The 288,358-nt window shown below is 40.4% G+C and overlaps 5 protein-coding genes across 15 annotated transcripts; 2 read left to right on the forward strand and 3 right to left on the reverse strand.

The window, feature by feature from the left end:
* The first annotated feature begins 6,188 nt into the window (after window positions 1-6,188).
* Window positions 6,189-76,077, forward strand: IFT88 (intraflagellar transport 88). 2 transcript variants are annotated; one of them, XM_013962174.2, is made up of 26 exons: window positions 6,189-6,260; window positions 7,303-7,398; window positions 10,585-10,647; window positions 11,367-11,423; window positions 13,620-13,673; window positions 14,754-14,817; window positions 14,894-14,963; window positions 15,997-16,087; window positions 21,616-21,720; window positions 22,935-23,037; window positions 23,709-23,823; window positions 23,924-24,155; window positions 30,809-30,879; window positions 31,382-31,468; window positions 34,468-34,567; window positions 40,840-40,926; window positions 41,590-41,776; window positions 42,629-42,737; window positions 44,091-44,241; window positions 46,400-46,515; window positions 50,476-50,528; window positions 52,051-52,116; window positions 53,939-54,045; window positions 64,875-64,935; window positions 74,917-75,012; window positions 75,773-76,077. In XM_013962174.2, the coding sequence occupies exons 2-26, from the start codon at window positions 7,309-7,311 to the stop codon at window positions 75,892-75,894; spliced, it is 2,457 nt and encodes an 818-aa protein (XP_013817628.1). In that variant the 5' UTR covers window positions 6,189-6,260; window positions 7,303-7,308; the 3' UTR covers window positions 75,895-76,077. The 2 variants fall into 2 exon arrangements, with proteins under 2 accessions (XP_013817628.1, XP_067146249.1); XM_067290148.1 differs by lacking the exons at window positions 6,189-6,260; window positions 7,303-7,398; window positions 10,585-10,647; ... (3 more) ...; window positions 14,894-14,963; window positions 15,997-16,087 and adding an exon at window positions 16,114-16,128.
* Window positions 76,078-81,229: 5,152 nt separating this feature from the next.
* On the forward strand, window positions 81,230-94,193 carry IL17D (interleukin 17D). Its single transcript, XM_067290178.1, has 3 exons — window positions 81,230-81,428; window positions 81,516-81,814; window positions 91,936-94,193. The coding sequence occupies exons 1-3, from the start codon at window positions 81,273-81,275 to the stop codon at window positions 92,249-92,251; spliced, it is 771 nt and encodes a 256-aa protein (XP_067146279.1). The 5' UTR covers window positions 81,230-81,272; the 3' UTR covers window positions 92,252-94,193.
* EEF1AKMT1 (EEF1A lysine methyltransferase 1) lies at window positions 92,072-112,773 on the reverse strand. 10 transcript variants are annotated; one of them, XM_067290221.1, is made up of 9 exons: window positions 106,033-106,212; window positions 104,552-104,705; window positions 103,507-103,589; window positions 101,761-102,041; window positions 99,351-100,239; window positions 98,661-98,724; window positions 97,433-97,529; window positions 94,207-94,286; window positions 92,074-92,156 (listed from the first exon to the last, which is right to left on the reverse strand). In XM_067290221.1, exons 1-5 carry the CDS (start codon window positions 106,080-106,082, stop codon window positions 100,112-100,114), a joined length of 696 nt encoding a protein of 231 aa, XP_067146322.1. In that variant the 5' UTR covers window positions 106,083-106,212; the 3' UTR covers window positions 92,074-92,156; window positions 94,207-94,286; window positions 97,433-97,529; window positions 98,661-98,724; window positions 99,351-100,111. The 10 variants fall into 10 exon arrangements, with proteins under 10 accessions (XP_067146304.1, XP_067146322.1, XP_067146326.1 ...); XM_067290225.1 differs by lacking the exon at window positions 98,661-98,724; XM_067290212.1 differs by having other exon boundaries at window positions 97,433-98,724.
* An 11,418-nt stretch (window positions 112,774-124,191) lies between these two features.
* Window positions 124,192-209,095, reverse strand: XPO4 (exportin 4). The gene is made up of 23 exons (XM_067289650.1): window positions 209,018-209,095; window positions 181,737-181,842; window positions 177,135-177,276; window positions 176,731-176,869; window positions 164,751-164,867; window positions 163,802-163,955; window positions 152,469-152,581; window positions 149,856-150,013; window positions 149,407-149,581; window positions 144,279-144,455; window positions 141,904-142,046; window positions 141,645-141,790; window positions 140,140-140,317; window positions 138,255-138,414; window positions 136,437-136,606; window positions 135,310-135,484; window positions 133,837-134,130; window positions 132,796-132,976; window positions 131,178-131,296; window positions 130,002-130,132; window positions 129,114-129,231; window positions 127,760-127,852; window positions 124,192-124,403 (listed from the first exon to the last, which is right to left on the reverse strand). Exons 1-23 carry the CDS (start codon window positions 209,093-209,095, stop codon window positions 124,206-124,208), a joined length of 3,465 nt encoding a protein of 1,154 aa, XP_067145751.1. The 3' UTR covers window positions 124,192-124,205.
* A 25,089-nt stretch (window positions 209,096-234,184) lies between these two features.
* Window positions 234,185-284,534, reverse strand: LATS2 (large tumor suppressor kinase 2). Its single transcript, XM_067290263.1, has 9 exons — window positions 284,426-284,534; window positions 281,734-281,846; window positions 279,750-280,328; window positions 248,351-248,483; window positions 243,046-244,583; window positions 239,753-240,335; window positions 238,947-239,129; window positions 237,576-237,682; window positions 234,185-236,838 (listed from the first exon to the last, which is right to left on the reverse strand). The coding sequence occupies exons 3-9, from the start codon at window positions 280,086-280,088 to the stop codon at window positions 236,344-236,346; spliced, it is 3,378 nt and encodes a 1,125-aa protein (XP_067146364.1). The 5' UTR covers window positions 280,089-280,328; window positions 281,734-281,846; window positions 284,426-284,534; the 3' UTR covers window positions 234,185-236,343.
* Window positions 284,535-288,358: the final 3,824 nt, after the last annotated feature.

Raw genomic sequence — 288,358 nt, forward strand, 5'->3', positions numbered from 1 at the left:
AAATGTGTAGGAAACCAGGATTTGCTAGCTCTGCTGCTGCTATCTTGCTTAGGCTAGTATAGAAAGCATTGTTTTATGATGTATCAAATACCATTTTTGTTCCTCTAAAGAATAATTCAAAACAGCATGACTTGGCATGTATTATGAACACACAGACAATTTAGCCAAAGCATAACTGAAGCAATGTATACCTATTTTATGTATAAATTTTTACTTTAAAGAAAAAAATTAAGTCTCCAGAATATAAAACTAATGTCTTCTGAGCTTGGGAAACATGGTTTTAAGAACAAGGTCACCATCACCGACATTTTTAAGTTCTTATCAGTAATTTCAATATTCTCTGACCTTCTGAGATGTTTGTTTATAACTGAAGTTGTCTTAAGAACTACTAGACTTTCAGAGACAAAACCAATTTTATCCAGACAAATTGATTCAGCAGAAATAAGAACTCAGCTAAGCAGTTCAAGAGGCGTTGCTACAAGGGTTTGAGAACTAATCACAGTTGTGATAACAGCAATTACAAGGCCTTTAAGTTCTATTGCTGAACAAAACAAGGGGTCTATGGTAGTGAAATTTGAACTATTTTATTATCATCAATGTAGCAGTAGTAACAATGCTACATAACTGCATTAGTTATTTTATTAAAGAGTATGATGGTAGACATATTCCCTACTGTTTCAGATGACCAGACACACTAGAGTCCAAACTGCTAATGAACGAATAGATCAAAAGAAGTGGAAAAAAAGAGAGGTTTGCAGGAAGAAGGATTACAGAGAATTAACTTCTCAAAAGTGTAGGTCAAGGGAAGGAAACATGCTTGAAAAAAGGAGAATGAGGGACAGAGACTCACTCTTCCCTCTAGTGCAAGTCCTGTGGGAAGGGCAGAAACCTTAAGTCAGGAGAACTCAAAAACTTTGTAAGATTCTGGGCTTCATTAGGGAAAGAAAAGTAGGGTTTGTATTGTCAACAGAAGAGGCCCAAGTGAAGCAAATATGCACTCACCAGCCTATATAGTCTTTCTTCTAAGTCCAACAGCAGTCGGAGTAGACTTGACTCGTTTTGTTGGGAGCTGCCAAGTTGACTCCTCCATGGTTTTGGTCTCAATTTCTATTGAGCATGCTCCACTACCACACCACGTGAGGAGGTGACAACTGCTACTGGCTGGGGAGAGGAGGTGGGTTTACTGGAGGGGTGGAGCAGAGCCGTATAAAAGAGTCTTGGAATAAACAAAGGGAAATTGCCAGCATTTACTGGGAGCAGCAGGAAGGTGGAATTTGAAGGAGCTGCGAATGTGAGGCCCCTTGCAGAAAATATAGGAATTGCATGTTTCTAAAATACAAAGTGTTCTTACCCAAGCTTTTGGCATGGGATGAAAACAGAGGCATAGTTCATCTTTGTTAAGCATTACATTGTTTTAATACATTACTTGCTCACCAGAGCAATCCAAAAGTACATTTCAGTTGTGACAGACTATGGTATGTTGCTGCTATTATATTAATGGTTCAGAAAACACAGTGGGTTCAAATGTGCTAGCATTTAATTTAGTTTAATAACTTTTGTTTCTATTTTGTAGAGTTATAGCTAGTGGTTTGCATATTATAATTATAGCTAGCAATTATATTACAATTATGCTGCAATTACAACTATAATTTTAATTATAACTAGAAGTTTGTGCAGTTTATTTAGCTAGTCATTCACAGTGCAAATGATCTGATGAAAATACTACCAATATTGCTAAAAATGGTGATTCTCAAAGAAGCTCTCTGCAGGAATTAACAACTACATGCTAATAAAATAGATATTACAAGAACTATGCAAAAATATGATTTAGCAAAAATAGATGGAATTATATATTTTAATAGTTAAAATACCTGTTATAAATGCCTTTTAAACCCACACTACAACATATGTGTCATTCATAATGCAGTTCTTCCATTTATTTTGTTTGTTTACAAATCATACATAATTGATTTATTTATCTGCTTTAATAGAGACTATATTGTGAATTGATGTTTAGAGCAGAATTATACTGAGTATTTTCCCCTTTTAGAGTTGTTTTGAAATAGCTGTTTTTAAAAACTTTCAATATAACCCTGTAAAATACTTTTATCTAATTTAATTCCTCATTAAGAGCCTGACCCTGAAAATATTCTGATCCTTGTACTTACCTTTGTATCAGGAGGAGCTCTATAAACCTTATTTTCTAACTTCTAAGATTCTAATACCCATACTGGTCATACTTTTGATAACAGAGGAAAGTAACATGCAATAGTTACCTGTTAGTGTTGATGAAATAAATGAGCCCACAGTATCAAGACTGTCACATAAATCAGTCACCAAAAAACTAACCAGTTGAAGTCTGGATTTACAAGTATAGGAAGAGCTTAATTTGAAACTTTTTTTTAATTTAATTGCCATTAAAATAAATTTAATTAGCATTAACTTGAATTACCATTAAACTCTCTTAAATTTTCAGCTAAAAAAGAAAGAAACTATTTGAAAGGCTAAGTATTAGAAAGGCTTTAATTTTAATAATATTCTTTATTTTTCTTCCCTTGAGCAATCTTTTAAAGGTATATTGACATGATCTATTCATTTCAAGAGGAATACTGGTAAATGCAACTTTACTGCTCCTGGTAGGTAAGCTAGCTGAAGTGTCTTTGCATGACACTGCAAAACTTCTGAACGTTTCATCAGTCCAGAATTCAATACTAGAAAATTACTTACTCTTTAAAGTTTTCAATGGGAGCATTACTTTTTTAATCCAGACCATTTTCTAAAAACATATTAGGGGCTGATAAAACAAACAGTTAAATGGAAAGAGCAAGGGTAAGGTACACGCTAACAGTGATTAGGACAAGCAGACTGTGGCCAGTAACCCCTGAACCCAAATTAGTAGCTGCTGGAAAAGTTTGAGTCCTTACTTGTATTGTTACTGCTACAAAAAGATACCAGTCACCATGCTTTGAAGGCAAGGAAAGTTCTACTGTTTAAAGAGTATAGTTTCAGGGTCTCCTTAAACTGCCGTAAGTTTTCACTATATAAACTGGATCATGGACTTGACAGCTTGAAAGATAACTGGACAAAAGTCTGATCAAATCTTCAGTTTGTTTCAGTTGCACAAACAGCTAACTTGATGCAAAGCAGAGGACAGATCCAGGGCAGGAATGAAAATCAGAAAGGTGAGAAAAGAATGGGACAACTTCATTTAGTGAGTGCTGACTTACTGTAACTTGAAGTGATTAGGAATTTACAGCATATAACTTTGCTTAGGCTATTTACTACTTTGTGGCAGTTTTGCATTCCAGGTTGTACTCAGGATTTAGCCAAAGCCAGTAAAGACAATTACATCATTTGGGTTTTTCCCTGTAGCGTGATCTGGTTAGAGCATCTCTTAAATCAGGTCTAGTGAGAAAGGTCCAGTGTTGTCACAGAAGATCCTAGTATTTCTGGGTTTTGTGTTAAATCTTTATGCATTAATGTCTATTTATTCTATACTTCATAGCACATAAAACCATTGTAGATTGATACAGCTTTTAGAAGCATCAAAAAGGCCTGTTGAGACTCTAAGTTGTTGTGAGGACCTCAGAAGCAGTACATGGACTGAGGGGCCTAACGAGGTGGGCCAGGGAGTGTTTCCAAGCTCCTGGCCCCAGGTGCACACTGGAGCAATGTGGGCTACATGTGGCTGTGCCAGGGCCTGGACCCAGGCACTGGAATCAACCGTCTATGCTATTAAAAAAATCCCATCACAGCATTAAATAATTATCATTCTCCCAAACAATTTCCAGTATGGTTTGGGAGTTAACAGCAGCTAGGGACCATTCCCTATAGTTGCTTTCAATGTGTTCACCCTATTTTGGAGGGTTAGAGAGTTTGATAATATGAACATGGTCAGATTCCATTTGTGTCCTGCCACTGTTTCATTTACAAGGATAGATACAGATGCACTGACTCCTTAACATGGTCCCCTTCCCTCCAGTGCCCCAAATAAATGGACTGAAACATCACAGCGTGCTGGGCACCAGTATACCCAAGTCCCTGGTAAGGGCAAGCTGGGTACCAGAGCTAGGGCTTTTTCCCCATTATGCATCTGCTGCTCAGTTTGAATGTGTCTGAGGACAACCAGATAATCTAAAAGCCATAGGCTGAAATTTATACGAGGAGTCACAGGCAGAAAAGGAGGACTATGTATATATATTTTTTATGCTGAAATTCATCATTTATGACAGATAATTCACCTTGAAAATTTTCCCAGCTAGAGTCTGTTACTCTGCAAAATATTTGTATTCCAGAAACTCCAGGTATAAAATTTTTATGTCCAAAAGTGTCAGGTCTAAAGTTTCAGTGTGAAAGTGGTTCATGCATTGAACCTGAACAAGTTAATGCAAGAAGTGATAATGTGTTAATACAATTTTGTTATCTTTGTTTCTCTTGTTGGGAGCCGGAGTAGAAAGACATTTCACTCATATCCGCTGTGCCTTATCTCTTATGAAAGGACTTTGAAGCTGCAAGAAGGTGAGCAGCAGAAAGCCCTGACATTGCATAATGCTCACAAAACCCAATCATACAAAGGGTATTCTGACTGACTATATATTGTGTAGTGGCTTTATAGCTTTCTTATGCCATTAGCATAAGGCAGTGGGAGCAGGTTGCAGTTTGGCTCAGAAAGCTTTCTATCTCTCAAAAATAATACAGAGTTCAGAGATCTCTGCTCTGTTCTCTCTGTTTTCCATTTAGCTATGGATGACTACTTTCCCCAGAGTGTAATGGTTTGCTAATCAGCTGGAGAAGTTATCAGGTTCTCCATAACACCCAGCCAAGAGAAAGCAGTAAAAATGGTAGAATGACTGAATCACCTTTTTTTCTTTGAAGACTTTAGGAGCTTTAATTTTTTTATTCAGTTTCAGAGATTATGGCAGATGGAAATCTTTATTCACTTTTTTATTGGGACTTTAAGTTTTGAGAGCAGATTTCTCAGTTTATCTGAACACTAGTCTCTGAGATTCCAGATGATGTTGTTGAGCACCCAGTGAGTCATATGGTGACTGTGGTGGAAGTCTGCAGCCACAGGTGTAGGCTGCTGCCTGAAAAAAACATATGTTCCCTTGGGGCCCCGTTGTACTCCAAAGGACACGTGCTAGCAGTAGTCTGGGGCTAGAGAGAAGCACTTGCTGAGACTTCCTGAGGTCCATTGAAACATGAATTATTCTAGGATCCTATAATCCTAAATTATGGAGGACTCTAGGGTTGTTGAGTTTCTTGGCCTGTTCTGCTGATTTTCAAATGCTTTCTGCTTAATATTTCAAAAACATTGTCATTAACCCTAATAAACTTCCTTTTAAAGTAGATAAGTATTATCCACATCTTACAGACATTTTTTTACAGACACAGAATAGCAATGTCTAGCAGACAAGTAAATTTGTTTCCATTTATGTTTTCTTTGTCCCATGGACTAAAGGTAGGCAGTCCGACAAGACTGCCATCTTTTGCAGTAGTTTTGCATTACTCTTCTGAAAGATGAGGGAAGCACAGGGAGAAGCAACTTTTGGTCATACTTCCATCATATGACATATGTTTTAATGCTTAGCACTCAGGCTCCCACCTTGGGAACACGCGTAACCTAACACAGGAAATAGATCTAGTCACAAAATGAAGTGTATGCATAAATGTTTGTGGGATCAGGTCAGAGTAAGTCCTAGAATGATCAAAAAGAAGTCAAATTTAGTTCACGTTCAGCTCTGGCTCAGTGATCTGCACTGCTTCATTCGAAAATCTGTCCGAAAAAGTTGAGAGTAGTGTTTCCTGTCTGCAAGGGGTCGTGGAGATTGTTGGATTTGTGCCAGTTGCTCCCTTTCGTCGGGCTTTTGGGAGGGCAGAATGTTGTGGCTGCTTAATTTTAGAAACTGGGTGAGGGCTGGCTTTTTTCGGCCCCAGGAGCAGCACGCCCGGCCGGAGGGGCTCGGGCGCGAGGAGCGCCTGGCACGCAGCATGGGGCGCTGAGCCAGCCTGCGGCGCGGACGCAACCCCCGCGCCCCCCATTTGCCGCCGAGCTCTCCCTGACGGCGGCGACGCCCACGCGAGGGCAAAGGCTTCGGGGGAAGCTCTGCGCATGCGCCAGGGCGGCGTGCATGCTCGGCAGAAGCCAAGCTCCCGTATCTTAGCAACCAGGCGCGGTGCATTAGGGGATCGCGTCGTCTGGTGTCCCCCTTGGCAACGCAGGCCGGGCCCGGGGCCGGGGCCGCGGCGCGGAAGAGGAGGTGGGCGACCGGCGGGCAGGCTGCGGCGCGGGGGGGAGGGCTCGGGTCCTAGTGTCGGCCCCCGGAGTCTCTTGCCGGGGCGCGGCGCGGCGGCCCTGGGGGCAGCTCCGCCGTCCGCTGCCTCGGACCCTGACCGAGGAAACCCGCAAAAAGGAGCGAGGCTGCCCTGCGCCGCGGGGCACCGCGGATGGCCCGGAGGGAGGCCCGAGGGGTGCCTCCTCCTGCTCGAGAGCGGCTAGCCCTTAGCGGGCTGTGTGTGGCCTAGCTCAGCATCACCGCCAAAGTGCGCGTATTTCGTACTGTAGATGGAATCGGATTGTTATGTTCTTAATTTTTCAGGAAGGTAGGTAGCCAGGAAAACAGACCTTACTAGTGTCTTCAGTGAGGAAAAGGCCGCAAGGTGAATGCAACCCTTATTAGACACCCCAAGTACCTCTGAAGAAAGATGTCGAAACCCAGGCTTCTTTAATTCCTTTTTTTTTTTAACTGCTTAAACTGAAATGACAGAATTATGTGAAGAATTCTGCATAAAGAGAATACTTGCATCCTTGTTGGTGTAGGGACACAGGTGAAGGAAGATTTGGTGCTAGAAGTGATATCTTTCATTAGACTACTATGGTTTGGTCTAATTAAAAAATAATAGCAAACTTCAGAATATGCAAGAATTTTCCCAAATCTGAATTATCTGAGAATGTAAAAGTACTATTCTGAATACTATAATTACTTGTAATGATCATTTGGTTTTAATGATAAGATGACTATGTCTGTTTAAAACTACTGTTAAAATTTTGTCGTGACAAAGGTGTAAGTCCGGACAGCCTGGTTCTATGGAATGGTGCCATTTAATATCATTGTGCTTTCAATAGAACCCTAATTTTTTGGGCTATTCATGTTTTCTTAATATCAAGGACAGCAGATATAAACTAAAATTAAATTTGAGCTCTTTTGAATTTGTAAACCTTATTATTATCTATATTTTACATTTTTAAGGCATACATAATAATACTGAGATAATATTGGGGATGTTTTAATGTTTTCACAGATAAAAATGATGCAGAATGTGCATCTGGCTACAGAGGCTGATGAGGATGATCTTTATTCTGGATACAATGATTATAATCCCACTTTTGACACAGAGGTAAAAAATATTTGCTGTTTCCCCCCTTCCTTGTGAATAGGATTAGTTTTTAAGTACAAGATAAGAATATGTAGGTACACTTATATACAAGTATACTGCTGCTTTGAAGTCAGTTTTTCTTCATTTAGCAAGAAATATATAAAGTTTCACAAGGATTTTTTTGAATATTTATTACTTCTCTGATACTTTTCTATCCCAACAAAGTATGTTTGTGCATCTCATGCCAGGTCTGATATGCTGTAAGGATTAGAATTTATGAAATATTACATCCTAGGTATTTGAAGGCAAAAGTTTGCTATGGTGTTTCCCAGATCATGTGCAAGTCTTCTGGTGCGAGAACCTATTTATTGGTCAATAGAACATTTACCTCTTATTGTGCTGCAGCTGAAGGAGACCAGAGAGTAGAGTGGAGTCCCTTTCCCCTCAGGTGTCTGTACAATCAATAAAGCATCTAGGATGACTTGCAGTAGCGCAGCAGACCACTTTCTGTTAACTGCTGGCGTTGTAGAATTATAGAATAAGACGGAGGTCATTTGGTCCAAACCCACAACCCCTTACTCTGCTATACACAAGGCCAGTGTTTCAAGACTTTATTTTTCTTGGCACCTTGTGTGAAATCCCAATGCCAGCAAAGTCCATAGGAGTTTCAGTGTGACCTCAGTAACATAAAATATCGTATTGTATTGGCATGACATAGATATTAATGTCAGTTAAAATTTAGAAGTAGTGCTAGTAATAAGCTTTTGGACAGAAATAAAAATTTTGCACATGCTAAATTTTATCTCTTAAGCTCTTCTTCGTCATAGTATTTTATTATTTTTCAGGGGATAATAAGTTTTTACATTTCCTCCTACTTGGAGGAATCCCATGGGTTAGGGCCCTGGAAGGAAGGAGGGTCCAGCAGAGCTGGTTAATATTCAAGGATCACTTCCTCCAAGCTCAAGATAGGTGCATTCATACGAGAAATAGGCAGGAGACCTTCATGGATGAGCAAGGAGCTCCTAGCAAAACTCAACCAGAAGAAGGAAGTCTACAGAAAGTGGAAGAAGGGACAGGCCACTTGGGAGGAATATAGGAACGTTGTCAGAGTATGTGGGGATGCAATGAGGAAGGCCAAGGCCCATTTGGAATTAAATCTGGCAAGGGATGTCAAGGACAACAAGAAGGGCTTCTGCAAATACAACAGTAGCAAAAGGAAGACTAGGGAAAATGTGGGGCCTTTGCTGAATGGGGTGGGTGCCCTGGTGAAGAAGGATGCAGAGAAGGCAGAGTTACTGAATGCCGCCTTTGCTTCAGTCTTTACTGCTCAGGCCAGCCCTCAGGAATCCCAGGCCCTGGAGACAAGAGAGAAAGTCTGGAGAAAGGGAGACTTTCCCTTGGTCAAGGAGGGTCAGGTTAGAGATCATTTAGGCAAACTTGACACCCACAAATCCATGGGCCCCCATGGGATGCACCCACGAGTGCCGAGCGAGCTGGCGGACGTTATTGCTAGGCCACTCTCCATCATCTTGGAAAGGTCATGGAGAACAGGAGAGGTGCCTGAGGACTGGAAGAAAACCAATGTCACCCCAGTCTTCAAAAAGGGCAAGAAGGAAGACCAAGGAAACTACAGGCCAGTCAGCCACACCTCCATCTCTGGAAAGGTGATGGAGCAGCTCATCCTGGAGGCCATCTCCAAGCATGTGGAGGACAAGAAAGTGATCAGGAGTAGTCAGCACAGCTTCACCAAGGGGAAATCATGCTTAACCAATCTGATAGCCTTCTCTGATGGAATGACTGGCTGGGTAGATGAGGGGAGAGCAGTGGATGTTGTCTACCTTGACTTCAGCAAGGCTTTCGACACTGTCTCCCATAACACCCTCATAGGCGAGCTCAGGAAGCGTGGGCTAGATGAGTGGACAGCGAGGCGGATTGAGAACTGCCTGAATGGCAGAGCTCCGAGGGTTGTGATCAGCAGTGCAGAGGCCTGTAGCTAGCGGTGTCCCCCAGAGGTCTGTACTGGCTCCAGCCCTGTTCAACTTCTTCATCAATGACCTGCATGAAGGGGCAGAGTGCACCCTCAGCAAGTTTGCTGACGATACCAAACTGGGAGGAGTGGCTGATACACGAGAGGGCTGTGCTGCCATTCAGAGAGACCTGGACAGGCTGGAGAGCTGAGTGGAGAGGAACCTCAAGAAGTTCAACAAAGACAAGTGCAGGGTCCTGCACCCAGGGAGGAATAACCCCATGCACCAGTACAGGTTGGGGGCTGACCTGCTGGAAAGCAGCTCTGCAGAGAAGGACCTGGGAGTGCTGGTGGACACCAAGTTAAGCATGAGGCAGCAATGTGCCCTTGTGGCCAAGAAGGCCAATGGTATCCTGGGGTGCATCAGGAAGAGTGTTGCCAGCAGGTCGAGGGAGGTGATCCTCCCCCTCTACTCAGCCCTGGTGAGGCCACATCTGGAGTACTGTGTCCAGTGCTGGGCTCCCCAGTACAGGAGAGACATGGCACTACTGCAGAGAGTCTGGTGGAGGGCTACAAAGATGATTAGGGGACTGGAGCATCTCTCTTATGAGGAAAGGCTGAGAGAGCTGGGCCTGTTTAGCCTGGAGAAGAGAAGGCTGAGAGGAGATCTTATCAATGTGTATAGGTATCTCAAGGGAGGGTGTCAAGAAGATGGGGCCAGACTCTTCTCAGTGGTGCCCAGCGAAAGGACAAGAGGCAACAGGCACAAACTGAAACACAGGCAGTTCCATCTGAACGTGAGGAAAAACTTCTTCACTGTGAGGGTGACAGAGCACTGGCACAGGTTGCCCAGGGAGGTTGTGGAGTCTCCTTCTCCGGAGATATTCAAAACCCGCCTGGACGTGATCCTGTGCAATGTGCTCTAGGTGACCCTGCTTGAGCAGGGGGGTTGGACTAGATGATCTCCAGAGGTCCCTTCCAACCTCAACCATTCTGTGATTCTGTGAAACTTAAAATATCAAAAGAGATAAGTAATGAATATATTATTAGGCCTATTTGCACTACAACCTATCATTCAGTAATCTTCAAGTCAAATATTTTTGAAGAATACTTATCTTTTACCTGTCTGTTTTCAATAATCCTAATATTTTGGAATTGTGACTTTGGAATTGTGGCTTTGGGTGCTGTTTTTTATGGGGGTACGGGGTTGTTGGTTTTATTTCTTCTTCTTTTTTTTTCAGAATTTAGAAAATGATGCAGCTTTTCAACAGGCAGTGAGAACAAGTCATGGCAGAAGACCCCCTGTAAGTACATTTTAAAATAAATTCAAATAGTGTAGAAGTTCTCTGGAGCTCTAGCTCTATTTTTGGTTCTGATACAAACTTCCCTTGAGCATTGCTCATCATCTTTTTTTTTTTGTCTACTGCTAACATGAAGATGCAAGCTTTATTTGTATGAAAAATAAGTAAAGTATTAGCAGAGCATCACTTCCATTAAGCTCTGGAGTTAGACTAGCAAGGAATTTTGTTACGAAAGTTATATTCTTGTTTGAGGGAATGAGTTAAAGGACGATTAAAGAGCAAAACGAGGTTCTGGAAGGACTTTCTGTTTAGTATTCTTTTCATAGCGGTGCTAGTCTTGACAGATAATCTTAATGATAAGGAGCTAGAAAGTCTGATTTACAAAAACATTTGTTGTTGTTCTGATTGTTTTTCCTCCATTTTCACATAAATTAATTTGCTTACATTCATTTTGCTGCAACTTAAATCTTACATAATTTTTCATAAGAAATATAAAGTTGGCGTGTGCACTTTACTTTGAATATATATTTTGTGTCCAAAGAACAGATGAAACTGTTCTGGTTAACGTTACTTATTCACAGAACAATGTGGTTACTCAATGATATTCCTTTCTATAACAATTTTTAAGCACTATTATTTCTATGAATTCACTTTATAATTATTAGTCTCTCTATGTAGTTTAATAACACATGTGAGTGCTCATTGTTTTTTATTTCACCCAGATGACAGCCAAAATTCCTGGTACATCAGCTTCAAGACATGTAGCTACTGCATTTGGGGTAAGCTTTTGTTCACTGTTATATTCTTAATGACAGTGAGGTGTTTGCCTTAAAAATGAGAACCGTTAAGCCTTTGCACAAAATGATCTCCTTTTATCTTAGCATTTTCCTCCAATAAATTACATTTATTGTTCACTTTTGTAAGTGTGCGACTCTGCTCTTGGTCAAGGCATGGTTACTGATGCTTTTTCTCCCAAATCATACTGTGAATCAACTTCTGTACTGCATAAGGCAATAGATTTCAAAATATTAAAACCTGATTTTCTTGCATGGGGAATTGGATGGATTCTTCATTAGTTCTTGAGAAAGTCTTCCGAATGTTAAGGTGAAATTAAGTCTTAAAAAAATATATGAGTTTTCAAATCACCTCTAATTTAATCAGAAAAAGTTTGTTATATTCTGTGGTATACTTAGCCAATATTGTAAGTCTTAAATAGCTAATATCTTGGCCTGGTTACATAACAAAGGTTATGTACTACTGCTGTATTCACTTTGTTATCCCTTATCCCAATAATTTTTGAACCTGTTAGCCTGCATCAATCAAATCTGATAGAAAGACAGTGCTCTCAAAGATGTGTATCTCCTACAGATTTTGATAGAGAGAGGAGAGAGATTTTTATCGACATGCTAGATGCTCACATGGTGTGAGCTTAACGTATCTTAGACATGCAAGAAGGCACACTGGACTTCTTGGTTCTACTGCTTGCAGCACCACGTCTTTATGTATTCTTCTTACTCTGTCTAGATGATATTAGTGTCACTGCAGTTTATTCTTAAATCTTGCATCCCACACCTTTGAAATAAGTCAAGTAATGATATTACCCGTATGAAATTATTTCACAGTACAATAAAATGTTCTGTAAGGAATTTTTTCCTACTGGTTACTTCTAATCTATTTAGTTGCTGGTTTTGTTGTATTACTTCTTTCCAGGATTTATTGCTTTAAGTATCTCTTATGCAAGTTAGTTGTGTAACAGTTTCAAAAAGAGGTAAATTCTGTCATAAGTCATTAAAGTGCATCCTTTATCCTGAACCTTCACTTGCCTGCTCTGAATATATTCCTTCTGAGACTGTTTTTTTTCTTAGCAGTTGTATCTGCAGATACTTAGTGCAGTACCAAGCCTTTGGGGGAGAAGAAAATTTATTGAAGGAGCAGTGCACTGGAAGGCAATCTGCCAATTGTCTCCACTTGGTATATACTTCAGTTCACAACATAGGCAATTGGCAGATTTGCTGGAAGAGCACACTCCTGATTTAACTAACCGGTAATGTGTGTGTCCAGACCTCAACAGTGCCTGTTCGCTCTGCAGATTTGCTTCTTCTGCTCTATGATACTTGCTAATGTAGATACAGCTTTAGTAGGATAAAGCTAAAACCATTCATGATATGTGGTGGATAGTACATAAAACATAGACCTCGGGGTGGGAATTAGAGGGTACATTTTTCATGGCCCAGAAGTGCTTTGCCAGTCTGCGTTGCATGTTTGTAGTAACCATTAGCATTTACAACTGAAGATCTGGCACATTTATTCCTTTGTGTTTTTAACACTGATATTGAAGAACAGTGTGTTTAGTGTGTCTGCTCATGGAGGAGATACCTGTAGGCAGCTACAGAGCATTTCCTTATTTATTGTAAAATAAAATCTGCAGGAAGGCATGACTTACAGCACTGAATCTGCCCCTGTAATTCATAGTTAGGTGCAAACTCCTTCATTTCATTTATAATGAGAATAATAGAGACTATCCAAAGTCTAATTAAAAATAGATGAATCTTAGTTTTTAATCTTGTGTCAGCTGTACTCAGACTCTTACTGCAGTATTTTTTGTGTGTAATTTACTTGTTATGGATTTTTTTTAAATAATAATTCAATCATTTAAACTATTAAAATTTAATACTTTCTATAATTTAATAGTGAAGAGTACTGCTGCCTCAGATGTTATAAAAAGCTTGCAAACAAAAATTGCATAAGTATATCTGCATAAAAATAGTATTTGTGAATTTGTGTTAACTGAAGTGCCTGAGAAATCTAAAAAAAATACAGAAAACACCTATACTGAGCATCTATAATGATGGGAATTTTACTATGAACTTCTGCAATCATAAGATTGGGCCTTAAAACTCAATGGTGAAAAGGCTTATAAACTTCTAATGCTTTGTGAATGCTAGTTTTAATTGAGTTACTTTTTGTTTTGGTAGTCAAAGGCAACATTAACTTCATCTATGGGAAGACCAATGACAGGAGCTATACAGGTGAAGGTTTTTAATATTTACATTTTATCTGGACTCAGAATGATGAAATTTTCTGACACTTATTGAGGTTTTTAATACAAATATTTAAAAATAATTGAAATGAAAATACAAATGATTTCTCTATTTTAATTTGTACTTTTTTTTTCAAAAATACTACTGTCAGAAAATGGGAGGGTTTTTTTCTGTGAATATTTTATTTGAGCACATGATTGGAGGTAGCACCACTGAAGTGCTCCTTAACATCTATTGACATGCAATGAATAACTTTTCTTTGAAATAGGAAGAGAGATTGATTCTGTTTTCCCTGGTTTTCTAATATACTTTAGTAAGAAACTGCAGCAATGTAGCAAAGATTTTTTTTTTTTCCTCTTAAACATGTTGGCTTAATGCCAAGTATGTCTATACCCACTATTTATTCCTCTGTATCAGCCCAGATGGGAGTCAGGATTTTTTAATAAGTTGTCATGTTGTGGTGTCAGATCCTCATGTGTTAGGAGGAATCATCTGGTAATAAGAACAAATTTCCAGCTTATTTGTGCCACTTTTGGCTTAGATCAGGTAAAACATTCTGATCCATAATTTCATGGGATTCTCAAACTTTACTGTCAGTAAAAAGAAAAAAACAACAACAAAATCTGATTTCCGAAACAATGTGACAGACAGTAAGCTGGAGCGCACTGCAGATTTCAAGACCAACCATTCCTAAGAAGAATGTGTAAAAATGAGAGAGAAATACAAAATACATGTTACCATTATTAGAAACAAAGCACAGTAACAATTACGTTTGCCTGTGGGGGAAAAAAAAGTTTGGAATTAAGTATTCTGAATGTATATAAGATTTACACAAAATAATAACTGTTCCTTTATATCAGTTATAGCTTCTGTATAATGTGAGCTCTGCTATTTTGTAGACAGTTATGATATGTACAATATTTGAGAAATATACTGGTCAATTTATCGAGGTGGTAACAACCTTTTCTTTGTATTTAAAGGTTTTGTAATATGCAACTGATGCCCTTACTGTTCACAATACATCCTTTTAGGAACTTTCTTTTAATATTTCTTTCTTTTTTCTTTAAGGATGGGGTTGCGCGACCAATGACTGCAGTTCATGCTGCAGGTTACACTAAAGCATCTATGAGAGGTACGGTTTGTAGAAATCGCCAGCTGCCACAGGAAGATGCTGTTTTACAATTTTCAGGACTCTGTTAATTTTGCAGGTTCTTTATTTGATCCTCTTGGACAAGCCAAGGGTCCTGCTCCTCCTCTGGAAATGAAAAATCAAGACAGGTATATAGATATATTTTTGTTTTGTTCAGTTGTGTTACATGATTTTAAAGTTTTAACAGCAAGAAAAAGCAATTTACAATAGAGTTTAATAACATACAGGCAGTTGTGAAGCCTTGCGGGGCCAAACTGTATTTTTGTGGGATAAGGCTACAGATATTTATGCACATAGTTAGCTGACTCCCCAGCGTAGTTGCATTGATTTTGAGGAGAATCTGATTTCCCTGACTTCTAGTTCTGACTGTAGCCCAGCAATCTGAATGCAGTTGTTGCCGCACAAATGTGGTGTTATAGAACAGGATTATGGAAGAGTGCTTGACAGGCGAGAAACACCATGATTCATGCAGTCCTATGGAAGGGACTTTAGGTAATTTGCCTGCTGTTTCTCCTTGTTCACTGTCTGACCTTAACACCTTCATAAAAAGTAGAACTGAGATTGTGAAAGTTTTACAGGCTGGTATAAACGTTGGGGAGTTGGCTGAGAAGAGATCCTCAGACTTCTCAAAAAAGTTATATTCCTCAAATTCAAGAGGAATAGGGAATACTACTGAAATGAATGGTTATTTAACTGAGGAAAAAAACCTAGGTGAATAACAACTTTTGATTAAAATCTACATATGCAAGCTATATTTTGAAGCTATACATGCAAGTTAAGTTTCTGTTAATTACTTTTAAAAAAATATTTCATTTCACTGGGTGCTTGACTTGAAAGTTTCACCATCCCATCTATTCATTCTGTCATTGCTTCTCTTCAGCAAACTGAGTCTGTGAAATGTGCATGTCTGTCTTTTTCTTATAAGAGGATTTATGTTCTCTTAAGTCTCTGTGCTTAAACTGAAAGTGTGAATATATCTTTGCAGGATCTTCTCTGTGTGTAGTTCTGCATTGTATTTTCTTTGACAGGAAAGCTGATTAGTTGCCATATGTTGTGATATATTACACTACTGTGTTATTTTATTAATACCAGCCTGCATAAAAATGTGTTGTTTGCAGTTACTAGTGTAAATCAATCTTTCTATTGTTACTTTTATTTTAGTCCAGAAGAAAAGATTAGGCAGCTAGAAAAAAAAGTGAACGAACTTGTTGAAGAAAGCTGCATTGCCAACAGCTCTGGAGACTTGAAATTGGTAATTTTTCTGGATTTCATTTTTCTTTTGGTATTGTTATGGTAAGTACAATTTGCATAGATAGATACTTAAACTGACTTTTCATTGAAATATTTCAAATGATTAAAGTCACCTTAATTTTAACTTTGTTATGACTCATCTTCTAATCCAGTCATGGCTTGTATTGCCAACAAAAGATAGGAATTGTTATTTCTTGTGTATATATTTGTCAGGATTTCAGTGTTACAAAGAATCCTCCCCCTTATTTCCCTTTGTCTCTTCGGATGGGTCTAATCCATTAGTCATACTGGCACAGATTGAAATGAAGCTAGTCTAACCTATGGAGTGGGGTACTCTTCTTCAATATCAGGCTTATAACTCACATCTTTGCTGCATTTGATCATCAAGCATGTAAGGATCTTGCCTGAGTTCCATCCTTTTCTCTTGGTATTGTTCATGGCTTTTCAATAATGTCATTTTCAGCCAGCGCTGGTACTCGGCACCAGATTCAATCTCCCTCAAGCCTCCTCCACAGTAGCCTTCCTTGTCATGGGCTGTTTGGTGTTGTAGCAGGTGGAAGTCACTTATATTGTTTCTCATGCACCATAAGGGTTTGGCGTCAAGATGGACTATTTCATCTTCCTTTAGTTCTTCAGAGAAGGGCACCTTCTGAGCTAAGCAAGCGTTAAAGGGGAAACACTGGTATCCTTCATAGGACAGTGGCAATAAAGCACATCAGCTTTGGATTGCTGTGCATCAAAATAGCCTCTAATTCTTCCTCCTTCTTAGGACCAGGCTTATGTTTTACTCCATGTGTTCTGGGCTGGCCAGCCTCAGCTCCTAAACTGCTGGAAGCAGAGAAGGGGCAATTGTTAGGACTAATGAGATATATTGGGATCCTGGGAATGCAGACTTCCTTTGTGCCCATCTCTTGCCCTTTCAAGGTGTGCCATCTCATTCAATAGGGAGGGGAAAAAAAGTAAACTAAAGCTGTTAGAGATGTCATTTCTGGCTCAGATGCTTAAGCTGCAAAATTTTTGAGATAGGAGAGCATTCCGAGGAGGTATCATTACAGTGCGAGAATGGGGAAAGCATCACTCCTGAGCATCTGCTGCTTGTTACTGTCAGGACACTGCGCGATGTTCTTTTGGTCTGATTAGGTTCTCATGTTATCTGAGGAGGCCAAACTTCAAGAGCTATTTCATGGCAAGGATTGCAAATGGTCTGGAAAGAGCCCTCCTACAAATCAGGCAAATGTTTGTCCATTGTACATAGTGTCTATATTTGTGAATCAAACCTGAGCCCAGGTTTGCAAATTGTTAACGTGGTTACTGACACAGTTCTGGCCCATGTGAAGTAGCACTTTGCAAAGTAGTTCCTAGGTATGGTTGAGGGTTGGTATGGGTAAGGAACTATTCCCAGTAGGCAGTTTTGATGTAGATGCCCTGTTGTGAAGGGTGAGAGAGCCATGTTGTGCTGGTGGGTAGTGGCTAAATAATAGGCTGTAATCTGTTTTGCTTATGTCTAGTATAGATATAATTAGTGAGTTCAAGCATGGTGATTTAGAACTCATTCAATTTTGAATTCATTGGAGCAGCCCTGCACTCAGGGACAGTGAGGCAGGTTTCTCTGGCCTCTCTTACCTTGAGGCAGGTTTCATGGAATTAGCTAGTGCCCTCCACACACAGTGAAGGCCTACTTAGTTCTTTTATGCTAGCTGTTTTCATGCACCTATGTGATGTCTCTTATCAGACTACATGTATAATGCTTACAGTCTTATCTATATTTGGTGCACTCCTTAAGAAGTAACCTTCTATTTACATGTTTGAGGCCTACTGGAGGTGAGATATTCTATGTTATGGTGGCAGGATCTATTCTTCCTTTGCAGGGAAATATCCAGAATTTTGTTAAGAAACATGCTGGTGCAGTTTTCTCCTCTCTCTAAGATTTGAAATTAGTGCATCAAGAATCAAGTTTTCATGTCAATGATTAATCCCTTGGGTAGTGTCAACATTCTCACATATGGAATAAGACATTTACCCTGTTAGCCTATGCCTGAAGGATCCCGGATGTCTTGAGGGGACTCTCTTTCAGGACTGGTAACATCCCGTATCCTTTTGCTTACTACTTAAAAGAATCACAGAATGGTTGAGGTTGGAAGGGACCTCTGGAGATCATCTAGTCCAACCCCCCTGCTCAAGCAGGGTCACCTAGAGCACATTGCACAGGATCACGTCCAGGCGGGTTTTGAATATCTCCGGAGAAGGAGACTCCACAACCTCTCTGGGCAACCTGTTCCAGTGCTCTGTCACCCTCACAGTGAAGAAGTTTTTCCTCACGTTCAGATGGAACTGCCTGTGTTTCAGTTTGTGCCTGTTGCCTCTTGTCCTTTCGCTGGGCACCACTGAGAAGAGTCTGGCCCCATCTTCTTGACACCCTCCCTTGAGATACCTATACACATTGATAGATCTCCTCTCAGCCTTCTCTTCTCCAGGCTAAACAGGCCCAGCTCTCTCAGCCTTTCCTCATAAGAGAGATGCTCCAGTCCCCTAATCATCTTTGTAGCCCTCCACCAGACTCTCTGCAGTAGTGCCATGTCTCTCCTGTACTGGGGAGCCCAGCACTGGACACAGTACTCCAGATGTGGCCTCACCAGGGCTGAGTAGAGGGGGAGGATCACCTCCCTCGACCTGCTGGCAACACTCTTCCTGATGCACCCCAGGATACCATTGGCCTTCTTGGCCACAAGGGCACATTGCTGCCTCATGCTTAACTTGGTGTCCACCAGCACTCCCAGGTCCTTCTCTGCAGAGCTGCTTTCCAGCAGGTCAGCCCCCAACCTGTACTGGTGCATGGGGTTATTCCTCCCTGGGTGCAGGACCCTGCACTTGTCTTTGTTGAACTTCTTGAGGTTCCTCTCCACCCAGCTCTCCAGCCTGTCCAGGTCTCTCTGAATGGCAGCACAGCCCTCTCGTGTATCAGCCACTCCTCCCAGTTTGGTATCGTCAGCAAACTTGCTGAGGGTGCACTCTGCCCCTTCATGCAGGTCATTGATGAAGAAGTTGAACAGGGCTGGAGCCAGTACAGACCTCTGGGGGACACCGCTAGCTACAGGCCTCTGCACTGCTGATCACAACCCTCGGAGCTCTGCCATTCAGGCAGTTCTCAATCCGCCTCGCTGTCCACTCATCTAGCCCACGCTTCCTGAGCTCGCCTATGAGGGTGTTATGGGAGACAGTGTCGAAAGCCTTGCTGAAGTCAAGGTAGACAACATCCACTGCTCTCCCCTCATCTACCCAGCCAGTCATTCCATCAGAGAAGGCTATCAGATTGGTTAAGCATGATTTCCCCTTGGTGAAGCTGTGCTGACTACTCCTGATCACTTTCTTGTCCTCCACATGCTTGGAGATGGCCTCCAGGATGAGCTGCTCCATCACCTTTCCAGAGATGGAGGTGTGGCTGACTGGCCTGTAGTTTCCTTGGTCTTCCTTCTTGCCCTTTTTGAAGACTGGGGTGACATTGGTTTTCTTCCAGTCCTCAGGCACCTCTCCTGTTCTCCATGACCTTTCCAAGATGATGGAGAGTGGCCTAGCAATAACGTCCGCCAGCTCGCTCGGCACTCGTGGGTGCATCCCATGGGGGCCCATGGATTTGTGGGTGTCAAGTTTGCCTAAATGATCTCTAACCTGACCCTCCTTGACCAAGGGAAAGTCTCCCTTTCTCCAGACTTTCTCTCTTGTCTCCAGGGCCTGGGATTCCTGAGGGCTGGCCTGAGCAGTAAAGACTGAAGCAAAGGCGGCATTCAGTAACTCTGCCTTCTCTGCATCCTTCTTCACCAGGGCACCCACCCCATTCAGCAAAGGCCCCACATTTTCCCTAGTCTTCCTTTTGCTACTGTTGTATTTGCAGAAGCCCTTCTTGTTGTCCTTGACATCCCTTGCCAGATTTAATTCCAAATGGGCCTTAGCCTTCCTCATCACATCCCCGCATACTCTGACAATGTTCCTATAGTCCTCCCCAGAAGAACTGCTGTATCTACTACTTTTGAGATGGGAGGTGTCCCGGATTTTGGTATGCATTCTCGTTTCTCTGGTCAAAAAGCCTGGTATATGCCTTTCTTCAGTTTGTGTAATCTCAGTGATCTTGGGCAAGTTAAGACACGATGGAACATTGATCATCTTGATTTCAGTAGTCTAGCCCAGACAGTCCTGGAATCAGGATGATTTTCTCCTGTCTGTGGACTCTATCTTTATTCTTGGGCCTACTAGGACAGCAATCTGGACTTCTGGTCTATCCCAATCATACTCCATTCCAATGATTGTTGGATTATCTGCTGAGCTAATAGCTGGATATCTCCTTTAGAGAGATGGATTTCACTTGATATGTCTTAGCCTAGCAGTCCACAGCATAGGGAGTTTGCTTCTTGGGAAGTTAACGAGAAGGTGCCTAGCAATGAAAATCTCAGTCCCAAAGTTGAACTTTACATCTGGTGCTTAAATTGAATGGGTCCACCCTTCAAGCTCCTAATGATCCTCTCATGTTGCACTTTTTATAATAAAATGTTGGGTGTTTTTTTTTTTCTGGTGCTGATAGATTTTTAGCCATTTATTATGTTATTTTAGGATAAGGTATCCCTACTGACCTGTTCTAACCTATTTCTCATGTAATGTCTGAGTTTCACCTTCACCAACTGATGAGCCAACTTGTTTTATTCATTTTTCTGAGCCTCATATATGCGTAGCTGAGGACATATTTTGTTTCTCACTGTCAAAGGTTTGTTTGTTTGTTTGTTTGTTTGTTTTTAATGTAGATTGGGCCAGACCCTTCTGAGTGTTCTCTAGGCTGTTGGTGTTAATCTGACAAATCCAAGAGAATATCTGTTTTCCTGCAGAGGATATTGAAGTTGTTAACGCATTGTTTTTTTTTAAAAAAAAAAAAAAAAAAAAAAAAAAGCCAGGTTGGAGTTGCCTTCTGTCATAAGGACTATCTTATCTTGAGAAATACTTCCATTCCTGTTAGCTTCTGAATGGCCACCTTGAGTGCTAGCCATTTCTTCTTCGACTATTTTGCCCTTGCAGGTCATCCAGGGCTGATGTGGCACTTACAGACCTGTAGCATTACTTGCAGGAAGGGTCTTGATACCAACCAGCAGAAGATTATGGTGAATCATAATCTTGGAGTCGCTCATACTGTGCGTGCCACCTCCCCTTATTTATTTATTTATTTTTAACTTATGTGCATTGTAAGATTAATAGGATAATCCTCCTAGGGTCTTAATTGATTATGACATTATATTTATATATATTTGTACAGTGTGAGTGTACAAATAACATTGTACAGCTAAGTACACTAGACAGCTGTATGACTGCTTATTGCTAATTAATATCTTTCTGTGGGTTATAGTACTACTTTCTAAGCCTTGTATACAGTCTGTGCATCTAAAGAAAATGGACATGAATATATTATTTTCATACTTGTTTTGAATGTGTTATTTTGGTCTTGGGTTAATGAGGTCCAAGGCATTGCTAAATTATAGTGTTTTATTTAAGGCTCTGGAAAAAGCAAAAGAGGCTGGAAGAAAGGAAAGAGTACTGGTGAGACAACGTGAACAAATTGCTACTCCAGAAAGCATCAACTTAGATCTCACTTACACAGTAAGTGCTTAGAAATATCAGTGAGTGAAGTGTGCTGGTAGCAAGCCTCCTAAAGACATTTCAGCGTGTTTGCTGAGTGTGCATGTAATACTCTTAAGTGTTCCAAGTCAGATATACCCTACTAAAAAAAAGAAAAAGTAAAAAATAATAATGGGAATGACTTCTTGAAGTTAAAAATTTAGGATTGGAAAGATCCATTTATATCATGTCTCTTCCTTTGCAATCACAGGAACCACTTAGTCAACAATAAGTGATGAAGGATGCCCATGAATATCCAGTACAGCTACCTCGTCATGTCAAAGTAGTATCAAAATATACTACTGGGAGTATCTAAATATAACAAGTATAACAAATGTAAAGCCCATACTTCAAAGATAAGAGTTTAGAAAATAGAATGTGCCAAGAGAAGAAAACAGGAAAGATCAGACATTGCCTTTATCTTGAACCATAAAGTGACAGAGAATACATTATGTGGAAAAGGGATGTATTACTATTCCTAAATCCTGAATTTTAAAGCATGTATATAGATTTACATTCTGGTCTTCAAATTAATATTAGGCTCTGAAAAAAAGATGCAGCATAAAACAAAATATTTAGGGAAATTTTAAAGTTGTACTCCAGGTAGTGCTGTAGAGAAAATATGTAACAATGAATACATCAAGTTAGGCTGACCTAGTAACTTATTTGAAGGTGAAGTTCAGAGTAAAGGTGGGGAAAACTTTAGAGATACCTTACCTGATCCCAACAGAACTTCTGTTTTGAAACAGCAGTTTGGAAAAATTCTCTCTTTGTAAACTGATCAACCACAGATAATAGGACTGTCTTCCACATGTTAGGAATCATAAATTACACATGTTTTCTGAGTACTATATGAATGCTTTTAATAACTCTGCATTGTAACGTTGTCTTTATGTAGGTCTAAGATGCAATAACCATCCTGAATTTTCTTTGTCAATCTCTAGGTTCACTAAGCCTGACTTTTAATGGTATTTATTTAAGTACAAAAGTAAAAGAATTAGCTAGAATAAGTAGATTTGGAACTTGTTTTCTCTTTCAATATACAAAAACAAAGGACCATTAAAAGTATTGCTTTTATCAGTTTTAAGCTTCCCATCTTTAAATAAAATTAATTTGAAATTATCAACTAGAAATTCAGTTTTATTGCTCTTAAGATAACATTATTTTCTTGTACCTGTAACTTATTTTTTCTGCAGGTTCTTTTCAATCTGGCCAGTCAGTATGCTGCTAATGAAATGTATGCTGAAGCACTGAATACGTATCAAGTTATAGTGAAAAATAAGATGTTCAGCAATGGAGGTAGGTTACACTCCAAAATGGATTAAAATTGATAGTCAGGCATTCATAATCAGGATTTCATCTGCGTGGGACTGACTCACAGAGATCTCGGCTTCCATGTCTGTTAGTCAGAGTGGGTGGCAGATACTTACAATGTCTGACTTTGTATGATTTAACGTGGTTTGGCTCACCAAGTAACTTAAGAAGTCTTTTCTTTCCCTAAGCTAAGCATAAAGCCAAATACATCATTTTCTCATGCAGCCTGCACTATGTTATCTGCTCTAATATTAATTTTTCTTTTCTGACTCATCTTTCCCCTTCTGAAAGTTTCTTTTAATATTTTCCACATCTTTGAGACTCATACAGAGCCCTCTTCTCACAGCTGCTTCTTTGCAGCTGCCTTCCTGCAGAGCACCATAAAAAATCTCTACCTCATCCCTAAATTCCTAACCAAAACCCATTATATGCCTTATATTGATAGTTCTTTTCTAAGGTTCTTTACTGCTTTCTCCCTCTGGATGAAAGTTGGCAAGAGTCTGGTCTGTGCAGCACTTCTTTAAAAGACTAGTATTACCCTGTAATAGAGACAAGCATATTAAAAAGTTGCTCTACTCTGTCACTTCAAAACAAAATTTAAAAAAATTCTCTAACTATACTTTGAAAGACCATAACTCATTGACTTTTTGTGATAGGTAGACTGAAGGTGAACATGGGAAATATATATTTAAAGCAAAGGAACTATTCCAAAGCTATCAAATTCTACCGTATGGCTCTAGACCAGATTCCTAGTGTCCACAAAGAGATGAGGTGAGCTTATACTTGTAGGTGTGGTTCTGAAATACAAGTTTTGGATACAGTATGTTTTTGATAGTTAAAAATATAACCTAATGCTGATTTCTTTACTTAGGATTAAAATAATGCAAAATATTGGAGTTGCATTTATTAAAACTGGTCAATACATTGATGCCATTTCTTCATTTGAACATACAATGAGCATGTCCCCAAACCTGAAGGCAGGCTTCAACTTGGTCCTGTGTTGTTTTGCTGTTGGAGACAGTGAACAAATGAAAAAAGCCTTCCAGAAACTGATTGCAGTTCCCTTGGAAGTGGATTATGATGACAAATACATTTCACCAAATGTAAGTTTGATCAAAACAAATTGTATTTATATGGTAAATGGGGAGAAAGGTAGAGAGACTTTGAATGCCTGGACTATACAGTATATGTAAGTCGATGTACCTAATATAATTTTTTTGTCAGCACAAACTTAATGTGACAAAGTGAGGAGTGAATTACAGAATCACAGAATCACTGAGGTTGGAAGGGACCTCTGGAGATCATCTAGTCCAACCCCCCTGCTCAAGCAGGGTCACCTAGAGCACATTGCACAGGATTGCATCCAGGCGCGTTTTGAATATCTCTAGAGAAGGAGACTCCACAACCTCTCTGGGCCACCTGTTCCAGTGCTCTGTCACCTTCACAGTGAAAAAATATTTCCTCATGTTTTTTTTTAAGACTTAATTTCACCTTAACATTCGGAAGACTTTCTCAAGAACTAATGAAGAATCCATCCAATTCCCCATGCAAGAAAATCAGGTTTTAATATTTTGAAATCTATTGCCTTATGCAGTACAGAAGTTGATTCACAGTATGATTTGGGAGAAAAAGCATCAGTAACCATGCCTTGACCAAGAGCAGAGTCGCACACTTACAAAAGTGAACAATAAATGTAATTTATTGGAGGAAAATGCTAAGATAAAAGGAGATCATTTTGTGCAAAGGCTTAACGGTTCTCATTTTTAAGGCAAACACCTCACTGTCATTAAGAATATAACAGTGAACAAAAGCTTACCCCAAATGCAGTAGCTACATGTCTTGAAGCTGATGTACCAGGAATTTTGGCTGTCATCTGGGTGAAATAAAAAACAATGAGCACTCACATGTGTTATTAAACTACATAGAGAGACTAATAATTATAAAGTGAATTCATAGAAATAATAGTGCTTAAAAATTGTTATAGAAAGGAATATCATTGAGTAACCACATTGTTCTGTGAATAAGTAACGTTAACCAGAACAGTTTCATCTGTTCTTTGGACACAAAATATATATTCAAAGTAAAGTGCACACGCCAACTTTATATTTCTTATGAAAAATTATGTAAGATTTAAGTTGCAGCAAAATGAATGTAAGCAAATTAATTTATGTGAAAATGGAGGAAAAACAATCAGAACAACAACAAATGTTTTTGTAAATCAGACTTTCTAGCTCCTTATCATTAAGATTATCTGTCAAGACTAGCACCGCTATGAAAAGAATACTAAACAGAAAGTCCTTCCAGAACCTCGTTTTGCTCTTTCATCGTCCTTTAACTCATTCCCTCAAACAAGAATATAACTTTCGTAACAAAATTCCTTGCTAGTCTAACTCCAGAGCTTAATGGAAGTGATGCTCTGCTAATACTTTACTTATTTTTCATACAAATAAAGCTTGCATCTTCATGTTAGCAGTAGACAAAAAAAAAAAGATGATGAGCAATGCTCAAGGGAAGTTTGTATCAGAACCAAAAATAGAGCTAGAGCTCCAGAGAACTTCTACACTATTTGAATTTATTTTAAAATGTACTTACAGGGGGTCTTCTGCCATGACTTGTTCTCACTGCCTGTTGAAAAGCTGCATCATTTTCTAAATTCTGAAAAAAAAAGAAGAAGAAATAAAACCAACAACCCCGTACCCCCATAAAAAACAGCACCCAAAGCCACAATTCCAAAGTCACAATTCCAAAATATTAGGATTATTGAAAACAGACAGGTAAAAGATAAGTATTCTTCAAAAATATTTGACTTGAAGATTACTGAATGATAGGTTGTAGTGCAAATAGGCCTAATAATATATTCATTACTTATCTCTTTTGATATTTTAAGTTTCACAGAATCACAGAATGGTTGAGGTTGGAAGGGACCTCTGGAGATCATCTAGTCCAACCCCCCTGCTCAAGCAGGGTCACCTAGAGCACATTGCACAGGATCACGTCCAGGCGGGTTTTGAATATCTCCGGAGAAGGAGACTCCACAACCTCCCTGGGCAACCTGTGCCAGTGCTCTGTCACCCTCACAGTGAAGAAGTTTTTCCTCACGTTCAGATGGAACTGCCTGTGTTTCAGTTTGTGCCTGTTGCCTCTTGTCCTTTCGCTGGGCACCACTGAGAAGAGTCTGGCCCCATCTTCTTGACACCCTCCCTTGAGATACCTATACACATTGATAAGATCTCCTCTCAGCCTTCTCTTCTCCAGGCTAAACAGGCCCAGCTCTCTCAGCCTTTCCTCATAAGAGAGATGCTCCAGTCCCCTAATCATCTTTGTAGCCCTCCACCAGACTCTCTGCAGTAGTGCCATGTCTCTCCTGTACTGGGGAGCCCAGCACTGGACACAGTACTCCAGATGTGGCCTCACCAGGGCTGAGTAGAGGGGGAGGATCACCTCCCTCGACCTGCTGGCAACACTCTTCCTGATGCACCCCAGGATACCATTGGCCTTCTTGGCCACAAGGGCACATTGCTGCCTCATGCTTAACTTGGTGTCCACCAGCACTCCCAGGTCCTTCTCTGCAGAGCTGCTTTCCAGCAGGTCAGCCCCCAACCTGTACTGGTGCATGGGGTTATTCCTCCCTGGGTGCAGGACCCTGCACTTGTCTTTGTTGAACTTCTTGAGGTTCCTCTCCACTCAGCTCTCCAGCCTGTCCAGGTCTCTCTGAATGGCAGCACAGCCCTCTCGTGTATCAGCCACTCCTCCCAGTTTGGTATCGTCAGCAAACTTGCTGAGGGTGCACTCTGCCCCTTCATGCAGGTCATTGATGAAGAAGTTGAACAGGGCTGGAGCCAGTACAGACCTCTGGGGGACACCGCTAGCTACAGGCCTCTGCACTGCTGATCACAACCCTCGGAGCTCTGCCATTCAGGCAGTTCTCAATCCGCCTCGCTGTCCACTCATCTAGCCCACGCTTCCTGAGCTCGCCTATGAGGGTGTTATGGGAGACAGTGTCGAAAGCCTTGCTGAAGTCAAGGTAGACAACATCCACTGCTCTCCCCTCATCTACCCAGCCAGTCATTCCATCAGAGAAGGCTATCAGATTGGTTAAGCATGATTTCCCCTTGGTGAAGCTGTGCTGACTACTCCTGATCACTTTCTTGTCCTCCACATGCTTGGAGATGGCCTCCAGGATGAGCTGCTCCATCACCTTTCCAGGGATGCAGGTGTGGCTGACTGGCCTGTAGTTTCCTTGGTCTTCCTTCTTGCCCTTTTTGAAGACTGGGGTGACATTGGTTTTCTTCCAGTCCTCAGGCACCTCTCCTGTTCTCCATGACCTTTCCAAGATGATGGAGAGTGGCCTAGCAATAACGTCCGCCAGCTCGCTCGGCACTCGTGGGTGCATCCCATGGGGGCCCATGGATTTGTGGGTGTCAAGTTTGCCTAAATGATCTCTAACCTGACCCTCCTTGACCAAGGGAAAGTCTCCCTTTCTCCAGACTTTCTCTCTTGTCTCCAGGGCCTGGGATTCCTGAGGGCTGGCCTGAGCAGTAAAGACTGAAGCAAAGGCGGCATTCAGTAACTCTGCCTTCTCTGCATCCTTCTTCACCAGGGCACCCACCCCATTCAGCAAAGGCCCCACATTTTCCCTAGTCTTCCTTTTGCTACTGTTGTATTTGCAGAAGCCCTTCTTGTTGTCCTTGACATCCCTTGCCAGATTTAATTCCAAATGGGCCTTGGCCTTCCTCATTGCATCCCCACATACTCTGACAACGTTCCTATATTCCTCCCAAGTGGCCTGTCCCTTCTTCCACTTTCTGTAGACTTCCTTCTTCTGGTTGAGTTTTGCTAGGAGCTCCTTGCTCATCCATGAAGGTCTCCTGCCTATTTCTCGTATGAATGCACCTATCTTGAGCTTGGAGGAAGTGATCCTTGAATATTAACCAGCTCTGCTGGACCCTCCTTCCTTCCAGGGCCCTAACCCATGGGATTCCTCCAAGTACGTCCCTGAAGAGGCCAAAGTTTGCTCTCCTGAAGTCCAGGGTTGCGATTCTACTTAGTGCCCTGCTTCCTCCTCACAGGATCCTGAACTCTACCATCTCATGGTCACTGCAGCCAAGGCTGCCCCCGACCTTCACATCTTCCACCAGTCCTTCTTTGTTTGTTAGTACGAGGTCCAGCAGCACACCTCTCCTTGTTGGCTCCTCCACCACCTGGGTCAAGAAGTTGTCACCAATGCTCTGCAGGAACCTCCGGGACTGTTTGTGCCTAGCTGTGTTGTCTTTCCAGCAGATATCGGGGTGGTTGAAGTCCCCCATGAGAACCAGGGCCTGGGATCGTGAGGCTACTTCCAGCTGTCTGTAGAAGGCCTCATCGACTTCCTCTTCCTGATCAGGTGGCCTGTAGTAAACACCCCCAACAGTGTCACCCATGCTAGCCTGCCCTTTGATCCTTACCCGTAAGCTCTCGACTCGCTCTTCATCCACCCCTAGGCACAGCTCAATACATTCCAGTTGCTCTCTCACATAAAGAGCAACTCCACCACCTCACTTTCCTGGCCTCTTTCCTAAAAAGCACGTAGCCATCCATGACAGCACTCCAGTCATGCGAGCTATCCCACCATGTCTCTGTAATGACAATGAGATCATGGCCCTGCAACCGCACACAGATCTCTAGTTCTTCCTGTTTGTTCCCCATGCTGCATGCATTGGTGTACAGGCAAGTACGCAAGTTATCTCAGATGAGTGCTAAAACCCCACTTTAATACTGCAGCATATTTTACAAAAAAAAAGTAGTGAAGTTTGTAGAAGTTTAATTTATTGGAATTTGTTGGAAGCTGAACTTCCTTTGTACGATGAACCAGCAGCTCATGATGTTAAAGACAGGAAAAAGTAAAGCATAGATTTAGAATGCCTCTTAGAAAGGCCTTCTATAGAAAACCAAAGCACATCCTTTATTTTCTCTTAGCAGTCTTTTTTTCCAGTGATGCAAAGCTTCCATTTTCAGTCTTAAAGATCAATGATATAGTTAGTCTTTGAACAATTATTTACGGCTTAAGGGTAGCTGTTGCATCCTAGCATAAGTCAATAAAGGTTAATATATGTAACATTTTTGTATATATATTTGTGTTAGATATATATTTATATATATATATGTATATATATATAAATGTATAAAAACAGAAGAAGGGAGAGAATACATGTGAGATCATATATAAATATACATGAGAAGTTAAATATATGAGAAATATGAGAATTTTTATAACTTCTCTTTATTTACCTTAGTTATTTCATATAAGAAATTAGAAATTTATTTCTATACAGCAATGGTTGAAGAAACCCTTTTTGAAGCAAATAGATTTGGGGCAGAAATCCTTTTTTTTAACTGAAAGGGTTTGATATTAATCCTGAAGCTTGATTGAGGAGTAGAAGACATGAAATGGTTAAGAGTGGGTATCAAAGTCATTTCTCTCACAGAGAGAGCTGGATTGTTAATATAAGCTGGCCACAGAGAATTAATACACATTTTAATATTGCCAAGAATAATACCATACATTTAGAAATAAAAATGCAAATTATCGGCACAGATATGTGACCTTCTATTTTGAAAAATGACTCTGAAAACCATGCAGGAATTTATAGTGGATATTCAATTGAACAAGAACGTCAACTGTGATGCTAAGGCCAAAAAAGTTGATGTGATAGTTGAATGAATAAAGGCAAGAAAATCAGTTAGGGATGAAGAGGTTTTAGATCTGGTACTTCTGTTAATACTGCTGGATTACTCTGTCCAGTTCTGATGCCCGCACTTGAAGAGAAAGAAAGGGAATGCAGGCAGCAGTCAGAATGATCTAAAAGTTTGGAAATGTATCAGACTGAGAAAGATAATGGAGATCAATCTATTCAGCAATAAAAGAGAAAGGAAATTTGAATCACCCTAGGACTCAGCGTGCAGCAGATGTGGAGGAATAAAAGGCTCTTCCAAGAAGCTAGATACAGTTAACCAGTCATTGTAGTGTAATTTATGTAACAGTAAGGATCATTAAACACTTGACGACTTTGTCAAAGGCTACGTAAGATTATTCATTGGGAAAAAAGCTTTAGAGTGTGGTGGGTGTTCTTTCCAAGGATATGCATGCTATAGTTTTAACAGAAATTCCAAGTTCTCTGTTACAAAAAGGTCAAACTAAAAGTTGTTAAACTTCTTTCTGGTCTTTATTTTATGCGAATTTTTGATCTATCCCCAGCAAATGAAGAATGGGCGGGTACACAGCATACCTGTATTAGTTCTTTTAGATACAGTATGTAGGATAAACCACAACAAGATGATTGTATGAGTTATTGTAATTACAAGGTAGCAAAAGTCCTCATCTGCTGAATACAGCTGCAGTTCAGCAAGTGTGTAAGCATACTCTTATTTTTAAGCACGAGTGCTCTCACAGGTGATTCATAAGTTTCTCAATCTTAGTTGGCAATCTGATATACGGGTCATTAACTACACATAAACTACCAGTTAACAACCATAATGTCAGATTTTTCCACATGCATGAACAGAAAAACTGGATGAAAGTAGTTGTAATATGAAATTTTAGATTTTGTAGTTAGAATTAGCACTACTTTAAATCGAAGCTTTTTGAAATGTGGAAGTAAATAACTGCTGTTATAGACTATGTAATTTGCATCAATTTGTGTTTACAGTCATACTATCTATAGAAATAATTAAAACACATGTATACTGGCATAACTGCAATTGTTTTGTTCCCCTCCAGGATGATCCACATGCAAATCTACTGATTGAAGCCATAAAAAATGACAGTTTAAGACAAATGGAACGTGAGAGGTAATGCTGGAATCTGTACTTTTTTTGACTGTGGTGCCATGTATTTTAGTCCCTGAAAGCATTACCAATCTTCTCTGGTGTTCACAGGTCTTGTTATGAAAGTGTTCTCATAATTCTTAGAAAAGAACGCACTTGGAAGAACCAGTTGAATCACTGGGTTTAGTATCCTGCAGTTGCAAGCAACCATAAAATAGGTTTTAATCCAGAAGGATAAATAGAACATCTGCTCTATGCACTATGGGTTATACGGCTTAAAACTTAGAGCTTTGGATTCTTTTTTTTTTTTTTTTAAATGCAACTACACTGTGCAGTGAAAAGAAAACAAGAGAAATGGAGCCTCATTGAGAGCATTATCAAGATACAGGGGCAGTAGCAGGGCGCTGATTAAACCAAATTCTCAGATTGTTCCCTGAGTGCAGGAGGATGCAAGAAAAAGATTTGGTTAATTTTTCACATATATGTTTTTGAAATGGTGACATGGGTTTTTTTGTTCTGTTTTAAGGAAATCCATGGCAGAGGAATACATCATGACAGCTGCTAAACTCATTGCACCGGTAATTGAAACATCTTTTGCTGTGGGCTATGACTGGTAAGAGTCAGATGGGGCTTCTTTTTGTCTAAACTGTATGTCAATCTCTGGTGCTGGTTATGAGACCAGATTCACAAACATAAGCAGCCTGGAAAACACAATTTGTTTGAACTACACAAGCAGAGCGTCAAAGCTGTTTTAAGTTTGCCTCCATAGAATGCCCTGTGGAAAATCAAAACAAATAGTAGAATATATTGTGTGTTTAAAATGAGTTTCATTGCATTGCTGAAACTCAACTGTTAGTCATACATTTCTGAATGGCTCTGTACTGACACAAGGAGAGCTTCTTAAAGTATTTATTCAAGAACTTTTCAAAGTCTCAATGGACAGACACTGTACATAACGCAAAGCTCTCCACTCTTCATTGTAAGTTAGAAGATGGTGTAATGAAGACTTAGGGGTCCTAAGAAACTCCCATTACTCCAAAGAATCATTATATAAAGCAACTGGTAGGCAAATATTATTAGAAAAGTTTGAGTTTCATTTTTAAACTTAATGTATCTACTGTTTCTTAAACATTTATACAAGTTCATACAGTGATGGGCTGATGATGCAGTTTACTGTTTTGATTTTTCTTTTTATTTTAGTTTTCAATTTACAGTTTAGCTTTTGTTTTCTGCTGTGTTTTTTTTCAGCAGAATACTTTTTTTTTTTTAAAAAAAAAGGACACTTTATATAAGGACAGCATGAAGATGATTATAACTCTTCCAAGATGTATCCTTAGCTATTTGTTTTTTACTTTTCTATTATAAGGACTTCTTCTGATGTTTTTAGTATTTTTAATAACATTATTGGAAAGTAATATGTACACGAATGATATATATCTGCAGCCACAACATTACTAACAGAATATGTTCAGTGTTCAATTTTCTTAATATATGAAAAAAAATGTAGCATGGAAGTGAAGGAAATCTAATGGAGAAAGAGAGCTTTCCTTTACTTTTTTTTTTTTGGCTGAATAGGAATGTTTTCAAGTTTTGCAGGTCCTATAATTACACTTTATTAATAAAGATATTTATACTAAAATGAAATAATCTATCACACTGAAGACATGTTTAGTCTGCCAGAGCCCACAACGTGGTGTCTGATGATTTAATAATAGTTATAACCCTATCATTTCCCTACTTTTGCCATAAGTACTTGTCAGAACCTAAGCAGTATCTCCTGTGAAAATTAGCTTGCTGCTTTATAACTTGCCCGCCTGAGCAAGTCAAATTTATTTGCTCTGCGTCTTGGTTTTTGTTCAAGAAAAACAAAAAAGGTTCATTTATTTCATATATCTGTCATATCTACTTCCTTGGTGCTATTCACAAAATACTTGCCATGAAGTAAAACCCACTCTTTCATAGCTTTTCTGGATAATTAAACAGCTTCTGGCAAGAAGTGTGAAATTGTTTTGTGTATATCAGCCCGATTTACTCTCAGCTCTTCCGGGCTGAGGTATTCAAGCCCTGCAAAGAAGTTGTAAATCTAGTTTAACTAGCCTGTTGAGTTTGGCTTTCCAAATACTATGCTTTGTTATGAGTCCTCTGAATATTAAATGTGCTTTTAATCAATTTAATTTTCTTTACAGAAACAAAATAGGGACAGATATTCTTTGGATTTCTTAACTTGTTACTGAGAGTTCTCGAAATGTGATTTCATATTGGGACTATTCTGTCATATTCTGTAAGGAATAGAGGGATAATTCAGATCTCTTTGCATTTTCTGGTTAAAATATGTTAGCAGTAACAGTTGAAAACTGCTTCTGGACCTTCCTGTTATTATGGATATCTTTGTAGCAATTACAATTTTTTTTCAATGTAACTTTTCCTCCAACATCAAGATGCATCTGTATGCTTTATAGAGAGTTAATGCACATGCCAAGCCAATTATAATAGCAGTCAGGTTTTTAAACTGCTGTTAGCAAATTAGACAACTATTAGAAGAAAAGAAAAAGGGGTTCCACCACTTAAAGAAGATGGGGGGGATTTAAGAAACATCCCAGAAAGTTGTTCTTTCAGTGTGTTTAATTCCAGATAGAACAGTATATGCATACAATAAATAAAGGCCTTTCTCAAGTGATGAGGCAGTTCTAAAATACACATCAAACCCTGAAAGATGATGTCTGTAAATGAACATCTGAACTATCTGCCCTGTTCTGTACTGCCTTCATTTTGCAGAAGACCATATGCCAAAAATAACTGGAGAAACCTGCAGGACTAGCAGAAAGAACTTTATTATTATGACTTTATTATGTAGCTCAGGGGCTGGGCCCATGCAATCTCTTGCTCTGTTCCATAAGACAGCTTATGGGCTTCATAGTATCATACACAGCAGGAGATCGGGCTTGAAGAATCAACTAAATAAAACTTGTCCAAAGCAAAAGGCTTGAAAAGTGATCTTAATGGGTTTCCCCAAAAAACCTTGCAGTAGTAGAAGCTAAGGTTTTATATAAAGCCTGAGTATTCCTTTATTATTGCAAAATAAAAATTTCTGCATTTTTATTTTGTAGTGTATACTACAAAACACCTTTGTATATGATATCTCTAATTCATATATCGTATCTGTAAGTATTTTCAAAATACATGTTAATATCCAGAGGTCAAGCAGTGTGTCCTGAGCTCTGTGCCATTTTGCTGTATTAAATCTTACAGAGAATTAAAAAAAAAAAAACCTATAAAAACAGAATGGAACAAAGAATTTAAGGCCAAACACTGAATTATTCATCCAGCATCTATTCAGGTCTATATCTGACATCAGTATTACAAAGGTTGCTCAGTGAAGGAAAATAACATGAGATATAAGCAGCTGACTGACAAACAAGAGTTGAGACAGTATTATTCGGGTAGGTTATTTAAAAAATACTTTTAGTTAGTGAAAGTGTTATATACTTTTGAAAAGAAGGAATAGCTAAGAACAATTCATTTTAGATGACTAATTGACAGCAAAAATATATAACAATATGGCATTTGCACAGATACATTTTGTTTATCTTTGTGGATTTCTTTCTATTGCAGGTGTGTTGAAGTAGTAAAAGCTTCTCAGTATGTAGAGTTAGCCAATGACCTGGAAATAAATAAAGCTACTACATATTTGAAGCAAAAGGATTTTAACCAGGTATAGTAACATTTCACATTTCTGTTTTTGTTAATATTTTATTGACAAACACATCTTACATAGTAGCAGCATATTTTTCAGCAAGGATAAGAATGATTTATGCAAGCATAATAATTGTATTGATGCTGGTCATTGAAATAACCTTCTAAAAGCACTGAAACGAGGTAAATTTTACCTAAGTGAAATTTTTGCCACAGAAATTATAGTGAGTGCAGTTCAGTTTCAGATTAACACATCTAAATTTAGTTATCTGCACTGATTGTCCAAGCTTACTTTACAGTTAATGGAGATCTAGTCAATACAGTCAGTGGAGCCTAGAAGGCAGGACAGCTAATCAGCCAGGAGGTGTTTATTTTCTCTCAGATATGTTACTAAAATATATGCAGATGTATTTCATATATATCATTGTTGTTCATGTTATGGTACTCCTGGTGTTCCCTGTGTGCTGCAGCATACCTTAAAGTGTTACAATCTGACTTTGAACTTTAGTCAGCCTTCCCGTCTTTCCACTGAAATATAAACTGGAATTAAATTAGGCAAATTTGCAGTGTCTTGGAAAGCTCAGCATCTTTCCCTCCTCCCCCCCGTTTAAAAAACAACAACAACAACAACAAAAACTTGCCCCGGGAGAGGGGGACATAGAGAGGTGGGAGGAATCACCATTACTGAAAAGATATTATAGCAGTTTGAACCTGAGTGTATATTAGCAAATGAGGAAGGGCATTGAAAAGATACAGTATCAGTGCTTCCAAATAAAAGTATAGCTTGGTGCTCAAACTTCATTAATTGGCGGAAGTTCAGAAGATAGATCTACTCAATCTCCTTTGTTTGAAGTGTTAAGCAACTGATAAAAGGCAAAAGTATTTTAAATGCTTTACCTTAACAAGACATAATAAGTTAGGATTTTAAATGTTAATAGAGTAAAATTATTAGTAAGCAGAAAGAGTTTAAAAGTGCAAATGCCTCAAAATCTCAGATTTCACCATCAGTTCAGTAAGTAGAAGATGGAAGAAAATGTGAGGTAGTGACATAGTGACGCATCCTTTTCCTTCCTGTTCTGTTGATGGCCAATATCGTCTTACCCCTTGGTGTGGCAAGGGAGGAAGATGGAATAAGCTGTGGAAAAGTTATGAGTTTAGTTACACATTATAAGCAATTTAATCCACATAACATCAGTTAAAAGCTTAGTGTAGTGTTTTCATCCTACTTACGCTTCCTGTTTACACATCTATTGTCTTGCTGGTAAGCTGAACTGCAGAGAACACGAAAATCATTGCTTTTGTTTTCCTTTTAACATCTCTTCTTTTGTTCCATCTCTTGCATTTTGCTTGATAGAGTAGATATGAAGAGGTAGGTATAGCATTAAAAAATCTGGTCAGTTATTTAGCTGAAGTCTTCTCGAATGTTATGAGCATGGCAGAGTCTTCTTGATCAATAAGTAATAAGCAAAACAGGACTTTTGTTAGAAATCTGAATATTTTACTGTTTCGTTTACATTGAGAGGGTAAAGGAGCTATGTATAATACAAAGTAATTTGGTTAATGTAAAAGAACTTCTTAAATAAAGTGGTATTTTTATCACTGTTCAAATCCTCTGCCATTTTCTAGTATTCATGTAGTCATCTTTTTTAGCACATATGCTTCTATATTGCTTCCTGTAAAAGTGACTTGTTAATTTGCAGTATTTCTGTTGCAGAGAACAAACACCTTCTTTCCTCTTAACAAGTTCAATATTTTTAAAAACCCAGGTCTCTTGATAACTGGGCATCAGTACAATTGTAAATAACCACAATAACTACTTTTCAGGAAAAGCATGAATAAAGGAATACACTTCACTGTATATTTATTGAACAAAATTTGATAGGCATCTGTAGCAAATCTTAGGTTAGTGTCCTGAACTTGAGAACACTTTTTCACCAGTTCATGGAAATTCAATATTTAGAGTCAAACAGTCTTTGCTTTCAAAGTAACTGAAACTGCCATGAGATCCTGGAAGAATGTACTGTATAAGGAGTGAAGTCTAGAAGACATCCAGTTTAATCCTTCTTGAAGACCATTAATTTCCTCTGTACAGACCTCTCACGTGTTTTATTTTCTACGTATTGTTAAAAATGATGTTCTACCAACTACCATCCTTCTGACTCATTCTATTTCCTAATCTTTAACATATTTTTCTTTTAAGAAAATTCAAGTTTCTAGTTCCCTCATACTTAATTATGCATTCAGTAGTGCACATTTATTATTTCTATAGTGAAGTATTTGCAAATCAAGATAATATTTTTTGTGATTAAAGGTACAGGCTAATGATTTTAATTTCTGATACAAAAGTCTATCTGAACTTCAATGTTTACTAGTTTATTTTGAAGTAGACTTCAGATAAATATGAATGATACAGAACTTACACTTGAGAGAAATGAAAATTCTGATACTGCAAGAGGGATATAACGATAAATTTGAATGCTGACATTCACTGTTCAGCTATAGAAGTTGCACTGCTTAATCTGAAAACGTAAACACTCAAGACTGGGAGAGAAGCTTATTCTAAAGGATCTAGCTTAATGGGTTGTGGTTTTTTGGTTTTTTTTTTCCTGCTGTGCTGTTAATTTAGAACCAGAAAGTGTTGAAAGAACGGTATAAAACACAGAAGAATGAATCTAAATGAAAAATAAGCAAGAGTAGAAGACTACTTAATCGTGACTTTTTCAATTTATTTTGCAGTGCCATCTGTCTGCCCATTAATGAAATTCCCTGCTTTTCATATCTGATTCTTGTCAGTTTGCACTCTGCAGTTATAGTAGTTTTTTTTTCATTTTTTGTTATATTTTTAAATGCGCATGTGAATTAACTTTTGGTTATGTAAGTAGAGACTACGTGTGCACATTTATGTAGGTAAGGTACCTTCCTGCAACTGGCTATCCAGTAGCCAGTATAAACTAACTTCTGCCTATGAATTTCATGATGAACTCCCCTCGTGATCTTTTCTTTGGCTGTGAAAAAAGGCTTGGTTTGAAATGTGTGAAGTTGGAAAATTGCTTCATCTGAACGAAAAGCAACTCAAATATTTGACAGGATTTGCTCAGTTTCCTTCTGACATGCACTTTCCAACACATTCAATGATAGGGATGGTGAATAAAGGAGAAGGAATGTAACAGCTTCTGGGTTTGCATGAGTGGCAAGAAATATGAGAGATCATATACAGCAAAATTACAGCTGAAGCTGAACTCCTCTGTCAACTTCTAAGGTCCTTCACCTTCCCATAGCTTGGAGGGATGCACACAGGACCATCTGCTTGATTTAAGCTTACCTTCTCTTTTCATATTTATGTCTTCTGGTTTCCTGAACAGCTCTTGCTCTTCCTGTCCACCCTACGCTCTTCTCCTTCACTATAGCTACAGCAAGAAAGCTGTCCTTTGTTGTGCTGCAAGTCTGACTGATAGCCTCCTGAGATCAGGAAGCAGTTTAAGAGTTCGGAAAATTTTGCCAAGTCTAGTAGCTTTTTTTTGGTCATTTTTGGAGGGTGAGAGAGGTACAGGTATGTAAACAGTAGTAGGATCTCAAGAATTTACTATTTTGATGGTAAAATTCTTAATTTTTTGCAATTTCCGGTTAGTATCCAGTGTGGGTTAAAACATATATATGTATATGTGTGTATATATATGTGTGTGTATATATATGTGTGTGTGTGTGTGTGTATACATATATATATTTATATATATATATATCAATTCTCAGAGATAAATGAGATACAGAGTTTGCTAATGATGTTCCTTTGGAGTACTCCAATGCGGGGAGAGGGAAAGGAGTTGAAGGTTAGGAATAAGTGGAGAAGAAGCTCATTTTGTTTTGATTATGTGATATGAGACCTTCAGCCTGCACTGGAACTACTTAAATACTGGGATAGTAGAGTGGGACTGCAGAATAATGATTGCACAGAATCTTTTTTGTTCTAATAAAACTGCAGCTGCCATTTAAATTCATCCTGTCTGTTGTCCATATGCTTGCTAACTCACCGCCTGTTGAACACACCTTTGGCTGAAGAACAAGAATGGAAGATTTCTGAAATATTCAATTTCAAGGCTGAAAGTTTTAGTATGTTTGAAAAAAGAAAGACTAGAATAGATTTTTGCTGTAACTGTAATAGGTTTAACTTTGTGCTCATCATAATGCACGTTATTTTAAAACAGTCCCAACAAATTAAAATAAAATCAGGGTTGAAACTCCCTTAGTATTTCTAGATTGTATTTTATTATTTCTTACAAATTCTTTTTGTATTAGATAGTTTGAATGTATTCTTAGTCTGGAAGAAAAACTTTGAAAATTACCTTTAAAACAAAATCATATGAGTTAGCCATGCAACTCCTTAATGTCTCTGGCAGACCCTGCTTAGGTCAGGCATTCTGCTTTTGAAGCTTAACTTCTGTAAGCAACACAAAATCATACCATAAAGAATAATTTGGACAATCTGTGTTTAGATTGTTCAATCCAAGTAATCATTATTTTCAGGATTAAAAAATGAGAAATTATTTAGAAATATATAAAATGATGATACAGAAACAACATTTCCACTTTGCAAGAGCAAAAGGAGCATTGCTGTGGATTTTCATCCTAAGACCCATTATAGCTGAAATGGTTCAAGAGATCTGCAGCATATTTAGCAGTAAGTGAACAGAGCTCAAGGTCATATGAACTTTTTTAATAACTGAAGAAGAAATTACTTCCAATCTAACCTTTATAGTCAAAGGTGCCATTCAGCAGGAAAGCAAAGGTAAGTAAATCAGCTACAATAGAAAATGGCTTTTTGGAAAGTGACTTTGAACTATATAGCTATGTTCACTGAAAGAGAATTTCATTGTAACAAATGCACAGCTTTTACCCAAAGAAGCAACTTATGATAACAGTAGAGTACCTCAGATTTAATAGTGTATCTGCAAATGTTTGGGACCATTCCCTTTTCCCTGAAAGTCATAAATATGTATCAAAGATTAAAATTGCTATAGCTAAAGCCTCACATTGCAGAGACCACAAACTCTAGATTCAAACTTTTGAAATGCTTTTCATGATTGAAATTGCCATATTTCTTTAGTGAACTTTCTATTATTAGGAAAATATTCTGAGCTTTAGTAGTTTATATTTCTACAGTAGAATGTGCTTTAATGAATCAGTGAGCTACATCTAGCTGTATGTACTTCATTTGTCATCTTACACATCGTTAGGACAATCATGTATTTTGCGTAAAGTAGCTATAAAAACAGTATGTATGACAGTCAATTAAAACTTGCTTTCTTTTTGTCTGTTTTGGCATTCCATATACAGTATCATGCTTTTACTTTGATTATAAACAGCTGACTGCAGCTTTCATGTAAAGGAAGAAGGAGACTTGAATTGCTGATGATGATGGCTAAATTGAGGTTGCTACATCTGTGTTGTAACAGAGAAAAGAATTGGGCCCACTGTTATATTCTAACACTTTATGTAACTAATATAATTATTTAGTATAAAGAAGTCATATTTTCTTAATGAATTTAGTCTGCACTTACAAATGTTATCACATAGTCAAGGGGAAAAAAACCTGCCCTTTGTTTTTGAAGTTTCTTTGGTAGTTTATTAACTATAATTTTGTTTACTTTTTGCCCATCAACTTCTTTGTTTTGAAGTTTATGAAATTTAGTTTTAATGTAGAAGATATATCTTCTGTCCTCAGTCTTTACATGTTTGAGTACTTCATAAGCTTAGACTGTTTTCTTCTTCACATTACACAAAAACAACTGCAGATTGAAATCCAGTCCTACACTGTCTTAGATATTTTTATATAGCATGTAATTTTTTAGCTTTTTAATGAAAGTTTTTTAATCCTTTTGCATGTGCTTAGTAAGAAAACTGGAAAATATAAGTGTGAGGATTTTAATTAGTTGACAAGATTAAAAGCAAATAATATAAACTTGTGTTTTCTATTAATAGAATTGTCAGATATGTAGTTATATCTAATCCAAATATTAAATTGCAAATTCTATTGAAATGTTGTGACCAAGTTAAATATATAAATAATTTTTTATGTGTGTAAGTATGTGTATATATTTGTGTGTATGTGTGCGCACATGCACACACAGAAGTTGGACAAGCCCTAGTAATGATCATGTACATGATTATATGAGGGAATCTAGTAATAATTTTAGCTGTTTTTTTCTGTGCAGTTTATCAATGTGCATGTTTTCTGAAAGAATTTTGGTACGAGTTTGATACAGTGGAAGTAAGTTGCCTGTGAATTGCTTCTAGGCTGTGGAGACTTTAAAAACATTTGAAAAAAAGGATAGCAGAGTAAAGAGTGCAGCTGCCACAAACCTTTCATTCCTTTATTATTTGGTAAGTGCTTGCTGTAATGAAATGAGTTAAGAACCAAAGCTTATGTAGCAGTCTTTGTGTCTATGTAGCAATTTTTGTGTTTGTCAGATAATCTATGTAAACAAAAAGAAAGGCACATGTTAGAGAAGCAGTTCTGGGACAGCCTTTCCTGGCTGTAGTTGAAGTTTTGGGCATGTCTCTTGCTTACTGCTGCCGGGAAGAAGAGTGACGTTGAGGCCCAGGCCAGAGCAGGATGCCCACAGTGTGATTTATGCAGAAGCTCAGCACCAACATTTAAAATTCAGATCCCGAAGACCTTGGCTGAGCCGCAGGAACATATGAAGGTTGCAGGTTGGAAAGAGGTGGGGGGTGGGGGGTGTAAGTGTGTAGGTTATTTGAATTTGTTCGTGTTTTTAAAGAAAGTTTTCTTTGTTGCAACAAAGGAAACCTCAAGACTGAATGAGACAGAGTAGCAAAACAGGTGTCAAGTGTTAAGTTCTCTGTAACTTGAAAGAGATGATAAGCTTTATGCAAACACATAAGCAATATTTGAGGGCTGAAAAATATATATTTTTTTATCTTTAATTTTTTGAAATTCCACTGTAGTAACAATAAGAAGCCACAGTTAGCATCAATAAAATAGACTGACAAATTACTAATACAATGTTTGTTTTGTTCACATAGGAGAATGAATTGGCACAAGCAACTGACTATGCAGATTTAGCTGTAAATTCTGATAGATACAATCCAGCAGCTCTGACTAATAAAGGAAATACTATTTTTGCAAGTGGAGACTATGAAAAAGCAGCTGAGTTTTATAAAGAAGCTCTCAGGAATGATTCCTCATGCACTGAAGCACTTTACAACCTTGGTAAGCCAAAGGTGATTTTGAGATTTAGCTTTTGTGCAAAGGTAATACTAGTGTTTCTGAGAATCTGATTTTCAAAGTGTTCTTGTGTAGAAATGTGTACTAATGATTATTAGCTTATTCAGTAGTTTATGTTACAGCAAAGTCCTAATATGTGCTTCCTATCTCTTCCATAAAAATACTATACCACTGTTAATCATCTGCCATTATTAGTTGATGTTGGTGAATTACTTTGAAGATAAAAATTGCTGCAAGTGTTACTATCTAGTAAAAATGCACATTTTTTTTTAGTATTAAACAGAGTCTTTCCACTCCTGACAGGCATCCCATTCCCTCATTCTTCTTGTTCAAAAAGTGGGATGATGTATGACCTTGGTCTTTGATTAGGTTCATGTTTGTTGCCTGTATCGGTTTGATATGTTGTACTAACTGCAAAGGATTGTAAGGAAAGGACTGTAAGGATGGCTCTCAAATATAGATTCCATCAATGTCAAGGCAGTTATACTGGAACTCAATCTCACAGCAAATTTTTGTGAATTTAGTCATGACTTACTGTATTTGAAATGTGTGTGTGTATATTTGTTTTTCTGAAAAAATCCATATAAGCAAAAGAATGTCACTGATTTTCTAAAAACTGCTACCACAAAGAGATTAAACAAACTAAAACAAAAAATATATATATTTTTTCCAGGAATTGCTTCTTATATGTAATGTAAATATTCAGACAAAAGTACAGTTTGATAACATCCTTCTGAATACTGTGTTCCTACTTCATTTTTCTCGGTTGTGCTGTCAGTGAATGTGCTGAAGTCATCTTTTTGTTGTTGTATTAATGTTGTAACCTTTACTTTTTAGGTTTATCCTACAAGAAGTTAAACAGAATAGATGAAGCTTTGGATTGTTTTCTGAAACTTCATGCAATTCTGCGAAACAATGCCCAAGTTCTTCACCAAATAGCAAACATGTATCTTTTACTGAGTTGTGATGAGAGATGGCGACTTTAGTAAACTCATCTCCTTTAATCTTACATGTGTTTTAATCATGACACAAAGATTAAGAAATTTACATGTGTCCATTGTATATGATTCTCTGATGTTTAAAAAAGATACGAACAGAACTTACAGCCTTCTTCGACATTTCCACTGAAGCCAGCAGAGAAATATGTTAAGACTGAACAGTCTTAAAATATGTTAAGTAATACATTAAGACTCTTCTCTATTGCATTAATCAATGTGTCAGGGAACAGTTAAACAGTTACACCCAGAATCAAAGTGTTACCTGGAATATTTAAAATGCTGCTGATTTTATTATGCAAATAATGTGACAGATGTAAACGCAATTGAGTAAAACCTTTAAGAAAAAATAATATCATTGATGAAAGTGAAGTTCTGTTCTGAAAGCTCTTGTCTGGTTAGTTTGTGTAAGAAAATAATTGTCTTTCAGAACAGATTGGAAAGCCAAGGGTGTGTGGGGGCCACTGGCTTTGCACAGCACCAGCAATAAAGTTTCTGCAGTATGAATTTCCTTGGCAATGCTTCTGGGGATGTGCAAACCAGAATAAAATCTTCCACAAGGAAGAGTAGGTTCTGATTCCTATGCTATACTTTAAGTGTATTGAAGATAATTAAAATATATTGTAGTCAGTAAAATAAGCAAACTTCAAAAATTCAGAATGGCTGTGGTCTCAGTTCCCTGCATAGCCCCAGTACAACAGCTTATATGGCCCTACAGTTCCCAGTTCCATCTGGGGGAGAGCTGCTCTGCCCCACTGCTATGTAAAACTGCTTGCCACGAATGCTCACAAGCTTTTCCACAAAGGGTGGGGTGCAGCAGAAACTGGGAGAGCAGCTTGGGAAGCAGCTCCAGCTCATGCTCTTGCCATGCTGACCTGCAGCACAGAATCTACCTGCAGGCAGAAGTGTGTTCCTGAGGACAACAGTCCTACCTAATCACTTTGTACCAAAGTGATACATTCAGAAAAACTTACCCACTTGTGAAGGCTAGAAATAAATGCCTAATTCTCACACTTCATTGTTACAAGTGAAGAAGTCGGAGTAAAATTAGCAAGAGAGAGCTAAACCCACAGTGTTTTTAAGGTGAAAGAGCCGCCGAAGACTCTGAATTGTTTCTCTTTCTTCAGTTCAACCAAAGCTCTTTCTGCTAGGAAGCCAATGTGTAAAAATTCCAAACAAATGTCCACGCTGGAGTGACTGGCATGTCTGTCCAGCGTATGGATTACATTATGTAAAGTGGTGGGAATTCTCAGTAAACCAAATATCATCAGCACTGGAATTGTCCTTAACTGAAGAAACCTCAGATATGAAGTAATGGAAGATCCCAATCAAGCCATAGAGTGGCTCATGCAGTTGATCAGTGTAGTGCCAACTGACCCATGTGTACTTTCAAAACTAGGGAAATTATATGATAATGAAGGTGATAAATCCCAAGCTTTTCATTATTACTATGAGGTACTTATTTGTTATTACTTTTCCGTTGTGCTTTCTAAGTCGTCGTAGGTTCATACATCAAATTAATGATTGATTCATTTGAATTATTTAAAATGTCATCAGAAAGAAAGAAGAATGAGATTTAGGGATTTTTTTATTTACCTTGACCCCTAAAATTTTAATTTAGAATTTACTCTGAAATGTGAAGTCAAAAATGGATGTGATAAATGTGATTTTAAAGGTGTGTAACTTGACTGCATTATTTGGAAGGTACATCTGTGTTTAATGGCTATATATGTATATATGTGTATATATTAATGGTACAGTTATACACTGTGGATCTTTCAGAGTTGGTTTAAAAATTTCTCACCTAGTCTTCTCTGTTTCCATGTATCTCCATTGGAGGCTCTGTCTGTTAAATGACTCAGCCATTTGCTTGGCTGTGTTGTGGATCATTTCTGTGCAATGATCTGGCTTGGGGCTTGGGGGATTTTTTTGGACAGAGGGAGAAGGAGGGAATCTGGGTTCTTTCCTCTTCATGTGGCAGTTGGGAGATCATAGGGATCTCTCGAGCTGGTAAAGCATAGATTTCTGCCTTCTTTGACACGTGCGCTATTAATTTGCTGTCCTCCTACCCAAAACCTGAATACTTTCAAGTATGTTGGATATTTAAATCTCCTTCTTTTGTGTTAAAGACTCAAAGAATTTGTCATTGGAATAGACAAAATACGTGAGTTTGGGAGTTTTTTTTCCTGGTATAGTTTGGGTGAAGTTGGTAAACATGCTATGTTCTTCCCTGCTTTTGGCTTTATTTTAGTAGTAGCTAAAGTGTATACCACACAGATAAATGTTAAGAATTATTTACTTGATTCAGAAAAAGAAGCATTAGATCATGTCCAATTGAAATCAATGTAATTTACGCATATGCTTAGATTTAGGCCCATTTTCAGGTATTCTCCTGAATCAGAATCAAACTAGTGGGGATTTTGGTTTTTTTTTTTTTTTTGGTTGATTGCTTGTTTGTTTATTTTGTTTTGGTTTTTTGGAAGTGGCCTATATTTAGGCAGCTAGTGCTATTTTCATCACCCGAGGATATCATACCTAGCTTCCAGCTGCTGTTCCAGAAGGGCAAAGGCCTTCTGTAGCTTTTGTGTCTTATCTGTGTCTCATGCAGATCTCTTGGATACTCCAGCAGTTTATAAATTGCTTTGTGTATTCTGTATGCTTGTAGTGTTAGGGATTGAATGATTAAAAGCAGGGGTATTAGAAAGAATTATGAAAAATCATGCACCTTCTATTTGTTTTGAACACTCCTGCAAAGAGCAAATTTGATTTTTGGTGGAAAGGACTGTATGATTAAATAAAAATTCACAATTATAGAGTGCATTTTTGTAAATGGAAACCAAAAGCTTCAGGTGGATTCATGCAGGTACACCAAGAAGCCTAAAGAATGTATTACTTATTTTGTCTTACAGCTGCAGAAGAATATTACAGTTTGGACAAACTCAATTGCGTAAACATAGGCATTCACTGTCCTTTCAGACTATCTGTGATACTGATTGTGGTTTGTAGAGATACCCCTATTTTAGAAACAGGAATAAGACAGGAAGTTGCTTTGCAATCTGAGAGGTCTTTTTTGTCCATGTAAAGTCGGAGCATTACCAAATCTGTGCCACAATTCTGGATAATAGCAGAGTTGTGCTTGATGGCGCTTGGTGATTTTGGTGCCTACTTCAATGAGAATTTCTGTGAAGGCAAAAATGTTATGTACATATGTATTTCATAGAAAAGAATGCTTTCAGGTGAGTTGTCCCTATTTGAAATATGAAATTTCTCATATTAAAACATTGTTTAACATTTTAGGCAACTTATTTACATATAGACATGATCTAAGTAAGTTTTGCTGCTGTAAATGATACTTAATATTTCAAATAAGGGTGGATGGAAAATGTGACAGATTCATCTCAGGTAACTCTTCTAAAAAGCGTTCTGTAATTAGAAAAATTGGCATGCTGTTTTTTGGGGATTAGTTAGTATAGTACACTGCTTTCATTCATATATTACATATTTTTGGCATCTGGAGAATTAAAGACTTAAGTGAGTAAGATATTCCAGAAGTCACATACAGATGTTGTTTATCACTAAAATTGTGTTTCTTTCACCTTTCCTATTTTGTCAGTCATATCGGCATTTCCCTTCGAACATTGAGGTCATTGAATGGCTTGGAGCCTACTACATTGATACCCAGTTTTGTGAAAAAGCCATTGAGTATTTTGAAAGAGCAGCACTTATCCTGTAAGTAATTATTATTTTATGCACAGTCAAATATTTTGTGATTAGACATCTATAATTATAGCTAGAGATAAATCAGTTAGAGAACATTAACACTATAAGCAAATGTCAGAGTTAAGTGTATTTTGGGATATTATTTAATTTTCTCAACTTTCTGTTTGTTTAGAGGGTGTTTTTGTTCTTAGTGGGCTATTTCAATGTTAAGTAAGATCCTCCATTGGGCTCGTGACAGTATTAGATATTAGAACCTCTTTTCTTTATCCTCTTCCATTAAACACAGCTGTGATGTGGGAAACAGCTTTCCTAAGTCAGCAAGACCACCTTCTCTCTGGTTTTGTGTAAAATATTTCCTTTCTGTTATTTAATCTATTACTATTATTTGGTGATGATTGATGGTTTAGATAAAAGCATCTTTTAGCAGTTCATGCTGCATTTTCTCCTTTCGCATAATTTCTACTCCTGTAAAAAAAAGAATGATGATACAGATTATATATAGAGTTGAGCCAAAAATGTGCAGTACGTAATTACCAATGGACAGTGAAAACATATTGACAAATCAAACTGACCCCCACATGAATATTTGGAATATAGCAAGATAAACTTAATTCCTGGAATTGTCCTTCAGTAAAATATTATGTACTTAATAAAGTGAGTGTATAGAGTATATATTTTATTTTAGATCAGAAAGAGATCTTACCAGGTTAACAAACAAAAATCTGGTCAAATGGAATTCTAAAATGATATGCAGGGAGTCTTTTATGTGGAAACAAAGATTTCTCCATGTGTTTGTGAGGTGTTAATAGACCAGCTAAGATTCATGCAACTAATATTCACACCAAGTGTGAATTTCTCTTATCTTGTGCTTTGGGAAACCAATCAAAAATCAGGCTGTGCAAAATTCAATTACTGCCTGTCTTATGATGATCTGAGCTTTGACCTTTTTCTTCTGTTGGTGTGAATCTGAATGACATACATGAACATGAGACAGGGTTTGGACAAAATTTTGACAATGTGTTCAAGACTATACTGCAAATAGGTTGTTAGAAGCTCAGTAAGAAATAAGAACTCTGTTTTTTTATGCGGCTTGAGTTAGAATAGATGTTGAATATTATAGAAGAGAAAATCCTAGTTTTACATAAGGATTAAAAGTTAAAAAGAAAAACAGAGATTCCACTCACAGTGGTGTAATTGTAAAGAAAGAGAGATGTAGATTAAAGGCAAAAATACAGGAGGAAAGTTCACAGATTTAAGAATTAGGAAAGTGTAAACATAAGTTACCAGACTTTTAACATAGAGTTAACTGAGCTCGTGCCTGTTATTACCTGGGTCACTGCACTTGCATCTTGAACTCTTTATGGTACACTAGAAATTCAGAGCCTGGCTGGAATTGGTGGTTACTGCCTGCAATATGCTATCTTATTTTTTTGAGTGACAACAATAATAATAGCACAAACTCCCAGAAACCTATTAAAAAAAAAAAAAAGTACACAAAAGCCATAACATGACACCAGCCTTCTAGTGTACCAGTAACAAAAATGCGTTACCCTTAAATAAGATATTAGATTAACTCCTTAAATAAACAAGTGAGATGAAGATCCTATTCCTGATACCAGCATTCAATCTGTGAGTCACAGACAAGTGGGGAAAGCTGCACCGTGCCTGAGTACGGCCTTGCACCACAGCTGTGTTACAACAGCTGACCGTATGCAGGTCCTAAGGTGGAAAGGCGGGTTGCTTTCTGCTGGGTACTTAGGCTTCTTCTTTCCTCATGAAAAGGCCTTCAAAATCATCTGTGCAGGGTGTGATTAATATGACCATATTGCAAAGTTAGTTTTTCATTTACAGTAATAAAATTTGCGATTAACTTTGTTACAATTAGGGATGGATGTAAAAAATTGAAATTATAGATATAGTACCTATAAAAATACTTCATTATCCATTGGTCTTCAATTCTGCAACCCATTGGTCCTACACATAAAGTCTGTACAATGCAAAGGAAAGACTGGTAGCATAAACAATAACAGATGTTTCAATATTTTATAGTTTCAAACACAACAAACCCTAGAAAAGAAGAAAAAAGATTAATCAAAATGTGATACCTTGTTGTTGAGAGTTTGTTGGCAACAAAGCTTGATTGTAGGCCTTCAGCTGTTTCTCACCAAGTAGTCATTTACTGTCAAGAAGTGCCTAGCAATTTTTTCATATATTCTTCTCCCTCTCCCTTCTTCCCTTCCTCCCTCCCTCTCTCTCTCTCTTCTTTTTTTTTTAATTTTCTTTTTGGTACTACCCTTACTTAAAGGTTGGATAGTATTCTTTTCTTCTCAGCACGGTAGTACCCACCTTAATCTCTATTGTAGTCAAGCTATTGGATCACACATGCTGGCACTCACAGCCTTTTTAGAAACTTTGGGAAGAAAACAGCTGAAACTAAAAAGAATTATTTCATAATCTTGTTTTGGCAAAGGCCTAAATATTTTAGGCTTCATGTTGCAGCCAGTCCCTACATGAAACATGAAATATGTGGATTGCAAAGTATTTATTAATTACTGGCATATGAAATTCTTCATTGTTATCATCTATAATTATAGTCTGTCTATAATACAGAAAAATTACTCTCTGTGCAATGATATTATTAATAGTAGATTATAGAATGTAGATATTTGGGGGGTTATTTGATATTAAAAATTGAGTCTAGATTTGCAAATTGCTAAATATGAATATAAACTTCTGAATTAATATCATTACTGATTGTAAATAAAGTTACATTTTAAAAGATTGACTTTATTTTAGTCTTGACCACCATTTTGGTCAGTTTAATATTGTTTACTATATTCAGTGTTTTAATTACAATAATCATATTTTAGTTTGCATTTTAAGATAATATATTAGACAATGAATTGAGGAAGTTTTTCATTATTCTACATTTTAGCAGCATACGTGAATCAAACATTAATAATAGGAGCCGTGAATCTAATACTGACTGCTGACATTTTATTCTCTCTAGGATTTTCAAAATGAACTACCTAATAAACTTTAATGAAGAGTGGTGTTAATGTTTGCTTGGCTACCTTTAACAGGGGACATATTCAGCTGAAACTGAAAAATGTGAAGCAGCTGTCTTCCATAAGTTTGTTTGGCAGCTGCTACTGTGCAAACAAACATTATTTAGAGATAAAAATGGCCTGTGCAGTGACTAGAGGGAAAATTAAAGAGAATAAATAAAAGAAACTGTTTTGCAAGTGTTAGTGTACAGTGCCTTTTGGGCATACTACTACTGTCAAACTATAAACCACATATGAAAAGTGCTTTGGCTTATAGAGCATCGTTATGCAGTTGACATGAAAATTTCCCAATTCTCACGTTATCTTGATAAGAATGAGGAAAGAATCCAACAGTTTTGTTGTACATGCGCAAACCTCTCCAATATTTTCTCTGACCATACCTGTTGCCATTACATGCTAGGGAGAGAAGGCAAGGAAGCAGCCAAGGCATCTAGGCGATGCCGCAAAGCAGGAGGCAGAGTTCGGAGCTGTAGGTGGGAGTGCGCCTTCCGGCAGGCATCCCTTGGGCGTGCTTGAGACCCTGCCGGCGGGGTTTCCTCAGAATGCGACTTAGCGTTTTATTCTTTTCCCCTGCCTTCATGATTCGGTACCTTGGCTAAAGATCAGTGGATCACGTGTCAGGTCAACTAATTGTGTCAGGTGCATAGGTCATGAGTAGGAGAAGGATTGTAACACCGGACTACAAACAGATGAGATAGAGGCCTGAACACAGGTGTGCAAGGCAGGAGTCAAGTGTGCGTGAACTGACCAGGCTAAGTCCTTCCTAGGAGGCGAATGTATTAGGTGAAAATTTTTAAGACTAGTTTAATAGTAGGTTTTTACAAATGCTATGCAGAATATTTTGCTTATTCATTGTTTGGCAGCATGCATAATTTTTTTATTATTATTTATTTATATACAGACCAACACAAGTGAAGTGGCAGCTGATGATTGCCAGTTGCTATAGAAGAAGTGGTAAGTTCTGTAGCAGTTTTTTTTTTTTTAATTAGTTAGAGGTTTGTTTTGTTTTCAAATGTTACATGTTTTGATTTCTTTTTTTCTTTTGATCTTTTCTGCATGTGTTATATTGATCCTAAAATGTGTTGGAAAGTTGAGTTACATGTTATTTTGATATAAATTTTCTATGTATTTATATGTAATAAAGTGTGACTTTTCTTTAAGTCTAAGAAGTATGCATGTACTGATTTATGCACAGAACACTCCTTGGGAATTAAAACAAGTTGTTATAGCATAAATGATTTGCCAGAAGTTTTTAAATGTATATTATAGTACCATCTGATCTAACATAAATCATTAGAATTTGCAGTTGCTTAGTTCCCATTATTCATTTGCAACAGTGGATACAATCTTTAGATAATAAAATAATATTTGCATTACACAAAATACCTCTGAGGCAGTCTTAATGAGCTGAATTTTCATACTGTGAATGTAATACATCAATATTCTTGTGTTTATAAGCAAAATGGAAAAAAACATAATTTTTCTCTTTTTTTCATCACCTACACCACATCCAAGACACTTGATGCTGTAAATTATACTCTTCTTTCTTGCTGTCCCATTGTTGTCACTCTCCTTTTTTCCTCCTTTAGAATTTTGCAGAAGAGATTTCAATAATGTATGAGTGCATTTTCTCACTCTGCTCAGTTTAATTCAACAGTAAAAAAAGGAACAGGAGCTGGGAAATTCACTGAGAGCAGTGAATTAAGAGCAGGCAACATTACCTGAAAACAGGCAGATTAACTGCTTTCCCAGCAAAGAAACACAATGGTTTTGCCTGCTGTTTAAATCGCTTATGATTCATTGGCAAAATTCCCAGCTTATCATGTTAACACATACCAGGTCAGTTCGGTCTCTGCCTAGCATTAAGAAAATAAAAATGGTGGTATCTCAACTAACATTTTTGTCTGATATTCTATGGAAATGAGTTTTTATATTCACAATGTCTGTCAGTCCTTTCCATAGCAAGTCTCAAAGAGAATTGCTTTGCTACCAGTTCTGTGAAAACTGGAGTTTGGGCAAAGGAGAGAGACACAAACTCGTGCTCTGATTGAAGGAAGGGCAGGCAGAGCTCAGCTGTTAGACAGTTCTATTTGACTAATCCATATATTTGCAGCCTCAGATAAGCCACAATATTTGTGATAAATATTGTCTGTTAGATGTGTCACAGCATGGTAAGGTGCAGTTGGGGTTATTGAGGCATGAGGTCCTAGAGGTAGGTGGACAAAGGACAAAAATCAGTAGGAAACTAGTCTCCATTAATTCTGGTTTTCGCAGAATAATTCGGATTGTTTTCACATGCTCTTAAGTTTTACCATCAGGTACTAATTAAAGAATGTTAAATTTCATTTCATCAAATTTGATCTTAGAATATTAAATCAGGTTCTTGAAAATCTGTAGCAATGTCAAGATGTATCAATTCCTCATCTGATATTTTCTTATTTTTGGATATGTGAATAGATGTTTGTTTTGTTTGCAGGTAACTACCAGAAAGCTCTAGACAAATACAAAGTCATTCACAGAAAATTTCCAGAGAATGTTGAATGTAAGTTGTTTCATGGAATGTAAGTTGTTTCACTGAGTGGTACACCTCTCAAAGGGAACTTTGTTATATTGAATATATGTGTTAGTAATCCATATGAGGTAAGTATTTTTCAAATAAAAATATTTTCATGAACTAACTTTATTCACACTAATGCCACATGTTTTTTGTGACAACATTGAAGCATGATTTAAGTAATATTAGGGTAGTGCTGAAGAAGAAAGATGAAAATAAATATTAATTGTGGCTGATTGGTTGATCTCCTTCTCTTGCATATTTTCTAAATTTTATAACTATGTTATTTAATCTTTCTCAGGATAAGATATATATATATATATATTTTTTTTTTTTTTTACTTCTAGTCCCTACTAGTTGAAACTCCTGCTATGTTTCCAGATGTTAGAAAATCTTATTAAGTTTTATCAAAGCCAAGCCTTCCTAAAGAGTGTAGAGGGTGAGTTTTTGTTGTTGGGTTTTTAAATTTAGTAAGTCAACCAGTCTCCAGAATAGCCTTAGAGAATTTCAGACTAAACTTCAGGAAACATCACTTTGAAGAGTAAAAGACATTTGGCAAAAGCAGCCACTCCTTTAGTCTAAATGAAAGAGCCATGTAGAAAATAAGGTTTGTCATTGGTTGTCAGAACATCCTCTTACATCCCACACTGCCTAATACAGTACCTTGCTACTTCCAAAATACAAAGTTGTCACCACCAGGGTTACACTTTTAAGCATTATGTGGGAAAAACATTTACTGTATTTTAAAATAAAATAGTATCATTCTGTTTTAACAAACTTACTCTTTTTTAAAGAGGAATCATACAGTTCTGTTGTCCTAGAGAGATTAAGTACTATGACTCCTTAGACTTAGGAGCAAAATGTCATGTTCATATTGGCCATTTATATCTCAGAGGGGTAGAGTATTTAGCAAACCTTTTAGAAATGGCAGTATTTTTCTGAACATTGTTTCTACAAATTACAATACTGAAGCAGCAGTTAGACAAGAAAATTAAACAGATCTAAAAGTTTGCTGCTAAAAGAACGGTGCCTCACTCTTCCCTCCTTGACCATGTCCCCTTCCTTATGCTGGTCCTGGTGTTTATTTGGTCCCTCAGTGGACCAGTTCAGCTCACTAAACCAGCAGAAAATTAACTTAGCAAAAAAGAAAAGTGAATATATTTGTGGAAGCAGTCAGGAGGGAAATAAATCATGTCATGCTTGTGTCTGCTTCAGAGGCAGTTCTTTTCATGACAAACACGTAGGAATAGCAACAATGTTTTTCCCGGTTTGGTATAATGTCTCACAGGATGTTTTTTAGGGGTTCTTTTGGTGTCATCATAGAGCTGTCTTTGACCTTCATGTCTGTATTTTTTAATTCTATTAAGTTGATACTAATCTTGAAAAATCACCTACAGCAAAAGAAAAAAGCAGAACACGTTCTGATTCACTTGGCATTTGTAAATTTTTTTTTGAACAAAATGCTATTGATAGTGGCTCCTCTGTAATAACTCAGTGCTGTTATTATGCTTTCCAATTTCCAAAATGTTTTGCAAACATCAAGAGTTCTGAGCCAGATGAATTACTGTTTCTCATGTCTTCCACGTATATAGATGTACTGTTTGCGAATGTAGAAGCTGCATCACAAAAAATGTTGAATTCTTTGCATATATCACAACTTGAATAGTAATATTGGACTAGAGTCATCCTATATTCACAGTTATTTGTAATGTTCTGTACAGCCATTCTGTATGTCCAGTTCTGTTAGGGTGCACTGATAGTTTGACTAACTTGTAAGCCTTTTTCTAATAAAGTTTTGTGTTCCAATTAGGTCTGCGATTTTTAGTTCGTCTCTGCACAGATATGGGACTGAAAGAAGTCCAAGAATATATGACAAAGCTCAAGAGAGTGGAAAAATTAAAAGAAATAAGAGAGCAGGTATGTGTGTTTTTTCTATGATTATGTAGTATAACTGCATAACACAGATGAAGCTAAAAGTCCTTATGATGCTTTAAGATATATTTTATCTTCCTGGTTTAGAGAGACTTGTGTTTCTTTTGCCCTTTTGAGGTTTTAGTTTTAAATTGCTGATCAACCTTAACCATCTGAATTTTTTTGAGTGCTGGATTTCTGTAGGTTTAAGTACTAGTGAAAGATTGGGTGGTCAGCATGTGAAGGGAATGCTAGAGCCACCTGTAAGAAGCGTAATGCAGCTTCTCCGGAATGTCAGCTTTCCTACTTATTTTCCAAACTGTTTAAAGTGTATTTACTCTTTCCCCTCCATCCCCAAGTAACAAGGCAGCTTTAGGGAGAGGAGAGGAGCCTAAGAATTTGTCCATTTAGTAGAGCTCTTTTTATACAAAACTACACCATTGGCAGATTACATAGGTATGAAATAAATCCCTCATGTTAGTGGGAAATTTTAAACTGGAAAGAAATTACATGGAAAAGCTATAGACTGTGAAAGATGTAAAATTACAGCTTGCGTTCTATTAAGGTGAATGTGCATGTTTTCATGATTTTGTTGCTATTCCTATGATAAGATTTCAACATTAAAATGAGCTTTTTATTTGGAAGGCATTGTCTGTGCTGTTGAGCTACAAAATATTAAAGCTTGTGCTTCCAGTCCAATGAACTGCCTGAAAGCCACATAGTCATGTCAGGGGACACTAAGTCTTACCTAATTTATTGTGCCCCTAGTAGGACTTGCTGGCTCCCATTCAATGTCAGATACTGTGTAAATACCTCCTTGGCAACTTCGCTGCTACCTCAATTCCCAGCCTCGATGGCACCGTACTGATGTCCCAGAGGGTCTGAGTATGCACGTGTACCCTGGAGCGTTTTACTAACACGAGGAAGCTCACGAGGAGGAATGCTTTGATCAGAGGATTCCATATTTATGCCACAACCTTTCTTTGCGGGCTAGTTGAAGTATATTGGTTTTGATTTCCTGTAAATATAAAAATTTAAAGCACTTGAAAAAATGGACAGAAGATGGCAATCGGCAAATATAGTTGGACTAATATTCCTCCCAGTCCTCTGGTAACGATGTCAGTAAACAAAACAGATAACCAGATACAATGTTACTATCCAGGAAATGTCTAAGGAGATGTCTCTGAAGTACGTTAAAGAGGCTTTGCTTAGTCTCTAGGGAGTATAAGTTTGCATCATATAGATAGGTCTTTGCAATAACATCTAATACCTCTATGTTTTACTCAGGAAAAGCTCAGAGTCAAAACCAGTTAAAAATTGGATTATTTTAGAACCGATGAGAGATGGAGAAGAGATGGAGAGGTTATCTAGTTGCATGTGTATAATTCTAGCATTTTTTCATGCTGAAAATATTAATTATGCAGCACAGGTCTGCAAAAGTTGAGGATTCTAAGAAAAAAACTTATTTTCCTTTAAGAAAATTGATATTTGAATATGTAAAATGAGATTTTTGTCAAATTTCTTCATGTTTATTTCATGCTGGAAGCCTGAGTTTCCCTGAACGTATTTCTACACTTAATACTTTGGTGGGGAAAAAGCTACCAGTAAAACTTTTAGAAGATTATATTATCTAAAATATTTAGAGATTTTAACAACATGTGAATCAAGTTTAAAATATGGAAAAAAACTTTTTTCATTTTGACTGCATTATATTAAGGAAGGGACCTGGATGATAGAGATCTCAATTGAATCCAGTATAGATGCATGGTGGAAAAAGTTATCATGTGATTGTTTTAGACTGTCAATCGTAATTCAACCATAACTTGGAAAGCTCACTTTGTGTGTTACGCTTAACTACTCACATTTAAGAGTCTGATTATATCTGGTCACAACACTGATGTTGCAAAGCGAAATAAAGGTATCTGTGGATGCCACTTCAGGTTAGCCAGAGCTTTAAGGTAGATCTGCCTAAACATTTTTCTATATTAAGTTCCCGCAAAAAGCTAACAGGCTTTTAAATTCAAATAAGCCTGGTTCTATTATAATTTAAGCTAAAATAGTTCTCTTCTAAATAGAGAAAACTCAAACACACTAGGTAAAAGAAAAAAAACCCCTAATAAGTAGTAAAAATAAATAAATACAACAGGTTTATAATCAGCTCTGCTGCTGTCAGCTTCATCCTTGTGGGCAGATCCTTGGTTCCAGCCTGTGTTTCAGTAAGCTCAGAGGGTTTTTGATTGGCAGCAAATTCTACCCAGCCTCTGCAGGTTCCTAGCGCGTTCTTTTCCTAATGCCTGGAGCGTCATCAGCTGCTTTTTGCTCCTTCTTGCAGCCACTCTGTGTGAGGCACAGACTCCCATCTCCCTGTTCGGGCTCCCTTGTCTGCCATACCCTGAAATCTCCTGAAGTTCAGTGCCTCCTCAAAGAAGGGAGCAATTTTCCTCTCCTTCTGAGGAATCCACTAACACAGTTTTCTTAAAAGAACATAACGCTGTTTTAGATGTAAAGGAACAAAGACATTAAGAAAATAAACAAATGTTTTTAATCACAGAATGTACTGTGATTTAGTATGCTGCTGCCTGTTATCAGAAGGTATCTCTCTGTGGCAGAATCTCTGCCCCAGTGCCATCTTGCCAGTTCCCTTTTGCAATTGGTATTGGATCTGGGTTCCCATCCCCTGATTTTGGGTTTGCTTGGGTTTTTTGTCTTTTTAACCTCATGTCTACCACTTGGCTTTAGAAGTTACTAGGTATTTCTGTCCTAAGAAATTCCTTTTGTCATCTGTGAGCATGGAGTCATAAACCGTATTTTCAAGCTCTAAAATTACCAAATTTTAATATTTCACCGCATATGTTTCCAGTAGGAACACTGGTTTCCGTCAACAAAACCAGATACAACTCATTTCTTGCTCCCAGTTTAAGACTAAATCATGATTTTTTGATTGTGCCCAGTAAAGAGAAAATAGATAAATGCCAATGTATTATACCTACATTTCAAAGTCTGCACACAGACTTTTTCTCTATGTAGAAATTTATCAATATTTGCTATTCTGGCATTGTTTTGCCAGAATAAGTACATCCATATGGAGTTTATACCAAAACAAATATTCTGGAGTACTTATTTCACTCAGTTCTCAAGAACGGACAAGTTGTTCCTTCCACAGAATCACAGAATCGCTGAGGTGGGAAGGGACCTCTGGAGATCATCTAGTCCAACCCCCCTGCTCAAGCAGGGTCACCTAGAGCACATTGCACAGGATCACGTCCAGGCGGGTTTTGAATATCTCCGGAGAAGGAGACTCCACAACCTCTCTGGGCAACCTGTGCCAGTGCTCTGTCACCCTCACAGTGAAGAAGTTTTTCCTCACGTTCAGATGGAACTGCCTGTGTTTCAGTTTGTGCCTGTTGCCTCTTGTCCTTTCGCTGGGCACCACTGAGAAGAGTCTGGCCCCATCTTCTTGACACCCTCCCTTGAGATACCTATACACATTGATAGATCTCCTCTCAGCCTTCTCTTCTCCAGGCTAAACAGGCCCAGCTCTCTCAGCCTTTCCTCATAAGAGAGATGCTCCAGTCCCCTAATCATCTTTGTAGCCCTCCACCAGACTCTCTGCAGTAGTGCCATGTCTCTCCTGTACTGGGGAGCCCAGCACTGGACACAGTACTCCAGATGTGGCCTCACCAGGGCTGAGTAGAGGGGGAGGATCACCTCCCTCGACCTGCTGGCAACACTCTTCCTGATGCACCCCAGGATACCATTGGCCTTCTTGGCCACAAGGGCACATTGCTGCCTCATGCTTAACTTGGTGTCCACCAGCACTCCCAGGTCCTTCTCTGCAGAGCTGCTTTCCAGCAGGTCAGCCCCCAACCTGTACTGGTGCATGGGGTTATTCCTCCCTGGGTGCAGGACCCTGCACTTGTCTTTGTTGAACTTCTTGAGGTTCCTCTCCACCCAGCTCTCCAGCCTGTCCAGGTCTCTCTGAATGGCAGCACAGCCCTCTCGTGTATCAGCCACTCCTCCCAGTTTGGTATCGTCAGCAAACTTGCTGAGGGTGCACTCTGCCCCTTCATGCAGGTCATTGATGAAGAAGTTGAACAGGGCTGGACCCAGTGCTGACCCCTGGGGGACACTGCTAGCTACAGGCCTCCAACTAGACTCTGTGCCACTGAGCACAACCCTCGGAGCTCTGCCATTCAGCCACTTCTCAAGCCACCTCACTGTCCACTCATCTAGCCCACACTTCCTGAGCTTACCTATGAGGATGTTCTGGGAGACAGTGTCGAAAGCCTTGCTGAAGTCTAGGTAGACAACATCCACTGCTCTCCCCTCATCTGCCCAGCCAGTCATTCCATCAGAGAAGGCTATCAGATTGGTTAAGCATGATTTCCCCTTGGTGAAGCTGTGCTGACTACTCCTGATCACTTTCTTGTCCTCCACATGCTTGGAGATGGCCTCCAGGATGAGCTGCTCCATCACCTTTCCAGGGATGCAGGTGAGGCTGACTGGCCTGTTGTTCCCTGGGTCCTCCTTCTTGCCCTTTTTGAAGACTGGGGTGACATTGGTTTTCTTCCAGTCTTCAGACACCTCTCCTGTTCTCCATGACCTTTCCAAGATGATGGAGAGTGGCTTAGCAATGACATCCGCCAGCTCGCTCAGCACTCGTGGGTGCATCCCATGGGGGCCCATGGATTTGTGGGTGTCAAGTTTGCTTAAATGATCTCTAACCCAACCCTCCTTGACCAAGGGAAAGTCTCCCTTTCTCCAGATTTTCTCTCTTGCCTCCAGGGTCTGGGGTTCCTGAGGGCTGGCCTGAGCAGTAAAGACTGAAGCAAAGGCGGCATTCAGTAACTCTGCCTTCTCTGCATCCTTCTTCACCAGGGCACCCACCCCATTCAGCAAAGGCCCCACATTTTCCCTAGTCTTCCTCTTGCTACTGATGTATTTGAAGAAGCCCTTCTTGTTGTCCTTGACATCTCTCGCCAGATTTAATTCCAAACAGGCCTTAGCCTTCCTCGTCGCATCCCTGCATACTCTGACAACATTCCTATATTCATCCCAAGTGGCCTGTCCCCCTTTCCACTTTCTGTAGACTTCCTTCTTCTGGTTGAGTTTTGCCAGGAGCTCCTTGCTCATCCATGAAGGTCTCCTACCTCCTTTGTTTGACTTCCTACTCATAGGGATGCACCGCTCTTGAGCCTGGAGGAAGTGATGTTTGAATATTAACCAGCTCTCTTGAACGCCCCTTCCTTCCAGGGCCCTAACCCATGGGATTCCTCCAAGTATGTCCCTGAAGAGGCCAAAGTTTGCTCTCCTGAAGTCCAGGGTTGCAATTCTACTTGGTGCCCTGCTGCCTCCTCGCAGGATCCTGAACTCCACCATCTCATGGTCACTGCAGCCAAGGCTGCCCCCGACCTTCACATCTTCAACCAGTCCTTCTTTGTTTGTTAGTACGAGGTCCAGCAGCACACCTCTCCTTGTTGGCTCCTCCACCACCTGTGTCAAGAAGTTGTCACCAATGCTCTGCAGGAACCTCCAGGACTGTTTGTGCCTAGCTGTGTTGTCTTTCCAGCAGATATCGGGGTGGTTGAAGTCCCCCATGAGAACCAGGGCCTGGGATCGTGAGGCTACTTCCAGCTGTCTGTAGAAGGCCTCATCGACTTCCTCTTCCTGATCAGGTGGCCTGTAGTAAACACTCACAACAGTGTCACTCATGCTAGCCTGCCCTTTGATCCTTACCCGTAAGCTCTCGACTCGCTCTTCATCCACCCCTAGGCACAGCTCAATACATTCCAGTTGCTCTCTCACATAAAGAGCAACTCCACCACCTCGCTTTCCTGGCCTGTCTTTCCTAAAAAGCACGTAGCCATCCATGACAGCACTCCAGTCATGCGAGCTATCCCACCATGTCTCTGTAATGGCAATGAGATCATGGCCCTGCGACCGCACACAGATCTCTAGTTCTTCCTGTTTGTTCCCCATGCTGCGTGCATTGGTGTACAGGCATTTCAGGGAGGTGATCAAGCATGCAGGTTTCCCAGGAGGGACACAAGAGGATCCTCCATAGCCACATCCCATGCGCACTTCCCTGGCTGCATTCGCCTGCTGGAGGCGTCCTGACTTGAGCAGTCTTTTGCCAACTACCCTGTCACTATAACTCTCCCCTTCCCCCATCTTTCCTAGTTTAAAGCCCTCCTTACCAGGTTGGCCAACCTGTTGGCAAAGACCTGCATGCCCCGCCTCGTGAGGTGGATCCCATCTCTCCCCAGCAGTTGTCGATCTTCAAACAGGGTCCCATGGTCATAGAAACCAAAACCCTGTTGCCAACACCAGCGGCACAGCCAGTCGTTAACCTGGAAAGTCCATCTCCTCCTCCTCTCATCCATCCCCCTCACTGGCAGGATTGAGGAGAAGATGACCTGGGCTCCCAGACCCTTGACCACCATCCCCAGAGCTCTGAAATCCTGCTTGATGGTCTCCAGTTTGCCCTTGGTGTCATTGGCGCCCACATGGAAGAGCAGCAGTGGGTAATAGTCCAAAGAATGGACGAGCCTAGGCAGTCTTTGCCTGACATCTCTCACACGAGCCCCCGGCAGGCCACAAACCTCTCTAGACATGAGGTCAGGTCGACAGATAGATGCCTCCGTCCCCCACAGCAGGGAGTCCCCCACAACAATCACCCGCCGCTTCTTCCAGGCGTTCCGGCAGGGCACAGGGTCTGTTGTCCCAGGTACTTCCCTTGCAGCCATGCCCATCTCCTCCTCATCCTGGAGGGCACTAAACCTGTTCTTCAGCTGCAAGTCTTTGGGAGGAGTAGGAGCCTTTCTCCTCCCACGAGCAGTGACCAGTTTCCAGCCTCCTTCTGTGATGTTATGATGTACTGTTTCACACAGCACAGAGCCCTCTGGCAACTCCACTGCTGTGGGTGGTTGGGACTCCCGAAGCTGCACAGTCTCTGAGAATACCCTGTCTATCTCTTGCTCATCTTCTCGGATGCTGCGCAGCCTACTGACCTCCTCCTGTAACTCCCTTACCTGATGACACAACTCATCAACAGCAGCACACCTCCTGCAGGAGAGCTGACTGCCAGCCCAGGCCTCCTGGAGAGGCCCCAAGCACTCCCTGCAGCTTGGGACCTGTAGAGCTGCATCTGCTGTCAGAGGGTCTGTCTGGGTCCAAGCCTCTGACACAGCCAACGCAGCAACTCCAACGGCTACTGGGGAATGTGCTCTGCAGAGTGTCATGACCACACTTGAGGAAGCGTACACCCCAGGGAGAAGAAAGGAAGGTGCCTCCTTGCACCCTTCTGCACAAACTGCTGCAGCTGTTCACTGCCTCTGTTAGCTGCACTCTGGGCCTGGCTCTTATATAGGCCTCTCCCTAGCACTGACTCAAGGCTGCTTGACCCGCCCTAATCAAGGGCCACCTGGATCAAAGGCCCCAACTCCCTCTGGTCAGGGGCAACCAAGAGAGCTCATTAGCAGCAGCCACTCCTAGCTAGAGCTTTTCCCAGGAGAAGTCAAGGCCTCCTGCAGTTGTCCTTGCCTAGCTTCCCCTTTCCTGTTCACAGCAATCACCTTCTGGTTCCTCGGGGGTCCTCAGAAAGCCCACAACTTCCAACAAGATCCTCAAGTTCTAGTCAGAGCCCAAACACTGCTGCGCAAACTGCTGCGTCTGTTCGCTGCCTCTGTTAGCTGCGCTATGCAGATCCAGCCAATGATCTAGAAACATCTGTGGGATTCATTCCTCTGTAGAAATTTTTATCCCTGCCTCTCACAGCATTGGATTTTGTAACCTTCATAAAAAAAAAATTTAATGCATTGTTGTTGTTGGGTTTTTTTTTTTCATGTTTCAGTTTAAAAAAGACAGGTATCAGTGTGAAAGTTCACGTAACCTTCTTGGCATTGATGTATACACACATTAATATTTATTTCCTTTAAGTAAGCTTAATGACTGAAAATGAGGGACTGATTGGGTGTGGTGTGAAGCAGTGATGATAGGTTCAAACACTGTGGGGGACTTACTGCACTTACCTTCAGGCATCTGCATCTGGACTAATCATCTTAAATTTCTTTTGCAGTCATTGGAGAGAAATAGGCATTTTTAAGGTGGAAATCATTGGACCTATTTTAAATGTCTGCTTTTAATATGGGATGACTTATAAACTACTAGCTTGGAACATCACAGGAAATAGTCACGTGCTTTAATATTTCTGTAATGTTTTGGGGATAGCATCCTAGGATGTAAAGGCCATGAAGGACCTCATCAACTTTCTGATCTTTTCTCTACTGGTTAACTGTATGCCTGTAAGTAGTTTTCCATACAACAGTGTTTCAAATCAGGTGACTGCAGTCTGAGCTCAATTCCTTCCCACTTTTTTTTTTACTGCTTAGCTTGGGGTGATCAGATGTTCTGCATGAACAGCACCATTAGGAAATAAAGGAACAGTCTAACATTCAAATGAAACTTTCAGGGACACTGTTTTGTCCTGAAGTTTCACCTGGGATATGAGATGTTTCCTCTCTCTCCTTCTTAGACTGGGACTCTGAAATGTTGTCCAGTACCAACCTGCAACTAGAAAGTGTACTGCCATATGTCAAAATATATTACCTCATGCTTGGGGTATGTTTTCTGTCACATAATCTGACATAAAGAGACATGCCCCCCCACATGTAGTGTTTTATTTGGAGGTAAAGTTTCGCCATCATAGTATGGTCATAAAGCAGCTAGCTTTAGTTTTGCTGTTTCAAAATTTTCATCATGGTTCAGGTATTTTTATCTTGGATTGTCTTCAGGGTTTTTTTTTCTCTCAATCCAGACACATTTTGTAACATACATAATAGTAGAATCTAAGTCATCATTTCTCTTCCATCACTGCAGCTATTTTACAATCTGACTTTACAATGTAAATACTAAGAAATCTCATTTCAGCCACAGTTGTTTGGTCCTTCAGGTTTGCTACAGCATTCTTCAGCTTGATCACAAAAAAAATCCTTATTAGGACAGATTTAAAGTCCTGTATAACCATTTCACTCAGCTGGGCTCTCATTCCACAACTGTGTCTTAGGCATATGACAGCAGGCACCAGTGTGACACCTTGTGCTAGAGAGGTCTACTGTTTAAGTATGCCTACAGACAGGGCTTACAGGTTTGACTCCCTAGGCAAACACCCTCTATTATAAGCACATCCTGGATGATATCTAGAAGTCCAAGTGGTGGCAAGACCCAGCTAGTGGTCTGCAGGGTAAAATTCTTTAAGACTTTTCTTCTCCCGGTGATAACAGATGCGTCACTTCTAGCATGGTCCACACTCATAATGATAACACATTATGACAGGCATTGATCGTCTGGAGGTACATAATTTTCAAGCCAACATGTTAGAGGTCAGAGGAGTGCTTAGAAGAAAGCTTAACATTAACATGGCATTCCACTCATTTCTGGAGTATACAGAAGTAGCAAGGTCATATAGGGACTGCTTCCCTCTGAAAGACAGAAGCAGAACTCTCAGTCATTCAGCATTTGGATAGTCTGAACATTTTTCTTGAAGGTTTGACACATGCTACTTCACTGGATTGTGAATGGGAGATTTAGAACAGAATCATAGAGGAAATACTTTAGACTTGAGGATTTCCCAAAATAGCTAAAACGTATGAGAAATTCTGGGCCCAGGCTGGTTGGTTCCAAGACAGTTCCCGGTTTCGTGCTAGGCAGACTGCTTTCCTGTCTGACTGCTATGAGTTCTGATTTAAGAGTCGTCTGTTTTCTTTTGGTGAGAAGCCTGAAAGTTTTTTCACTTCTTCTGTGTCATCCCAACTTTGCCAGATGCCATGATATTTTCTGGAAAAGAATGAATGACCAGCCAAATACAACTTTTTGCTTTGGGACAGAATCTCTAACTTTGAGAAAAAGCTACCTGAATACCTGGTTAGGTAGTATGCACATACTTTTTAAGTGGATCCTGAATTCATATGTTGAAATAAGATCCAGAGTTTACTTTATTAATAGCTGAGAGCTTTAAACACCAAATGTTTTTACATAGCCATCAAAAAGTCCCTTACTAAGAAGTACGTTTTGTAGCTGACAAGACATATGCTTGAGAAATTTGGTGTTTCACCATGAGAAACCAAGTCTGCCGGGCAATACAGAGATATTGCTTTGATAAACAGTTAAAGTTTTCAAATAATCCTAAAAATAACACAGCTGGAAGATGTCTTGATACTTTCCTCAGTTCAAGAGAGCTGACTTATTTTTTAAAATAGTTTTTAAAGTATTTACCTTTGCCTTTATCTTACATTTAACACCCAGCAACAAATTAAATTTTGCTCTAACATACAATGCTGTGCCAAGTATTCAAAGTTTAAGGTCTATGGAGTGAATAGTTCCTTTTATAGATTTCCCTATTTTCCCCTCTTGAATCTTTACAATAATAAAATGCCTGTAGGATTTACAAGATGTTAATAGGCAGAGGCTACTTTGAACTCAGACAAGGGGGGCTATATTGCCTGTTTTTTTTCAGATGTACTTTACAAAGGTTCACCTGGACTATTTTTATGCACATTTCTTGTATAAATTTTATCTGAAGAAAACTGATTTATTGAGATACTCTGAATTTCATAGAACTCTAGTTTTATGTAAATATTGGATTTAACACTGATTTTAACTACAGTTTTGTGCATTGAAAAAATAAGTTTTATTAGTTACAGTAAAGTAAGTCTAGTTTAATGTTCTTTTACTGTTTTAGTAATAAACTAAGTTGAGTTTTCAATAATTATCTGTAATGTATATTAGTAAATGGGGTTTTTGTTCTGTTCTTTCAAACCTGTTTCCCTCTTCTCCAGCGCATTAAATCTGGCAGAGATGGCAGTGCACGTAGCCGCAGAGAAGGAAGTGCTGGTGGTGGTAAGTACTTGTTTAATACCTCTGCTTACGTGGCAGACTTGTCAGAATTCTAAAGAAAATACTTTTTCTTAAAGTGTTTGTAAAACCCTCTTTAATCGTACATTTCTAAAATGCATGCAAATAGGCATTGAGTAATATGCAGCTACTTTACAAATTTTGTTTCATATTTTTCAATTCTCTCATTGCTGTATGAAAACTCAGCCAGTAGAGTATTTGGTCTAAGAACTTGTGCTTTATAGATAGATCTCAGTGTATTCCTGAAGCTAAATTCCAATTTTTGATATTGTAGACTAAATACATCACATTAACTTTGGATGAATAACATTAACTATAAGGAATCACTTATTACAAGAAAACAGAATGTGTAAGCCATGAACAGTATAAATTCATTGTGTCATATGTAACATGGAGTAAAGGGAATTTTGTGCCTGCCATCAAGTCTTTTACATTAGGTGTTTCTTGCAAGTTCAGGAGGTCATTCTGTGAAACCAACCCAGTAATAAGGAGAAGGCCCCCATGCTATCTTTTACCTCCTCCTTCCCCTTCTTTCAATATGGCATACTCTCAGTATAGAAATACTAGAGGCTTCCATAGGGGAAAACTCACTCTGTGAAGACTAGGTCTCCATGGTCCTATAGATTCAAAATGCTGAGTTTCACAAAGGTGAAACTCTAGCAATGGATCTCTGGAAACTGGCCTGCTCAGCCTTTTCTGAATTAGGCACTCTGCAAATTGCAGAGCTAACAGTTTTTCTTCCCCGTTATTAAATCCATGAAATGTTAGTACTGTTAAACCTAACTGTTCTCCCCTGCCGTTCTAAGGAAACTACCAGACTTCAGGCTACTTTGGCCAGCTGGAAAAAAAAATTCCATTTTGACCCAAATAGGAAATGGTTTCTCTGCATTCTGCTTTTGTTTTATCTTTTATCAGTGGGTCTCATAAAAGATATCCCCTAGAAATTCTTGCCTCTCTTCCCTTCCTTTTGCACAGAAATTGTTTATGGATTTTTTTTTTCTTAATTGGTATTCTTCTTATTTCTCCACCTACATAGCAGATGTTCACTACATTGATCCAATTCTATAGGGTCTGGAAGAGTCATGAAAATGTAATCTTAAAATAACTTCAGAATGCTTTTACATTTATAAAGACGGCTATTCTAGGTTCTTTAAGGGTTAAGAATGAGTGTTGGGCTCTTAAGAGAGATTTTTTTCCTTTTTTAGCTCCCTAGTTTCACCAAAGAAGCTTTTAAATCATCTTTTGATATGTAGGAAAAACACCATTTGCAGAGGATTGAATTTTACCTGTTCTGGGCTTCAGGCCAAAATAATTTTAGGGGTGAAATTCCTTATTTTAGAAACAGAGAGGAATAGAAATATTTCTGGGCTTTGCTTTATAACATAAGCCCTATGATCAGACAGCCAACAAGAAATGCCAGCAAACAGCAGTGTGAGACAGCATGAGAACCCCTTTTCTAAAAAGTGGATGAAGTGGATCTCCACTTTGGCTAAGAACGAGCATCATTGGTAGCAGGCAAGGGTATTTTACAGCTGTGCAAAATATTGCATCAGGCATCAGGGCAAATAGCACAAAGAGTCTCTTTTCTTACAACTATATTTTGTCATTACGCCTACCGTTGTTAGTGAAAAGGGGCAATGTGATGCAGACAGGGGACACGGGGGTACAGTTGGTAGCTTAGCAAATGAGGATATAAATAATGACCAAGCTGGAAAGGTATTAAGACAACATTAATCCCCCAAGCTACCAATTTGTCAATACTTCTTTAAGTACAGAAATACCTGTGGAAAGTTGAAAAAGCAAACAAACAGAAAACCATTTGAACCTATCAGGAACTTTGACCACAAACTGTAGTAATTTGAAGACGCTACTTTTTCGCCTTACACGTAATCGGAGTAAAGAAAGAAAAAGCTACACTTAAGATGATAACATAAAAAGGAGGAGAGGATAAGCAGTGTTGAAATTGTCCTAGAATTTGTCCTATCATTATTCTCTGACTGTTGCTCAAGATATTATATAAAATTCATGAAAGAATGGAAACAAAATTGAGTTTGGGAACCAATCATCTGTGTAAAAGCATGTCTGAGAAGTCTCAGTTAGTTACACAAATTGAGAGCCCAAAGATCCAACCTTTCTGGAAATCGCTCAACAAATAAGCAGAGGTACAAAGGAGGTCCTGTATTGAGCCTGGAGTTATTTCTGCTGGGATTCCTAATTAAAAGTTGCGGTTCTTATAATTTTTAGAAGAAGCCAAAGGCATTGCACATTTATAATCAGTAATGTTTGCTCTGGGGAACCTTATCAGTAATGAAGCTAGCATACTCAAGGCAACAGACATAAGGACTATATTGTAGTTTGTCTCCCTCCCTTTTACTGAGGGTGGCTCAGAGAAACCTGAAGTCCTAACATTATTTTGTCCAGGGTTTAGTATTGTTCACCTGGGTCATGAGTCTGTATTTTAAAGTGCAAGAAATTCATGTACACAGCCTGTGTGAAGACATATGTGAAATTTAAACACGGGTTGTTTTATTTCAGGATCTTAGTACACTTTTGATATATTAATTGCTTCAAAATAGAAAAAAATAAAACATTATATAAAACTTTAAGATTCATCTCTTCTAGTGGCTTTACCAAGACCAAAAAGGATCATTTTCCTACACTGTGTTAGGGATTTGCCATCCTTACTGAACCCAAGGAAGCAGGGAATCCTCCTTAGTTTAGGACCAAGTAGCTAAATGAAGTATGTATGTATTCCAAATATGTTAGGTGTAATACATGTTTTATTATTTCATTCCTCTTACCAGCTCAGTGTCTTCTTACTGCCTCAGGGTCCTCATACTTATTTTCATTAGCTTACCTTCCTAACAGATCTTTTTTCAAGTATTTTTGTCCTTATGTAGTTATTTGTAATAAGAGTATCAATAGTTCAGGCTTCTTTGTTTTAAGAAATGTTATATTATTAAAAATTGATTTTAAAGAGAAAGCTAATAGGAAAGAGAACTAAGTCAGCAGGGTCTGTACTTAATAGGTTACCTACAATTTTGCCAATATAAATTAAAACAGATGCATGAGACATACTAAAGCATAAGTTGAAGAATATGATTAGTGTATGCACAGGTGGTAGACAGAATGAAAAAAGGGAGACCAGAAAAACTAATATCTATATGAGCATCAATTAAAGACTGCTCTTGTACTGCAAGAAGGATAAGCATTAAATCTAAAATGCCCACCTAAAATTGAACACATTTGTTCACTCTTATTATAAATAGTAAAAGTTCCCCATGAACATCAGATTTGGGGTTTTCAATCTTTTTGATTCATATTGTAAGCAGATGACACTGGTATACTCCCTTACAATTTTTTCTTGTTTTAAAAAAGAAAAAAATACACAAAGGCAGGTAACAGCACATCTGAATTTAGGCAGTTCTCAAAGATTTCTTTTTTAATAATCTCTTTCATTTTCATATTCACTTTTTGTGTTCTGCAGAGATGCGATATTAACATCTAGAACTTGGAAACTAGGACATTGTGATTTTTACTATCAAAAGAGTTTTTCACAGTTCAAGAGCAGAAAGTCTTTCATAGATAAGGCAGAGTATGACCTTAAGGCATACATTACCATAGCAGCGTTTACTTGGTCTCTACATTTTTGTCTTGCTCTCTGAAAGGGGAATTTTGTACTGGATGAGAGGTGTCCTGTAGTCTCAGACAGGAGCCCGAAGAAGCAGTGAAGAATTTGGAAGATAAAGGACTGAGCATTTTTCATTCTCCCTGTTGCCTAAGCCTGTCCAAGATGAATATGGAACGGACATCATTGTGTGAAAAGAATTTAGATAATTTTTCCCTTTTTCATTTCACCTGCAATGATGTCAGTGGAGAAATGGGTTTGTCCATCCATATTCAAACACCCTTTAGAGCCACTAGGAATCTCTTCCTATGGTATGTGATTACATATGGATGTTAGGGCACTAAAGGCAATAAGCATCCCAAATATTCTGCACTGTAGTCAAGGTAAGAGATTTTCCTGTTGCCCTGCAGCAAGTACTTCATGATCATTCATGTTCTTTCAAGTTTCAGGTTTTGTCTACCTGTTTGTGCTTCATTAATTCCAAACCCTTGTGAGATGGTTCCATTGGTTATGTGTACAAGAACAAGGGGTGGGTTTTTTTGTTTTAGCTAACAGAATATCTGAATGAACAGAACATCTTAATCTGTTTTCTGCATCTGAACTCACCTCAGGGACTGGCTTAACTGACACCCCGAAACAATTTTCATTCAACAGAATTTTTCAAAGCAAAATGAGCTGCAGTGGAGTTAAAAAAAAATTGCATTGTCTTCCCATTCCTTTTCCCAGTTTTACTATAACATTCTGCCTGTTACAGTGGAATTGCTGGGTTTTGGTCGAACCAAACCAAAGCCCTCTCTTCTCCAAAGATAGTGCCTTCATCCCAAACATGAAAGATGCAAAGAGCTGTATTTAAACAAGTTCTGGATTTAGTGAAGCATCTGAAAAGCATTAGACCACTATGCACTTTATTACTTAAAGATTTTACAGAGGAGGTAGATTACCAAATAACCTCACCCTTGATATCTTTTTCTGGTGATCAAAATGGTACTAAAAATTATAATGTATGTGCTTTATGACCTTGGAGGGATTTCTCATGCAGTAGTCTCATCACTGTAATTGCAACTAGTGAAATCCCTTTAAAAGATCAGATGTAAATGTAAATACTGTGGATTTCATGCATGGGTTGAAGTGACATACATGTAGCTGTCTTGCCAAGTAGGAAGCGCAGAAACATTTACAAAAATTTAGAATTCTTTTTAGTTGGATATATCACTGCTTAAAATAGGTTTATTCCAAAATAGGACTCCTTGTGTAGTATGTTGCTTTATTCATTATTCTGCCACATAAAATTAACCAATTTTTTTAACTCAGTTCTCTAAGTTAAACCCATTCTTTCTGGGGTTTTTCCTATCATATGTGGAGGAATTGGTTCAAAAAAAATTTTGTTTTTGTACGGAGTTTGCAAAAATCTGAATTAAGAGAAATATTATACCTATAATACAATAATTTGAATAATATATCCTAAATATAACATTATGGGAATGACTTTTAAATGGATGAGAGGAAGGAATGCACTGTAATAGATATCAGCATGCAGCATATATTATTTATGTCTTTATATGCATAGCTTCCAGCTGATACTAATGCACATGGACTGAGAAGGGAAGATATCAGCATTATAATCCAAGTCTCAAATATAATCATCTTACAAAGTAAATATATTTCTAAATCAGATTTTAAAAATATATTAACCACTTCTTCTTAATCAGTTCGTGTTGCTTTTTCAACTAAAAACTGGAGCTGTCTTCCTGCAGTTAGTTTATGCGAGTGTATCTGCATTATTCACCCAAAGTAGGTACACAAGGACTGACCTCCATACAGACTATAGTAAAGACATACAAAAGTACTTTTTAAATGAAAGCACAATAAATAAGGAGCATTTATTAATTACGATGAAGGTTTTCTTGGATACAGAGAACCAATTTAGTTCAGCACTGATCTTTCTTTATTTAAAAACATTAATTAACTGGGAGCAAGTGTTTGTACAGTTACGAGTGTAATGTAGAGTTAGAGGTGTGCTTATCTGTAGTCCTTTGATTGCAAGAGCAATCAGACATGTTAACAAAGCTGTACTATTAGTAGAGAAAAACTCTACAAAAAAGCATTTATCCAGTTTTTCTTGTTATCCTTTGTCTCAGTGTCACCTTAGTTTTTTTTCCTATATACATGCCTTTTGTCATGATAAACATTATAACATGCATGTAGATTTTTCCTATATTTAATTTCTTTTGATTTTTCTCTTTGTATGTGTGCTCTCTTTCTTCTTCCCTCTGTAGCTGTCTTTTCTCCTGAAAATAAATAAATTCATGTCTCTTAAATGTTAGGAGGTAGGTATAAATTACTTTTCAACAAAATGTTGTCTTTTAATTTTACATCCTTCTTTTTTCTCCTTTTAACTATAAAAAGACAGACAATCGGTGGCACTTTTGTGAAAGTTGGTTTCATTCCCATAACACAAAAGCTGGGATGCATTTAAAATCTTTTTTTCTGTTTGTTTGGGTTTGGCAGGGGGAGGGAAGAGAATTGCTGAGTAGAAACTATAAAGCCCACCTCTCAAAAGTGTGCATGTTTGCGATAGATCGTTCTAAAAACAAATTCCTTCCCTGAAGTTCTATTCAGGGCAGGATACCAAAGTCCTAAAGTCTTCATTGCAAGCCTGTATTCCAAAAGTTTGGCCAAATTAAGCAAGTGTATTGAAGAAAACATAAAAATGATTTATCTGCAAACAGAATTACAAAGAGTAAAATTTAAGGATGAGGTTTAAACTTCTAGTGGGTCATGTTATAAAACTGCTGGTCAGTGGAGTTGTTAATAGCTACCGTATTGGCAGCCAAATCCTGTGTCCCATGCTCAGTCAAATGATTCACTGAAGGAGAATAGTGGGACAGCTTCAAGAAAGGCATGAAATGTGTCCCCACCCGAAATGGCTCAAGAACTGGGACACTCTTCCTGTGAGATGGGAGCTGCGGGTTTGAACACCCTCAGGTGAAGGATGGCATTGAAGTCTGACCTCCCACTTCTGAAGCTGGTGTCTGACATCTATCTACATGTGAGGTAGGTGGTGCCAACCACCTCTTACTCTCTCCCAGCTGTACTTTCAGAAGAAAGATGCTCTCCTTTCATTTTATTAGGTAGTTTCTGAGCACAGTGCAATCCACAGAGACTTGATGCAGTTTCACATAATAGCTTAATTTAGACTAACTGTGGGCTGCCAGCAAAAGAAGTGTTAAACTTTTTTCCACTTCTTGCTTCTTGTTGCTTTCTCATCCCTTGCTCTACATGTATTGATCACACAAAGGTAGGGTGAGTTTCCTCACAAGGTGAGTTACCTTGTTGATCCACTGGAAAAAAAAATACATTTTTGTTGTGTTCGTTTTCAAATGTACCAGTGAGCTGCTTCGACTCAGCCTGCTGCCACTTGACAGTGTGAGGAGGGGTTGGGATGCAGGGGCAGAAACATCTAACAAGGGCATGGTGTTCCTCTCTGGCAGTGTGAGGCTAGATTGATAGGTTCAGAATGAACAAACGGTGTAACACCTTGCTTGATCTGTTATTAAATATGAAGAGTAACCTCCCCTACACACCCAAACACATGCCTCAGTGACTCACCATTGGAGGCTAGGACCTTATTGTTGGAGAATACTGTACATGCTTGCTCTGCTTTTGATTCTCTTCTCTAGGCATCATGCTTTTCACTTTTACAGACAAGATGCCAGCTTAGATGGACCTACAATCTAAGCCAGTAAGGCATCCATATGCTCTTACTACTTAAGTGTAGGAGGACACTGCGCTCTTAGACACTCTTCCTAGTTTTTCCAGGGTGCTTTTAGACAAGATGAGCTGTGCTGATCTAATAACTTGCTGCTCCTGAAGGGAACAGCCACACTCCCCTCAACATTTACTTTCTTCCTCACTCCTGGCCACATGTTCTTGCTGCTTCCCTTGCACTATTTCTAGCATTAATCTAACCCTTTGATGAGCTGATTCAGTTTATTAAATTGAAAGAAAACTAGCATATTTGGACAACTGAATCGAGTCCTGTAGTCTAAAAAGCTACATTTGTGTGAACAGCTACATTTGCACACCTTGCAATCGCACTCGTGATTCCTCTGTATTGGTTCATAAACTAGAAGGGGAGTTTAGACCCAAGGCTGCGTGCTGAACATCCTGCAGGGATCTTGCTGCTCAGGATGTTGCCATTCTGGGCATCTGCAGAATCGGAGCAGTAAGTGCTTAGGGAACTTTGAAGCTGTGCAGGGAGGCAGTTGCTGAGGCTTAGGCACTTTGAGGGTTGCACATCCGCTGGAATGGAGAGTGAAAAGTGGAGGAAATTTGGATTTACAATTTCAGATTTACTGCTTCATTCCCTTCTTGGATGTAGCCCTAACAAAAGAGAAAGGGTCTTAGGATGTCCAAGAAAGCTTCTGTTTTAAATTGTTTGATTTAGGGCAATAAGATGTATGGATAGCTTGTAGGTATTATGCTTATCCCAGCCATTTTAGTTGGTCTACTGTCCTGATTTTTCTTTTTCAGTTAATACCAGATCCTTCTGCTTCCTCTGGTAATATCACTAAAACCCACATGTTTTCCTCCTTCACAGTTAAAACTCTTTGTGCCATCTTCATTATCTTTTATTCTCACTACATCAAATTCTTCCTTTCTGGAATCAACCAATTATACCTATGCAGTTTCAGTGACTAGTTCAGTCTTCTCTTGTGATTCCTGCTATATCATTCCTTTCTTCACATCTCTTCACCACTCCTTCCTGCTTTCTTATTGTATTGTAAATTACTTGTTTTTCCCTTCATAAGGCCTTATGCCTACTACTATCTACTCTTTCTCTCCCTATAAGCCATTTTGTATTCTCCTCTGACTCTCATCAGCATGTTTTCATCCATATCATCTTTGAAGCTCAACACTCGCCTCTTGTTGCATGGGCCTGTGTCCAAAGCCCAGTGAAATCAAGAGGAGACCCTTTTGTAATTTCACTGCACTTCAGCTGAGGCCCCCGATCAAACACATTGATTTCTTTGAGTTTCTTCAAATCCTTCCTTAAATGTTCAGTTCTTCCATTGAACCTTTCAGTGAGAATTGACCAGAGTTAGATGTATGTCAAGATAGATTTCCCTAGCTTTGAAGTTTCAACCATAACCTCTGTCTAGTAAACATATTAACTGTTTGGCATGCGTGATCATACGTATGTATTTATTAGATCTTTTTCAGAGCAGGGACATTGTCTTCCATTGCAGGTCTGAGTAAACTGCAGTCAGCAGTGGTATTTATAGGAAAATAAAGGTTTGTTGTCTTTATGGAAGAATACCTTTGTAAAAATAGTAACAAGATTTATAAACAGGACATTTGTAGTAAATAAAACAATGGAAATGTGTTGCCAAGTCCAGAGTTTGTAATTAATGCTTGCTGAATTAAACCCATTTTTCTTCGTCACAGATGGAGGACTTTTAATAACAGCATCGTTTCATGTTGTAAATGAGCATGTCTGTATTTGGCTGCATGGCTTGTCCTGCCTTGTCAATATACCAAGCCAAACATGAAAAGTTTTCTCCTAGGAGAAAAAAAATGAATAAAAATTCAGTGTAGCAGACAAGATTGAAAACTTGCCATGAATGTAAAAAAGAGATTCAGAGGTTAATAGAATATTTAAAGTGTCTGGAATACTGCTCTGGCAAGAGAATGTTAATCTGACGTTGTCTGAGCAGGAGGCAGCCCTTGGAGCTGACACATTCCTTGGGGCCCTGCTGCAAACTGAGCTGCCAGCACAATGTTTACAGCAAGATGCAGGGCCAAGATGGTCTGTATACATGAACTGTGCCTGCCTGCCATGCAGACAGCGCATGCCAAATATACTCGTCTAATCAAAAGCAAAGCTAGTGTTGTATTTAACCTTGACAGCATTCAACAGGTGGATCATACTAATATACTCACATGCTAACATACTAGCACAGACATATGAAATGTCCATATGCATTGTGACAGCACTTATATTTATTCATGTTTATTTTAACTCCAAAATGTGACTGTTTGTAATTTATAAGAAACTAAAAAGTCAGCATTTGAAACAGAAATATTTTAATATGTAAAATGTTTACCCCAAAGTAAGACTGTATACTTAAAAAACTTAAACACATGCATGCATACCCAGTGTCCATTGTGTTTTAACAACCAGTTACAACTGAGTACTGTATCAATCATGAAAAGATTGTTTCATCTAAATCTTATTTCACAGATAGTGACTGAATTTATGTTGCTGTTCTTGTTTCATGATTTCACAGAACATGGCAGCATGTTACTTGGCTTTTCAACATTTTTTTTTCCTCCAGATAGTGGTGGTAACAAAGGAGAAAGACTGAGTGCCAAATTAAGAGCTTTGCCTGGAACAAGTGAACCCTATGAAAGCAGCAGCAGTAAAGAAATAGGCAAGTGGGCAGCTTATACCTTCTTACTTTCCTGGCTCTTAAAGAGAGGGGAATCAGAAAAACAAGTTCTTGAAAAGCATGTATAGTTAGACAATTAGGAAAGGATTTTTCCCTGTGAAATAAATACAAAGAATGGCTTTAGCTTTCCTGTTCATAGCTTGCTATAAAGTAAGTATTAGGAGAGGTGGACCGTGTGGAAAAAAATATATATATATTTGTGCTCTGCATCCTTTGGGCAGTTCTTGTTGTTTTACAATCGTTTCACTAAGGTGGAGTTTTCAAAGGAGTGCAAGGGATTTAAAAACCCTAGATCCCTGTGGAATGTGTTACTTCCTAGAATGCCCTTCCTTAACCAACTCATCAGTCCTCCTGGTCCATGCACACTTCTGAAGTCTCATTCTCCAAAGCTTAATGACTGTAATAAAATAAAGGTGAATTTATAAAAGAAGCTTCTGTCACAAGCACTCAGTTACTACTGCTGTCATGCCCTGCATTACCTTGCAAATGTGGTATCTTGTTCTCTTTCAGTACTCTTATTCTCTTTTTAGTTTGCATTTCAATAGAGTTCTGGGGATGGTAGTGTAAGTAAGTCCTAAATCCCTGTGTAGTAACTCTTCTAGAGAATCAGAATCTTTCATTCGTCCTGTAAGATACCTTACAGATGAGTCATATTAAAAGCATTCTTGAGTTTAATTGTATCTGTTTGAAACAGCTAAAATTACTTGTAGGTAACTTTCAAATGTATTTATTTAAACCGTAGATGCCTCCTACATAGATCCACTTGGCCCACAAGCAGAAAGACCAAAGACTGCAGCAAGAAAAAGAACTGAGGAAGATGAATTTGCTGATGAAGAACTAGGAGAGGATTTGCTTCCAGAATAATGTACAGTCCACTCTTTTTTTTCTTTTAAAAGCTTTAGCAGAAAAATATCCAGCCATGACAATTTGTAGTGTTTTTTGATAAAATATTTGTGAAATATTTTGGATTTATGGTACCATATATTAAAACTATGGATTTTGAGTAACAGTGTATTTTATACTTGATATGTACAATAATAAACAATGATGGAGTTGTTTTACTTGTGCATAAAAACTGGACAGGTCACTCAAACTCATTGCAAACTATGTCACATGTATAAAGCTTTTGCTTTCGGACATACATACAATAGTAGTCTGAAATTTTACCATTCAATGTGAAATACCTTGAAGCAATGTTATAAGGTTGGAAGTTCCATAGCCTTCACATGAGGCCTGAATTTACTTAAGGCATATGAATTGACTTCCTCCCCTCCCCCTGCCCTTAAATGTTGGCTATGACCTTGGTCATCATGAAGGCCACAGTTCAGCAAAGCACTTATAGTGACACTGAAGAAAGCATCTTAATTTTAGTCTATGCTTACATGCTTAGCTGAACCAGGGCCCTTTCACAGGTCGCACAAATGGCAGCTTCTAATTCAAGCAGTCGCTTGGCAAGCTCCTAGGTATTTTCTGCAATTACAAAAATAATATATATATATTTTTTATATCAAATGGTCAGAGTAGGTGGGATTTCAGTCTAGCTTGTTCAGAATTGCTAATTAGACTTCAGCTTTTGAATCTTATTAAAGCTGTGGATTGTGGCAACAACTAGAAACATAGAGGTAGCTTTCTGGAGCCTAGGTTGAATATGTACAAAAATACGTACAAAAATAGAAAAATCATCATTTTGCTTATGAACTGAACAAATGTGACCTGAAGTCATTGAGATGTGTTAAACAGGAATGTGAGGTTCCTGATTTATATCACTTTTCAGAGATAAAACTATTAGTCAGCTGTTCAGTATTTCCTAGTAAATACTTGTAAAAGTAGTAGACTGGAGTGGCATGGATTTGCTTTTAAAACATTTGCATAAGTTTGGTTTAATAGTTAGATGTTGGTATTACAGTTTGAAATACAAGGATTCAGTCTCTTAAAATTTCCAGTGTTCATTCTGAGTTGGTGTTCAGGCTATTTCCCAACTAGTCACACTCTTTGGAAAGTTCTCTCCATGTCTTCATGAAATGTTCTCGTTAGGTTTTAAAAATATTTGCCCAGTTTCATAAGATGTCTCTGCAATTGGTCTGAAATACTTCTTTGATGGTGCTGCTATAGGAACATAACCCTGTGGGTTTTATGGTGCAGTTGTCCAGTTAATGAACTGCTTTATATGTAATGTGTTTCCCGTGGTACAGTGCTATACACATGCCGCTTTTCAGCCAAGTGCAGCACTCAGCCTAGGGATTGCAACAGCTTCCACTTGGTGGTATAAGCAGAGCACACTGTGTGCTTTATGGCACATCGTGAGGTGCTCACCACAGAAAAAAAGACATAGCTCTGGGGCCTCATCCTTTCAGAGTAAAGAAAAAGTGGGCATAAGAAAGAAATGGATGCCACCTATCTTATTTCTGCAAGTCTTTCCTGTGCTGCAGGACAAGTTTTCTCTTAGCTGCAGGACAGAGAAGGGAAAAAGACCTTATGTTCTGCTGCATGTGGGGGCAGAGAGGGAAAGAATGGATGGCTTAGTTTGTTAAAAGAACTTGTATATCACTTGTATACACAATATAAATATATATTTATATTGTATATAAATGCTCATATGCCAAGCCAGAGCAGTCTTTGGCTTTTTGACTCTGTTCAACTTAGCTGAGGAAACCTTATATGTCTTTTAGAATGAGAAATATAGAAACGTGGGGTCCTTTTGTCTCTGGTGAACTGGTTTCACTGCAGCCTCTTCTGTTTTACTTTTCCCCACTCCTTTTGATAGTAGTCCAAAGATGGTGAATGCCTGTCAACACAGAGACAGTCAGTCTACTGTGTCATCTAAATGTCACTGGTAGCATCATGCTATTATTATCATATTAAAGCTCTTCATTGATCCTGCATTATAAAAATTCCTGGTCAGAATGCTCTGATAGTTATCTGTAAGTATTGAATTAACTTTCATCTTAATTCATCACTAGCTGCTAGAATTAACTCCCTGGCTGTACTCACTTGCTTCATGGTGCCTTGTCTCCTATGTATTTGTTCCTGATGGCCTGTATCATAAGTTAACTGTTGCCAAAAAAAAAAAAAAAAAAGTCCATGTTACAGTTGTATTTTCTTGGGCAGAGCAGTAGCAGAGACCTGCATCAGCCACTAACTCAGGCAGCTTGCAGGGAATCTTAAATTGCTTCATGCTTAGTTAAAAAAAATGCTTTCAGTATGTAGAGACTCCTTAATTTCTTATATATGAGTTTCTATCCTACCAAAATATAATTACAAGTCCTAAAAATCATTACAGCAAGACTTTGGTGAAAACTCAGTTCTTGCTTTGATTTAGATAACATTAGATGGATTTTAAAGAAGACTGAATTATAAAGTTTTGATCCCTCTAAAAATAAGATTGATGTTACATTATTTCTTGTAGTGTTTTCATACTTCTCTTGCTATGCAAATGACAAACTTCATCTTACAAGATACATAAATGATTATATCACATGTAGCTTCTTTGACAATTCTTCCCTTTTATACCACCCCAACTTTGTTCTAACTAAAAGAGTACATGGAGTTGGAAAGGAATTAGACTGGAAGTGGGCCCACATGGGAGCAATTAGGGTGATAAAAGGTAAGCTAAAAGCAGGCCAAGTGGAAAGTTAATAATAGTTACCATTTATGTAGCTTTTTATGGGTGGATACTCAAAAGCTCTCTTAGGCAGCCTACTTTTGCTCCTATTAACATAACTCAGAGTTTTAAAAAATGGCTGTGTTCTCTTAGAGAGCTGTATAAATCAAAGACAGTGCTTTTCCTACTGAATACAGCAGAAGTTATGAGTATGCAACACCTTTAGAACCTGGCCAAAAACAAGTTAATCCCAAAAGGGCAAGTAGTAAATGCAACTATCCCATTGTGATTAAAGATAAGGGACGCATCTTCCAGCCAACTTAGATACTGCAACATTAAGCATCCTCTCAGTCCAGATTTGACATGTAACCTTCAAAGCAAAAACAAGCTCTTCCAAGAAAGGCCTGACTTCATCTCTTTCCAGATTCAGTGTAGAAACTTGAATGTGCTCACCAACACTTTTGCTGAGTGCTCTAATCACTACAGCAGGGAAAACTGGCAACTGCCTGTTGTGTTCAACTGCCCTGTCTGCATTCGCCGTGCTGCCTCTCCACCCCTGTGGTGGTCAGCATTTGAGCCTGCCGCAACGGGGACTGACAAGTGCAGGGAAAGCTTTCTTGGAGCGCAGAACCATGCAAGCTGTAGGTGGCCTCAGCACTGCAGCACCAACACTGTAGGTGACTACGCTGGAAACAAAGGCAGTTTGGTTTCCCCAAGAGGATGCATTAGGAACTCAACTGGCAAACAGGGGCTTGTTTATCAAAGAATATTGGGACCTATTTGTCAAGCCAACTACAGTAGTTAAACTTATTTTGACACTTTGAAATACAACAAAGCTAATTCTGGTATGATCAGTAGTTTCTGCAAACCTGGACTCACATGATCAAATACTGAGAAGGGTGTCTACAGGACACCTAGAGCAACAGCAGCCTGCTGCCCTGCTCTTTGGAAGGAATGATATACGATGGCAATAGCAGAGTTACACTTCTTAGTCCTTTCTTAGTAGTGCAAAACAGCACATGCAGTGCAGATACCCTGATGAATCTGAGCTAAAACCAATGAATTCAACAGGTTGTAGATCACCTCCATACCAAAACAGTCTGTGAGGAACAAGTGCAAATAAAAGACACATTTTACTGTAACTTTCCCAAAGGACTCTAGAATTGAAAAAATTACGTAATGTGATAGATCTTCATCTTCCTGCAAAAAATTCCACTGGCTGGAAAGCTTCCATTGAATGTAATTGGAGTTGTAGTTTGGAAAAGTTAGGGGACCAGACATTTATTAAATATAGTCCTCAGGGATATAATTCAGATCCAATTTGGAATTTTCCCAGAGTGTGTTAGATCCAGGGGTTTGCTGCAGCTCCTTCCATAGGAGAACTTCCACATGGAGCTCAGAGCTCAGGTCTGGTTTTGAAGTGTTTGGCTCCAAAATGCTAGTCCTGCTCTGTAGTGTCTTACAATTTTTTTCCCAGTCATTGGCAATCCTGAACTCATTAGCTAAGATCTCTCCATGCCCATGTGTACAAGTTGTTAACACTCTGAATTCTGTGGAGCCATGACCTTTTAATTCTGATTTGTGACACTCCACTTGCATAAATACAGATCAAGAACGAAAGCAAACTGCTCTGCAGGAAATAAACATCAAATCTTTCTAGGTTCTGCAAGTCTTACGGTCCCAACTCCCAGATTATATCATCCAAATGAGTCCAGAGCTCAACGTAGCCTGGAGGAAAAGAATTACAAAAACCTGGATCTGACATCTAGACCCAGACAAATATTTGACTGGCTTTGACTGCCTGAACACACAGCACTAGTCTAGCTGCCTCTACTGCGCATAGTAATTCTGCAACATCAGCACTGCAATGACAAGAAAAGTGGAATGAAGTAGAAAAACCTTTCCTCCAGGGCCTCTGAAACATATGGGAAATATCTGGGTATTGATGCAGCCCAGCCTAAAAGCACCAGGAAAACACATCTGATTTGTATTCTGCCAGCTTCTAACCCTGACTGCTGAAATTGTGCAACCTGGGTGTAGGAAGAGTGTACTAAATCCTAGCTGCAAACTCACACAGCAGTACAAAAAGCAACCCAGAGGTGCTCCCTGGAGCCCTGCAAAGTTAGAAGCGGAAGCCCCAAATCCTAACATCTACAGAGGATGGTGCCAATCACTCCAAACTCACTGAAAAACTCCAGCCTGCAGTATCGCCCTCCTCGGCGGCACTTACACATCCAGCATTGGTGTCACCGGAGTTCTGCTCTAAAACCCCACGTTTTTATCATCAGCCTAGGCGCCCTTGCTCCTGCATGACCCAAACCTTCCTGGCTCTGCCCGGATTTCGTGCCGGCTCAGTTCAAGACCCGGGAGGGGGTCCCCCGAGGCAGCGCGCCGCTCCTCCGCTCCTCGCCGCCACCCGCCCGGAGCTCGGCCCCGGGGCCCTGCCGCCGAGCCCCGCCGCGGCCTGGCCCGCTCGAGGCCGGGGGCTGCGGGGGCCGGCAGGGCTGCGGGGAGAGCCCGCCCCGGGCGGCGGCGGGGGCCGGGGCAGGTGGCGGGGCCGAGCGGGGGCCCGGCCCGCCCCGGGCGGCGGCAGCGGCGAGCTCGGGGCGCTGAGCGCTCGCCTGCTCCGTGAGCGCCTAAAATGTTCCTGGCAGGCGAGGCCAGGGGAGATGCAGCGAGGCGCGGGGCACTCTTCCAGCAGCTCCTCCGCCGGCAGAGCCAGGGCACGGCGCGGCTTCGCAGCCCGCCGCGCTCCTCGGCCGCTGCCCCCGGCGCCGCCGCCATGCAGCGAGGCAGGGTAAGGGGCTGAGGGCCGGGGGTCGGGCCGGCGGGCGGCGGGGGGACGCGGCCGGCCCCCACCCCGCTGACGGCGGCGCTGTTGCAGGTGCGGGCGGTGCTCGCGGCGCTGCTGTGCGCGGCGCTGCTGCCGCCGCGCCCGGACGCCGCCAAGGCGCCCAAGCGCCCGGCGCGGATCCGGACCTGCGGCGAGCGGCCCGAGGAGCTGCTGGAGCAGCTGTACGGGCGGCTGACGGCGGGCATGCTCAGCGCCTTCCACCACACGCTGCAGCCCGAGCCGCCGGGCCGCCAGCACAACGTCAGCTGCCCGGCGGGGGGCCGGCCGGCGCCCGACAAGAGGTTCCGGCTCCCCGTCAACCTGCGCAGCGCCTCGCCCTGGGCCTACAGGTGACCGCGGGCCGCGCGGGGAAGGGGAAGGGGCCGCGGCCGCCCTCGGGCTGCCTCCGTCAGCCCCGGCCGTGGCGCGGGGCCGCCCGGGGGCCGTTGGGAGTCGGCCGTTGGGGACCTCTCAGGGACCGCGACCGCTGGGGGCTGCCCGGGGGCTGTTGGGAGTCGGTCGTTGGGGGCTGCCTAGGGATCGCGACCGTTGGGGACCTCTCAGGGACCGTGACTGTTGGGGACTGCCCGGCAGCGCGGCCGTTGGGGGCTGCCCGGGGGCCGTTGGGCGCCGCCTGGGCAGGTCGCTGCTGAGCTGGGAGGCAGTGGGATGTGAGGGGCTGGTGTGGGGTGAGGAGGGTGCACGGGGGCTGAACTCAGGCCGGGTTAGCGGTTGGAGCCTGACAGCCTCCAGTTGAGGTCTTGAAGGGCCATGCTGGGATGAGGGGACACTTCCTTCCTGAGGCATGGGGGGGCTCAGTGCCGCTCAGCGAGGGCGATAGGCAGGACCCCCTCGCCCTGCTGGAGGACCCTGCCCCTGGCAGAGGCAGTGGCGCTTTCTCCCAGAGCCAAGCAGAGCCAAGGCCGGCAGATGCTGAGCAGTGCCAGGGTCCTGGTAGGCCATGAACATGTGCAAAGAGTCAGTTCCTTTGTGTGGTCCCACCTTTTGCTGGACTGGTTCAGCTCTTTCTCTGCCTTTCACGTCACCCAGCCTCTGTGAAATACAACAGGAGGCTGGCTGAGGAGGCATTAGTCCTGAGGAATAATATGCTACACGGAGGAGCAGAGTGACTGAAAGGCATTAAGGTAGACCTCTTGATAGACAGGTGTAAGGTAAACGCGTAAAAAACTTGCATGAGGAATATGTGCAATGGGTGGAAGGAGAAATGAAAAATGAAGAAGATGGAGATGAAGCTCACAAACACATACACAACAGGGAGCACAGACCACCCCTTGAAAGGTGACTTATGCAAGTTATCATGTAACTTAAGTATTAACTCCATTCAAAAGACTGTCACCAACAAACCCTCTCATGACCCTGTAGTAGTGCCTTAGGGGCTCAGATGCTTTCACTGAGAGATGGGTGGCCTGGTGATGTGACTCCAGGCACTGCACTGGCTTCCTAAATATATCTGAGTACAGTGTGTGCTCTGGTTACAGACCAGCAGAGTTGTATCTTTGCCTGCCCCACTGCAAATATTCCCAAAGGCACACCTTCCACTCTGCTGTCAGAGCACAGGCAAGGAAATACATGAATACTGCAGTTTTATAGATCGGTGTTTTCAACCTATGGCTCAGAAACACCCCTCCCCTGGGATGAAACAGGGATTGATAGACCCCTGGAGACATAAAAATTTAAGTAAAGGAAAGGAGACGTAAGAATGTAAAAGTAAAGCAAATCTGTTGTTTGGCAGGTTAATACACAAAACAAGAGCCTGCACTTCTATTGGAAACTCTGAAAAAGCTGAAAACCACTAATCTGGAACTCTACAAGTAGGGTTTGATCACATTCTCACTATCAAACCTTCTCTGGTAGTTTTGTCTGAATAAGAGTGACAGAATTGGGTTAATTATTTTCGGCTCTTGAAGAAGACACTGCAGACAACAGGAAGCTAAAATGTGCAAACTTTAAAGGAACTGATTTTCTTCTTATTTTTTGTACATGATCCTTCATAAACACCCTGACACTTTTACTGTATATTCAGCATATTTAAATAAAAATATCTCCCTGTTAGTAATATCCAATAAATATTTATTTTGTGGCATGCTTTTTGCGAGCTTTAATTTAAGTATTCCCACTGAGAGAAAAATGGTTTATTTGCTCAGTAAGTCTTTCTTAAAGTATTTTTAGAAATAGGATTTTTAGTTAAATTACATTTTCTGTAAACAGACTGAGTATTTTTTAAGCTACCTAAACATGCAAAAAGCAAGTATGATGAAAGACACATCTACCAGTATGCTAAGTTCTTCCTACACTGGTTCTGCCAAATAGTGGTGCTTCAGACTATTCTTCTCCTGGTTCAAAAATGATGATCTCTGTACTCACATCTTGTTAAGCTGGTATTTATTTTCAGTTGGAGCTGTGTACAGGCATAATCTTCACACAGAGCCAGCTGCTGTTTGAGGTCTGGCTTACAAAAAGTTTATTAAGAAACTGTAAATCCACTGTACTTTCATCAAAATGTTTTCAAACATACCAAACAGACCACTAATCGTTCATATACAAGTAACTTGATGAAACTGATTTAATAAAGAGAATTGCTCCCTGTTTATACCTAGATGATCATTCCAAAGTTTGAAATTAAAGAGGGTATTAAAAAAAAAGCATTACACCCTCAAAGGCAAGATCTAGAATTACATTTAGGGAAAAATTACTTTCTTTAGGATGCAGAGACCTGAATACGATCTCCCTGAAAGTTTTTTTTTCTTGATATCATTTTTACTATATCATTAGTACTGTGAGATAGCAACAGACATTGCAAGAGCTGTATTAAAAGTATAAAATATGAAATTTCTCATTATATATAGTAATGTGCATTTGTTATCGCAACCTGCTATTTCATAGATTTCCGAGCCAGATAAAAGCATTGTGAAGATGCCGTCTGATCTGCTGCAGTGTACAGAGGACAGGTGTTCACCCAGTTACCCTGGAAGCAAGCTCCTGATTGCTGTTAGAGCTCCTGCCTGTCTTTAAAAGGGACATGCAACTTTCCATTAAAGGTTGCAAGTAATGACAAATTGCTTGTCAGTGATTAACCAGTTACACTTAGACAATCCAAACAATTTCTTCTCCATGGTAGGTGTGTTATTCTGGAAAACTGCATAAGTCTCCTGTAATGCAGAACTGCCTTGGCAAGTCTATTTTATGTAATTCTTTTAATCTTTCCTCATAAATTGGTCCCCTTCACTCATCTTATCAAGGTTTATTGCTCTTTCCTGAACCTTTGAATTGCCAGAGTTCTTCTAGTGGTGGTGCCCAGAAGTGATTTCAATGTTCAAGTTGTAATCTGTAACCTGTGAAGAGTAGACAGTTCCCTCTTTTACACTGTGATGTGACACCCCTCGAAGCATGAATTTGACTATTTGAAACTCGCATCGAGATTCCTGTCCAGCTGCAGCACAGGTGTCTCACAGGCATCCTGCTTTCCAATTTCCTTTCTGCCATTAAAGAGTTACAGTGCGGTTGACTTCTGCTCCGTGCATGAAGGGCTTTTTGTTTTTTTTGACCTGCATTCTAATGTCTGAAATATATTGTACTGTTTCTCTGTCTTCATTGGTGTTGCAGTGGTTCCCGTTGTGACCATCTGCAGATGTCATTAACATCCTGTTTACACTCCCTATTCCAGCTCGTTACTAATAAAGATATTAAGTCTGGCCTTCCTTACCTTCCCCTGCATATCTCCCCAGGCACCTGTTCCCAGCTGTTTAACACTGCTTCTTGTATTTTTTCTGCTCACATGACAGTTCAGTCCAAGTCAATTGGAATTTTTTCAGATAAGCATTTGTGAGAAAAAATCAAATATATTACTGAGAGATCTGTGACCAACATTCACCCTATTGCATCACATTTATCAAGTTTTTCATTCTGATCAGTGTGGAAGATTCATGTTGGATTGGCTAAAAGTACAGATAGTCTTTGTGTGGCTTCTCTCCTAGTCTTTGTTCTGTGCTTACCATTTATTTTCTATTACTTGGTCTTTAATTTGGTTATATAAAAATCAAGACTTACCTCATTTTTGGCTTGTTACACCCCAGAAATACAGGAGTTGTTACAAGGATTGCACCACAGACCAATCTGGCCCAAGTTCTTGCTGCTGGCAGCAACTAACAGTTGGTAATCGGGGCAAAAGGGGGGAAGAATTAATTCATCTGCCTGATACTGAAATTCCATCCCGATGGCCCCAGGAGATCAGTATATCAGTCCAAGCACAAAGTTTAATCACCCGTATCACTCTTTACCCTGCAAAGCTATAAAGAGACAAGAGAGTTCCCCAAACCGAAGTCAGTCTTGCTGAGTGATATCTTGAGCATACTGGATTTGCTCAACACCTCAGGAAGTTGGTCTAAGAATTACCCAGTCCTTTGAAAAAAGAGAGCCGGCAGCAGAAGCCTCTGCTGTAAAATCATCAGGCTGACTGTGTGCCAATGTGTGATATCTATCCAGGAGTTCCTTCTCTTTTTTGGTGATATTACCTGGGTATTCAATGAAATCCAGCAAAGTCTGCTTGTGCTAGGAGGTGCTGTAAAGTGCTGTGGTGCTCAGTTATTGCTGCTCTTTCTTTAACAGTCACTTCACAGAGGTTAGTGCTAGGGGGTGTCTTTCTTACCAGCTACAGATCCTGCTTACAGAGCACAGCATGGGTGTCACTTGTTTTAATTTACAGAGCCATAAACATGTTAAATCTTTACCAATTTGAGCTCAGTTCCAGAGATGCACACACAAGCAACTTTATGCATGGATGAGACCCATTAAAAGGGTTAAATTTTAAACATGTGCCTAAATGTTTGCAGGATCTGATCATAAAGCTAGAAATAAAGGTTAAAAAAGCTGGTCCCACTGAAGTCAGTGACAAGTTTACAGTTAGTATTGATCATTGATTCCATTAGTTGTGCTGTATAGCACAAGTGCCATTCTGCTAATCAATCAGCTGTATATATCGGCTTAATTTTTACCCTCTGTTGTCTTGAGGTTATAACAGCGTTCATAGCTAGTTTATAGGAACACCTTCAGATTCATCTGCAAACACACTTCTACCTTTAGCAAAATGTTTATGTGTATTTGAAAAGTCATTCCTGTTTCTGGATTTCCAAGTCTCATCTCTTCTGTGTCTGTCTCTGGGAGCCTACTCCTGTGCCAGGACTCAAGGGTTCATGTGCTGGAGTCAGAGATGAGTTTGGAGCCTTAGCTAGATACTCAAAGACTGAGCCTGCTTTTTTTGTTTGTTTTGTATCCAGCATATTGTCACTGCTAGAAAAATAATAAAGATCCTTTTACAGTCTGCATAAAGGTAGTGATTTCCATGGGAGATTATTTACTGATAAATATTAAGATAAAATAATCAGCAGAATTTCTCAGCATCTTTTTAGGATTCCTTCTTAGACTCTTGTTCCTGTACTGAGTCCACAGTGAGCAACATTCAGTAAAATAGAGACTTAATTTTTATTCTCAGTGTTTATTTGATCATGAAATCCAATTTTAGCTACTCCCTTTCTCAAATGTTGTCTAGCTTGTTCTACTTTTCAAAAACCAGTTGCTGTTTATAAGCATTGTGAGTTTAGTGCTCATTTACTTCAAATTTTAATAAAAGTAATCCAGGCAAGTCTTTATTCATCACTGGTAAAGCCAAGCTTGACTGAGAACACTACAGCACTTTTGAAAAAAGGCATGTGAGACAAGGGTTTTCCCATATCCAAGACATTTTCCAGGATCTGACATTATCATGTGACCTAGTATGCATTAGCCAAAGATGCAGCCCTGGGAAGGAGTACGAGGGGATGCAGAACTGCTGTCCGTTTTGTTTGAATATGTGTTCGTACAACAGCTGGATGTTATCAGTGTTCTAATATACAGAGCATCATCCCTTTACTTTGCACTCGGAAATACTTACAGGTTTAAGAACTAACGTCTTTTTTTATTTTTTTCTCTTGGTGAAACATTTATTTCTCTATAGCAGGTGTTCTTTTGTTAAATTCACATTATGCTTGGTTTTTCTTATTTACAGATGGTACACTGCTGGTGCAAAGGAATAGCCTAACGCTAACAGCAAAGTCGTGAAGAGTTGTATCAGCCTGTCCCAGCATGGCATCTGGCCCACTGGATTTAAATGCTTGGAAACTATAAAGCGATGATATTATTAAAAATACTACATCTGAGAGTAGCAATACAGGACAAGACAGATCAGGTCTTTGTAAGAGTGGCCCTTCTGACAGACATTTCTCTCCTGAGTTTCCAGGCTTAGTACACAAACAGCAGGAAGTTTGCTTTTCACAGGGAGCTCTCAAAGCAGTCACAGGGCCGTGAGGAAACGCAGCCTAGAAGCAGTCACACTTCATTAGCAGCAACCCTTCAGCACAAAGCCTCCTGCTGTTCCAGCAGCCCCGCAGAGCTCCTGCCCCTCGCGCTGGTAAACCTGAGCTGCTCGCTCACGGCACCGGTGTTACACTCTAATAACTGGAGCACCAAGTCCCATGAATTTGCAGGGCTGGGGAGCCCTCGTCTGAACGGTCGGGCTGTAGTTGTACATGTGTGGCCACAGCAAAATGACACGCGGGTGGGGAGCAGACAGGGAACACCTGGGTGCCACTAGAAAGCTGCAGTTTTCGGGTCCTCCATATCTCTTCCCAGCTCATTCTGCTGCGTCCGCCTGACTTAGCAGCTTTTGCTATGTGTGGGAAAGAGCTATTGGGAGTTTGGAGCAGGCTTTTGTCCAGTTTTAGTTCACTTAATCACACGCATTTAGTCTGTTCTAGGAGAAGACATAAAACATGTGTCTTGTCATGCTTGGCGTAATGGAGCTGCATTGAACTATAGTTGCTGAGGCTGTGGCTGCTGTATGCACAAAGTGATTAGGTTAAACACATGAAAACAGAAGCAGCAGGTCACACAAGTACAGGGTCAGGTTATAGCATTTGTTAGCAATTCAGCCCCAAATCAGACTGGGTTGCCTAGAAAGACTAAAAGGAGCCTGCAGTTATAAAGACTTTCTTAAATGACTTGAGCTGAAGAAACTTGGGTATGGTTCCAAGGTTTAGTGACATTTTAGTTCACTCTCTAAATTTTGGAGATGTTACTAACAGCAGTCGGCCTTCAAGTTTGGGCTGGATGCAAAAACCAGGTTTATTATTTTGGATCCATATTAAGGGTTTGGATCCGCTCTGATTCTTTCCAGTCCTCTTACCATGAAATAGTGGTATCTGCACCACACAGGAATGGAAGAGGGGGGGTTGTTTTTTGTTGTTGTTATTTTTTTGTTTTTTTCTACAGCAAGTCAGTTTTGATACCCACACCATCTTGCTGGGGAAAAAAACCAACTCAATTACATCTGATTTTTGCCATGTGAGAATACTGAAGGGGAAAGTTTGTGGCTCAATCAAGATTCCTGTGAGACTGTTTTCTTGTTATTAGCAAAATCCCTTATGTTTGCATCGAAGCATTTTCATGCTTTCCAGTAACATCATAAACCAGGTGCTAGAGATAACACAGTATAGGAAATACCAATGACTTGACATACAGTGTATGCAACAATCCACCACTAAAATTATTCACAGTTGAGTTTGAAATGGGATTGTATCAAGGGGAGAAGTAAGATTGTATTTTGCTTTCTCCCCTTCTGCCGGCTAAAAGACATTTTATTTCACATTGGTGTGAGATTCTGAAACATCATGAAGATATTTCCTGGGAAAGTAAGCAAACATAAATGTATTGCAAAAAAAAAAACAAAAAAAAAAAAACTGCAACATCACAGATGTCTGGCTAGGAGAGAGATTTTTTTTTTTTTTTTTCTGTGAGGGAAACAAATTCCTTAAAAGAAAAAAACCCCCCACATTTGTATTTGGCTAAAGCTGCAATTCCAGAACTGTTTTAATCTGACAAACTGGTGCCACTTCTCCTGAAAAGGCAGCCCCCCCCCCCCCAGTGACCCCTTTGCATACAGCTGCTTGCTCACACTGCCTTGTTTGTGCGAGTGTTTGTATACACATGGTAATACAGCTGAAGGACCAAAATCCAGCTTTTGGTTAGGTTACTTTCCAGTTGGGTGAGTTCCCTGCTCAATCCTGCGACCAGAAGAACATCAGCATTGACACAAGGGCACATGCAAGAGGGGAGCTGCAATGCCTGTTTTGGCAGCTGCAGATTTTGTTGCATAAAAGTAACTGGGAAATCACAGCTTGAGATAGACTGTTACTGCCGCTTCCACCGCAGAGGCCTCTTCTCATCTCAGAGACCCTTGAAAGACAGATAAAGACTAAAGGTTTAATGCCTCAGAAACCAATACAAACCCTGATGCTTAGCCTGTGGCATTCTAAGCGCTGTAATTTAGGAATTGCTTTAAATCCATTCTGTTTTTTTTCTTCAAAAATGTTTATTTTAAAATTATTAAGGGAAGGAAGGCATTGCTTAATCAGTTTGCAACACCCAAGAACTAAATAATTATGTTGTTGATAGGTATTTATTTATTCATTTTTCTTATATAACTGTCCCACTTCATCTGCTGCTCCTGGGAGTGATTTAGCTCTATGGCTACGTTGCATCATGTCTGTGATCCTCCCTAATGTACTTTCCAGCACCAACAGTAAAATTCAAGAGAGCCCAGAGTAAACAGATAAAGAGTAGGCTTCAGTCACTGTGTGGTGGTCCTACCCTGATCTAAATAGAGGATGGTTTAAAACCTAGTGCAACCTGTGTTTTTACAGCGCTTCACATCACATAAACATTACAGTCTGCGAACATTTCCTAACATCAAATCTCTCTTCGACTGTTACTGAATTTTTAGTCTCAGTGATGAGCTGGTCTAACTTCCAGGCCAAAGGCATGAAATGATCGGCTTAGTTTGCAAGAAAAAAAGTACTGCATTTGGCTTTTAGGGACACTTAGCAAATAAAGGGGCACTGAAGCGCTGCAATGGAGCCTCTGGGCAGACTGAGGAATCTCCTGTGCAGGTTTTTAAGAAGGAGCTGGACAAACATTGGCAAATATATCAGAGCTTGCCTCAGTGGAGGCATTCGGACTAGGTGACCTGCCAAAGTGTGTTGACACTGTGTCAGTAACAGCCTGCAGCAGTGTTCTGCAGCCTGAGCCAAAGAGAGGAGTTGCCCCTCGCCAGCTGTACGGCTCAACCCTTCCTGAGGCAGGCTCGATTTCGTGATAGTTTCAGAGCAGAATGTGATCTGGAGGAAGGCTACAGAAGCAAAGAGGACAGCTGGCATATGAGTTAAACATAGACATCCTCTTTGTTTGGAGATGCAAACATTTTTTCTAGAATAACGATACACAGTTACAGCAACGTACAGCATGCCCCATAATTACTTCCAGTATAAGCAGGAAAAGTGGGTAAAGAACAAAAGCAAAAAATACATCACTGCAATAAGCAATGTGGCAACACCCTCCAGTTTTAACCCTTTTTTTAATTTTTTTTTCATTTTTTTTATTTCAGAAACAACCTATCAGCTTTTACTTTTTTTTGCTAAAAACACCAGGTATCAGACAGGCAGGATCTGTGTTACTTGAAACCATATCATCACATCCGTATTCTCCTTCCAACTGTGTTCAGAGAAGAAGGTTGTATCTCAGACTTCCTCAGTCCAAGCTATAACTTTGGTTACAAGCTCTGCCAGTACTGCTAGTCAGAGTATCCAGAGACAGGGACAGGGCTCATCAGTAAGCAAAGGGAAAGGGAGACCTATGTAAAACAAGAAGAGGAAATACTCGTGAAGCTTTAGGGCAATGTAGCAGGAGAGTGCAGCAAAAACTTTAACTTTGCAGTTTATCTCAGTGTGGGCATGCAAAGGTTATTATTTTTCTCATTGGTTAGAAAAGAAGGATGAAAGCAAATTAGAGAAAAGGAATGTAGAGTTCTGCTCAAAAGATGAAGAAACCTTTCCCTAACACCCCAAGCACACTAGGGAGTGAAAACTATTGCAGAAAGAGTCATATAATTTAATTTTATTTAAATTATAAAATTTTAAATCATCATGTTATGTAGCTTCAAAAGTAATAATGTTAACAAGAATTTGTAAAAAGTTATGAAGAACTCAGGGCAGATCAAAAATTTGGAAACATCCAATTTTCCTTTTTAATGCCTCAGTTATCCATTTAGCCCAAAATTCAAAACAGTTCTGTCTAAACCTCTGAGTCTCACATCTTAGAAAGCCAGGCACTTCATACCTTAGTATGCTGTAGACTCTGACTGGCTGAGTAAGTTGTTCATGTTTTTCCTTTCCATTTTACAAATAAGCCTGACAGCAACAACTACATCTATTTTTCCTGGCCCCCAAAAAACCCCAAAACAAAAACAAAACAAAACATTATATACTATGATTTATCTGTCAACATTTATAATAATAATGTTTTCCAGATGAATACTTACATTTTTAAAGATACTAATGAATCTTTATTATTTACTTCCATGTAGAATTTCGTATGATCCCACAAGATATCCTAAATACATTCCTGAAGCATACTGTCTGTGCAAAGGCTGCCTCATGGGGATCTTTGGTGAGGAGAACTTCCACTTCCGCAGCACCCCTGTGTACATGCCAACCGTCATCCTGCGCCGCACCTCCGCTTGTGCTGGAGGTCGATACGTGTACACGGAGGATTACGTCACCATTCCGGTGGGCTGCACTTGCGTACCTGAGCAAGAAAAAGAGGTTGAAAGTGTAAATTCCAGCATAGATAAGCAAGAAGTGAAGTTGCTGGTAAACCAGAACAAGCCACCGTCAGAATGAAGAACACATAAAGGATCTTGTGTGCAGTATTGGCTTCACATCGTCATTTCACACCTCAGGAAACTGCAAAACAGCAGAAAACTTACCATTTCTCTACTTGCAGCTATTTCAGTTATAAGATGGAAAGTTTTGACCAGTCACTCAGGTCACTAGAGATGACAATTCATATTAAGAACTTTTTAAGCTTTTTAAAGTATTTGTTGCAAATTCCAATATAGCTTTTTTTTTTCTTTAGAGCAGGACATTTTCTCCTTGCTTATCCACAGTGAATTTTAGAAGAGGAAGCAACTATAAGACATGCTAGCTATTATTATAGCAGACTGTTGGTTGTAGATATTTTTAAGGAGTCTCTTATACTCTACTTTTAGATACCCTTATATAAAAGTCACATAACTGCTGCACATATACCAAATCAGCAGTTAAAAAGATGATTTTTCAGGCTAGGTGAGCCCGGCTTTTATACTTTATATCTTAACTCCAAACAGTGTTCTTGGCTGTTACATCTTTGGGTATTTATACACTACAACATGGGAACCTGTGCTGAGCTGGAGTAATTCATGAAACAATATTCTATGAGTTTGTTATTTTTAAATGTGCCAAACTGCTAAGAGTATAAAAGTGTTGAGAAAAAGCATTCTAGAATATTAGAAAAGCACAGCAGACTTTTTTGATGTGGACTAAGTCTAACTGCACAGCAATATCAATTAGAAAAAAACTTAATTTGGGACCCAGTAATTCTGTATTAGATTTCATTCATCATTAACCTCTTAATTGTTAATTGTGATAAAACTGTATTCTGTAAAGCTGCATGGACAACCCCTTTTTCATGTTAGGAAAGGAAATTATCCATTCAAATAAATTAAATACAAAGGGTAAGCTTCATCTCACCTACCTTACGGCATCTAAAAAAAGAAAAAAAAGGGCCAGGTGGTCTCGACTCATATTCCCCTATCACAGCAGAGTAAGAGACAGGCCTCCTGAGGGAAATGATGAATAGCTCTCTGGAGGCACCTCTCTCTCCAGTTGCTACAAGGATTTGTAGATGAATACACAGACCAGGTGCAAACTTTTAGCTGGGACAGGGGTCGTTGAGATGAGTCCCAGCCAAACCAAACTTATTAACTCCAACTAATCAATAAGTAGTGCTACTATTTTCCCCCGTGCTACAATAACAGACAATCACCTGCAGAAGATGTTAGTCTGTAGAACAGCGTTCAGTCTTAAGTCTTTGCAAGTTACAGGAACTTGAGGGCAAGACCTAACTACACACCCTAGATACACAAAAATTTGTGTCTGCAGAACAAGGGACTGAAGGCTGTCTTAGTCTAGTGAATGATAGCCAGGAATACCTTGTGTGACCACAACTCCTAAGAGGGCTTCAGTCTCCAAATTTGATAAATCTCTGAATGAACAGCAGAAAATACCTTTTACAGTTGAAGGATTGTGACTGCAGTTTCATTACAAAAGAGAATAAATACCATATGCAGCAAAATAGTTGCTACATCAAGAACTCAAAATTATGCTTGGTCCATGTAGAAGAGTAGCTCTAACCACTCCTTTGGAGTATATTTGGATGACGAATGGAAAGACTATGAGCTAAACAGAACTGACAAGGTAAATACAGAATTAAAATCTTATGACAACTCTGTGTTTTTATAACAGTATTTTTATGGTGCAATCTGTCTAGCTTCTTACATATCCTAAAAGAACCTTAAGAACTCAGAAACCTTTAAAAGTAAGAGTCCCGTCACAATGTCAGATGAAGTTTGTAACTGTGTTTCTATTTAGATGCTTTTTCACAATTATACTTGTCTTTAGATCTGTGTTTCCTCAAATTGTGACCCTTGTATCTCAAGGGGATTCTCAAAGAAGGGTTCAAAGGAGGTTGTAAAGTGTTTATACTACTCAGAGAACAGCTAATTGCCTAGCTGCTGCCAGCAATTAAAGGTAGTTACCTGTTCCCTGGAGAATGTAAATACTTTCAGCAATTACAGTCATTTTTCATTCCTCCCAGTGTGGAAGAACTTCTCACCCTCTGAGAAGAGAGAACCGGTAATCAAAGACAGAAGGGCTCAGAAGGGAAGCAGGCTTACAAAGCTTGAGGAACACTGCATTGGATGATGCTTCAGCAGTCTAAGGTCCTTACGGTTTCACTATTACGCAGTGGTTGTTCTGCCCACACACACATGCACAGATCACTTCAGAGGGTGAAATTGGACCTTTAGACTCCACAGCATGTAAAGCAAATTCTTCAAAGTATAAGGCGGCAAAAAAAAACAACACACAAAAACACAAAAAAATTCAAAAACGACACAACTCTGAACATTCAGTAAATATCCAAAAAGGATATTGGCTAAAGTACAGAAATTAGTTTAGCTTCTGCCAAACACTACCCTCCAAAAAAACCTCATCTGTCTGCCCATACTCTTTTGGTACACAAATCAGTGTCTACAACAAATCAGTTACTAAAGCACATGGTTTTATTTGCATGATATGGAGAAAACGTCACTTTTTGTTGCAACTTTCTTGTCCTTCAGTCATAAATTTTGGAATCAGTATGAGGTTTTCAAATAACTAGAGCATGTTCTTGGAATTACTGGGAGTAGCAGGCTAAGATCAGGTAAATGGAACATGATCTCTTTAGCCAATCCAGAAAAACAGATGCTTTAGCTTACTCACAGCTTCAGGAATTGGATGACTAAAAGGAAAGCATTACAGGACAGCAAAATCTCAACGAATCAATAGATTATGTATGTTGGAGACCTCTTTCTCTTCATACTGCAACAAGTGCAGAAAGCTTCCTATGGTTACAGGCAACCTTATGTTATCTTACTCAGAATCCCATTTCCCTTTTTTAAAATGTTTTTCAAAGAGAATGAGGATTAACTGAGCCACTTTGCTTCCAGATCCAGCTTTCCAGCTACGTGTCTCTTAAAGGCTGTGTTTATGTTTTAGAGTGAGCAACTGTTTGCTAATAATTTGTTAGTGAGCAACTGTTTGTTAGTACTTAACATCAAGAGCTATCAGCTATACAAACATTTGTTAACCTTCATAATACCCTTTAATATATAACAACTCTCCGCATTACTGATGTGGAAAAGTTTGAGTATTAAATGTAGTTTGCATTTGTTTGGATTTTTTTTTTAAGCTATCATCACATCATGGATTTATATCATTTTGACCTCAACTGTGGTGTGACATTTTCCAGCTTCTAGCCCTCTGGTTACAACTGTTGTAGCCCTGCCTTTAATTTGTATGGGGGAGGGGAGTTCATTGGTGTTGCTTCAAGGCTCGCACACTGTTGACACAAGGCAGATATGAAATGCCTCATTGAACCCACTCCAGGTCCAATAAATGCAAAGAATTCAAAGCTGAAACTATTTGGCAGCTGCAGCTGATTTGAGAAAATTTTTGTTGTGCCAGGAAAATCTTTTCCTTCAATGAGGTTGTCCCTGGAATACATTAGGAGCAACAAACCAGAACAATATTCTCGGTAAGGAGATTATTTTCTTCTCTGTAGTATCACTTAACATAGATTGGAAAATTCATATCATGCAGGAAGGTAGCAATCCTGAGATGTTAGTTTGGGTTTATTAGCCAGTCACTATATAACGCTGTTTGTGTGACTAGGCAGTGGTCTCCAGATGCAAGCAAACATGAAATCACCAGCAGCAAGGGGAAAGAGAAAAACGATGGGTATTACACGTGCTCAGAAAGTCTAAACATCTACTAATCTCTCTGGGATTAGGGAACAGCATAGTTATATGAACTACGACACATGTGAGGCAGATTAGTCAATCTTACATGTTTTGCTGAGTAGAGGCATGAACTACTGCTCGTTTTTGCAGCACTTCCTGCCATGAAGACTGCAAAATACAACTGGCAGTGGAGAGATACTCCCGCTCTCAAGTTTGCTGAAGTGGCTTTTGGAACCCAAACCCAAAGGTCCTGCTTTACAACCGCACAGTCTGGCACAGGGGCTGCTCCCTGGGAGTGGGAATGACAAAACCCACTGGCAGATATATCTCGCACTGGCCCTGGCACAAAGTGGCAGTTGGGAGGAGGTCTGTGTGATGTGAGAGACTGCGTGAGTGTGCAACGGCAAGCTGAGTGCAACACAATTTTTTAAAGGGAAATGAGATTAGCTGCTTAATGAAAGCAGAACCATGGATTTCATACAACAGCAGTTCTAGAAACACTGCAGTTGCCACACGGGGAGTGAAGCAGGCAGCTGTGGTACACGCTCTTCCACCTACAGCCATCGGACTGTGCACAAGACCACGGGATTCCTCTACAACTGTCCCACTTGTTTTGACGTACATAACTACAGGGCATCACAAGGCCTCTTTTTGCTGCAAAACGCCTCTTACTGCAGCCAAGAGGCTGTAGCATATATGACTTCGTAGTCATATACAACTTTCTGGAAGAGAGGCGTGATGATAAAACTTGACCACACTCTGTTCGATTACAAAGCCAATCTAAAAGAGACATATAATAAGAGAAAGCCAATCACTACTTGACACTGATGACTCTTTTTTGATAATCCTATTACAGAAAAGATATGTTATCACATAATAATCTTTTTTAAATTACTGTAATGGCACAAAGTACAAATTCACTGACAATTTTTGCAACTTGTAACCTTTCCAGAAACACAGCTACTTCCTCAGAAAAAAGTATGACAAAAATAGTTTAAATCGTATCATTGATGAAGGCTGTGAATGCTACTAGTCAAGCTCTGCTTGTGCAGCTGCCCAAGCTCACAAAGCTTTTAAAAGAGGGAAGCCAGCAGAAAACAGGCTGCCCTATTGAATGCATCTACAAAGATTTATATGTACCCTCATTTTCATAATCATGCATCTTCACAGTGCCTCTTTTCAAAGCAGTCTGACCTACATGTGAGAAGTGGCATTTATTTTCTTGGTGATGGAACTAAACATTCTGAGCATCACCGGTACTGAATGTACTGAGTTTTATTTTGTTAAGAAAGGAAGCAGGTCTCTGATGAAGTTAGTGAAGTTATCTTTAAGTCTCAGGTGGAGAGCCCAACAACACATCTTTAGCAAAAAAAAGCAGATAAAATGAAGGACCTTAACAGTGAAGCAACAACATAGGTAAAGCTTGTATCCGAACAGCATATTTTAACTTAGATGGTTGGGGGAGGAAGAACAGGGCACTTACCAGCACCCATGTCATCATTTCTGGCAGTCACACCTGTCCCATTTGAAGTCTTTCCGCAGATAAAATTTCAGGAGTTACTAGATATTGCCTTGTCTCCCTGTGGTTGGTGGGCAAGATATTTAAGGTGATAAACATAAAGCAGTTTACAATTGTGAAGTAGAGATTTATGCCAATATCTATGCATTTAACATTGTTTTGCTTTCTTATTTTGAAACTCCAGTCACATAAAAGGAATGGCTTAGTCTTCTGGAAAACAACTAAACCCAGCTGTATGTCACCTGTGGGCAGTAATTTCGAGGGGGGATTCTGGCTTTAGTGGGCTCCATGGCAAGAATGGTTTCTGTTTTGAAAGGCAAAACGGTACCAAACACATGCTTACAGTGACTCTCGTAAAGGCTCTGTCTCACCACTCCACCTGTGAGCTGCACTTTCCTCTTTTCAACAGTGCCTATTACCAGTCACTCTGGTAGAAAACAGCATGAGTGAAAGAGAAAGCAAAAACCAGCATCATGAAACTCAGGAACACTATATGGAGAAAAGAAAAAAAAGCAGCAGATAAAAAAAAAACATGAGGAGGAAAAAGTCTTAGGAAATTAGAAGATCTCATGGAAAGCAGGGAAGAGAGCAACAGTGGCTTAGAGAGGTATTTATGAAACAGTACTGTGTTCCCCTCAGTAAGCACATTTCTCCAGGCACTGAAAGAGGTGTCCATCACACCTTGGGTATCACTGCTCACTTGTTTATTCCACTAAATGTGGGAAATGTGTATTCTAACAGGAGAAACGCACAGAAACTTGAGTATCATCTCTAAATTATTAAAATTCTTGTCTCAGAAGCTTAATGAGGTTCATCCCCACCACAAAATACATTTCCTAATATTTCCTTTTAGGTGCCTCATTTTGCAGATGCAGCATTTCTGTTAGCCTTTTACACAATCCCAGTATATAAATATGGTGTATAAAGATAGATATTTATGTGTCATATAGTATACTTATAGTTGATAAAACCATTGAATGCTTTGGAGTTTGGCAGTCCAGCCAAAAAGTCAGAGAAACCTGGCTTTAAAAATTCCCAGAGTTTCAAAAATATCAACTATCCCAAAGGATTTTTTTTTTAAAATACAGTATCTCTTTTGATTGAAATTGATTGAAAGACAGCCAAAATCGCTTATATAAAACTTAACATTTGTGTATTAGAAACAGAAGTTTATCAATACATTATGTTATACCTCAGCAGTCTTATAAAATCCAACTATTTCTAAGATACTTCTTTTCTACTTCTCTTGTTTCCATCTGTGGAACAGGAGACAAAGATAAAAATGGAATATATGGGAAAATAAAAAGGACTGCTCTTGAAACTACAAACTTGACATACCTATAAATCATCTTTAACTTGATTTTGAAATCTATTAAAATGCAGGAATTATATTTATTCAGATCCATTATGAGTCAAGATTTAAAGAACTAACGTGTGTGGGTCATGTTACTATAGAAAAAATATCTCGGAGCCAACAGTAACTCAAACTGAAAACACATGAACAGTTTGAGGCACTAATGCAAGCATTGGCCGATTTGCTGCATTTTTATTTAGTAGTTACTTTGTATTTGATCTGACTAATGTTTAGGATTCTTATCAAAGGTAAATCTCCCTCTAACAGGAAAGACCTTATTGTGTTTTTTTCAACAAAGCATCAGTTTTATAATACCTCTGCAAATTAGCTTACGTGGTAAATAAAAGATACTATTTTTTAAAACAAAAAGCTCATGAGGTTTCATTGCTGTAACAGAAAAATATCCCAAAGTAGATGCACTGTATCTCTGCAAAGAGATGGATAACTACTTATATCACTTTCTTCTAGTGCAACAGACATTCATACGCAAGTTTACATGATGACAATTAATAACAAAATATATTTTACCTTTAAAAAAGAAAGTGTAGATTTCTACCAAGGTTTCAGAAAAGGCATAAAACAATAACCACAACTTTAAAAAAGCCAGTCTAGCAACAATCAGTGGACAGTGGTTCCTATCTTACTTGACAACTCTTAGGTAGTTCTACTGATAATTAAAGCAATGGGAGAGGCCTCCCCAGAAGGAGACTTACTCTCTCTTCTAGTTATCCTTTAAAAAAATTATCAGCCTGGCAGCTAATGAATCTAAAGAAATATGACACGTTCAGAACAAACGTGTTTCAATCCTTTTACTAAGGGAGCATCGCTCAAGGTTGAAAGGATACTAGTATTCATGCTCTTTCAACCATCCACTCGCTACTGAGTTACCTGTTACTGCAAATTATTACAGTGATGTCTGCGAGGCAAGCACCTACGTGTGCCTGTGTTTAGCCAAACAGCTAAACCCAGCACACTTCAGAGAGGTCACTGAAGAGTCCTTGAATGGTCAAAACTACTAATTAGAATTAAATACTAATAGAAAAGCTGCCGCTATCCAGCATCTTCATCATTTTGGTCCCCAATTATTTAACAGGTAAGATACAAAACACAGTAATTACAAATGCTTGCACATTTAAAAGAAACGCTATCACATGGTGTTGATTAAAGCTAGCCCAGAAAAAAAACATTACTCGGAGCTGAATATTTAAGCATTGCGAAATGCAGAATTCTGTCACTGAGAAAAGAAACAAAGGGCTTGACTGAAAAAGTTAAAGATCTTCTTATGAAAGTCAGTCTAGTCCAGAAGCATAGTTCACATAACATCGAAATTCATTGGCTAAATTTCGAGAGTGTCTTGGAACAAACTTGCATATCTTCACCCCAAGATGCTTTGCTGCCTGTTCCTCCATGATTGCACCTGCAGCAAAAATAATTAGTATTTGATAAGAAAAATAGTAACAGAATGTTTGGGTTTTTTTAAAGAGCTCCTCCCAGATACATATATTTAGCTTAGTTTTTTAAGGAAGCAAGGCTCAAAGGAAAAACAGTGTCAGCCCTCTCTAACAACTGAAGCTTTTGGGAAATTTTAACTAAATCTGAAAGAATGGTAGAGGCCCTAAAGATATTAATGTCCCAAAAGTTTCATAAAATTAGGTAGAGGGTAAAATCACTGCCCCTTTTAGAGAAAACAGAAATTTGGACTCAATTCTTTTGCTACATGCCAAAGAAATTACATGGTAGGGAGCCATGGGAAATGCAAACAGATTACATATACTGTACCACTTAAATAAACCCTAGCGTGATATTTACAGCTACACACTGAGAAATCACTTCCTTGAGCAGTATTTCCCAAACTTTGTAAACTGAGGGACCACCTGTCCATTTTAGGAAAAAAAATTTCTGTGAACCATCTCATGCATGACTGCCATTTATAATTAAACAAAGAAGTAAGCTTTTTATATCCAGATATTCTTTTCATTTTTCTTCATTTAGTCTTGTTTGACTTCCCAGAACTGTACACATATAGGATTTTTGTCTTTTGTTTTTGCAGATGTTTCTTGGACCATCTTCAGATGTTTTATAGATTGCAGTTTGAGAAACACCAAGACCAAGGCAGATATTCATAGCTTTTTAAATTAGCAAGTGCATCTTCAAAAAGCAAGGCCTGCAAGTACAGTAGATAAGTTTTCTAGTTTCACTGCTCTTATCATTGATATTTTAACTCCTTCTGCTGAATTTCAATGCCCAACAATTGATTACTTTAATGTGAATTAATGTATGAGGATTCTGCCACTGTAATTATAGTTTCTGTGTTTACCAGAAAGGAGCAGGTGATATGAAAAAAAATTTTTTTTGATTTTTTTTTTTAGGCTTGGTTAGAAGCATCCCATTTTACTGAGCAAAGGCCATTCCAATCTATTTGTCATTCTTTCTACTGTCATTCTAGCTCAACTTAGGTTTTGCTGAGAAGGATGCAACAGCTTAAATCTTGTAGCTGTAGATGTCTACGAAAAAACAAATTCATTAATTCATTAAAATAACATTAGCAATAAATTGCATCTATGTTTGTCATAGCCAGACTTTAATCATCACAATTACAGAGAACATCCTTTTTACAAGAAAAAATATTTCTAGAACATCACAGGATGATCTTTCAAGTCTTCACAAAAATTAGGAAAATTCATCATGCCATGTGAAAAAGGTACTGACATTAATTTAATTATTACAACACACATTTCTTCAGATTAAAGAAAAGTTGAACTGAAGCACTCTCATAAAAAGTTTATCCTCTTCAGGATAAATATTCTTCCTAGAATTAATTATAAATTAGTATTATTGAGTTAGTATCAGTCTTACTTGAGAAACTAAGTTTCATAAAAATATTTAGATCACCATTAAGCGTCCTTGTTTCCTCTCTTAAAAGACAAATTAATTATACCTGTGCAAAGCAGAATCTTTCCTTTTGTTAAGTATTTGATGGTCTCTGCAGTTTTCTGAAGACACTCCTCAGAGAGATAGGGTGGATCTGCTACTACAATGTCAAAACTGTGCGGCAGGAGGTTTTCAGGTAAGTTCAAAGGATTGTTATAATCATAAAAGACAAACTCTTCTCCATAGACAGAAAACCTTCTGTCATATTCCAGTATACACACTGAAAAATCTTTGCCATCCTGTTCTTTCAGTTTCTGGTACACACTTGGTGCACTAATACATGCTATCCTGAAAAGAGACAACAACTTGGAATATCAAAAGGCAACCAACACAGAAGTAACTAGAGCAAAGACTATTCCATAAATTCTCAGGGCTGCTTTGGGAAAATATTTTAAGCATTTGTTCCAAAAAATGTAAGCTGTTCTTTCTTCATTCTAACAAATATCTTATTGCAGTTTTGAAACTCATGCCGAAACTTTACACATTTTTTAAAAGCATGTTATTGCAATAGTAACAGAAGAGAGCAAAACAAAGAAAGAGAAATCAGATACTTTCTTCAATAAATATTTTGAGAAGAAGAATTGGCTTGAAAATTCTCACAGAAGTATTTTTTCAAAAGCTATTTTTTTAATCTAATTAAATGGCTTGAATATGTCTATTAGTTCCATATGCAGTTTTTGCAGGCCTGAATTCACAGGCTTGATTCATGACTGGGGCTCTCACAGGTGATCTCATTGGGTCATTTCTCATTGCTGGGATCTAACATGTTATGATGACCAAATGCCTGTTTCGCTTCTCTTTTGGAGTTTGACTCCTGCAACAGAGCTGGCAGAAAGGAAAGTCTGTTTGTGCCTCAGCTGCTCCGTTCATGGCCTGGCCTATTAACGTTCCTTTCTTCCCAGTACTCTGGCAGAGGGAGAACCCCCCCAAACCAATATCTCACTGTCAGCTTAATTCAAGTGCTCATGAAGCTGACCACTGCTAACTGCACATCAATTCTTTAACAATATATGCCTTGTCTCTCCTTTTTATGGGGATATTGACTCTTACAGGCGTCACATAGAAAACATTAGCCAGGAAAAGATCAATCTTTGACACTTAGGATATAAATATAAATTTCTGACAGCCACAAATAAAACTAGTATTTTATGTAGTTTGAAGAATTCTTGAGCACCAGGTTCATAACAACTACGTACAACACCTCCAAAACACATTTAGTTACTTTAATACAACTTTAATAACTAGTGTGTGAAGTATTTAGGCCATTACATATTCAATCTCTACACAAAGACCTTAAGCATAACTATACAGAAAAGCTTATTTCACAACAGCAAAGAAATAAATTGAAAATTTAAGTTAAAATTAAAAATTACTCCTTAAAGAAGCATAAAGAAAAACAAGTTTTTCTGTCTGCTGGAGAGAACTGTTGTTGTAAGAAAACAGAGAAAAGAAATACAAGTCATATTATAGACAAAACATAGAAATCAAGATCTAGAGCTCTTTATTTCCTCAAAAAAAGGATCCACAGCAAACTTTTACATGGCAGGGCCTACAAAATTCAGCGAAATGTTAAATGGTAAGAGAGTCTGAACTTATTAATTATATAAATAAATAATGGCAAAGCATGTGCAGCACCTCCACCAACTAAACATGAAGTACCAAGAGAAATGAATTAAACTTATACCCTCTCTACATACATGGAATATTTACAGAAAGCACATATCAAATCTATAAAATAATTATTAAAACTTACTTGCCATCTTTTCCGGCTGCTGCAACAGCTTCATTAGCCAGGCATGATGCAGTTTCATCACTGTACCAAAACTGGCTCAGTTGCTGAGAAAAATAATACACAACTATCAACAACTTCAAATCTTCTGAGTATGCTGTGTGCAATTAGGTTTTGCTAGCCCCACTTCAAGAAAACTAAAATCCATAGCAACTTCTCAGTTCACAAACCGTGAAGTTGGAAAGGAGATGATTTTCCTGATAGTCTCTTTACTTCCATAATCCTGTGACAAGCAGCAGTTAGCTTACACTCTGCGTTGCCAAAGCATTTATTACAGAATCAGGAAAACCAAGTAATACTGAATCACTGACAAGGTTAGCTCAAACCCAAAATGCAGATTTGCAATATTTATGTATTCTTAAATTGAGTTACTTTAGGGGAAGAGAAAAAAAGAACTTGAAGAGTGACACCACAGAGGGAAATAAAGGATAAAAGCAGTAAATCAGAAGAGAAGATCAGAAACAACATGATGAGTGAAAATTTAAAACAGCCCAGAGAGTGAATCAAAAATCAGTCAATCGCAAGAAAAAAAAAAAAAAAGCAGCAAGGCAGCCATCCACAAAAACAAAGAAATAAAATATGGAAAAGATACAATGTGAAAGGCAAGAGAATGGTCTTATTGTTGCATTGCATTTGTCTCAATTTCAGGGAAGAATCTTCATTGCTTTCACATGCCAGGCTAGAGTTAAAATTTCCAGAAGGGATAGATGCTTCTGTTGGCAACTTTATTCCCTCTGTGTAATTTCTGTTAATGCTCCTACACACACACACAAACACATACACACAGAGAACAGAAAAACTATATCCAGATTTATTACTAAGGCAAATAATCCTACAGTATTATTCTTCATGAATACTGCTAGATTTTGCAACTCTAGGAATGCCCCAGGTGTTTTCCCTCTTTCATTCCATCATCCATTTATCCACAAAAGAAACCTGCTAAAGGCTGTTCTTCCTTAATGATCACTAATGCTAACTGTGCTTCATTCACTGAAGTTTAGTTTCTTACCCAGTCTTCTTCTATGGAGCCAACAGAATATTGATTAAATCCCTGGGAGGTCTTCATGCCCTCTCTCTGCTGTTGTTCCAAATAGAACTCCTGCAGGGCAGCCAACGTATGGGGTGAAAGCTGGGGAACATCATCATCATCATCATCCATTTTTCTAGATATCAACCAGAAGAAAAAAACAACACCCAAACTTTTTTTCTATGGTGAAAGCATTTAATAAGCCTATTCTCCTAAGCTAAAACAATATCCACCGACACTGGAGGTTTAGTCTAATAGCTAACTAGCAAGACCCCCTAACAAGGAAAAAGCATGCTCTCTCTACTTAAAAGCTCTTAAATCAGTGAGAGGAAGACTGGAAATAATACATCTGCAGAGAGAATTCAGGAACAGCAACAGCACTGTTCCCTTTCTACAGAACACAGTTTTGGCTTATATTCTTACAGGGATATTGTCATTAAATCCATACACCCTTTTTGTATCAGCATGCACAAAAAAGGGCTTTGGTGCATTTTCCAAACCCTGTAGAAATTACTCTCCTCCCACCTAGAAATAAGCATAGTTACTGATTATTTCTTTCCATGTTCAAAATCCACAAAATTTTGTGTTAAAATAAGTAGACTAGTGTTCCAGGATCAACATCACCTCACTTGAACTCCCATACTGTAAAAGACTCCTCTGAATGCTTGAAATCTTCTATAAAGTAAACAAAAGCAGACAAGAAGTTCAAGAAGATGTTTTTCTAAGATAAGACTACTTGACTGAGAATCTGTGCTTTCCATACATGAGAACAGGGACATAACTAATATCAAACAGACACAGTGTACACTCACTGAAAAGTACAGCCATTTTCAGAAAACTCATGAATCGAGTTACATTTCGTGGTATCACTTAACCCTGCTGACTCCCCGGGCAGCAGAACAGTATCCAAACAGGAAGCCAAAGCACTTGTGTCCTTCCCAGGAGAGACAGTGCCACCTTGTGGCACAGAAAGTGAAAAAAAGAAATCAAGCATGAGAGAATTACTGGAGAAAAACAGAAAAAGGTTTTTCTTTCAAGAAACACCTTCTCTTGACATCTAAGAATTATTACATATGTAATGACTTTAATAGAACTTTAAAACAGGGGTGTACACTTCTCTTTCTGCAGAAATAATCTGTATTGAAAGTTATGCAGAGAGAAACGTGAGACTTCAGACCTCTATGCCACTTTAAAAGTTATTGTACTTTGAAGTATAACTGCTTATAAAACAAGAATATGCTTTTTCTCTTCCCTATTCTGTTTATTACAATGAGAGCTTCAGAATTCACTTTTTCTTCCCCATTTTTCCCTCTGCGCTGCTCCCTCTCTTTCTCGCAGAGCCTTCAAGACACTTTCCTAAAGTTTGGTTTCTCCCTACGTGCTCAGAAAATAGTGCAATTCACCTGCTACTCGGAGACAACCCAGCAGCATTCACCCTGCCCTTCCCCTGCCTTAGTACGCACCTGCATGGGACAAGAACCAAAGCCCGTGGCTTTTCCAGAGTATCGTTCATTAGACTTGACAGCTTCTCAGTTGGGTTGGCTGAATCTGCATGCTTGGCACGGGGGAAGGGGGGGGGGAATACTACCTGAAATTATGTGAAGAGCAGGAATAAAGCCACCAACAGAAGCAACTATCTCTTCTGGAAATTTTAACTCTTCAAAGTCTAAAGACGCATCTATTCATCAGCCTCATGCAAGCGGAAAATGATTGAGTGAAGCTACCTAGTCAAAACAAAAGGTCTATTTCTTCCCTATTTTTTTTGATAAATAGAAACAAAAAGGCTTTTAAATATTATTTATATTAATAACTTATGTATTATTTGAAATTATTCACTATTAAAATTACTGCAATTTTGCACAGGTAATATAGTTTTGGGTTTTGAATTAGACTACATTTACAGGGTAAATATCTGGAAGGCTCACGTCACTGTCAAAAAGTAACGACACCACTAGAGAACCAAGGGTTAGAATTCTAAACACTAATAATGCAAGTAGTTTTTTACTTAAAACTCTATTGACCGGCTCTTCGATTTTATTAAAGAGAAACAGTTATGGGCATATTAAAAAACCCTGCTGTTACAAACAGGTCTGTTTTGATATAGTGGCAACAGCAATGACTTTTGCAGAGTTTAAAATTAATCTCATAAAGGCCGTAAAAGACACATAGAAAGAACACAGGCTTCTGCAAATTCAAATGAAAAAAACAGAGCCAAACTGTAAGAAAGAAAGTAAACAGACACTGGAACAAACTGTTCAGTAAGTGGTGGATTCTCCATCTCTTAAAGCCTTTTAAAAGAGAAAGGAAGCCTCTTTGGAAGACAAATTTCAGTCAAACACAAGTAATTGATTCCAGCACAGTGATAATTCAGTGAAATGCCCTGCACAACACAGAGGCTCACACTGAACAGTCAAGTGGTTCCTCCGACCTTTAAAAAAAAAAAAGTATATAATAATGAATAGTAATTAAAGAGATTCCAGAAGCAAAACCAAATACATGTTCCACAACACTCCAACAACATACAATGCTTAAATCCACTTCAGGCCCTAGATACATGAACATTTGTTGTTGGGATGGATGTTATAAGTTTAATTATTCTTCATCTCACAACTTCCCCCCCCCATTAAGTGCATCACACACACAGCAGTCTCATTTGCTATTACCCCCTAGGCAAGCACACATCTATTCTTTGACACTGGAAGAAACTAAAACAGATGTGAGCTTGCAGTTCTTAATTTGGAAGCTGAAATTTTGATTTTATACATTCAATGAACCTGCGTACGCATTTGCAAGGACTACAACCATGTCCCTGAAATAAAACTCTCACAGATAGATTGCTGATGAAGCAATTATCCATTGTTTCATTAGATACATAGGCATACCACCACAGACATCTTTTTTCTATAAATGTTACTCTAGCTCAGTTTTTTATAGCCTTCTTTTCAGTTTGTAAATGAAAGCTTTCAAGAACCAAGCAGCAATTAACTGTAGGGTTGCAAGGAGAGGTAATTCACAACATATGGTAGCAAAATCATAAGTGCATCTTTTAGAAACACCTTCAACATTCAGAACTTCTTCTGAAGCTATGCATGTTGTTTATCTGCAAGTGGCTGTGAACCTGAACACTGTCTACCGACACTGACTTAAGTCTTCGTCACAAAGACATGTTCCTGCTCTTGCACTACATCGGAAAACTAGTAAAGTAAGTGGGTTTATGTGAACAAGGCTTGTAAATTCCTTTGGCTTTAAGTGAGTAGAAAGTTCTACTGTTTGAACACTCCTCTTTACCCCTCCCAAAAAGTAAACTGCTCTCAAGTCCCAAAACAATCCTGAAAGTTTTCTGGGGAGAATGGGAGGAAGCAGGGAAACTCACGGTGCCTCTCGTGCTTAGGGAACCCTTAAACTCGCTTTAGTCCCACAGCCTGGGAGCCCCACGCTCCAGCCACTGCGTCCGCCTACTGGGACCTCGGGCAGCCCCAGGTGGCTCCAGGAGAGCAGCAGCACCGCTGTCGGGCCAGCCCGTGCTCCCTCCCATCGACCCAGACGCCCCACAGAGGGACACTGCTGCCTTTTAGGCACAGCCTCGGATTCAGAGCACTCAGCCCATACAATGCAGATACAGCCAGATTACCTACATTAAAAACATTGTATTAACAGGGCACAAGGTTTAAAACCAGCAAAGTGTCAGGTCTTCTTAACTTAGCTTAAGTGTTGTATTTGTACCTAATTAAAAAACAAAGCAGAAGAAAGAATCCAGAAGGTCTCCAAGGATGGCTCATGAACACTGCATAAAATAAATAAAACTCCTTGTAAAGTTAAAAGAATAAATTTATCTTAGAGAAAGAGGGGGAAAAAATGCAGTAAGCACCTACACACACAGCAGAACATATATTATCAAGATTTCGTTCATGGAGTAAAATGGCAAATACCTATAGTATGGGAAAAGTGAAGACACCACAAGCACACCATGTGATCTACAGCTCACACAACACAGATAGGATTAAGAGATGGAGGTGTCTAGAACCTCTTTAGTCCCTTCCCCTGTGCACAGCTAGATCTGCCGTTATTAGCTGATGAACTGTTCAGTTAAATGTCATCGTTATGTAGGGGAAGCTCTTCAAAGAGAACAAAAAAAATAAATGAAGACAGATAGTAATACTGAGTAAGAATACTAGCACAGGAGATCCAAAGCCATGTCTACAGAACAACACTGTACCAGTTTAACATTAGCTTCCAGCTCTCATGTATGAAAACTCTTAATTTATGTACCCAAGTTCTAAAATGGAGGAGAAAAAAAGCAAAAATAATAAATTAGAAGGAACACTATGGAAAAACTAACTCACCCCAAAACTGCTACAGTCTTTCTATACTCAAATACGTACGGTCCACCCATAATTAAGAAGTTATGACCATACAGAAACCAGTATTTGAGATACAGTGCAACTTCTATGCCCAAAGGTACGTGTGTTCTCCTACACATACAAGCTTGGAAACTTTTAGTCAGCAGGTCAGTTGAGGCATGTGCCCTGCGTGCCCTCATACCATACCTCACCTCAGAAGTACAGAAAACGTAGCTTACTTCAGCGGTTAGACCATTATAGTTTCGCACCGCTATTCAAAAGGAATACTCCACTTCTGCGGGTGAAGGCAGGTGGGGTAGCTGTACCATATTTGAACAGGTATCCATATGTACATCCACATTTTATATCCATATTTACAAAGCCATCTCAAAAAAATCTCTTACTGAAAAGTAAGCACCTGCTCTTTTAGAGCTTTTACCAACAGATTTCACTGCAGGTGACTGGCTACCATTTCTCTGTCAAAGAGGCAGAGTCTTACCTCCTGTCTAAGTTGGGCCTCCCAAACTGTCCACATAACTTAGAAACACTGTTTGGTAAATGTATAAGCAGAATAACGCACTGCTGCTCTGCTAGTTTCCAATATGCATTCTTTTACAATACACTAAAGAAGTCATCTCATTGTAATAAAATGTCCCCTAGCTGGAGGGGGAAAGGAAAGACTAATGAAAGGCCAAGAAATATTAGTGCAACTGGAAAACCATCCTGTTAATCTCTGAGAGAGGAGGGGAAGAAGGGGATAATGTTAGTCTCTTCGATCTTTTACCAAAAGTACAAAAAGTGCATATACAACTTCAGAAAAGATTTTATTCTAGAGTAACTTGGATCCAAGGACAGATAGCATGAAACTTTGAGTAAAATATAACTCTAATTTTCCCAAGCCACACAAATTTGCATTTGAGACAAACAGCTCAACATCTATGATATTTGTAACACAAATCAAGAAAATCTGGGACAATGATATACCTCTGTAATGAAAATCACCTGGTTGCAATCCAGGAGGTGATTGGAGGTGAACAAGAAGTCTCTATCAGAGGGACTGGAAAGTTATTAAAAGGCTGGAAACATGCCTGACTGCCTTAAAAGCAGGGATTCACTGTGCTCTGTTCAAGCTTCAGCTATTTAACACACACAAGGATCCAAATCCCAAGTCTCCAAACAATAATCTGAGGGGTGGCCAAAAAGGAATGCTAAACCACAAACACATTTTGATGGACTCTGTCCCAAACACAGCAAAATGCCAGACAACAAAAGGATCCCTACTATTGGAAACAAATTATTCATTTTTTTAAATCCTAAAACCAGGTGATAGCTCAGCTTTTGCTCAGTGATTTGACAAGATGCCTGGATGGCCACCAAATGCACTTTCACAGGAATGACTGACAGGACAAACTGTATTACATATATCAAACTGAAGTAATTTCAACAAAAGAATTCCTCCTGCTAGCTAGTGTGGTCTAGCTAGAAGAAACTGAAGAATGCTGTCTGTTTGGTTGAGTCTTCCTACCATGAATCAAACTCTCTCAGCTGAGAAGCCACCCTCAAGCAAAGACAGCCAGCTTGCTTCCATGCTGTCAACTGCAAAGTTCCTGGGGTCCAGGTGCCACAAAACCAAATGGCCTCTGAACAGGATGGCCACGCTGGGAGACTATTACATTGCAAAATCAGAACAGACAAACCTATATACAAATCTAGAGCAGTTTTCTTACATACTGATAGTTTCACAGAATAGGTGTTGAAGGACACCTTGTGAACCAGAAGCAGCTCTCCTGCCACAGATCTGAGAGTGACTCTATTTCAGGATTAAGTGTGGACAGTTTTTTGTTAACATCCACAGCAAATGGTTCATAAGAAAAGCTGTATTAGGGTCAATCAAGGATCAATATAGACCAGTCTTCTACCTCCAAAAGTAGCCAAAGCAGATGTCTCAGAAAAAGTGAGAATAAAGCTAGTATATGTGATACTTCCCCATCATATATTCCCCAGACTTTAACCAAGGGGGATGTTTCTGAAACTAAAACAGTTTATTTTGTGAATTTAGTTCTTTTCTGAACATTTTTTCAGCCTCACTTAAATTCACATGAAGATTTTTTTTAATCTACAGTGTCCCCTGGTAAGAAGTTCTAGCTTATGAAGAACTACTACTTCTTGCTGTAAACGTGGCTACTAGCTTGGTTTGATGAAAGAGCAAATGTTCGATCCCTTCTCCACTCTCTCCACACCACTCATGATTTCACAGACATCTGTACGTCATCCCTCTTTCCTCACTCTGCTAGTTGTTTCTTTTCCATAGTGAAAAGTCTTAACCCCCTCCAATTACTGTTTTACAAGTGTCTTTCCATATATTTGCTCATCCTTGTTACCCTTTTTTGAGATGAGGTGACTGCAGCTGCACACAATATTTAAGATATAGGTGACCACAGATTTATATTGTCATTTGGTGATGTTTTTTCTGTTGTGTTCATTCTTTTCCTACAAATATCTAACATCTGATATGCTTTTTAACTGCCACCAAACACCAATATGATGGTTTCACATAATGATGTATCTTAATTCCAAGTTCTCATGCATGAGCATGAATGGTCTTAGATGAAGAATACGATTATATAGAATTTATTGTGAAATTTAAGAGGATCTACCAAGAACTCCAAGATATCAGCACATACAGAAAACTAAACAGCAGATCCGGTTCCTGCAGCACAACAAAAAGTGGAAAAAAATAGTGAAACTAAAGAAGGCTCAGGAAGGGCAGTGAGGCATCAAAAGACTAGAACAGCTTTTGCAAGGGAAAGAATACAAGAAGTAACTAAGAAGGGGCATGACAGTCCTCTGAAATCATGAGTGACACGAACAGCATGGACAGAGATCAACTGTTCTGTTTTCCAGTGCAAGAAAGAGAAGGCAACATGGGCTGCAGGAGTCAGGTTCAAAAACCCCCAGAGGAGGTGTCTCTTGACACAACCTGTACCTGAGCTACAGGACCCTAGGACAGTAGTCAAAGGCTACTGTATAGTGTTTCAAAGTGAGACTAAACAGGTTTACAGAAGAGAAACTGAAGACTACTAAATACACAGAAACTACATCTGATTCAAAAAGTAACAGCGGGAAACTGGATGGCTACTGGACAAAGGAGAGAAGCACGATATATTCTACCCCTATTCTAATACTTTTTAATAAGCAGCACCTGATTCTGGACACAGTCAGAGGGGGTAAGCAGACTAGATGACTCAGAACTGCTGTTATCTTCCTACACGCGATAAAACAATGCTGACAGCTTCTGAACAGGAGAAGAAGGCCCCTTTTTCCTTGTTCCCTTGCGTGTCTGACTGCCATGAAACCCTACTGCTGCAACTGCATTACCCACGCGGGCTGGGCCACAAAAGCGTCCTCCCAGACAAGCTCCGGAGCCCTCGCCGCCCACCAGCCTTCTCCTCTCCCTCTTCTTCTTAGCTACCGCCCGCCCCCACACCTCAGAGGCGCTCATGAAGCAGAGGACCACCGTTTCGAAGGCGCGGGGAGCAAAGAGCAGCCCCCACCGGCGCCGCTGCCCCCTCTGCAGCCCCGCCGCCCGGCCACTATGCGGGCTCCCGCCGCCCGGCCGCCCTCGGCCCGCCTGCTTCCCCCCGCGGCCCCTTTCAGCCCCCCCCCCCCGGGCGGCGCGTTCCCACCGCTCCGGTCGTTACGCCTCGGCGCGCGGCGCTAACGGCCGCCCTCGGGCGGCCCCGCCCCGCCTCCCCGCCGGCCCCGCTCCCGCGCGCCCAGCCAATACCGCCCCCTCACCCACTCACCGGCGGCCGGATCCCTCCACGTCCCACGCACGCGGACCCCCCTCCCTCCCCTTCCACGTTCACCGCCAGCGGCGCGCGCAGCCCTGCCGGCCAATCAGAGCGCGGTCCCGGAAGGGCGGGGGCGCGCGCGCGCCCCCTGCCGGGGACCTCTCCCCGAGTCAGGGCGGGGAAGGGACGTGGGGGAGGGGCCAACGCCTCACCCCGCCCCGCCCCCTCGATGCCAGAAGCTGCTTCGCCGTTGGCTGGAGCACCGTCTTGGCCGTTGCCACGGCCACGGGCGGGGCAGTTCTTGTCAAGGCTGGTGACTTCTTCCTTTCGATCTGCCCTGCTGTGACTCTTCTTGAGTGGTCACAAGCCCCGAGCTTTTGACTCCGATCCCAGTCCAGCTGCCCAAACTGTTTTCCTTGTTCCATCTATCCCGCCCAGTCTCCCCATTTTAATTAAACGTTTTCCATCTTCCTTCCCATTAAGGTCACCATCATAATCACAAACTGAAATTCTTAAATCTTCACCAATTTTCTACAGTGTCTTTCACAGCTGATGACCCTACAGGCAACAGAGTGAGAAAAATCTGAGGAAAGATGGTGGTGAGGACTGACGCAAAATAATCATTTAAATTCTCTTCCATTGTTGAAAGTTTCCTGATGCTCTTTTAAGATTTATGGTTATTTCAAATGCCATTTCAGAACTCTCTTTTTTGCAGACTGGCAGAATTCAAGTTTATTTTTTGATACATTCACAAGGATAGTAAGTTTTACTTGTATATTCCTTGTTTGAACTAACTCACTCAACCTTTCCATTTGGGCATGCTTCTTGACTACCCGTTTCTCATTTTGTGAAGGTACCATGTGCTTTTCTGGCACTTCTTGTAATATCATGTTGCCTGAAAACAAAAACTAAGAACTTCCTTCAGCACTTTTTTTTTTTATTCCTTCCTTATAAAATCTGGTCTCACCATCATAATTTGTAATAAACACTTTCATTATATATTTTTCTACTGTTCACTGAGTTGCCTTTAAATAACCTCATAAAAGCTGGCCCAAGGGATTTTTTAGAGTTAAGTCAGCATCAGTGTCTCCCCCTGTTCGCTAGAACTAGCTCTTCCAAGCAGTAACGAGCGCAGCAAGAAACCACTGGGTCTCCCTCACTTGCACGCTGTTGCACTTCATCAGATGCAACACTTCACTATTTACGGCTGAACTGGAAAGTCACCTGCTCTAGCACAGAAGATTCTCCTACACAGACTGCACCCTTATCTGTTCACATCACCACTACTGATGTAATTTAAAACCCCAAATCCCCTTTTCCTCGCATTGCTGCATGGCCGTTACCTGACATCTGCATAGTATTACTGAGTGCAGTAAGAAGTCTAATTAAGTGTCACTTGTCTGTAGAATCTAAAGTCATTTACCTGTTTAATTGTAAGGATTTAAGGTGAGCTTGTAAAAGATTTTATGTGAAAAACCTTACATAAAGGGCTGATAGGTAAGACTGAAGAACAACAGGGTGAAGGAAACTGGGCAGATGCATACTTTCATGAAGTCCAGATTTCCCTGAGCAATTGTCCCTCCTATGACAAATGATCCTTTTTCCTTACCAAAAGGGTTACAGAGATCATATAATAAAGCACAGGTGGCTGGGGGGAGGGTATGAGGGGCAACACTATTTAGGTTATTATATCATATTTGGCATTATTTGGCAGATATTATTTGGCAGCAAACTTACAGCTCAGGACTTCTCTTGAATCTGAGTTACAAGATGGCCTTAGAAGGGAAAATGACCCTCAAAAAGGAAAACAGGTTATGTCTTGAAATACAACTACTTTGGGGAGTGAGGAGGAGAAACAAACCACGAATATGGAAACACCTGTAAAGTGCTCCCTGCAGGAAATTTCTCATGAATGATCAGGTTTTACTGTTTCCCAATCCTTTTTTGCAGAAAAGTACTCCTAGTTAAGCTATCTATACTGGATCCTTTCACAGACAAAGACTTTTCTTTGATTTACAGCAGTGGCACAGGCATCTCTAATACTTTAAACTAATCTGCTGCAATAGACCATTCCTGCTGATACTCTATGTTGGATCAGTTCAGGAACACAGTACAAAATAGAGATTTTAAAAGCACAGTTTTACCCTGGAAAGTAATAGCAACTTGTTACTCATCAGGTTTTTGAGTTTTTTAATTTTAGTCTACTGTGGCTTTTTTTTTTTTTTACTGACCAGAGTTTATATGTTTGAGTCCTCTTGCAATAGCGCAAGCCATAGCCATATGAAAGTGTATGCAGTAACCATTTTTAACTAAACTAAGATTATTAAATTCCAATTGTAGAATTTTTGCTGTTGCCATTATGTATGTCTAAAAATTTATTAAGAGCTTTTCCCCCCAATTCTTGAGACATTTTTAGGACTGGCAGTCCAACTGCAAGTTTCACTTGGAAGACAGCCAAGCATGCAATACTTTACATTACAGGGATCATACCTAGTGAATGTCAACATAATCCTACTTCTGAAAAAGATGGAAAATAACATGAAATGAAATACTGTATTTACAGAACAACCTGTAACATCTCATCTGTGTAAGGAAAAACTCACTGTACTTTTTCTTTCGATACTGAGTTCCTCCAAAACAGATGCAGAGTAAAACATCCATTAGAGCTCAGCCGCGTAGTTACGTGGGCCATGTGCATCACAGCTTCCCAGGAACTTAGGTCACACTATAGCACAGATCATGCGGCAGCCTTTTAAAGCCTTTCCATCAGGTCTCTGACTCAAATTCAGGCTCCAAATTCAAGTGGAATAGTACACTTCCAAGTAGTACCACATCCAGTCTGTGCATGCCCAACTCTTTCCCTACTGAAGATGCAAATTGTTTAAGAAATACCACAGTGGTAAGTTGTTATAATGCCTCCTTCTCTTCTGTCAGGCTTTGTGGATCCTTTGCAAGTATTTCAGGGACCACAAAAAGGTCTACAAGACTTCAGATTGAAAAACGCTCTACTTAAAAGTGACCACTGGGGGAAAACTCGTGGTATTTACATTCTAAAAGGATTTTACAAGTCATTTTTGAAAAACTGAGCAAAGTTACCAGTATCTATACCATAGCACATTTTAATATCCGTTGTCCATACTATATGCTGTTTTCTCCAAAAATGCAGCTGGGGTGATGAACGCTCTTCCCAGGACAACCACGAGATACATGCTAGCTTGCAAACTTGGTGGAATCCTGTGGCCAGAGCCTTCTCGTGTTTGTGTTCCCCCCCTCCCCGAACAAAGATGTAATCACTCTGCCATCACAAGAACCAGGAAGGAAAATATATAAAATATATTTAGCAAAACCAGTAAAATTAAAGTGGAACAGAAAATGCAGTCAAGTAGCAAACATTATGTACAGCAGCAGATTTTTTACAGTTTTTCCTATACATACCTCTGCACTCGTTTCACACACTCTTTTTAAGGAGGAGGAAGAAAACAGAAAGAGGCTAGTGTTAAGAAACATTTTTTCTGAACAGTAAATGGGATTTATCACTGTTTTTGCTTTTGAAACTCCAACTCAGGCTATAGATACATCTGAGAACAATAAGAAGAGGACACAATTTTCTCAGTCCCTAGATTCAAATTATGCTGTCCTCCTTTTACAGATTATACTGCTATTTTAAATACAGTTACACTTACAGGATCTAGACATTATCTGGCCATCTTAAAGGGTGTAGGTAACATACATTTTAACTAAGATACAAAACAGGTATCTAATTTTTCCAGCTTTCCTGAGGCTGAGTGAATTGTTTAAATACATGTGCGTTTATCAAAATCCAAGTTACAGTACATTTTTAACAGTAGTTTGTTAAGAAATCATGAAAGTGCATAACAGCCTAAAAGCAGGCAAAAGTACTTTAGAAGAACAGTCTTTCCTTAAAATGGCAGAAGAATATAAGCCTTCCCCAAAGTAGTGTCGATCTTGTGAGAGGACTTCAGGGATCTTCCTAAAGACTCCAAAGTGTGGTGAGTTTTTGGTTTCGTTTTTTTTTTCCCCCCAGAGTAACAGCAATCACTTGAATGAACAGAAGACCACAAAAAGTACTGGTGCGGTACTAAAATAAATATCCTGACAACCTATTAAACCAGTAGATGTGAATGAAGCTTTCAAATCAACACTTTTGTTGGGGTCTAGTGATGACTTTCATTCAGTAAACAGCATACACGGCAACAGACTGGAAGCGATTTGAACTCACCCCAAACCCAAGCTGTTTCATCCAAAGCACAAAGTTACAGCAAAGGAATCGCACGCACCTCCGTGGCAGTGAGCAGTCGGCTGGGCACGGAGGCAACGCCAAAGGGCAGCCTGCCACGTGCAAGGCTGCTACCTTACTCCAGTTTGCAAGGGCAACACAGTGTCAGAAGAATCCAACTGATGGACGTTAAGGTGACAACTGTTGCTCCATGAGATTCAAATACTGATGGAGAATGAGCAATGAGTGATACATTAGTCACAATGGGTAATTTCAGTGTTTTAGGAGATGTAGCTTTGTCTGGCTTTGTCTGTCTAGCTTTTACCTAAATAAAGATGATTTTATTTAATTCATGAAACTTACGCTGGTATTATCAAATTTCAGTTCAGTTCCAAAACGGCACTCTTTTCCCCTGCCAAAAGTGTTGAATAAATTACAGCATTTACTAATCCCACTAAGATTACACTGGTTGACAAATTCTGGGATAACACTTGTATTACGGATTTTTCTTCTTACAGATTAGCTTGATTTTTTCCATATCAAGGTTGCAAATTGTTTTTACTTTCTTCTCCTCCTTCCCTCTCGCCGTTCATTTAAGATCTCCTTCTTGTTGATCTGCCAGACAGATTCCATTTGGAAGGTTAAGATTTCCTACCTTCTTGCTTATAATAAGTGGCAAACGGTGAAGAAAAAAACCCTAACTCCACAATATATAACTGAAGCGAATGTAAGTTTCATAAAGGCAAAAATGAGTATTTTTTGCATACACTTACACAAACAAATGTGAATAAAGGCTTTGTACCCAAATCATTCAAGTTTATTCCAGACCTCATATTTATGATAAAGCAAAATAGTTCAATTTTCTACATGAAAGGCTCTTAGATATGCTGCTGTTTTTCCTCTTGCCAGCTGCTTTCAGGGATTTGCTATTAATTACCTTAAACGTTTCTGTCCTTCACCAAAATACTCACTTAACTAAACCAGGCCAATATAAATATATTGTTGCAATAACTTTTACTTCTCTAACCAATAAAATTCAAGCAATACATACAACCAAGATGTATAGCAAGCTTTCACCATCATAGTCGTAGCGTAGTTTTACTTTCAGGATTTGTGAAGCTTTTTCTTTCTTTTAAGAAAAAAAGATTTGAATGTGTCAAAGTAAAAGGGGAACAGCACAAAATAACTGCTGTTTGCCCAAATGCAATTATGTTATCGCACATTAAGAACTGCTGCCAGTAACTGAACGTTTCTGAAATGCATAGAGTAACATACTCATACTGCTGCATATAACTTACATGGGAACACATGACAAGTCTGGAGAAAATTTCCAGGCCAGATATCACAATAAACTGTTTAGATTAAATCTACACAACCACTTCAAGACCCAGTAATTTGTATTTGTATACAAACGTTACCAATAATAGTGACCTGAAAAGTCATCATTAAGGTTTTTTTTTGGAAGATAGGGGAATAAGTAATTTGCTTATATATTCATTAACGGCCACTACTGGAAACTGTTAAATATTTGTTTTATTTTACTCCAGTGTGAGATACTCCTGCCGCACACCTATTCACATTTTTTGCTGTTGATGGACAAACTCATGCCTGAAGTACTGATGTAAATCTAGTTACCCAATTAACTTCAACTGAATTACTGCTAATTCACAGTAGCAAAAGAGCACAATGTTTAGCTTGAGGTTTCATAATATTCATATTTTTGTTTCTACTATAAGGAGCCATAACAAATGCCATTTCAGGGATTCAACAGCTGAGAATTTAGAGAAATAATATTAAACAAGAATACACACACATCACACACGGCCAAAACAAAATAATAAAAGTCTTTAGTGAAAAACAATTTTATCCTTCTCCTGCTTATGGATCTTAGAAATACAGAAAATATTGATTGCAAAATTGAAAATTCAGTTGTGATAAGGCTCAATTACACAGCCATTTCCCAAGTCTTATTGCAACAAATTGTGAAATATTTCTATGCAACTTCATATCTTCAACTGTACAAGTAAAACAATACTTGAAATTAACTAGCACTTCAATCCCTGCCTTTTTCATTTTTATTTTTTATAAACTCAAAATAGTACTGAATTATACATTTAAAATATTTACATATTTGACTGACAGCAGTACCAGCATTTATTGCCTTAAAACTGCAAGTTCACTGCATGGAGGTTCCTTAGTTTGCACAAAGGGAACAAATAAAAGTGGATTTTATTTTTCCTAATTATAAAATCTAGTATAATTCAACGGGAGATTGAAACGTGTTAACGAGTGCTACTGGAAGGTATTTGACTGATTTCAAATATCAACCTATAACGCTTGGGAGACTGAATGGGTAGTATTTGCTGTTTGAGGCTGGAAGGTTCTTCCAAGTCCCTTACAGGAACAGCTTAAGATGCCATGGAAGGTAGGGCTGGGAAAGGAAGAAACAGAAAAGTAGAAACTACTTTCATTCACCAAGGAGAAAGGAAGGCCAGGCATATCCTTGTTCTCCACTGCCAGGGCACCAGTAAACCTAACATCAAGAAAAAGGGGTTTGTAAGACAGCTGAGCACTTACGGCTCTAGAGCAAACCATACTTCACCATCTGCTTCATGAGTAGTGCTGGGAAGCACTAATCTGGTTTACGGCCAAGAGGGTCTACATGACCTACTTTAATTAAAGCAAGTTTAGAGGGGTGAGGGTGGGGTGAGGAGGGAAACCCTGGCTCTTTGTATTTGAACCGTATCCTCAGGCTCTGGTTATGCTGAGCAGACCTCGCACGACCAGAACGGCCTGGAGAAACAAGTGGTGCTTGTTCTTAGCAGAGGAAAAAACCCCCAACCTACCACCTCAAGTGGCACTTGTCACAAGCAGGGGCACCAAAGCCTGAACACGCACAGAAACAACAATCCTCTTGCTACTTAGAGCAGAACTGAGGCACGCTGGTGAGGAAGCATATCTTATTTAAGAAACCACCTTTTTAATTGGCTGTAATGGAAACAACTACAATTTACAGTAAGTATTACTGTACTGCTGTGGACCACTCTCGTGGAGTACTGTACTGCTGCTGCCTCTGCTGCGCTTTATAATTATGAAAATCTTCTGTTTTCATTACAGTAAATCTTACACCTCACAAAAACTAAAATTAAAATATTTAATATTTACAGAGCATTTCAGATCCTCAATGCACTTATAGGCATAAACTAATCCTCACAACAGCCCTGCGAGGTAGGTAGGTATTGTCGCTACTTTTTTTTTGTTTTGTTTTGTTTTAAACAAAGACACAGTTTTAGCGACTTGCCAATGGCCACAGTGGACCCAGTGGAAAATCTGATACAAAATGAGAAGAGACTGGCTCCTACTCCTGCACTTATATTCTTAAACTACTTCCATAAAAAACACCCCTTATGTAATTATTTATCTGAAACTGAAATTAAAGTGTTCTATAATAGAAATGCTGCATTTGTTTTTCTGAATGGTTTCACAGATCACCGAAATTAGAATTTGCATTACTTTTCCTAGCATTAGATTATAAATGGACAATTGACTTTTCTGTGCAAGCTTATTTTCTACAACTACATGGCTTAAATAAAATAGGGATTTATCCAGGTAAATATTGGGGCTTTAGTAAGTGCTATGCACTATGAAGGAGAAGACCCAGATTGAAATCCCTCTCTTTCAACTAGTAGGATTTGGACATGCTGAGAAAACAAGTTTCTCATTCCTGAGGAAAACAGTGAGCCCTTTATCACTAACCAGTGAAACACAAACTTTTGGGCAATAAGAAGTAGCAGATTCTGGTGGCAGTCAGTGAAGATGATTAAGGCATAATGCATGTGAAAGTGGAAGTTTAATGCAGTCCACTTCTGCCTGTCCATGTGTCCCTGCACTATGTAGGCCTTGAATTTCATGATTCAACTAGACAGTCATGCTTGCCAGCATCAAAATAAATAGGTTGAACCACAGAAAATTATTAGGCTAGCATTTGAAATAGGTATTACAATAGGATAAGGGCTGGAGAAATGGGAAATAAACTACTTGATTTCTTGAATGAAAACATTGGGGCAATAATCTATTTTAGCAAGAAAAGAAGTCTTATGTCTAGACAAATATATTTATTACAACTGTATCATGCAGCATTTATAATTCAGTCTGAGTTGCATGTTTTTTCAAAAAAACACATGCATTTTTAAAACCATTATTCACTTTGCACAGTGAATGGAAAATCAATGCAGTGATGCTACAAAATTTCAAAACAGTTACTTGGAGCCAATCTAGGTCCACTGAAAATGGTCTATGAATCTTTCTCATGGACTTGAATGAGCTTTGCATCTAGATCTACAGCAACTGGATGTGTAGAAGGTCAAAGGATGGGGGGCGAGGAGGGATATACAAGCCACACAGTTTAGGTATAGAAGCAGTCACCTAGCCAGCAGGAGTATGAATTAAGAAAACTTATTCCTAGAGCCTTTTGTAATAACTTCATAGATGTCACTACACAGAAACATTTTTGCATTTGCTCTAGAAGAAGCATAAAATGGTATGGAAAAATCAAAGTTGAACACACGAGAATGGAAGAAAAAAATGAAAAAAACAAGATAGGAAGAATGTTGTCTAGCATAACATTAAGCAATAAAATTATTTTTAGAAGACGACCCTTACTTGGACAGTTTCCCTTTAATATATAACACCAATTTTAAATGAAGGGCAAAACAAAGTTTTAAGCAATCATCAAAACTAATCTTTGAAAGTAATTGTTCATACTTAATTTAGCAAGTCTTGATAATCAAAACATATTGTATGTCAGTGCTTGTGACTATACGATGGGCCTGATTAGAAAAGCAATGGGTATGCATATTACTTTATTCTGAACATTAACTAAATTCATACTCCCATTCATCAGTTACAATATTCAAGAAGATTTCCAAATTTTAAAGTTCATAAATATTTTTAAATATTGAGCCAGCTTTAGGGTAAAAAAGTGAGAGTGCCAGAGCTAGTCATAAGAGAAATGATGATTGAGAACATCAAATTTTCAGTTAGATACAAAAAGGTTGAAGGTATTTGCCATTATTTTTTTTGGAGACTTTGGCCTAGATGTTTGACACTTGAGTACATCACAACAAACTAGCAGTTCCTACTGCTGCTTGTGTTCCTAGGATTTAATGCCCCTCATCTGAGAGAGAGACAGAGAGAGAGAGAGAGAGAGAGAGAGAGAGAGAGAGAGGAAAAAAAATCAAGTTTCAGAACTGCTGTGCTACAGAATGTACAAACTCAAATTCTAGAAGCAGCTCCAAAAACAAGGCAAAAACCCAAGCAATGAAAAAAAAAAAAAGTCAGCCATTGGAACAGTTTAAAAACAGAAGGATCCACTGGGATCATTATCATTAGTGCAAATGCACAGCCAAGAAAACTTTTAAAGAAAAGGTTTAGTTTATCCAGGAAAAAATCAAAGGCAACATCCCTGCTCTAAACCACTATGCAAATTGCCTTAGAAGTAGAATACAGGTTGGGAAGGTATATTATCTAACAAGTTTTATGTTTGCTTTTTAACGGGTAAATCTGCCCTCACCCAGTTCTCACATAAAATAAAAGAGAAAAGTATACTGACAAGATGGCATTTTTGGCCTTGTAGATCCATGCTTGAGACAGCTATAGATTTCACTAAAAAATAAAAAAAGCTCTAGATTGCTTATAGCACAATAGTACAGATTTATGTCTTAATTCTGGCTATTGTGACTAATTTTGAGATGAACAGCTGAAGGATGGCACAGAGTTGCAAACATGATGCTATACACAGTCATTTAAAGGTGTATATACTGTACATTTTATATAAAAGTTAAAAAACAAAAACATGGGAAACATTCAACAGCACAATCTAGCAGAGACCTTAAGCGAAAGGGCCAACTTCTTCTGTCTCCATGTGTTTCCACAAAAAAGACTGTTACTAGACGTGCAGCCTCTATGTTTGCTTCAGTTTTCTCTGGCTCAAAACTAGAGGCAAAGCATGCCCAGCCTCTGTGCCTCTGTGCCACTCTCCCTTGTTGGTCCACTATACTCAGGGCACTGTAACTCTGCTATCGTAATAGCTAAAGTGCTGATATAAAAAACTGAGCAAGAGCAGAGCAGCAGGGAGGGCTCTACAGAAGTGGAGCTAGTTTCAGGAAAAACAAAAATCCCTCTCAACATTGCAGATCTTAATCTTTCTTGACTTAAATCAACTAAGTATGACCTTTGGGTAAAAGGGTTTCAAGCCCCTGTCCTAGCATAATCAGTTTGTTGTTTTACCTAATGCCCCAACTTAAAAAAGTTTGTGTAAGTCAATAATTTACACCTTTTGAGTTGTTATTGCTTTAGCAAACAGTTCAGTGTAGAAATACATTGCAGTTGTGTGCAACCTGGAGAGGAATCAAAACAGATACTGAAAGTAAAACTACACATGAACCTTGCATTAGACACTCATTCCAAAATGACACATGTCAACATGAAGGGCTGCAACATGTACACAGCAGCTTAATGCCAACATCCTAAACCAACTCTGAAGACTCAAATCTTGCCTTAGATTTCTTATCTAAAGTATGTGAACTTTTTTTCTTTTAAATTAAGGCAAGGAAATGGCTACAGTTCCTAAAGTTCATTTTAGGGGAACAAAAATATACACCTTTTTTCCTCTGAACTTTAGGCAGCAGAACATAAGGTAAAAACCTACATTACACTGAACATGCAACTTCAGGTTGATGTAGAAAAACAAAACTAAACACAAGTTAAAATACCATTTGGTGTTTTCTTTTTTCGTTGGAACACAAACTCAAACTTTAGAGAGGAAAAATAAAGCTTAAAATCAGCTAAACTATTTAGAGCTTTGTATGTGTCTGCATCACACACTAACATGGTTTTGGGTAGAAAAAAATCTGTATGTTTATCTGGCTACTCATTTTAAACCAGTGGGGGGGGGGGGGAAGGCACTGAATTTACTTTTCATTGTGCCCATATCTGTTTGCACGTATATGGAAAGAATTTAAATTCAGATTTTCTGTCCATTCTTTTCACAAACAAGTATGACAGATTGCAGCTAACACATAATAGCAGAAGCTGATTCAAAGTTGACCTCTCCTATTCCACTGTGTTATGTTCAAAATTCCAGGCTCTCTAAAATCTGAGATGGCTGCAAAGAACCCAGAGACAGGTACAGGATTTAGTCAGCATTCAGCATTTCTCAGTGCATTTTGCAGAAAGGGTCTAAAGTAGGCATAGAGTTTTGTTGTTTATTTTACACAGAGAAGTCCACCAACATTTGCCATAAATTCTTCTAAACTCTTTAAGAAGGCCATCTTCTGCTTACGGTCCAGTGTAGGAGGAGTGCTGCTTGCAGTAAGCTTGTTGAAGGCATCTGCTAATCGCTGGTAAATTACTGGATCTTGTTGAGTTGATAGCAATGTTTCAACTAGCTCTGAATATTCAGCCTGTTGAATAAATAACAGCTTTATTAACTTCAAACAAAAAATTGTATACAACTTCTCTCACCAGGACAAAATCCAGAATCAAAGCTGTGACAGAGAACCATCAGCATCTCTCCACCTGCGATCCAGCTTCACCCACTAGTGTACCAGAAGTGCACCTGGACCTGCAGCCTTTCCCCTCTTTCAAACCAGAGAAAGCCTTTCAACCAGACTAGTTTCTTTAGAAAAGCTAAAGAAGCCTGTAGAGCTAGGCACCATGCTTTGTAATGCAGAGTAAAAAGCAAGCTTTTGGCACTCCCTTCAGTGTGCCTTCCAGCTCTCCTGTAGCACAGGCTCATTTCTATAAACTGCATTTCTTCCTTCCTTCCTGCCCCACGTTGTGTGTGCCTTACCAACCATTTGCACCTCCAGTTTTCCCTTTTCTAGATTCCTTACCCTGGGATAGAGAGATGTTACACAAGAATTTCTGATGCTCACTTGGACAGAAGTGTAGAAGAAGAAACATGTTAAACATGGCTAAAGAGACAGTGAAAGAGAAATGTTGAGGGTTTTGAGAACGATGGAAAACTTGCTGCTGTTTAGGAAGTAACAGGCTCCTGCTCAGCTGCTGTGGGGAACACCAGCTTAGCTGCGAGGCAGGGGCACAGCTCCCAGAGCAAAGTTAACAAAGACTATGGCAGTCTGCTCACCAGGGGACGAGACGGGGACCTAAAAACACTGCTGGGGGCCGAGATCTGAGCTGTTGTTATGGAGAGACTGCTGAGGCTCACCCAGCTCTCAGATTACTACTGCTGGTTGTTCATCCACATGCCACCGATGACACTGCCAAGGGACACGTGGAGCCAGCCCAGAGTGACTACCGAGCTCTGGGAGAAAAGGTAAAGGACATGAGAGCCAAGTCGCAATCCCTTCAGTTCTACTGGTGAAGGGGAAAGCCTTAGGGAGTAGTGGACACATCCTGAAGTTGACTCCAGTGGCCACTGTCACAGGGAGCACTGTTTTTCATGACCACAGGTGCCTCTTTGAGGGATGAGGGCTGCTAACAAGAGAGAGGATGCATTTGACAAAGTGGTTTAAGAACATCTTTGTCGATAGGCTTGCCAATCTGAGAAGGGATTTAAACTAGGTATGTTGGGGGATGGTGGTAGCAGCTTGCAGTTAAGTGAGGGGACAGAGAGCAGGTGTAGTAAGAATACAGGGCAGGGTGATGGGTGCAAGAGAATGCTCAGGAAGGACAAAACAGACCAAAAGGAGGCCAATCTCAAATGCCTGTGTGTAAATGCATTCAGTCTTGAAAACAAACAGGAAGAGCTAGAACTCTAGGTGCTGACACAGAACTGACATCACTGCAATAACTGAGGCATGGTGGGACAGCTGGTATGACTGGAGTGCTCTGATGGATGGATAGAAGCTCTTTTGGAAAGACAGGCAGGGAAGAAGAGGACAGGGGATTGCCCTTTATGTGAAAGGGCAGCTCAAATGACTGGAGCTCTTCTACGGGTCGGACAACCAGCCAGGCTAAACAGGGAGTCCATAACTGCACTCCAGTGCAAGCAGGACACATGCAGAAGGTAGAAGCAAGGGCAAGCTACAAAGGAGGAATACAGAAACACTGCCTGGGCATGTAAGAATGACAACAGAAAAGCAAAGTTCAACTAAAGTTGAAACTGGCAAGGGACATCAAGGAGAGTTTCTATCAGTACATTAACAGTAAAAGAACAAAAAGGGAAAAATGTTGCTGAATAGAGCAGGTGATTTAGTGACAGCAGACACAGATAAGGCAGAGACACTCAATGCTTTATTTGCCTTGGTCTCCACTGACAGGTTTTCCCAGGCCTTTGTGACTAGAGATAGAGTTCAAGGAGGAGAGGAACTACCAGTAGTAAAGCGGATCAACTTAGAGATCTCTTGAGAAATTTCGACCCATACAAGTCCACGAGACTCAATGGAATTCATCCAAAGGTGCAGAAAGCTGGCTGATATCAATGCAAGGCCGCTCCCCATCATCTCTGAAAGATTGTGGAGACTGGGGGAAGTCCCCAGCACCAGACAAAAGCAAATGTTGCACCCATCTTCAGAAAGGGAAAGAAGGACAACACAGGAAACTGCGGGCTGGTAAGCCTCACTTTAGTCCCTGAGAAATCATGAAGCAAGTCTTCTTGAAAGCCACTTCTGGGCACATGAAGGAGAAGGTGATTTGGAACAGTCAGCATGGGCTTACCATGGATAAATCAGGCCTAACTAACCTGATTGTCTTCTATGATGAAATGACTACATCTGTGGATGAGGGGAGAACAGTAGGTGTTGTCTTCCTTGATTTTCATAAGGCTTTTAACAGTCACCCATAGCATCTTTGTAACCAAGCTGGGACATTATGGTTTAGATGGGTGGTCTATTACATGGGTGAAAAACTGACTGTATCATCAGGATCGAACCGTTGTGGTTAACGGTTCATATTCTACCTGGAATCTGGTTACAAATGAAGCTCAGGAGTCTATCCTGGGACCTGTCCTCTTCAGCATTTTATCAGTGACCTGGAGGAAGAGAGGAAATGCACTCCCCTCATCTATGGATGAAAGCACACTGCGGAGTGGGGAGGCGGATACAGTTGATGCATTCAGGGACAGGGCTGATGCATTCAGAGACCTAGACAGGCTGGAAGAATGGGCTTACAGGAACCTCACAAAATTCAAAAAGGACAAATGCAGAGTCCTGCAACTGGAAGAGGCTAGCCCCCTGCAACAATATAGACTGGGAAGTGACTAGCTGGGGAGTAGTTCTGCTTTAAAAAAAAAAAAAAAAAAAAAAAAAAAAAAAGAAAGAAAGAAAGAAAGAAAGAAAGACCTGAGGGTCCTTGGACAGCAAGCTAAACACGAGTCAGCAGTGTGCCCTACCTGCAATGAAAATAACAGCATACTGGGCTGTATTTACAGGAATGCAGCCAGCAGATCAAAGAAAGCGATTATTTCTCTTTACACAGCACTTGTTAGACTACACATGCAATACTGCGTCCAGTTTTGGGCTCCCTAACACATGAAAGATTTTGATAAACTTGAATGAGTCCAGCCACCAAGACGGTCAGGGGCCGGAAATACATGCCTTATGAGGATAATTAAGCATTCAACAGGCTGCTCAGAGAGGGTCTGGAATATTCATCTTGGAGGTTTTCAAAACCAGATTGGAAAAAAGCCCTGAGCAACATGATCTGGATTCAGTGTTGACCCTACTTTGAGCAAGAAGTTGGACTACAGACCTCCTGAGGTCCCTTCCAACTGGAATGATTCTGTGATTTCAGCCAGATGCACCATAACCATTGTCCATGAACAAACAAGTGGTTTTCAAGTGTCCAAATGCCATACCTGATGCAAACACACTAATGTGTAGAATGCTTCACCTGCTGCAGTTGTCATTTCTGTATTGTGCTTCTGAAGTACCAGCATATCAAAGACCATCTGAAATCATAAAACAAGAGCAGTTACAGAAGAATTCTGAGATATAGGCTAAACTTTTCTGCTTTACTAACAACAGCTGTTGAACTTCACTTCTGATAATAACGAAGAACTTGTATTTACAAACATCCGAGTTTTTTTGAATTTTAGGTACCAGTAATTGGAAACTTGGAAAATTCTTTTAGAAGTTGAGTCTTGGCTTAATGGCACAAATTCACATCTCAAAGCACTGAAAGCTGCTATTGATTTACATGTGTTTTCAGAAAGAAACAGCATCTCTTGCATTTTTCTCCAAAAGCTGCTGATAACCCAGAGGAAGAATGAATCTTCCAGAATAAAACAGGAAATTTGTTTCTCAAGTCCTGGAGATTCCCACAGCTCACAGAAAGCCAAATAGGGAACAGATTAGTAAGACTGATATTAGAATTTTAAGCGGGAATTTAGGGAAAAGGCAGAAAGCTATGTTAACTTGGAAGAAATATAAAGATGAGTAAAATTATTTTAAGGTGTTTCTCATTCTCTCAGTTTAGCTGATGTAAGCTCTTAATGAGCAGTCCACCAGTAGTCTGGATGTCAGTTTGGCAAGAAGAGATTATGCCTTAAGCAAAACTGAAATCTTTACTGAATCAGGAGAAAAGCACAGAAGTTCCCCAATTAATTTATTCCTGGTTAGCATGAACCTGGCTGCTATTAGTTCACTCCAAAATTCAGTGAGGTGGAATGGATGGTCCTAAAAGGAAAGTACCAAATATGACACTAGATTAAGAAAAGGCATGATTCATCAGATAAATTGAATAAATGAGAGCATTTTCTTCTTTTATTCTAGTACCCAATTATGTTTTCTCCTGTCTCTTGTTTTAGTATGCTACCTAGCCTTCAGTTCACACAATTCTGGTACTTTCTAGTTCACAGCTTTCACAGTAAATTTAACTGCTAAAATTGTTGATCACCTTCATTCCTGAACTCATGTACAGAGCACAGAAAAATACATTGCACTCTGAGAAGCAGAGGTCTTTTGTTGATTGGTAACAAGTGATTTCCTCCCTCTGTGCTTCCATCCTTCTTTGTACTCTAGTCCAGTGTCTCTAGTCCATGTCCTCTTTCTCCTTACAAGTTCTCCTGCAGGTTCTTTAAGCGAGGGGCTATTCCTTACTATTTTTTTCTATGACAGCAATTAATCTAGTAAAATGTGATCACCATTTGGCCTCTTGACACTACTTATAAGGAAAAAAACAAAGTAACATGAAATAGTTAGATAACTTACCTTAAGAAAGTGCCTTGTTGCTAGAAAGAGGGTTGAATCTGTTTCTTGTGCTTTTGCACACTGCTCTGCTAATGGTGTTACAGCCTCCAGACAGAGCTGGCAAACCTCAGAACTCATTCTGATAACAAGTGTTAAAGAATCAAAGTCAGATTTCAGCCTTGAAATTGTAGTAAAACTTCTCAGTGCTGTCATTCAAAAATACTTCAAATTCTTATATGCTCTAAGATTTCTTTTTACTACAGCACTGTTAAAAATAATAACAATAAAGCAGACTCTATTGCAACTTTGTTGCCTTCTTTTATTAGCTACACACCCTAAGGTAACATAACCCTCTCTGACATAACATTTTCAGAAAGAGTCCCTTATGGTCAAGCTCATCTGTTTCTGACACGTGCCGCAGATTAGTGAAAATGGTGCTCCCATTATAACAGGGAGAGCCCATTGGCAACCTGACAGGAAATGCGCTGGAGCCAGCCCAATGGAACAGCAGCAGTGTTTTGCATTACCAGCTGAGAAACTAATTCAAGAATGGCTTTTGGATACCAGCTGAAGGCTTATGAAGTTACACACTCTGAAGTAAAGTAATGGAGGAGGCTGGAATGGCTGCCAGAAAAAAAAATCACACACTAAACCACTTAAACACTGCATTCAAGCAACACAAGTCAGAGGAAATTCAGCTAATACCAGAATCTCAGAAGACACTACGGTGAAACTCTCAATCACCAATAGAAAGCAGAGAGTAAAAGCGGATTACAGATACATAATTATATATACACACAAAAAATATACAGAAAATGATAAAAGGCAAAGGAAGAAATCAGAATTCTAATGTGTCTTTGTAAAAACTGAATTAAATATTTAAACACTCCCAAGCTCTACAAAGGATACGATGACATTCCTAACTCCAGTGAGTACATTAGGCTCTTAAAGAGGTCCTCTGGAAGCTGTGGAATTTTCTCAGGGAATATCTCACAGATGAAAGTGATTAATTTGTAATATTGATTACACAGGGATGGAAACTGTCAAAAGAAAAACATGGTCATTTTAGAATTAAGTAGCTCTATCCAGATATTACTTCCACCTGCACAAAGAGACAGGACTGATGCTTTCTCCTGAAAAAGAAAAGACAGTCATGGTAGACAACTTCAGAGTCATCAGTGGCTATATTAGCAAATAATGTGGTGCAACAGAAGCAGATTTGCAAAGTGAAAAAGCTAGTGGTGGGAGCCCAGCATGCATCTGTATATATTTGGCGAGTTTTACTTCAGAGATGAGCAAGTCTTGTGCTGTGGCGCAAAAGCCTCATTAGCTTTTGCAGCACATTAGGGGTGCTTCCTAATTTTAGCTCAAGCAGACGTAGTTCTCAGGCTCTGTGAGCGCTACCAGATAAGAACCAAAGCATGTTAAGAGGTGAAAAATGAGATGCACTTCAAAAGGGGATTCCAGATTCAAAGTAAAACATTAACACAGTGCCACCCAGTGAAATACTGTCATTCAGTCCTTTCATTTTTTACTGTTCTACTGACAAACTGCATATGTTGATGATATGAAAGCCTACAATAATGCAAAAATAATCCAAGATTTACTATTTTCCTACTGAAAAGATACTGCCATGTATCACTCAGTAGCTACAGAACAGAATTAGTAACTCACAGAACATGAATAGTTTTATGGCCACCTTATCAAAATAAAACAGCAGGTCAACAGCTTCCAAACTTTTTTGACTAATGATCATGTTAATGCTTCTTATCAAATTTCTGACACCATCAGAAAAAGGATTCCACAGACCACATTTCAGTTTTGGCTAATTGTTAATCTACCCATACTTACTTACAGAGGAACAAAGTTTTGTTTTGTTTAGACCCTTCTTATATACATTTTCATATATACATTCTTCTTTTTCAAACAGTATCCAGAACTTGGGAACAATCACTTGCATTTAAAATAAATCCTAGAAAACCCATTCAACTTATGGAAGTGGAATACAATTTAGAACCTATTTTTGGAAATTCATTACTATAACCCTTTTTTGTTCTAGCAACTACATATTATAACTATACTTACCTTCAGCAGATCCTGGGACATTAGAGGCAGAACTAGATTAACACCATATAAGACAACATCTGCTGCTGATACAGATCTATTTGTAGCTTGCCCAGGCTCATGTCCTCTAAATACTTCATCTGTAGAATAGACAGAATGTTTTTAATATAAAAAGAGGATCAAACATATTGAAGGAAGAGTCACATTTCTTTAATGAAGACATTTTTAAAAATAGGACTATTCCCCTCTTTCCAATTGAACAAAAACATGGGGCACTATATTAAAATAGAAACTTAGTGAGTAGAAGCTGCCACATCACTCTATAATTATATTCATTTCATAATCATGTAAATCAGATGGCATGCTAAACCAGAACACTTCAGACACTTTCAAGAGCTCCCTTCCACTACAGAAATCTGTATTTGTTTCTAGTGATAGTTGCTTCATGACTGTGTACATAAACAGATAGTGAGCAAAATATTATTGCATTTTTACACTAAGTGTGTGCAACAGTTGCACCACAGCGTAAAATGCAAGGAGAAAAAACTGGTGGAGTTATTGAAGAAAATACTGCATGTTAAAACTTGATCAGACTTATATTTCCCATCAACTAGCAGTTACCTTACTTTTATAATTTCTGCATTAAGTCTGCAATAGTATCCAGACAAGTTTCAATACATTTGATATCTGGATATTATGTTTGGGCAGTATTCACATTCCTGTTTCACGGTAAGTATCTTTACAGTGTTTTCTATGCAACTAACATGTGATGCCTGACCTCAAAAAGGGCAAGTTACATGGTGTCGAGTGGTCCATTCAATGGACAAAGTCTAAATCTGGTTCTGTATTGCTGTGTTGTGCATGTGCAACAGAAAACTAGATGGAGACACTGGATTTGAGTACAAGGTTCTCTCCTTTTCAGGAAGTACCTCAGAGCAGCAGTGAAGAATATCAAAACAATCCAGACAGACTGAGTTTGTTATTGATCATGTTTTCTGTGCAACTGCATAGGACATAGTAAGATCTGAATCATGCAAACCTGTTTTAACTTATTCAAAAGCAATACAGTATGGCTAAGTTACAGTTGGCAGATTATATTCAGGACCAATGCAATTTTAAGTGGCAGCGATATGGAAGAAAGTAACAGGCTGGAATATGAAGAAAAACCTCAAACTCAAACCACAACCACATACCATAAAGCATGTTCTGTATAAGAGGAATACAAAAAAAATTCAAAACAATAGAATTTTAATAGTTCAGCATTTCACAAAATTTGGATCTTGTACTAAGAAGATAATCCATCCCTCTTCTTGCAGTCATTTCTTGTTCTGACTTCTCTATGATTTTTTTTTTTAATACTCAACTGCTGCTACTATATGTCCAGACTTGCAGCCTTCAGATTTCAAGCTGTTTCATCTATGCCCTGCATATTTTATGAGAACAATAATTATCTCAGAATGCTAAAAGACAGGCCATACTGTGAAAAGTGTCTCCTTCGCTACCAGCACATTAAATAGTAATTTTCATATCCTGATCTGTATTTCAGTTTTCATTTTGCCTGGATTGAACACATGATCCCTAACAGCTTTTAATGTTTAGAACACAAGTTATGGTTCATCAGTGCCCAATTGCTTCATACCTGTATCACTGAAATCTATGAATTCTTTTGACAGAAGATTAGTGAGAAGCTCCATAATGAGGAGGAGATCCTGGTACTGGTCTTCTTCCGCTGTAACATCTATCCGTTGTCGACCTAGATTATTCTTGGAATATACCTGGAGCAAAGTTAGGCAAGCCTCATACAAGTTCATGGCTTTGGCCTAAAAAAAAAAAAAAAAAAAAAAAAAAAATTAAATAATAAGAAAACCTCTACGTGCTAAAAATGACATACTTTGTTTTAAGATGGTGTTATGTGGTCAATGATACCTCAAGGTTTTAATTTCAGTTATACTATCCATTTTTCATAACAACTGCACACAAAATCATCATGGAAACTGCTACCTTAAGTAATAAGAACACTTACAGCCATGCATTGACATGCTACTGATTAAAACATTACTTCTATTAATTCCTCAGTCTTAACAAAAACATTAATTGCCAATAAAATCTCTAAAGGACTCATCTCTGCTATCAAATTTTGGAGCCATAATTCACTGTTAGTCCATACATAGTTTGGAGTAGGCAGAAACTTTTCTAGATGTGAAACCAAAATTAGCCAACAGTGCAAAGACCAAAGTGCACTGCACTGACTCGTTTTACCTGATAATTTCTTGGTATACATTTTACCATGTTTAGGACCACGCCAGTGTCCCTACAGTATGCATTTGTCACATAAAATAATGGTGCAATTTTCCTTGGCAAGTCCTCAGAAAAGCTTGATATGGTTAGAAAAGCATTCGCCATGGTCTGCACTCTTTTGCTACCCATGAATAGAATTAGACTAGTGATGAATTATGGTTATATTTATTGGTCTAAGAATAATCTAGATATCCTGCTTTTAACCTTGGGAGGGAATGTTTTTAAACAGAGGATTTCCTCTAACAGATGTGCCTGTATAGCATTTTTTACTGTATAGAATCTAAAACATCACTACAGTTTGTTTAAAGGATAGTACTGCACACACATGCATGCACGCGCACACACACGCTCTTCCCCTCCTCCTCCTTTTGGTTGTATTTACCTCTCCAAGATAGCAAATTTGTTTATGTGCAACTTCAACAAAGACTTCTATTATGAGATTAACAGTCTCTGGTGTGTTTTTGTATACTTCCATTAACCCAATGCAATTATTAAGGAAGTCCATTAGGAAATTAAAGAGAATTGCTACATTATCAATCTGAGTAGCCTCAGCAATGCCACAGAGTGCTTCCAATGTAGCAGTGATTTCCTGTTTCACTTCCTCCTCTTGACAGATCTGCTGAAAGTTTTCCTGGTTTATCACATTCAAGAATCGCTGCTGAAGTGGCTGAAGAACCTTAAAAAGATTATTAGACAAGGCACACTGAGATAAGCATATTATTACATGAAGGGGATTGGAGCTTTAAGTAATTTAGCAAACTCATAAATTGCTCTTCACACAAAAGTACAAGAATCAATCGCTTCCAGTTTGCATTGGCTCAGTTACATTATTCTATATCACATTAGTGTAAACTGAAGCGCTAGTCATTAATGATCCTCACTAAACATCAGCACCCACAGGCTGGTTTCAAAATCAGCACCTACATAAGTGCTCCATGTTATTCGGTAGTGTTTACACAAATGACAATGACTTTCCCTGACTCACATTATTTGATTCTCTTCCAAATTCAGTGTTAGCAACCAAAAAATTGTTACAGGTTATTAATGAAAGTATTAATTAAGAGTCACGTTCACAATAATCTTTGTCATATTATGATTCTGTATAGTGCAATCTCTCTTACAACTTTTCACCTACTAACCAGCCTATGCAATTGTGTTTGTAATCTGAACCAATTTAGAAATTTCCATAAAATAGCTAAATGCTTCTCCCAATTACTTCCAGTGCTTGTGATCTTACCTTCAATCACTCATTTCACACTTTTGCTAATAAAAGTGATTAAGTTTCTCTCAGAAGGCCAATGCTTTATAAATTTGTATGATGCTTCCTGACCACATTTCAGCTACTTTCTAGCATCAGCCTTCCTGGTAATAGATACCTGAGCTTTAAAGGCATCAAGGCATGAAAAAGCTGGTCAAGGGGCTTCATTATTCTCCATGTGAGGTGGTGGCGGAGGAATGTTTGTTTGTTTGTTTTTAAACTTACTGTCATTATCATTAAGCCTGAATAATTTAATAACGTCTCCAAACTAAAAAAGGAAAGAAATGAGACAGATCTAAGGAAAACTCTTAAACTTTTATAATAGCCTCTTTCAAATGTACTGCTATACTGGCTGTTTCATGACTCCTTCTGTTTAAGTAACGATGTTTTAGAAACCATTTTTGGCAGCTCATTGGTGCCATACAATTGTTGACCTCCAAAGAATCATAAAAAAATAATAATCATCAGTATTAGTTCACAAATCGAAAGATTCTGTAACAGTTCACTTTGTGTCATTGTAAAATTCCCTAAACTGACTTCAAACTTCAGTTCTATTACTTGCTAAAATGAAAGTAGTAGAAGCATTAAATAGCTTACCTCTGTCCAGTATTGTTGTTTTGTTTCCGTGTCCATATGAGCAAAACCTCCTAAAACTAAAGCTTTCATTAGTGTTCTCTGCACAGAGCTGGACAAATAGTGAAGAGGAGGACTTCGCCTTGCAAATTGTTTAGCTAAATTCCACCAGTTTTCACACTGAATAACTAAGTTTGCCCTAGAAGGGAGGAAAAAACCAGTTTAATTAAAAGAAAAGGCTTCACAAAATTGTATGAACAGACATCAGGCTGCTAGCAGTTGTCAATTTTTTATTTTAATTCCTTTAAGACTAAATCATCTTTTGACTTTCATCTGATTAATATCTCACCTCTAAGATTTCTAAAATATATACTCATAAAATGGCTCAATTCATCTGGGAGAAAAGGGAAGTACCCTAGTTTTGCACACATACAAACACACAGTTAATAAACATATTATATAGATTAAAAGCTTAGTCTCATTATGTCATGATAAAGGAAGCAGTTTATTCCTAAAGTAGCTCCTGTGGGTTTTAAAATCTATTTTTTTTTTTCTAAGAAAATCCCTCAAGCATTTAATTCCGCAAATTTCAGAACAGTATTTCAAAAGAACTGTGTATCCATGTTTACATGTTTAATTGCATGTCGATTCACAAAAGTAAAACATTCAAGAAATTCCTGCTTCACAATTTCTAATACCAAAGAAAACTTTGAAATTTGTCTGAATCTGCCAAATTCTCTAGATAGTTTTAAACATTTACAAAACAAATTTTACACTGGCTTATGCCAGTATTTGACCTTTCAATCTTGAACAACTTGTTCGGCACAAATAAGCAACACCACAAAAACCCTCGCAATAAGAGTGGAGACCAGGAGAGTTTTCCTTTTGCACTGTTTAAGAGTGAGGCACAAAGGCAGGGGAAGGAGAGTGCACTTCTAAACAATAATATAAATTAGATTACGGTTTGTCAAATCTAGGTCTCACTCCTCACTTTGTCACACCATTTTTTTTTTCCATTTATGGCAGGTTACTAAAGTCATTTGACTTACAGAGACATGAATATGAAATGCCCCGGATCTGGATTACTTTGGCCAAAAAATTTTAAAGGAAGCAAAAGAAATTTTTTGACTTCCAGAGGTATAGCAACTTACCGCTCTCTCCTTTCCACTAATGTTACTAGCAGTTGTACAGTATCATTTGCAAGGTCCTGCTCTGAACTCCACACTGCCAGGTTACTGATCACTTTTTCTAAAAGGTAACCCACAATCCATTGGGAACCCTCTGTATCAGCACCAAATGCTGTACTAAATGGCAGACTTATCTATAAGAAAAGCATTAAGATGAGTGAGTTTTACAAAAGCCAGAACTCAAAAGTGTACGGTAATCAGTCAGCAAATTCTTTTCAGGCTGTCACTTCCCTACTTAAAATACACAAAAGTTACATCAACAAAGGCAAAGAATACCTGGAATAGAAAATCTTTGCCAAATTTCTCTTTCAATTTTAAGCACAACACCTAAAAGAAAGAAAAGTTTAAACCCCATTACAATTTGAGTATCTAGCTTTTAATGCTAATGAAAGTTTAAAAGCTTTAAAAAGTTAAAAGATCCCAACTTCATTTCCCAAAAGTGTTTCCCTGAATTTATGAAGAAATTCCTCAAAATTAAATAATAAAAACTATCAGAAATAAACCTAGCTCTTAATCTCTGAGGTCAGTCTTGTAGGAACTTATTTTCATCACAGAGAATCTTTTCTGCATTGTTGCTTCAACCCATGTATCTTTTTGGAAAGATAGTCCATTTTGGTCCTGGCATATTAACATATGCTTCCTTGAAACTGAATGTTCTCCCATCTTTAAAAAAAAGTTTCTTAAGAGTGAAACCCAAGGATTTTTAATAATTGTGCATAGGCTTCATGTCAGGATACCACAAATATTCCTAACTTTAAACTCATAATATTTTCATGACTTAGCATAAGATTTAAATAGAGGTATCCAATCACATTCACATGCCAACACTAAACACAAATTAAATGTGTACTATCCCTATATACTCTGTTTTGTCTCTTTGCACTGTTTTTCATATTCTCTCTTAGATGTTCTCCAATTCTTCCCCAACTGGTACCTTTACAAATTCTTTGCTCTTTAAGTAGAGGCTGAATAACATGTTTCAAGTAATCACAAGCCTTTAGTATTCCCCATTTTGTTAAGAAAAGGCTTCCTGAAGCATTAGTATTCTTAGTTGCTTCAGCAGTAGAAATGAAGGGGAGGATGCTTCCTTCTCAGAAGCTACCAGTCAGCAGGACCTCCTCAGGACGAGTGGCCTCTGTTAGCTAGCTGCATTATAGTTAGTTCTATAAGCAAAATCAGGATCAAGGCCTAATCATAATTAGTGCTGTCCAGACACAATCAGAAGTTGCCCCTTACAATGAACGCAGAATAATATACAATGAGAACATAAGAGAATGGGGAGAGGAGAGAAAGGAGCATGACATTAGCCAATATACAACCACCTTGCAATAGTGTTAAATATCCAGTTCAGAATCACGACCAGATTACTGACTGACCAGCATCCATCAAGCACAACCACTGTATTAGAGATGAACCGTACGATCTGATGGATAGTAGGAAGTAGCTTATAAAATCCTGTGGTTGGGGAGTTTTACCCAGTAAATAGACTAAGAGAATACTAAGCCATTTTGCTATGCCAACGGCTACAAAAATCACATTTACGCCAAGATGTGCAAGTAGGGTCCCCTAAAAACTTACATTCCTACTTAAAAGAGAAAAAAAAAAAAAGAAAGAAAAAGAAGAAAAAATCCACTTTCATACAAGTTCCAAAATAAACCATAACACATTTCATATTAAAAATACTTTATAATTGAAGCTTAAAATAGCTACACTGACATCTGCATTTATAGGATAATATTATTGCTAATACTCAGCAGTTCAGTCATACAGTTATATCCTTACCTGATCATACAGCTTTTCATCCACTAAGAGGTATGTCTTTGCCCAGCGCTTGAGGAACCATACGATATCTTTGCCCATCTGGGGGCTCAGAAGGTGTGTGAGATTTGCCCTTATTGCTCGAGATTCTACTTCTGACACTCTTAAAATAGCAGATAACAACCTGCAGATTTAAATCCAATGAAGATGCTGTAAGCGGTTTTTTGGGAAGCAATGGGACTGTGTACCAAACATTCATTTTTCACGAAATATAATGGAAGAAACAAGAAAACAAAAAATATTTCATCCTACTTTAGTGGAGTAAAGAGCACCTGAGTTTACTGTTTCTCTAAATGCACAGAGAGAGAGATAGGACAGACTAGCAAATACGAAGTCTGAATATGCATTAAAAGATAAGGTGATTATCTTCAGCTGCGAAATAACTGTAACATGAGAATCCTCACTAGCATTCTGACATCATGGGAATGATGAGAAATGGGAATTTTTCCAGCTGGATCATTACCTGGTGTGCTTGAAAAGCTTTCTTTGAAAAGCGTTCTCCCTTTCTCACATCAACCACCTCAGTTACAAAGTTTGAACTAAGCTTTTGCAGTGTGATACATACTAAAGAACAAATACAAAAATGACCAGTTGTTTCCTACTGTTTTTATTACCACAAACAATCTGACCTAGATGATCACCAGACGATTGCATGAATACAATCAGTCCACAATACTGTATTATACATTAGCTTTTATAGCATACTCATTTATAAATTTGATGAGAATGTGATAGTCCTCAATGAATTTAGGAGCTGGCAGTGGTCTACTTCTTGCAGAAGTTTCAGAGCTACTGCTGGAGAGAGCCTCAAATCTCTCTTTACTTAGATCTGATTTTATTCCCATCTCCACCAAGACAGTGCATCAAAAAATTCTGTTCCTGTTGACCTCTTCTTGTAGCTGACAGGATTTGTATGAATGAGCAGTATTAAAACTTCTAAAAACTTCTTAACCCATGAAGCACATCTTTGCCAATGGAGAGCCATTTTTCTAGCCTCTTGCAGAAGAATAAAGAGTAAGCACACAACTAATCTTGGATGAAGACTCTTCCATGTCAGTTAAAAATGAAATATGGTCTTCTCAATTTGAATCTTCCAACATCAGGACTCCTTTGTGGGTATCATCTTCTTGCAAAAAGAGAATGGAAATCCCTTATGCTGTTCCTTAGGCTAATATTGATATGTGTACAGAAGTGACAACAGTCTTCCCCCACTGAGGACCAACTGAGCTGCTACTGAGGCAGCAGCTCATGTCCAAAGTAGACAAGCTCACTTATGCTTTGGAAATCATTTGCTCAGGCTGTACATGTGCAGAATTCATATAGAGCCTATAGTATATTATCTAACGATTTTGATCGGTGTTGATTTAAAACAAGTTTTCAGTAATTTAAGCAATATTTCTGTATTTATTTCACAGACTTTCTATCATGTCCTCCAGTATGACTATTTGCTCATGCGTCATTTTAGCCTCCCCATCCTGACTCTGTGCTGTAACTGTTTTGATGCTTTACTCCTATTCTTCCCCTCAATCCTCCTGATGAGGGGATCCCCTGGATCACTTCGACTTGAAAGTTCATTTGTAGTCATTCTACCTTTCTTTACCCTAAGAAAATGGCTTCACCTTTTCTGTCTTTTCTTAACCTCTCTCATAGCATTGCCTTAATATATCTATTATAAAACCAATCTTATAAATTATTTGCCCTTACTTTAAAACTAGTTAAAAGACACATTTCTTTTCCAATTTTTAATGTTTATATATTACTTCTTTTAAATTCACAGAAGTCGACCCATGCTCCAACTTTCTCTCTGAAAAAAACATTTGACATACTTCAGTGCGTGATGCATTCTTACCTAATTACAGAATCCGTTCTGTTGTATCCTGGGATGGAAGAAGCCTTTTCTCCTGGAGATCCCAGAATTTGAAGTGTTGTATTGATGTCAACCTCAGCTGAATGCTTAATGGAATATTCCATTACTTCTGGAGGTATTAGCGGAGTCTCTCCCTGAGTATCATTAGCCAAGAGGTAGCCTTACATTAAAAAAGAAAGAGTGATCACAAATTTCTACCCTAGGTTAACTTATGGCTTTTGAATAGAGAATCCATTGACTTAACTGTAGACATGGCACTAGAATCAAACGTTTGTACAAACCCTGACTAACACTGTTTACACAAGTATATCTAACTTTGAATACTTAAAGCTATTCTGTAGGGGTGAAGCTAAAATGTCAAGAAACAAAGACTGAGAAATAAGCCACCAAATTAAAAACAAAAACAAAGAGCAGCTTTGCTTCATATGAAAGTACTACAGCTGATTCTTCTATAGGATAAAAATAATTTTATACAACATTTTGTAGCCACCTTTTTTCTCCTTCAGTCACATGATAAAAAATGCCCTGGTTTTACAGCTTCCCTGCTGAGTCCATCTCATCCAGGACTTCTGTTCTACTAACATTTCAGATCTGTTAGAGGTTTTCAGACACCAGAAAGACTTGCTATAATAAAGGGGTAGCAACTGCAGATCAGGTGAAGCAAGAGTTTTTACAGTACAGTACGCTGGTATCCAGATAATTCATATTAATTCCAGATTTAGTCACATTTTTCAATATCTGGTCTCATAACCATCTGGGCTACAAACTTCATCCCACAGTGATACAAAAATATTATAAACATATTTATGTCAACATCTGAGAACTACTACTACATCAGATGTTCAAAAAACCCAGAAAATATTTCATAATGGAATATACATTTCTCCTAACAAAAGACATTGTTTTAGTTATTATTATGCTTCACAGACAGATGTAAGATAGTTCCAGCTAAAAATCAGAAAAAAAAGAGAAAAAAAAACAAAAAAGAAAAAAGTTTCTATATTCAAGTTCCCTGAAATGTAACCAGATGCCAGTACATGGATCATCAGCACTGAGAGACTGTGGAACTTGCTCGATTTGTTGCCACCCCTGAGTAACACCATTCCCCTGATCTCATGCCAACTCCCTTATACAGTCACGTGACCCCGGACAGTACAATTGAAAGGTCATGAACAGACTAATTACTTGAACAGGTTGACTAATAACACATCTCAAAAATGTATAATAAAATTTGTCACAGGCATTTTCAAAGGACATACCTTATGTAAAGATTTCATTAATCTTAAAGATTACCCTCATAGTACTCATGGCAGATGAAAGGAAGACAAAGATTTTTTGTGACTAGAATATATAAGATGAAAGCATCATAAAGGATAAAATATATACAGTCAATTGACAGTAGTGGACATGCTGGGTTTTTTTTTCATGAGGTGTTCCAGTTTCAGCAAAAATACCAGAATAGGCACTGCTTAAAGCTGTTCACTAACCTGTGACTAAAATAAGCCAATGAATATCCTCATACAGGTCATCAAGCACTTTATTGTCCATTGAGCCTGATGCTGGTGAGGCAAGTAACTGTTGCTGATGTCTTTGCAACTGACCATGGAGCCTTGTCACTCGGTCTTCTAATAAACTGCGGACAAATAACAATAAAGTAACTCCACGTAGTCCTTGAATTGTTTCCAAAATTCAGGCTTTTCATACTGGCGGTTTTATTTATTCGCATTCACAGATATTGTCCTGTACCTGGTCAGAAGAGGTATACAATGCTCTGCAGCGATTCTCCCCAGCATGCCCACGCTGGCCAGCTGGTCGCAGAACTGGTCTCTGTCGTCCTCCTGTAGCTCACTTATCTCTTCCTCTTCCCGAGAGGCCACGCCATTGGCGGTCTGTTGTTATTTTAACAAAATTAGAAGTAACCAGTTAACGTTACACTTTCTAAATATCATCATCACATTTTTGTATGTCTTTTTTCTGTTTTCATTCAAGCTTTTTCTTTTGTTTTGCATGGATGGACAACAAGCTCACACTAAATTAGACACAGAACAATTAAACCAGAGCAGTAAACTTGGCCTCATATTATTTTCAAATCAGCATTTCACAAACACATGAGCAAAATGCCACATTGAGTTCATTGTATATTTGCTACCGTTTCCAACAGCTCTCTCAAATCCAAAGATCCACTGTTAGTGAAAAGAGTCAAGGATAGGAGTTATGAAAATCGATACTTGTTAATAATAGGGTAAGTAGAGGCTGGACAATAGCAAAACAGCTTTTGCACACCACTGGATGTATAAGGCAGCTCTGTCAAAAGCATCCACTGCTGCAGGTACAATATAAAGCACTGAACGAGTCTGGCTTACAGAGCTGGTCCACAAACCCACTGGTCAGAAGACTGTTGAAATACATTTGCATTTCAAATCACATATATATCAGGCCAAGAGCCATTTTAAACACTGAAACTTACTTGCTTTTTCCCTGCCTGTCCTTGTAGTCATACAAAGATATTTTCCCAGTTCTCTGAGATCTTACATGAATCACAAAAAGAGGTAGCATTTTTCACGATGAAATGAAAATCACCTCTTTCATTAAAAAGTTTCCATAACTCATTGTTCACAGAGAAAAAGCTTTAAAAAGTAAATGCTATAACCTCAGAAAAACAGAAGGCAAATAAAAAAAATCCCAGTTTTAAAAATTTATTTCTTGCTGAATGCACAAGTCACACACTCTGACCTTTCAAAGCTTATCTTGGCTATATTATAGAACAGCCTATACAATAATTGGACCTCATTTCCTTGAGGCGATCAACCACTGTATGCAGAAACTACACATCAATGTTAAAAACATTAAAAAAAAAAAAATTAAAGAATTATAAAGTTTCCACAACTGACAAAGTAAAATAAAAGCAACAGAGAATGCTATCATTTTGCATTGTTCCTCCAAAGGCTCTGGAAAATTGAATCCACACACAATTCCTCATCCAAAGTGCTTTTAACCCATCTTTTCTTTATCTAACCCAGCAAACCATTCTCTTTTGGCAACTTCAAAGTTGCAGCTGTTTCTGCAGAGTGAGTCCCTGCTTGCAGAGCGGGGCCGGCAAGTTCCCGCGACCGCTTTGATATCCAACAAGAAGCATTCTAAAATGCCAGCTGTGCCTTTTAAAAGGTTACCCATGGGATAAATGACTTATCTCACAGAATGACATGAATTAACCTGTATATACAAGTTATGTCAAGACCGCCTGACATGAATTCAAAGTTCTCCTGCGAAATACTTCTCTCTGTGTTGGCACTGTTATTACCATCTGTTACATATCAAGATATCGGAATTAGGTTTTATCTGGGACTTTTCAGAATGAGGTATCTCAGAGATCTCTACACAGCATCAAAATTAGAGACACTAATTTTAATACTGTCACTGAATCAAATCTATGCAATAATTAATTCATTCAGCATTTACATCCAGCTTTCTATATCAGAATTTGTTTTAGTAAGATGCAGACTCCTGGCAAAGAGACTTGTTTTGTTTATCTCTCAAAGTCATATACTTTTAGGTTTTCTCCAAAACAGTCATCTCAAAAATTCAATAGGGAATTCATGTACCATTTTATCCAGAAGAGCCACACAGGGCTGCAAGTTTTCTCCTAGTCTGCGCATAGCCATACTATGTTTACTCACACATTTATACATGTCCATTATATTTCAAAATAGACCATTAAATTTTACTTTGAGGATAATGTATGGAAAGACAGGCAACAACAGCACTAAAAGGCTTGCAATTTCAGTCTGGAAGACACTAGTCCAGAGAAGTTTAGTCATTCCATCTTCAGGGATGGCTCAATAGGATGCAGGCCAATTTTTGAATAATGGGTTTATTTTTAATTGGTATCTTTTTTTGAAGTGATTTTGACTTTTGTATTCCCTTTATTTCCTCTTCAGAATGAGAGAAACAGACTAAAAAAAGACCTTTTTGTAACAAATTCAGCAAGTTTTTTCATTTCCAATCAAAACCATAAATACTAATTCTGTATTAGCTCCCTTGAGCTAACATAAAATAGTACACACCAAAAGACATGGCTTAGTTACTATATATCATTAAAAACCACTAGAACAAGGGCTTACCAAATTCCTTGTACCATCAGGAGCAGCTAGATGGCACTGAATATAAGAATTAAAAACCTGAACAGCATGTCGGGTAAAGAAGCCTTTATGGAAATGCTTGTCATCTTGTACCAAAGTAAGCCAAGACTCCAGCAACTTATCATATGCTTCCATATATACCATATCATCTTTGTCAAGCTGTAAGACATGAAAGAAACAAAACAAAAACCTTATTCCTATACTAAACCAAAAGAATGCACTTATATTCATTATTCTTTAACAGATATTCGTCTTAACATGGAAGCAATTAAAAAAAAAAAAAACAGTCACAAAACCTGCGTAAGGATAGCCAAGAAAAACTCAGATGAACTGAAACAATAAATGAAAAAGGTCAGTGTAATTTTCATGCTTGCTAGGCTTTTAGAAACTATCAAAGTGGTTAATTCCATCTCTTCACCTAAAGTTCAAAATCAAAACAATCTTAAATTAAACTTTGAATATACCTGATACAGGCAACAACAGCCATGCATAATTACCTACGTATGAAAATTGTTGGGTGTTGCCCCCGCCAAAGATGCCAAAGCACTTTAGCTTTTACTAGTAACAAAGAAGAACTGAGCTATTTCTATTTAATTAGGTAGAGAAGTGCAAAACCACGTGCATACAGATTTATACGTATTCCACTGTTTTTGAAATACAGAGGTAGAAGAGATGACAATTCTCTCTTCTGGAAGGAAACATTATAAGATTGCACGTGTTCAAGAAACCCTACTGAAGGCAGCCAATTCTGATGATGAGACACAATAACTCACTCCTGTAGACAAAATAAAAAGGCATAATTCCACAGAATAAGCCAGCACTTCCAATTGCTTAATGGATTTTAACTGAAGCATCATGTTTTCATTATTCATGTCCTTCTATAAATGTGTGGTATATAAGTTGCAAAAGGAAGTACCATATCTGAAAATCAAAACTCCTGGGTTACAGGCAAGATAAAGAACCCAGACAGCAAAGCAGCCCTGTCTTCTGAAAAGGATTTTTAATGCAGGTATCAACTTTTTGAATTAAGGCAAAAATTGAACTTCATTTAGTGACTTCAAATAACTTAATTATGACTGTATGCATACTGGAGATTGGCTGCTATAGCATGACTTTTCTTTCCTCTAACAAGTCTTCTCAACTTTTAATCAATAAGATCATTCACAGAAGTTACTTAGAGATAGCACAGCTTAGTAAAATGACTCCTTGATGAAATAAAGAGCTATTAAGGCCTTAATTATGCTCCAGGCAGAAGACTTCCAGTTCCTGACTTTCAGCAAAGTTATAAATGTGGTTGGATGAACAGGCAAAGAAAAGAAAACATTGGCTGGATGACTGAGTAAGAGGGAGAACTGGTATCACTTTGGAAGCATTTAAAAATATTTTTACAGCATCATTCTCTAATTGTAAAGTGGTCATATTTATACAAGTTATAATATGGGACACCAACGGAAGTATAAAAAGAAAAGCTGAAGATGATGAGAAGAGAGGCAAAGTTTTATGCAATATTAACAGAATAAATATTTAGGACAGATGCTACCATCTTTTCAAAATTCAGCTAAAGGACGTAAGAATTCAAGGACAGTCATTCAATCTTGAAATATTTAGTTGGGTATATAACATGTAAGTTATACGTAATTTATAAGAATTCAGAGCATAAACCAAGAAACAGACATGTCCTTTTCTGAAGCACAAAATAAGCCAAATCCATCTTTTCTACTTCTTTGAGAAGGTAATGCAACAGAAAATGCCATGAAAAAAAGTTTTTGGCACTTTATGGTATTCTCATAAGGAAATAGGGAAGTATGATTAGAAAGTGCCTCCATAAAGTAGGTGCACAACTAGTAGAAATAGTTTGTCCATATCAAACTAACTGGGTCACAAAGTAACCTTAGTAAAAATTCCCAATCCTTGTTTCAGACTAGTGATTCAGATGACAGGGTCCGGCAGGGCCAAAGATGTCACACAGACAAATTGCAAATGACCTGCTGCAGCATGGAGAGCTGAAACGTTGTGATGGACCCAACAGAAACAACAGTACTTCCCAGTTCAGAACTCAGACCTTCAGCAGGGGCAAGATACAACCAGAAATTAGAGGCCTAATTTCTCTAATATAGGAAAGGAAGAGAAAACTGCTACTTCTTCCTTCATAGACTATTGACCCTTTGAAGAAAGAACACTTCCAAAATTTGTCAAGCAGCATCAAATTGGCAGCAGTTAGAAGCACAGTAGAGAAAAGGACCAAATTCAGAATGACGTCTTCCATCACAGGACATTTTTAAAAAATACCACAAAACAGGAACAATGCATTAATACTCATTCGGAGCAAAATAAACATTTTCATAGCATTTCTATTTCTGTTTGACTTTTCATTCAACATCCTGTTTATACCCACCAAGTCTGCTGGACTATTTAATCCCTACATCTGCATAAGAATTAAGTCTTGAGCAAAGGAAAGCACAGCTGTGGACAAATGCCTTCTCTCAGACCCAGCACTGTCAAAGGAAGAGATGACTGGTCCAAGTTGTGCCACATGCCGTCCCCCAGCACTGCTGATGTTTACTACCTGCCACCACCCAGCCAAGGTAGCTGCTCAGGCAAATGTTCAACCTTCCCTCAGTCAATCTCCCCAACCCCAACAGCCAGCTTAGTGTAAAACAAACATCTGAAGGTGAGCTTTTCTGGTTTGGATCCACCCCTTCCCCTTTTTTTTCTTGGTTGAACATCAATATTAGCAACAGGAGCAAGTACCATTAAGCAAGAGCTTGCAATGCCATGCCAAGCCATGCAGTGCTTTGAAGTGGGCTGCACATTATGGTTTGGGACCTCCTCATTTTGACAGTTTCAATAGGAGGCCTTTGGCTAAGCAGATTCCTTGTGCCCAACGGGGTTTCTGCAATGTTCACATGAGCTGCTTGGCTGGCATGTGAGGTGGCAGAAATATGGGGAAACAGCTCATTGCATCAGCAAAGCTTACGGAGTATGCCTGCCTGCCTTCAGCTGCGGTTCAGCACTCTGAAAAGTTCCAGGGATGGTATCTTGGCACTCCGCTGAGCCTGACACATAGGGTATTTCCTCTTTTATCAAAAGCTCTTAATTATAAAAAGTGCATGAGCTCAGAGAATGTGTCACTGCAAGCAATCTGTGCAAGAGCTTAGGGAACACATTAACCATGGCTGGGACTTTCCCAAGCCAAAGAGTGCTTTCAGGGTCCCAAAGTAGTATTTCTACTAGGCACAGCACTGTATCATGTAGGCCACAAGGATTAAGTAAGCAATAGCTCAAAAGTCTCTGTAGCAGGCCTTATTGCTGAAACGCTGCTAAGGTATAAGAATTATTTTTTTGAAGCTCCACAACCACAGAATTCTGTAAGATCCTGGAAATCAGAAAAACAGTGTGAAGTTGCGATACATCCTATACATCTGTAAGACCCAGGACACAAGGGAAGAGGTGAAAGTGTAATGTTTCTTTCACTACACAATGATTTAAGGATTCAAGGACAGTGTCCAAATTCTCTCATAAAAGAAAAATCTTGCATTTTCTTTTTCTGGTGTTGCTGAATCTGAGAACATTTAAGTATAATACTCTAAAGACTTTCTATAATCCCACAGTTTCTGCTGAAGAAGTGTAGGCAGCCATAGTTCATTAGGCATAACCAGTCAGCCATTTCCAAAACACAAACTGTTTGAGGAAGATACTGGTACACACTACTGTAAGCTTTTGCTGAGAGATGAACTGTTTGAGTTGGGGTATACTGAGCACTCCTGAAGTCAAATGTGGTTGTATATTCCAGCTCTCATATAGCAAGAGGCTAATTGAGGAAACAATGCGTGCTCTCTTGTTTCTTTAATTTAAATGATTGGTATCTATGATTCTGCTGAATGTTTATATAAAGGCTTCATGAACATTCATAAATCTGTCAGCAAACACAGGAACAACATCATTCTGTTCTGAGTTCTACGAGACAATCTCTAAAACAGAGCAGATTATGAACAATAAAGTTTGAAACGTTGCTGCATTTTAAGATTCTGAATGTAATCACCAATTTCTTGACTAAGACATAAACACTGAAATGTTAAGTGAACACTGGGCCAAATGAAACATATTTTAGCCTTGTAGCAAAGACAGCAGTTGTAATGCTCTGCAGTGAACACTAATTAATACATCTGTGTTCTCCCCACCAGCAAAGAAACATGCCTGTCAACTTTATAACTAAACACTTCTATAAGTATTTTCAAACTCAAGTATTAAAGCCCAGTTAATGTAGCTAAACTGGTAAAAACTCATATTTATTATAATGATAATAGGGGAAAATTGGCTAATATCTTGATAGCCTTAGTAGGAATATTTTAATCAATAACTACTACATATAAATAGCTCAGATGCAAGATTATTTGCCTTAGTATTTAGGGGCTTTCTTTTTTTTTTTAAGTTAGGTATCCTTATAGCTTTTTGTTTTTAACACAATTTTGTAGACAGAAGATGTAGAATTACTCTTGAATGTTATAGCCAAAGTTTCAAAGTAAACAAACAAAAGTTCTGTGAATTCCTGTGCCAGATAAGTACACAGAATTATCTTTTGACCTGTGCCAGCAATGGAGGGGTGATTTAAACAGCTTAGTAGTGTGGGGTTAACAACAGAAGATCTTAACAGCTACATCCACTTAAAACCGAAGTTCCCGGCTCGTAAGCCCTGACAGCAGTAGGTTTCAGCCTGTCCGTATGCTCATACGGCCGTTCTAAGCTTTCAGAACTGCAGCTTGTTAATCAGCTACAACACTTCTCTGAGAAGTCCTCCTACACGAGCAAGTCAGCAATATTTAGTCTTCCTTGTTTTTTAATGAATCCATTCTTTTAAAAATGAAGAAAATGCAAGACAGGTGCCTTAAATCAAAACAAAGCTTTGCACAATCTGAGACTGTGTAATTGTTCATTACGTTGCTTGAAACAAAACCTAAATCCTCTCAGATGTGATTTCAGTAATATCTAAAATAACCACAGAACTTCAAAACAATACGTTATACGGTTATTAGCAAAACAGTCAAATTCTCGTGTCACACAGATAGAAGGAAACAAAAAAATTACCTACTATTTGAGAATGGATACTCACCACTTCTTCCAAGGCAGCACTTCTCCCAAAAGAACAAGTGAGGTGTGCGAGGCAGTTAACAAATGAAGAGAAAAGTTCATTTGGAATGGCAGTTAAAATATTGCGAGGAAATACGGTTATCAAGTTGCTGATAATACTGGAAATTCCCACTGCTTCAGAGTCTTCTATTTCAATTCTATAGATAGAAACAGCAGTTAGTCTTCAGTCATTAAGAAAAATGCTAAAAGCTAATTGATTTTGTTGATAAATTTTCAACCAACAAATCTGTTTCCTGTTATTTAAGAACCACCTACTTTAAACTGCTTTGTTTTTTTAATTTAAATAATCAAAAGTAAGCACAAATTATGCCCAGAAATAAGCAAGCCATGCCAGTTCTCCACACACATACACCACACTCCAAAGTAAAGATGAAAAGATGCCATCTAAATTTAGAGAGCAGGCATACATACCCATTGATAGTATTCAGTAATCCCTCAATGAAGTGTGCCAGGTAATCGACTTGGGAACCTTCATCAGGAAAGACCGGCCCATGCAAAGAGGCCAGCTGTGCCAGACACTGTAACGAATCTTGGGCCATATCAGTATCTTCTCTGATTTTTCGATGTACCTTTCAGGAAGTGAGATAGTTAATAATACACGGAAAATAGGGTGTTCTTACAAAAGTCACATGGCTCTCAATCCAGAAGAGCACACACCAAAAAAAGCTTACTCTAACTTCTATTCAGTCTAAAATGGAAAGGTTTCTGCACCTCTAAAAATCACAGTAAACGTTAAGATCGCATCTCAAGTCACAAACGTCACAAGCCATGAATTAACTCACTAAAGCTAACACTTAGCTAGGTCTTACCTACATTTTGAAAATTGAACTGTCTACTGAATGTTATGTCTTAAGGAGAGAAACAGATGCCAGCAAGTCAGACATACTGCTCCTGCTAAAAACAGCAATAATGACAGTCATCTGTATTATGCTAACTATGCCTAGGCTACAGAGTCTTGCTAAAGTTAGTCAACAAGCTCAATCAAGATTATATAGATGCTCCTTTAGCAGAGGTAAACACTGAAGACATGCACAAAAATGAATGCATCACTTGCTTGGCAACACCCTGACATTATACAAGGCCAACAGTGGTGATCTCTCACTCCCGCGACCTGTTACGTCACTGCTGCTGCTGGTAAAGCCTTCTACATTCAAAACTCCTAATATTGCCATAAGCACAGGTATCTACTGCAATCATCAAGTATGGATTTTAAGATTTCTCTTAGGATCACGCCTTCTATTTTTTCCACATAAGATTTACTGAAAAATAAATACAGGGTAGCTTTTCCCCTCCCAAACAAATTTAGTTAAAATATTTTAACAGGATAAATAAAAGCACAGTTAAAACACTCTACTCATTTCTCTATGCATTGTAGTTTCAATTGCATCCAACTGGTAACTAGATGGATTAGTTGCATGGTTAATTTCTGAAAGATCAAACCTACTAGGGAAAACAAATCCTGAAACCCAAATACCCTTTTTAATGCATGTCTCACACTAGCAAGAGATTAGGCCTGAGGGTTTCCTCTTTAACATGGTAGTCTTGCCAATTTTTATAAGGTTATTAAAGTTTCTCAGATCTAAATGAATATAAACTACCACCATTCACTTGCATTACCTCAAGTGGGAAACTAATACTACAAGCCTCAACCATTACAAATTAGGAATTTAAAACAAAAACTGACAGCAGACTGTTCTGGCTAGCATTCACTCAAAAAGACCCAAATGCTGGCACTTTCTGGTTACTATTAAAGAAAATGCAAATGTATTAAAGCAATTCTGCATGTTATTTAATTATTCATGATCAAAATAATGTTTTAATTGCCTTATAAACAGCTAAAGAACCAGATATTTAACTCAGACACCTTCATACTATTAAACAAGAATGGGTTAACGTGGAAGCCAGAAAGTTATTTGCATGTGGAGATTCACAGCTGACAGTAGCAACTGTCTGGATAGTCTAGACAGCTGTTCAGATTGTGTGTGGCTGCTAAGAGTTCTGCCAGCACTTTTTTCACCTTTTCACAACTCCTGGAACAGATAAACTTTCAGTCAAAAAAAAAATTATCATTTATCATTTATCCCCCCCCCCCAAAAAAAATCCGACAAAGTATGCACTTGGCATCCAAACCCATATCAAACAACTCCCAAGCAGCACTGAAGATTTACATCCACTTTGTCTAATAATCACTTTGACTAAGTCTCGAACGTGTTATTTCTCCGCTTTGCAAAAATGAACACAGCCTGAAGAATGCTGAACTCTCAGGTCCCACTAGATGCAACGCAAAGTGAAATTACCATAAACTAATTTATAAACCATTAAATGTTCATGTTGCAGTAACTTCTACCTGAGTAAAGACTACCAATTTCTCCCCCCAACAGTGGCAAGAAAGAAAAACAACAATAATTTTATCCAGTTTTAATACCAATTTTTTAAAAAATGATAGGAATAGAGCATTACATGCTCTCTCCCCACTTTACGTCTTTCCCTATCACTCTTAACTTAATCTATTTTGATTCAACTTGTTTGGATCTACTTTGTGCTGGAGAAAAAGATGCAGAATTCTGGATGCTGCAACTGTCTAGAAAGCTGCAATTGTATTACTTAATTTCAGCTGTTCTGCTGAGCAACTGCTAAAATATCACTAAAAACATAATGTTCATCTGATCTTTTTGAGAGGTGCTACACCTTAGCTGAAAAACATACACAACTACTGCAGCTCACCATGCTTGGTTTCATTTGATGAATACATGTCCAAAAGCATTAAATGCATAAAAGTTCAGATAACCATACATTTTTTTCTTTAGTTAATGGTTCTCAATCTAAGGCAATATATAGGCAAAATACATATTCTGATAACCTGATAACAAAGCATTACTTCTGTTTGCTTTGATAAACCAACTGAAGTTAACTGAATCAGTCCTACCTGATGCAAAAGGAAGAGTCCCACAATAAAGCTTTAAAACAGGCAGGAGCTGCTTTCCCTGTGGATCTGTACTATGAAAGTTGAAGAATGAAACTTACTGTAAAGAAAAGCTCCATAACTCTGCTGTCCAGGAGGGTCTCGCGCCAGGATTCTGTTGGCTTTAGCATCACATTTTGTGAGGATTCAAACATAGCTATATAATGTCTGCCCAGTTATCTGGTGTCAAGGTCAACAATAACATTCCTACTTGGCTTTAAAAAAATCCTAGATACAACAGGATCCATTCAGAAAGAATGTAATGGAAACAAACTTTAAGCCTCTTCACATACACAGCATAATTCATGCATGAGGCCAAGGAATAAAAGGTATTAAGTATTGAAAAAAAGAATGCTCCAGGAATGTTAGATAACAGTTTGATCATAATTATGAGACATACCATAGTGATACGATCACTTTGATAACCAGGGTGTCTAATGTGACATGGCAAGAAGGGAAAAAAGCAACCGCGATTAACAGGTGTTAAAATTTATGCAAAATGGGAAATCATTTTCTAAAACATTTTCCTGGCAGCTTTTATAAAGGCCTTATGATAGCTAAAGATAGCTCATTGAAATCTATAGCCTATTTTTCTAAATAGCCAAATATGCTTCACAGAATGCAGATATGTTAGCCCTGCATTAATCTACATTTTTTATTATGCTGTGAAGAACAAAAGCATAAGGCACCACAAGTCATTGTCATATTAAACACGTGTTTGTAAGAGACATGCATAAAAAGCACTCACACACTGAAACCAGGACTTTGTTGCTATTACATGAGTTCTTACTATGCACTTTGGTATAATTTAAATTTTATGAAATTCTCCAAATGCTCTAATACAGGAAAAAAAGCAGACACATGGGCAAAAACAAGTATATGTTACATCCTTTGTCAGTCATCACAGAGTAGTGTTTATCAAAGATTTCTGAAAGTGCTTCCTTCTGTGACACCTCCCAGTCCAAACAGTAGTAAAACTGCATGAACGCAGCAGCTTAAGTTTGCATTTGTCTTTTTTTAAACCCTTCGCTACCCTCTCTGACCCCTTTCTAACCCAATCAGGGGAATGAATAACAGTATGCTCAACTGCATGTAATGTACATATTGAGGATAAACTGTATTAACTTGAGTACTGTACATCACCAGGTACTACAAAAAAAAAAAAGTTCACGAAAAAGAATTTACCTCTGAAACAAAGCAAGTTCTACGACAGTATCATTCGAGAAAGCAGACCCCTTAGGTTTTGGTGGGTGTTGTTTAAGAGAAAGATATACAAAGCAAACATCTAACTTAATATGCAGTGCTGTGGCACACAGCAGGATGCACAATTTTAATTTGAAACTTGCCTTCAGAGTCCTGCACTGACTCTAAAGCAACAGCAGGAGCCAAAAACAGAACTTCACAGCAACACACTGCCGAACCTTGTGATAATAAAGCCACGTTTCCACAGCAGAGTATCATGCAGAACTTCACTCAAGGTAGGTGTCTAGGACTGTTATCAACACATTATAATGTGTAAGAACAATTAAGAATTTTCATATTACTACAAAACTAGTTTCATCATTTTCAAAATTATCAGTATGTGTATGTACCAGGCCACAACTAATCTACATTATTTTAGACAGAAAACAAATCAGAGAATTGCCTATTTTACTTCCATCTGAAATACAGGTATCATTTAAGTGATCAAAAATGCTTCGGTTCATCCAGAAGAAAATAAAATATGGGCATGAAATTATCATGTGCAAGCATCCCTTATCAGGGGTAATATTATGAATTAAGACCGATGCTATTGGATCTGGCACAATAAGCTACCTATTTTTCCTCTTGTTTTGGAATGTTTTTTAGAAAAAAACAGTATTTGTAAGCTGTTTATTTACAACAGTATCCTGTTTTGTAATTCTCCAAGAAAGGATTTGCTAGGAAATACAGGAGTACCAGAAGATGAAAGATACATTATCAGTCTCTGCAAATCAATTTGCTCTTCGCTCGGTTTAATTTACAGAGGGGACAAGTTACGTAACACATTTCATGTGGAATGAAAGAAGGGCCAATTTGCTGTCACTATTTTAACAAGCCTCAATATTTAGCAGTCCTATCCTGTTATTTTTAGTACTGAATCTCAGGCTAATGGGCTGATGACACATCTGACAGTAGTAGATTTGTAGGTAAAATATCGGTTCACTAAAACAACACAAATTATGCCTGCACCTACCACGGAGATCTTGCACCCATTTTTCATCATATACTAGATGTCCACAAACCCCAGCATAAGTTGGGTTTGGAGAGGCTTGTTGCTGTGAAATACCCTAATTTGGTGTGGACTATGGTTCAGCTCTATTGGCAACAGCCCAGTTACGCCAAACCAGAAAAAAATGGCACTAAATTACCTAGGACATGGACATCTGCAGCTACACAGAACAAATGGTGTCTTCATCATCAAAAATTAATTTAACATCTCAATGCTTCTGAGCAAGCAGCACAGAACTAGCCCAATACTTTTCCTAGGCACTCAAACTAGAGCATAGATTTATGATAAGCATAAATCAGTCTATTATGACATCTTGAAAACTTTTAAAAGGAAAAACAAGGGTAAAGCACTTCTGATAATAAATACAGAAGTTTGCAACATTCTTCTTCTAACATTCTTAATTCTGTTGAAGAATGAGTAATTCTCATTACAGCTCACTTTGGATGACACAGAAATCAAAGTTAAGAAACACTTACCAGAAAAATGACAATATTTTACCCAGTTCACAAGACATACAACCATTGATTCTTATGGAGACTAAAAACACCTGCTTAAATCAGAAAAGATTATTCATTAAAATGTATCAAGCTCTTCTGAAAAGCATAAGAATACAACTAGATGCCTTCACATATGATAAGGCTCACATATTCACTGGTTCATGCCTAAAGAGGAAGAGAACAAGACTGTACTCTTTAAGACAGATTTTCTTTTATCTTAAATTAATTAGCTTAATTGAATTAATTAGCTTAAATTAAATCAGCTTAAATTTATGTATGTAGCTATTAGCTCTATGATTGGTTGTTTCATGAATTGTAGAAATAAGAGTGATTTCTTTAAAAATGGGGAGTAAAACATAAATTTCAAGTTCTATATGTTCCTTGGATGAACACGTTAAAAACAAAATGAAAACACAGGTATATATTCCTCACAGCCCTTGCCTCCCTCCCATGAAGGGACTGATGAGTGAGGAGGAGTATGAAGATCTTCCAGATGCTGAGGCAGCCACTGGGGATGAGAACACACGTTCCACTTCAGGACTTCCCACAAATTCCAGTCTTTGCAAATGGATCCCAATGTCTTTTTCTTTTGAGAGGCAAGGTCTGCCTTCCACAAAGCAGTAAATAGGAACTTGGACACTAAAGCTGAGATTTCTTCTGCCAGACACCCATCTACAAGTTTGTCCACAGGAGTGAAGAGAACTCAGAAAAGGAGAAAAACTCCTGGAGTGCCTTTGTTTTAGAAGTTATTTCAATCACTTTACCTTCATGGTTTGGAATACTTCTGGAGAGCTCTGTATCTGTCTTAGACTTGCATTTTACAAATAAAAAACTGAATTAAACAGGTAATGGCTTGGAAATCTGCCATCCAGTGTTACAATGCTAACATACTGATTATATTTGAATTTTAAGACCACGTCTGGATTGCTAGTCAACCAAGCACATGGGATGAGTCTAGGAGCAACTCACAAAACTGAAGCAGGGGGTTGCTGCCCTCTAAGGAGAAAGGTTTCACAAATCCTTATACTAACTTACGCTCTCAGAAAACAGATCCAGCATTTAGGAGAAGGAAAGTATGCTTAAACACTTAATTATTAAACACAAGTATCATTAACTATTATGAGGAAGAATCACAGAGAATCGCAGAATCGCTGAGGTTGGAAGTGACCCCTGGAGATCATCTAGTCCAACACCCCGATCAAGCAGGGTCACCTAGAGAACATTGCACAGGATCGCGTCCAGGCGGGTTTTGAACATGTCCAGAGAAGGAGACTCCACAACCTCTCTGGGCAACCTGTTCCAGTGCTCTGGCACCCTCACAGTGAAGAAGTTTTTCCTCATGTTCAGATGGAACCATCTGTGTTTCAGTTTGTGCCCGCTGCCTCGCGTCCTGTCGCTCAGCACCACTGAAAAGAGTCTGGTCCCATCCTCTCGACACCCTCCCTTCAGATACTTGTACATGTTGATAAGATCTCCTCTCAGCCTTCTCTTCTCCAGGCTGAACAGGCCCAGCTCTCTCAGCCTTTCCTCATAAGAGAGATGCTCCAGTCCCCTAATCATCTTTGTAGCCTTCCACCAGACTCTCTGCAGTAGTGCCATGTCTCTCCTGTACTGGGGAGCCCAGCACTGGACACAGTACTCCAGATGTGGCCTCACCAGGGCTGAGTAGAGGGGGAGGATCACCTCCCTCGACCTGCTGGCAACACTCTTCCTCATGCACCCCAGCACACCATTGGCCTTCTTGGCCACAAGGGCACATTGCTGCCTCATGCTTAACTTGGTGTCCACCAGCACTCCCAGGTCCTTCTCCGCAGAGCTGCTTTCCAGCAGGTCAGCCCCCAGCCTGTACTGGTGCATGGGGTTATTCCTCCCTAGGTGCAGGACCCTGCACTTCCCTTTGTTGAACTTCAGGAGGTTCCTCTCCACCCAGCTCTCCAGCCTGTCCAGGTCTCTCTGAATGGCAGCACAGCCCTCTCGTGTATCAGCCACTCCTCCCAGTTTGGTATCGTCAGCAAACTTGCTGAGGGTGCACTCTGCCCCTTCATGCAAGTCATCGATGAAGAAGCTGAACAAGACTGGACCCAGGACTGACCCCTGGGGGACACCGCTAGCTACAGGCCTCCAACTGGACTCTGCACCGCTGATCACAACTCTCTGAGCTCTGCCATTCAGCCAGGTCTTAATCCACCTCACTGTCCACTCATCTAGCCCACACTTCCTGAGCTTGTCTACGAGGATGTTATGGGAGACAGTGTTGAAAGCCTTGCTGAAGTCTAGGTAGACAACATCCACTGCTCTCCCCTCATCTGCCCAGCCAGTCATTCCATCAGAGAAGGCTATCAGATTGGTTAGGCATGATTTCCCCTTGGTGAAGCCATGCTGACTACTCCTGATCACCTTCTTGTCCTCCACATGCTTGGAGATGGCTTCCAGGATGAGCTGCTCCATCACCTTTCCAGGGATGCAGGTGAGGCTGACTGGCCTGTAGTTCCCTGGGTCCTCCTTCTTGCCCTTTTTGAAGGCTGGGGTGACACTGGCTTTCTTCCAGTCTTCAGGCACCTCTCCTGTTCTCCATGACCTTTCCAAGATGATGGAGAGTGGCTTAGCAATAACATCCGTCAGCTCACTCAGCACTCGTGGGTGCATCCCATCAGGGCCCATGGATTTGTGGGTGTCAAGTTTGCTTAAATGATCTCTAACCCGATCCTCCTTGACCAAGGGAAAGTCTCCCTTTCTCCAGACTTTCTCTCTTGCCTCCAGGGTCTGGGGTTCCTGAGGGCTGGCCTGAGCAGTAAAGACTGAAGCAAAGAAGGCATTCAGTAACTCTGCCTTCTCTGCATCCTTCGTCACCAGGGCACCCACCCCATTCAGCAAAGGCCCCACATTTTCCCTAGTCTTCCTCTTGCTACCGATGTATTTGAAGAAGCCCTTCTTGTTGTCCTTGACATCTCTCGCCAGATTTAATTCCAAACAGGCCTTAGCCTTCCTCGTCACATCCCTGCATACTCTGACAATGTTCCTGTATTCCTCCCAAGTGGCCTGTCCCTTCTTCCACATTCTGTATACTTCCTTCTTCTGGTTGAGTTTTGCCAGGAGCTCCTTGCTCATCCATGCAGCTCTCCTACCTCCTTTGCTTGACTTCCTACTCATAGGGATGCACCGCTCTTGAGCCTGGAGGAAGTGATGTTTGAATATTAACCAGCTCTCTTGAACGCCCCTTCCTTCTAGGGCCCTAACCCATGGGATTCCTCCAAGTAGGTCCCTGAAGAGGCCAAAGTTTGCTCTCCTGAAGTCCAGGGTTGCGATCCTACTTAGTGCCCTGCTTCCTCCTCGCAGGATCCTGAACTCCACCATCTCAAATAGAAATAACAATAATAATAATAATAGAAAGAAATAACTACATTGTGCTGGAGACACTGGATTCAGACTGTGTTTACAAAGCTGGAGGCATAGGAAGTATAGAAAGACCCAAGCTAATTTTGAAATCAGCTAATTCAGGAACTGTTAGCAGGGCAGCCATCCGGCACAAAGTCTCATGCTGGCCACCCAGCTGTATTCTGCAGCCCCTGTTTAGTTTTGCTACCATATTTGCTACTGCTGATAGTAAGCAAGCTAAGCACTTTAAACCTAACTTATGCTTAAACTACCCATGCAAAAGTGACTGCCATGCAGGTGCAGCTCACCTTCCACTATCTACTGTCTGCCATTTAGGAAGTTTATAGCAAAACACTGCAAAACTGGACACTGAAAACCACTGGGGGAGAGGGCAGAAGAGAAAAAAAGCTATTTAGTTTCTATCTGTTCCCCTTCCTGAAATGGGTCATTACTAGTGTCTCTTCTTCTTTTTCTTCCATTATTAATGCTTTCACAATGCTTTTACATTGCAAACTAATTTGCAGAACTCATTCAGAAAAACTCAAACAATAAAACACCGACTGTTAAAAAGTTCAGAAATCAATACAAACACATTTAGTGCAACTATGACCAAATTCAGGGGATCTGTCAATCTGCTCTTTTCTTTTTTGCTCAGCTTTGTCTTAAAACATTGCCAAAAAGGATTGTCAAGAGAACTACTCCAGAAAAATATTCTAAACAGTGTGGATTTCAAAATCCGGTAACTTTTCCCCCAAGAGTGCTAAGACTGATAAGTGTAAAAATGCAGCCATCTCTTTTGTACTTCCTTACACACAGCTGTTTTAGTTGCACTGAAATTTTCTTTACATGCCAAACAATAGCCAGGATAGTATCTCACCCATTCATACTTCAGATTAAGGATAAACTGCTGTAGTAAATCCAGAGTATCTCAAGGCTACTAATGAACATAAGATCTAGAGGAGGCAGCCCTGCTGCTGACGGAAACCTGCCCTGTTGCTCCTCAGAGCAGGCTGAAATGTCCACACAAGCGCGCAATGAGCCAAAACTGGCAACCTCATCCTGCTCATCCGTTTTCAGGCAGTTCCCTGTGTAGCATCTCCGCTCACGGGAGGTGCTGGGACAGGATGCTTTTTCAACAGCAATGCCAACTTGAATCATTCCTCAAAACAAACCTCAAGTTTTCTAGAACAGTCTGTGCATTTTTAATGCACTGCCATTATGCAAAACAGATGCTACCAATCTGGGCTGGATTGAGTTCCAGTCTCAAAAGTCTGCTGAGCTATATGGTTCACAGGATCTCCCAGAAAGGCCTCTCATTCTGGCTTGAGGTATAAAAGACAGTTCCACAACAGAGATATGAAAAGTCTGGTCCTTTTAAACGTGTGGCTGAGGAACAGGCATATGAAAAAGTTTAGCTGAGACAAAAGCTTCAGTCAGTTCATACAGCAATTGCCATCGCACCATTAATTTCAATGGAATAACAACAACGTGCATTAGCAGAATGCATCACATTAGGTTTATTAAGCCTGTATTTTAAATCCAATCCTGTTCTACATTAACTTGAGAATTTGCCAGCTTCCTCCAAGCAACTACAGGCATCAAATCCAGAAGAAGAACTAAAACTAGAGTTGTTCTTTATTCATGAACTATTAGTGCTGTTTACAGAAAGCTATAAAAATCTGTTCCTTAACGGTTCAAATAAGGAATGACTGGTTCTATGATAGCTTGACAGATAATAAACTGCTTTTTGTGGATGGAAGACATCAGCACACAATCTTATGCTCTGCTAAGAACTTTGGCATTGGTGGACATTCGTTCAGAGTCCATTAGAACATGGCTGCCAAGAACAGACAAATCCCAAACTTGAGAAGGGCTGAAAAACATCTCCAGAGGCAAGAGAATATAAATTATAATTACATCCTGACTCCACAGGACAAATTATATGTCCACGTCAAGGTGCATTAGAGCCCAGGAACATTCTGCTCCTTAACTGAAGACTTTGCATTTGTAATACACTACAAGTGGGATCCTTGAAGGCACACTTATAAAGGAGATGGCTGTACACCTTAGTACTGATCACCTGCATTTCCTTACTCTTGTTGAAACATTTATTTAAAAATAAAAGATGCAGCTAGAACTATTTCCATCCAAGTAAACAGTATTAAACAATGCTGTAACAGCACTGAAAAAAGAAACCCTACCGAGGCCAACATGCCACAGCAGACTGCCATACGTTCTTAGTGCAAAATAGGAATTCTATGTTATTGTCATTTCTAGCGGTACTGCCAAAAACCTCAGAAGCATCCACAAACACCAGGTGAACTAATGCCTAGAGGTAGCAGATAAAAATAACAATGTGTTTTAGAAAATGCAATGGAAGAAACTGCACATGACTGAAACGAGGCCTCCCTAGATCATCATGTCCTGTCCCTACTATGGCATGCACTGCATCCTAAGCCCTTCAAAAATTACTGAGTTCCATCTGAGAAGTAGGTAGATCCCAGGCTCTCTTCTTTCACTGCTCCAATGAGGTGGCTATTCCAGAATACATCTCTCACACCAGCTCTTCTTTCTAGCAATAGACAATACAGATTTACTACAGCTCTCCTGAGATAATAGGTGGCAGCATTGCCCAAGACTGCTTTTAACAATGCAACAAATACGAAACTATCCTACAACAGCCCATGAACTGTTTAAAAGTGAGTGATATGTTTCGATATAATTTTCACAACTTAGTGCTTTAAATTATATACCTCTTAAAGATACTCACTGGAGATCCAGTTAATGGTCATTTATGCTATTTACTTTTTCTGGAGATAAAAGAATCTTGCTAAAGATTACATGCCAATACTCCAACTTACTGCTATTCTGCAGAGAATACTAAGAATCAATACTATCCAACCAGAGAAAATATCAGCTAAAAGAAAAAAAAAAGATCTGTGGATACAACGGATGATTTTAATCAATGCCTTAAATATCAAATTTATGCCCATTGCTTTGGCGTATATTCTGTCAAGATTGGAAAGAGGATACCAACTGACCAACCAGTACACAATTTTTAGGTTCTTACATGTGCTGCCTTTTCAGAAACTGCAGCCAAGCTTAGCTCCACTGTCCAAGAGCTTACAATCAACAGTTACTTTTTAAACCTGTCTTTTTAAGGAAGAGAGATTTATGTCACAATACAATCAACATGTTGCTTTCACTTCAACATTATTGAATCTTAGTCAGCTGAGATCCACACCTCAAAGGTGAAGGTGAAGTTACTCCAACTTCTGTGAAAACAGGTTGCTACATAGAGGAGGGAGACCCAAACTGCTGACATAATTCTTACAGCAAAATGAAATGGCAAACAGTAGAAAACAAAAAGATGGTATCAAGTGGACAGAAGTTATAGCAGTTGTAGTGGTTCAGATCAAAAGTCCATCCAGACCAGAATCCTGTCTCCAGAAGTGGCCTGAATTTGTTCATCATTTGTTCAGTATGTTGAATAGGCCAAGGAGCAGAAAACTCTGTTAACCTTAAGCAGTAACATGGCTTACTATTTCAATTAACATTTATTTACTAGTACCTATTTACAGACTAAATCAATTCTTATTGTATAGAGGGTATAAATGAAAACAAATTCCCAAGGCTTCACAAACTGCTTGTAGGCATCCAGCTCCACTACCACAATGCTTAGGTTAGGACAGGGTGCTCATGAAAAACTAGAGCTTTCACTTTCAAACTGTATCATCATCAGTACTTGTGAATACATCAGAGGTTTGCATTAAGCAAGGCTAAAAATCAGAGGGAAACACCTCCACCACTGCACAATACAAAGGCATTTCCTTTCTATTTAAGATGACGGATTCTTTTTTAAAAGGTGTTTGCACATCATACAAATGCCAAAAATTCTCAAATCCTCTTTTGCAAACGTTTATAAGATGCAATAATTTGACTCCAGTCTCAGTCTTGTAAGCACATGTACTAAATTCCTCCCTTGACCCCTGCCAAATCACTTCAGTGATTAATAGGAGTGGGATATTTACTTTTAATCCATGGCACCTTCCATAAAGGCAATGTAACCGGTATCCTGCTTACAGATGTGAACCAAGGAATATCCAGTTTCAAGTAAAGAAATTTCACTTTTGCTGCCTGCTACATAATCAACAAAGACAATGGAAACAACACAGATAATGCCTTCTGATGATCAAATAGCAAATAAAATTCTTTACAGCAGATTTGGAGGCAACAGCAAGATTTTTGCACTATGCATAATTTAATACCATTTTATTCAAAAGGTTTAAAGAAAAAAGTTTATAAACCAGCTTAAAAATTTGGGATTTGGAAAGTGTGTTCAGCACCTTAAAGAAGATGACCTAGCTATTAAAAAAAAAGGCATCAGAATGTTTTACTGAAAGTATTGTCTTAATTCTATAAATCAATGTGATTCAGTATTTCTACAATTTTCTTCTAATCCTTTTATTGGGCTGAACATTTTGGTATCTTTTTTCTTCTCTCCCTCACCAAGACTCCTTCTCTTTCTGATATTTCATTATATACACCCCCATTTCCTCCTCTGCATTCTATCTCCGCATCTCCTCAGACATTCGTAGTCAGCACACATCACCCAGATGTGAAAAATGGAAGCAATGGCAACTGTATGTTCGCAAAAAAAAAAGGGGGGGAGGGGGAGGGATGCCATTTCTTATTTTAGCTGAAAAATACTTTTCTTCAGCTCAAAGAGAACCTACTACCTAGCATATGTTCTAGTATATGACCATCCTTTCTTACAGGGAAGTGAGTCAAGCATGCACATTCCTTTATGATGGGGCTTTCACCTGCGCCCTCCTCTTCTCTGAGGAGGAAAGCGGGGCAGATCAGATCTTTGCATAAAACTCCAGAAGAAACACAAGCAAGATTTTAGACCTACTCACGATTTGGTTCAGCTCTAAAGCAGTATATTACATTCCCCCTCTCCCCTGCACTAACCAGATATATGCCAGATGGACCATTAATCCGTAAATGGCTGCTGCTCTACTGAACTAATTTTGCCTTTTAAATAAAATACTTTAAAATTTTAATGAAAAACAACAGCAACTTGAATATGTAAGCACCTGTGAGCAAGCACAGGGGTGACCAAGAGCACTAACGAAAGAAAATATAAATCAAGGACTAAATATAAGGCTGATAAAATTTACACTTTTCTCTCCTCACAAAGGCTCTACTCATCACGAGGTAAAAGTGACAAAAGTCAAGTGAAATAAAGGGCCTGACATTTAAAGGATATAATTTGGAGGAAGGAAGTTCCAGCTTAAGACCTGATTGGCTAGTGCAAGATAACGCTGAAACACTGAAGACATCTGAGCATTGAGGTTTTCACGTCTGCTGAATTCCTGAAGCACCTCTACTGTGAGCATGAAGATCTGCCGCAGATCGTCCTCCTACAGTCAGGACGAACACAATATATTAATAGAGACTCTTAGTCATTAATGAAAATGTTCATAAAAAGAAATAGTTTTCTAAAGAGAAAAGGGTTTTCCGTTTTCATCCTATTTTTCATTAAAATAAAGAAAATATTCGGAAGTAAACAGTCAGAACCCCAACTCATTTGCCAAAACTAATGTAATGCTTTTTAAGAGTAAGAAAAGAGAAAAAAAGATCATTATAAATAGTAGTCATTGAAAGAAAAACCCATTCACAATATCTTTTTAACAACTGGTAGAGGAGGGGGTTGGTCTTTGGCATGAAAAAAAGTTGGTAAGTTGTTCCACAGAAGCCAGAGTTTAAAGCAATGCCTTCACAAAAACTTTTCTGCCTGGCCAAACAATACATCTGAGACAACCAGACTACACCATCTGCAATAATATTTTTAAATACATAGCTCTCCTTGGCTTTAAACCAAATCTATATTTAAGACTATCATTGTTCCACTGAGTATTCGTTTTGTTTGCAATTGGTAGCCAAGGAATTAAAGAGTCCGACTGTGTAAAGATCTATAGCTCTACATTCATCAAATAGACAAAAAGGGATTGCACATTTTTGATACAATTATTAAAAATACATTATCCATTTTCCTAAAATAGTCAATAACTGTATGCATAATATATGTTTATCCTATTCAGTGCTGTTAGGCACACATTGTAGCTGAATGCACCTAATGCAAGAGAGTACTTCTCCTTCTTAATATTTAAATTTTAGAAATACAGGTAGCATATATTGATACATAACTAGTTTACCTGAAATATACGTTTACAGTTACCATGGAACTCCATGCTTAGTCCAATGTTGCTGGTTTTACTTGAACTTGAGAACTCGCTCAACAACGCCGTTAAAATGGAACAGGCCAGAGTTTGCTATAAAAAAAATAAGGGGGAATAATATAACTAAAAGATGTCCAAAAACATAATACCACCTACATTGTCCTTAAATTATTTTATTAACATATTTCTATGACTATTACTCCATTGTTCTTCTAACACAAACTAGAAGAGCTCAAGCTTTCCGGGGTGCAGCCCCTTGGGTGAACCATCTTTGGATCATCCAGACTCCAGGCCTTATAACAGGAATTTAAGTATTTGAACAATGTAAGAAACTAGCACCTGTACAATCATCACTACAACATGGAACCAAACTTACTGCAATCCATTTGCCAGCCTTGCTGGTTATTTCCTCTCCCCTTGCACGGGGCTTTACAGGCGTTACTATTAAGGAAGATGCAGTTCCCTCTTGTTTCTATTGGTCTAATAGTTCAGGTTGCTCTGAAGTCTGTTTTAGCTCATCTTTGCATTTGCTACGCTTACCGTGTTAGTATTTGCTAGTGATTAAATTTATACCACAAAGTATAAAAGCTATTCAAAACCGGCAGGGCAACACACGATCTACTTTTCCTTCTCCTCCCTCAGAAAAGGGGGAATAACGAGAAAGTTCAGTCGCTTGAAAGCTGACGGCCACCTCCCTCCAAAGCCCGAGATGCACAAAGCCTCCAAAAGAGCCTTTAAAGCTACTGTTTTAGGGTCCTAGAAGCAATACAAAATGGGTGAGAAAAATACAGGTCATTTTTAGAGAAACAGATCCCTTAAGATTGAGGGTTTAAGTATCTTTCTCATTCTCAAAATGTAAGGTGAGATAAATCAAATGGTTATCCTAAAACATGACTTAAGAGCCAACCTTCCTCTACAAAACACCCTGCTCCAGCCATTGTTGCTGATTTTCTGAAGTAACAAAGCTTTTTTTCCTGATGCCAAAGTCCAGTAACCATCGTCACCAGTTTTAATATATTTTAACTGACTATCACACACAAAGGAAAGTAAATATTGTATAACAGGGAAGTAAAGTGTCCTGCAGAAGTGTTCAATGTACTACTGTAACATGCACAATAGAAATTACGTATTGATAAAATTAAAACACTTTTTGTTAAATTTATGTTCTTAACACAAAACTTCAAGTTTACTGGCTTTACTTCTAGACTGTTTGGAGCCAAGGTGCCAGGGCTGGCCAGAGGGACAGGAATTGTTAAAGGGTCAGGCATGCCAGCAAGTGTCCAGGGGTTAAGCAGAAATATGCACACTACCTCTGAACACCCGAAAGATTAAAGTGGAGATGATACTATTTATGCAAGCTCATACAACAGCTGAGAGCAGTGCCATCCACCCACCAACTGCAACATCTTTGTTCAGAAATGCCTCTGAAGTCAGTACCTTGACCCTCCAGACTAGTTATCTTAGCTAGTATACACTAAATTAACATTCTTGCTTGCTAAATAAGTCCCAGATGGATCCAACAAACACAGTGGCTTCATAACACCATATGGGTTTAATTTCCCACTATATAATAAAGCTGTACAGTTGGCCAGCATATTGCTGACCAATTGCTAAATCCAAACCTTCCTGTTTTAAACAAATAGCTACTTATTGCAAGTGGACTGTTCCTCATCTACTACAGTCACAATTGTCACATGTCACTCATGATAACAGCCAGGGAAAAACAGCATCAAACTTTAAATTTCTTCAGCAGGTGTGCAGTTCTGTCAGTCCTATACAAGGCTTCAAAATATTTCCAACTAGTTCAAACATTTCAGTATTTTATTTCCAAATTTCTGTGTAAGCTAGTTCTGCAGCAGAAAATTTATTTACAGGAAATCCAGACTTGATCCAATATAAGAATTAATGTAGGCTAACATTTTGAGCTTTAAATCCAACATTAGAAGTCCCATATGAAAAGAACCAATCTGAAAAAAAACAAAAAACCCACTCCCCAGTCTGGCTCTAGAACAGTGCTTCAGATAAGCATATAAGCTTTTAAAGGAATAATGCAAAGGTGCCAGAGAACATGACCCAATTGCATTGTATGCCAGTAGATGCAGAAGGCTTACAAGGCTCCCTAAATACTTTAATACAGACTTTGTATTGTGTTTCAGTTACCAACACACTGATATTTTTCAGCTCTGAGAAGCAGTGATATAAAGGCATCACAGGTGATAATCATAAATTTGTACAGTTTGATGCTCTGTAACACACTATGATTACCAAATGGCATTAATGATTACAACAGTGCAAGAGCCTGTCTAAACTAAGCTGCCTCTGCTTCATCATGCAGAGATCTTCACAACAAGCTACTATGCAGAACACCACAGGACAACTAGGACAGTGACACAGACCGGCTATCACTTATGGTTGGCTGCTAATTATGGTAAAAAACAGTGAGTTAGAATGACAGGAAAGAAATAAATGGGAAAAAAAAGTTTGTTCCCACCATGACTACAAAGAGCTAACATTAGCTGAAATGATAGACATTTTCTCCTTCCATTTTTCTGCAGTTTGTTTGTATGGCATATGATCATCTATCTTTTCTGTTTGCATATTCATGTGCTATTGCATGAAAACAAGTGTCACAGATTTGCGACACTTTGTGCTTTTCTCCTGATTTCAAGAAGAAGTGTAAAAGGAAGTGTAAAAGCTCTTAATAGATGTGAATGTGAAGGATGCAGCTAGGCCTGACTGAATCTGCTAAGAGCCTGATAAAAAGGCTGAGTGGTGATCTGCCCCACTGCTTTCACCGCAAGCTATTTTGGGTGGCACTGACATCAGTGACCGTGCTGAGCGCAAAGGGAAAAGAAGTGGCACGGTACTGGAGAACTGCACACTTGCCTCCTTCCAGCAGGCGAGCTCCTGGAACCCACCGGAGCACCTTGCAGCCCTCATTTGTCTCCCTTCCCAAACTCTGCTCTCCCTCCTAATTCCCAGCACCCTGCCAGCTCCTTCACCACCAAATTTTGATTTGGGGAGTGCAAGTCCTGTCCCTTTGCCCAGCATCCCAACAGCTCGGGGCGCGCTACGGCCCCTCCGGCGCTCCTCTCAGCCACAGTGCAAGCATTGCTGGCCACATCGCACCTGCTCCTTTCACCAGTGAGGACCCTGGCACACCCATCTCCAACCACCAGAGCAGGAGAGGGCTACGGGTGGGATATGGGCCAGTAATTCCAAATCTGCTGCAAGAACAGGCAGAGAGGAGACTGTTATTGGAGAAGGCTGGTGTCGACCACCAGTAATTTCGTTTACTGACAGGAGCAGAGGAACAAATTGAGAGTTGTAACTGATCCTTATCTACTTGCAATTTCTCCAAGCGTTTGACACAAAGCTGCATACAAAACACTACTGCTTCTCAAAACTGCCATAAGACTACATGTAGTTACACAAATTGTAGTGCATAGAAGTAAGATTACCATCTTCATATGAATATTGAAAGACAAACTAACTAACATAAAATATATGTCTAGCCATCTATTAAACTCTTCTGAATATACAGTAGCGTATTTCAGAGCCTCTGGAAAAAAAGTTTACTTATTCTCTGTTAACAATTAAAAATTTCAAATATATTTTCTGAATTTACATGTATGTTTGGTATGAAGACACTTTTAAAGTATCTAAACACAAATGCAGGCTGAAGCATTATAAGATTTCAAAACTCTGAAAAGTAACGTAATTTAAGATAAACCAATTGTGCTTTGCGGAATAAAATTACTTCCTCTTGCCCATAATAAAATTGAATACACTTAACACATCTGAAGTTCTAGGTTTATTCAGGCTTTCTGCCATGCCACAAGAGATGAACAATCCAGTTTAAGAATACCATACAGTAATAAGTAGAAAATGCAAGTGATTCTGGGCATCGTATTAAAAGTCAAATCTGAATATCTATTGCCCAGTAATGCCACTAACTTCATACCAGTGAGACTACACCTCTGAACCGAGTTTGACTCATTCGCTAGCAATTTCACTAGTTCTGCCACAAGTACATACCCAAACAATAACCCCATCTAACAAAATAAAATACTTCTCTTGTTGGGAGCGGACTGCTTCTGAGAATAGCTTGGCACTCACCCCAGTTAGCTTTATTACCAGGAATAAACTTTATGAAAGATCGCTACACATAAAATAGACTCTCAGCTGCTCAAACAGAAGATCAATGAGACTTGTGATAAGAGATTAACTTGGCAATCAGACACCCAATAGTAGCATGGGTTTAGTGGTTTTCTTTTTAAATTACACTAATAAAACATGGACACTTCAGAAAGAACATACACTATTTTAATAGTAAACAATATTTGTACACAATTCATAAAACTCAAACGTACTAAGTAAAAACAACTTATTCCCTCAAATGGAATGTCCCTTATAACAAAAGCTAAAGCCGTACTATTTGAAGGGATTTCACACTTGTGCCTGCACTGCCCATGGAATAAGCGAACGGCTTCGTTTGAGGGTAGTTAGGTTACAAAGCATCTGAAAGGAAGAAGAGTTCAATACGGCTTAGGAAAAAATGGACATGTGGTACACCAGCTCCAAGGCAGAAAAGTCAACAGACAAAACAGAACGAACTACAACACTAAAACCGTTTCCTTGCTTCAGAAATTCAGAGTAGACATACAGCCAGGTTCTTAGAGGCTTGATACAAGCTTAATCATTCACTTCTCTACAAAAAAATAAACTATCATGTTAACTCTCCACATGCACATTCTGCAAGTATCATTTACACCCACAGAAAAATGAGCAAGTATATTTAAGAGAATAAAGGTCTCACCTTCACCAAGCAAATCATAAAGCCTGCCTTATTACATTAAATCACTTCCAGTTTGAATGCACATTTATAAGACTTTTTTTGTCCCAATTCTTATAATATAAATTCTGTTACTTCAAACAAAGGGAAACCATAAGAAGCATTTAATAACATCCCTAAAACAGCTCCTTTTCACTTGTGCAAAACCAGGATGCAGGTGCAACCAGAGGCATGTAAGAGTAGAATTTGCTGTGCTGTTCCTAGGTGATAAAATTCTGTAATGAGAATATGTCAAAAGCACTTTTACCAAATAAAGGCAGGGCTTCCTTTGTAAAGGAGATAATAAGATTTCTCCTTCCCTAACTTTCCTGAATAAGCGCAGCTAAATTTGTTAACATTTTCAGAGTATCTAAATCCCCAAAATGTGAGCTGCAGCTCCAAATGGAAAGGTGGCAGTTAACAGGGTGGTCACAGCACCCAAAGCAATGCACACTGAATACAGATGTACAGAGAGCAACTGAGGCGGCTCTGGCTTTTCAACTTCTGAGTGGGATTATAATGGAAAAAGCTCAGAATCTGAATTAGTAGATCCCAACCTGCCTGCTGGCAGCTGGGGCTGGCTGGGCAGGGCACCCTGTTCTCTCCCGCTCTTCCTCCACCACCATGCAACAGCAGATGAGCAGAGCGAGCTTACCACAGCGTGCCTATACCTACACCACGGGCAGAGCTGTGCTTGCCGTCCTTGGGGGAAACCAGACTTACCAAGCAAGGCAACCCCCAAGACTGAGCTGAGAAAGAGAAAAGCAATTCCTCAGAGAATCACTGGGGGCAACAGGAAGATGATCGTGTGGCATCTGAAGTATGTAGACTTTGGCCAGAGGGAGCAGAGAAGTAGCAGCCTTTACCAATAGCTGAAGAGGTCTAGGCTGAGTTTGCTGGAGCTTAGGGTGCAAAACACCGTTTTTTTTGTTTATCTGGGGACGGGCAAAGTTGTGAAGCTGAAATCAGGAGGGGGGAGGGAGGGAAGTAAACTCATCTAGAAAAGTGAGCATTTGAAAACTATTCATCTAGGAGGTAACATATCCTTCCTCAAGGCTCTTGTCTGAAAGTCACTAGTTGGATCTTCTGCTACTACAGCAGATAAACAAATCCAAGACCTTAAATTAAATTCAAAATAATAAATAGTAAGATCTTCAATTAAATTCAAAATAACAAATATTAAGCCCTAGCCATGCTGCTTGCCATCAACATCACCCAGCTTCAAATATACATCATGCACTACTTCTAGTTTTGGCAGGTCATACTCTTGGCAAGTGCTCTATGGTGGACAGGTGTCCTCTTTCCCCTCACTTTTTCCAAATACTCATTCCTGATCCTTTTTACTCCCCTGTGCTTGCCAAACTGTCAGATATGCCAAATGAGCTGTGTTACATGGCAGTGGTCCAGAGCAGATCTGTTTAAAAACAAACAGACAGGGGGTTAGGAGGGAGAAGGCTGCTTGTTTTTAAGCAGGCTACTGCACAGATCCAGCTTATTACTGAACTTGCACAATTAAATGGGCAGTACCACTGAGGGGAAGAAAGAACAAACAGCCAGGATCAATACACTTCTTAAAGAGGCTCTGCCCCTGAAGCCTGCTTATTTGTATGTGAGCACAGAAATAAAAGAGATTCAGACGTAACACGTGCAAAGGCATCATCTCTTCCTTTCCAGTGAGCCTGAGGTCTACATGCGAGGACCTTCACTTCTGCATATCTCATGAGACAGCAGAAGTGAGGAAGCTAAGAGGCTTCAACGCAATATACAGAATAGCAGCACGCACCTTTTCTCTGGATCATGTCACTTCACTTCCCAACCCTGTCTTTGAAACTTTGGCTTCACTGTAAATGATACTACTGGGAGCCATTAATTTCTAATCTTAACGTTATTAAGCAACTAAGCTGGTACCGTGCTCTATTACATCCCTGTTACATGAATTTGGTAAAGAGGCTCTCTCTCAAAAGAGAAATTGGAAATCATTAAAAAAATCCTGGTTAATACAAGTATTGAAAAGATACTTATGTTTTAAAGTTCTTTTAAATTTCTATTACCAAGTTTTAGCCTCATATTTGGAACAGTTTTTGGATCCCTACAATTCCCAAAACATTTTTGTTTAAACAGGTTAGCACAGATCTTTATAGACCTCTTGTCAGCATGAAGAAAACAGAGCTTAAACATCCTGGTTTACCATCTGGCTTTTATACTCAATATGCGTCAAAGTTCATACAGAAAGGTAATAATTTTATTAGACCAGAAGATACAGCTGAAGATGGAGTGGGGAGAATAATGTTTTTGCCAAATTTGTCAAAATTACAAGTCAGGAGAGACTCTCCAACTTCCACCCTGCCGCATGAGATGGAAACAGCTAGACAGATATCCAGGAGTAAAATTCCTCTTAAAGAATAGAAATAAGGACTGTAAACACTATTTAACTAGTTATCTATTCAGCCATTATTAATGACAGGTTAATTTCAGTGAAGAGGAATGCCCAGTTTTGGGGGTTGGACTGGATGCTCTCCAGAGGTCCCTTCCACCTTCAACTATTCCATGATTCTGTGAGTTCTGCTTACTAATATTTCCCACTGTTCACATGGGACCCACATCACATTCCCAAGCAGTTTTAGGTAACCTGAAGCATCTGAATCTCCTCTCCAGCCTAGCTAAGAGCAAAGGAAAACAAACTAAAGATCTGCAGACTTTAAGGCAGAAAGAACTGTTAGGATCCCAGCGTTCTTCCAGGTCTTGACATCTTTTTGCATGTACAGAATAAGTTAGGCATCAGATACGGAGCTTTATGCTACAACACATTCTACGATATGCATACTAGTTCTTAAAAACACAGCTCCCATTGCGTCACCATCTTGTGTCAGGTCCACAACAGTTGGACCCTTTTTGCCTCTGGCCATCCCCATTCTGGAAGAAATGCAGACATAATCCATATCCTAGAGCAGGTTTAAATAACCGTTCCACCTGATCCTGTTCACATGCAGACAAGTTCCTCCTCCTGGGAACTGGTTACTTCAACTGCCAGGATTCCTGTCCTTCTGGCAGGAATGAAGAAATACAGAAATCCTTCAGTTATACAAAAGCAGAGTATTCTAACACAAAAAGGAAAAGGCCAAGAAATTGTAGGTATTTATAGTTGAGAAGAACTTGGCCCACTCAATTCTCCAAAATCTTGAAATTAGTAGTGGAAAACATACTTAGCGTTCTACAATTGGCCCATGTTACTGTGTCTATTGCCAGAAGCTCTGTCCCCCAGAGACACAGACTTTGAAAAAAAATGCTGAAATTGCTATCAGGAAGCTTACAGCCTCTGCTTCATGAGCAGAAGGATGGCTTGCATGGGTGTTACAAGAGCCAGGAAAAACAAAAACAGGAACTCCAAAGCTAATCCATGGCCTCCCAGAGGATTGCTACCTAAACTTGTTTATAAATTAACAAGTATCCATACCCAATATACTCGGTGTACCCTTTTCAGACAGTGGTCTCCTCCATGAGGTGCATAAAGGTCAGCACCTCAGAGGAACAAGAGCAGGAGCCAGCATTCCAGGTTCAAAGCCTGGCTCTGACCATGCATCTTTCCCATCCCCTTTCCATGCTGAATAGCGTTACTTCTCTTCAGTGCCCTGTTATTTCCTGAATGTGTACTCTGTTTTCCACTATTAAGAGATTACTCAATGCTAAAGCCAAATTTTTCATCTCCTGCCCCACTTTCTTCCTTTCATCTATATCCCTCTCCTTCTCTTCTATCCAGCCTCTATCCCCTTAGGTATTTTTCATTCTCAACAGTTCTCATCAGTCTTGCCCCCATGTCAAGTTTGTCACATTATTCAACATACCTTCAAGTTCCACCCTCAAACCCATTTCTAAAGAAATTTTTAACTTACATGCCAGAAATTAAGATATTAAGCATATGAAACTATACAGAAGGACACAGATCCAAAACACATAGTACCATCTACATTTGCTGTTCTCCTGATTACATTTAACTTCAGGACTTGGCCCTGACAGCATGTTATCCAAGTTCCATAGATTTTATGGAGCACAAATACCTAGCAAACAAAAAGCTAGTCTGACAGATATCTGACAGGAATTAGGATGACGATTGCAGGGCATAGAAAAGATTAACTACTTATTTCATTATTGTAAGATAAAGAATGGCCAGGTCGCTTCAGAGCCAGCACAGATGAGAAAACAAGCAAGAAGTAGGCAAGAGACTAGCTTACTTTTTTAAAAGGACAATCTTGATTACAAACTGTTATGTAAATTAAATTATTAAGCTTTCAGCTTAAGCTAGCTCTTTTCTTCACAAAGAATTCCCCGTTTGTATATTCTCTTTCTGAACAGACCAAAAAGTGTTGTCTTTTCTCTGCTGTGGGGGCAAAACACATATCTTTTTCAATGTTTCCCCCACACACACTTTGTCACCCCATAAGCCCGACTCAACCTAACACTTGTACAAAGCCATTATCAATGGCTAAAAGTCATGTTTGAAAACTTTAAACATTTTTAAACATAAAGTGACCTGCTGCTGACTCCATGTGGTACTTCCAAAGCTGCTGGACTGAACCACAGGCAAGAGGACACAGATGGGTGGGCAGCAGACCAGGGGGAAACATTATGGAGCAGCAGTCTGGGCAGGACACAGAGAGGGACCAGGAGACTAAAGAGAGACTTGGGAGTCAAAAAGGTGCGACAGAATCCTGAAACTGCAGGATATAATGCTGGAGGCAAGCGTGCATGGTGCATCATGGAAAAGATGTGCTAAAGAAAGTGAAAAAGAGGCAGGGAGGCACATACAGAGTGCTGGGAAACATCTGCTGATCTCTCCCAACGCCCATATCCTATCCTCCTCCTGACTTGGGTGGAAGCCTGTTTTTGTAAACGACTAAAATAAATACGTTTCCAGTGAAGTGCAGAAATGCCTGTGATGGTACATCCCCACGACACTGCACGGCACTGTCCCCTCAGATCATCTTGGTCTGGAAAGCAGTACGATTTCATTAGCCTCGTACCATGCCCCACAGAACTCCCAGCACAGACTCCACACTCCATCGGCTCAGCTGTGACAGCTACTGTACTAACACACACACACACGCATGCACACACAGAGGAAAAAACAAAACACCCTCAGAATTTTGGTGCTGCTTATTATTCTGTATTAAAGATGCCAAGTCTTGGGTCCCATGAAGCAGTGCCAGTACTAGAATTTCTCTCACAAGAAAGTCTCAGAAGATTACAAAAACATTTTTATGAACAAGAACTATCTTACAACATAAAGCCTCACAGGTGCATGGGAGCATGTGTTTATTCCAGCCTGTTTAAGACTTACAAACATACACTGCACCATATAGGAAAGATGTTCAAACAGCATCACAGGTCTTTTTATGACAGCAAGTAGTATTAGCATACTGAAATAGAAAATATCACTATGTGCTCAAGACCGGTTTAATACCCTTCCTAAAACCTGAGTACAATTACTTTGGCAAAACTACGGAGCAACAGTAATGTTTGTGGAGAGAAGTGGATAAACAAAGAGAAGAAGCTGAGCTGAAATTCGTCTCTGTACAGTGGCAGTGAGCGGAGCTTAGGGAAGGGGAGACTGGAAGATTGCCACTTCCCCTAGGCGCAGCCAGCCCCTGATGCAGCCCGCTCTGTGGCGACTCTGGCGTGATATGTACAGCTGGCAGTTTTAACTGGTTATATGCTGTGTTCAGTGTAGCATGTTTGTACCTTAATGCATGCACAGAATATAACTGTGGATAAACTGTGGATAAAGCATAAGTTTTACAGAAGGAGGACTGTGCAAGAGTTAATTTAGTGATGACTTCTCTGTCAACAGCGTATTTTTTACTCACTTTTGTATCTGTACAGAAAGGTCATATAAACTACATAAGCACACACACAGGTACACATAAAACTTGAAAACCTTAGTCATAGTTCCATTTTAAAAACACAAGGCTATGTTCCCTGGGAAGAAAAAAAATCCCCAAAACAATGAGCTAAGCACTGTTCTTTTAAACAAATACCTATTTCTATCCAAATTATGCACAACCACAGACTGAAATTTTTTCATTAAGCTCAATAACAGTGAATTTAAGATTTATAAACATAACTGAAACTTCCATTCCCCGGAGAGATATCATTTGTACTCAGAGGTGACATACTATTTTTAGGACCATGACATGAGCTGCAATACTTCTAGTGCACTTCTTTGATTGAATTTTCAGAGTTAAACATTTGCAGCTTGCATCTAGTATAAATGTTGTTCTAAATGTTCAGCAATGTCAGTTCCCTCAAAGGTTGTTTTGTCTGAATAAAGCTTCAGTTAAAAATTTCAGTATGGAATCTACATAATCTTAGATTTGCATTTGGTAGGAGAAAAATCACCTCTCTTTAATCTCTAGTTACATGCCTCTATTATGACCTGTTCTAAACTTATCTCCTGGCATAGCAAATGGAATTCCACTAAACGCAGAGATAGATATTGGACACCTTGTTTCCACTTTGAGCTCAATAAGGAAGGTAACAGTTACCCCCAGTATGACATTAAATCTAGAGTAAGTTTTGTATTTCCATTCCACTTTTTACTTCCTTGCATCCCTTCCTCTCCTCCCACCTGCCTCGCGGGGAACGGCCGAGGTCTACGCCTCTCGTTCCGCAGCCGATTCCGACAGCTGAGCCACAGGAGGGTGCAGCGCCGGACAGATGGGAGGGGAACAGGGAGTGCAGGGAACCACTGCCAGCCAAGGGAAAATCCATTTTAGATCACACTGGTTTGTTAAAGAAACCCAGAGAAACAAAACGCCCACCACATCAGTGGCAGTTAAAGCAGAACCGAAGGTTACTCTGCGCTAGTTGAGAGATGATTCAGACAAACCTATTATCTAAGAAATTTAGTATAGCCACATACTAAAGGACTATACACACTATTGCTAGTCTCAAGACATTCTCATTCAAAAATCTAAACAGTCTTTGCAGATGATTGTTTGAACAGCTATCAACTTGATTACTAATTTTAATTTTTGGATTAGAAAAGTATACAAGATCTTATGGTTACTAAGCACAAAATTTATGTAACTGATATAGACTGCTTAAATTTTGAAAAAAGCTACTTACCACAGTGGGGTTACCGCTGCTGATCAACTGGCTGACTTCATGAAAAATGCTTTTGCAGTCGATTGATTTGTCTAATGATCCTCGTTTCACTATTACTGCTACTGCTAATAGAATCTGCTCCCGAACATACTTTTGAAGGCTGTAAACAACATTGCAAAAATATGTTTGCAAGTAATTTTGAACATCAATAGCCACTACAATTTAAAATGCAAATTTTTTTTCAAACATTCTGTGTGAACGCTTAAGGGAAAGCTGACAACATGACAGAAGTCAACTAAGCCTTAAAAAACTGGAAGACACATTAGTGTTGAAATAGTCTTCCACCACAACTTTTGGAAACAAAAGGAAAAACAAGATCCTATGCAGAATCTTATGTGTCTAAGAGTCATTTTTTCTATACTTACTTAGGCCTTTGTAAGACATAGGTTAGAAGGAATGTTCGCAGTGACTCGATGCTAGTTTTTTCCAACAGAATCCATTCTCGTACAACTGCTTCCATTATCGCTGTAGCAGCTTGAAAAAGGACATAGTCCACTTTACTAGTTTCTGTTGGGAAAAACAAAGGCAATTTGAGCATCAGAAGACACGCATATATTTAACTTGTATGTATTTCTATGAAAAAAATTAATGGAATTTTAAGATTATTTTGTTACTATGAAAACAGACAGAGTTTACATTTCATGGGGGAGGAGGGAAATCAGTAACTCAGTTATCAAATTGTCCAATATTATTTCAGTTGGGTCAGAGATTCAGGGGAATAAAAATTGGCTGCACATGGAGACTGAGCCAAAGATCAAGAGTAAGAATGGTAAGAAACATGGCTGTGGAACAAAGTAGCTATCACAAAGATTTTAATCGCAATACATTAAGATATCATCAAATTGCAGGGTACAGCAGAAGTGAGGGCTCCTCTACCATTTGAGTGCTTGCCTTTGCAACCAACAATGCATAAAATTACATGCATTTTACGGAGAGCAATGAAAAGCAAGCTTTTCATTGCTAAAGATGACTTTCTTCTAAATTATCAAAGCATAAGTTTTACAGACCAGTGTATTTAAGGTTTTCTATATTAAGCTCAAGCTTCCATGTTTTTTATTGAGCTAATCAAAATATAACTTCTTAAAGAGTAGAAACTATTAGCCCTCATTATCCAAATATCTGACTGCTTTATATACAGATGGGCTAAGGAAGCATGTTATGGTAAAAGGCGGTGGTTTGGGTGACTACAAAGTATAATTTAAAGAAAAACTCCAAAAGTTGAACTTAATTTGTATTACAACAAGAGGCTACAGAGAAATATTTCTGGATCTATTGCTTTTAAAATTTTAACTTAGAAATAGCAGGTAGTATCTCAGTAGCCAGTTTCAAAACATTTTGTCCTCTGCAGAAAACCCAGAAGGAGCAATTAGAAGAGGTGTAGCCACAGAGTGGCAAAAGCATAAAATATGAAAAAGGAAAAACAATATTCCAGAACAAGAAGTGGAGTCTGAGCTACGGTGAATGATCTGTCAGGACTAGAAAAACTGGATTTGTGCAAGGAAGCCTCAACCATGGGATGATGCACTTCAAGTGACTACAAAACAGACCTTCTTCCCCTGATTTCATACACACAAGTTTATAGCACTCATTCCCTTTATATACAAGTTCTATATTCAAGATAGAAGCCCATTTGCTAAAATGTTTTAAAATAATTTTATTAACAAGGCTCCAAACTCTAAACACTACACAGGTAAACATGCTTAAATCAAAATAAACTACCTTTAAATACAATTTGAAAAAAGTAACCACTAAATTAAAGACTAATGCGCATGTCTAACGTACATAAAAATGAGCCAATTTATTCCTCCATGGGAATTTTACTTTTGGCATTTTCCAACTTTTGGGTCTCTGGCTTTGCAAATTGTACAAAGCTCACACAAACAGAGAATACTATTAAAAAAAGGGGGATGGAATTTCTTCTTCGCACCAAGTACCACAGATCCAGAACTGCAATCATTACCAGCACAGACGTCCGGCACTTAGTGCAAGTTTATAACTAGTACGAGCACTATTATCCTCTATAGGAAGTCACTAAAGGAAGACAAGAAGAGTTTTGCCACTACATTCAACAGCTATAAGCTTACAGCAGAAGAATGTAGAGCCTCATGCTTTGTGGGTTTAATTCCAGGTTTCTAAAGAGTTTCTTTAGAATTATACTGGCTGCTCCTCTTTTCCTTTTACTCATCATATGTTTTTCTCCCTGTGTGGCTCATACACTCTTCTTCCCATGAACGCCACCTATAGCCTTGTTATCTCTCTCTCCCTTCATTCCAGTTCCTATCTTGGACACATTTTCAGTTTTTCTCTTTTAAGCCAATCCCATCTACTCTAAGCCTCTGGTTCTTATACCTCCTTACCTGTGCATATCCCTTCAGTACACTTCATTTCTTCTTCAGCATGAACAGCTTGCTTCCCTCCTCTAGTTCCTTGATTTCATAATCACTGCCTCTCCCTCCTCACCCCCCAGGTATAAATCAGCTGTTCTTCCCCTCCTGACCCTATGAACACCAACTCAATAAACACAAAACTTTGGAAAAAGGCTCTTTGTTCCCAGTCTCAGCATTTCAACCACTTAACGGAGAAGCCGCTGCAAGGAAAATCCTGCCCCATGTCAAAGCATGCTTGCTTCTCAATGGTGATAGCACATGAGCAGTTTAAAGATGCAATATTTCCAGACACTCGAAAGGTGTTAAAAATAGGATTATATTCTTCCCAACCAGCAGTATTTCAGAAGAAAAAAAGATGTCTGCAGTGATAGTTCCATCATTAATGCCAAACTGTATTCACTTCTTCGAGAACAAGATGCAATGATGTATCCCTTAGTGCAAGTAATACTGCTGGGTATTTATTTAATAAATTTCCATTATTTACTTCTGAGTTGTGACAAATATACCACTTCAGAGAAATGGAACTATTGTACAAACAAAATTACTTAAATGTATTATTTTGCCTATTCACAGTTCTGTAAGAAGCAATGTGAAAACAAAAAGCACCAGTTTTTATGACCTCTAAAACAAAAAAGGTGGTTATAGCCTTCAGGATAGAAAGAAGAACTAATGTAATATACTAAAAGAAGAAGAAACTCATTTGTAGAGGAAATTTTGGTGGGGGAGGAGGGGGTATGAAAGAAGTTAACCACACCCTGCTATATATATATATTACAGTATAATCTAACACCACAATATTGAGGCCGGCAATATTAACATAACAATAAATAATATCCACAAATTGTACTTCTCTGATCCAGTAAATTTTGAAATAACTGTTAAAGAAATAGAGCAATAATCATATTTTAAACATTATACTAACATTTCTCTTTTCATTCTGGCAAACTCTTTCATATGTAAATTGCTTTTCAGTTTTTTGGGGGTGGTGTTCTTTTCCCTAAATTTCAAAGTTTTCCTCACCAGATTTCTGAGTCAGCTTTTCTCCAAGAGCTCCCTTTCGCAGGGCAGACAATAATCTTACATGCTTAGTGCAGCTGGGATTTTCAGATTATTCATCTGCCAAACTCTGGCAAGTCTCTATAGGGCCTGCAAAAACTGAGGTTTTTTTTTTAAGCCTTGTAGCATGACCAAATTTGAAGTGTTTCCACAGAGATCACCTGAGAAATTTCTGATTAAAGGGTGACACCTACCTACCTCTTTCCTTTCACTGCAGCTATAGTCCCACAAAACTTGGAGTCAATACTCTATTGCTTCTACCAAGCAGGCAGAAACGTTTCTAACTTCATTCTTTGAAGCAGTTGGGACCCTAACTGAAGCTTAGTGAGACATTCAGGCCGAAATAGACTCTCCCCATGGAGAAGTTCAGCGTCAGTGCAAAAGTCTGGCAAAGGCATACAAAATTGTGCTGTCAGCTGATTTCATGGGAAGCATCCAGCTATCAAGCTACCGGCAGTGCTGCAGCTCCACTGATGAGACAGCACTGCCATAAGCACGTAACAGGGGAAAGTCGAACCTGTTAGATCAGCGCAGGGATTTGGCCGCACGAACAAGCTGCACCTTACAAACTTCAAAGGTGCCAGAAACAAAACCAAAGGGCAGCAATAGCCCTCACCCTCCGCTGTCGCACACCTCTGCTAAAGCAGCCCAGCAGCCCTGCCAACACTGAAGCTGCCGTTTCACCTAGACTCTAAGCAAGCGCTAGTGCCAAAGGGAGCAGCCTTGTCCCCTCCCAGCTGCCAGCTGCTCCCTGCTCCCCTGCGCCGTGCTCCCACCCTCCCACGTTCAGGTACAAACGTCTGCAAAGCGAATCTGACACCGTTCTCTGATCTCGTTACACCTAGCCCCTTGACTTACCACAACACTATTGAGTTTATTGTGTGGCCACCCAAGAGCCAATGTATGAACAGGACTAAGGAGGGGATGTGGACAGTGGGACTGCCTCTTCCAACAGAAGTGCCATTGAAAGCTATTGCACAAATACAACCTTAAAATGCATTTATTTAAGGTATTGTTTCAACACACAAACATTTACTAATACAAAATCTGAATTTTGTTTACATTTTTAAAACATTTCAGTTTGCTTGTAAATTCACGTTCAGTTGTTAAAAACAACAGACATTTCAACTATCTTTTAATTAAGACAGTTATCCAAGCCTAAAAAAAAAAATTTGTTTTCAAGTTTTCCAGTTTTGAAGACCCGATGGAACAAAGCCCTAAGCAGCCTGGTCTGAATTCAGTGTGGACCATGCTTTGAGCAGAAGGCAGACTAGAGACTAACTGAGACTCCTTCCAAATTCAGTTATTCTATGACTTATAGCCAAATTGAATAACTAACAGGGTCAAAAATATCATACTGAAACACACGCATAAAACATGAAATACGGAAAAAACAAAAATCACAAACAAAAACCACCTCTCATCGAAATCAAGACTAACGTTCATATCACAACCGCAGAAGAACAGCACTGTCTTAGTTATAAAACAGGTACATGTTTAACACCTTCATTTATTGAAACTTACCCAAAATGTGTTTGCAAACAGCAAATGGCGATTTTGATTTTCTAAATGATAAGAATATGTGCTCAGCGTGTTGCCGTTGCTCATTATTGACCATGGAAGGTGGTGCCTGAGAGAAAAGAGCCAAAATAAAGTTATTTAAATACTAAAAATCAGTTAAAGTACATCCCAACTGCAAATATCTCTGAGCAGTGTCATGAACTTATAAATATCTGCCTTGTTAAATACCAAAAACAAGTATCTCATGCTAAAACTGCCTGTTACTTCTCAGTCACAGCGTCGGCTTACATACCATTGCGTATTTACACTGCGTGCACCTGAACGTGAATATTCAGACATCAGGCAGACAGTGAATTAATTATTAATTATTGCATTCCTAATGACACTTCTGGAGAAAGATTAAAAATGAGAACTCAGTTCAGCCCGATCCTTTTTCTATACCAAACAAAAATATCACTGCACACCTCTAGATATTACTAACCCTGCTCACAGGCACAGAAATATAGCACTAATTTTTTCCTTACTTCTCTACATTTGTTTGAAAAGTTATTTGTATGATAAACCCAAGGGGTTAAAAACAAATCACAAAGCTGCATACGTTTAGAAATAAAGCACCGGCAGTAACATACTACCCTCTAGTGTTTAATATTGAAGGGAAACTCCTACAGAGTGAGTGGAAGCTCAGCTTTGCCATTAGTATTTCCCAATTTCTGCTGTTCAGGATTTAGCTGAGCAAGTGCATAGCACAAAATACTCCTGGAGGGAATCAGCGTGACAAGGCAGTGCAAACTGAACTGATATGGCTTACGGAAAGGAGTGCACGAGGGTAGAAGGATTAAGGCCATGTTAACAGTGAGATGGTTTGCATAGAAACTATAAAGCCAGTTCTAGGTTATACCGTACGTTATTAAACTGAAGCTTAACTTGTTAACTGCAAATCTGAGCCCTATCTATCCTTGCAATCTGAGGAGAATATACAGTCCATGCATCTTTTGTTTTGTATCTGCTGCTTTTGGAATAAAGGTGTCAAGACCTTAGCATACAGAGCAAGGTTTTTAACTTGAGAAATATTTTCCAGCAAATAAAATACGTACATTAAATCTGATTTAATTCTTTCATCCTTGACAAAACACAGAATACAAAAGATTCTAATAAGAGCTAACAATAACACAATTAAAACTGGTGCTCCTCAATCATTTCCTCAATAATGTGATTAAATGAAGCAAAGAAAAGCAGATTGCTATCATTTGATCAAGTGGGTCCTAATAAACAGCTTCCTCACATAGCAAATTGCTGACTCTTATAGCTTTCCCAGAGCAGATATAATGAACACCTGGGAGGGGGGCACAAAAGAAAGAAGAAATGGAGGAAGGAGGCCACAAGAAAGCCCCTACTCCTCTGGATGCTGGATAAACACTCTGTCCCTTCACAATCCTTTTTCCCTTGGGCTGGGCTCTGCTGTAGGCAGCTGGGGGGCAGGACCTCCCCGGACACTGACTTTTAATGCATGCAGAATAGCCCAACCCGACCAGCTCCGAGACCGAGTTTAGTCCATCTCCAACTCAAACCTTTGAAATCCAGAAAACCCAAGCTTTTATTAAGTTTTCAAGCAAATTTAAACTTGTAAAAAAGAAGCCTCATAGAAGAAGGGTACAGGCATAGTAATTCTATGGTCTGCAGCTAGCCGTGATGAGGAACTGTTCCCAGCAACCCACGGCTTTTGTGGTTTGAATTACAGCACCTACCTGCCCGGACTCCAACTACAGTCACTGCAACAAATGCAGCTGCGCTGAGTTCCAGAAGAATATTTAGAGCAGGGTATCAAAAGTGCACATGAACCTTGGAAGACACCCTCTGCCCAATTTTAGGGACCAATGACACGGCTAGAGCTTGACATGCATTTATTTAATTTCTTTTTATTAATTTTTGCATCTATTGCAAAAAGCAAACCAAAACAAAAAAAGCAGTCGCTGCTTGTTCCCATTGCAACCACACAGAGAACCAGATCTGGGAACCGATCACTGAAAGACATCCTACCAAAGGCATGTTATTTTGCATTTGGATCAATCCCCCGGCCTGCTTCACCGTAAGACAGCAACGGAGCTTGTGATGGCACAGTACAGGACATAATGCTGATACCACGGGCTGCTTTTTTCAGCATCAGTTACAATTTAAAGTACATTTGATCTATGGCCTCTTGTTGCTGCATGATATCACAGAAATACTCTGAAGCCTCATGGACTACACAACTTCGGTCAAGGAAGTTTAGTGCGAGTTAAGAATGAAGCGTTTGAGATAAGTGATTTGCTTTAAAAACTCACTGCCACCAAAAGAAGAGGCCCCACTCCCTTTCCCCCTCTCACCTGCACGGTCTTGTCACCTCCTCGCACTATCCCTCGCACCCACCAGCCCACCAAAAAAAAGGGGGAGAGGGAGTGAACAATCTTCTGTCGCTTTAATAAGCATCAAGAAGCCAGACAAGTGCCAGACGCAGCGCAAGGAGGGAGAAGAAAAGGAGACGAGTGACATCGCCCCTTCAGCAATACCAAACTCACAGATATATTCAGCAATCTTGCAACACCTCATGAAATACAGCAATGTTAGAAGGAATCCTTAGGGTATAAGTGACAAAGAATAACCTTTTGCAAGGCTGGAGTCACTTATATTTATATTCTTAGAGCAAGAATAGCAAATCAGGGGCTATCCAATCTTGGCCCGATTTTGTGTTAACACAGCGCGCTTGACTTTGCCATACAGAGCTCACACCTATTTTCAGTGCCCTGGAACACGTGCAAGGGCAGAATGCTTTCAGAGACATCAGCAGCAAACTAGGGCACCACTGAACAAATGGCAGAATTAAAGTCGTTTGATGGAAGTTATCACCTCATGCTTACAATAACTAGAAAAGAGAGCTCTAACTTTATTATTTCAACTCTTACTTTCTACTTTTCTGAAGTCTGATTATAGAAGACCTTTGGCACCCTGGAAAGGCATAAGGCACATCATATCCCTGTATTAATTTTAAAAATCACAATAATTACATGTTATCAACTTACTTAGACTCTCAAAGCCATCCTGAATGGACAACTGCTACTGATAAGCTTTAGATCGTACTGTACAACCACCAGAGGGAGCTTAAAGTTCACAGTCTACTGCCTTCACAGTATTCAAAAATTAGTTATCAGTACACTAAAAGTATTTTAAAATCCAGTTACTTTAAGGCTTTAAAGGAAAAATTGGCGTATACAAGTTCTGTGCACAAATGCTGCATTACAAGAAGGCAGGATCCGGCGAGCAGGACGGCGCTGGAAGCGGCCCCACAGCACCTGCGCAGGCAACAGGGTTTGCAACGTGCCCCGAGTTGTGCTCTGAAAGAGTTTCCCCAAAATCCCTGCAAATACGTTCACTGTTTTCTTTCTAATTGCCTCCTTCAAACTCTTCTTTCCCACTGACCTGAAGAGGAATTTTCAGAAGCCTGGTAAGGATCAGGCTTTTGGTGTGTTGAAGCTACTGCCAACTGCACTCCTTTACTTTGTTTTGCCTGATGTTACTGTTAACACCCATCCACTATCTCTTGTCTCTTACAGGTAGCTATAAGAAGTTCTCCAGGACAAAGATAAGCTTTTTGTTTTTAGCATAGCAAGATATTAGCCCATAAAAATAGAGCTCCTAGCTCAGATAGTATTATAAATAAAATTATTTCCCTTCCACTGTGCACATCATTTGGCTACAGAAACAGAACATCAACAGCAGCATCTGTTGATTGAGTCCAATGGGACTATTCACTTGAATAAAGATTATTCACAGAAGGGAAAAAGTCTGAAAATACAAGACTAGAAGCACTCTGGCGGACTAGTACAAATAGTTTCAGGAACAGTAAACTTATCTGTAAGCCTGGGCAACTAATAAGAAAGCACTGCAATCCTCACCTTTCATGTCAACCAGTTTACAAAAAGAAAAAAAACCCACATTTAATTTGTCATTACTTATCATATCCTGCTATCACTTGCTATCACTACACTGAACAAAGACATCAGAAAACCAAGGCGAAGTATTTGATGACAAAATTGCGGCAAAGCCGAGAAGTATACATTAGAAGATTTAAATCCTGTGCAGGTTTACAGAAATCCCCTATTTTCCCAAGGCTTTTGTTAAGATCCTTGCCTGCATTTCTGCCGCTCAAGGAAGAAGGAAGGGAAACGTGGTCTTTTCTTCCCTTCTCTCCCTCTTATTTCTACAGATCACAAATAATTGTGATGATTCTCCACAAGCTGTCTACAGTAAAAGCCACAAGGAAAAGCAATGCTTTTGAAAAGAGTAGAAACATTAAACTTGTGTGGAAAACAGAGTCTGTAAAGTCAAAAATAGAAAACTCCCATAATACCTTACAGTCAAAAATGAGGACTGGGAAAAAAAAATGGAGAGAAAAACCTGGACATCTGAGGTTATCCGGATTACAGTAAACACCAGATTGAATCCTCAGCAGTCAGCATCTTCCTAACATTATTTTGGAATACAGACTGATCCAGTTGGAAGGAATGTGTCGGCATAGACCAGCCAATCAAACAGAAAAGCAGTTCGCACCATAGGTAGAAACATGTTTTCTGGTGTAGTGTAAGTATGCTTCAGCTTTCTTTACAAAAGCTGACTAGATAGGGAATGACTACAGAGCCTTCTGTACGTAAAGACCAATTCCTCTGCTGAGGACACGTCCCTCAGTCCCCACTGCAAACACTGGCAAGCCTTTCAGGAGCTGGGCAGTGGTCTTCAGTGGTAGTGCAGAAAAAGGGAGAGAGATCAGGCCCTTAGAAAATAAATGTTTGACTCTCAATAGTTTCCTTTCACAGATTTGCATGTCATCCTACATTTAACCCTTAGCTTTTTTTTTTTTTTTAAAGCATAAAAACCAATAGACTGAGCCCACTTTCAGGCGACACTCTATCACAGATTACAGTGGTGCTACAGTAATGAGACAGAACTACTCTGGAAGGCCAGGACCTGCCAGCGTAAAAGCAATCCCCAGTTAGGATTTGCCTTCCTTGAGTTCCAGAATTTTAACTAGCGTCTTAGTCAAAATGCTGTGCAGTGTTAGATCAGATACTTTACAAAAACCTTGATGTAACTGCTGTGCAATTGCCTTTTCCTTCAGCTGTGAAACCTGATAACAATGAAATTGGATTCAGCTTTCCATCCAAAAGCAAGAGATCTCAGGGAGCATTAGTTCAGCAAGCCCCCTTTCAAACCCCCTTTCCTCCCTTTCTTACCAGTACAAGGAGAACATTATGAGAAACCGTATCACAGACAAAGCTTCAGCACCTCTCTGCTTAGCATCAAAATGATGACTGCCCCAAGAGCAAACTGCAGGATGGACAAACAGCCCTGTCAGCCCCGTAGCAGCATCAGCCGAGCAACACACAACGACGAGGAAAATCCACAGTCCTGCTATTACCAAATTAGTATCGCAACCAGCATCGCGAACAACGTTGGGGCGCTCAGCAGCTCCTGCAGTAACCACCACGGGGAACAACGGGGCTCCCGGCAAGCTTCCCTGAACCACCTGCCTGGCACCCCCTGCGTGTCCCTCCAGGTCCAGCTGGAGCAACAGCCCACAGAGCACACCTTCACCCTGCCACCAAAGAGGTATCTATCGCGCCTTTTGCTGTCAGTCTTCATCTGGCTACTGCCCCAAGAGGAAATCTCCTCCTGTAACTTAAAAGGATGAACATGGAGTGAAGACCATTGCTAGAGTCACTCTGAAAAGATGTGAACTCCTACCACGGATCAGGCTCCCAACTGTCCTGCTCAGCTGGGGTCCCCGTTCTCAGACTGAACCACAGTAAATGCACTGGAGTATGATGCTGATAAAAAATCTACAATAGTTGCTATGTAGCCATAAAGAAATTTTCATAAGCTCTGGTTTATACTCTGAACATAATGGTTTATTTTTCTTATAAATATTTATCCAGACTTGCAAACTTAAGCGGGTATTTTCATTGTTTGTAATAACTGTCTGCTTCCAGCAATCTTAGTATAACTCATCCACTGATCTGAAGAATACAGGAGTCATGAATTCAACAAATTAACAATATTGAACCACTCCAGAGGCCACTGGGTCCTCAAAAACTGTCAGAGCACCGGAAGGTTTTTGATTAGTTTTTCCATTTGTATTGCCTGCACCCTTCCTTTTGTACTGTGAGACGGTAGACGGAAGAGCACCTGATACAGTATCACAGAATCGCTGAGGTTGGAAGGGACCTCTGGAGATCATCTAGTCCAACCCCCCTGCTCAAGCAGGGTCACCTACAGCATGTCGCACAGGATCACGTCCAGGCATGTTTTGAATATCTCCAGAGAAGAAGACTCCACAACCTCTCTGGGCAACCTGTTCCAGTGCTCTGTCACCTTCACAGTGAAGAAGTTTTTCCTCATGTTCAGATGGAATTGTCTGTGTCTCAGTTTGTGCCCATTGCCTCGCGTCCTGTTGCTGGGCACCACTGAAAAGAGTCTGGTCCCATCCTCTTGACACCCTACCTTCAGATATTTGTATACATTGATAAGATCCCCCTTCAGTCTTCTCTTCTCCAGGCTGAACAGGCCCAGCTCTCTCAGCCTTTCCTCATAAGAGAGATGCTCCAGTCCCCTAATCATCTTTGTAGCCTTCCACCAGACTCTCTGCAGTAGTGCCATGTCTCTCCTGTACTGGGGAGCCCAGCACTGGACACAGTACTCCAGATGTGGCCTCACCAGGGCTGAGTAGAGGGGGAGGATCACCTCCCTCGACCTGCTGGCAACACTCTTCCTGATGCACCCCAGGATACCATTGGCCTTCTTGGCCACAAGGGCACATTGCTGCCTCATGCTTAACTTGGTGTCCACCAGCACTCCCAGGTCCTTCTCCGCAGAGCTGCTTTCCAGCAGGTCAGCCCCCAGCCTGTACTGGTGCATGGGGTTATTCCTCCCTAGGTGCAGGACCCTGCACTTCCCTTTGTTGAACTTCATGAGGTTCCTCTCCACCCAGCTCTCCAGCCTGTCCAGGTCTCTCTGAATGGCAGCACAGCCCTCTTGTGTATCAGCCACTCCTCCCAGTTTGGTATCATCGGCAAACTTGCTGAGGGTGCACTCTGCCCCTTCATGCAAGTCATCGATGAAGAAGCTGAACAAGACTGGACCCAGGACTGACCCCTGGGGGACACCGCTAGCTACAGGCCTCCAACTGGACTCTGCGCCGCTGATCACAACTCTCTGAGCTCTGCCATTCAGCCAGGTCTTAATCCACCTCACTGTCCACTCATCTAGCCCACACTTCCTGAGCTTGTCTACGAGGATGTTATGGGAGACAGTGTTGAAAGCCTTGCTGAAGTCTAGGTAGACAACATCCACTGCTCTCCCCTCATCTGCCCAGCCAGTCATTCCATCAGAGAAGGCTATCAGATTGGTTAGGCATGATTTCCCCTTGGTGAAGCCATGCTGACTACTCCTGATCACCTTCTTGTCCTCCACATGCTTGGAGATGGCTTCCAGGATGAGCTGCTCCATCACCTTTCCAGGGATGCAGGTGAGGCTGACTGGCCTGTAGTTCCCTGGGTCCTCCTTCTTGCCCTTTTTGAAGACTGGGGTGACACTGGCTTTCTTCCAGTCTTCAGGCACCTCTCCTGTTCTCCATGACCTTTCCAAGATGATGGAGAGTGGCTTAGCAATAACATCCGTCAGCTCACTCAGCACTCGTGGGTGCATCCCATCAGGGCCCATGGATTTGTGGGTGTCAAGTTTGCTTAAATGATCTCTAACCCGATCCTCCTTGACCAAGGGAAAGTCTTCCTTTCTCCAGACTTTCTCTCTTGCCTCCAGGGTCTGGGGTTCCTGAGGGCTGGCCTGAGCAGTAAAGACTGAAGCAAAGAAGGCATTCAGTAACTCTGCCTTCTCTGTATCCTTTGTCACCAGGGCACCCACCCCATTCAGCAAAGGGCCTATATAATCCATTACTTTGCATATTGCCACTTTTCCCTGTCTAAAATAATCCCAGTCTTTGTTTCTTTCTTATATAACATAGATTTCCCATTTCTAACTTCAGTATTTTTTTCTGCTCTTCTTTTGATGGTGTACTGTTAATTTAAATGATGCCATACTATTCACTGATGCCATGAGAAAAGGCAGCAAAACTGCAAATGAGTAGAAAGGTTATAAATCTGGCATGAGTTACCTAGACAGAAACTGATTAATACACACACAAAAAAAAAATCACAAATAATTTAAAATATTAATCCACAGTGGCACTCAAAATGGGAAAGAAATAGATATGAGAAAAGGTTAGATCAACTGGCATTTGGAAAATAACAACTAGGAAACAGCTGGTGAAGGTACAAGTGGAAAAAATAAGATGTTGAGGGGGGTTGTTTTGTTTTAGATAGAAGGAGTGGTTAGCTGGGGATAGAGGGTCTGAAGTTACACATACACATACAGAATCACATGCCTAGGACAAACATTTCCCACCTTTTAAAAATATAAAAAGTGTTGTCATGAAGGAAAATGCCAAGCAATGGAGGTAATGAAGACACGAGAAAGAAAGCAGAAAGAGAGAAGAAAGGTTATAAATATCAGATGCACTCTTTGTCAGAGTAAAGTTGAAGTCACCATGCATTTGTCATTAACACGGTCAAGAAGTAACACTGCATCCACATGTAAAGTTGTGTCTGCTTTTTCATCCCCTTCCACCTACTTTAGAAAACATTGTTTGGAGAAAAAAAAAAGAAGAAAAAAAGAAAAAAGATATCAAATCCGTTTTTACCCCCCATGTGATCCTATTTAGGCAGGCAGCTTCATGTTAGACACATATAATCAAGAAGGTGATATTTTATGTTAGAAGTGATAACATTATTAAGTTTCTTTATGATTTTAGCTGTCAGAGAGTATCACTTACCAGTCACTTGTGAACAGTGACATTATCTAAAATTAACAACTTCTAACACTCAAGTGACAGTGTTATTATTAAAATCATTAACCGAATAGGTTTTTATTTAAGTATATTTTAGTTAACCTGTTTGCACTGTTATCTCAGAACTGCGTTATATTTTTGCTAAAATTAAAAAAAAAAATCCATTCATGATAAAAGTAATTAAGAATGAGATAAACAGCATTCATTCCTTTCAAAGTTTACCCTATTGGAGACATAAATTCTGCTTTTTCACCCATTTCTGCTAGGGCACAACAGCGCAGAACACGGCTGAATCCAGCGTCTTCCGGCAGCTCCGCAGCGGGAACTCTGCAGGCTGGCCGGTCCCAAGGAAGCGGCAGGCGCTCCTCCAGGCTGCACGGCGGCTCAGGAGAGCACAGAATGAGCCGCCCGAGGGCTTCAAACTGGCACCCACAGCGTTCCCACCTACGAGAAATGTTTCTTGCAAACAGCACAGCCTAAACACTACTAGTATTATGGAAAGGCAAATATGCCTACTAAGAAGATTTTCTTGGATTAAAAAAAAAAAGAAAAAAGGCCTGATCAAATTGCTTGTACCTGCTACTATTAAAGCCAAGAAGAAATTGTCTTGCCAAAAGCAATGTTTATGTCTGCAAGTAAAGTGCATTACAAACTTGACAAGAGTAGAAATAAAAATCAGATTTCTACAGAAAGTGCAACTTCGTAAAACCCTCCACATTGAGCCTCCCCAAACACGTAGGGTAATCTTGCCTTTCTTGCAGTAAAGAGGTCTAATGTAACTGTTCCCAAACCGTGGTCTAGGGGCCATTACTGGCTTACAAAAAAACAATTAAACGTGTTAGCTGTGTTTTAAAATGGTGTCTAGACTTTTTGCTACAGAAAGAGCCTGGAAGTCTATAAGAGACCAGAAGAAGAAACTGAATCTGCATCAATATACAAGGACAAGCAAGAGCCACCACAGACAGCAATGTCACCACTGGGCCCAGACCTTGCTGACAGCCACCATCAGGCAAGATATGCTTAGAGAAACAGGGAAAAAGGCAGCCCATATGGATAGACAACATGTCCCAGCAGGCAAGCAAGCCAAGTGACAGTGAGACATATGCAAAGGAAGAAGATCAAAAGTGAACTTGAGAAGTATGTGCAGGGGAACACCATGTGATAGTGATAATGTAGTTGAGGAGTATGGGCAAAAATAGAAGGAGAAAGGAAAAAAAAATAAAATCAAACACAAGAGCAGGCAATGCAGTATTTTTAACTAGAGCATGTACTACATTAAGGACAACTAAACAGATCACTTCATTCATGTAATCACTTGTTATAGCTTCAGCATAACTAAATTATCATAAATCAAAGAGTTTTAACAGACTGTGCACATTTCTGTTAAGATGCTCAAGTCCCCCTAAAGAAAGAATCTGTATCTTTAAAAACCCTTAAGAAAATCACTCCCCTATATAGTTCTGCTCTATCGGGGAGTTAGTTATACAAGAGAATCAGAGTCTCAGAGTGAGGAGACTCCAAGTTTAGCTCTAGCACAGTCAGGGCAAGCCCACCTGGCTCAGCACCGTGCCCCAAGGTTGCATGATCCTGACCTCTGTGGGGCCTATCCATAAGATGCAGTTTCCATCCCAGTTTTACTTGCAACACCTTAAGTGTTTATCACCTTTTTCTTACAGCATAACATATTAGATAACTGTCATTTACCTTATCAAAATAACTAATCAGGGAGATCAAATACAAGGGTCAGACACAGATAGCTGGACAGTTAGCAGTACTTCTGTTCTCAGCTATTCACCCTGCTCTTCTGGCAAGTGTCGATACTCACACGGCAGAAATGTCTGATCCACTCATGAAGCGAATTCTGAACCACCAGCCAGCAGTTCAGGTTACATAAATATGCCAGCTAAGCCCTGCAGCATTTGGGAGCTGCTTCACGAGTGGATCAGATGTTCTTGCCTCGGGCATCAGCCCAGAAGGCAGTTTGGACAGCTGGTACTGACAGCAGCTTCTGCTGTCCAGGTCCAATCCATCCTACATGACTGTCAGCGCCTTGAGGAATAGCTGAGGTACAACACCTAGCTAGCATAATACACAACTTACTACGCCCCAATTAAGTTTTTGCACTTGTGTTTTGGAGTAGTCATTTAAATCACAGCAATAACTCATTTTTCAAATTAAAAAGACACCTAAAGCTGTTTCTGAAGGTTTGTAAGAAAGAGGCAATAGATGGCTTCCGATCAGACCTGTAATAGAGACAACATTATGGGGATATAAGACTAAATACAAAAACTTTGATTAAAAAAAAAAACTCTTCTCCAAAAGTAACTTATGATTTGAATTATTTAAACCCCAGAGTGCCCAGTATTTTTCAGTTTATATTTGGAAGAAATGCGTGACTGCTGGAGGAATTACCTCCTACACATCTACTCACTCATATCTTGCCTTCATGGAGAGGCTTAAAAACAGAAGAAAAGAGAGACTTTTCTTCACATCAGATCTTGTTTTGTACTTTAATCAAGTACTTCAGTTCCAAAATAAGTCTTTTGCAAGTAAAGTAGAAGATAAATCTTATCACAAACAATAATTTCTTCTCAGTTTTGAAGAGGCCTTACATAACCATGCTCTCTCTCTCATATATATTTATATATATATATATATACACACACACACACACATCAATTGAATAGAGCGCCACGATAAATCACCACCAATAATCCACCAGTCAATAACCAGAATGTCTTCCAAGATACAACTTTCTCTCCAAGGTAAGCAATAATGACTACTGAGATTTTATTTCTCTACTATCAACAACTTGATCCTCAAAGATATCCTATTTCAGGCTGGCCAGTGATATTAGCATACTGTACCTGCGCAACACTTCACACATACGTAGTTTGTGGTAACCAGTCTGCAGAGCAAATTGCCCTCACTGCACAGGATTTACTGTTCATCCCAGCTTTTCAGCATTAAAACAGGTAGCCAAGACCTGCTGCTTGGAGAAGGGCATGTAGAAGAGGGGCAGAACAGAGGAAAGCATAGCCCTCAACTAGCTGTGGCAGGACACTGATGGCGTTAGTTGGCCCACAGACCTAGGCGAGCTGTTCATCCACTGCCACCTCTGACCCTCGTCAGTCTCCTCAGTGCTCACTTGTGATTTTCTCTTTCTGTCCACATCACTCAACAAGAGAATCCACAAATTCAACTGAACTGACGGTACGCTAACACCTGCCAACCTACTAGTGAGTATTAGGTGAATAGCATCAGTCCAGATTCCACACACCCCGTGGAAGATTGCTCCAACAGAATCAGGAAAAATGATTTAATTCTGCATGGGAAGTTCTGTCAATCCCAACAGTCATAATTTTAAACTTGCCAATGCTGGACCAAACTCTCAGCACCCCATATAAAGTATCACAATGGTAGCACTCAATTATCACAGGCCTTACATACCCTTTGATCACAATCTATTTTCTTTTTTTTTTTAATCCTAATGCTTTCTTTATAATCTCTGGATCAAAAAATGTTTCAAATTGGTTCAAAAAAAAACCTATGTAAATTTTCATAGTCTTTCATTTCTCTAAATTTAAGCAATGAAAAACATATATATACATATATATATATACACATATACACACACAGCATGACCCAGTGGTGAAGAAAAAAAGTTTTAAAATATATAAAGTGCTTTACACCTGTTTGTTACTTTTTCCTCCATAACTGCAGTTACAATGTGGGTATAAGTACACTGATAATAGATTAATCTGGAAAGCATCCTATATTATACATACAGTTTCTGATAATCTGGCTATGGACAGCCAGAGGGTGAATGATTATATGAAGTTATAGTTAAGGCTCTTAATGCAAACATAACTTATTTCTTGATCTCCACATTCACTGTGCTGAACTTCCAAAGCACAGGCAAGGTGTGAAAGGCAGTTCTGTTTAGCGCATGTATTTCTATAAAACGCCTGGCTGACACCAATGGGCCAAATCCACAGAATGTCCCTTGATGTCAGTAAGGCTCTACAAAGCAACAGAAAGTCAATCCATTGAGACTCGATAAAGCTCAATCAAGACAGAACAAGCAAGTGAGACTCAAAATGGAAGATAAGGACAAAGATAACATAAGTAACATTATAACTACACAGAATAGTTATGGTAAAGCTCATTGGTCCCAACTGTTCTAGACCATTTAATGTTAACAAGTAGAATGAGTTTGCTTTGACTTCAGCACGAATGAAACATCACTACTGCAGTGGTACTAAATATATGTTACTAAAGGATACAAAAACCCTACAGTGGCCTTGCTACCACTGCAATCACACTCGCCCTGCTTCCTGCTCTCCCTGCGTCCCTTCTCTGCCTGTCTCTCCAGAGCTGGAGTGAACTTGGCCTCTTCATCCAGCAGCAAGGAAGAGAAGGGTCGGTGGTAGCAGCTCAAGCTTTCCCCTCAGCTCCAGCCAACCACAGATGCTTCTCCCTGTCCCCAGCAAGGCAACATGGAGGATCAGTGTGCCCTGAGCCCACTATTCTAGAAGGTGGGAAGGAGAAGACAGTCTCAGCATCAACTTACACTGCAGCCTCCACCGCAGGGTGAATTATCCCCATGAAAGGTCCTGGTTCTCCAGCAAGATTAGATCAGCTGGCAAGCAGGATGTTGGCAAGGAGGGAGAGACCCTGACCCATCCACAGCCCCTGAAATCAGGATCACAACTTGATGGTAAGATTCAAGTAGCTCATCTCTATTGCTCATTTCCGTACCTGCAACACAGCATAAACATGGCTTACTACAAAAGCCAGAATTGTGACAGCGGATTTCAAGACAAAGTTTTAAGTCAAGAAGGAACTCTTGTGGCCCCTCTTCTACTAGACCACAGATCATAATAATGCTGGCAATGGCCCTACTGATTTTTTATAAGCTCACAAGTTGAGATGCAGACAATATATAACCTATTTATTAGGCTCTCTGTACAAACACCATCAGCAACTTCTCTCCCACCACAAGAGAAACTCTAATCTTGTTATCCCCATGTGAAAAAAAGTCTCATCGTATCTATTTTTTCCAGACATCCAACTTCAAATTATACTTGCTGAAATTACAGCTATAACCACCCACTGTTGCATGGGTGACATTACTTTTACTCATAAGTACTCAATTATATCCAGTTCATACTACTCCCTCTGTATAGCCTGCCAAACTGAAAACTAAAGGTTGCAAAAGCATCAGATTGTGCAGCACACAGCTCTTGGTATTGCTATAACGTGTGCTGAAGCTACAGCAAATGGCCATGGACCTGTCAACTCATGGAGGCCAGTGCTCCTGCCAAGCACGGCGAGGTGCAGGGCTGGGGGGGACAGGGGAGAGGGGCACTTGTGCAGAGGGGAAACAGCGGAGGCTGGGACACGCACATACACCCCACTGTGCCAAATCGCGCCACTGAGAGCCTCGCTTCCCCGCCAGTGTCGCAGCACTGCTCCAGCTAAGAGCAATACCAGGACAAATCTCACCTCTCCTCTGCCCCACGCGTGTACACCAGCACAGCACTTGAAAGTCATCACCTTGTGAAAGATGTAAACAGAGACAATGATGCATTTTCATTTCTGAGCTTTAGCCTTTGCCTTGTATCAAAAAATTGTTTCCTCCCACTGAGTTAATGAAGACAGACAGACACGCGTGTCATTTAAGCTTCCCCATCAAAAATCAGTTTTTAGCACTTCCTCCTCTATAAACCTTTCTAAAATTTCAAAACCACCATTTCTTTCCAGGATAGTTATTTTGAAGGAGTTGATTAAAAGCAAGATAAAGAATTTGAGAAAGTTTTGAAAGTTTATCTGAATTTCACATTAAAAAGTCTCCTTTAGCTTAGTGTATTTTCAAAATGGCCTGGCCTAAAAACACCAAGCTTGTTTTCTTACCTTTTAACTGTTATCACACTAATGACAACTTAAAGACAAACACAGGAAAAATACACACAAAATACAATAACTGAATCCTGTAAGCAAATAGAAATGCAACTAGAGCAGCACGAAATCAAGATTTAGCCAAAAGAGAGCAGAAGATGACAGAAAGAAGGGCCTGAGGAGGAAGTACATGCACACACCAAAGCCAGCCTACAGGATAAGGAAGCAAGGACAAACTGGGAAACTAGAAAAGATTTTGTAAAGTGAATAACTTCTTTCACTCAAAAGTAGCAAAATGATGGACTTAGACTGAACACACCCCCAAAAAGCTCTTTTTCTTAGCATTCTGTGCATTACTGGGAAATGACAAAAATATATGTAGAATTTTACATATATTAAAAGATAGGAGGTCATTTATTTTCATCCTACTTTAATTAATTTTTTCTGCTCTTGCAGATACAGGTTGGACCACATGTTACTAAAGCGAATTGCATCATCTCTGTATTCATCCTCCATCTAATGCATAGATGGGTAGACGCATAGTACATATTTTGAGAGATGCTCTTCTAAAAAAGAACCAGGAAACTACAGGCCAGTCAGCCACATCTCCATCCCTGGAAAGGTGATGGAGCAGCTCATCCTGGAGGAGCAGGTGGAGGAAAAGAAGGTGATCAGGAGTAGTCAGCATGGCTTCACCAAGGGGAAATCATGCCTAACCAATCTGATAGCCTTCTCTGATGGAATGACTGGCTGGGCAGATGAGGGGAGAGCAGTGGATGTTGTCTGCCTAGACTTCAGCAAGGCTTTCAACACTGTCTCCCATAACATCCTCATAGGGAAGCTCAGGACGTGTGGGCTAGATGAGTGGACAGTGAGGTGGATTGAGAACTGGCTGAATGGCAGAGCTCAGAGAGTTGTGATCAGTGGCGCAGAGTCCAGTTGGAGGCCTGTAGCTAGCAGTGTCCCCCAGGGGTCAGTACTGGGTCCAGTCTTGTTCAACTTCTTCATCAATGACCTGCATGAAGGGACAGGGTGCACCCTCAGCAAGTTTGCTGACGATACCAAACTGGGAGGAGTGGCTGATACACGAGAGGGCTGTGCTGCCATTCAGAGAGACTTGGACAGGCTGGAGAGGTGGGCAGAGAGGAACCTCATGAAGTTCAACAATGGAAAGTGCAGGGTCCTGCACCTAGGGAGGAATAACCCCATGCACCAGTACAGGTTGGGGGTTGACCTGCTGGAAAGCAGCTCTGCAGAGAAGGACCTGGGAGTGCTGGTGGACACCAAGTTAAGCATGAGGCAGCAATGTGCCCTTGTGGCCAAGAAGGCCAATGGTGTGCTGGGGTGCATGAGGAAGAGTGTTGCCAGCAGGTCGAGGGAGGTGATCCTCCCCCTCTACTCAGCCCTGGTGAGGCCACATCTGGAGTACTGTGTCCAGTGCTGGGCTCCCCAGTACAGGAGAGACATGGCACTACTGCAGAGAGTCTGGTGGAGGGCTACAAAGATGATTAGGGGACTGGAGCATCTCTCTTATGAGGAAAGGCTGAGAGAGCTGGGCCTGTTCAGCCTGGAGAAGAGAAGACTGAAGGGGGATCTTATCAATGTATACAAATATCTTAAGGGAGGGTGTCAAAAGGATGGGGCCAGACTCTTTTCAGTGGTGCCGAGCGACAGGACGAGAGGCAACGGGCACAAACTGAAACACAGACAATTCCATCTGAACATGAGGAAAAACTTCTTCACTGTGAAGGTGACAGAGCACTGGAACAGGTTGCCCAGAGAGGTTGTGGAGTCTCCTTCTCTGGACATGTTCAAAACCCGCCTGGACGCGATCCTGTGCAACGTGCTCTAGGTGACCCCGCTTGAGCAGGGGGGTTGGACTAGATGATCTCCAGAGGTCCCTTCCAACCTCAACCATTCTGTGATTCTGTGAATTTCTTTTATGAGGATGATTTTTTTTTTCCTTCACATACATGCATACACATTTGGGGGTTTTATTTAAAAGAGAATCCTTTAAAGTTAGGTGCCTGAGTTCACTCTAAGACACCTGGACAACTTGCCTAAATTTCAAGCTCTGAACAGTCCTGGGTTCCCGATACTTACTAAGAAAAAGATGATGAAGCAAAGAGGGCATAATTGCTTTATTTTATTCCTATCACTGTTAGAGAGAAAGTTATTGTAATATGAACAGGAGAATAGCTCCAAGAACAGTATTGTCATTTCTCTTAATATTAGAACTTTTGTATATTAGAACTATTTTGTATATTAGAACTATTTTTATAGTTCTTGCTAAACAGTTCATTACCCTGAAGCTATCCAGCATCTGCTCTTAATCCCACTTAAAACAACCTCACAAAATAAAGACTTTGTAGCTAAGCCTCCCTAATTCTCTCAGGAAGAGGTATGTTTGGTTTTTGGGTTGATTTTGCTGTTGCTGTTTTTGACAGGTAAGGAAAGTGCTATTCATGTTTTCTTCACCAGAAAGGGAGGAGTGTACTTATTTTGTAAACTGATTAATACATTTCCTCAATAAGGATGCAAGACTATTTTGCTATCTAGGAAGCTACCAAAAAAAAAAGCATGGTTGACAGAAAAGTCAAATAGCAGCAACCTAAAGCCAATATTCTTGGCAAAATAAATAGTAAAAGTCAGTGACTCAAGAGATGATAAAGCTGAGCTACCTTTGAATGGTTACAACCTTAAATAAAAAAGAGCATGATCAGCACAGAGAATATCCAAAGCCCTGTTTGTGCTTAAGAAGATCAGTTAGAGTTTTAAAGTAATGCTTTTCAGCCACTGCTTTAACAACCACAGACTCAGCTGTAAGACACCTAATATCAGACCAAACATCCTGCAGCCACATTTCTTGTGCAGACACAAGGCCCTAGTCCTGTTGCAACAGAAATACAGATCCCATGGATCAGGTCTCCCATTTTGGGATCTCCAGTTACTATATGTATATGTATGTGTGTGTATGTACACATATATATGTACACACACATATGTGTGTATATATACACATATGTGTGTACATATATATATATGTACATATATGTGTGTCACACATACACACACTGTGGAAGAGTCCTCATGAAGTCTGCCAGTGACAAAAGTGTAAAACATACCTGTTAGGTGACTGGTGTAACACCAGAGCAAACTAACTGAGCTGCTGAGATGAATAAGGAACTGACTGAACAACCCCTGTGATGCCTAGACCACAGATCACCAATATAAGCTCAAGTTGTGACAGATCGAGTTTGGGGAAGTTCCTCCAAAAACCCCAAAGGAGGCCCACAGCAAAAATTGGCAAAAAGAGAAGATGACCCTGTCTTGGCTGCCTGCCCAAGGCACAGAAGCTTCCCATGGGACCCTGGTCCGGAGAGGGCCCTGGTGAGCGAGTACTGCCGGGTGGCCGACAGCACAGGAGCCCTCCTCTTCCACCAGCCAGGCGGTGCATGGCAGCATGACTCCTCTGGTGCTGCCACGTGGCAGAAAGGCAGGATTTTTTTGTTTTGCAGTAACAGGTCAGTGTGTGAGCGAGCCAGCACGGTTTGTGCCTGTAATGTCTGCTTCTTTGCTGTGTTAGGCTAGATATTGTTTGCATATAATCTGATCACTAACACTACAATTAACAATAATAGTTGGAGAACTGTTTTATAATAATAAAGGATGGTAAAACTCAACACTCCTTGCATTAGTTGTCACCCAATTCAACAGCTGATCTCTGTGCAAATCAGTGCCTAAGTCCCAGATCCACAGATGTCCTGCTGCATACACCAATGCACCAAACTCTAGTATACCCAACTGCTGGATTTTGAGACTCTATATTAATGAGGTTGCAACCTGTTGTATCAGCTGTCTCTGCCCTCCTTTACTTGTTGTTAGAGCCAGAAATCTAACAGCCAGGATATTTACTTGGGATGTAAAAGAGTCAAGTTCACGTTGTTTCCAAAGCAGGATGAAAAACTACTGGAACATGGGTCACCCACCTTGGTAACTTACTGCTTCAGAATTGACATTTGCCTCATCTTGAAAAGTTAATTGTTTAAGAAACCATCTTAATATAAAAAACTTTTTAATACGAATGTATCCACCCTGAGAGTGTTAGCTCTGATGAATCGACTTAAAAAAAAAAAAAAAAAAAAAGTTAAGTACTTTCTCACTGAAATTACCTATTTATTTCTGAAGAACAGGAGATATAAAGTTAAGGAATATACCAACCGCTCCACTACAGCCTTCATTCCATGCTACAGTAACTCTCCAAACAGCAAGAGGCATTACAGCCTATCTCTACCAGAAAAACAGAACACTTCTGTGAAGTATATGACAAGACAAATACCATACAACTTTTGTATAGCTCTTTCTGTTAGCAGATTTCAAAACACTTTCACAAAGGAAGCTGGTATTATCCTTTTGCTTTGTTACAACAGCATCCTAGCCCAAGGTGACAGCAGCGGGCAGGACTGACCCTTCCAGGGCTCCAGGACTGTGGGTCCATGACAGGCAATAAAGTGATGGAGACCTTTGTCCAACTTCGTCCCAACTACCCAATTTCCTCTCCACTCCTAGTCACACATTACTAACATTACCTCATGCTAGCTTTGGCATCTGGAAGGTCCTTCCATCAGTCAGTTCTGGTTTAGGCTAATATGAAAACATAGCCTAGGTCTGTATCACACTTACAAGCCTGGGACTGTAAACGTCCTCAACCCTAGCCAAGCCCTTGGAAATACTGCATTCAGGATGTCTCAGAGATCACTGTCATAAATAGAAAAACTCCACCACAAAAAACATTTGTACACTTCATTGACTTCACAGTGACACAAAAGTCACATGAAGCATTCAAGAGACTCTATGGCAAAGCGTATTTGCAAACCTTCTACAGCTTTGCCTCTACCACTTTGCATAGCTACACATAACACAGCTGGATTGCATGAAGATAAATACTGAATTTCATAGTTTCAACACAAACCATGGGACATCTTTAGCCCTTCTTCATATATATTTTCATAGTTCTAGAGATTTTGAGGCCGGTAGGGACCACTAAAACAACTTATCTGATCTCTCTCATTCACTTGCTCCTATATTGAGCCAAATAACTTTCTCAAATATATTTTCCACACACAAAAAAAAGTCTTGATCTGAAGACAAAGAAAAGGGGTATCTGCTACTTCTTAAGTGATTTAACAGCATAATTTGACCAAAGTTTCCTTCGGCAGCATAGGCATCTGCCTATGTCATCTCAGTCATGGTAGTAAAATTGTTTATAACACAACATAGCGAAAATAAACTGGATTAAGAACCACCTTTTTTCCTCCTGCATCACCTCATCAACCCAGGTCACCACGTAGCCTTACAGATTGCTGTACCAGCACAAGCAAGGGGTGGCAGAGAGCGAACTGTATAAATTGACATTGTTACTTTAAAAAAAAAGAGTTCAAATTAAGTCTAAACACTGCTCTGTACTTACTGAACCTTTCCCTGCAGCTATGCTGGGCTATTCAGAAGAATATACAGTGACCTCTGAAAAACAGCAACTATAAAGCTGAGCTACCCTGTGTTCTGACAGAGCCAAAGGCAGCACTGTACAACTGCTGCTCATCATTAGGTCTCAGAAGCAAGTTTTGGGTCACCCCCAATTTTTCTTTTTTTTTTGGGGGGGGGGGGCAAGGAGAGGGGGGCAGGGGTAGCAGGGAGAAGAGGGGGCATTTAAAATATATCCTCCTCCCTGCTTCTTTCACTCCCTATTCCCATAACTACACTGTACACAACAGGATGTTTTAGACAGACTTTAAGGGGATGAAAAAAGAACTAGAGACCCTCTTTGATGTCTCCTCCTGCTCAGACCTGACCCTCCCTTCCACACCACACCTCCCAGCACTTCTGTTGTTTTACACCACTCAAACACCCACTCCAGTACACATCAAAATTGGTTCAGCACTTCCCATCTTCCCTCCACCAAGGCTGCTGCAGGCAGCAGTTCCACTCCCTTTTGTTCCGAGGCGGCCAAGGAAACCAGGGAAGCAGCAAAGCAGATGGATATGAAGAATATACCTTCCACTGGTAAAAAGGAAAAGGGCACGATTAACAAAATCCAGAATTCTACCCCTACATCAAGCCAGGACATGGAAGTGCAAAACCACTCTTAGGTATACCTAACCTAGACGGACTTTTTAGTATCAAAACATGGTCAGAAATTTATGGAAAAGAGTACATTGCTTAGTCGCTTGTGACAACATCAGCTCAACTCAGTAATCAAGAGGACCTCCTCTATTCCTCCATATGGAAAGCTGTTAATTAAATAATGAACACAGATTAGCATAACAACTATGAGACTCTTAAGAAACGGCTAAAGGGGAGACAGCAGTAGGTAATGCCTGAATAAGGATTATACAGATGGAGTTACTGACTAATGGAGCTCCCCAACGGACAGTTCTAGGAGGAGACACATAGTATTTTCATTAACAACTCAGCACAAAATATGGGAATACGCTAATGCAACACTGACATGCCAAATGCATGTGAAATATCACTCTGATTCAAAAAGATGAACGCCCCCGCTGTGAAACAATTGGGAAAAATCAACTCCGAGAAATGCGAAGAATTCCGTTTCACTGGAAGTGCAGTTCACCAGATGCTGCATCTGCTTTTTGAAGGTTTCAGACTCTGCATTGATCCCTGCGTTCCTGTTCTCAGCTTCTTGCCCTCAGTACTGTGCACTTCGGGTGTGCCCCACACACAGCGGCTCTCAACTCCCAGCTAAAAGTTTCATTAGGGTGCCACGCGCTGGATGTGCTTATCCCAGGCTAGCATCTGAACTCTGGGCCTGAAAAATGTACCAGCCTTACCAGTTCTCAGGCAAAAGGATGAAGAACTGTACCTACATAATGATGGACTCTAAGTTAATTAGCACCACTCCAGAAAAAGATCCAGACTGCGTAGGCATAGTCCTCTGAAAGCATCACCCTGCTGCTCTAAAGTAATAAAGAAAAGCACAATGTTAAGAAAAATTAGGAAAGGAATATAGAATACAAAAAAAATATAGTCATACCACTATGAAAACTCACATCACAAAAGAATGCTGTTCTGGTCAATCCATCTCAAAAATGGTATCATAAATCTAAAGTAGTATAGGGTGTCTCCTACGTGAGAAAAAAAAAAAGATCACTAGATTAGGACCCTTCAGCATAGCTAATAGACGACTGGAGAGTGAAATACAACAGCTATAAAAATCACAGAGGGCGCAGTGCAAGAAACCCCCAACAATCATTTGGTATTTCTCATAATTCAAGAATGAACGAATGAAAAGATCAACAGGCTTCTATCAAATAACAGAATGTATTTTTTCAAAAACACCTGTGAAACTCATTACTACAAGACACGTATAATATAAAAATTAAGAAAATAAATATATAAATGCTTTCCAAAAAAACAACTAGGCACATTAATGGAAAAAAAGTTCATCGACAATCATTAAACACGATGCTACCTCAAGCTCTTGAAATTGCTGAACTCAAAGTAAATTGTATACCAGTGAAAGGATCACTATATCACCCCCATTTTTTAGACTCTTTCTCTAAATCAGCTACTAGAAGCCATCATTGGAAACAGCACTCTCAGCCAGGCAGATGTTTGGTCTAACCCAACCATTACGTATGCACAGATCCAGCTGGTTATACCTGGTAACGACTTGGAGGACTTAAACAACTCTTCTCAGCACAGAGAGATCATTTGCCTGGATTACTTCCAACAGGTAATCTACCATAACAAAATTGGAGCTGGTCCATCCCTTCCTTTCACTCTTACTACTATAGAAGCTTCATAGTCTGAAAAATTGACCCACAACGAAGACAGACCACAATGAGAAGTTGAACTTCCTTAAAAAGGAGCTTTGTTATGGTCTTGTATTCCAAGAAATGCAAGTTTAAAAAAATGAACATATGTAAATTTCCAGGGTAGATGATACAAGCGATTTGTTCTTGAATTTTAGGGTTACTAATGTGCTCCCCTACGCTCTTACTTTATAAGCTTATTTCACCATTTGAAACAGAAGTTTGTTTGACCAGTGTCAGACCATCCAACTTTACCTTAAATGTCCATCAGAAGGCCAGGATATGCCACAAACTAAGAAATACGTCAAGAAGATGCTAATGTGTGGAGGATTAGTTTCATCCCTTCCACCATCACCCCCAAAACGGACCACAGTTAGACCAGAACATTCATAAATTTGTAGAGAAGGGAAGTCTTCTGCAGCCTTTGCTCAAATGTTCTTGACCTCAGTCTATTAACATTACCCAGAAGCATATGGCGTAGAACAGTTTAGGATGAAAGCGACTTCTGGACATCACTTAGCCCAACCCCCTGCCCAAAGCAGAATTACCTTCTAAGTTAGATCAGGTTGCTCAAGGCCTTGGTTCAGTCAAGTTTTGAGCATCTCCAAAGATGGGTGATTCCACAGCCTCCCCAGGTAGCTTGTGGCTCTTCCTAATCACACTTACTGTAATTTTTTTTTCCTCTTCTATCCAGCTGGAATCTCCCTTTCTGAAGCTTGTATCCTGTTGTCTTTTCACTGTGCACCTCTGAGAAAAGTCTGGCATTTCTAATATCAGGATAGTCTGAGTCAGCAAAGAAGTTTTACAGCGAAGGTAGAGGATACAGCTGAGCCAGTCTGACAGCTCACCACTGCCAACTCTACGCTTCCAGCAATCTCATTGCCGACCCCCACTCATGCTAGCTCTGCAACTTAAATGGCTGCACAGATAGTCAACTCATCTTGTTAAACTGACAGAAAACTATTCCCTTGTTCAATTTGTATGTCAGCTTAGCAATATTAATCTGTTCAGCACAAGGCCACGGCAAGGGAGAAAGTGGGAGCTGCAGACAGGAACAGGACATGCCTCTTTGGGGGGGGGGGGGCGGGGGGGAACAAGCTGTAGCCTGAAACTTTAGTCTTAGGCTTCACTGAAATTTATTTAGCAAATGACATTCCATCTGCTTTAATAAACTGCCAACACCAACTGTACTAAACAGTCCTATGTATGCCTCTAACTATACTCTAACTTCACCCTCTCACATGTGGGACGAGGTTTATGTTTCTTCCCTTGACAAAGCAATCCATGTCTTCTCTCATCCATGAGGACAGTTACTAAAACAGTGCTTAACTAATATCAATTATATTCAGCATTAATTACCACCTGAGCTAAACAGAACATAACTGATAAGAACCATTTACATTTGGGTAAGGGACACCTTGCCATATGGAAATGGAGGAATATTAAATTCTCTTCAGATCATACAGATGCTGGTGTACGGTCTTCCCAAAGCCAAAGTCACACAGGTTAAAGGCGTTTATCGGCCTATGGCACTAAAGTACAGAATTTCAGGTTTTAAATTACAAGGTGATATGGAGACCTGATTTCAAATAAACACTGTTCAGCTTTGTTGGAAAGGAAGTAACTACAAAAAAGTGCATACTTTTTAATATAGCAAATACACTTATACACACCAAAGACAAGTTACAGGACCAGCACTCAAAGTCATATTTGGCAGCTAATGACTATTCAAGCTTAATCTTTTATAACAACTCTTCAACTTATGCCAAATTTCAGTCATTTTCCAAATTATGCCTTTTGAACATGGGCCACCTAGAACCTGTTGAAAAGCATTATTGGTAAGAAAGGGTAAGCATTTTTATATAGATATAAGAGAAGCTTGGTGAGAGGACAGACTAAAACCTTCCAGGTCATCACACACTGCAGGTCAGGGTTTGTAGAGTCCATAAAGATCATCAGTTTGTGAGGTCAGAACAAGTTTGATATACCTCATATACCTGATAAGTAAACAATAGTTTTCCAAAGGAAACCTCAACTAAGACATAGCAGTAAACATGAGTTATGAAAATGCTTGTCAAAGATTTAGAAAGATCAAAGTAATTCATACTTACTCTCAAGGAAAGTTAAACAGATTCATTTTCTATTTTTATTAGCATGTCCGAACTCCTCTACTCGATTATTCTCCCCGTCACCCACCAACCCAGGCTCAGGATTTCAGCTGAGATCAAGACACTCCCCAACATGCCTCATCCTCAAATACTTTGCCCCACTTTTGATGCCTCTGTAGCAACTGTACTTTGCAGAGATTGTCAGTATCATCTTCCTCATCTGACATACTAAAACCATCTGTTTCCCTGAATCTGTCTGCCCCTCCCTACCTAGTTAAAACTTCTTGCTGTCTATGGTCTAGAACATTCACAGTTCTGCCCTTTTCTATTTCTTCAGATATCTCTCCACTGCAGGGCACCCGCCTCTACTGATGGTCTCCGTTACTAGCACCAGGTTGATCACCCTCACCCAAGTCCTCAGATTTTTACAGATACACCTACATGATCCCATCAATTTGTTTCACCAGTTGATGCTTCCCAACTGCCACACACACTTATTGCCCCCACCTCCAAACACACCTTTTAACCAGATTTTAACAAACACTTAAAATAGTCCTCTGGCTACACTAAATGAAGATTAGCGCTGTCCAGGTGCAATCCTGCACTAAGCTTCAGCCCATGCGTTTCCATGGTTGGTAGCGAGAAAGACCAGCGGCAGAGAGCGTAACCCTTCCAGTCACTGCAGCCCCGCATCTAGCTTTGCAAAGCGACGCAGCAGGCTCCTGGACTTTCTCCTCTCCTCTGTCACAACAAAGACCTGATGGTTCTTAAAAAACTAGAAACACAGAGCAACAACCCCGAGCAGTTTTCACAGCTCTTCTGGCCGACCCTTCTTGAAGCCTGATTCTGAGCTTCGATAACCCTCTCCATTTTCACATAGCTTCCTCAGGAAGAGGGATCTAATTCTGGTCAGTTCAGTGTTGTTATGGGACTGTCAAGAGCAGCAGTGAAACACAAGAAAAAGCAACCTAACAGTTTTCATACTGTTACAGGCTGGAGGAAGAGGAGAAGCTAGAAACTGCAGCAAAGATCCTAAGAATCACGTACTTGCAGACTTAAGACATAATTTTACCAGTAAGTCTAGCACCTAATTTTCAACAGAAGTACAAGCACTACCATAAAAGTCCTGCATCTTTTCACTGAATGAACATTTTTATTTATTTAAACTCCACATCCCATTTCCCTCTCTACGCTACTAAGGAAGCTATGCCAACACAAGAAATTTTCAAGTTTTCTAGCATAGATGCAAAACTTTGGAGAAGCCACTCCACATAGTGTCAGTTTGATACTAAAAACTATATAACCACTGGCTTCCTTCCCCACCCACATTCTATGCCATCGTAATACTTATTACATATTTCCTTTACACAGTCAAGTACTTCTGGTATTTAGAAACACTTTTTTTTTTTTTTTTTACATTGAGAAAAACAGATATTATTAGAATGTCTAATGATCTGTGTGGGTAAACTTTGCAACAGCATATATGAAACATTAAAGCAACTCAAATCTTAAGACATATCATGATTTGCATACTTAAGCTTTTTCTATATGGAATTAATGCTTGCTGCAAAATTATCTAACTTTAGTTTGTTTTTGCTTGGAAACATATTCAACACTTTTCAAGCTTTGATTTTGCAAGAAGTAACAGATGCACATACTTTGACGAGGATATCCCTGACTGAAGCTAATTCCCTATCACTTTACAGTCTGCCCTCTTAGGCTACGTCCCAAACTCACAATCACGCAGGCTCTAAGCAGGGGTCAATTACTGATACTAAATAAGCCTTCCTAAATATTTGTTTGGTTCTTTTCGAACTCTTTTAATACTGACAGCTTACAAACTTTAATTCAGCTGAAACCTTGTATTTTGGTAGGATAAAAATGAGTTTTGCAAGAAATTCTTTTGGCTAGACATTTTTTTGAAGATCTGCAAGTAAGACCTGTAAATAACACACATCAGCATGCAGCTTTTCATTCAAAAGAATGAAAGTCATTTACAAGCACATAAGACTTCACGCTTTTAAATGAATAGCTGCTGGAGGCATCCAGCTCCCTGTAACAAGTCGCTGTGCTCTCGGCCATGCAGCTTTCCCGTGCAACCGCGGACACGAGCGCCGGCAGGGCAGAGCGGCTCGGCCCCGCGGCGCCCCCATGTGCTCCGCCCGCCCGCCCGCGCCGCCGCCACCACCGAAACCCGCTCGGCGGCGGCTCCCGCCGCGGGGAGCCCGGGGCCGGGGGCGCGGGGGGGCGGCCGGGACGGCGGCGGCGGGCAGGGGACGGCGGCACAGGGGGGAGCGGCGCGGCGGGCCGGGCCGCGGCTGAGCGCCGGCAGGGGCGACCCCGCCGCCGCGGGGCGAGGAGGAGGAGGAGGAGGAGAAAGGGGGGTGGGGGGTTTGGGGGCGCCGCGCCGCGCGGAGCGGCGGCGCGAGGGGGCGAGGGCGGCGGCGGCGGCGGCGGCGGCGGGCGGGGCGGGCGGGGGCCCGGGGCCGGGGCGCGGTGCCCCCTCCTCACCATGAGCACTTTGGCCGCGTTCTCCAGCTGGGCGATCACCTCGGGGGCCCCTCCTGCCGCCGCCGCCGCCGCCATCATGGTCTCTCTTCAATGACGCGCCATGCGCTGCATTCTGGGACGAGGCGCCCGCGCAGCCAATCCCGGCCGCGGCGCCGCCCGGCCCCGGCCCCGGCCCCGGCCCCGGCGAGAGGAGGCGGCGGCGGCGGTGCTGCCGCCGCAGCGGCGTGAGCGCTGGCCGCAGCGAGCGGGGCCCAGCGCGGCGCCGCCACACACAGCGCCGCGCCGCGCCCCTTCCCCTCCCGCCGCCCGCCCTCCCTCCCCCCCTCCCCCAGGGCGGGCCCGGGGGAGCCCGGGGCGGAGCGCGGCCTCGCCGCCGCCCGCCGTTGGGGGCCGCCGAGCCGGGCCGGGCCGGGCTGGCGGCGGCGGCGGCGGCGAGGTTCGGCCGCTGTCCGGTGCACGGAGAGGTTTGGGGGGGGGGGGAGGGATTCGTGTTTAAAATAGCGTTTGGGAAGCGGCGGGGAACGGGGAAAGTGGTCCCTGTCGCTCCCGGTCAAGCTCCAGGTGAGAAAACCGGCCGCGGCTGAGAAGTGACCTCGAACGCCGTGTTTTTCTCGTGACTCCATTAGAGCTCCCTTCGCGTTCCTGGATGTGAGTGACACGGTAGCATCGCCTCTGAAAAATACGCTGGGGAGAAAGTTGTACGTCAGTGGAAGCTAAAGGACTCTCGGGCTGCATTAGCGTTCATTTTGGCTTAGGAGTTTGCTTTTGAAACAAATCTGATGGTTTCTGCTTCCTGCACTTAGTTTGCGCAGTGGAGCAGACTTGGAGCACGCAAGCTTCGATAGCTTTCAGATGAAACTGAAGTGGAAGATCTGCCACTGCTGAGGAATATTCAGCCCAAAGGACCAGACTGCAGCTACGTCAAAGCGTATCCCTCACAATACCGTGTGGATCGGCATCAGCTGTTTTGCTCCACAGGCCCTACTACTTTTAAAGCAGAGTAGTGTTTCTGAGTGTAGTTCTTCTGTGCTCCCAACTTTGAGAAGACATGAATTGGCCTCTCTTGCTGAAGTTATGCAAAGTTCAAAGCGTATCAACTGACTGAAGAAGTGAGGGTCTTGAATGCTCACAGCCTGTCCACACAAACTAAGTGTATATTCAGTGCTTTCATGCAAGTGAATACAGTGCAATAGCCAATGGCAGAAGAAGCGATCAAGGAATTAGGACGATGAGAATAAATATGACTTATTTAACACTTCAGAATGAGACTCAAAAGTGTCTCCCAAGAAACAGCAGTTTTCACTGTTGAAGATGTGGCCATGCTCAATACTAAGCAAGATTAGAAGTAGTGATAGAGCCACATAAAATTTTGTGTTTTATCTAGCATGTAATTTAATTCATGCTGAGCCATTAAATGTCTTTCAGGGTAAAGTTTAACTTCACTATTGTAGCATTTGGGGGAAGATTAGCAGGGCCACAGTGAAAGGAGAGAAGAGACGGGTATAAGAAAAGTTGAACCAGCAGTCAGAGATGGAGGAGTTCACAAGGAGTGTACTGTGACAACACAAATCCTGAAATATGTTTATTGGGCAAACACTGGGATGTACAAAGAGTCTTGCTCTAAAGAACAGTAAAACAGAGCTGAAGACTTAGCAGTTTGTGTATAAAGAGGTCACGTCAAAAAAACTAAAGGGTATCAGAAAAGATATTTTAAGCAATTCTGTGTTCAGTAAAGGACTACTTCAGTTGAATACTTCTGTGCTTGTAGGTTGTATTCAAAATGAGATCGGCTACAACTTATTCAACATGTTTGAAGATCCTCCGTTCTTATGTGCACTTGTGTGTTTAGCAGCACACCTGAATAATTATGGGAGCAATAGAAATAGCATAGACTTGATCAGATTGGAGAGGGCCGTAAGAGCTCTCTAGATCAACCTTCTGCTCAACACTGAATTCAGAGTAGGTTGTTCAGGGCTTTGTCCGGTTGGGTCTTGAAAACCTCCAAGGATGGAGAGTGCCTAACTTCTCTGGGCATCTTGTGGGAATTGTTGGTGATCATCATGGTCAAAAGTTTTTTTCCTTAAAACAGAATCTTCCCATTTTAGTTTATGACCATTGCCTGTCTTCTGCTACCCTGCACCTCAGTAAAGAGTTTTGTTCCATCTTCTTGATGATCAAACCAGACTGATCAACCAAAATTAGGTTCCCCCTCAAGCCTTTGCTTCTCTAGCCTGACCAAGCCCAGTTCCCTCAGCATCTCCTTAGAGGACTTGTGCTCCCACCTTCTGACCATTTGGTTGCCCTCAGCTCAATTTTTCAACTGCACTTTATCAACTTCTTTTTCATACTGGAGGGCCAGTACGGTATTCCAGATGTGATCTAACAAGTGCTGAGTAAAGAGGAATAATCACTTCCCTCAGTCTACTGGCTACATGCCTGTGACATGCCAGTATGTTTTTACAGAGGCAGTCTTGCGTGCTGCCATGGCACATCACTTACTCATCTTTAGCTTGCTGTCTGTCAGGGCCCTGAGTGCACAAATAGGCCTTAATTGCCCAAACGCCTCACCTGGGACTTCAGTACATGCAGTGCTGTAGGTACACCTGTGCCCGGTCCTGTCTCCTGGTGTCTTGGCTTATTGATTTGCCTTCCTGGATGGATGCATGGTATAAGGGTCTGTGTCTCCAGCACTGTCTCATGTGTGGACCTTGTCTACAGTTTTGTCTCTGGCTCTGTCTTTTGCTGTTCCTGACTGGACCCTGGACCTGACTTGTTATCTCACCTTGTCTGGGACTCTCGACAGGACCTGTCATGGTCACTAACCCAGCCCTCCACAAATCCTGTGGGACTGCACCCTGGTCAGTGAGGGCACTGCCCTGCCTGTGCTGTGCTCAGCCTTCGTTATTGGCTTGTCCACCCTCATGGAGCAGCCCCGTTCTTGTTGCTCCCTGACACGGTACACCAGGACCTCCTGATCCTTTCTTCAGTCAGTCCCCAGTCTGTGCTGTTGCAGTGGCTGTTCCATCCAGGTGGAGGACTTTGTATGGCACCTTAGGATCCTGTCTGCTTTTTCACTGAATAAGCATAATGGCTTGGTTAATCTGTATCTTCCCCTTCTTCCCCTAAAGTTGTTTGTCTGTCATCTGAGCATACCCTGAAGGGAGTATGTTAATTAAATCCACTTTCTTTTACAAATCTATACAATATTTGCAGACAAGAAAATCTTGCATTTGCCATATTGTCATCAAATGCATATTGCCTATATTTCCAGTGAAAGGACTGAGCAGAGTAATCTACTGCAGTAAAAATGAACATGTTCAGATAGTCATGTTCTTTTCAGTCATATTACGATCTTAATGTTCTCTTGGCTAGTCTTAGTAAAGCTGATTGTTCATTTATCTTGTCAGAGGGAATACTGAAGCTATTTCTGCTGCTGACTAAAAATGATGCATCACATTCTTCCTTAACACTTCCCTCTTTTGTGATGTTAATACTCTTAAAATAGTTCAAAGCTGTTGGACTCAGGGCTAGAAAGAGTGATAATGGTAATGGAGCCTGCGCTTCCTGCTTTAGCTGTCCTTGTCTGTCTTCTTTTCTTCCACAGCTGAACGCATCCAACTACTGCTAGCTTTAGTCAAAGATTAAAATGTTAATGAAAATGGGCCAACAGTTTGTAGTAAAACAGTCATGAATGAATTTGGTTTTGTTTTTCTTTTAATATGTGTTGATCAGATGGTCATATACCACACCTAGTAAGTAGGAAAGATCTGTTGTAGTTGGGAGCATCTGAGAAAGCCTAAGTAAGGAAACAGAAGTGGTGGAGCAGTAAGTTAGGGTAAGACAAGGAAACCAAACTCAATAGGGAAATGGATCACCAGTATGAAAGAGCTGGCTTTTCACACGTGCCTAGCAGAAGTCTGGTTCGGAGTGGTGGCTCCAGTACTAGCTGTTCAGGTTGTGGCAGTCTGTGATGCTCATCTCAGTGACATAGGAGATCTCACTCCCACCAGCGTGAATTACTTGACAGAGTCACTTAAAACAGTTCTGCTTAATACCTTCAGGTACCTTGGCTGGGTATCTGGGTATTCATACAAATGGCTTAAGAGTTACATAGCCACGTAAGTCACTGTTCCTCTCTTAAGCAAAAGCACCTGCCAAAATTATTGTAAACAGGCCTGGTAGCACTGCTTAGTGCTACTGTTCAGTACTTCCCATTATGAACTCATTTCTCTATTGACTTTGAAGTTGGGTGAAGTTTACAGTTTTGGAATATAGCTGTCTGTGCAAGATATCTGTTACAAGTTTAAAGAATATGTATACTTAAGCCAAAATCATAGTCTCTTCTGAGAACAAAGCAAGAGAAAAATGCAAGATTGAAGTGAAGCTTTTGTAGAAAGCCAGTTTATTTGGAAAATGGGTTTAAAGTTTGAGAAAGCAAAATTTTGATTGGAAAGTATCTCTTCCATATCTGATAATCAGTCCGGTTAAATTTAAACAAATAAACTGAGAAGGTTCACATATATTTGATTTGATAAAGCCAATGTAGTCGGAAGATTTCCCTTCTCAATGAAAATTCATCTTAGTGTTCACAGAGGACCTCAGAACAGTCCTTTCCCTCGCAACTCTCACATGTGATGGGACTGCACGTCTTATCCTCCAGAGTATGCCCCAGCCCCTCACGGCTTTTGCCTGTGGCTGAAGTCTCCACAGTCACCATGCACTTTGCCCTTACTACCACTTTCTGTCAGAACACAAATAATGCTACGCTTCCCCTTATCACCCACCCCCTCTTTAGTACATAAATAAAGATCCAATGATAAATGAGGTACCTGTAATAGAAACACCTTGTCTGCAGGAGGAATCTTACCTTTCTGGACAAGGATGCGCAAGATGAATCCAAATGATTAAAAGAAGAAAAATTCTAGGAATTCCGGAGGGCAGTGTCTGTCCTCGCCTCTCTGTTCTTGCATTGCTCTGGTGAGTGACTTACACCAGACTGTGTTTTTACTGTGTTTCTGATGTTACTGGGCTTGACTTGCTTTCTGGAGTCCATTTGTAGAAGCAGTGAAGATTTACAATTGCAAATGAAGACAATGAGAGCTTCATTGGAGTAATAAAAGTAAGCTTATTTGGTGTCTGAACTATGGAAGAAGAATGGAAGAAGAAAAGAGTTCCTTTACTTCAGGTTGTCAGTGCTCTAAGTTAGATCATTAGCTCTTCAGTTGATTCTTTACAAAGCAACACACACAAATGCTGCAAAGCTCGACTAGTCATTCAGTTTTCATTACTATAGCTATGAGCAAGTCTTAGAGTTTTTAGTTTTGTTAAGAATGGAGTTTGACTAAGAATGGAGTGTGTCATAAGTGAGGTTAATTGGGAAGAGATAATAAGTACTTAAGTGAACAACCTCTGCATTGTAAGGCAAGGTTTTACTGAAAAGATGGTATGAATCATGTAACTAGTGTATACACACATGGAGATACAGAAGACAGGAATTATGTTATGGAGCAGCAGTGCATTGCGTAGTTATCTGTGTGCCGTCCCTATGGCACTGTTCAGTGGGGAGCAGCCACGGTGCCTCCAGAGCAGCAGCTGAATTGCCACAACAGGCACTGTGGATCGTTCCCTCACCAGACTGCAGAAGGGGAATTCAGAGGGACATCCAAGTCATGCTCAATATTTATTAAACTAATATTCATCCCAAAGATTGAGCCACATGCCTTAGAACCTGGCTTTTCACATACAAGCAAGGCATTATACTGGGGTATATGTGGGTGATGCCAGGAGGCAAAAATGTCAGTGTAATAAAATATGTAGAGTAGCTGGATGGCCACAGTATTGCTAGACCTAGACTTCTGGCACCTTGTGACATATATTCCTGTATTTGAAATATGATAGTAAGAACATAAGCATTGTTTAAAACAAGTGAGAGCATTAATTGTTTTACAGGAAACTTGCTCTATTTGTTTTTGTATCTGCTTACTTTAAGTTTCTTCCTGGCTCTGCCTGTCTAGCAACCACTGTGTTAGTGAGCACTTAGGTATACTGAGAAAGGGGGAGCTGAGGGAAAGATAACAGTCACTAAGTTTAGCTATTTTGTCCTTCAAAGTTATCTTTAGGATTTTGGGTTGGTTGACTAGAACATGTTGCTTAGAATTCACACCTAGAAGTTTATCAGTAGTAACTTGCACTAAGTATGGGAAAACATGTTCGTGTTTTCCTCCACAAACCCCACCAAGTTCCATGGTATTTGGGAACACTTCACTGGTAGACTATGTGGTAGGATGATAGTTTAAACCATCCTGTTTCATGTTGTCCATAACAACCACTTAAAAATCTTCATGCAGCAGATATCTGTGTTCAAGCACACATAATGCCAACTCAGATTGCCAGCTTACTGCCTCTTTCATCTCACACTGTTGCGAAGGCAAGCTCTTGTCAACGCAGAAAGGATCAACGCAACACCAGAGTATTTTAGGCGACCGTCTCTAGATGTGTATGTTTCATACATGTCATTCAATCAAGATTAAGTCATTCTTTTGTTTAGTGTAGGCTATTATACTGACGCTTTAGTCTCTCCTCTGTGAGATCATTCTGTTCTGGTCCTGCTTTAAGGATTCCTGTAAAGGGCTTCCTACTCCCAGTAGTTTATCCCTGAGGCCATTCACTTAGGAGGTGGCTTGTCCTTCCTGTCAGTAGCTCACAAGTTCAGCCAAGTTCTCACTGGCCCTATATAAGAGCAAAGACCTAAGTCAAAGTCCTAAGCAAGAGTTTCAGGTAAGACCTAACTGTCATCTCGCTGCCAGGAGGATTGGTGGGCCTAAGTTGGATGGCTAACTCTCCCTGTGTGTTATATGGGTATGTAAGAGTGAGGTTTGGAGAAGCTGACAGGTAAAACATCTGCTCTAGGTAGCAGGAAGTGCCAAAGAACCGTTTACAGCTTAAAAAACACACATGCACATGCACGCACGCTTGTTTCACTAGCTGTAGAAATCTTGTGTTGGAGACACAACTCTCCTATTTTGGAGGTTTTCCATGAAGCAAGCTGAGAACTTCTACCCAACAATTTTTCTGCTGGCAGCAGAAATAGCATGGAGTATTCCCAGGTTCTTGCATCATATATGTATTTCCTATTTTGAAGGCACTTGAAGTAAAGTGAGCTAGTAGCTCAGCTGCCCTTATTGCCATACAGCTGCTGTAAGCATGTGCCATGTAAAGAATCAATGGCAAGAGCAAAGGAAAGGTCCGATAGCGAACGTATTTGTTAGATATAGGCTTCCTAAATGTGGTTTACTTTTGAAGTCATAACAGAAATGTGCAACAGGACTCATCATTTAATTTGTTTGTATTTCTCTTCCTTATCCAGATTAGGCAAGCATTAGAAAGTAGCCATCCTGCCAGTTACAGGGGGGGGGACACACAGGCAGAATGATGGTTACATAGCACCAGTTGTCTTCTTCAGCTTGGGGTCTATAGCTTGCACAAGTTCCCTGAAAACCAAATGGCAGAGTACAATGCCTACCCATGCTTATCTTAGGGATGAGGAGATGAAGATATAATTCAGCTTTGGCAATTCTGGAATAAACTAGGGTTTTCAGAGGATTTTTTGCTCCCTTTCCTTGAATTGTACAGAGGAAACATAACAGTGTGCCTCAGAAGGAGATTTTAGGGTGACAGGTTAGTATGAACTGAGGACATCACTCTTACTTTCTGTGTTAACCAGGACTGATAGCTACTATCACTATGGTTTTGAACCAAAGTTTTGCCTCAGTTTTGCACCAATTTATTTGCACCTCCCTACTGGCATCTCCAATGCACTGCAACCTCTGTTAAAAATAGACTCTTCTTATGTTAGTCTGAAGCAGATTTGACTGCTTTATTGAAAAAAATAGTATAAATTTTCCTGGTATCTTGAGACATTAGAAAAATCCTTTAGCAGCTCCACTTATTCCAGAGATTATTAATATCTTCCGTCTGCATGGTTGGTATGACCAGATCTGTGACAGCCTAATGAAGTCAATGAGGAAAAAAAGGTTGTATGTATGACATGATAAATCAGAAGTGCCTTACAGTTCCAAGTCTAAGCCCCACACATTGCAGAGAGGCGTGGGTTAGATCCATGCATAAACTGATTGTGCCTGAGGTGAATTAAGTTTCTTGTTCTCGCATCTCTTGTTGAATGCTGTTCCAGATTCTGACTTTTCGTAGTTGTAATCCTTCTGTTTTCCCGCTTATTTACTTCCACTGTATTTACTTTCTGGCACAGGAATAGATATTGTTCTTTATCATAATTAGATTTTCTTTCTTCCTAGTGTTTATTCTAGGTATATTTAGAAAGTCTTGTTGCCCTCATTCTTTATTTTACCAGTTCATGCAGAACTAGAAGAGCTTTCTTCCTCTAAATTCTGTCCCTTTGATCGTGCTAGCACTTCTGTTCTAATATGAATTGATCTGTCTCAAAAAATGACCAGCAGAATGGGTAAGTAAGTGGTGATATTCCAGACTAGGTTTTACAAGGGCATTGCTTTTTCAATAGCTCTGCTGGAAATATGTTGACCAATGTTGTAATATTGCCTTCACTAGTTCCACATCTGCATCATTTTAGTGGCTTAGTCATCTCCAAATCATCTGATACACATGAATAGATTATAGCAGGAATTTTAGGGTGTTAATCCCTTAAGTTTTACAGAAAGAAACTTCATTCCATTTCAATTATTCCATGCATCAGTCATTTGGTTTTCCCTTTTACAGTTCTTTTAATGTTCTTTTTCTGAATGTGCCTAAAGACTGTAGATTTCATTAGCGTACTCTACTTCTTGCTCTCAAGCCATTTGTAAAAGTATTAAAATTAGGTCTATTTATAGGCTTTCCACCCCTTGACATGCCCCTTTGCAATGAGGCCTATGTGGCAGAATTATTATCTCTATTTTTCATCATTAACCCCTCAAGGACTTCACTGTAGAGTATCTTAGCACTAGAATCGGCTCTGCTTAGGGCAATTCAAATAAACAACTGTAAAGAAGTTCCTAATCCTCCTAATAAATTCCTAATGGGAATTCCATTTTTCTCCATCTTGCAGGAGGGTCTTGGAAGTCTCAAGCAGTCTCAAGTATGCAAATTTTAGATGAACCACCCTCTCCAGAGTTATACCTGCATCCTGCATCCCATTTCTATACTAAACTGCCATTTATTTATCCAGCCCTTCCTGGCAGGAGCTCTCTGGGACCTCAAGCCAGCCCCTCCACAGCTGTTCAGAGCCCTGACCCTGCTTTGCTTTTTTTGGTTCAAGGTCTGACAGGGTAGCAAGCAGGTATCTCCATGGCCAACCCTGTGACTCCAGCTGAAGAAACTGGTCAGCAAATCCATTTACTGTCACTCTAGCTCTAGTATCTCAATGTGGGAGAACTAGGGGATAGACCTTTCAGGCTGTTTTTCCTAGATTAGGTTTTCCTCTGGACCCCCAGACTTGGTTTTCAAATTCCAGAAGGTCTATAGGCAAGTCTCTGCTTCCCTCTGGTTTTCCAAGGGAACTTTGCAAGATCACAGGTCTTCCCACAGATATCTTACCCTATTCTGGTTAGGTTTGTTGCCCGGGAAGTTGCCAGATAATCCCAGGTGACTACAACTGGTTGTTTTATTTTTCTCCATTGACATCTTTCAGATGCTGTCCACCCTTTCAATCGGGTCCAGCTAGAATATGCTTACTCCGCTGCTGAGACACGAGACCTGCTTTATGGCTCCTAGAAGCTGCTACTGATGAGAAAATGGGAGGAGAGGTATTATTGGATTGATCTTTATAGCTGCTAGAAGCTTTCAATCAAGACCAGTTGACTAATACCTCTCCTCCCATTTTCTTGCCAGTACAATCCATTCCAGTTTTCTCTCTAATCCCTTTCTATTCTACCCATCTTAAGCTTCTCTAGTTAAACTAATAATTTACCATGTGACAATGGAATTACTATTTCTGAACTCCAGAAAATTAAATCTGGAATAAAATAATGGTTTGATTATTTTTTTGTTCTTCAAAATAAATGCATAGATATACAGGCATTACCATTCTGGATTAACCCTTATATAGATCTAATACTATATCATATGTCTAGAGCTGGTAAGAATGAAATGCCAAAGAGGAAGGTGAAAGTAAATGAGCAGTTGGCAAATAGGGACTAATCTGTCCTCAGTGTATGCTGGCCACATCTTTCATAGTTGAAGGTACACCTAGAATAAACTATTATTTCCAGAAAACAGAAGATCTACATCTCAGATGGTTTGATCTTCATGAACAACTCTGGCAGCTTAACCCAACTTCCTCTAGATTTTTCTACCTATTATTTCCCTTTTCAGATGGTAATATATTAAACAATACTGAACTTAATACACAACCTTGAAGCACCTTTAGGTTTTCATATTTTAACCAGTTCATTTTTTTATTATATTATTTGACTTCTCATTTCAGGACCACTTAATTTCTTAAATAGCCTCTTATTAAGAAACTTGTCAAGGCTTTTTGAAAATCTCAATGAATATAAATTCATTCTCCCTTTTCCATCATTTTATCACAACCTTTAAGTAAAGCTATGAGATTACTGGAATGTGATTGTTTTGCACAGAAAACATGCTAGTTAAACTTTAGCATGTTGGCTCATAATTTTCTAGGCATTTTTGCATTCTCTCTTTAAGTAACATTTCAACAAGTTTGTCAGATGCAGATGAAAGGTTTACTGGTCTATGCTTTTCAGGATCTGACCTAGAGCCCACCTCCCTCCTCAAGGCAGTTGCAGCTTGTTTTTTTACGTTGTACTTCGATTCCAGGTAAGCTAGAATGCAAGTGGGTTCCTTCCACCATGGAAAGCTTCCTCTGCTCCCCAGCAGGTCATTAAGCTCAGTCAAATAAGTAAGAAACTAGCTTTTTAGCAAGACAAAGATGATCTTCAAGTAAAAAGATGCTCTTTTTTAGACTTTCCTGTCTTCTTTCCCAGTTAGCAGGATGCTAAAAGAAGGTTTATTTACAAGTATTTCAACTCACTGGTCTAAACTTCAAGACCTATTTCAGGTGTCATTTCCAAGGAAGTCTGTGCACAATGTAGGATCATCTATAAAAGCTGATAACCTGAAATCAATGTGTGATCTGTTCCAAAAGAAAAACAGTAACACACAGCATGATGACACACGGCAGGCTAGACTGTAGCCATGAATTTTGCTGTGCTTACAGAACTATTCTCATTACGGTTACATGGTGCCTTTTTCAGCAAGACTGACAGTGAAGGCAGTCCCCATCCTGCCTGCCCCTCCCTGGCCGTTCAGGCCCAGCTCCGTTCCTGGGCTCCTCCATTGGGCCAGCCCAACTGTCCATATCACTACGCAACTGAAGTGGTTCAGAAACTCAGTCCAGCTAAAATCAGCAACTTTTGCTTCGTTGGGTTGTTTTTTGGCCTAAGTCCCCCAAGTCTGCAGCACAGATGCACGATGATGCCAGCATGCCAGAGGGGCATGGCAGGAGCACCGGGAAGCAAGCAGCACATCAAGCAGCGGCTTCAGCAGGCTTCTCATTAGATGTGTAATCCTCAGCTACACAAATCCTGCAAGCAATGATTTGTTCCCTTCCTTCCCTCCTCTCCGCTACCTCCTGCACTGTTCTGGCACAAGCGTAGTGAGGCCGTACAGTGAGCCATGCTGGGAAGCTTTTCTCACTGAAGAAAAAACAATCTGGCATTTCTGTTGGCTTCGTTTTCAGCAAGATTAATTCCCTGATCCGGAATACCACATGGTCACACAAACACCTGTACAGGGAAGAGAGTGACATGGGGCTGAAAAGGCAATGAAGCAAGGAAAGACACAGAGTACCCAGCTTGTGTTCGAGTCGCATAGCTGCTGAATGTCAGCTCAGGGCTTTAGTGAATACGTAGCCTAATCTGCCCCCCAAAATACTAAGGAAAGAACAATAACAGTCGTATACTGAAGACATGTTTTGTATCTTACACTTATTAAAAATTTGCTTCCCAAATACAGTGGAATTGACAGAATCACACCTTCTAGTCTGGGGTTGGATTAGATTTGATTTCATTTTTTGGGGCATAATCCTTATGTTTGATTATGTAATTTGTGAAAAAATACCAAATTTCAAGTCAGCTTAACCATTAAGAAAAAAACCTGTGAGCAAACAATCCATGTAAAATTTAAATATTGGAAGTAATTGTCCTATACAATCTAAAATAGTGAGAAAGGGCCCCACTTCAGAGAAATGAAGGCAGCAATCCTCATATAAATGAATGAAGGAGATTTTCCTATTATCAGTCTCTACACATCATCTATAAATGCTCTGACAGTTTATTTTAAAACTTTTAGTTTCAAAAGCAAATTGACAATTTATTAATAATTTGCCATCATGAAAATACTCCCTGTGGGGATTTTAATTTAAGAAAACAAAGATTATCTGTTGGATTACTCATCTTCATGAGTACAAGTTTTTCATATGCAAATCACCTGACTGGTTCATGGTATTTTTAGCTGTAGCATCTGCCAAGAAATTTTTCAGCAATTTTAGCTAAAGTGTCTTTCGAAAGTGAGCATTCAGAGTAAACAGTCTGCCTAAATGACTAGATGTTGAACTAATGAGATAAACAATTTCATTAGCCTCAAAGATAGCATTATTGATTTACAGAGGATGATTTCCCTCAGACACTAATTGGTCAAGAGGTCAGAGGGTGTAAGTTTTCGGTGGCAGCTCTTTAAAATGCAATGGAATCAGAAGTCTTTGAAGCTTGGAAGTGCCATTTTCTGTACAGAAATAATGACTAATATGTGTCCTTTACCTTGACTTAGAGAAAGAAAATGGTATCATCCCAGCCTGACTGTGAGAAGTCCTAAAACATGATATGGGTAAAGGAAGGAGCAATGTCACACGTGTAATGAAAAGCTATTTTGCTGCGTTAGATATATTTTGTTCCTATTGAAAATTTAAAGGACTTATGCATGGAATTTAAAGGAGTTCTGCATGGGACAAAATGCTGAAGGAGGTTTTTCTGCCAGTGGGTTCTGGCAGCAAGTTTGACAAGAGTCGGATTACGATTGAGCTTCGTTTGTTCTGTGCTACTGTTGGGATTACCTCGTTTCTTGAAAGGTGCTAGTATATAATTTGTTTTACTTACTACCATAGATATAACTTGTTCTCAGCAGTTGTATTTAGGAATAACTCATCCCGAATAATATAAATAAAATGTGTTTTACTGCTAATATGCTGAAATTTGAGAAGAGACTCATCACAGCTGGCAATAGCAGGTTGGTAGGATCCAACACATCAACATTTAAACAGTTCTAGCAACACCACTAGCAATAACTTCGTCTCCTGAGTTCCAGGATTGCAATATCCCCTATCCTACTTCCTTTGCTAGCTGCAGTTCTGACATGAGCATGTTTCTAAAAAAAAAAAAAGAAATGTAATAGCATTGTTTTGGGATGAATGGTCTCTGAAGCGGAAGACCAAGGTAATTAAGGCCAACAGACTCTGAGATTGTATTTATTAGCCAGGAAATGGTTATTACCAAATTGGCAGGAAGTGCACTAGAGGCCAATGTACCAACTCCAGCATAGCTACACACATCTTTCAGTATTTGCCCAGTGTCACGAAAATCTTGGAAGAATGATGCCAACTATATGAACTTAACTTAATTTTTTTCAGTCAATCCTGCAATTAAATCCACCTTTATTTAGAGGGAGTGCCTCTAGTTTCTCTACTTGAAATATTTTTATGAAGATAGGGCTAATGAAGCAGGGCCTGCAGTCACTGAGGGTGTTTGTACAAATGGCAATTGCACCATATGACTGAAAGCATGCACCCAAGAGGATGCTGATGGCAAAGATGGCCCTGTATCTCCTCAGTCCTCCTGGTAAATCTGCAGGTGGAGAAAATGTCAGAAGAACTTCCCTGGGCCCAACAACCACTAAAAACTGTGAAGAATTTAATACATACCTCACTTTTCTGTGACAAGGCCCTGAATTCAGGACAGTTTCGTCTGTGTTAAATACAAAAGCACTTACTTTGTGATTAAATCCCATCAGGCAAGGGTGGACACAGGCTGTGGATTTCCAGTGTAAAGTCTCTGGCAGCAAAATTGTCTTGATGCAGTTGTGCCCCCATTGCTGCCCTGTGCTCCTCATGCCTCCCCCTGCCTTGCAGCACCGACTGGTGCAGCATGTCTGTCTTGGGATTGCAGCGGAGCAGAGAATTTCCATGGCTTAAAAATAACCAGCAACAAATGCTATTGAAAAAGCTGATCCCAATCCCAAATTTCCTGGCTCCAGAAGGACCTGCACAAGCATAAGTGAGGTGATAACACACCGTGGCAAATGGGCAGGTAGGAGCAGGGAGAGGCAGGATGGACAACGAGGAGTGGCGGCGGTGCTGGGGGATCTCGAGAACTGTTGTTGCTGGAGACAACTTCTTAGGAAACAGCCATGGCGCTATTCAGAGAAGTGAAATCCCAGGGGCAGGGTGCTCACTCCCACCATCTCTTTTTTCACGGGAGGGGGAGTTGTGCCTCTCTGGCACAACTCAAGGCAAAAGGAAAACTCTCGTCCTCTCTTCCAGCTGAGCAAGGCTGCGTTGCACACGCACCCTCGCCTCATGCCGCTGCGCTGCTCCCCGGCAGCCTCTCCATGACCATGGCTGGGCAGAGCGTTAGCTGGGAACACCACTCCTCAACGGGGGCACAAGCTGGGAAGCAGCGGCATGGGCTGGCTCAGCTGGCAATAGTCATCCCCAAAATCATTCAGGGCTGCATCCCACTCCTCTGCCATGAAGGTAAGATGCCCCTTCCATATTTTCCCTTCTCTTTTGTACTGGAGCTATTCTTGAAATATTTTGCTCTTGCTAGTTATTTGAAGCAGAGGATTAGCTTAGGGTCAGCTCTACAAATAGATGCTTTTCCAAAAACTGAATATTGAAGAAGAGGTAGGTAAGTGCTATTTGCTAAGCATCAATATAGGTCAAGCTGGAAGTAATGATCCAGCCTACGCAAGAATGAGAACACTATATTGGAGTAATTAAATTTCAAGGCTTTTTTATCAAAATTCAAGAAATTAAAGGAAAAAAAGATATTTTAAACTATTTTTTTAATGCTTGGAAAATTCCAGAAGACAAACCAAGTTTATTGCTGTCTATAAACCATCCAACTTTGGTTTAAGCACTTAGTGAGTTAACAGTTGTCTTGGTGCTGATTCAAAGGAAGCTGAGCTGCAGATGTCCTCGCTCTTTTGCCAAAGTACGCAGCCGTGGAACAATCTCCATCACAGCTTCAAAGGTAGAGCAGCTCTAAAACCACTATTTTCACTTCCCCCAATGGCTGTGTGACAGGAGCGGTGGCACTGTGGCCCCAGATGACAGTGGGGACCCACCTGCAGCAGCGTTAGGGCATCAGCTAGGTTGGGCCTCACAAGTCCGTTATGGTTTAGTTTCTGTAATTAAGTCTAAAACCTGAGAAGTTTCTAAATACCTGAAAAAAGAGTTTTCCTAACATTTTTGTTTCTTTTCAGTTCAACTAAAATGATTGTTACGGGAGCCTGAATATTACTCCACAGTGTTGCTGGCCCCCTACCCAGTCTGCATTTCATGTGAAAGGTTATTGCACTGCCATCTGCATTTTCAAGTGTCTAAAACATTAGCAGTAACACGAAAAGGTTGGGGGAGGCTCCAGTTATTCATTTTGACCTAACAACATCTACTTTCGGACTGTTTTAAAATGACTGTACAACTGTCTTACCACAAGATGGCCCCTGCCAACCGCAGCTTATGTAGGTGGAGGCTGTGTCTCTGGTACCGAAATGCAGAGTGTTTGCTTCTGGTTTGTACAAATACATTGTCCAGGGATTATTATTTTGTGTTACTGTTAGAAATGCTTTTCCGACACATTCGGCCTCTGTGAAGTGGTTGTCCTTCGTTTCCACACACACTCTGCCTGGTTCATGAGATGGTACAACATCCACCATTTTAAATACCTTACACAATTTTTTTGGTTGCAGTTATGTGAAGATTAGGTGATCTCTAAAGTAATCAGATTTAGGATGAAATGTTAGCACCTTATCAATAAATTTCTCATCGGCAATAGCCGGGACGGGCTGTGAGGAGCCAGCCCAGCTGAACGGTACGGAGGAGGCCGGGCACAGAAAACTGATTTTGCAAGATTCAGCTGAGTTTGCAGCACATTTTTCTGCTCACTGACTGCTGGAGTGAGACCATGTAGCTCAGCTGTTATTAAGGTTAGTGCTTAATCCTGAGGGCTCACGGGTGCTCTCAGCTCTCATTGCCATCGGTGCTTGATGAGGACATCCAGACCTTAGCCTTAAAGATAGTTAAAAGTAGATTAACAGGAGGGACTTCAGTGCCTGAAATCTTCGTGTCAGTTGTATTCTGTAGCGGAAGGTTTCATGGCTAGGTCCCAGAAATAATTCCTAGGGTGAGTTAGGTATCTTCTAATACGCTTATAATAAATGCAGCCCTTTGCCAAGGGAGCCACCTGAGCCAGCCACGTCTAATAAGGAGAAGAAGAGCAACACTGCTGTCACTCATGTAGTACCTCTGGCCGGGGATCGGTGTCTGTGCTCTGACAGTAAATGCCTAAAAGTTTGTGAGCAGAGAGGAAGGGTGCCTTTGCTGGAGGACGGCGGTTCGCCTCCTGGCCGGAGGGCTCGGGTGGCAGATGGGACAGTGGCTTGTGCTGGCCTCGTCCTCTCCCGGACAAATTTTGTCCTACCCATCTTGGGACTGCCGGCTTCATTGGACTGCTGGCCATCGTACCAGAGAAGCACTCTTAATTTCTCATGGTAAAGATGTTTTACTTTGCATGAACGGTAATAGTAAGCTAGAGAGGGACCAACTCTATTTCCTGTTAAATAGGACACTCCTTTGAAATATGAATATAAGCCCTTAAACATCTCTTGCCAACAAAGCATATACATCAGTGCCGAACACTCAGTAGCGTTTGCCTTCAGGTACAGAAGGAAGAAACCTGAGAGTTGCTGGAGCTGCCTAAATGGTGGCGAGAGGCAACTAAGAAACCAGACACACGTAAGCACCTGCTGGGAATCGGTTTTTCAACTCCTTTCAAAAATATGACACAGGAGACATCCATCTTTCAGCTGCCTGCTCAAGAGTGTGTTCGGGAGAGCTGTGGTGGAGAAAGGAAAATAATCCTGTGACAAGTCTTCGAGTCTTGTGTGCGTGAGCTCTGTGATAATGGTGGTGCCACAAGTAAAGGCAGATCCAAGGGATCCCTCAGCGGCACAGTTTGCAACCCTGCATCTCCCCTGATTCATCTTCTTGTCCACTGACATCAAGGATGAAAGAGAAGCCAAAGCATGCCATCCAGTGACAGGCCTTTCCCCAAAAATATCTCTGCTGGTTACATACTGGCCACCTCTTGCTTCTCCTCCCTGAGATTGATGAGTTAGCTGCCCCATGTATAGGCTCAAAGGGAAATGCTTCACCTTCGACTCATATCCCAGGATTTAAAAATAACCTAGAAGCTGATTTGCAAAGGTGTTTTTTAATGTCCTTTCCCTGGGCTTTAAACATCCTTCCTCTGCCTTTGCATTTCTACCACTTGTCTTGGCGCAGTTGCTGATATCCGCTATGGAGATGCTGGGATCCCCCTTGTGACCGCTCAACTGTTACTCGCTTTAAAAATAAATACAGACGCTAGGGGGAAGAGTCTTAACATAAGTACAAAATGGTTATATTAATATAAATACATATGAAATCTGGGCTTTCCAGGGCAGGGAAAGCCATCTGAAAATCAGGCTTTGGAAGCTGGATAAACCTGTGCTCTTCTCCTTGGTATTCTGTGAGCAATTAAAACTTGTGCTGACACTATGAGTTTGTGATCCAAAGTGTCCTACAGCGCAGGGTTGTCCAGTGCCCGTAGAAACCACAGTAAAAGAACAGGAACTCACTGAAATTATCACTGATTAAAGAAGTTCTTCACCGAGAAGCCACTGTAACTTGAAAAGGAAGAGGCAAACACCGTTTGGAGTATGGGATATTACAGGTAACTGTGCTGTGTATAAAGACCATTCCAGTACTGTGCTCCCTAAGCGAAAATAATTCAGTATCCGTGGGCACAGGGTATCTCTGACAGAAATGAGCAGTAGCTATCCTGCCCAAAAGAGGACAGCAGTCAGACTTCTATGGCCTATTTCATGTTATATTAAAAAAATATTTTTTAGTAATGGCAAACATTGTTTCAGTAGCTCAATAACTGGGAACTGTGCCAGGGTCTGACAATAGATGCTGTTATTTTATTGATATTTGTCAAAAGGAAGTCAAGCCTGATTGTGCATGTTGACACTCAGAAAATACAGAGTGACATTTAAATTCATAATAAAGGGATGAGGAAACTTTCTGTAATAATTAGCTGGTTAATCACTTCTTTTAAGTCAGTCATTTAACTGCAAAGTGAATTTAGATGTATTAGAAAAGCGAAAACCTCCCAGGGAGCTGCAATCTGTTTTGGAAAGTTTCCCTCCGTTCCCTGAACTTCAGCTGCTGCCACTGGCGCTGGCTCCGCCGCCGGGCGCGCGGCTCTTCCCTAACAGCCAGCTGCAACGGTGCATCCTAAGCCGCTGATCGCCACCGCTGGGTGCAGCCATGCTGCATTTCCCCCGCTGGGTCTCAGTTTCTAAAAAATGAGATGAACTGTTTTCCATCTTACTTCTTGGTCCTTTTTAACACTGCTGTGACTTTCCCCCTGGGGCCACAGGAGCCTCCGACACCGAATCGCAGACTCACCCAGGTGGGGACCAGCTGGCAAAACCCCCCAGCAATCTCCGCAGCAAACAATCACTAATTTTACACTTTGCCCCCAGATTTCTCACCCTGCATCAGAGATTTTGAGTTGGACTCAGTTCAGCAAACAGCAAACCCGGGAGGCAAAGCGTGCGACCTGCAGCCCCTGCAATCACTGGGCAGGCTGGCTGCGGGTGCCGGCGGCAGGCGAGCCCTTGGCCAGGTTGTGCCCCGGGGACCCGGCGCGGGGGCTTTCGCTGGCCACTGCCTCGGCGCCAGGCTACTGGTGAAGGAGAGCGGGCGAGAGGGGCCCGGCGGCGCTCCTGGCTCAGCCGCGCTGCCTGCCACTGCCTCTGGCCCTAGCCCCGCGCTGGGCTCTTCTCCTCGCTGTCTCCAAAAAAAACACCCCATCCAGGGATACTAGTCCTAACTGGCAGGGAGACAGGCCTACCGGTACTGGCTTTGCAGCAGGGAGCAGTCCCTGGTCCGCTGTTAGTGAAATAGCTACAGCCAATATTTCACGTGTGGGAGCCATCCCCTTGCATCGTGCTCCCTCCCTTGCCCATCCGCTGGTGGCCGTCGGTTGGCCTGCCTCCAACTTGTCACCCCTAACACACCTTCGCACCACTAAGGCTTGTCGTCTGTATTACTAGCTTGCATTGTGAAAAGCTGTACATCAGGGCTGGGCTACAGTCTGCCTTGAAAACAGCAATGGCAAAATGCGTGTGCGCTGCTTCAAACGTACGGCCACTTGGGACACTGCTTCCACGGACCACCATTACCCTGAGCCGAATTATAGCAGAAAAAAACTACTTACCAATCAGCAATCTGCAGCATTTGAATGAACTAAAGCCAACTGCGTGTGCAGCAGCAGTAATTCCTCAGTTCAGAGCCTGGGTAAATAAGCACTTGCTTATCTAACGTTGGCACTTTGCAAAGCGATGCTCCCCAGCGATCTGCTCTGCTCCTCTGCAGGAGGGGTATCGTCAGCAAGACATGGCATGACCACAGGTACTAGTGGCTCTGGGAAATGTCCAAGAGCTCAGCCTGACCCCGGGTAAGGTAATGCACTGCAATTGCACTGATGTGCCTGCACACATCCTACTCTCCTGTGCGTGCGCTACACTGATGTGCATGCACGTGTTCTGCACTGATGTGTGTGCATGCATCCTGCACTGATGAGCAAGCACACATCCTGCACAGATGTACCTGCACACGTCCTGCACTGATATGCATGCACACATCCTGCCCTGATGTGCACGTGCACATCCTGCACTGATGTGTAGACATGCGTCCTGCATTGACATGCACACACATGTCCTGCATGGATGTGCCTGCACACATCCTGTACTGATGCACACGCACATATCTTGCACTGATGTGCACGCACGCATCCTGCACTGAAGTGCGCACACCCGTCCTGCCCTGCCCAGCCTACAACGCCCTCCACCCCAGGTGGACGGAGCAGGCCCTGGGGCAGTGCTGTCACAAGCCCCTACCACTTCTGCTGCGACCACGTGCTCATAGCCCCAGCTGCAGTAAGAACGAAATCTAAAAAGAGAAGACAACTGCTGGCATCGGAGTTGCATGGGAGATGGGGTAGCCAATCAAGTTCATTTTTATTCCAGATACTACTCAGATTTGTTTGACCTCTTTTGTTATTTTTAGAGCTAGTTTAAATTGGCAAGTCCTATTATGTGGGAAATTGAACGTTACAGAAAAATTCTTTAGTCCTAAATTGGAACAAACAGTTGGAAATTACCAAGAAACTATATTTCCAAAATCTGTTTTCAGAAACATTGAAATGACCTATTCACAGCAGTTCATCTTGATTTTTATCATTTTGAATATAATGTGACACACACAATACATCCATAAGCCTTGGCCTTTATATTACATTTTTTTGCTTTGATTTTCTTGAAACAAGTATTTTTATCATTTTTTTCAAGGATAATTATAAATAAACCAGTAAGTTCCCCCTGAAATATTTCCATTTTGTCACACCAACATTTTCCTATGAAAACCATTCTCTTTGGGAAAAACAAGCACTAATTTGAATTCGCCTCTCTCTTTCTGCCCTAATGTCTTGGTCTGCAGTGACACAAATAGAGCTCCCCGAGGAAAACGCTCTGTCCCCACCAGGTCCCTGGGAACGGAAGGAGTCCTTTCTTCGGGGAGATACTGGCTTTGATTTAAATAATTCCTCTGATATTGAGCACTTTGGGGCAAAGCACTAAATTATATCAGCAGAGCGGTCCGATTACACAGCCAGGCCAAGGTATATGCGAAGAAGCTGAATACGGCAAAAGCGTGACTCTGACAGCTAAAAGGAGGGTTTTTCTGTGGCTGCTGGTGCTCTGCCGTTAAGCCAGCACTTCTCGCCTGTGAAATGCGCTGGATGGGGGCTGCTCTCTGGCAGTCACCCCAGCAAGCGGATGGATCATTTATCTGAGGCGATGTGAATTCGGATATTGAGAAAAGAATCGCTTTTGGGCAAGAATTTTCTTTGGGTTGTGCAAGACTTAGTTCAGCAGTGACAAAATGCAGAGAAGGTACCAGAGACGGTCTGTGGGCCAAAGTCTCAACAAGCCCAAAACCTGCAGGCGGCACTTTGGTCACACTGTTTGCAAGCCGTCCCGGTGGACGCCGTGTCCACAGCTCTTGGGCTCAGCTGGAGGCTTCTGAGCTCGATTTGAGGCTTGAGTAGCTTAATGCCCACCGCACCCGCGTGGCCCGTGCCGACCGTCTCTCGGAGGAGCTCGGAGAGCAGCAGCTGCAGCGGCCGCCTCCCGCCGTGGCGGTGCCTGCGGTGGCTTGCGCAGGCTGCCCGGAGCAGCCGGCCGGCTGCAGGTCGCCAAGCGACATTTCGACAGGGCGGTTATTTACTGAGCCCTGCCCCGGCCCAAAGACGATGCAGCCGCCGAGGCAGCTGGACGCCCACCGCTCCGCGTCTTCACCCATTCTGGTGGCCGTCTGCTGCCTCCCCACTCCCCACCTGGGGAAGTTCCTCCTCCGCAAGCAACTGCTCTGACCCATCCACCAGCGCTGAGCTAAACCCACGGGATACAAATAGCCGGTGAGCGCACCCGTAAGGTAGGTATGCATTCATTTGACAAACTCAGCCTTTCACCGCAGTTTGCTAATGAACCTTTGCCTTTCTGATGATGATCCAGTTGCAAAGTTATATATGTTAAAAATGCCTGCGTTCCCTTCTTTCCTTTTCATGGGTGTTATTACACGTTATTCAGCAGAATTAGGCACCTTCTCAGTGAGGTTAACTACTCTGAAACTGCCATCAGACTGAGTAAAACAAAATGCAGTTATTAAACCAAGGCCATAAATGAGCAAAGCTGTGGAAAGCAATGCTCAAAAAGACCCTGGGACTGATCAGTCCCCAGGGCTTCTCCAGCACGCGGCCATGATGCTCAGCTCAGGCATGGTCATTTCGTGCTCTCACCAGACTCCAGCCACCTCGCCACTTTCCTGAGTGACTTACAGATCTCCCTTCTTGCCTAGCCACATTTCCCTTCCTGGATCCAAAGTTGTCGACAAGCCCTTTGGCAAGAAGCACAGTTACGTGGCCAGTTGTTACACTGACAAACAGACTTGGAGACGAATTGAGAGTTTGGACGCCTATGCGTTAAGATTTAACACGTACGCGTACCTGCAGGTGTATGCACACGCATCTTTACCACTAGCAAAAAAAAAAAAAAGTAGCTGCCCAACACAAGTAGGAAAAGAAAGAAAAGGTGACCCACATGTTTACACTACAGTTGATGTAGCCTTCAAAGCTACAGTCAGAAATTTAGATGAAAAAACAAAATATCATCCGTGGAGAGTACTTTACGCCCCACAGTGAGCTGCTGGGTGGCCCCTGGCTGGGTGACCAGCAGAAGCGGCGCTGAGCTGTTGTGCCGATTGCTTTTACCACAGTTTGGGGGTGGGCGGTGCGGGAGCTAGAGGGCACCGCCAGCCTCCTCCTGCCTCACACAGCGGGTCCCCAAGGCTGCGGTGGCATGTGCAGGCTCCCCTCTGCCCAGCAGCACGCCTGAAGGAGCTGCTGGTGTGCTGCGGGCTCCCCCAAAATACAGGACAAACAGGAGGGGACGACATAAATGTTCTTCACACATGCACATACACGCACGCCGCCTCTGGGGCAACCACTGCAAGGTGCTGCAGGGCCGGACCATCTTTAAAGTCCTTTTTCTGGACGCAACTTGTTATCCAAGGAGATAATCCAAGGAGAGCAGCTATTTCCCCTCACCCACGTGGACTCCTCACACACTGAGCCCCCCCTTCCTTAAACTAGCCGAGGAGTCCGCGTGCCGGTGGCTGCCCTGGGCGCGGGTGACCTCAGGACCAAGACCGGGAAATGAGATTTGCCCTAGATCCTGTTACTTTGAGCCCCACTTTAATTTAGCAATATTCAACCTCACACAAGGCCTAGTTCATGAAGGCTCATTTTCTTCACTGATCTAAAAATTAGTAGGTGCAGGCACAGCTATTTTTCATCTTGCTGAACGGAAATAAAGGCCCCTTCCAGACTGCAAGGGCTTCGAAGTCACTGGATCAGTCAGTCCATTTGAATTTCAATCGCCCGTATCGCCAGGCTCCGTTTTGCTCTGCTGGGCTGAGAGCTACCGTTGCATTTGAGAAAGGCAACCATAGCTTTACGGATCAGATCCTCGGTTTATTTTGATGAGTCCAGGACTCAGTTTCTACCAAACGCCGGTTGCTGCTCATTCACTGCTCAGAACAGTAACCAGAGGAAGGCACAACTTCCATGTTCTTGCTGCAGCAGATTTCTTTGCCAGGAAAAACATTTTTACACGTTTTTTGTGTTTTAACGGTTGCTATTCCTACATTATCTATTCTTGAGATTATTTCCTGTGGGAAGGATTTAATACTTTTAATTCCAATAATATTTTTAGTAACAGTTGCTATTTTCTGCCAGTGTTTCTGTATTTTGGGATAGAACCAAATTATATGTTCTAAATTCCCTTTTTCATTGCAGTTTCTCCAGGAAAGCTTTAAGGCAGTTATTTCATACCTCATCAGCTACAGGGAAGAAAGCAGAATTTTCTTAAGTTTATGAGGTTAATTTTCCATTAAGTTACAGGTTAGAGCTTTGCTTCCTGCACAGTTAATTTCATTCTTCCATTTCCATTTAAAAGTCAAATGCTTTTCTCCCTCATTTAGTTTTCATGTAATTCAAGCTAGGTACCTGTTTATAACTTCTACTGGTAGTTCTTTTGCATTAAATTAGGAATAAAATTGCTTATCAAGGATTGTTGCTACTTCTTGGCAAATTTGGCCCCATTGAAGAATATAGATGTGAAAGGCTGCAAAAGCCCTTTCTGTTTCTGTGACGCTGTCACTGTTGCGTTATGAAGTTACCATGCTGAAAAGTATAATCACTTAAACTTTCTGAAAATTGTTTAGGCCTGTGTAACCCTAGAAAATGCTGTTATTGTGCACGTTTCTTTGCTGAAACCCAGGAATGAAATCCGTGTCTCACTGAAATCAGCAGGAGGTTTCACCATTGACTTTGTGAAGTTAGGACTGCAGCCCAAACGTTACCTCTTGCCATAATGAATAACACTTGAGAATAGACTCCCTGCTTTGAATCAGGAATAGATGTATGTAGAGCTCTTTTTTAAAAGCAAGAGCTTTTTTAACGAACATTACATTGTTACAACTTCTTGAAAGAAAATATTGTATGTTTTTTGTAGGAAGGTCAGGAGAACTGAGAATGCTTAGAGACAGTCCCAACACATGGCATATTGGTTACCCGGCCAAGTTCCCTAAAATTTTCTCCCAAGTTTCTGTTTACTCCTGAAATGTTTAAGGATGTGAGCCTTCTACAGACAGTGCCATAAAGCTGAAAAGACTCGTTTCCCAACTTAATTCTTCTTTATGTGAAATGGGAGTTGGATTTTGTCCCCTGCAGCATAGACTTTAAATGAACAATGTATTAATTGTGGAATCACCTGTTTCTTTCTGGGCTAGTTTCTTGTTTTGCTTAATTTCCAAGACTTTGTATTTGCAGGTGAACTGCTTACATTTCAAAAACGCATCAGAGGCAACAGCCAGAGGTGTACATCTATTTGCGATTGCCCTGGCAGATTGAAGAAGTGACTGTGTTGAAATTTATGCCATCTTTGGACTTCGTCATACCACAGTAAGCCTTAACTGTGAATCCTGTCCCTTCTTCTCAGGGCACATGAGCATAGAGAAGAAATCGTCTTAACACACCCAGAGACCCTACACCAAACGATGGAAGAGAAATTAGGTTTGGGCCTCACGTTTATAGCTCAAACCTACCATTAACATTACAAACAAACCCCTTAGAGAGGCAGGGATTACGCTTGTCAAGAACACATAATGCATTTTAGATTTCGATTCAGATTTTTAATAAATTGTGCCAGTAGAAGCTTTCAAAGGCAATGATATATCAATAAATAACAGTTAAATTGAGTTCCTGAGAAAGAACCTACCACATGAAAGAATGTCAGATAGATGTAAATAACAAAAATGGCATTACTATATAAAAAAGCAGTAATACTGAATCTTACATGAACTGTCACAACACAAGCACTGCATACCTCAGAACATTCCTTTCATACAAATGTAAACAAATACACAATCATTTTTGTTTAGTTTAGGCTGATGAATTTATATGCTGTTGCTTAGATATCTAAACAATGGATAGGATACGATATGCTAAAACATTAAGGAATAATAGGTGGAATAATATATGGAAAAAATAATGAAGCTCCAGATTTAAAAATAAAATAAAGCAAAAACACATTAAAGGAGTGTTTTCCTCAAATGTTATTATGTCAATCACTTTAAATAGGACTGTTACACTAATCTGAATTAAGGATTTTTGTGTGTGTTTACTTATTCAGTTATATATAATATATATGCAAATATGTATGGCTTAATTATCTTTAGTATTTTGATATCACCTTGAATAATTTTCACTTATACATATAAGAAAAATGCATATTTCAACACAGTTAACAATTGATATTTCAAAGTATGCCTGTAATTTGACAGAAATGAAGGACTATCGTGCTCACAGCAACATCAAAAGAGACAACAGGACAGAATAACTTTTGAGCAATGCCAACATTTTCAAATGTCAGTGCCTAAAACATTGGGATCATAAATGGATACCCAGTCAGTCATGTATAGGGATGTGATGTTTAGAAAAGCCAAGTGCCTCCTGGTTGCACAGAAGTCAATAGGGCTGCATGCACTCGACATCATTTATAAAACCAGTCTCATCTCACTTAGGATCTCAATATGCTACAGGGGCGCAGTTTTAGACATTCTGTTTTGAAGATGATGAGCTACATATGTCAGTATAGGTGCTCTGCATTACTGATAATATTGAACAACGAACACTGTGCTGTACGCTACGTGAATGAGCCAGATCTAAGCTGTTGCCACAAATTAGCCCTGTAATAATTGTCTTGCTATTGATCCTTGGTGGGGAAATGTGTGTGCTGATGATACGCGTTTACTAAAATGATCTATTACATCAGACCACAAAATCACTACTCAGTTATAACCTTTGCAATCTGTTTTACAAAATTAATATTGGATACAATCATAAGAAGAAACCATCCACACAATACATTATCAACACACTGTTTAAAATGGTCTAATTTTAGACCCTTAGTAAAAATGGATCCACAGGACCTGCCTGTGAATGGCAAGAAAAGGCCATTTCAAATAGAAAAACACTGCTCATGCAACATTCTTCACACACTAGACAATGAAATCACACCCAAATTGTCACTTGCTCACACTTTCTATTACACTCCAATAGCAGAAGGAAATAAAGCAGCTTTAAGGTTATGTCACAATTTTGAAATGTGGAAAATACACATAATAACAAAAAACATGGTGCTAATACAATGGCATCAGTAAATTTAGAAAATTAGAGAGCAGAGTTTTCTTTTTTTCTTTTTTCTTCTTTTTTTTTCTTTCTTACATTATTGCACAGAGACCTTTCATCACATGTTCTTCAGCTTTATGCATTTTCCTAAATGTGAAATAAGTGCTATGGATAAAATAAAAATGTAGAAAGGAAGAACAGCAGCATGATTTGTCAAAGTTAATCCCTATAATTTAGTAGGAAAAAAAACCCCTGCTATAAACAAAATATAAGTGCTCTTTATTCATTTAAAAAATAACGCTGACAGTTGCAGAAGTCTGTAAATGTTAATCAGAGTGGGGGGAAGCTGACCTCAAATAAAAATAGGCCTAGAAATGATAGACTGCTGGCCTTGCAGATTTTGGTGAAGACCAGGATTTCAAGTGTAATTATCAACAGTTATTTACAGTAAAACTGACCCAAACTTTCAAGAGTGCCATTTTTAGGACCTGGCTCTGCAAACTTTTAACTCCCCAGGATGACTTCAGCCTCAGCTGAAGGTACACCTGAACAAGGGTTGCAGGATCAGCTCCTAAAGGATCAGTTAAAGGCCCTTCTGGATTTGAGATTAGAATTATCTGGAGTACTCTATACAATAATTTACACATATACAGGCTGACAAGCTCCAGTCTGATCCACCACATCTTTGTCTTCCACATCAGATTTCTCAGACTGGCTGACTTCCATTCCAGAAGGTTTGGGGTATCTGAACGGATACCCGTTGTCATCAAAGAACCTCCGGAAAGTAAACTCATAGAAGGCATGTTCTGTGTGTTTGCTATTGGAAGAGGCTAATGGATCCCATGTCCTGGTACTATCACCACTAGTGTCGTTCCAAGGACTTTCTTCTTCAACTGGATCAAAGTTTGAAGTGTCCATTGGATGGCTGATCTTTGGAACATAGGGAGCTGGCTGCCTACGGATATCGGTAGAGAAGTCCATAGAGTGAAAGAAAGAATGAGCCTTGATATCATCTGCTCCATTTCTTCCAAGTCTGTCCTCAGCAGCACAGCAGAGTTTTGTGATGAGATCAGTTGCCTCAGAGCTTAGCTTGATCTGTGAGGGAATGTGTAGTGTGCTTTCCCAATTTATCACCTGAAGATGAGAAAGATATTTAACAACTTCTAATTCTCAGAACTGAGTTTTTCTGATTGTCAACACTAACGCAACAGTATACACATAACCAGTCAATTCACAGTCTGGATATTTATTTTAGAGGTTCAAGAATCCAATGATTAGACTGCATTAGCTGTCAACAGATGTCTTGAGTGAAACAAGAAACACTGCTGAAGAGGAGATAAAAGAAGGAAATCCATTTTAAAAAGTGCAAATTCCCTCTTGAATGCTACCATGGCCAATTTGAGAACAGATTCAGTTAAAGATTACTGATATGACTTCATTTAATCCTGAAAATGTAGACTAGGAAAAGTGGACATGATATACATTCTTTCTAATAAAAAACTACTGCTTGACTTTGAAACACTCACATTGCCAACTGAGATTATTGCTGATATATCAGGTTACTCAAATCTGATGGGCACCCTAAAGAAGTTAGATGGATGACCTTGTGCTTGAGAAACCAGAATTGTGCTGAGAAGACTCATAAAGTTATATCTCTCTGTGCTGTTGGACATGTCAGTTCCAGTCTGACTTTCAAAATCTTCACTGAATAAGAAAGGATTTGTCCCTGAACAGAACTAGGAAAAATCAGGCCTTTGTAACCACTACATCTTACTCTAGTAAAACAGATAGGGATGCGTCTGTGCATATGAGAAGGGAAGGGAGCAGGTTAACATTTCTCTATTAGAGATTGGAATTTTGCTTCAACCTACCTTCAGTTGGGTTTCTGTGGGTGTAGGAGCCAGAAAAGGAGGCTGCCCCACTAGCATCTCAAAGAGGATCACACCAACACTCCACCAGTCACAAAGTTGAGTGTATCCTGAAAGGCAAGTGAAAAGGTTGTTGTCCACTAACCAAGGAGAGCATGTATAGAGCTATTGTTTCTTCTTGCAATTAAATATCAAAACACAGGGCACAGGTTTCTGTCTTTTCTCAAACAAACAATTTGTGACCTAAAGTAAAGGACTTGCAATTCATCTTCATCAAAAAGTGCCTTCTGCTCGCTGACCTAAATTCTACTGCTCTCAGTGAAGATCTAATTCCAGTGTCCAGGAATCACTCTGAATATATTTAATTCACAACAAAAGTGAGCAAGGAAATCACATAATTGGAAAGAGTAAAGTTTTCTCACAATGTTTCACAGCTACATTGCTACACAGCACAACCTGGCCCTCAAAGAATAGCAAAAAGGCTTATCAAGGGTTTGAAACACTGCTCAAGGACACAGCCTGGCCTTAAAGATAGAAGAAAGCCACAAAAGACTTTCTGAGCAAGTTCCATGCAGAGGAACAACTTCAACCACTTAATTGCTGAGACAAGACAAAGTAAGGTATATGTTTGAGATCTACGCAAGTACTGGAAGACTTAAATGCTGATTTCAATGGAGAAATCTCAATGGAGATTTGTGTCATCAGATGATTTGGGTATAATTTGAAATCTCCTGAACTCAGGAAGAGTCCAGGGGACTTAGGACAAGGCTTGCGGACAACTTTGAACATCTGATCTCCTCACTACAAGATTCAGTGATCGTGTCTGTTCCGCAGAAACAGCCACCCAGTACTGTCTAAATTCCTCAAGCTGAGCTTCTGAACGCAGGGTGTCCAGTGTAAATTGTGGAAGACTACTTGTTGAGTTTCCCCCAGATTCTGGCTGGGAATCTGGAGGAGATGTTTCCACAAGCTGACATCATCCACATTTAAGTGGCCTGTCTGAATCACTGATTCAGAACCATCAGCTGGCTATTCACTGGTCTTTGTAAACTCACTAGTGGTCAGAGTCATATTTCACAAGCACAGATTATGTGCTTTATATTTGAAAAATACCACTGCCAGCATCATCTGACACATTTATCAGCAGTCTCATTCAAAGCTTCAAAGCGAAGAGCACACAGCACCACCACCCTCAATGTCAGCAGCATTGATGCTAATAAGTAGAGCGTGTAGAGAAATTTGTTCTCTTTAATCTGAGTTATTTGTGGACTACAAAATGACAACCTTCCAAAGCAGTGAACTTATTTAAGGCAAAAAAAAGTATTTCAAAGTGTCAGTGTTCATTTACACAAGAGAAAAACACAGGTCATCTACCTTTACGAAGCAGGACTTCAGGAGCAATATAATTAGGAGTTCCAACTAATGAGTGGGCTAGGCATCTCTGATGCTGCTTCTTAGCTCTTTGTTCCAATGTCTTCAGCCTATCTCCACATCTACAGTTGGACACATCATCCCAAAGATCACTGGGCTCCATGCTGTCTTGTCTGATATGGCTCCCTTTCAAAAGGGAGAGAAAGTTTACATTCATAGTTATAAAACACACCAAAGAGAAACATTTATCTAGATCTAATTCTGTCATCTACTTTCATCAAATAACATTTAAACTTCAAACCCAAGGCATTTACTTCCTCCCTCCCCTTCACAATTGACCTTCCATAAGCAGCAAAATGTCTCTGTCTCAGCACAGGGAAACATACTCCCATAAGGGAGATACAGAGCAATAGTATATGTTTAGATTAGTTATACCAATTGTTTATGGCCTTTTTGCCAACACGCTCCAATACTCCTCAACGGCATGCACAGAAGGTGCCAGGATTACTTTAAACCTGCGATTAAGTTCCTTCACCATCACAGAGACCCTCCAAACAAGTATGAACCGAAAAACTGCTGCTCCTGCATCAGTCAGCTAGATGACTGATGAGGATTTAAACAGTATTGGAAACAAAGGACCAGAAACAGACTAACTGAATGAGTCAATGAGAGACAGACACATCACGGTTCACCTTGTCAATGTACACCTGCCTCTCTTTTCCAAAATCAAACATTTCTGCCAATAGGTACCACTTAGTTTCAACACCAAGTAATGCCACACCATCACAAATAAAGCCCCCAAACACTACCTTTCTGATAGTATTTTGAATTGTGAGTCCACCTGAATCCAGTACACAGTCCAAAGTCAGTCAGTTTGATATGCCCATCCAGGTCTATCAGAATGTTGTCAGGCTTGATGTCTCTGTGAATAAATCCCATTTTGTGTACACTCTCTATAGCCAAAGTGAGCTCAGCGATATAAAATCTAGCCAGACACTCTGGAAAGACCTCCATCCGAATCAGTAGACTCATCATGTCCCCACCAGGGATGTAGTCCATCACAAAGTACAAGTTCTCTTTATCTTGGAAGGAATAATAGAGTTTAACCACCCACTCATTGTCTGCCTCGGCAAGTATATCCCGTTCCGCTTTGACATGAGCCACCTGGTTCCGGTTCAGCACATCTTTCTTTCGCAGGGTTTTCATGGCATACAGGGCATGGGTATCCACTTTGCAGGCCAGGCATACTTCTCCAAACGCACCAATACCTAGGGTCTTGATTTTTACAAACATAGATTTGTCCATTTTGGCCCTTTTAAGTCTGTTATAGTTGGACTCCTTTTGGTAGAGAATTTTCCTCATTTGTTCCTGTTCTGCTTCACAAAGGCCAGCCTTTATAAGGTAAAAACAAACCACAAGAGCTAGTACTGTTACGTTCATAGCATGAGAACAATAAACTAGCATTTCCAAAGCACATTACTATGAAAAATTAGCCAAGAACCAGAAAAGATATATTCATATGAGATATACTCTCCCCTCTGTCTGTAGAGATACTTCTGAAATACCTGCAGATTCACTGCAACTAGCTTGTTATCTGAATTTGCTATATGTGAGATTGGTCAAGAAGCATGGGGCAGTATCTTCAGGGAGAGGAGTATAACAGAACAAACCTGATCATGGGATTTGATTGCATCTTTCAAATGTGCACTTTGCCACTGCAATCCACTGTATGCATGCACTTCACAGTACGGCTTAATTTAAACAGAAACTTAAATCTAGATGCAGCAGCCCACTTTATCAACTGATGGTTCTCCAGGGCAACTCGTGTTAACACTAGTTATGCTGGCTGGCTGTTGGCTTTTGTGTAGCAGTTAAGGGGCTGTTTTTGAACTGAACATTCCTAAGTGCCTTGGGAACCCTCTTCTTTAGAAGCCATTTCTCTTCCTCTGTCATACACAAGTCTCCACTCTAAAGCTTTCTAGATCTCCTGATCTTCTTTTCAGTAAAACTTCTCCCTTTTCCATCCTAAAATACATACATACAATCCTCAGCTCTGGCCTCCCCCAGCCACTGCAGCCCAGATTCATGTCCCCTTTAAATGTACTATTTCCCTTCTGCATCTAACCTCTGACAAATCCGACTTGTCCAGCCACCTCTTGTTCCCCCAGAGCCTAACCCTAACCACCAGTAACATTTCACATGGCTGCACGAGAGACCTCTTGGGAAAGGGGAGGAGAAGGAGGGTCCAGCTAGGCTTTTCCTCCTTCAGGACGCCATCTGCACATGGCCGTCTTAGGCCATCCCCTCTCCCAAAAGCCACTGGTGGCCTCCACCAGCAGAAGCCCTTGAGCTGAATACCCTCGCTACTGCCAGATGATAGATCCGATCTGACAATTCACTCTCTGCAAAAGGCCCCTTTCTTTTTGAATACTGTTTCCAGGATCCCGAATTAACTGACATCAGCTGAAGCACTTTGAGAGGATGATTACTGCATGGTGGGAAGAGGCAAGGGGAGGAGGGTAGATGGAGCCGAAGCTGACTGATGAGCAGGCTAGAGGCTCAAGCATATGCCTACAGGGCTGCTCCTTAGATTGACTTTTTAATTTCACATCTATAGTCTAGGCCTTTTAAAGATGAATGTGGGGGCAGTCAGAGTATGCAATGAGATTCCTATAGTATAAAAATGAACTCTGGATGAATAAAGAAGGATTGAGGAGGTCTGAGAACACTTGCAGAACAGGTAGGATGAGTCTTCAGACTGAAGGCAAAAGCCAAATCAAAACAAGTCACATTTTTTAAAATGTAAGGAGACTGCATCAATCAATGATAAAGGAAGTGTTTATTGTTTCAAGGTAAAGTAATTAGTGTTGTGTTCTTGGTTAATTCTAGGATAATGGGATATTCAGACAGCCAAAATCTCCCGAGTTCATAGAGTGTTATCCCAGCTAGTGATGAGGTTGCTAAGGGAAGGAATTGTTTTTGTTTATACTTGAATTGTCTCTGAGTTATGAAGTGAAGGAAAGCTGAAGAGCCAGAAAAGAGAAGAATTAATGCAATTAGTTGGTGATTTACTTCTCTATAGATCATTCCCTATCTCCATCTCAAGAAAATATTCACTAAATCCAAGCAATGCAACATAATCTGTACATGCAATGAGGATAAACTATTAACTGTAACTAAATTGCTGTCTTTTCAACAGATTTTAGAAGCATATTTGTTTAATTTTAACCTCAACAAACAAACCACTGAGTATTCCACAGCAAGGTGAGCATCACATTGACTGATTCTGGAAATCGATTGTGCTAGAGAAGATTTGGTAGTTAATTATTATCCATTATGCATTAATAATGGCTTCCCTTAAAGTTTATCCTTAAATACAAAAGGAGACTAGTCCTGTTCTAGTCATATTTGGGAAAAAACATTTCCACATTAAAAACAAAACTACCACAGCAATCATCAGAACTCGGCAGTTTTGTTTTATGCAGCCCTATCAGTGAATCAGCTTAGGTTTAAGAGCTACATTTAGGCATGAAAGAAGCTCTCACTCAAAGTACACCTCACTAAGACCAACTTCTAGACCAAGTTCCAGCAAGGGTTCCAAGATCATTTCAAGCTGGCCAAGATACAATTATCTGAATTCATCTATCTGTATTCATCTAAAAAGATGGCACAGTGACTCTGCTGCCAAATTAAACCAGGCTTTTGGTTAATAAGTGGGTTGCTACCATGGAACTGATAGAACTGGAAAAAAAGAAAATGTTTTTCAGAGTTTTGCAAGAGCTGCAGAAGTGTTGCCAGTGTTACTTTGGCCTCAGACTTGGCTTCTGAGTTCTTGCCTAAGCAAACCCAATACTTTCCTACTATGGGGCTTTTTGCTATGTTTAACTTTTTTCTATAAAAATATATTACTCCACTTCTCAGGCTCTTCAAACAGCCTCCAAAATCTACATCCAGGCTTCTAAGTGAAAATAGCCTGATAAAGGGAGGTGTTGAACACCTATTAGTTCCAGGGGAGCCTTCCCTTAGAAACTTTTGGGATGATTAAAAATAGTAATAATCAATTTGACCTCATTAGCTTTTACTATAACTAAACAAGCATTACTTTAGCCATTTCTTGCTCCAATTGTAATCTTCTGTTAATTTTTTGCTGGTAGGTCTTTATGACATTTTCTACATGTTGCTCCATGTAGAACTTGAAGGCAAATGGTGAGTAACTCTTAATCCGGGATTCTCTCTTTTCCTCATCTTTGCCATTTTTTCGCACAGGCACTGGAGACGTCTGAATCTGCTTTTTATCCTTGCCTGGTTTGTCAGCTTTGGTGTTCTTGCTGCTTTTGTCATTTCGCTCACAGTTCTCCTCAACCTTATTGCACGTTGAATTGGAGACTACACGGAGGGTCTGCTCTACACCCATGCATAAGCAGTTGATATCAAACTGCTCAGAGCTACTGGGAAGTAACAAATGCTTGGGATATGGTGGTGGTGGACATCGCAGTTCCTGATTACCGTAATCCACATCTAGTTGGTAGGCATTAGCTGCTCCAGCAGGTGGGACATGCTGCTCAATGATCTCTAAACTGTCCACAGCTGGTGCCTGTGCAGGTAACCAGCCAGGATGGGAAGGTCCTACCGCAGTCTGAGGTTCAGGTCTCATCACTCGCATGCTCTTCACTGGCTGGAGAATATGAGCAGATGTGACTGCTGTGATGGTATTTGGAGACGTAATTGAAGGATCGGGTTTGCCTGGAGGAACCTGTCTTATAGATACAGTCACTTGTGGCTGTTGCTGGTGGTTGTTGAAGGAGTTTGTTCTGCTTGGCACTGTGGCATCTGGTCTGAAGGATACATGTTGCCGTGGAGATGTTTCTATTCCTGGGTTTTGTAAAGAATCCCGGCGTGATGGTGTTGCTGCCTGCCACTGCTGAACTTGAGGATTGTTCATGTCATAGAGGTCCATGTTTAGGCTATTTCTAGATGGAGTTAACAGATTCTGTGGTGGACTGTCTGAAAAATCATTAGCAAATGCTGGACCTCTGGATATCACGTGCATTTGATGAGAGGAAGGGCTTGTCTGTTTGTGGTGAGAATGTGATATATACAGGCTTGCTGGTGCCTGCTGAAATGCATGACCAGAGTTATTTTGAACAACCGCCCCTTTATTTGGGAGATTAGCATATCCTCCCTCCTGCTGCATCTTGTTTTGGAAGGATGGACTCCGCTGAACACCATACCCCATAGGTTCCCCCTGCACCATCATATGCTGCCTACTGTAATGTGGGCTGTTGGAGCCATGAGAGGCCTGCAGCTGCAAGACTTGGCTGCTGTGATTAGCCACTGGATAATTAATCACAGAAGATTCGATACTTGCAGAGTATGTTTTCTGCTGATGGCTTGTTGGTGTGCTGTGAGTGCCTACTCCAGATGGCCTCTGTACAGGAGCATTCATAGCCGTAGACTGTGAAGCAGAGATTAAATAGTCCATGTATGGCCTTGGAACATCAGTAAGCATATTCGCACCTTCTGCTCCAAAGCCTGTCCCTTCATAGGCTGCATTACTGATCTGATGGTAGGACGGAAAAGATTCATTTGATCCTTCAAAGCTTGGCCTGCGGGTTACATTATTTGGCACAATACCCTTTCCTTTATAAAAAGAACACAGAAGAATGTTAGAAAACAATTCAGGTGAACCAACTACTTTACATTACTCATCCATCTGCACATTATATACACACATACACACATATACTGCGTAGGGAGTATGGGTTACAAAAAAAAACCTTGCAAGACCTAAATTAAGCACTATGAACATTTAAAGTGATGAGTGCCGAGTATTACTACTGATAACAAGCTACTGGCCCACAGTACTGTTCATGCCAGGAATCATCAGGGAGTTCTACCAAATAATGAAAATAGAAGCACAAATTCCTTGATTATGAAATCATCAGATTATACTACAGCCTGGGTTTCAAAGCTGGAAAAGCTGGACCAGCGTTAGAGATCATTAAGCACAGACAGGTGGAAGCTACAGAGCAGGGGGTAAAGTACTGCACCAATGGGAGAAAAAAAGCTCCCTAAAGGACTGTCAATACAATTTAAAGTCACCACTATTATAAGCTACTAGGAAGTCACGTACTCTATATCTTCTGTACAGTGATCTCACTGCTCACACTGGGGATCTGTTTACAACTCTCCGTTCCACCGTTCTCAGAAATCCTTGTAGCTCTCTCCTTCATTTACAGCAAAAGCATCCTGCACCTTATCCTGTCCTCTTTCCAATGTGTTGGACACTGAGTGTCCCCTCATATTACTCATCTTCCTTCTATTTGGGAGGCAAATCTTTCAGAGTGTCAACATGTTAATCTTGGCTTGAAGAATGTGCAGAGCTGAGTTAGTAACATTCCTACACTGGAAGTGTTAATGGCACTTTTGATGAGTTCTTCGATCTGTGCACAAATCGCAAGTGTATTTAGCAGGTGTTTAGTGCTGGCTGTGCTACACATACAATGTAAGACTCTGTGCAGGCCCCATTTTTTTGTTCCCCCCTCCGGTTCTTTAGCTATCACAAATCATCAGGACTTGGCCTATTTATGTCTAAACAATTTCCTTTTAAAATCTTGACTTCATAAGGTCTGCAAAATAGTCATACTGTGCTAACAGGTTTGCACAGTAGATTGCAAGCTTTTCCAATTCTTTGCATTACATCATGTCCCAGTTTGGCCAGATGCAGCATACATAAGCATACCTGTGCACTACTCACCTGCATACCTGCATACACTCTGCTATAAGCTCTGCTATATACAGACATGCAGGGACAGGCACATCATTAAGACAGGTCTATGTACCATCTCTACACACTGAAGCAGCTGCCCCCACACTAAGGAACAATGTCATAAACAGTTTTTGAAATATAATCAAATTGGACAAATAATCACTGTTCTTTAAAGTGAAGACTACAATCTGCAGCTCTTTTTCCTATGACAATGCAAGGCCTACCAGAGGCCATGAAGGAAAGTAGCAGCAAAAATTGTCCTCCTTTGGGACACATATTTCAGCTGTGCAAGTAATCTTGCTGATACCAAGAGAGATTTGACCTCCACCTCCTAGATTTGTATACCACTAAGTCTGTTCTGATCTGACTAAAAAATATTTGGATCTGCAAAGATACCAAATGTGGTAGTTGCAAATGATTTTTTGTTCACACATTCCTATCCAACACAACAAATGTGACTGTATCTCTCGCCTGTGAAGGGTTTTAGATCAGCATGTATTTCACCAACTGCAGTCATAGGATAAACTATTTTTATACATATTCTCTGTCCCACAGTAATATCTGATAAGTTTTATTTGAGTCTTGCCTGTACACTAAAATTCTTGTGAGCTTTAAAGTTTTCATATACCAGTATAGAGAATTCAAAAGCAAAAGTTTTAAACTCTCAAACTGCAAATGAAGAAGTTCCCAGGGAGCCTTACATGACTCCTAACCACCTGCAGGAGACCTACGCTGCCCTAGCACAAGCAATCTAAAACAAAACTAATCAATATGATTTTGCGGTACCTCAAGCAGGCAAACATCAATTACGTGACATGTGAGTTTTGCATTTTAAGTATCCTAAAAGTAAAGACAGCTTGAAAGGTTCAGTATTCAAAATAGCTGCAGTAGTTATATTATTTAGAAATCTGTGCACAGTGGAGATGCTCAGAAAGCAAAAACAAAAGCAAACTGAAGACTACTGGGTAATTAAAACTCTATCCTGCAAAGACTGAAAAAAGTTCGAAACAAATTTTTCAACCCTTTCAGAGGAAATGTATGTTTTTTTAGGACTGGATATGTTCCTTCAATTGAAGGAATAAAGGCTTTGTAATATAAAGCAAAACACAATTCAGTAATTCTGTCAAAATTATTTTAAATTCTCCTTAAAGCCCAGCTGAGGCCACATTTGTACATGCATCATGACAGAGCTCCCCAAACGGCAGCAGTGCAAACTGGTCTTCTTTATGTGTCAGGTAGCCATCCTGCAGGATAAAACCCTGGGAAATATCCTCTCCTCAGACTTTTCCAGAATTTCCTCAAATAATAAAACAGGAAGCCCATGACTGGTAGAAGGGGTAGCGGAGCTTCTACCTGCAAACAATCACGCACCATTCGTCACCATTTGAAGCTCCATTCCTGGGAGTGACTACTTCGAAAATGAAGTCCTTCCCCTTTTCCTTTTTCCCTGTATGTGACTGCCCTTGGGTCTCTCCATGAAAGAAGTGGCCTTACTGAAGAAATCCCTTTCCATGGATTTTTGTTTGTAAACTGAATGGGCATTTTCTTCCCCAGCTTTCCTCATTTCTGGCCATGCCTGTCAACTTTCTCAAATTTAATGTGTTTTCCAAAACAGATCTTCAATTTGATCAGGAGGCAAGAAGGAAGATGATGCTGAGGTGACCAAGATGAGAAATTTGGTGTGTGGAAATCTCTTGCACTCAGTAAACTCAATTTATGACCATACTTGGAGGTCTTACTATTGTAGTAAGACTTGGTTTGAATGGATTTTGTTAGCGTCAACTACTCCAACACAGAGAAGCCTTTAAAAGTCTAAATGTTGCAACTGATGCAAGAGAACTTTCACGTCCAACAGAACAGCCCCCTCACAGCAGCTCTCCAGCCCACTCAACCCTTCTCCCACTAACCCCCCCATAGCATATAACATTACTACATGATTCCACAGGTTCAATCACTTAGAGGATGGTGATTTGTCTACTTGGCCAATTTTTAAAACTGAAAGAATATAAAAGTAACAAACTCTATCCAAACTTGAGTGCATCCTGATCACAGATCAAAAGCATTCTGCACTGCTCTAAGTGCACGTTAATGTCTGAATGCAAACAACTCTTGCAAGGTCTTCTATCTGCAGCGGTTCGGTGTTTGCTGATGAGACATGCAGGTCCCAAATGTTCCCATTTGCTAGTTTACATGAAACAAGGCTGAAGGATGCTAGCAGGGACAAACAAAAAAGCTTCTGTCATCTTGGCCCAAGCTATTGCTACAGTGCACTCACAAAGGTATCAATATGAATGAAATCCTGGGAAGTGAGCTATCTCACAACTCCATAGTAATTATCTACGTGCAAGTTTTTACTTTGTGGTAAACTTGAGGTGGTTGACCTGACTTGCACGGAAGGACAAACTGCTTTGTGCTTAGGAAGGTGGAGTAAGAACGTGCACATGGATGCTTCTTGCAAAGTAGGTGAGCTGCGTTCAGCTTCCAGCTCAGCTCACCTTGCCATGTTCATGTGACTGCCTCCTACAAGATCACTGTCAAATACTGCCAATCCACCTCTTCTTACCAGCAACAAGTCTACTTTAAAAACTAGTGTATCACAAGAAGAAAGAATACAATGTAAAGGAAAGTTTATGCTTACCTGGTGAGGTCTGCTTAATTACACGTACTATCTGCTCATTTCTAGGATCCAAGTAGCCCATCTTACTGATATACTCCAGAGCTGCTTCAATACTTCTGCTACCCGTCTGCTTCAGTGCTCGGACAGCCATCTCCTAAATAAAGCAAACAAGAGTTGATTAACAGTGAGACAAAACTCAAGTATTGTATTTTAGGCTAGAGAGTAGTAAGCTTTCTTACATTTACGGAAACATTTTATAATTTGCACCAGATCACAGCTGCCTAAAGCCAATTGGACTCATATTTTGAAAACATATGTATGACTTACACAACTCAAAAATTAAAAGGAAAAAATAACAAAAAACACAACCCACACAAACTCTGGCAATTAAAAAAGCATCAAATTGAAACCTGTACTTGAAGAATCCTTAAAACAAACCTTGAATCAGATCTGGAAAAGGCAGCATAATTTGATTTAAGAAAGAAAGAAATATTTAGCTTTCTGTATTCAAGCAGCATGTCTCTTAGTCACACCTGAATATCTCTCTACAGTAAAAATTAAGCTTTCATGGATGCCACAAGATGCTAATGAGGCAGAGACCGATTTCTACTGAGCAAATTCTGGCCCCACAAGAGTCCATGGAGGAAGACTCTGCTATTTTGGTACAGTTGGTACATCATTCACTATCTATTTGGAAAATTACTAGCGTATTAACTGGATTTCATACTACTATTCCTTTTAGGTGTATTTTATTGGGCACACATCCATCACTAAAACATTAATATGGGTGCCAAACACAACCGAAGAACTAAAACTGCAGCAAAAACAAATAGTCTAATTAAACTTCTCTATCATGTCCACTGTTAGTGTTCCCTGCTTTATAGTCAGGAAGTCACACTCTCCTGGAGTTTGTGTTATATATTTACTTATGGCCCAGTTACACTGAATACCTTTCATCAGTGACTCTAACCATAGGATGTAAAGCAAAATTCACAAATGCTCACAAGGTTGCATGGTCTTTCCTGAAGATATAGAGAGCCCAAAATCCAGAGCTTAAACGTTTAATTCAGCTTACTGAACTTCAGCCATCAAAACATTAGATACCTAGTCTAAACTAGTTGTTGAGAACCTTTCCATAATCACTTCCAGAAGGCAATTCATAAAACAGATACATAAAACGACAGGAGATGAACTGACCTTTGGTGACAATAAAAGAAGATTAGATGGACTGGTTTGAACTCAACTCCTATCTCTTAGATGGTTAAAGCTGGATGAAATGAATATCACCATCAAGGACTTGCTTGCAAATCTCAGTATGGTATTATCTTGCCACTTTATTGCCAATCTCAGGGGACTTCTGTCATTGCAACCTGCCCACTGAGGGCTGAATCAGATGCCATTTGTGCCTTCTTGGCTTAGCTTGCCAACTTTGCAGGTGTGATGACTAGGTTGGCACAAGCACTCAGCTCTCCCAAGGGGCAGTTCTGCACCCTGGCCAGCATTCAGGTAGCCCCAACACGTATGCTCCTTTTCCACATCATTTGTAGCAAAGAACAACTTTGCTCAGTTGAACTGCAAGTACATGTAACTTTCTGGCTTACTTTTTACTTAGCAAGAGAGGATCATCTTAGATGACACTAATTCACACTTAGCACAAAGCCACACGCTGGCACTTGGCATTTTACTTTGCTTAGATCAGTCTCCTCCTACTCCTCCCCAAAATGGCAGCATTTTCTCCATTACTCAGAGGTTCTACTTGGGGAATAACTATAGCAAGTTTGAATATTTTTCAAACAATTTATGACTCATAATTCATAGAAAGGCAGGAGCTGGTTTCACATTTCCTATAGCTGAAATATTTCACTGGCATCAACACATTAGTAAGGGCAATTTTAAATCAACGAAAAACTATTATGCATGAAGGAAAGAATTTCCCACAATGTTTTCTCCTTTTTTTTTTCTTCTGAATACATTTCTAAAGTATTAGCAAATTCACATCCTAGTGTTCAGCCTTCTCATCATCCAGGGACTCTGGGCTGCTAACACACACTGCCCATTTACACCAGCTGGGATCTAGCCTTAGATCACAAGTCTTAAAGACTAAATCAAATATTCTCAATATGCAAGATTGAAAGGTCTCTGAGATGCCTTGGATGTTATCGGCTTCTTTTTTTGGTTTTGTCTTCAATGGGGTTCCAAGAGAATAAATGCTTGGTAAGCAATTATCTTAATGATTCATAAGAAAACAGCTCACATAGTCCACTTCTCTGTCTCTTAGCTGTGTCGGCTCTGTGGGATGTAAAAGGGCTAAAATAGGTTTGGTTTATATCACCTGTGTGGAGATATAATCTCTGAAAACAATCCTTTCCCCCAAAACTGACACTACTGTTGTCATTTCTTGCCACTGTCTCTGTCAGAAAAACAAAGAAAAAAAAAGACAAAAGTCTATTCAAAGCGGCATGTTCTACCTTCAGCAGCTGTGATAGCTGTGTTTCATGCTGAAACCTCAACTGGAAGAATGTGAAGGAAAAAGCTCAATACCTTTCACTGCAGACTGCAGGAGAACTTACCAGAGGGCCAGCAAGAGCCTGGGACTGGCAGGTGTGTCACCGACAACCTGTCCCCTGCAGACCACCAGCCCACGCAGCACACCTGCACCCCAGAAAGGTTTCCTCATTACATAGCCTATTTTCTTAGCACTTACATTACTGTTGGAAGAAACTAAGCAACCTATTTGTGGTTCCCCCTGTACATCACTCCCACAGCTTTTGCCTTTTCCACCCTGGCCATCAGGAGACACAAACAGCCCCTCTTTAGGCTGAGGGTTCACAGAAGCCCAGCATGATCGCCAAGCAAATGGAGAACGACCAGCAAAACATAGAGGTTACACAAATAAAAGGACTCCCCTTTCCTCAGAAGCAGATTACATATGACTATAGAGCAGCAGTTTTCCACCCAGGAGACCAGCCCCTCTGGGGGCATGCAACACCCCCAGGCATGGAGGGCCACAGGCAGCTCCAGCAGTGTGACAGCTGGCCTTCATCCTTCTCTACCTTGTTTTCCCCATCTCCATCCTCCACAGCTACAGCTCTCTCCTCTCTGTCACCCCCGTGAAGAAGACAACGCTTGTGGCTGAGGCTTACAGGAGGGCGCACTTGGTGTGCAAGGGGGCACATCGGCCATCTCCCTCCTGCATGTGCTGTACTGGTGAGCTACGGTGGGCAGCAGCCCTGGAGGGCTGGCCCCCCACACGCTGGCAGCAGGGAAGCTCATTGCTCTCCGCCAGTGGGGCCAGAGGCTGGGGAGAGCAGCTGGGGGGCCTGGGTGCAGCATGAGTGGGTGACCAGGCTGTGAGGGAACCGCAGCTGGGAGCCAGGGCTGGGTCTGCTGGAAACTGGGATTTTTGAAGCATGGGGAAAAGGGCTGAAGATGGATTAAACAGTATGGGTGACTGCACCTGCAGCAGAGCTGGGGTTGAGTGCAGAGGCTTGAGACAGATTCAGAGCATTTGTGAGGGGCAGCAGAATGGGCTCAAGGAGAGAAATCAGTCCAAAAAGTTCACAAACTGCTACTGTAGACCACAGAAGGGCCGCGGAAGCAATGGGACAGACCCTGGGCAAGGATAAATGTGCATAGCTACATTGGGCACGGAGCTGTCTTGATTGTATACAACTCTAAGGTAAGTACATTTTAGGAACAGGGGGAAAAAAGACCAGAAATTAGACATATAAAAAAAATCCAGTTGGAGCCGTATCCAATGCCAAAACATTCAAGTAGGCACCGGATCAAATCCAGCTCCCTCTGAGGTCAACACAGATTTCCATTAGCTGCCAGGTACGCTGTATCAGGCCCTCTGCTTCAGATCGGTCTCTTTCTGCCAGGCCAACTGCTGTCAGTCGCAGTGCGGTTCGGGAAACCTGGAGGACGGCTGCATGCTGCTAACCCCAGCGCCAGCTGTCAGGCTCCAAGGAGAAACACAAGCCCTTGGCAGCGCACACATAAACCACAAGGGAACGGAGTGGTCCCAGCCCCGGCTCATTCTTCACATTCTGTGTGTTCACTCCGGAGAGCTCAAACATCTCACTGCTGAGCTTTTAGGCACCCTCTGGCTTTTAGACACCACTAAATGCAGCTGAACAAAAAAGAAAAAAACAGAAAAAGAAAAGAAAAAAGCATCTACAAGGGGAAAATATGTGCCTTTTACTATTACCTTTTAATAATTTTATAATTAATGTTACAGTTGCAGTATTAAAATGAGGTTTAAGTGGCTGTCTGTGGTTCTGGGCAGATCTAATGGAAAACCCAAGTCGGCAAGAACCACAAAATCACCATCGTAGGGACTCTCAGGGTTTGGGGATTGAGGCAGCTCTGTGGGATTCCAAATTTGTGGGCGCACGGAGAGATATGGGGAGAGGGATGTTTCCCTGCTAGTCCCCACAGTGGGCTACCAAAACCAGATAGCTGCACGGACAACGTGCTCTCAGTTATTTCCCCAGTCTTGCACTGGTAGAAGGCAGCTTTCCAAGAGATTTCAAGACTTTGCTAGAAGGAAAGCCACCTTTGAGCTCAGATGCTCAACAGGAAAAATTCTTGTTTGATGGTAAACAGATATTTGGATGTGTGCATATACAGACTTCATCTCACTCTGTGCTCCGTAGGCAGTGTGAAAGGCTTTCCCCGTTTTACCCTCCTGCCTGGCTGCACTCCACCAGCATTGGCAGAGGCTAGCGTTCTTGCTGTACTACAGGGTTGTCCAGCAACATTTTTCATTCAGAAAGCTCCTAGTTGCCAAGATGTATTTATCATCCAAGTGAAGATTGCACAAGAGGTTACAATAAGTAAGACTTTTTCCCAAGAACATTGTGTCTGAAGGGGACAATAGGTCCTCCAAAATTTGGCAAGGGTAATTAATTGCTAACAACAACAAAAATTAATTACTTGCTTTCCATTCACAAAGAGGGATGGGTGACAGATGCAGGAAACAGATACAAGCTCCCCGCGGAAGGGAGAAAACTAAAGTTCGTGCCAGAAGAGCCGATCCAGAATTGATTACAAACCTTTCAGAGATAGCCCACCATTGTAGGAATTTTCATTCATGATTTTAAACATGCAAAACCCAAGAAATTCAGGAAACAATGTGTACAACATGCTCTGTTGGGATTACTGCAGCCCCACAGAATGTAGATCCTTATTTTGTTAATATTCTCTATCTGTAATTATTCTCTAATTGGATGCTTCATCCAGTTCTGTACTCTAGGTGTTTTGCCTGATTTCGGGCTGCTACCATCAGGGGCTCAATTTTGCCCACAAATTCCCATGCCTAACTCTGATCCTAATTAAAACATTCTTGACTTGTAAATAAGGAGCTAACTTGAGAATCGTCTTCAGTTTTAGTGTATCAAAAAAGCAGGAAAAAAACAGCACTGGTAGAAACCTACTGGGTGCCCATTTGTTTGTCACTGGATCAGTCCATTCATAACCAGGTAATCCATTCAGACACTAATGGAAATCCATCCCAAGGCTAGTTAGGATTTTTCTGCCCCCATTGCTCCTATTAGCTCTTCCAAAGCTGTACTGCTTTTTTTGGTTATAAACCTCCCTCTCATTTGCTGCCTAAATTACGCATGGCCAATTTATTCCCTCTGCTTCTAGCTTCCACCATCTTTTAACTTCAACAGCTCTGCTGTTATCTACAGAGAGCAAGTCCCCTTCATCCTAGGGGATGCTGGTTGGCCTCCTGAGCTAAACAAACCACATTCCTTTAGCTTCTCTTGTAAAATAGGCTCTTTGTTTTCTTTATGGCTGTAGGAGCTCTTGTCTCCACCAGGAAAGATCAGACTGAGACATAGTAAGCTGTGACAAGAGCTGCACACACCATTCTAGTTGACGTGCAAACAGCGGTGGAAAAAGTTATCCCTGTGTTAAAGTCATTCCCTTTCCTTGTTCTTCTCAGCAGAGGGAGTTTGAGTTTAGGGCTCTAACCTTGGCTTTTAGTCCTTGCTTACAACATTCTGCCTTTTGTGTTCCTGAACTTAGTTTCGGTTTTAGTATTACTCCAGCCCTTAAGGTCACCACTTTTTTTTTGGTAGGATACTCCAGGCCTGGTCCGCATCAACTGTGCACTCCTTCATGTTGTCAGAACATGCCTATGTTTTTCTATCAGAATTATTAATGGAAGCAGTAAGAAGAAGGGAACAACCTATGGTACATAAAGTCAGGGAAGACAAAAGAATATGGATAGGCAATGAACTGGAATATGTTTCTAATCTCACAGTTAAAACAAATCTATGAAAGACTCATTAAGTTACATCACATCAGCATGTGAAAAAAAAAAAAGAAAAGTAAATTAGAAATGGGAAATTACAGGTAAGGAACAACTCTAACCAGAAGCTTTTAAAATAACTTATTTTAAGGGACATTTGAAGAACTAATAAAGGGAGTATGCCCAAAAGATACAGAGAGGATTTAGGAAATGTCACAATGCTCCAGTAAACGTCCTATCATAAGGGGAAAAAAAAAAAACTAACCTGACGTTTGCTGCTACCGCACTGCTCACTCTGCTTGCACTTCAAACTCCTTTAGTCTTGATTTAGGCACCTCTAGAAGGTATCTAAATGGAATAGCTTATTTACCATTCTGTGTTTGTGCAGCACCTGGTACAATGGGGCCCTGTTTTTGTTTTGCTTATGGTACTATGATAATATATGATTAAACACAAGTAAGATAATTAAGTCCAGCCCAAAAGATTGGAGTAGCAGGCAAAAAAAGACATTGGAGGGCTAAAGCAACAATGCTGCTGGGTCCCAGGACAGAAACACTTGAATTGCTACCACACAAACCAAATTCTGCAAGAAGATGACTTTAATCCTCTAAGCCACAGGATATGCATATTTACCATGGCTATGGAAGGAATGAGGTAAAATAAAACAAAAGTAATTAGAGATGGAGAAGTATCTTTTGATGATCAAGATTAGAGCTGCTCTGAAGGTTTCTAGTGTCTTTTCAGATTTAAAACAGTTCTGGAAGATTAAAAAGCAAACAAACAAGCTAAATTTATCAAGTTACTTTTTGCATTTTACTAGCTATAGAGCTAATAAAAAGTTCTCAGAAGTATCACCAAAAAAATCAAAATAAAAGAGCCATCATGACACTTCTGCACTGTTTTTTTTCCTCAACTGCCTTTCCTCAAGTTCATGGTTTTTCAAAGCAATTTAAGTTTTTCCAGAAGGAAAAGTGACTCTAATCCATCAACTTAGTAGCAGGGTGCACTTGCATCTATACAAAACAACCATCATGACAGCTTCACCAGGTTCAGAAAGACAAGACATAAAAAGCAAGGGCTGAAAATAACAACTGGAAAAATGACATAGCTCCCTAACAGGCATCTCAAAAGACACCGATTATATTAAAATACTTTAATGCAATGTAATTTGTATCAAGTAGCAGTATGTAACTCTTTGTTCTTTTAACTGAACTCATACAGTACGTTTCCCCACGACAGGTCCTTGTAACGCACACTGTATTTGACCGCCAGTGCTCAACAGAGGAAGCCTGCCATTTTACACTACAGCACTTGCGTTCTCTGAGTTGTTCAAATATGGTTCTTTGCATGAAAAGGAGAGATATGAAATGTGGGCTATAAGCCAATCCAAGGTCCCAAAGTTAAGACATTTGGAACTAAACCAAGCATGGCTGCTCAACATATTTCCAAACAAATGCTTGTAAAACGAAGGGAGTATTTATAACAAGGCATCTCCAGACAAAGAGCGCCTATGTAAACACTTCAAGAAGTTCTGCTGAACTATTCAAGAGATGCGATATGTTTAAAGAAAAAAACCACATGTGCTATAATGTCAATTTTCAAATTCAATGAGAAGATTTAATCAGACATCTCCCGTTAATGTCACAGTATATGTGTGTACATACAGACACGCATGTACACGTATGTAATGTGTGTGGGGGGGTGTATGTGATTTTGTTCAAATTAATCTAATTTCTGGTAGACCTGTAAGTCCTTTGAAAGCAATGCGTTAAAAAATACACTGTGCCTTCTGGGAAAGGGGAAAGGCCTGCAGGAGACTGAAAGAGGCCCTGCCCCAAGGAACAAACTTAGCTTTGTGTGAAACTGAAGCATCATGAAAGAACAGTTAAAAACAGGCTAGGAAACAGAGGCCAGAACATTAATGACAATAATGAAGGGGGAGTGAGAATAACCCAAAGCCACCAGGACCGCCATTTTTTTCCCCTTTCTGCCAAGCAGGCTGGGAAGCAAGAAGAGAGCTGTGCTGCTCTGTGCAGACCAGGAGGCAGGCGTGCGTGGGAAGGGAGCAGGGTGGAAAGGACCCATCCCAGGGACAGCTTAACAGGTAAACCAGAGGGGCAGTGCAAAGAGCTGGCAGCCTGTCCTCCTTCCTGACCCCACTGGGCCTTGGAAAAAGTGCATCCGTCACTGCAGAGGCCCGTGGCAGAAGCCTCGTTTTCCTACATACTCAGTGGAGAGACGCTGTTAGCGTCCACAATATGCAGTGACTAGCTGCCTAGCTTAGATGCACTAACACACCTTTCTGTTCTCTCCCCTGACTTTTGAAGGAGCATAAACTCCTGATTTCCAAATCAAAGTTGGCTGGCCAGTCGCAGGCAATATGATTATCCCCCCAAATACAGAAAATTCCCTTCCTAGAAGACACATGCTTTGCTTCAGATCACACATCTGAACAGAGGTGTAAGGAGTATGCATACAGAGCATTTCACTTCAGGCTCATGCGCTACTACAGGACTATCTATATATCAAAGTTCACGGGTCGAGTTTACATTAACGATAAAATAAGGGAAAGGGGAAAGTGTGTATTTGTACATCCTCACTGCTCATCTTCTATCTGCAAAAAATCCTTTCTACTGTGATGGCACCCAAAGCCCTCTGCACTGTATTGAGCCTTACACAAACACAAGGGAAGGATCCTATTCTACAAGGGATTTCTAATTTAAAACAGAACAAACAATTGTATGTACAGCCATAACTCTTCCTCATTACTCTCTAAGTCTGCTCACTGGAGAGCTATTTAAACTATTCAGAGTTCAGTCTAACCAAATGACCCATGACCAGTGCATCAACAGACAGAAAGTCGTACAAATCTCTCCTAATCTTTACTCAGCACTGGAGTAGAGGGAACTCAAACCAGGAGCATTATTATGTGCTAATTCTGAAATTTTATACTCAGGCCAAACCATATTACACAAACACCACTTATAAATTAGTGCATTGGCAGGTTTATGCTACGGAGCTGCATGGAAGATCTTTGTTTACTTCATGCATATGTTTACTCATGCGCACACACAAATGCACACGCACGTATGCAAGTGCTATTTTCTAAGGTGCTATCTGACTTCCCCAAAGTCCCCCCGCTTCACTGGCAGGGACAGAAAACTTCCCATCCCCTGAAAATGGTCCGTAGCAGATGCTGCCTCCTCAGCTCCAGCTTACTCCTGTCCCTCTTGACTGGCAGCCTCTGTGGCCACCTCCGCTCCATCACACACTGCCTTCAGCCACATATATATGCCTTTCATTAACCAGTGAGGCTTAAGAGCTTCTGCTGTTCCCACAAGCCAAGCCAAGCCACTCTTCCTCAGTGCTTTTAATATCGCAAAGGTAATGTGGCATCCTAGAATACAATGTGAACTCAGAAGGAAAGGAAACAGAGGGCAATTAGAAAACAAATTCAAGAACAAGCAAATGAGCCATCGCAAACCAAGAACATCATCATCTGTCCTGCAATGTTCAGCGAAAACCCTTTTGAGGCTCCCGTTCATCTTTTTGAATAACTAGAGGTGTTACCAAACATACCATCCCCTTTTCACACTAAGTCCAACACACGACCAACTCTGAGGCTTACAACTCTGACACAAAGAGCAAGTCCAAATCCAGTACTCCAGATTAAATCCTTTGTACAGGCAGAGAAGTCCAAGACAGCAGATAGCTCATTACCAAGTCCCTGTGTTTGGATTCAAGTTGCTAAAGCCTTGAATGCAACATCTCCCATCTGCCCTTCCCCTTCTGCTTTCTTTTTCCTAAGAGCAAAGTGGCCGAGTTGATGCGAAAAGCAGCCGTCAGAATCTGCTCCTTCAGCAGCAGCACTGAGTAACGGGGGGCTGCCAGGGCTTGCCAAAAGCCATCAGCAGACAAAATCAGGTTCTGCAGCCTTTGTAACTAGAAGGAAGATACACAAGAAGCCAGAAGCTTCAAATGCTCAGCAACCACTGGGCTTGAAACCTTTCTTTTGGTGTTGGTATGATTTTGAAATTGGGGATGGTATGACTGGAAAGCGGTAACAGATCCAGAAACTCAATTTGAAGAAAAATCTCAGCTTGAAATGACACTAACAGGAAGCATTTTTCTATCACTTTTTCACCAACTCAGACGCATTGAAACCACGAGAACAGTGGGAGAGGCGCCGTGCATTTCACCTCATCCGTGAAGTCAGGAAGTTTTCCCTGTCCATGAGAACAGGCAGGCTTCAGCCAGACCAATTCCTCCCTGCTCCACTTCCGCCCCTGACTCAGTCTAACGAAACCAGCAAATGCGGCCAACAGTGCTGACATTAACATCAGTATCAGTATTAAAGGCCAATTTGAGAAAATAAACACTGAAACAAAGAACCAGTACAAGATCCGGGGCGGGGGAAAACAGCAAGTTGCCTTCATGAATTTATCATTTCCACTAAAATCCCACAAACTCTCAACACATGTAAAACATGACAACTAAGCTTGCACACAGGACATCTTCAAAGCTGAGGTACTATCGGTTCCAGGCCAGAGAGAAGGGTGCACCATACGGCAGAATATCACTGTCGTTTTAGGAAAGGCACTCCAGTATAGCTACATTTCAGTGGTGTGCTGGGATCCCCACGCACAAAATCCAGCCATAAATTAAAAAAAAAAAAAAAAAAAAGGCAAAGTCTACTACTCTGTACTTGAGGGGTCCAAGGGAGCGTCTCTCCCTAGACACTCCTAGGCTCAAGGCATGCAGTCTTTAAAAAAAACTAGTCCTGACATAATGCATCTTAAATGACTATATATATTAAGATGCCAGTTCCAGCAAAAGCAACATCTTGCTGTGCAAAGGCCAACTACCATATTAAAAAGGACTCTATAAATTCTTGTAAGTTATCAGTAATCCCTTGGAATCAGTTTCTTTTATTTTATGCAAAAATGAGAAGTTTTGAGGTCTTAGTATTTTACCCCTGTAAGCAACCAGAGATATCTGGTGCAAGAGCAGCAGGCCATCCCTGCTCTCCTCCAGACTAGCTTTTTTTTTTTTTTTTTTTTTTAGGAAAACAGTTTCTTGCCTTATCAGGGCAAATAAATTAATCTGCCTACAGTAGCAGTTCAGTGAAGATTTCATGATGAGCTTATTCCTCTTCACTAGCAGCAAGTGATGTATTTGCTAACTTTCCTGCAGACACGTTAACCAAAAATGCATTTGGCTGGCATTACATTTACAATAATGCTACTTTTATACCGAAGCATTTCTTGTCAGTAGCCACAGACACTAGAATTGAGTGGCTCTCATTCCTCCCCCTTCTACTGTAAAGACAGACACACATACTTATTTAGTTACGTATAAAAGAGGATTTTCATAAAATCTCAGAGCTTGGAAATGATTTCTTAGCCAAACTGGCTACAAGGGACTTGTTATTCAGATTCTGTGAGATGAGTTACAAGGTTTGTTGTCCAGGAATGAAGCCTCAAAGCACAGAAAAGAATTGTCAAAGACAGGAGGAGCTTCTTGTGCTGCTGAAGTCAGCTCTTCCCCAGAAAGTCATGTGGTGCTGCAAATTTGAAATGCCTTAACACTGTTTATTGCATTTCTCCAAAGTGCTACAGTTGAATTTTGCACCTATCCCTGTAAAAAGTGCCTCAATCAGACTTACTGAGTGCTGTCTACTTAATGCATGACAAGTTTTCTTTTATTTCATAAGATTTTAACATGGAAAGAGAGATACTTCTCTCCCCTCCTTTTCTTGTAGTTTTATATAGCTTTATTCAGTATTAAAACACTAAAAATTCCAAGTGTAGTTTTAAAACTTCTTTTCCAGGAAAAGAAAACTCTTATTTTTGAAGTAAAGACAGTTAGTAAGTGTAAGTCACCAATTCATATTCAAAGCCAAATACTAACATAAGTTTTCAAACAAGGTTAATATATGTGTTCAAGGGTATTCTGATACGGGCATTGTAAGTTTAGTAGAGTTTTGTTCCCCTTAATTTTTCTTTTGGGAATACTTTAATAGAACTATAAAACCTCTAAGATATCTGGTTGGAATCCATCACTACTGAACTGTTTTCTCCTTTGAGGATTTATGCCACCATGGGATCAACCCTAACTGACATCAAACCATAATGCACATTCAAAAAGCAAAAAACCCCAGGAAATATAGCTCCATTGTGAGACAAACGTAGGCTACTTTGCTGTGAGCCTCAATCCAAAGGAGCAAGTCTCACGTGACTGAAGAAACATCTGGGTTTTATCTTGAGAACCCTAATATTTAGTCCACACATATTACAGTCCACACACACGCGCGCGCACACACACACACACAGAATATTAGTGTGCTAGGTGAGACAACTTGACGTATTTATTGCTCAAAGAGTAGGAAGATGTACGCTAGATTTTTTAAATGAAATATTATGGTTTAAGATTTGTTGATATTTTGGAATTTCATTTATTATTTATAATTCTCTCTTTTAAATTCTCATTCAAAAATACGAGAATGGCATTCAACTTTTAATTCTTTAAAAACAATCTACTCACCTTTGCAATATAATAACCTTTGCAGCACTAGGGATCTCATTAGACATTTGCCAGAAGTCTCCATGCAATGCTTAGTTTCATTAGCTCTGTCAAACACACATGTATAACTACAGGTCCAAAAGTAAGAATTTCTAACCACGACAGACTACCACTTAATGGTTTTTAAGACTATAAAAATACCCCTTTGTACTAAATGTTCTGTACGACTGCTAGTTAGTGCAGCTTTCTACAGTCACAAAACTCTCAACTCTAACAGTGCTAGAGGCAAAAAAGAAGAGAAAGAAAAAAACCCAGTTGGATAAAATATCTTAAGGTCAGGCTTTTTACATGTAAAGCAGCCGCAGCAAAATTATTCACATTCTTAGCACATAGCTGACCGGGACACAATTCCACGGAGAGGCAAACAATCCCCCCGGAGAGCAGCTGCATCTTCCTTGGCTCCGGAGCTACCGCTGGGGAGGCAGAAATGCCCACCGCCGTCCCCAAACCTGGCCCAGAGCGGGCAGAGAAGGCAAGAAGGCTTCTGCTCCTTGGTGACACCTCACACGACTGCTCCTTTTCTCTGGTCATTTAGAAAAGTGTAAAAAAAAAATTAAACCCTGTTGGTAACAAACAATTTAATTGATGTCCTAGAGCAACCCTGTAAGCAGACACCCAAGTCCAGTTAAACATAGAAGTGTAGGGGTGAAAACATTAGATAATATTGAACACAACAACTGAAAGGAACACAATCATCCAGCCTAGCTTTTATTGCATAACTCTTTTCAGAAATATCTTTCACAAGTATAAATTCATTTCTTTCTAGGCTTCCACAATATCCCTCTTATATAGTCCTCTTTTACCTTATATTTTCTTAGCAGCATCTTTCTTCAGTTCACCTCAAAGTTATTTGTACCGAATATATATAAAGTGGTACACTTTATATTCAAGATACACTTTGTTGCTCCACTCCAAATATGTGCAAGGGCTGTGACGTGTATTTTAGGTTGTTGCAAGAACAGAAATCCTCTTCCAAGATCCTCCTGGATGCCATCCCCTTAACATTAGTATCTCTTCACACACTTGCTATTAGCCATCAGTGAAACCAGTCAAAGCAACCTGAAAAGTGACCATATCACTACTTTCAGCATATTCAGCAGGGATAACCGAGTGTTCACACATCATTTTCCAGCTGCAGCTGTGTCAACTGTACAGAAAACTGCTCCCATCTTGTCCCTGGCGGCCCGCCACCGCCCACTGCACCCAAGGTGCCACCAGCTTCCCCCTTGTCTGACCACGCTGCACTCTGCTCCCCTGCCCAGTGAGCCGGGTTTGCAAAGACCCATGACTTAGCTGTTGAAGCTAACTCGGCCCACATTGACCCAGGTGAGGTAGGGTTAACTCAACCAGCAGCTCAGCTGGGGCAATATAACCTGGGTGAGAGGAAGAGTAGGACCAGATAGCGCTGAGCAGATGGCCGTTCCCGGAGCACAGCTGGAACGAGAAGAGCCCATGAGCATGGGCTGAGCTTTCTCCCGGCATTTTCTCTGCTGGTGGTTGACAGCCAAGGCAGCTGCCACTGTTCTCATCTTCTCTGCTCCTTTTTATGCCCCCTGCAGTACTCCTCAGTTGTGCTGGTATAACTGTGCTCTCTCCCTCCCACCATCTCCCAAAAAGTTATTTTTAATCTGGATCAGTTCCCCAAGCCAGTCACCACTCCACTCCACAAACGCCGTGCCAGCACGACTTGTGGGAACGACCTGGGGAGGAATGAACGGGAAGAAGTGTGACTCCAGCACTACCACTGAGAGCAGCACACCACAGCCCGGGAGTCTCTGCTCCTTCCTTCATACCAACATATAAACTTCTCAACAGAATGTTCTACGTTTATGATATCTCAGACCATAAGGTCATTCGTTTTTTCCCCTATGTTGCCTTAAGAAAGTTCTTAATTGCACTGTTTCGTGTATTGGTGTCGTATTAAGTTTAACAAGCTAATTCCTCTCTTACTTGTGCAGTTATCACCCAATATTTCAAGGCAACAACAGGACATTTTTCAAAAATACATTTGATCATCTTAAAAAGATATAGCCAAGGGGAAATAGTCTTACATGACAGGCTATAAATCAACACGTTAGACAAGTAATTTTAAACCACAGGCGGAAGAAAAAAAAATTCTTACTATCAAGCCAATAAAAACCCTGTAACACAGACTCTAGAAGATATTGGACTCATTCCATAACAACTATATTCCATATGAAAACACAGTTTTTTGAATTCTAAAGACATCTGAACTTGATTATGTTAAACTGAAACAAAGGAGAAGGGGAGAAAGCTGAGCAGAGGACATGATTCCCTTCATTTTCCCTCCATAGTTGAAGTTTGAAAAGGAAGCTTTAGAAGGTTCAAGAAGATAAAGAAACAGTTCCTTTGAAGAAGTTACTCGGTGTTAACATATTTGCTTAGCAGTTCCCAATGATACTGGCAGTGGATCACGAGAACAATGTTCCTCACCCTGCTCCTTCAAGCCTTTACTCAAATGGTTAGGATGTGGTTATTTTCCAAGGCTCTCAACCTATGCCACTTGATAAGAAAACAGATGGCAATTGTTTTTCATGCTCCACTATTACTATCATAGCACATGCTCATTTGCATGAGTATTATTCAGAAACAGCAGCACTTTTTTTTTTTTTTTTTTAAGAGATCCTTAAGGGTGCAAAATGTTAACAAACCAATAAGAGATAAGTAATCACTTTTCTTCCTTGAGAAAACATATTCTTAGAAGTGATGTCTACAGCAAAATCTCCCTGGGCAACATTCTTCTCAAATACTTCAGAAGCAGAATGAAACCTGACCAGTTCTTTGATGGGATCACACCAGCAGGAACAAGCACAAAGCTGCACGAGTGGAACGGAGGTTTCACGATACAGCATTCCACAAACCAAGACTCAACAAGGTGCAGTAGGGCACTGATGAAGGTCTCAGTTTCTGGATGAAATAAAAAAAAAAAAATCAAGTTTCTATGCACCTGTTCTACAAAGCTGCCAAAAATATGCATATATATATCTGGTGAGGCAATCAAGTTCCAAGTTCCTAAATTTTCCCTATGGGAGCTGGGTGGAGACAGTACTCCTACTGGTTTCTAACCTGTGTGTGTGTTGCCAAGCACTGTTAAACAGATGTCATTCCATCACACCATGCTGCAGGTTCAAGAAAAGATCTGTATTCATTCTCTCAGAGTATGCCAAGCCCAAAACAAAGGTAAGCACCCACAGTACATGGAGATGGTCTCTGTGTTTTGATGATAAGAGTTCGCACTACACCAGTAAACTCTGAGAGGTCTTCTTGGAATAATTCTCTAGCCCCAGAGCAATGCACTTTTGTTAGTTTTGGTGTGCGTGCATCTTATTTGGGCTCCCACCTCTGTGCACACCACTTTGGATAACAGTGTGAGCACTCTGAACTACAGGCTTGCTGCTTCCTGAATATGCCATTCAAGAAGACGCTCTGCTTCCAAGGTCAACTTTCACTTCTTGTACAAGCACTGCAGTTGTCTATTCCTTTTCTCCAAGACATTCATCAGATCCTAAAATTGTCTACATTACAACTAATGCTCTTTAATCAAGCTTTTCGGTATCTGCCACCACCTTCAGAGACTAACCACAAAGGCCACTGACAAGCTTAGAAGTATGTCTATCTGTAAGTATAGAAGTATGCGTGAAAACCTATATTTAGGCAATTTTTTCCTACAACTGCAACGAATAGGATCTATATTCCAGAACATGCAATATCTGAGGCATTGGAACTATCAGAGTGACATGAAAAGAAAACAGAGTGATATCATCATAGTAGTTCAGTTCCATATGCAGCCCATCACTTGAATGACTGTAATGATTCTCGAGTATCAGTTTTAATAGTCAGTTTTCAACTTTCAGCTCTTCTCTGCACAGGAGCAGAGCTAAGAATCTAGGGTATAAGTATCCTAACCTGTAATAATCTAATAGTCCACATCTTAAATAGCGTCTATATCCTAACTGCCAAATGAGCTTTTAATTAGTATTACAACACTCCCATCTCAGTGATCTACCTACCAGTTCAACTTCTGCGTTCTTTCAAACCTGAAGTACACAAGCTGAGGCAGCCCACCAGCTGACTACTCATTTACTCCTGCTCTTAACATGCACCCATGTTTTACATTTAACCTCAAGGTCTCCTCTCTAAGAGCATTAAGTAAGCAGACAGTGAGTAAAAAGAATGGAAGAGAGCGCCCTATGGAGAACAATAAAGACACACTAAATATCACTGCCCTTTGGCGTTCTCTGTGTTGCAACCTTCCTCCGTCCTGTGCCTAGAAACATTAATTCAGCTTGTAATGTCTTCTGAGACCTCATTTTTTGCAATGATGTTGCACTGTACACCTTTACTGCACTATGAATATAACTGTGACATTGTATTTGATTATCCCTGTAACGGAGCAATGCAAATATGAAACCATATGTGAATAGCGAGGCTGTTGTTAGCAATTTATACTGGTAACACAACCTGTACCACATCAAGCTTTTCCCAATTTCTAATATGCAGGTCATAAAACCACCCATAGACCTGTTCTGCCAGGAAAGGTACCATCATGTCTTCTTGTCATTACAAGTGCTTGGAAAACTCTGTGGACATCAACTTCGTAATTTAGAGAGGAAAGAAGGCAAAAAATCAGATACACTTCAGAACACAGAAATATCTTAACTGGTTATTAATTATCACATGTAGCTGTGTTTAACTGTCCACGTAATCTGAAATTCAAGCCACAAATATTAAATGGATCTGAACAGATTTCCATTTAAGGCTAAAATCTGCGCCAAAACCTAAGTCAAAGTAAATTGACTTAGCATGTGTGTGTACCAGTGGAACAGGACTCTCTCACTGCTCAGAATCAGAAGTGAAACTCTGGCCTGACTGAAATCAAGAGGAATTTTACTACTGACTTCAGTGAGGACAGAATTTCAGCCTAAGGACCTTCCAGCATAGTGGGGCTGGGGTACCATCCCAGGCATCCTCCATTGCAAACACACTACTCTTCCCAACTTTCCCATCTCGCAGCACAAGAGCTGTGCACAGCAGTGCTCAGAGAACAGAGCCAGTTTCTACCAGAAACCCAGGTTGTGAGGACTCATCACATTTTGTCCTCTGACCCAGAGCATCCAAGGGAACCTCTGTTGTTGCAGGTGGGGACTGAGAGAGAACACAGTTACTCAGTAGCTGCTGAAATGAAAAAGCCTCCCCACCCCCAAGCACTTCCTGCAATGCTCCATACACTAAAGTCATATACCGCTACAAGCTGGATCGTAGCTCGGTGCATTCCACTGCACTTTGTCACGCTTCCCTGACCGATACTATGCCAAAAATGACTAGCTTTAACAGTTCTCTGGTGAATAAAAGAGCTTTTGCAACTCTGAAACAGAGCTGAGTTTTTAATTCATGTTAAATCTGCTTTTTTGTTCTGGAGGAACATTTTTAATGCTGCCTGTAATTCCCCTTCTGTGCTTCTTTCCTATTTTTGCATTGACTTTGTAGAGATAAAGGGAAAATTCAAGCTGACTAGTTTTTAAAAGCTTTAAAGAGACCTCAAAAATATGACTGAAGGCGATAAAGATATGAACTAGCAAAATAAGATGAAAAAGATCCACATCATGTTCATGTAAATCAAGAAATACGTGGCAGTGAGCCAGAAGAGATTCACAAGACAGCTACCATAGAGAACAAAATCCAAAGTACAGCTGGACTATCTAAACAAGCATAGAGCAACATCATCCAAGACTTGCACATTTACTGTTTATTTACTCAGTACCCAACTGAGCACAATCTTGTGGAATAATACAGACTATTCCTGCAAACATCTCTTCTTCTCAGATGCTCTAAGCACTTGTAGTAATAGGCACTATGCTCAGCAGCATCTGCAAGACTGTGCCCTAAGAAATTTTCATTTGTAAGTTTTTATTCAAGAACTGTGCCTACAGCTACCAAAAAAACCCTAGGATTATGAGGACTAACCTAAGTATTTAACAGAGCAAAGTCCTCGTTATGTCAACACTTGGCCAACCTCCCTAGTAGATGAACACCAGCATGTTAAATGTGCACCCAAAAAAGGGATCCTGCCGCTCTCCAAGCCAGTTAGGCTTGCTCAGCCCATAAAGAACTGTTCCTGGTTCCAGCCCATTTTTGGAGCAGAGGGTTTTACCATCCAACTCCATCTCCAGCCTGACCTGGAAATATGCCTGCCCTAATTGCTACTTGTGTATGGGAATAATGAAGCTATTTTTACATGAAAAAAACAAACCCTTCATTTTCCCCAGAGCAGGAACAGCCATTGCAACAAGCACAGAACCAAGGTGTTTAAAATAGGGGAGGGAGTTATCTACAAGCGCAAAAAGCAGTTAAGCCTTGTGAACAGAGCGCATGGGCAGGACAAGGGGTTAGGCCTGACTTTAGACAGCAAGCATACAAAAAACACCAAACAGAGGAAAGTAGGGAGGAGGAAAGCAAAGCAACCTGGAGCTCTAGTAGGTCAAGAAGGCGAGGGGACACATCTCCTCTCCGCTGTGCCTGCCAGCCAGGACAACGCAGCCATCACCTATCGCAGGGCCGCTGCTGGGAATCCCATGCTGTCTGCCCTGTCACATAGGGAGCAGCTATGGCTCAGGTTGATCTTCCTCCTTGCTGCTGAGCTGAGGAAAAGGACTCGTCTAATGCCCAAGAGCCAGCCCCAGCTGGTTCAGCATGGAGCAGCCACACTGCCCAGCACCTCAGTTTTGCACAATTGGGACTTTCACCCTCAAAAACTGCTTCTGATTTTCAAGGCAGATTAGCACTAACATTCCCTCAGTTAAAACAACCGCTTTGCTACTAATGCCTGAGCTCAGCTCTGCCAGCTCTGTGACCTGATTAGCCTCCACCCCAAGTAAATACCAAATACCGTATTCTCTGCTCACACATCAAGTTCATGCTTTTTAGCAGTGCCTCTGTCCTTGTTGCGTTTCCCACAAGCCCTCATCTTTGCCAGTCACTGCCCTCCTCAAACCTCAGGTACTGCTTCTCAGCAGTAACAGCTCCTCTATCCATTGGCTGCCATGGTCTCAGAGTTAAGAAGAAGAAGAAGAAGAAGAAGAAGAAAAAAAAAAAAAAAAATCAGTTCTACTGAGCCTCTTCCCAGACTGGGAAATCACCAAGCAACTACGTGAAAGTAGCAAAAGATGCTAGAACTGTGCTCTTGTGGCCAGGCTTTTCCCAAACATGTGGGCTTGACAGCCCATGTGCAGGGAAGGCTGATGGTGCTGTGGTAGTTTGACTTGGGGTTTTGCCTGGGGCTGGGCAAAGGTCCTGCTCCAAAGGGTAGGTGAGATAGAAAAGAAGGAGGTTTTATGCATAGCCAAGAGTCACACAGCTGGCCTCCCCTAGCACGTGTCTTGGCCTAGATGCTGTGCTAATGCTACAGTTGCAGTTTGCCTATCACAAATAGGGCAGAGTAGTACCTGAGTTTATATGCCTGTAGACAGGGGCCAGCCTGGGGACACACACCCTCCTTCTGCATGGCAAGATGAAAAAAGTGGCTCTGCACCAAGACTAAGGAAGCCCATCAGACATGCAGCACTGCTGTTTGCCCAAAATAGTGTTTCTGGAGATCCCGAATGAGTAACAGGACGTTCTGACCTTCCCAGGAATCTGGGAGAAGGCAGCACTACCGCCAGCACTACAGCTCTGCCATAGACCTTGCTGTATCTTGGACTCCCTTTCACCTCCCGAACAGACACGTTCCAGGTCTGGGAAGTGACAGCTGCTTCACTGCAGGAACAGGCACTCAGATTTACTGCAGAAAGTGTAGAGTGGAGTCTGCAACAGCAGGTTCTCAATCTCCAGTGCTTCTAATGCTTATGAATCCTATGGAAGTTCCTGGAAAACTGGAACTGATTTGTTACAGAGGGTCTTACAGCGCCAAAGAAGTACTGAGAAACACTTTTTCTAGGCTACTTTTATGTGGCTAAAACCCTGAAGGTTTGCTTCTCAATAAACAGAGAGAGGGGAAAAAAAAAAACAAAAAACAAAGCAAATGAAAATTCTTGTGGCTTGCTTTTGAATTTGCTGGCACTCCCCTGTGAGGTCCAGCTTTTGTAGTGTGGGGAGCTGGCTCACCATGTGTCCTGGAAGAAACCAATGACTTCTGCCTACTTTTAAGACTGATTTCAAGTTCTAGGACTTTGATTTTCACTTTTGAGCACTGCACCATCTTCCCTCCACCATTTGCATGACTGCAACACCATGCACATCTGGGTTTCACAATTTCTTCATTTCACATCTCTGAGAAAACACTCAGTGAGCTTGGTGTTTGCATTTAAGAATATAATATTAAGATCTTCTGCATGGGAAAGAATGCCAAGGTTCAGAAATGCAAAAGGTTCAGAAAAGCAAAGCATCTGAGCTTCCAGCATGGCATTTCCCGGAGCACCTGAAGGAAAAGAGGAATTCCACCCTGCTCCAGCACATAATCACCTGGTCATTCATTTCTGGCCTGCAGATACTACACAGGCAATCAGCAGATGACACAGCACAGCAAGGAAACAGAGCTGGACAATCAGAAAAAGAGGCTAGCTACATCAAGGTGGAATGCACATCTCTGGAGGAAATTATCTAGCCCTAGTTTGGAGCCAGGATAAAAATATCCCAATATAGAGCAGATTTGTTTTGATTCAAGGAGCTCTGTCATGCGGTCACAACTTTTTTTCTTTTAATTGGGACAGCCAATTATATTTTGTTTTGGTCAACCAAGATAACTACAGCCTTGGAAATCCATATAGGGTATGTTAACTGAATTGGATTATGCATTTTTGTTAGGCTGATACCTGGCAGGAAAGTAGAATTAACAGGGTGTATATGGCAAAGCTGGAAGGAAAGCTTGAGTATGACAGGTGGCTAGTTTAAGCTTAGACTGCAGAGTCACGACATCAAATGGAAGAAAGGATGCAGATATGGGGCATGCTAGCAAAGTCATGCTACACAGTTACATGTATAATTCTTTAAGATGTCACATCACTGCTAAAAAAATAGTTCGAAGCCTATGGAATAAAAAGTTTTTTCCTAATATTTTGCAATCATAAAAAATGTATATATTTGACTTGAGGTACTCAGACCCACATTGAGAAAAGCTTGTGGGAGGAGTAGAAAATTAGTCATTCAAGCCAGCAGAACAGAAAACAAAGCAATAGGACAACAGGTGGAGGAAGGTACAGAACTGAAGAGCCTTGAAGATATCTAACCTTTGATACAGCACAAGAACAGAACCAATAGAGAGAGGGAGAGAGAAGGAAGCTGTAGAGCACCAGCAAGGATGATCTCTAAGCTTGTGCTGACATTTTCTTCTGTTCCAAAATAACCCACATCCAACAGATTCATACAGGGCAGATGAAATCCAAACTTAACCACACAAACTGTTACACAGGAATGATTTTACACTGCTAATTGTCCTGCTGAAGTTAATATAGTTATGTTCCTGCCCTTCAAATACATTATCACCAAGCATCACTAATCTTCTGCTTGCTAGCACTTTAGGTATGCAAGGAGTAATACACTTCATTTTTGCATTCTTCAGCCGAAATGACTAGTGACAAAATCACATATTAGAGGAATGAAGGATATGGAAAACAGTTATAAATTGCTTAAATGACCAAGCATTTTATATTTAAAAATCAACATTTTGCCATTTACGCTGTGTTTATTCTTCTCTAAACATGTAGGAGACATTATATGTCACAGTAACAGTTTTACATATGCACACATACATCAATAATAATTAAAGGCAAAGCAATATAGAATATAGTTATTTTCACAGGCTGCCCTGCCATAGCCTAGGCAATATCATTACCTGGTTCAGTAAAGTTACAGGTACACAGTGTTCCAAGTAACTGACCTAGAAATATCTCCATAAAACTATTCTCATATCCTCTCCTGTTCTCTTCATCCTTCCCCTCCCCAAGGAAATATTTTTAATTGCTTGGATCCAGCTAAAATGAAGAGCACTGATTTCTAATCAGTCCATCTCTTACAGTGCAGGGAAGCAGAACACAACCTCAAACATTAGCATCTTGTTTACTTAGACTGAAAAAGAAATCCTCAGTGCAGTACCACATCCTATGCATTTAAGTTCTTAGCAAACTGCTGGTACCATACAAATGCTGCAGTTATCATAATGCATATATGCACACACACATCCATAGGGCAAAACCTAATTGCTATGTGCCAGTTTGTACATGAGGACAGTTTCGGACTGCCAGTGACAGTCCAGATGGCAGGGCAAAATCATCAGAACAAAGACAGTTTTGCTGTGCTGCAACTGTAGCTGGGTGACTCCATCAGGATCAGAGATGACAGAACCACCTCAGCAGAAGCCACACGAGAGCAGGGAAGACATGTCAGCTGCCAAGTAATATGAAGTCAAAAATATTCCTGCAGCAACAGTATTTGAGACCAGCAGATGTGCAGAGTAGGCAGAGAGCAGGTGTTTGACTGGTTGACTTTTCCCAGGCTTTTCTTTTGTTAAAGCATCTTCTGAAGATAGGAACTTGGGATCCCTCTGAAGTCTGGACAATACAAGCCTGCTGCTCCTGTGGCAGGACAGCATCAAAGACCACAATGCCACAGAGACTTCAGCCTTTATTTTGGCACTGAGAGGCAAAGTTTTCAAAAAGCTAGTGAATAAGGACCAGCATTTTCCACCCTAAGCCTCAGCTCCAAGCAACATAAAAATGCCAGACCCAAGCTACGTTCACAATCAGGTTACAAACATAAGCAGAAAGAAGTGGAATATATTTTCACATCCTGTACACATGACCTAAGTAAAAATATGCCTGAAGTTAACACAAACATCTGTAGCTTTGAACAAACAGATGAGGGTATCCCTCCTGGATTTCACAAATATGAACTGCCTTATTCCAATGGTACTTGACCTCAAAACATCTACTCTGAAGTAGCTATATCCATACAAATGAGTAATCAGCAGATGTACTGGAGCAGCTTGCATTCTAGTCACAACTCTTTCTCAAGTTAAATAAAAGAAAACTGATAGTTAGACAGGCCCAGGTTATGAGATTCAAAAAGAGGTGGTGTTGGGAACTAATGGACATATCCAATACATGAGAAAAACAGCAGCTACCATCATCAAGAAAATTCAACTTGAAGGTCTGGTTCATCTCTCTCCTCACCTCTTTTATACAGCATTACATGCATGCATGCATTTGCAAGTCATATAGCCAGTACCCAAAGAACAGAGTATATGGGCTGGAGCCTGATTTGCAGGAGGTTACTGGGAGGGTGGGGGTGGAACAAACAAACGAAAAAACAGTATATAGGGGACTTCACCACCATCAGTGGCTGAGCAGGATTTGAATACTGTGCCCAAGGGAGCACCATCAGGCTGTGGTTTGCTGGAGAGTGATGTGGTCAACCTCATGACAAAATAGCACTTATGCTGCATTTTGTAGCACAAAACCATTCACCTTCAGAGGGACAACAGCGTGATCCTCCATCCCTACCTTCTGGACATGACTATGCTGGTCATCTTTTGTCCTTCCTTCCAACAGCGGTCTGGAAAGCATTCAGACAACATCTTGAATATTTCCAAAAAACAGACACAGAGCTGTAATACCGTTTTCAGGAAATGTAGAGCCATAGTCACTTCATTCTGCCCTTGGGCAAATATGACAATATCTGGCAATGACGTTTTATAAATAAAATGGAAGAAAAAGTAGTTTAGTTCCTTTCAATGTATTAGATTATAATTTTATTACATTATTATATTATAATTGAATGCCTGGTTACATTCTTGTAATCGAAACTAATGTAAGTCTATGCACCTTGTGACAGCATTAGTATTTCTACATGGGGTTCAGCTAAAATTCCCCAGTTCTTTTCTGTTAACTTAGTCTCAGTTTTGCTGATCAACTAATTTCAAAATGTCTGCAAAATAAGTTTTCTGTGGGTATGGTGCAGAAAGAGAGGAAGAAAAAAAGACTCCCATCGTAAGATGCTCTGTGTATATTAGGTTGTTTTAGAAAAATCACACCAGATAAATGACAGGTGACTGTGTATCATATGAGAGTCAAAGACTTATTTCTGTTATTTGCATTCTAGTGATAACACCTCTAACATAAGCATTTATTTAGTTTAGTGACTATCAAAAAACACTTCCAGGCTGAACTAAATGAGTTTCAAATACATATCTTAGATTACTTCTAATCTAAGGACTGTAGCATGCAAAAATCTTTGCATCCAGTCCTTCTACTAAAATCTCTCTCAAAGTTTAAATGCTTTATTCTGTTTTTTTTAAAAACACAAATGCAAAGATGCTATTTTTCAGTCTCAGCATAAAATCACATTGGTTCCTCTCCAATACAAGCTGAAAAGGACAGTGGAGATTTCAGCTGAGAACGACAAAAAGAAGTGGAAAAGGAACAGTTACGCCCTAATACTATTGTGATACCAACTTCCTGCTACATTCATGGCAATCTTTACTTTTGGTCACAAGGGCTTTTTATTCAGAGAAGTTAATGCTTATGCAGAATTTTTAGTGACCGTGAGGAAGCCATTACCTTTTTTATTAAGAAGGAATCTGTAGCTCAACCTTCTCCTGGCCATTAAATTTTAATAAATACAAGTATCTAATGCAAGTTAATCCTGTATCTTGTTACAGGAAAATATAATTTTAGATTTTTGTATTAACTCCAAGCCTCTAGAACAATTATCTGACATAAAGAGTAGGGAAGTATTAGTTTAAGAGAACTGAAGATTTACATGCATCTGCAGTTTAAGTTTGGCATCTGATTCCTGTTCTGTCATTTCAAAAATATTCCTACAAGGAAGCCCCTATTTATTCTACAGAGTTTGCCAAAGAAGAAAAGTGACCATCAAGAATGAAGGACAGAGCGTAAAATATACTGCAATGTTGGTCAGTGCCATACTCTGCCCAGCTGCCAAGGAGCCACATCTCTGCACGGGAAAGAGCACAGGCAATCACCTATTACTGCCAGGAACATTTCAGTCATGGGGAAAACGCAAAGGAAGAGTCAAAATTCCTTTCCTCCCTTCTGCAGGACAGGAGCACACTCTCAGCCACATTCACAGCAAACAAATGCACAGAGCACCTTCACAGATGTATCGCGGGAAATGCGTCATGACACTAAAAGGATTCAAGTGTTTGCTCCAAGACAACATCATCAAGAGGCAACACCAACATGGGAAGGCTGGAGACAAAAGGAATGGGATAGAGGAAGCAGAGCTAGGTGTCAGCAGGTATCAGCTCAAGAGCAATCCTGGCATCTTGCCTTCAGCCCCTGGAAAGCTATGACTCACTATTTTCTGAAGCAGCTAAAACTGAAATGACTTAATGGGCCTACTGCAGGCATATGGGTGGGAAAACACATTCCCTTCTGATGCAAGAACACTGGATGGTGCTGGAAACTTCTCTGAGAGAAATGGGGGGGTAAACAAAAACAAAAAGGGAGGTTAGCAAAAAAAGACAAAGAAGTATAGGAAAAGGTTACGAAGCAAGCTCCTGACACAGCTGGCAAAGAGAAAAGAGCGAGCATTTACCTTCAAATGAGGGTGGCAAAAGAACACACAAGAGACTCTTGGCCTGAATTATCAAATATACTTCAGCTGCTGCTAAAATAAAATCTTCCTCTTACAGTCAGCACTGCCCTCATTTGAAAGGCTTCTTTTTTTTCTTCTTCTCTCTCCTCTTGTAACCCCAAACTATCTATTCCTACCTGAGCTGCAGCATAGCTTGTGGTGGGTCCATTGCCACCTTGGACATATTTCCCAGAATAATCTATGCAATCTTAAAACAGCTCATTTTCAGTCATTTTTCATCAACAGCATAGTCTAGATCTAGGACCTCCAGAAGACAACCAAGATGTTCATCCTGGAGGTTCTGGTTAATAACTGGGCAAACAGAACTCTCACAAGTAAAGCTCAGCCGTGTGCAAAAGCAATTTTCTTCCCAAGCTACATTTGGCAAAGCAGAATTTGCCTCATTTTAAAAAAGCATGCAAGTATTCATCCAAATTGAAATAAATACTGTATTCCTCATTCTGAAAGAGTCCCAAAATCAGTTGGTAGATGCCAAAGCAGGATGGAGTCTTTGCCGAGGTGGGTTAAATAAAAAGAGTATAATCCATGATAGGGAGATCAAAAGAATCCTGGAATGCAAGGGGAAAAAAAAAAAACAAAAACAAAACACTCTACAAACTGATTTACATGATCTCAGTGTAACACAGACAACAAGATGATCAGCTGGACACTCTTAGATATATTACACTACCCACAAACATCATTCCAGTTCCTTGAAAGACACTGCAATTAGGGTCTGAAGGGCAGATCTTGCCCTTAGTAATGTTCTGATATTGGCACAGGTGGCACATACGTGTTTTCTTACAGAGACTTCTATAAAAGCCTCTGAAAAAAAAAAAAAGCATAAAGACTTCCACGCATCACATTCACACAGTTGTTCAGTGTACACTATGTGATGTATGTTATTGTAGGTATGTAGCCTACAAAAAAAATCCTAAAACATCATTTGTTAAAAATAGCTGCCTATACAAACTAAATCTGGAGATCTTCATCCAGAAAGACCACCATTGCTCCAGGAGAAGGAAAAAAAAAGCGACAACTGCATAACGGTCTAGCAATGTCGCAGCCCACTCTAGATTGCCCTGCAAGCGGCCGTCTGCACCCTGAGGAAGTACAGTAAGTATAGTGCAGCCCATTCAGGTTGCTGGAATGGGCCTGATCATACGCTCAATTGCATCTATTCATCACAAAATTTCAATCCGCACCAGCGGCTGCATTTACCACCAGCCACTCCGCTGCCCCAGGTGACTCCAGCACTTGGGCAGCCTGATGAACCGACTAGCCCCACTCTTGTCCCCCTGCAGTGACTGCAAGTTACACTTTGAAGCTCAAGGAGCTGTGTTTACTAAAGAGCAATATATTAGCAGCACTTTTGGCTTCATGCTTTTGTAACAACTAAGGTCAGGCCTTTTGCAGTCATGTTCTACAAGTTTCAAAACAATTTATGCTGCACTAATTATTTTTGACTGAACCTTGCTAAATAATTACTGTTGAAAAGATGACTTAAGAACAGGCAAGTTACTCCATTTGTTTGAGAAGAATGATGACTAATTATGTCTGTAATTTTATTTTGTATCTCAGGGGAAAAAAAAAAAAGTATAATCTTGGCTTCTTTCAGGTCAATGGCAAAGTTCCTATTACGTTTTTTTGAGGCCAGATTTCACCACAAAGTAACAAGCTACACAATGGCTGGAAATAAATCTTGCTGAAAGAACACAGGCCATTTAAAAGGACTCCAGCAACTTCATAATCACAGTTTACTTTTTTAAAATCTGTTTTCACAAGTAACACCTAAGACTACCGTAACTGAAAGACACAAAAATTTTGTATTTACTTTGTGAATTACACTGCATTTTATATACTTCAATTTACCAACAACCCTAAAAACATTTCCTCTGTCTGTGTGGGTCTTCCATAGAGCAAGAGAAGACTAAAGTAATAAAATGTTATGATGCTTCCTTTTTCTTTAATTAAATCAATTTCAATTTGATCTGACCCCCTTCTCCCTCTGCACCTTCCTCTCCCAACACACACAACCTAGTCACTTAGGCAGAACTGGGAGCTGTAAACTCTACCTTTATGCTACCTAATACGGAACATCTCTTGCACTATATAAAATGATAGTTGTTAAAAATCTAACTATGCTGCACGGATATTACTTTTATTAGCTCCCATCTAACATAATAATATTCTTTCCCTCAGCCCCTAAAATTTACACTCCTCTCCTTAATTGTCCCTGTCCCTCCCCACCCTTCCAAATCCTTATCATAGATAGAAGGAAGAAAAATGCTGATCCTTGCGTGGTGTCTACCAGAGCAGATTATCCCACACAGCTAGGATTACTTTCCAGTGTAATATCTAGAACACCAAACAGCATTAGCCCAAATAAAAATTTGAGAATGGAGTTCATCTAAGATCAAACTGAACAATGGTACACAGTCATGTACTCATTTTTTTCTTGCCTTCCTAGAACACCTATGATTAGAGCTTCTTATGACAAAACCACCGACTTCAGATACTTGCTGCTAATCATTAAATAGCTGATTACTATTCCTTGAAAGAGAGGATCTGCAGGGCACAAGGTATAAGAGCCTAACTCTGCAGGCTTGCTGCAGGGGAGGGCCATTAAGTAGACCATTAGGGATTCAGGGGCTGACATATTAAACCGAATGCTTGCCGCTGGCATTTGAGGCAGGAGCTTGGAATGCTTTTCTGAAAAAAAAAACCTCTGCACCTTTGCACTCAGGTCAGAGGGGGGAGGGGTGAAATCAGTGCAACATAGCCCATTTATCCACCTCACGCTAACGTTCTGCATAGAGGCAAATAAAATCATCCTCAAAGAAACTAAAGCTGGTTTCACTTCTCTGCAACAAGGTCTGTTAGCTGCCTATTGGACTATAGCAGAGGTCCATGCAAGAGGCATTTAAAGGCTTCAATTCACAGGCAAGGACAGGGTGGCTTGGGATGACTGAGGAATTTACTACACATTATGCTCTAAAATACTCCTGTGACATTTCAGGATCTAATCTGGAACAGCTCAGGCTATCAGGCACCAGGAGGAAAGGAAGAATCTAGAGGAAGTAATCAAGTTTGTCACTCCATACCATGCCATTCCCAGGACCTGACACCAAGACAGCCAGCCTTCATATGGCCTAGACCCAAAATAAGAAAGACAGCATTTTTAGCCACAAGAGTCCAGTTTTGGAAACCCTATCTGGAGTCTAGCCAAATCTGATCCTGCTTATGCCTGGGTCTGAACGTAAAACATTCCTGGGGCTAGCCCTTAGGTGTGTCATCTCCAGGAAACAAGTCACAGCTAGGAAGGAAAGCTAAATCCAAGGATGGAAGAATAACAGCCAGTCAGGAAAAACAGATCTGCACAACCAGACTTAAGGAGGTGGCAAAACTGCCTCCCCATGAGAGTCAGAGCTGGGTGCATCGCCTGTGCTCTGTAACAATTAATATCACTGCATCAACGTTCAAGGCAAAATAGCTAAGAGATTTAAAAATTACAAGTATAGTGCCTTACACTGCCCTTAATACCAGGACATTTTAACAGGTGCTCAGGTATTTGTTTTACACATCGAGCACACTACAGCACAGAAACGTTAAGCCCCAGTGCTTTCCAAGATTTCAGTCCAACAAGCCTGTTCTGTGTGGGAATGATTTGTCCATGTAATCTACCCAATGTGCATTTCCAATCCAGAATCCAGCTGTGCTCATTTAACCTTGGCTCACATGCACAGGGAGTGTTCTCTTCCTAAATGGCTAGGGAAATTTAGAGGGTGAAGTTTTAAAAAAAACACTACATTTTCATGGCACGCTTAAGATCACACTGCAAATCCCTGGTTCCTCCAGTTAAATAATTCAGTACGTGCATCTTGTTCACTGAACTAGGAAGTGTTTAGTGGGACTGGAGCACCTTTAGTTGGATCTGCAACCTACTCTCACTCCGATTGTCTCTCATAGAATAAATTATTTGGAACAATGTATTATACAGCTCCAAATAAATGCAAATGGTTTGTAATAACGCGTGATGTTAGATTGTTATACAGATTCTGAATATGGTCTAGGAGACTCAAGAGACTCACGTTCTGTCATGAATAAATGGAGGCAAGTTTTGAAATCAAGGAAATTCCACTGAGAGCACTTTGGTATGAAATCTCTCCAATTTACATCAAGGGACTATAAAATACGATGTGTCAGCCTGACAAATAACTGCTATTCAATCACTTGAGAAAAAGATTGTTTCTCCAACAATCAGAACCTGAAATAGAAACAGCACCTTATGTCTCAAATGCAAAATTTTAAACTATTCCTAGGAACAGAAAGGAAAGTCAAAAACCAACACTGGACACACATGCAAGAGAGGTGCAGCTCAACATGAAACAGCCATGTTCTCCAGCAGGTGAGTGGTCTTTCAGTTGAGAACATATTCCAGCACCAATCTCAGAAAGACAAAAGCAAGTATTTCTGTGCCAAGATCCTTATTTGAGACAGGACTACAACCTCTCGATAAGAGCAGTGGTGAGGTGAGGAAGAAAACAAAAGGCATGCACCTGACTGCTGATGCTTGCTGCACACTCAGGGAGTTCCATCTACTTCTTGCAAACAGCTAGTGAGCTTCTTCAAAGACCATACCCTGCCTCTAGAATTTATTCTAGTTGCTTCTGACAGTGGAGTTTAGATCTGCTAGACATAAAATTTACCCTAATTCTTATAGCTAATCTCATTCTAGTAGTGAAAAGAAACAAGGTACTTTGTTCAGCCTTATACATCCAGTGGAGAAATAAGAGAGAACCCCACAGGTCACCATGACAGTCTTTAACAGACTCAGCATGGCTCTCAACAGCAAGTCCGTCTGCTCTGCCAGTAAGCTTGACAACCACCATCCAAAATCCTTTCTTCAGTCCTGAGTATAAACTTGTTCTGAACACAGCAAGAAGCACCCCCACAAATCATACATACCTGATCACAACCTGCATTCACCAGTTCCTGGAGCATCTGCCTATTTACTTCAACAGTTGCTGTAGTGCCCGACTCATTAGCAAAAGGCAGCAAAGAATATCTAATTTCTCGCAGAGCTTTCTGATAAGGTCCAAACTTAGGTGTTTGTCTCATCTGCTGCTGCCTTGCAGCATCCTTCCCTACTAAAATCTTAGTGTCCAGAGAAGTTTCGCTGCCTGGTCCAACTGGCAGTCCTTGACCTGAAGATTTGGATGGTTGTTTTAAACCTTCTCGAATCTCTTGTAACCTTTGTCTGCTGTTTCCAGAATATGTCGTAGCAGGAAAAGTCTTTGGCCTCATTGTTAATCCAGTTTTCTCTGAGCATAAATACAGCCTTTATTCTTTTTAATTACTTTATTCCTAAAAAGTGTTTGTCTTTTGATGGTATCAATTTCTTGTAAACATAATCCTTCAAAAAAAAAAAAAAAAAGGCAAAAACCTCAAGTGATTTCTGCCAGTGTTTTACTTCAGTTCACAATCTTCATGTTTCCTACAGAAAATGAAAACCCTTGGAATCATCATTTTGCAGACTGATGGTGTCTGAAACAAAAGAAAAAAGAAAGTACGCACAATTAAATTGATATTGTGAATGCCTCCGAAGGGGCAGCATGACAATTAACCAAGTGAAAGTGAATGAGTTTAACCTATTAAGCTGTCACAGCTTGATTCCCTTTAATGATTTTCATTTTATCTGCTTTCAAGGATAGGATTTGGAAAGGCTTTTTTAACACGATCAATAAAAAAAAAAAAATCTTTTTTTTGTTTCATTTTCAAAATAAATGAAAATAAAAAAAAACTCAAAAACTCCAAAGTTTAAGATTTTTACAGTACCTAATAGTGGCAAGTTTCCCATCCAATTGCATAACTAAACCCTGGACAAGCCTATCCTACTTCATAATTAGGGAAGAGTACGCTCATGAAACATTTTTCCCCCACTTAAGATCTTGTTTGTTTTACACTAGCTGAGCTCAGTTTCAGAAGTTTATGAAGATTTATAACGGAAAAATTGATGACTCTAACCATAGCAACTTCTAGTATTTCAGTAACAAAGTGAATAACAACAAGACAAGATATTTTACCATTCCACATGATTATCTTAATAAAAATCAAAGGTAAGAATTCTCCCCAGAATTGGAAGATTAAGAAAAAAAAAAAAAAGATATTTCATTAGCTGTGCCTTATGGGCAAGAAAGAGGGTGAAAGAGTTCCTCAGTAACAGCAGGAACGGCAGAAGCAGTGGTTTCGGAGTTAAGACAAAAGATCCCAACAAAGGAGGGAAAAAAAAAAAGAAAAAAAAAGAACAGACTTCTAGATAGCTTTTTGTATTTCTTCTGACATGCAGCAAAGGAGAACTATACAGCAAAGCTGAGCTACCATGCAACTTGTGATCTTTGTGCTGCATGAAGATACAACGAAAAACCCATCTTAACTGATTCTTTGTAGCATCACCGTAATATAAATATTAAATAATGGTACATTCAAAAGAGGATTAAAAATATATACTTATCAGAAACATCACAAGTTATTGATGCTGCTTCCTCAAGTTACCTTCTGCTACTGACACTCACACTTGTGAAACGTCTCCCGAGCATAGCTCAAAGTCACTTTGTTAGGTTCGTTGCAGTTTTGTTCAGTTGTTTTGAAGTGGCAAATACAAAAAGGTGTACTACAGGTTCTCATCAGTCACTCAGAAGTTGACTGGAGTTTCTCCCCCCCCCCTTTTTTTTTTTAAAGTGTGCTTCACTTCTGATCATAGCACATTTTAGCATCAGAAGGAGCTTCTCCAACGAAGCATTATTTCTCATTATTTTCATATGCTTAGAATAAAAGTCAGTTCACTGTGACAGCTCTTACTGTGACAGCTATAACATTTCCCAACAAGGCCCCCAAACCGACCATTTCCATACATTTACCACCCCTTCTCACAGCCAAGTAAATGGCTTACTATTGTGAAGGCCAAGAGTCTGGACACATTCAACTCTGAAGCCCATCATCACTTCCTCATTAGTACAGGGTCCACTGCCAAGAGAGGTTCAAGCCTTCCTCTGAAATCAAGGACTGAACAAGAGAAATGCAACAATGAAGTCAGACCACAGCCGCCTTCATGATAACTCACCACTTCAGAACACAATAACGAACAGAGCTACTGCATACATCTTATATACACACCCTCAGAAAGCATGCCACATACCCCTCTAATGGGAAATTTCTGTAGAGTGGTGGAGCTCTATGCCGAAAGCTCTAGGACCAAACTGCTGAGAATGTGCAATGCAGGACACACATATGAACCTCTTTTCCTCACATTTAAATGCTCTGAAGCTTATCTAAAGGATACCTGTGATGTATCTGGGGTACTCTCTAAGGATATCCTGCAAATCTAACTCATACAGGACTAGAAGCGGCACACAAGCATCTCGGACAGGATTTGTCCTTTGCTTTGAGGAAAGTGTTAAAGCTGTTTATCCATATTTTGATATTTTCACAAGCTATAAATCAGCTGTTAGTCAAAAACAGATCATGTTTTCATGGCTCTCAATGAAGATAAGGGGAACTGAAGTATCCTGAGGGCAGAATTTTACCCACCTAGACAGGATATAGCAGCAGCTAATACACAGCTTTATTAAAGCAATGCTTTTTAAAAAACAGTATCACTAATCAATAATACTGTAGCCGTTCTAGGAATACATCTTAATTAGCTAGTACTTAAATGATACAGAGCAATTAATTGGTCTGTAACTGTCTTTCCTGCCCTGACAGCAGCAAGCAACATATGGCTGGGTTTAGGGATCTGGGTTTTCTTCCTCTTCTCAGACCCTGTGCCAACACTCAGGCCGGGGACGTGCTGGAGAAGCTTGCAATTCCCCCACCTTTTTGCAGCAAAGGACTGGTTTCCCACTTACACACATGCTTCACATAAAGAACTTTCGTGACCCTTAGCCTAAGCTTGAGTCTAATAATGCTAGGTCAGGCCAGCTGGCAGCTTTTTCAGCTTTCTTTCTGGTTTAGCAGTATTGTAAATGTAATGCTGATCATTTAGGCAGTATGAATGAGAAGAACAACAGCAGCAAGTACCATAGCTAACTGTAAATGTGTTTTATATTTTGCAGAAGGGTTTTTTTAAACTAAATATGTAGGATAGGCCAAGAAATCGGAACATTTAAGTATTACAGATTATTTACAAAGAAAGACAAGCTGCCTGCTTTTAAGTATTCCTGTGATTTGTATTTTTAGAAAAAGAAATAAGAGCGTTGTATGCTTTAGAGAAATATGTAATCTAATTCTGTCTAAGCATTTCTGACTGTACATCTGGATTTGGATAACTCTGTATCCTTCTAATCTGCACCTTGCCTACTGCATGAATGTATCAGTAGCCCTCCTGCCATCACACGAAATGATTTTTCAGAATTATTTTTGAGCTTCAAACTATTCTGACTAAACACTAAGGTTTTTTTCCCCTCCCTGAAATGTTACAAACTCTGCACTAACTTAGAAGCTTGACCATTACTCTTAAGATATATTTCGAATGAACATAACATTAATTACACCAAGTTAGAATGATTTTTGAATAAATGATTTTTCTTCTTCAGTTGAGAAATACTAATAGCTGTTCTGGCAGCAACCAACCAGCCACGCTGAATTGAAATGCTGAAGCCTCCTCGCAGCACACTAGCTATTCTCCCTCCTGTTCCTTCATTCACCAACAGGCTTCATGTGCCAGCAGCTCTGTGGAGCTGGGAGACACGAAAGAAACTAAAGCTCAGTTGCGATTCAAGAGCAAAGTCACAACCCCCGAGCTCGTGAGCTGCTTCCAAGCCTACAACCCTGCAGGCGCTGTGGTCAGGTGAACCAGCGCTGCAGAACTAAAGAACGAAGTTTGAAAAAACTGCCACAACTACCTTCCCCCTCTCAATTTAGAGCTTTTTTTTTTTTTTTTCTTTTTGATCACAAACTTATGGAAAGGGGGACTGTCTACTTCGTGCTGGAAGGTCCAGGACTCGCAGGGGGGCTCCTGGCCATTCACCCCCGCACAAACCACGCTCCCCTTTACACACTGAAAGCGGCAAGGAGAGCTGAGAGACGGGTTTTCCCCAACCCGTTCCTCCTCTCCTTTCTCCCTGCCAGCGACACTGCCCCAAAGTGACTCGCCGCCCGTGTCCGGCGCAAGCCGCGGGCGCCGGCCCGGCCCAGCGCCGCGGCCCGGCGGTAACGCCTCGCCCCCCGGCATCGGCACTTTTCTTGTTGTTTTTTCGCCTCATTGGCGCAAGTGCCGCTCAGAGGGTGCGCGGGGGCTTCACCGCACACGCGTCGCTCGGGGGGACTGCGCGCTGCGTGTCGGCAGTGACCTTCAGCTGCCTGGGGACGGCAGGACCGCGCCGCGGCCACCCGCGGCTCCCCGCGCTCCGCCCCACGCGGGGCTCCGCGCCCCACGCGGGGCCGCCCCGGGCTCCCCCGGCCCCGCGGCCACCCGGCCCGGCCGCCCCCCTCGCCCCCGCTGGGGCCGCCCGAGGCCTCAGGGCGCCCCCGGGCCAGGCTGGCGCACGGGCGCCCGCTCGACCGCTCCCTCGGCCCCTTCCAACTTTCCCCCCACCCGCGTCCCGCCGCCAGCGCCGCGGGGAGCCGCGCCCTCGCCCGCTCACCTCCTCGGGGTGCCTGGCGCCGCCCACCGGGGGCCCTCAGGGAGCGGCGCGGCGGCCGCGGCCGCGGCCCCGACGGCGCGGGCCGGTCTCCATCTTCCGCCGTGGCCGTCGCGGGCGCCGAGTGCAGGGCGCAGTTGGGACATTGGCTACATTGTTAGCATTCCGCGCGCGTCACGTGACCCCGGCGCCCGCGTCATTCCACTCCCCCCCGCCCCTCCCGGCACATACCAGCGGGGGGAGGGGCCTCTGGGCGGCAGGGCGGGAAGGGCCGTTAGGGCTGTGGCGGCCCCCGGGGGGCGGGGGGAGCTCCGCTGTGGGGGCGACCCCCTCCTCCGCCCTCAGCTCCCCCCCGCCCCCCCGAGGGCCGCCCTTCCCTGGCTTTAAAACCACCTTGTGGGGCTCTCTCCCTTCTGACCCCCCCCCCGCCATCTTCTCCCCACTGCCTCGCCCCCAACCGCCTCAGCGGCGCGAGGGGTCTTGGGGGCCGCAGGGGTGGGAAATGGCGCGGGGCAGCTTGCTGGGGCGGTTTACGAAGGGTGTGAAGGGGGGGGTAGGCGGCCTGGTGGCGGGACCCCTCGGCTGGCGGGACTCCCAAGGCTCGTTTTAATGGAGAGCTTTAAAATGGGAATTGTCATTACCATTATTCCTCACATATTCCTGCCGCTTTTTTTTTTTTTTTTTGGTTAGTTTAGTTCTAAATCAATGCCTGTTTGGGCTTTTTTCTTTTTTTGGGGAGGGGGGAGTTGTTTATTTCTGCTTAGGTATTTATTTTTGTCACCATGAAGATACAAGGGTGCTGCAAGGTGCCAGAGCAATAACAGTGGGACGACCAGGGAACTCGCGTCTGGATCAAAAATTCAGACCCAAGCTTTAAAGGATTTTTGGATGCAAAGCTTGCGTTTGACTTTGTTACAGATGGAGCAGCCTGGATCTGAGCCTGTTTTTCATGAAAGCAGGAGTATTTTGATGTTAGAGCTCTCTTTGGTCCCTAATAAAAACTGATTATCAACCAGAGATTGTTTCCCCCCCTCATAATATAGTGATGTTTCAATCTGGGAAGGAGGTTTCTTATGGCCCCTCAGTGTCCCAGATGTGGACATTAGCAACAGAGAATATTAATATAAATTAAGAGCAATAAGAAAGTAAATACATATATGTATCTTCAGATCATTAACATGGAAGAAGCCTGCAGTCCTGAAATGAAACTTTAAAATTCTTGAAATTCTGTTACAAAGCTGGGAGTAGGAACTCTGTGTCTGATCCATTGTAAAAGCTCTCTGTGGCAGGGAAAGTTTTCGATAGTGTGAGGGGAAATGTCAGTCCTGCAAACGCTGAAGACACATGGTCGTCTTTAATCATGTGACTAGTCCCACTGTTTTGAGCAGGACAGAGAATGTGTATGAGGAAAAGTCTGTGCGTAACTCTTTCTGGGATGGGAGCTATATTTACAGCCTCTTCAAAGCCAAGGGGACTATTTTTGTGAGTAATGTTACTCATCTACAGTCCTATCTAAGGGCATTTCTTTAAGCTTGTTTATCATCTTTTTTTCCCCTTTAATTTCCATCCTGCAAACTGTCAGTAATGCTTATAAATGACGCTGGTTTGGGAGGAGAGGGGGATTAATGGTAAGTGGCTGCAAATAAACTGCTGTATTTCATGAGAAGAATGCAGCCTGGTGCACAGGAATTGTTCAGCGTCTCATCTGAGGTCAGCCACTTACTGTATATAAATTACTGTCAGAATTTCAATAGTGTCATTGACTGGAATATGTTGCAGGAGAAGGAGGAAGGAAACCTCCAGCTCTAGGGAGCTAAAGAAACCCATGAGGTTTAGAGCAGATTCTGATGTTGACAGACTATTGCAGGGTGAAGTGGTTTATTTTGCAATGTTCAAATACCTGCAAAACTGAAGTAAATTTTAAATGATATGACAGATGCAGCATGGCTTCATTTTCTGAATTACTGCTATACTTAACCGACGAAGCATAGCAACGTGATTGCCCAAACCAGGGATTGCTCAATGGCTTGAGACCTTTTCCCAATAAAATTCAGACTGGCTTAAAGGAACAGCATTGAGATAAAAAATGCTTACTGTGTGCTAATATGTCCTTTCTTAAGATGTGGCTGTTTAAATCTAGGTAAAAGAGATCTTTTATTTTTCTCCTTCAGACCTGTTTGTTTTTCTTTTGCATACCAGTCCATCTGGAAATGAAACTCAGCTGGACTATTTTCCCCCTCTGGATCCAGCCAGGTGCACTTTCTGCTTTCCACACATAGAGCTTCTGGGTCTGGATCCAGGCAGCAAAACTGCAGGTACGAGAGAGCTGGCTTGCTTCTGCTCTCTAGAAAGTACCCATATTGGGCTGGTCCACCACAGACTAGCAGCCTCCTCAGACTGTTTCCACTTTTAGCCTTGAGAAACCCAAACTGTTAGAAATCATATTCCTCAAAAATACTAAGGGAATGGAATTCAGCTGTTTTGTAGCATGATTCAACTTCTCCATTAAAACATGGTTTGATCTCTGTTAGTATGTGGAGATTACTGTGTATCATTCAAGTCTTTCCTCCCGACCATGTTCTACACAGTAAGATATTGCCGGAAGGAAAGATGCTGCATAAAAAGAACAATACCATTTGTCTGTATGAGCAAATCCATTTACAGACTAGACCATGAGATAATCTACCATGAGTAAGGGGCAGTGTTTTTATCCATGGCTCTGCTTAAGTGAGTGACTCTGCTGGATCTATGATGATTTTAGCATTCACCTCTTGACTTGCCCGAGCAGCTGTCTGCTCCACTGTGTGGATACAGTGGGAGGGACCAAGGCTCCAGGGTTTCACGTTCCTTCTCTTTCCACCCACCTGAGATAGCGAGGGAAGCAGGAGCTCTGTGCAACTCACTTCCATCCCCTCACATCTAATGCAGTGAGTAGCTTTGTTCCCTCCCCGTACTCTTGTATCACCATTAGCTGGGCCACAGTGTGACTCTTTCTAAACTATTATATTTGGAACCAGTTACCAAATCATGCTGCTAAAAATACTCCTAGCAACCAAATAATTGTGATGTGGGTGGATGAACTTTTTCTTTACACAGTACTAGAAGCCAATAAACTACTTTGAACCCATTCAGAAGACTTGAAAAAGAAAGATAAAGCAAAATATCACCCGTAACCTCTAATTCTCTGCCTGTCTTTTTTCAAAGAGGAAACACACACACATACGTAAAAGGATTTTGAACACATGAACATATTTGTGTATGAGCACACAAACACACACACACAAAAATAATTTTGCAGACACTGACATCCTTCATTACAAGAACATGTCTAGAACAAACCACTGTGATATGAAATAGATGATGTGCAAGGAAAGAAGACTTAGGTAAACAATGAAACATTCTTGTTTTAAACATACCTATTTTACTTGCTGATACTGGGCAGTTATTCTTCCCAGTGCAAAACCAGTTAAAAACAGGAGTTTTGATTCTCAGTTCTCCAGCGGAGTATAGGAAACCTAACCTAGGAGTGTGAATGTAACGTGTGTTTAACAGTGGTGTAAACTGACATTCATGGCAGTCAGAGTCAGGCTCAATGGTTCAGTAATTGGATGAGTGAAAACATAAATAACAACTAAATTCTAACTGTGGTTTAGGTATGCTTTTTGTATCAGGACTATTTCTATGAGATCCATCATGATATTCTGTTTTGATGACAAAGGTATAGAAAATGTAAGAGCTGGTACTTTAGAAATACCTTTGATTTCAGCACAAAGTGGATGAAATAGGACAAATCTGACTTTGAAATTGACTCCACCTTGCAGATAAAACACGAGCCCAGGCTCACGGTACTGGGAAAGACATTTTGGAGGCTCAGGCTGCCTTTACAGTCCTCACTCAGAATGTCGAAAACGTTGGATTTCCCAAGGACCCATGTTC

Source organism: Apteryx mantelli, chromosome 1, assembly GCF_036417845.1.
Source record: "Apteryx mantelli isolate bAptMan1 chromosome 1, bAptMan1.hap1, whole genome shotgun sequence".
Classification (NCBI taxonomy): Eukaryota; Metazoa; Chordata; class Aves; order Apterygiformes; family Apterygidae; genus Apteryx; species Apteryx mantelli.

What these genes read in the sequence shown, in the direction of transcription:
- XPO4 (XM_067289650.1), bottom strand. Translation starts at nt 209,095, where the DNA reads ATGATGGCGGCGGCGGCGGCGGCAGGAGGGGCCCCCGAGGTGATCGCC. An exon ending in CATAGATTTCAGTGATACAG is followed by an intron (nt 131,297 to 132,795) that starts GTATGAAGCAAT and finishes TCTATTCTACAG; the next exon opens with ATGAAGTATTTAGAGGACAT. An exon ending in CATTAGTGTGTTTGCATCAG is followed by an intron (nt 124,404 to 127,759) that starts GTATGGCATTTG and finishes TTTATTCAACAG; the next exon opens with GCTGAATATTCAGAGCTAGT.
- IL17D (XM_067290178.1), top strand. Translation starts at nt 81,273, where the DNA reads ATGTTCCTGGCAGGCGAGGCCAGGGGAGATGCAGCGAGGCGCGGGGCA. An exon ending in CCGCCATGCAGCGAGGCAGG is followed by an intron (nt 81,429 to 81,515) that starts GTAAGGGGCTGA and finishes GCGCTGTTGCAG; the next exon opens with GTGCGGGCGGTGCTCGCGGC. An exon ending in GCCTCGCCCTGGGCCTACAG is followed by an intron (nt 81,815 to 91,935) that starts GTGACCGCGGGC and finishes ACTTCCATGTAG; the next exon opens with AATTTCGTATGATCCCACAA.
- EEF1AKMT1 (XM_067290203.1), bottom strand. Translation starts at nt 106,082, where the DNA reads ATGAACGATACTCTGGAAAAGCCACGGGCTTTGGTTCTTGTCCCATGC. An exon ending in TTGGTTCTTGTCCCATGCAG is followed by an intron (nt 104,706 to 106,032) that starts GTGCGTACTAAG and finishes GTTGATATCTAG; the next exon opens with AAAAATGGATGATGATGATG. An exon ending in AAAGATTCTGCTTTGCACAG is followed by an intron (nt 100,240 to 101,760) that starts GTATAATTAATT and finishes TTTTTGCTGCAG; the next exon opens with GTGCAATCATGGAGGAACAG.
- IFT88 (XM_013962174.2), top strand. Translation starts at nt 7,309, where the DNA reads ATGATGCAGAATGTGCATCTGGCTACAGAGGCTGATGAGGATGATCTT. An exon ending in ACAAATACATTTCACCAAAT is followed by an intron (nt 24,156 to 30,808) that starts GTAAGTTTGATC and finishes GTTCCCCTCCAG; the next exon opens with GATGATCCACATGCAAATCT. An exon ending in TTTGCTGTGGGCTATGACTG is followed by an intron (nt 31,469 to 34,467) that starts GTAAGAGTCAGA and finishes TTTCTATTGCAG; the next exon opens with GTGTGTTGAAGTAGTAAAAG.
- LATS2 (XM_067290263.1), bottom strand. Translation starts at nt 280,088, where the DNA reads ATGAGGCCAAAGACTTTTCCTGCTACGACATATTCTGGAAACAGCAGA. An exon ending in TGAATGCAGGTTGTGATCAG is followed by an intron (nt 248,484 to 279,749) that starts GTATGTATGATT and finishes TGCTTTATTTAG; the next exon opens with GAGATGGCTGTCCGAGCACT. An exon ending in TGAAGTCCTGCTTCGTAAAG is followed by an intron (nt 237,683 to 238,946) that starts GTAGATGACCTG and finishes CTTGCCTTTCAG; the next exon opens with GATACACTCAACTTTGTGAC.